The sequence below is a fragment of the Eublepharis macularius genome, chromosome 2 (genome assembly GCF_028583425.1).
Source record: "Eublepharis macularius isolate TG4126 chromosome 2, MPM_Emac_v1.0, whole genome shotgun sequence".
Classification (NCBI taxonomy): domain Eukaryota; kingdom Metazoa; phylum Chordata; class Lepidosauria; order Squamata; family Eublepharidae; genus Eublepharis; species Eublepharis macularius.
Window position 1 is genome coordinate 24,556,940 of NC_072791.1, and position 213,379 is coordinate 24,770,318.

At 43.7% G+C, this 213,379-nt stretch overlaps 3 protein-coding genes across 3 annotated transcripts; 1 reads left to right on the top strand and 2 right to left on the bottom strand.

Annotated features, from left to right (window-relative positions):
• Positions 1–15,984: 15,984 nt before the first annotated feature.
• DEGS2 (delta 4-desaturase, sphingolipid 2) lies at positions 15,985–55,061 on the top strand. The gene is made up of 3 exons (XM_054970832.1): positions 15,985–16,087; positions 43,457–44,199; positions 52,410–55,061. The coding sequence occupies exons 1-3, from the start codon at positions 16,006–16,008 to the stop codon at positions 52,602–52,604; spliced, it is 1,020 nt and encodes a 339-aa protein (XP_054826807.1). The 5' UTR covers positions 15,985–16,005; the 3' UTR covers positions 52,605–55,061.
• Positions 55,062–66,528: 11,467 nt separating this feature from the next.
• Positions 66,529–207,406, bottom strand: EVL (Enah/Vasp-like). Its single transcript, XM_054970620.1, is given in 15 exon segments — positions 66,529–67,150; positions 69,323–69,380; positions 70,000–70,066; positions 72,249–72,314; positions 72,420–72,486; positions 73,324–73,387; positions 75,034–75,094; positions 76,554–76,663; positions 78,831–78,929; positions 78,931–79,049; positions 88,926–88,984; positions 95,853–95,916; positions 139,473–139,653; positions 142,090–142,258; positions 207,209–207,406. Coding segments are annotated over 15 exon segments (1,245 nt in total). The 5' UTR covers positions 207,232–207,406; the 3' UTR covers positions 66,529–67,112.
• Positions 166,271–168,395, bottom strand: LOC129323853 (uncharacterized). The gene is made up of 2 exons (XM_054970619.1): positions 166,624–168,395; positions 166,271–166,465 (listed from the first exon to the last, which is right to left on the bottom strand). Exon 1 carries the CDS (start codon positions 168,034–168,036, stop codon positions 166,648–166,650), a length of 1,389 nt encoding a protein of 462 aa, XP_054826594.1. The 5' UTR covers positions 168,037–168,395; the 3' UTR covers positions 166,271–166,465; positions 166,624–166,647.
• Positions 207,407–213,379: the final 5,973 nt, after the last annotated feature.

Sequence of the window (213,379 nt, forward strand, 5' to 3'; positions counted from 1 at the left end):
TTATCAAAATGAACACAAAAGAAATCAAATAAACACAAAGAAATTTTCTTATTACTTATTCAGTGCGAAACCTGGGCCTGTTTGGCTGAACACAAAGATGATATTCTGGCAGGAATCGAAGAAAGACACACACGTAGCTCTTCGTCAACAGCTCTCAGTCTCTCTCTGTCTTTAGTTTTCATAGCAATCAGGCTTGAAAAGCTCATCTCACACAGATATGTAGTGGAAAATGGGAGCAATGTCAAAATAGCTTTGTTTGCCAGAACGGGGAACTCCTTGGCAGTATCCAACCAAAAACTGTCCAAAGGTAGATCAGCAAATCTTAGCTTGAAACCATGATTTTGTCTCAGTTCAGTTAGTTCCTCCTGCTCCTGTAAAGTCATGTCCTTTCCACCAACTGATGCTGAGCTATAGGGGTCCCTAACCCGGTCAAGGCATTCAGTGGAGACTGAAGAGAAATAAAATGACAGCTTCTCCTCGAGAGTTTTTAAATGTTTAACTATTATCTCACACAGTGCAGCAGTGTGAACACCTTGCCATTGCTTGGTGAGTGTGAACATTTCAAGATTGCCACTTTCCACGTGTTGATGCCAGAGTTGCACCTTTGAACGGAATCCATTTATTTTATCTGTACTTGTAAGCAGGTTTTCATTTCGGCCTTGCATTCGTGTGTTCAGTTCATTCAGATGATGAAAAATATCTACCAGGTATGCCAGCCTTGCACACCACTCATCACTTGCAAGCAGCTTTACGTAATCTGACCTCTCATTTGTCAGAAACACTTTAACTTCCTCCCGCAGCTCATACACACGAACCAAGACCTTGCCACGCAACAACCACCGGACCTCCGTATGAAACAGCAAGGTTTTATGCTTCGCTCCCATCTCCTCACACAAAGCTGCAAACATGCGACTTTTCACGGGTCGTGACTTTACAAAGTTTACCATGCGCACAACATCATCCAACACAGGAACTAGGTCTGCTGGTAAAGTCTTGGCTACGAGGGCCTCACAGTGTAAAAAACAATGCGTAACAATCACATCTGGATTTCTTTCCTTCACTCTGCTCACAAAGCCTTTGGTGCGCCCGACCATGGCTGCAGCTCCATCGGTGGAGACACTTGTGCAGTTTTCCCACTTAAGTCCTCCTTGTTCAAGGTATTCTGATGTGACCCGAAAAATTTCTTCTCCTGTTGTTTTTTCTGGCAATGCCTTGCAAAAAAAGAAGTTTTCTCTAATTGCATCACCATCCACAAAACGCACATTGGCCAAGAGTTGAGCCTGTCCACTGATATCAGTAGACTCGTCAAGTTGCAATGCAAATTTCTCACTGATACGGATCTTTTCCAAAACCACACTTTCGATGTCTGCAGACATGTCATTAATACGTCTGGAAATTGTGTTGTCTGAGAGAGGGACTTTGGCTATTTCCTTAGCTGCTTCAGGTCCGAGCATCTCCTCTACAATAGCTTTGCAGGCGGGAAGTATTAATTTCTCTGCCACAGTGTGCGACTTTTTTGACTTGGCTATAAGTTCAGCAACTTGATAGCTAGCTTTAAGAGCTCTTCCATTTACCTTTCTGGTTTTTCTCATGAAAGTTGCCTGTTTCTCCGTGTTTTCACGCAGGCGAACAAAAAAGTCCGCATTCTTGTTTTGAAGCGAAGGGTGTTTCGTTTGGAGATGGCGTTTAAGTTTACTTGGGACCATAGCACTGTTAGATAGCTTTTCACCACACACCACGCACCGTGGAGTTGGTTTCTTTGCATCTCCGGTGAAAGTAAATCCAAATGAAATACAGCTTTCGCTATATTGCCTTGTGCCAGAGAATTTGCTTGAGCTAACCATCTTTGCTTTCTTTTGATCCCCACTCATACTTGGGCTCTCATCTTGCTCCGAATTTTGTTCAGAGTCCAGTTCTTTCCTTTTCAAAAACTTGTTCATCACTGCAGTATCTGCTCCTGTCTCACTGTCACTCAGTACTTACTGCGCTTGTCTCCTCCAGATAGCCGCTGTCCGTCACACTCAGCGCTCTTCTGCTCATGTCTCCTCCAGATCCATCAGTCAGCGCTCTTCTGCTCATGTCTCCTCCAGATCCATCACTCAGCGCTCTTCTGTGCTGCGTCCGCGATAATCCTCCAGAGTCCAGATCCATCGGCGCTCTTCTGCGCATCGGCGATCTACTGCGATGTCTCCTCCTGTCTATTTGAATCTAATGATTGGTCTATTTGTGAGCCGAAGCCGCATGTTACGGATGAAATTGGAATTTTTCCCACGGCACACCAGACAATGTCTCACGGCACACTAGTGTGCCGCGGCACAGTGGTTGAAAAACGCTGCCCTAGTATATTCACGCCCATGTGTCAACTTGTCACATGTCCTTCTAGGGTGGTGGAGATGACACATCTTGGTCATCTTGGACATTCTTATTTGAAGCTAGAGATGGGCATGAACAGAAATAAAAATGAACATGATGTTTGTTGTTTGTTGCCATCCACGAACAGGGATTCATGAACAACCACGAACATGGCCCTGCTCACGAACATGTTCATGGTTGGCTGTTCGTGGGGGCCAAACAACCAAGGGACACCTCCGAAACAGCTACAGAAATATAGGGACCCCCCCCGGAGGAGACTAGACAAAACAAAAATTGTAACAGAATACCAACTATTTATCTTAAGTACAACTGTTGTATAAACATTTCTTCAGTAATCATTGACATCAAAATACACAATATATTCAAGCACAAGGTAAAGCTGAGATCATGATTCTGTATGACACCAAATTAAAGGCAGGTAAGTTCCTAGTCCTTACAAAACTTATAGTTATTGCATTTTTTTCTTTTTTCTGCTTCTTCACCTAGAAGCATGAAGATAGTTCCATCATACCCAATTTAAGGAAAACTTAACAACTTTCTCACGTCTTCCAGTATAATTCCAATGAAATCTTCTATTACAGCCGCATGTGGGATGTGTAATCATTCACAGCTAGTTGGAACCAGAGCTGGGCAGAGCCTAATGGGCATGTGCCAGCATTCTCATCCCGTTTTGTATTGGACACTTTTTCAAAGGCATAATATTTAACAATCATCTATCCAAAAAGATATAATAACAGTCATATCAGTCAATGCACCATACAAGAATCTCATACACATCAATATACTATCAAAGAATCACATCCGACTTACTTACATGCGCACATCATCCAGTTACCAAATGTGATTTTCGACAGACATTACTGTGGTGCACCTCTTACATCATGGCTTAATATACAAAGTCAGTTAATTAGCTTAAAGGAACACTGCATGCCCAAAGAACACAGAGCAAAGTTCACAAAAAGCAAGTGAAATCAATGCTGCTATTTAAACCATTTGGTGATAAAGAATTTGTTTTATAAATCCATTCTGATTCACATTGCAAAAGCTTTCTAAGGGGATTCACAACCTCATTACTTTTGAGGGCTAACAAAACAAAATTTAAACAAATTATTGCCTGAATGGGCTTCCAGAAAGTGAGAGACTAGAGGGGTGTCCAAAACTATGTTTTTAATTCTGGACTTATGCTCTTGTATTCTAGTCTTTAACGGTCTAGTAGTACTGCCTATATATAATTTTTGGCAGGGACGCTACTACATAAACAACAAAGGATAACCTGCAGGTCAAAAAGAAAGCATCCTGAAACTTAGTCCCAGTAACAGGGTTGGTAATGTCAGAGGCTTTAACTGCAGATTTCCACACATTGCAATTACTGCAAGGAAAATGTCCTTTCCGATCAGATTGCTTTAAGCGGATATCCTCATTTCTGAAAGGCACTAAGATGTCTTTCAAATTTTGAGTGCGGCGGTAACCTATGGATGGCTGAAGATCATTAATAATATGCCAATGTCTCTTAATGATGCCACTGATTTTGAAAGCGAGAGATGTGTAATCAATTGCCCGCCTGATGTTCTCTTTTTCTTTCATAATTTTAGGAGCAACAGCAACTGTCTCTCTTCCTCCACTGTCTGCAGAAACAGAGCCTCCCTTGTAACAAATTTGGAGCTCCACACTTGAAAGGAAGACCTGTCTATCAAGCTAAATTGGGCTTAGATTGGGGTTTCCAGGGCAACAGCAGGAGTTCAGACAGAGTTCAGACAGTCCCTGCTTAAGTTGCCAAGGGAATTGATTGCAGGTGCCAGACTGTCTGGCTTGACGAACAGCAACGAATGAGGCTTGCAACGACCACCTGTTCGTTTAGAATGGGGCCTCACGAACAGCTTGTTCACGAACAGCAGATTGGGCGGTTTGTGGGCTTTTTTTTGTTCGTATTGTTGTTCATGCCCATCTCTACTTGAAACTTGCTGTAAAAAGAGGAACCATTCCCAACTGAACAGTTGTTCTGACATGAAAAAGACTGGATTCAAGAAAGATGTATTTCACATATTTATTGATAAAATATATATCTGTACAAAGCAACTTCTCTTTAATCTCAGTCATTTTCTCGGCAAAACTCCATAGCCTTCAAAATTCTTGCCTTCTCTTGAATATGTAAAGTTTACTCTTAATGTCCAATTCCCCATGAACCAATTTTACCTGATTCTTACAGTGAAATCCTAAGCAAAAGCTTACTCCAGTCTAAGCACATTGATTTCAATGGGCTTATACTTGAGTAACTCTGCATAGGATTGCATTGTTAGAAGTACACACTCATGATGCCCTATTTAATAGCTTACCTTGATGTCTGCAAAGCAGTAACTGATGCAAACAAGGGAGAACACCTTGGACATCAGTGTTTATCCAGATCTTCACAAGACTGAAGAGATTATCACAGCAAAAGTCAAAGCTCAGGGCTGCAAGACTGGCAACCATCCATGACTCCTTACATTTTCCAAACAGCTTTCTCCCAGTGAGACCTCTCTTAGGTTTGTCCATAGGGCAACAATTAGGTCATGGGCATTCTTGGTGGTAGGTCCAGCCTTCTGGAACGGCTTACCAAAGTGGGTGTCGAGGGCATATTCACTTAGGTTTACCAGATTGCCCACCATGGAGGGCAATCTCCTGCCCCCAGCTCCATGTTCCAATAACCACGCTTCACTCCAGTGGGAGCAAAAATGGGTAAGAAAAGAAACACATGACTTCATGATGTCACTTCTGGTTGTATGCCATGATGCTCTAGGAATTCCCCAAGTCTCTATGGTTCCCCATTTTTGCTCATGCTGGGATGAAGAGTGTTGCTAGCAACCCTATTTTTTGACTCCCTATATTTAGGAAAGTGTGTGAAATGGTATTATTCCAGAAAGCCTTTGGTGGAATGGAAACTGTTTTGTTTTTTCCAACTGACACTTAAAGGATGGGGGGAGGCTGCAGGAACAACATAAGGAGATGCATCAAGCACCCCTTCCTCAGCACCACTCTCCCATCCATACAGTTCCCTCTCCCTGTCCCTGGCTGTTTTTAAAACTCACCCTATCATCAGATAATGTCTGCAACATGTCTTGGAGAAGATGCAGTTATCTGGGCTTGAACCTTGATCCTCCAAAAGGGGAATGATTCCCAACTGAACATTTGTTCTGCCGTGAAAAAGACTGGCCTGAAGAATGGCATAACATTAAAACATTTATTGATAAAAAGGTGCAGACACAGCAACTTCGGTTCTCTTTCCTCTCCTTTGCCATTTTGCCTGCCGTCACCAGTTCTTTCCCCTCTATTTAATACATCAACTTTACTCTTCTAATTTCATGGCAATCTGTTTGGCCTTGATTCTTTGTTGAATGTCCTGATGTCCAGAATAACAGCTTACTTTGCAGTCTACACAATCTACATAACCAGTAAGGAATGCAAACAACCCAGAACAACTTGGACATCACAAGGCTGAAGATACCGTCACAGCAAAAGCTAAAGTGAAGAGTCGCCATATTGGCTGCCATCCATAACAGGCCATATTCTTCAGACAGTCTTCTCCATCACATCCTCTCAGGCTGGACCCTATGATAACAGTTAGAATCTCATGTTCTTCAGAGGTAGGTCTGACCTTCAGGAATGGCTTTCCAGGGTAGGTATGAAGAGAGTGCTTCTATTCCAGAAACCTGGGGGCGGGGCACGTTTTGGCATCTTTGATGGTGTTTATACCTGATGTGCTTTTAACCTGTGCATCAGTTTTATGTTGTTGATGGTCCACTCTGTTTTTGTGTCCTGAAACTTGCCCTTGCCCGTAGCAGCCTTGAGTCTAAGGAAATTTGCTGAGATATAAAGATTTTAAACAGTTGAAAACTGGAAGCTGAGAGTCAAACTACAAGTGACGCCTGACAAAGGTTGGACACTTGTCAGCTTCCCTCAAGTTTTGATGGGAAATGTAGGCGTCCTGGTCTTACAGCTTGGCTCTCAATTTAATTGAAGTTTACAGAAACTCCCCCCCACACACACACCCAGCGGAGGGGAAGGGGGGCACCCTGCACTCCCCTCCCGACCGCATGTTCTCCCTCCCATAGACTGCTGCTCTGTAAAATGGAGAGCCAAGCAGCAAGACCAGGATGCCTACATTTCCCATCAAAACTTGAGGGAAGCTGACAAGTGTCCAACCTGTGTCAGGCGTCACTTGTAGCTTGGCTCTCAGAGAAAGCTGTTCCTGAGTAATGTTGGATTTTGTGTGTGGACATGCCACCTCCATCCCATCTCATGCCCCGGGTTACCTCTGAACACGTATCCATTCCCTGTATCTATTCTGCAGACAGATTATCAGGATTAATCTTTCAATGTTTTTTAATTATGCAGCTTGAAGGATTTGGGACTTTTAGAGCTAATGCATTTTAACGGATCTCAGGAGTCCTCACATGATATACATTAAAAAAAATTCCCTCTAAAGTACAAATAATGGTGCAATGGGGGGTGCTTTGATTAGCAAAACCAAGTGCAAATTGAAAGAAGAAGCTCTCTCTCCACACAATCTGCAATTTGCATTTTACAGAAAAACAGAGTAGGGTTGCCAATTCTGAGTTAGGATATTACTGGAGATAGGGGGCAGAGCCTGGGGAGAGCAAGGTTTGGGGAGGCAAGGAACCTCTGTAGGACATAGTGCTATAGAATCCCTTTGTAATCTGGAGATAAATTGTAATTCTGAGATATGTCCAGGCCCCAGTTGTGGGCTGGCAACCCTATGGCAGAGATCCATGATTTCCAATGCAATTCCAAGCCATGGTTCTTTGGAAAAGGGGCTTTAATTTCCCCCTGTACTGTTTCCTTTTTCTGACAGAAAATGCCCATACTTGGCTTCATTAAACCCTAGTGAACAGAAATAAGTATTTTTCATATTGTGCTTGTCTTTCCCCCATTTCCCCCTGTTCTTCCATTTTTCTAATCTCTGCCTTTCCCATTTCTTCCTGCTTCTCTTTTTGTTGCTGCCATCTTCCAGAGAGTACAAACCAAAATGAGGCTATCCCCGGTGTGCGTCCTGGGACGCTGAAAATGGTGTGAGAAAAATAAGGAACTTCTATGGAGTGGACGTTTGTATGCCCCTGAGGAAGTCTACCTGACAAAAATCTGCGTGAGAATTTGCCGACCCCAGCTTTTGGGCACTGCATTCGGATCTCCACTTCTTTGTTCTAGTACCTGGAAAAGGAACAAACTGTTTTTGGAATAATAAGGAAGAATAAAACTGTATTGTTATATAGCCATTGACCTACTTACCCTGAGTGGGTCCAGGAGTCTCTCTGTGTGAGGCTCATGCCAGAGGACGTTTTGCTCTTGATGTATCACGGTCATTAGAAGCTATTGCTGTACAAATTTGAGCACATGTATATATGTATATATGAATTTGTTTTGTGATTGGATTAATGTAACTGTCATTATGTCATTATAAGAGAGTGTTGCTCTTTAATTTTTGACTGTGTGTATTTGAGTAATTCCCAGGCAGTTTTCCGCTCTTTCCTTTATAGTTATCTTCCAGAGAGTGGCTTTCCACATTCTGTAAGGTGGGGGCCACCACGCGGAATGCACATGTATGGACAGCTGTGGATTTCACCCATGTGCAGATTGGCACCTGCAGAAAGCCAGGTTTGGATGAGCAAAGATGCCATGGTGTAAGACATAGGGAGAGGGGCTATTCTGGAAGCAGCTGAGAAGAACCGCTGCCTCTTTCAACCCAGATTGTAAAGGAATCCTTACTTACAGTTCGAGCCAGTGAACGACACATGGTTCAATCAGAAGCAAGATACATCTTTATTGGTCCAGATTTATTTGTAGACTAGCGGTAAATTCATGATAGCTGTTGCATCCTTGCTTGAGGGGGTAAGATCCGAACAAAAGGAGGAAGAGGACCATAAACTTTTAACACCTTCACAGGAAGCCTACAATAAACTTCTATATTAGAGGGGGGACTACAATGGGTACAATTCCCATGGGTACCAATTGTTAAAGGGACAGCACATAGTTCTGACTACACAGATACTGAGGCTTTCTAAGCCGTGGTTACAGTACAGGGGCAGTCCTGTAACTAAGATAGACCAAGGTCATGAAGAGCTTTGTCAGTGACAGCCAGTAACTTGAATTGGGTTTGGTAACTGATAGGTAGCCAGGAGTGGAAGTAGGATTGACTGTAAAATGAGATTAATCTTCATGGTCATCCTAGCTCCTGACAGCAGCTAAACTGCAGCATTCTGCACCAGCTGAATTAACTTAGAGAGGAGACCTGTATACAGTGCATGACTCTAGTCAGGTCTCAGTGTTACCATGGCATGGACTGAGGTGACCAGGTTGGCTGTGTCAAGATAGGGGGACAACTTCTAGGCTAGAATGAGTTTGTGGAAAGCAATTTTTGCAGCTGCCTTAATTTGCTTTCCCAACAGTGGTGCTGGATCCAGTATGGCCCCTAGGCTCTTAACTGAATCTGCAAGAGTCAGCGGAACTCCACCAACGCTGGGGAGTATGATATCCTTCAAGTTCTCTGCCTTCTCAACCAGCATCACTTCCCAGTTATCTTGGTTCGGTTTCAATTTGTTTGTTTTCAGTCATTTGATCATAGCTGTCTGGCAGCGAGCTAAGATCTCTACCGCATCCCACAGTGATTTGGACAGCGAGATATAGAACTGGGTGTCCTCTGCATATTAATGACATCCAATTCCATAGCTATGAATAAGTTCTCCTAAAGGCTTTACACAGAGGTTGAATAACATGGGGGATAAGACTGTGCCCTGAGGAACTCCGCAAGATTTGTGTGTGTGTGTGTTTTTTTAAAAAAAGTAAGCTCTCCGTGTTTTAAAACCTTGTAATGGAGTGTTACATTTTATGCTCTTTCAGCTTCTTGTTGCATTGTAAAGTCCAAGGAAATGAGGTGGGATTTAAAAACAAAATTTTAAAATAAAACTACTGTTTCTGTAATTTTTCTATGGAGCAACACATCTGCCTACAATCTTTGTCTGTTTTGGGAAACATCAAATTTAGCCATCCAATAAAAGGATTCTACAACTGTAGCAAGAAAACCTTCTGATGGGACTTTGCATCTATGGAGTGGTTGTGTGATTGCCTTCCTCCACTAAATTCAGGTAGGGAGCCATGTTGGTCAGCTGTAGAACAGTAGGATTTGAGTCCAGTGGCACCCAGGGGCGGCGCTAGGGTTTGCTGTGCTCGCGGCTGGCCGGCCAAGCGCCCCCCCCCCAACGTGCACGAGCACGCGCGCACCTGCCTGCGTGATGACGTCATGTGTGACGTCATCACGGGAGCGCACGCGCCGGCGGCGGCCCGATCGCTGCGGCGGGCGGCCTCCGAGCTCTCCCACTTGGTTGCCTCCGCCGCAGCAGACGCCTGCCCGCGGTGGCTGCGCCCGGCCGGGGGCTTGTGCTGGCAGCGGCGGCGGCGCGGGGTGGGAGGAATAGGAGGCTTCTGCTTTGGGGGGTGCGCTCTCGCCCCCCGCGCCTCTTCCAGCGCTCCCTCCGGCACCCTGTGCCTGCGGCCACCGCCTACCTGGCCTCAATAGGCGCACCGCCCCTGGTGGCACCTTAGAGACCCAACAAGATTTTCCTTTGGGAGATTTGACTCTTAAAAGCTTGCACTCTGGAAATCTTGTTGGTCTCTAAGGTGCTGCTGTTCCTCCACTAGGTAGTTGTTATCATCTTAAATTAGTCCCCAATTTTCTGTGTATGAGGACTGCCACTGTACTCTGCTACTATGCCTTACAAGGGACCTGGGTGTTCTGAAACAGTGCTGGGATAAGATCTGCTTAACTGCTGGCTTTTATATTTTCCAAGAAAGAACATCTGGTACTGGTACATCTAGAAATATGTTTCATACTCAACAGTACAGCATAGATTCCTCAGAGGTTTTCCACGGGCAGAGGGATATGTGCTCACGGAATGCAACATTATTCTCCCTGCTGCAGCAGCCTGAAATGCCCCCCCCACCCAACCGTGTTCATGGTCCCCTGCCCATCAGGAATGTTTTTTGAGGGGGGGCATTTCAGCCTGCTGCGGGAAGGGGAGGGTGAGAAAGTTGTGCTCTGAGCGAATATCCCTCCACCCACAAAGAAAACCTCTGGGGGATCTACGTCCATATAATTAAGAGTCTCTCTGCACAAGACATCTTACACAGGGGACGCTCAAGTGACTTACTTTTTGTGTGGTTTTCTGTTCAAGTGTACTCTGTCTCCTAGCAGTGCATAAGTATCCACGATGGGAGAATAAGTGTAAGATCTTTCACTTGATCCTATTAGTGTAAGATGTCTTGTGTAGAGAGATTCTACAGCACCTCTTGGACTCTCTTTTCTGAAACCTTTTTCAATTTTTTAAATTAAATTCTCAATAAAACATAACATTAAAATGCAGTAAAACCTAAAAATAAAGAAATTATTAAAAACATATTGTAATTTTAAACAGCCAGGGTTTTCAAAAATGTAGAAGATCTTTGTAAATAGTTCTAGGAGGAGTACCAGGGTACCAGATGGTATGAAATTTAGTGCTGTAGTCAGCATTATTAAGTTGTGTCATTCTGTCCGCTAACTTAGCCATCACAAAGTGATCCCAAACTTTTTTATACCACTGCTCTGTGCCAGCGGCTTTAGGGTTTTTCCAAAATGCAGCTACCATTAACTGAGCAGTTGCAATGAGGATGCTAATGGTCTCTATTTTATCTTTCCGCAGTTGTAAATTTGGCCAACATGTCAATAGGAATGATTCTGGGAGAAAAGGTAGATCAATTCCTGTGATATGTAAAATCAGGGAATGAATCTGACGCCAGAAAGGTTCGGTCACGGGACATTCCCACCAACAATGTATATAAGAACCAAGGGCATCGCATCCTTTCCAGCAAAGGGCTGAGCTGGACTTAAAGATATGGGAGATCCGTTTTGGAGTAAGATACTACCTTGTATACAGCTTAAAACATGGCATTCTGACAGCGTGCTTTGGAACAATTATTTGAAGTTCTCCAAATATCACTCCAATGTTTTTCTTCCACACTGCCATCACAGCCAAGCTTCCAAGCCTTTTGAAAAGAGTGTTTGACTCGGAGTGATCTGCAACATTATTTTATACTAGCAACAAAGCCCATTGTGGGGGAAAAATACAATGGGCTCTAGAAAGGGAAGGGCGGCCAGGCAGGCATTCCCGCCTCCTCCGTCACTGATTCTAGCTGGTGAAGGAGGGGGGTGGGCATTGTCATCTGCTCCATGCCTGATCTCGGCCATGTGAAGGGGTGGTGGGCTTTGCTACCTGCTCCATGCCTGCTCCATGCTGGGTAAAGGGGAGGCATTGGCTCCTATTCTGCGCCTGACTACAGCTGGGTGAAGGGGGACAGGCATTGCTGCATGCTTGGCTCCTGACTCTGGCAGGGTGAAGACAGGGTGGGCATTGCTGCCCGCTCAGTGGCTTATTCCAGTAGGTTGAAGAGGGCGGGCATTACCACCAGCTCTGCTCCTTATCCCGGCTGGGTGAAGGGAAGAAGGGCATTGCCTCCTGCTCTGTGCCTGATGCCAGGTGAAGGTGTGAGGTGGGCATTGCCACCTGCTCCACTCCTGATCCCAAATGGGTGATGGCGGGGGGGTGGGCATTGCCACCTTCTCCGCCACTAATACCAACTGGGTTAAGGCAGGAGTGGGCATTGCCACCTGCTCCACTCCTAATACCAGCTGGGTTAAGGTGGGGGATGGGCATTGCCACCTGCTCCACTCCTAATACCAGCTGGGTTAAGGTGGGGGGCATTGTCACCAGCTCCACTTCTGATCCCAGTTGGGTGATGGAGGGCGGGCATTGCCATCTGATCTGCTCCTGATCCCAGCTGAGTTAAGAAGGTGGGTATTGTCACCTGCTCTGCTCTCAATACCTGCTGGGTTAAGGCAGGCAGTGGGCATTGCCACCTTCTCCACTCCTAATACCAGCTGGGTTAAGGCAGGGGGTGGGCATTGCCATCTGTTCCGCTCCTAATACCAGATGGATTAAGGCAGGGGGAGGGCATTGCCACCTGGTCTGCTCCTTATACCAGCTGGGTCAAGGTGGGGGATGGGCATTGCCACCTGCTTTGCTAATACCAGCTCTGTTAAGGCAGAGGGCAGGAATTGCCACCTGCTCTGCTCCTGATCCCACCTGGCTGAAGGGGAGTGGGCATTGCCACTTGCTCCGCTCCTAATACCAGCTGGGTTAAGGTGGGGATGGGCATTTCCAACTGCTCCATGCCTGATCCCAACTGGTTCAAATAGAAGTGTGCATTGCCACCTTCTCCGCTGCTGATACCAGCTGGGTTAAGGCGGGAGTTAGGCATGGCTACCTGCTCCGCTCCTAATACAAACTGGGTGAAGGCGGGGGCTAGGCATGGCCACCTGCTCCGCTCCTAATATCAACTGGGTTAAGGCGGGGGGTGGGCATTGCCTCCTGCTCCGCTCCTAATATCAACTGGGTTAAGGCGGGGGGTGGGCATTGCCTCCTGCTCCGCTCCTAATATCAACTGGGTTAAGGCGGGGGGTGGGCATTGCCTCCTGCTCTGCTCCTAATACCAACTGGGTGAAGGCAGGGGGTGGGCATTGCCACCTGCCTCACTCCTAATACCAGCTGGGAGAAAGCATTGCCACTTGCTCCCATCCTGCTCCTGGCCTGGGCTTCCCACCATGACATATTTTCTGGAGGGACATGGTGCCTTGCCTAGGCTTCCCTCCATAGCAGCGCCCTCTGGTGGTGCACTGGTATATACAGTGAGTTGTCTGAAATAGGCTTATTCAATTATATAGTAAGATAGTTTAGATATCAGACCTTTGGACGTTGAAGTGGCATGTTTCAGTAAAAGTTCAAAAGCCGTTAAGGGTGTTTTGAAATTGCCTAACGTTCTAACGTTGTGTCCGGCCCAGCCGGACTTAGCCTCGCGGCAGCCCAAGCCACCCTCCTGCTGGGAGCTGATGGCCCGCCCAACCCCCGGCCCCCGCAGCTGACCTACCTGGCTGGGGGACCCAGTGAAGACCCCGCAACTGCCTGGCAACCTTGCCACTCCACCACCGAGCAGGGTGGCCTCGGCCCAGGAGGAGCCTCCTCCCGCTGATCAGCTGGTGAGCACGCTGCTGCGGCCACCGCCACAGCAGGGCGGGTGGAAGAGGCCCCACTGACGACCCTCAGAGCCCTGCCAGCCCTTCCAGGGGCCTCCACGGCGGGGGCACCAGGGCAGGGCTCAGCGACAGGCTGCAACGCCACCATGCTGCCTGGCCGGAAGAGGCTGCACCCAGAGGCGAGGAGGCGGGCTTGGCCAGGGCAGCAGGAGAGTGGGAGGCAGGAGGCGGAGGGAGGGACTGAGGGTCGTAGAGAGGCTCGGGATTGGCCAGGGGGGAAGGAAGACAGCCTGCAGGATGAGCCGCACCTATCGGGGGAAGAGGGGATGGGTGGCAGTGGGAGGAGGGAACAGGAGGCAGGTGAAGGGGGTTGGCACAGGTGGTGTAGCTGGTGGGGAGGAGGGTATAAAAGGGGCCTTCCCAATGAAGCCGGGGAGGAGAAGGCTGAGGTGACTGGAGAAGGATAGAGAGAGTGAGCAGGGGCGGCGGGCCTATTGAGGCCAGGTAGGCGGTGGCCGCAGGCACGGGGTGCCGGAGGGAGCGCCGGAGGAGCTGCGGCGCGCGGGAGCGCGTGCCACAAAGCACCAGCCTCCTATCCCTCCCACCCCATGCTGCTGCCGCCGCCAGCACAAACCCCCAGCCAGGCGCAGCCACCGCGGGCAGGCATCTGCGGTGGCGCAGGCAACCGAGCGGGAGAGCTCGGAGGCCGCCCGCCGCAGCAATCAGGCCGGCGGCAGCGCGTGCGCTCCCGTGATGTCACGCGTGATGTCATCACGCAGGCTGGTGTGCGCGTGCGCACGCCCGCGCAGGGGCGCCCAGCCGGCCGGCCGCGAGCGTGGTAAACCCTTGCGCCGCCCCTGAGAGTGAGGGAAGCCAGATCTCAGTAGGGTAGGAGGCGGGCTTGGGTGACTTAACTCCCACCCCTACCCCCATCTGAGGCCGAAGGAAGGCCCCCAGGGGGGCGCCCACCATGGAGGAAGGCGGCACCGGCGCAGCGGGACAGCGAGGGGTGTACACGTTGTTTTAACTTGCAGGTATTGGAACCATTGAATATTTATGTCATACTGGCGTTCAAGGGACTGTTTGTCCAAAACTTTACCTTTATTTATGAGGTGTTCATCTCTCATTATACCTGCATCCCACCAAGATTTAAAGGCCCCAGAGTCTTTTGCTGGGGGGAACCAGAGGTGAAATCTATAGGTAGACACCAGGGAGGGATTAGATGTTAAGCGTGAGGGAGCAGTGTCCCAAATTTGCAGAGAGAAGGTTTATGAAGATCTGAGAGACTGTGCCTATTTGAGGAAACTTTGAGAACAGATAACACTCTTTGAAACTATTAAGTTTAAGTACTATAGTGAAACAGATACGCTTCCTGTAAAAATAAAAGTTTATTTTGTGTCCCCCCCCTTCCCAGATTATATATTATTCTTATATCCCATTCCTATCCTCAGGGCCACATAGTCCCACAAAAGAGCCTGACCCTTGGGCATATTATTAAAGGAAATTTAAATTATTTTGGGATATAATTCCTGGTGACAGCAATCTACCCAGACGGGGCAAGAAGAAAAGGGTTAAAAGGAAAATCTAACTGAAAGGGGCTCGTAACAAGCTGGTTTCTGTGAATCTCTTAAATTGTCTGCTGTTAACTAGTTGCACCCTAAAGATCAACAATATTTTCAGGATATAAGTCAAAGCTCCCTTCCTCAGGTACCTTCTTCAGGGAGCGTTCACTCTTGAAAGCTTACAGCCTGAAAAAATGGTTGTTGCCACTGGACTCAAATCCTGCTGCCATGTCTGAGCCAATGAAGCATGATGGTTAGTGTCGGACTGGACTCTGGGAGACGCAGGTTCAAATCTTTGCTATGCTACTGAAGTTTGATAAATGAAAGAGATACATGTAAATTTACCGAAAGTAGTTCTAAGGGTTAGTATGTGTAGTGGTTAGAGCATGTGTGAGACCCAAATTTGAACTCCCTTTCTGCCATGGAGGCGCACTGGGTAACAGTGGGCCAGTCACACATACTCTCCGCCTGACCTACCTCACAGGGCTGTTGTGAGGCTAAAATGGCATAGAGAAAATGATCTAAGCTTCTTTGGGACCCCATTGGACAGAACGGGGTATAAACGAAAATAAAAATAAAATGTAGAAGATCATTCATTTAGGGTTTGTTTGTTTTTTAAATTAACGATTCCAGGATACCCTGCCTCCAAACTCCGCTGAGGGACTGTACAAAAGAAAAGGGAGTCGCGGGGGCGCCGCTCTCCCCTCCCCGCGGTAGTTTCTTCGGGAAAGGCGCAGGTTCAGCTGCGCCTCCCCCCCCCCCCCGCCCACAAGCCAGGCCTGCGCAAACGGGGTCTCTGCGCGCGCCCCGAAAGAAGTCCACCTGCGCGCGGGCCAGCGGCAGGTGCGGGACGGGGGCGTGGCCGGCGGGCGGGCACCGCCCCTCCCGGGACCTGAGGCTATATAAAGGCTCCGCGGGGCGCCGCTTCCTTTGGGCAGAAGCGAGGAGAGCAGCGAGATGGGCAACCGGGTGACCCGCACCGACTTCGAGTGGGTCTACACGGACCAGCCCCACAAGCAGCGCCGGAAAGAGATGCTGGGTAGGGCACGCCTGCGGCGCGGCTCGCAGCGCAGCCTGCCTTGCCTCGCTTCGGCTGGCGGGGCGAGGCTGATGCGGGGTCGGGCGAGCGGGTGGCGGGGAGGGAGGGCGCTCGCTTTCCTCTTTCTGATCGACGCCTTTCCCGGCCCTCGGGTGCCAAGCTCTTCTCCCCAGCTCAGTTTGGGTAAAGCCCCCTGCCGATCGGTGCGCCTTGGAGGGCTGGCAGGGGAAGGGTAAGAAACTCTGCACATGCTCAAGGGCGTCCTCTTAGTTGGAATGGCGGCCGTCCAGTCTAGGGCTCGATCCTGGCCCTGCAGTTCTGGATAGAATCGAGGCCCGCCTGGATAGCTCCTGTAGCATTTCCTGCTGAAAGCAGCTTGTCCTTGTGTTTCGGCCCCTGTAGCAGCAGCCCCGCAGGGCGGGTGGGGGGGGGGGCTTCTCTTTTTCCTGCCTTTGCCTGGCCTATTTTCCTCCAGGGTTGGGGATGTTGGGCTGGCTGGGTTTGGTCAGGTGCACTTTAGGGTGGGGCTGCTGCACAGCTAGCGATAAACCAGCAAAAGAACCTTTCCCCTCGGTTGCATTTGTAAGCAGAGGGAAATCTTCCCAGGTGGAATCCTGGCTTGGCATGCAGCTGTGGAACAGACAGGTGCCCTACTGGCAAGCATGGCTCAGGATGTGCCTGCCGTTTCCCCTTCTGTGCACAGGCCTTTTGCAGATAGATCAAGATGGGTAACCCTGTTTGTCTGTAGCAGTAGAAAAGAGCAAGAGCCCAGTTGCACCTGTAAGACTTAACAAAATTTATGATAGGGTATGAGCTTTTGTGAGTCACAGCTCACTTCTTCAGAGACTAAGAAAATTTATGGTGGAGTACCCTACCACAAATATTGTTAGTCTTTGAAGATGCTACTGTCCTTTTGCAGAATTGTTTCTTGGCCTCAAAATAAGAGGGGTGAATATCTGAACATGCACAGGAGGCATAACTTTAAATATATATATATAGCCAGTTTATTTTTCAAGCGCAACAGCTGCCCATATATAAAGGAGTCGGCATGCTTGACTAGGCTTATGGCATGTCAACAATTAAGTAGTGCATCAGCCAATGGAGGGAGGAATTAGATTAATTAAATCAATAGGAAAACCTGAGGTCCTTAAATTCCAGCAGGTTAAGGTCTGCATACCACAGATTCCCCGTAACCTGCTTTATACCCTTTTTTTAAAGCTGAGCAATCCATTAGAAAGATACAACATTGCAAGAAAAACACCTGGCTGTGTATTCCAGTACATCGCAAAACATTGCCTGTTTTTCAATAAATGAATCGGCTGACGCTTTAAAACCAGATCTTCCATAATAGGTTAATTTTGACAACAATGAACACGTGAAGCTGCCATATACAGAGTCAGACCATTGGTTTGTCTACTCTGACTGGCAGCAGCTCTCCGGGGTCTCTGGTCAAAGTCTTTCTCATCTCTTACTGCCTGATCTTTTTAATTGGAGATGCTGAGAGTTTAATCTCTGCGGGGGGAAAACAAAAACTCTTATCATTGAGAGTTTCTCTACACAGGATGCCTTGGCATATGTTCGTCAAATGTAGGAAGACACAATATTAGCTGGGAAGCATGGTTTAAAAAGACAGAGCTGGTGGAGATCGCTCCTCAAGACAGTTTGTTAATTCCATCTTCACCTTTTCATCCTCCTGATGAACACCTTTTTCAGGAATCTAGCTGATTCCCCTTTCAAGCCACCAGGCTTCCTGTGTTGTCCCTAATCAGCCGCACCCTCGGCTGTTTAATTTCTGAAACTTATTTATAGGCTCTGGGTGGAGTGTGACACTCCTTTGGTTATCTTTCTGTTCTGTTTTGCTTTTGTAAAGCAGGCTTGGTGGCGTTGGTGAGAAGGGACAAAGCTCAAACGGTTCCCAAGGGCACCGTACGTTGCTCCATTGCTTTCCATTTAGCGAGTACATGGTACAGAACGCAGTGTGTTGGGTGTTGGGTCTGGGAGTGGGGTGTGTGTAGGGGGGGTTGGGATTGGCGCACATCTGTTTGGAAATTCTCACTGTCCTCCTGCAGCTCCGGTTGACAAATGTGGCGTTAAATGGGGTAACAGAAGAACAAGCTATGTGTTGGGGCAACTGTTATCGAAAGTGCTGGCTAATAAAATGCAATTAGTAACTTGCTTGCTTTCATCATGGTAATGCTGCCACATATCTCAAGGGGCCCTCTCCATGGAGTAGAAGAACACTGGGCTGTTTTTTTTTTAATTATGACACTAACACAAGATATCTGGGAGCCATATATACCACACCTCTTTCCCCCATGTGAGCCACGGCCTAGTTGCAGGGACAAGCTAGGCTGATGGAGGAAGAAACTGTAGTGTGGCTTCTCCCACGGGTTATTTTAAAAACGATGTACAAAGCTCAGCAGTAAAAGCTTTATTTTTTCTATTTTCATTTCAAACTGCTGCCGTATAATTAGAATTTTGTTTTGTTTTGTTCAGAGGCTATATAAACTGTTGCTGTCGAATCCTTTTTTTGGTATTTTCATTAATCTTTTGAAAGTGACACCAAGGAATTAGGAGACTATATATTGTCGAAGGCTTTTACAGCCGGAGAACGATGGTTGTTGTGGATTTTCCGGGCTGTATAGCCATGGTCTTGGCATTGTAGTTCCTGGCGAAATGTCAGGAACTACAATGCCAAGACCACGGCTATACAGCCCGGAAAATCCACAACAACCAATTAGGAGACTGTTTAATGAATAGGAAGCCATAACCAGCAAGAGAAAACAGCTTGACCAATATGCTTATGGATGTGGCCAAGAATTCTTATTCTGGACCTCATTGGAGAATTCCCAAACCTCCTCACTAACCAAAATAAATCTATGCTGGGAATTGTTGGACCTGTGGGTTTGAAAGCTGTGTGGGAAGGAGGCTACAGCAAGGAGGAAAATTTGATGAGATTGAATTAGAGTTCTTCCTTTCTTGCTCTACTCTTCTGAACAGAATATGAGGAAGAAAGTAAGAATTCAGGCCAGAGAAAGTTAGTCCACAAACAACAAAAGGGTTGATTTCTTATAAGTTGCCCAAATTCCAATGGCCTGAACTAAAAATGTAGCTAAAATGAGTAAATTTTCCACTCTTGAGTCTGTTAGTAATTTAGGGACTAAAATATCTGGTGTAAAATTTGCCCAGTGTAAAGTCAGGGGTTTGATCAATGAGACTGAATTAAAAAGCTGGCTGGATGCAAATCAATCAGTGCAAGGCCATGCTGTGAAATACACCATTTCATGCAACATTATCCTGTGCTAGAGTTGCCAACAGGCCTGGAGGAAAATGTCCTGTCCCTTTAATAGGAGCTTAATGAGATACTATTTCAGTTGATCTTCTTTACTGGTCCTGCATCCAGCATTGCAGTGGAAGAAACCACTTAATGCAGCTGCAAAAAAACCATTTTCCTCCAGCTCAGTGTATCCTGCAGTGTGAACCCCTACAGCCAAACTATACCAAAATCACATCAGAAGTACACTACTGCTGTCGCACAGTGATTAAGTGGTTGGGCTGCAAATCAGCACTCTGCAGGTTCGAACCCCATTACTGCCATGAGCTCAGCAGGTGGCCTTGGGTAGGCCACTCCTCTCAGCCCCAGCTCCCTAGCTGTATTGTAGGGACAATAAAACTGGCCTTGTTCACTGCTCTGAGTGAGGCCCTAGTCTTTCCAGAAGAGTGATATATAAGCACTGTTGTTCTTCACTCTACATAGATCTCCCCTCAAAGTGAAGTCGGAGGCTTCAGTTAGTACAGAACACCGCAGCTCGGTTATTATTGGGAGCTATGTGGAGCATGCATATAGCTCTATTTTGCAATCTCTCCGTTAGCTGCCCATCAATTACCAGGCTCAGAGCGGAACCACAAGTGATGCCTGACACAGGTTGAACGCTTGTCAGCTTCCCTCAAGTTTTGATGGTAAATGTAGGCAGCTTGGCAGAATGTTGGACAAGTGACAGTTGAAAAGTCCATTGGACAGCAGTCGGAGAGCCAAGGTGCAAGATCAGTTCAAGGTGTGGGCCATCATGTATAAAACGCTTCATAGCTTTGGTCCATCATATCTGCAAGACGGCCTCTCCCTATGACAGCTTTGCTCATCTGAACAAGGTCTTCTGCAGCCATCACCCTGCAGACGGGCAAAATCAACAGCTGCCCATAAATGTACATTTTCTGTGGTGGCTCCCATCTTATGGAATGGCCTGCATGATAAGGTTGGGAGGTCTCCCACTCCTTTTTTGCCTCAAAGTATGCAAAACTGAATTCTTCAGAAGAGCTTTTTTGACACAGGTGTCTACATATTAAGCCTCTGATAAAGGGGCAGGATGCACTTCTCCAGGGCTGGCAATTGTATTCTGTGCAAGTGTCTAGACATGCCACAGGGTCAGGTGCGAGCTGGATGTCATGATGGTATCCAAGCCCAGTTGGCCATCAGGATCCAGTAGAGTGATTCTGTCTTCATAACTGATGATGGAGATTATACTGCTGGCTGATCTGACTAGCAGCTGAGGCATTTATCCTCATACATTTAATTGTTGACATCTTTACAACTTCCTGTGCCGGGGTGAGTTCTTAGGTAGATAATGCAACTGTTCTGCACAATTGTTTTCCTGCTTTAATCCTAGATCTCCTCAATCATAGTCTAAAATTCTGACCACAAGATTTGGCTCTCTGGCACTGTGATACTGGATGTTTTGTTTTCCATTCCATTCCTAATAATGGCCATTTCCACACACGTTGAATAATGCACTTTCAATGCACTTTAGCAATCCTTTAGAAGTGGATTTTGTGTTTCACACATGAAAACTCAGTTCCAAATGATCATTAAAGAGCATTGAAAGTGCATTATCCAATGTGTGTGGAAGCAGCCACAGTTAACAATACTTCACAGTGTATAGACGGTCACTCGGTGCGATGGTGAAGAGTGCCCTCAAGAAAGGAACACGTTCTTTTTCTTTAAGGCAATGCATGGAGTGGAGAGGGAGACCCTGTCCTCTGTCTCCCGTAATCGTAGAACTCAGTAGATGTCCAGTGAAGATGATGGATGATAAATACAGGATGGACAAAAAAGAAATACCGTCTCACTCAATGAGTGATTAAACTGGAATTCACTACCAGGAGGCAACATCGGGGTGGGGGGAAGCATTTATGCTCTAGTGGTTGGTCTTCCAGGGCAACAATTTGATCACTGTGTAAAACAGGATGCTGGACTAGATGGACCACTGGTTGGATCTTCTCATGTTCTTATAGTCAGGGCTTTTTTTCTGGGGAAAGAGGTGGTAGAACTCAGTGGTGGAACTCAAGACTGCACAATGATGTCACTTTGTGTCAGCTGGAACAAGGAGGGAGTTTTTTAACGTTTAAATTGCCCTTGGCGAAAATGGTCACACGGCTGGTGGCCCCGCCCCCCTGATCTCCAGACAGAGGGGAGTTTAGATTGCCTTCTACACCGCTCGGCGGCGCTGAGGGCAATCTAAACTCCCCTCTGTCTGGAGATCAGGGGGCAGGGCCAAGCTCTGACTATAAGAACATGAGAAGATCCGACCAGTGGTCCATCTAGTCCAACATCCTGTTTTACAATAAAAATGAAGTCTGAATGATGATTTTTACCTTTCACATTTAAAAAATATTCAGATGAATGCAGAGATGTCTCAATCAACAGCTACCAACCACAATATCCTGAAGTGAATCTTTAGGTGAAGGCAGTGTAACCTAAAGGAAGCAACCACCTTGAGACATGTCCGGCTTCCTTGAATGGCACAGACTATCATAAAGAAAACACAAACCTTGCCTTTCCCTTCATGATTCAGTGGATAGATGCCTTCTTGCTTTTTAAAAAACTGCTTGTACATAAATAATAATAATAACAATAACATTTGAAGATTATAGATGTGTTTCACTTAAAGCTTCATCGGGGGTCTGATAAAACAAATTCAGAAGTTATTAACGTTTAAAATTCATCTCATTACAGTATAACAATCAACGAGTATATACTAAAGTATATTATACTGTTTTTAACAGCTTTTATAATGAAATGAGATTATTTTAAACATTAAGAAATCACTTTTAAAATTTGTTTTATCAGGTCTGATGAAGCTTTAAGCAAAATGTGTGATCTATAATTGTCAATAAAACTATTCTCCTACGGCACCTTATTCTTTTTCTTTTCTCCTCTTGTACCCTGCATTGGTGCAGTCCTCTTTTCTTGACTGAGATAATGAGCTTTTAGTAGAAGAGCCAGCGTGCTATAGTGTTAATGAGCGTAGGACTACGATTCAAAGCCCCATGGTGTTGTGAAGCTTTTAAAAACTTTAAAAATTATTTGTGCAAAGCAAAAGAAACAAAATAAAATGCTGGCAGATCTATACATAAGCATCTGTAAGGCCTTCAAATATCTAAAAATAAGTCCAAATGCATTTGTTGCCTGCAGGGCTTTTTTTCAGCTGGAATGCAGTGGAACGGAGTTCTGGAACCGCTTGAAAATGGTCACATGGCTGGTGGCCCCGCCCCCTGATCTCCAGACAGAGGGGAGTTTAGATTGCCCTCTGTGCTGCTCGGCGCCACGTAGGGCAATCTAAACTCCCCTCTGTCTGGAGATCAAGGGGCGGGGCCACCAGCCATGTGACCATTTTCTCCAAGGGCAATCCACTGAGTCCCACCACTTCTTTTCCCAGAAAAAAAGCCCTGGTTGCCTGTATGTGATACGTTCAAATGTTATTAAGTGTATAAAGTCCTCAGTCCAATGAGCTACGGGAAGTGGGCTTTTGTCTTTCCAGTCCTGTCGCGTAAGACTTTTAGTGACTGTAAACCGTTTTAAAGTACATAAGCATCCTCAAAAATAAATGAGTAGTTCAATATAAAATTCATGAGTAATGACTTCCTCCCAAAAGAACCGACTAACCGGACAAGTCCAAAGCATCTGCTTAAGAGACGCAGCTTGTAAGTTACGAAGCCAACAACAGGACACCGTACTTAACCATTTACTAAACAGGCACTGTGGTGTCCAATATACCCTAAATGTAATTTTTTTGCTGACTAACAGTGCGATCCTAGGCAGAGTTACCCCATTGGTTTCAATGGGCTTGGACTGGAGTAACTCTGCTTAGGATTGCACTGTAAGTCAAAGCTTAAGAGCCACAGAAACAAGAAGTGTAAGATTTAAAGCCATGTCTCAATTTGCTTTGGCAGAATTGGATAATCCAGCTCACTGTTCCATTCATCTCTGGACTAGTCTGCACATCATATTTATCAAATATCAATGGTGGAAATGGACAAATTAACTAGAAAGCTAAAAGAACAAAGTTCAAATGATTTTCTGATGGATTGGAGAAAACAGAAAGACTATCTGGAAAAGAATTGGGGTGTAAAAGACCAATTGTGGTCTATGGATAATTTTTGATGAGTATTATGTAATTTGTTGAATTTAGCATTGATTGTAACTTTACCTTTGAAGATTATGGAAAATAGAATTAGAGGGAACAATGTATGAATTATAGGGTATAAGTGCTGTTGGAGGTCTGACCGGGGGGGGGGAGGGAAAGGGTGGGTTGGGGATAAATTTGTACTCAATAGGAGAAGGAATAGTGAAATGTATATTTTTTATTTTATGTTTGTTCTCAACCTATCCAATAAAAAGTTTCTTTAAAAAAATTATCAAATATCAAACATCAAAGATTTATCAATGAACCTATCAATGAATCTATCAATGGCTTTCATCTTCCATGTTCATAGATCCAGAGGAGTTAGCCGTGTTAGTCTGTAGTAGCAAAATCAAAAAGAGTCCAGTAGCACCTTTAAGACTAACCAATTTTATTGTAGCATAAGCCTTCGAGAATCACGTTCTCTTCGTCAGATGCATGGAGGGCATCTGACGAAGAGAACGTGATTCTCGAAGGCTTATGCTACAATAAAATTGGTTAGTCTTAAAGGTGCTACTGGACTCTTTTTGATCTTCCATGTTGATTCAGTAGTGAAACACACTCAAAGCTGCAGGGCCATATTTGAACACCAAGGAAAGTTGCCAGTTGTAAATATTGCAGCCTGTATTTTCTTGACTGAGATAATAAGCTTTTAATAGAAGAGCTGGTGTAACATAGTGTTAAAGAGCGTAGGAGCAGAATCCAAAGCTCCAAACTGCCATGAAGCTTGACAGGTGATCGGTTAGGTTAGTCACGTATTACAATGTCCTCTTGTGTGGGTTGTGTCTATCAGAGCCAGTTTAGTGTTGGGGGAGTGGTTAAGAGGGTAGTGGTTAAGAGGGCTGGGACTCTAATCTGGATAGCTGGGTTTGATTCATGCTCACACGAAGTTCACAGGGGAGCACAGGCTCAATTTCAAGGAGAACCACAACAGACAGGAAGATGAGCTTAGAGTCTCCCCCCCCCATTGCCCCCCATGCTACTCTTCTGCCCAGAAATGGCCTGCTGGGAGATTTACACCAGTACATAACAGTTTCCACAACTTGGGTTTCCCAGATCCTAGTCCAGCACTCTAACCACTACATCGCACTGGGTTGACTTGCTAGTAAAATGCTACTTCAACTGTGAAAGACAAGAGTGGTGTAGTGATTTGAGTGGTTGCTTAGGAGCTGAGAAAACCAGGTTTGAATCCCCACTCTGCCGTGGAAGCTGCTTGGGCCAGCCTTTTTTTTCTTTTTTCTTTTTTGCCTAACCTATTTCACTGGACGGTGGTTGTGAGCATAAGATGGACAGGAGACCGTTTAAGCTGCTTTGAGTCCCCGTTGGAAAGAAATACCTAAATAAATAAGTAGCCCCGAGACTGCCTTCCTTAAACTGCGACTTGGGTTATAACAAATTGATTTCTGCTCCTACCTTACGTCAATAAGCTTGCTCTCCTGGGGAAAAAAATACCTCCCATATATAGCAGAGTAAACACATGCTTTCTCCGAACACCGTTGTGTAGTAAGGTTGTATGTCTGTTGTTGTTGTAAGGTTGGCTTGCTTGCCAGAACAAATAATGTCCTACTGCTCAAAGTCCTCTGAGATCCATTTGTATATCATTGGGCTAGTGAAATATCTTGGGAATATACTATTGAAAACATTTACTTTGCACTAGCATGTTATTGATTGGGTTTACTCATGAGTCAGGACAAGCAGCTGTATACATTTGCCTGTCAGGACTGACTCTATATAATGTATTTGTAAGGACTGTTACTGAGGCTAGTGAAATAAATTGAGAATATGCTATTGAAAATGTTTACTTTGCACGAGCACTTTATTGATTGGGTTTGTTCATTAGTCAGGACGGAGTCGGGCTAACTGCTGTATGAAAGTTTTATACAGTTGCCTATCAGGATTGTATTTAATGTATTGTAAGGCTTGTCACTGACGATTCTATGAACAGGTTGTGGATTCTGAGACGTTCATATGCACATGAGTGATTGTAAGTCTCTTGTGAAAGCTCTGTTAGAATACAATACACAAGTGTTGAATAAGTATTTAAATTGTGGCTTAGTTTTCACGATTTACTTTTGGTGCTGTTGCTTAATTAGTTTTTTCAAGATACTCTGCTGTGGAGGAGAACAAACCACATGGCAAGTTTTGACATAGGAATGGTCTGTGATTCCTTTGGCTTGGTTTTCTGGGGTTCAGCAGCCTCTTGCAGTGACTTGGTATTGGAGTTTCATAGATCTTTTCCAGCTGTTGGTTTGGGGCATGTGCTAAATAAAATAAGAACTTTGATACTCTCTGTGAAAACGTAGCTCAACCCAGAGCAGAAATGGGTTACAGAAGCAGATTCTTGAGGCTAAAGGGGGGATTGAGGAAGGATTAGGATCCATAGTTTCATCACGGCCCTGGGAGTTTTCCCTCTGCACAAATCAAGTTGCTCAAAGCCCATTTCCAAATGTAGGATCTCTGTTGCCTTTCCATTTTAGCAAGCTAGAATTCAGCCTCACATAAAGAGACCCCCAATTTTGCCTTTGCATTGTGCAGAAGGGCTACTCCCTAGAGTCTAGGCAAGGCAAGGGAACTCTGGTTGTAGCTGTCAGAGTTGCAGCCAAGTGCTAGGAAGACAGGGAGGTTAGAAAAGAGTAAGAGTCCAGTAGCACCTATAAGACTAACAAAATTTGTGGTAGGATATAAATAACAAGAAAAACAACAATAACAACAATATTTGATCTATATACCGCCCTTCAGGACAATTTAATGCCCACTTAGAGCGGTTTACAAAGTATATTATCATCCGGGCTCATTTCGAGGGGGAACGCACAGGAACGCAGTTTCGGCAGTTCCCCAAAGAGGTCACATGTCAGGAGGCCCCGCCCACCTTACTCTTGACCCTTTTGGGCATGTTTTGTCCTGGATTGGGGCTGAAACGGCCTGGATTGGGCCTCTGACGGTAGTGGATCACTCTCCTGCTCAGCAGCAGCCTGATCCTGACCATTTTGGGCCCCTTTTCAGCCCTGAATGGCCAGGATTGGGTCCATAACAGCCAGGATAGGTGATGTCAAGGGGTGTGGCATATGCAAATCAGTTATGCCAATAACACATTTCCAGAGATGTCAAGGGGTGTGGCATATGCTAATGAGTTATGTTAATGAGTTCCTCCAGCTCTTTTTCTACAAAATGACCTGATTATCATTATCCCCACAACAGAACACCCTGTGAGGTGGGTGGGACTGAGAGAGCTCCAGAGAGCTGTGACTAGTCCAAGGTCACCCAGCTGGCGGAGTGGGGAATCAAACCCGGTTCTCCAGATTAGAGTCCCATGCTCTTAACCACTACACCAGACTGGGTTTTCATGAGTCACAGCTCACTTCTTCAGATCTTGTTAGTCTTATAGGTGCTACTGGTCTCTTGCGCTTTTCGACTGCTACAGACAGACTTAACACGGCTCCCCATCTTGATCTATCTCCAAGGCAGTTTTACTGTAAGTAGCAGTCCATATACAGTTGCCAGCTCCAAGATGGGAAATTCCTGGAGGTTTGGGGTTGGAGCCTGGGGTATAATGCCTTAGACTCCACCCTCCAAAGCAGCCATTTTCTTCAGTGGAACTGATCTATTGTCTGGAGATCAGTTGAAATTCTGGGAGGTCTTCAAGCTCTGCCTGGAGGTTGAGAACCTTACGTCCATGGGACACAGGGGCTGGTAGTTCTCGTGCTGAAATCACACTCCCCTTTAAGAAGTACTGGGCAGTCAGATTTAATTTTCCTTCAGTGTATTCTTAGGTGCCACTAGAGGGAACCCAGAACAAGAAATCTCAGGTTCTCATTCTGCCCTGAGCCTGCTGGAAATGTGGGGAGGGCGGAATAAAAATAAAAAATAAATAAATAAAAGGTAATGGTTAAGATGGTTGTTGGGGGTTTTCCGGGCTGTATTGCCGTGGTCTTGGCATTGTAGTTCCTGACGTTTCGCCAGCAGCTGTGGCTGGCATCTTCAGAGGTGTAGCACCAAAAGACAGAGATCTCTCAGTGTCACAGTGTGGAAAAGATGTAGGTCATTTGTATCTACTCAGGAGGGGTGGGGTTGAGCTGAGTCATTCTGTAAGAGTTTCCCAGGGTGTGGAATGCTAATGGCGGGAGGCTTCACTGTATCCTGAGGCGGTTCTTTTGCATATGGATTGGTGCTTGATGTGCTAATCTTCTCTGCAGGGCTATTGTCGGGTGTGGAGTGTTTTGTTGGCCTGGTGTTTTTCAGAACTGGAGCCCATGCTCTGTTCATTCTTAAGGTTTCTTCTTTCCTGTTGAAGTTTTGCTTATGCTTGTGAATTTCAATGGCTTCCCTGTGCAGTCTGACAAAGTAGTTGGAAGTGTTGTCCAGTATTTTGGTGTCCTGGAATAAGATACTGTGCCCTGTTTGAGTTAGGCTATGTTCAGCCACTGCTGATTTTTCAGGCTGTCCAAGTCTGCAGTGTCTTTCATGTTCTTTTATTCTTGTCTGGATGCTACGCTTTGTGGTCCCGATGTAAACTTGTCCACAGCTGCAGGGTATACGGTATACTCCTGCAGAGGTGAGGGGGTCTCTGCTGTCTTTTGCTGATCGTAGCATCTGTTGTATTTTTCGGGTGGGTCTGAATACTGCTTGAAGGTTGTGCTTTTTCATAAGCTTTCCCATCTGATCAGTAATTCCTTTGATATATGGCAAAAACACTTTTCCTGTAGGTGACTGTTTTTCCTTGGTTGTTTGATTCATCCTGGGTTTGATTGCTCTTCGGATTTCATTTCTGGAGTAGCCATTTGCCTGAAGTGCGTGGTTTAGATGATTAATTTCCTCATTGAGAAAGCGCGGCTCACATATCCGTCTTGCACGATCCACTAATGTTTTCATTATGCCTCTTTTCTGTCGGGGGTGGTGATTGGAGTTTTTGTGTAAGTACCGATCAGTATGAGTTGGTTTCCTGTAGACCTTGTGACCTAACTGAAAGTTTGCTTTGCGGATGACCAAGGTATCCAGGAATGAGAGTTTTCCCTCACTTTCTTTCTCCATTGTGAATTGTATGTTCAGGTGGATGTTGTTGAGATGATTCAAAAACTCCATCAATTCTTCCTCCCCATGGCTCCAAATGATGAATGTATCATCCACAAACCGGAACCATACACTGGGTTTGTGGGGTGCTGATTCTAGAGCTGTTTTTTCAAAATATTCCATGTAGAAGTTTGCTATAACTGGGCTGAGTGGGCTCCCCATGGCCACCCCATCCATCTGTTCATAGAATTCGTTGTCCCATTGGAAGTAACTGGTTGTCAGACAATGATGGAATAAGGCTGTTACATCCTCTGGGAAAATCTGATTAATCAGTGCAATAGTGTCTTTTACTGGAACCTTGGTAAACAGGGATACGACATCAAAACTGACAAGTATGTCTTGTGGATTGAGTTTCAGAGAACTTGAATTGTATGTCTTGTGGATTGAGTTTCAGAGAACAGAGAATTGTCATCAATCTGACAGACCGTCAACTCTCACCAGAAGAAACCTCCATCTTGGCTAAGGGAGGAAACTTTGCAGTCACCCCCACCAGAATTCCTGTGGAAGACATCATTGCAAATGTAGAAGCTGCCATCCGTCATCTACCTGAAGAGGAAGCTGAGGAAATAAGAGGAGAGACAGCCAGGATTCTACGAAAGGCAAAGCTTCCCACCAGCAATATAACACGCAAGGAGAGAAATGCCATCAAGACCCTCAATGCAGATCCAGACATCATCATTCTACCAGCTGATAAAGGCAATGCTACAGTGATCATGAAAACGGAGGAATACAAAAAGAAGATTAAGGAACTCCTGGACCCCTCCACCTACAAAAAACTAAAACGAGATCCCACTTGCAAAATCACCAGGCTAACAAATGCGCTGATCAAGAATTCCTCACTACATCCCGACACGCACAGCAAACTATGCAAGACTGAAGCACAGCCACCTAGACTATATGGACTCCCCAAAATACATAAAGATTCAGTCCCACTCCGACCCATTGTGAGTGCCATTGGTTCACCGACATATGAATTAGCTAGACATCTGGCAGATCTCCTGCAGGACCACATCGGGAAAACCTCGTCTTACATCAAAGATTCAGCAGATTTCATCAACAAAATCAGTTCTCTGAAACTCAATCCACAAGACATACTTGTCAGTTTTGATGTCGTATCCCTGTTTACCAAGGTTCCAGTAAAAGACACTATTGCACTGATTAATCAGATTTTCCCAGAGGATGTAACAGCCTTATTCCATCATTGTCTGACAACCAGTTACTTCCAATGGGACAACGAATTCTATGAACAGATGGATGGGGTGGCCATGGGGAGCCCACTCAGCCCAGTTATAGCAAACTTCTACATGGAATATTTTGAAAAAACAGCTCTAGAATCAGCACCCCACAAACCCAGTGTATGGTTCCGGTTTGTGGATGATACATTCATCATTTGGAGCCATGGGGAGGAAGAATTGATGGAGTTTTTGAATCATCTCAACAACATCCACCTGAACATACAATTCACAATGGAGAAAGAAAGTGAGGGAAAACTCTCATTCCTGGATACCTTGGTCATCCGCAAAGCAAACTTTCAGTTAGGTCACAAGGTCTACAGGAAACCAACTCATACTGATCGGTACTTACACAAAAACTCCAATCACCACCCCCGACAGAAAAGAGGCATAATGAAAACATTAGTGGATCGTGCAAGACGGATATGTGAGCCGCGCTTTCTCAATGAGGAAATTAATCATCTAAACCACGCACTTCAGGCAAATGGCTACTCCAGAAATGAAATCCGAAGAGCAATCAAACCCAGGATGAATCAAACAACCAAGGAAAAACAGTCACCTACAGGAAAAGTGTTTTTGCCATATATCAAAGGAATTACTGATCAGATGGGAAAGCTTATGAAAAAGCACAACCTTCAAGCAGTATTCAGACCCACCCGAAAAATACAACAGATGCTACGATCAGCAAAAGACAGCAGAGACCCCCTCACCTCTGCAGGAGTATACCGTATACCCTGCAGCTGTGGACAAGTTTACATCGGGACCACAAAGCGTAGCATCCAGACAAGAATAAAAGAACATGAAAGACACTGCAGACTTGGACAGCCTGAAAAATCAGCAGTGGCTGAACATAGCCTAACTCAAACAGGGCACAGTATCTTATTCCAGGACACCAAAATACTGGACAACACTTCCAACTACTTTGTCAGACTGCACAGGGAAGCCATTGAAATTCACAAGCATAAGCAAAACTTCAACAGGAAAGAAGAAACCTTAAGAATGAACAGAGCATGGGCTCCAGTTCTGAAAAACACCAGGCCAACAAAACACTCCACACCCGACAATAGCCCTGCAGAGAAGATTAGCACATCAAGCACCAATCCATATGCAAAAGAACCGCCTCAGGATACAGTGAAGCCTCCCGCCATTAGCATTCCACACCCTGGGAAACTCTTACAGAATGACTCAGCTCAACCCCACCCCTCCTGAGTAGATACAAATGACCTACATCTTTTCCACACTGTGACACTGAGAGATCTCTGTCTTTTGGTGCTACACCTCTGAAGATGCCAGCCACAGCTGCTGGCGAAACGTCAGGAACTACAATGCCAAGACCACGGCAATACAGCCCGGAAAACCCCCAACAACCATCGTTCTCCGGCCGTGAAAGCCTTCGACAATACATCGTAATGGTTAAGCTTGATGGTTAAGGCCTGATTTAAATGTGACATTGATCAGCAAAACAGGACTCACCTAGGCACCCATGCAACACTGCATCTCGTTTAACACCTGTAGAGATTGTACCACGGTGCAAACTAAGTACCTATAACTACTTTATGCCAGTTGCAGTAATGGTGGTGGTGAGTGCCCTCAAGTCACAGTTGATTTATGGCAACCTCTGGTGGGGTTTTCATGGCAAGAGACTAACAGAGGTGGTTTGCCATTGCCTGCCTCTGCAACCCTGGTCTTCGTCAGAGGTCTCCCATCCAATTACTAACCAAGACCGACCCTGTGTAGCTTCTGAGATCTGATGAGATCTGGCTCACCTGGGCTATCCAGGTCAGTGTATGCTAGTTGCAGTTCAGTGTTTAAATGACATCCTGGGCCCAGCAAAGCAGGGCCTTGGGGAGGTGCCGACAGCTGCTGATGCACCTGCTTTCTCTGTGGTGGCTCCTACCTAATGGAATGGCCTGCCTGGTGAGCTCAGGAAGGCTTCGACTCTTTCTGCAGACTATGCAAAACTGAATTACTCAGGAAGGCTTTTCTGCACAGATAATAGGGTTGTGCTGTACAGAATAGGGTTGCCAAGTCCCCTTATCCTCCTGGCGGGAAGAGGAGGAGGTGAACCTGGCACTTCCCTGGAAGCAGTTTTTGCATGCGTGCTCCCAGCAGGCACAATGACATCTGGAAGTGGCATCATCCTGCCTGGCAGCGGGCCTGCTGCCGCACTTCACAAGGGCCAATTTGGGCCCCTAAGACTCCCAATTTAAAATCCTAGGAAAGGGTAAGTATGCATATCCATCATATATAGTCTTATACACACCACTGGTTGCAAAAAATGCTGCAGAGAAATACAATACGGCAATAAATGTCCAAACCACAAGGTGGAAATAGTTCCAAAGTAGGCTTATCTTCTGTTTCTTCTTTCTTATTATAAGCACACGAGCTTGAAGCCAAAATACAGGATATTCTCACCATCTCCAAGTAGTAGATGGGTGGAGCCTAACGGCCGTTAAGCACAACTGTTATTATTCCGTTGCTTAAACACCAACTGGGTGATACAAATCTCTTGCCAACATACTTGTTTGATGTGGTAATCTTGTGTCTTTGATAAAGTTCATATACGAAACGAAACAGGATTTAAAAAGCTGGCAACGCCCGTTAGGCTCCACGCATCAACTACTTGGAGAGTCTTAGGTACTATTTATTTAGGATTTGTATTGAGTATATTTATTACACTTATTAAGCACTTTGGGCACTGTGCACTTTAAAGTAAAAAAAGAATCTATAAAAATAAACAAAATATATTTAATAGGATAGTTTGTTTTTTTCCCTTTGGGGGGCTTTTGCCTTCTTTCTCACGTGTTAGGAAGCCAGACAGCCTGAATACCGTTCAGTACACCAAGGTATGTTGGAGCTGTGCCGTGGGAGGCAGGTCAGAGAAAATTATAGTTTGAGATGGAACTGTGAAATTCTTACGATTGACTTATTAATGTGGTATTGATTAGTACTAAAGGATTTCTTTCAAGAGAGGGGAGGCAGGTCATAGAAAATTGCAGTTTAAGATGGAACTGTGAACTTTTTACGATTGACATTAATGTAATATTGATTAGCGCTAAATAAATTCTTGTAAGAGAGTTGTCAGTTTGGGGAGTGGCTGCCTGGCCAGGGTGGATGCAAGTGGCCCTTGCTGCGAGTGAGCGGCCTGGGCCCCTAAACTGGGCCTGCTCTTCTTCTCCTCCCTCCCGCCCCATTGGGGGTGGGTCCATGGGCAGCTATGCCACCCAACCATGGGGCCCAGGGCAGCTGTCCTGGTTGCCCATTGGCTAAGGCCACCCCTGATGCCTCACAGGGCAGCAGGCTGCATCTTGGGTAGAGATTAAAAGAATCCACCTTCTCCTGTCATGTGTGAGCCTGCCAATACTTCCTCAAGCTGCAGCTCCCCTCCCCTGTATGTCACATCCTCCTCTCTTCCCAGGGGCCCCTTGACCCTCAGGAGTAGCTTTTTGAAGGTGCAAAAAGGTAGAGGAGGAAAGGGAAGAGAGCTGGTCCCTGTGTTTGGTCATTTTACAGCATCTGATGAGGCATGGCTAGGGCTGCCAGGTCCCTCGGTGGGGGCGGGAGGGGTTCCGCGCCCAGCCTTTGCCCCCTGCTGCCGCTCACCTGGCCTGCAGAGGGAAAAGGCTCAGGAAATGTGCCCGGGCGGCAAAAACCTTCCAGGCCTATGTGCAGTGGGCGGTCTCCTGTTGGGGGCAGTGATGTCACTTAAGTGACGTCATCTGTGAAGCACGGGAGCATGCCTACTGTTGGGTGCACGCGAGAAGATCAGAAAGGTAAGGGCAAGGTCCCCCCTCCCACTGAACGGGTATGGGGACCTGACAACCCTAGGCATGGCATTTTTTGGGGGGGAGATCTCCTGCCCCTAGCAGGCCATAGATCTGACCCATTATTTCATATTCCAGACACTGGGGAGTTCACAATCTTAACTGAATTGCTACACTACAGTAAGGCCAAGGAGAATGAGCTGAGGACTGTCTTGTTTATTTTATTCCCCAGGTTTTGAGGTAACGAATGCTTAAAAATACAAAGTTCATGGTGAATTCTTAATTTCCACCCTGATCCTGCTGATGTGGGGAGGGCGGAATATAAATCGAATATAAATAAATAAATTGCAGACCATTTGGGGAACCTCACAGAATGTATTTCTGTCTGAAACATGTTCCACAATGCAAAGTGAGGAAGTAAGTTCAGGTTGTAAAAGGCTGACCTGCATTTCTTCAGACGGCAGAGGGAAGTGGAGCGGAGTCACCTTAAGTGTCTGAAATGAACCCTGCAAGTAGTGAACTAGCATCTCAGGGAGAGGGCTTTGCAGAGCTCTGCTTCCTGAGACTGGGTGCCTTTTGATCATTAGACTTCCTGGAATGAAGCATATGTGAGGGCACTCAGAGGCCCTCCCCTGCTGAACTCGATATGTGAGAGGGGACTCAAAGTATTCCAATAGAGGGAGACCCCAAACAGGATCCAGCACCTTAATTAACCAAGGCAGAAATGTTGGCAAATTAAAAAGTTTATTAGAGTAAAAGGACCAAAATAAGCGGATGCACAGCAGATTATCTCAAACCACGCATTCCATGCAGGGTATGCCCACTAGCTTATATACCTTCACAGAAACAAGCCATAAGATATTGTCGAAGGCTTTCACGCCCGGAGAACGATGGTTGTTGTGGGTTTTCCGGGCTGTATTGCTGTGGTCTTGGCATTGTAGTTCCTGACGTTTCGCCAGCAGCTGTGGCTGGCATCTTAAGAGGGGTAGCACCAAAAGACACTGAGAGATCTCTGTCTTTTGGTGCTACACCTCTGAAGATGCCAGCCACAGCTGCTGGCGAAACGTCAGGAACTACAATGCCAAGACCACGGCAATACAGCCCGGAAAAACCACAACAACCAGCCATAAGATAATTATTTAATGTATCAGATTACCTCTACAGAATGCAAACACATCTATGTAAAATTTCCAAAAGATTGACAGGCACTATAGTTTATTAAGTGTTACACTTGACACTCTTTTCTTTGGCCCGCTTTGTTATCTTTTCACATACCAAGAGGGGTACATTCGGGAGACAATGAGGGGAGTTCTGTGGAAATCGAAGCCACAACATCCAGACCCTCTCGAGGCCATGTCCTGTTGTAGATCATGCCATTCTGGAACATTTCCACCTCCCACTACCTTCACCTGAATGGCTAATGTTGCAAGGCCATTGTATGTAGGTAAAAAGAGAGGCACACGGAAGGAGTCAGCCAAGACTCATCCCAACATTCTTTTCTGTCGAACTAGTCTGAGTAAGCTTAAAACTAAAAAAGTTTAAATTCTACACAGCTATAAAAATTCCTTTAACAATATGCATTTATGTTTGCACCTAAATTATTGTTGATTTCCTGGAGTCAAAGTAGTGCTATTTATTTTAACTTCGCAAATATCTGTACTCGTTTGCTCCCTGAAGTAGTCACCACAAAGGCTTAGTGAGTGTGACTGGCAGGCCATGTAAATTCCAGTCGGAGGTGAAAAGCAAAACCAGGTGTAAGTCTGCCTCTTGGGGGTGAGGCTGTGATGCCTTGGAGTTCTTCTCAAGGTCATATATGCATGTCATAAATAAGGTAGCCGTCATTCTCGACAAAGTGGATTTTGTCCCACAAAAGTGTATGCCACAGTGAAATAGGTCTTTAAGGTTACAGAAGCGTCTTTATTGCTCCTGAGCTGACATTCATATGCAGTTTTGTTCCTTTTGGATTTAGATTCACTGGAGTGGTTAGGCTGGCTGAAAAAAACGTAATTGTTCCTTCTTACCTCTTTATGTTTGCAATTCAAACTTATCCTGCTTTGCCAACTGGTCAAGAGTCAGACTTGGGAGTGGTCCCCACACTCCTGCTGACTGAGTAGATCATTTACTTTTTTTGACTGGATCAGTTTTTGCATGCGTGCTCTCCAGTGAAATGGAACACGCTTATTGCCTGAGAAAGTGGGCCTTCTAGCCTCTTTGTAATAAACCCTGGGAGTTCTTGCTGTTTGTAGCTTTAGATATAAATCTCTCTGCAAACTTAATGTAACCTTTCATGTCTCTTACAGCGTGGGCCCTGTCTAATGAGTTATTCAGCTGTGTGTTCTTTTGGCTGCAGGGTATTAACACTACTACATGCCCTCGCTCCTCCCGGAACTGTTTTTGTGGTAGTTGTGGCAGCAGAGGAGGGTATAGAGAATGAGGCAATGGTGAAATGGCAGAGACCTAAGGTAGTAGAATGGCCTGTGGCGCTTCAGACTGCCGGTGGAGCACCACACTTTTGGAAGGATGTTAAAAACTCTCTGTAGGTAGAAAACCAGCATGCGGAGCAGGCAGAGAGACAAGATAGAACTTTCCCCCCTTAGGCTTGCCAGGTCTCCCGCTGTACAACCACGCAACACACCAAAAGAAAGCTCACCCCAGGCGGAAAATATTCAAGGCAATTTAACCACTTCCTGTAAGTTTAGTGTGTAATACAAAAATACAAGAAACATTAAATCCAGAAAACAGTAAATATACAATATTATTGCCAATAATAGCTATAGCTGATATAGTCCCCAGTTACATGAAATAAGGGGGCGGTGGCCCCAGCAGACGTGTGTGACTGCCGTGGTCCAACAAGTTGTCCCGATCCAAAGAGTGTAGAAGCCGCTGAAGGTAAGCCAATAAAAGCAACTTGAGGCAGAAAACAGCAAGACGTCCCGGTCCGACGCTTGAAAAAAAGCCGCTAGGGGATGAGCGGGAACGAATTAATTAAGCACTGAAGCCAAACACAACAAGCCGTCTCAATCCAACGCTTGTAAGAGCCGCTGTAAGGTAAGCGGGAACGGAGAGCCGAGACAAAAGCCGCTGTGACATGAGCGGGAGCAAATTAATTAAGCCCTGAGGCCAAACACAACAAGCCGTCTCAATCCAACGCTTGTAGGAGCCGCTGTAAGGTAAGCGGGAACGGAGAGCTGAGGCAACGAGCGTAAGCCGGCCAGATTGTTCTCTTTTTCTCGTTTCAGACCTAATAACGTCTTTCATCAGGCCATAATATATCATAAATCAGGCCATAATATATCATAAATCACAGTTTTAAACTCCCAGGAATTTACCCAACATATGCGGAGTAAATTACCCATATGTTGGGTAAATTCCTGGGAGTTTAAAACTGTGATTTATGATATATTATGGCCTGATGAAAGACGTTATTAGGTCTGAAACGAGAAAAAGAGAACAATCTGGCCGGCTTACGCTCGTTGCCTCAGCTCTCCGTTCCCGCTTACCTTACAGCGGCTCCTACAAGCGTTGGATTGAGACGGCTTGTTGTGTTTGGCCTCAGGGCTTAATTAATTTGCTCCCGCTCATGTCACAGCGGCTTTTGTCTCGGCTCTCCGTTCCCGCTTACCTTACAGCGGCTCTTACAAGCGTTGGATTGAGACGGCTTGTTGTGTTTGGCTTCAGTGCTTAATTAATTCGTTCCCGCTCATCCCCTAGCGGCTTTTTTTCAAGCGTCGGACCGGGACGTCTTGCTGTTTTCTGCCTCAAGTTGCTTTTATTGGCTTACCTTCAGCGGCTTCTACACTCTTTGGATCGGGACAACTTGTTGGACCACGGCAGTCACACACGTCTGCTGGGGCCACCGCCCCCTTATTTCATGTAACTGGGGACTATATCAGCTATAGCTATTATTGGCAATAATATTGTATATTTACTGTTTTCTGGATTTAATGTTTCTTGTATTTTTGTATTACACACTAAACTTACAGGAAGTGGTTAAATTGCCTTGAATATTTTCCGCCTGGGGTGAGCTTTCTTTTGGTGTGTTGCGTGGTTGTACTGCAGTTTAGCTCTTCACCCCCCTTGTAATTTTAGGTCTCCCGCTGTGGCAGGAAGCTTACCACTGGCAAACTCTGTCGCCCACTACAGCTCCAAGCAGTGATGGAAGAAGTTGTTTTTAAAAACACACCAGGTCCAGGTTGGGAACTTCCTGGAGATTTGGGGGGTGGAGCCTGGAGAGGGAGGGGTTTGATGAGAGGAGGTGCCTCAGTGGGGTATAATGCCATAGAGTTCACCTTTCGGAGCAGCTATTTTCTCCATGGGAACTGGTCTTCATTGCCTGGAGATTAATTGAAATTCCGGGAGATCTCCAGCTACCACCTGGAGGCTGGCAACCCTAGGTAAAACCCAGGAGTGATAAAGGCTACATAATGTTTTGCATGTAGTTGTTTGAGGATTTTATTTCTATGGTTGTTGTGGGTTTTCCAGGCTGTATTGCCGTGGTCTTGGCATTGTAGTTCCTGACGTTTCGCCAGCAGCTGTGGCTGGCATCTTCAGAGGTGTAGCACCAAAAGACAGAGATCTCTCAGTGTCACAGTGTGGAAAAGATGTTGGCAGGTCATTTGTATCTACTCAGGAGGGGTGGGGTTGAGCTGAGTCATCCTGTAAGAGTTTCCCAGGGTGAGGAATGCTAATGGCGGGAGGCTTCACTGTATCCTGAGGAGGTTCTTTTGCATATGGATTGGTGCTTGATGTGCTAATCTTCTCTGCAGGGCTATTGTCGGGTGTAGAGTGTTTTATTTCTGCTTGGTAATATGTTTTATTTTAAAAAATTGCTGCTGTGTGTTTAAATGCGGGCCTCTGAGGAAACAAGGAGGGGGGGCTGGATGGATGAATGGATTGGATAATAGCTGCACCCTGGGGAGCAGAGTGAACTGCAGCTTTAGTCAGAGTTGAGAAAAAAGTGTTCATTCAGGCCTAATCAGGCAAGCTGTGTGAAGCCCAAGAGAGTCTGTGCATTTCTGAGAGAAAATACTTATTCTAGTTAAGTCAAGCAACCTGTGTGGAAGCTCCCCAAGTTCAGTGAATCTGTATGGTGGTCTGAGGAATTCTGTTTAAGTCAGGCAGACTGTATGTGCACCTGAGAGTCTGTGTATATCTGAGTGAGTCATTATCTAGTTCAGGGAAGCTTTGTGGGAAGGCCTGAGAGGATCTATGTCTGTGTGGATTAGATGGAAGTTTATTCTGTTAGTGAGGACCTGTGTGGAAAATTAGTCTGTGTGATTGGGTTTGTGAATATATAAATGTCTTTGAGGCATAGGATTGCCAAGTTCCTATACCCTCCCAGCAGGAGCAGGGGACCAGGCATTTACCTTGTGTTGACGGTGTGTTCTCTGTTTGCGTGCGCACTTAGTGTGCCATGCATGATCCTGGAGTGCTTGCTGATGGCAGGTGGCCTCTGGGGCTTGCCATCTCCTGCCAATCGCTGGCCGATCGGTGGACAAGGGAGCAAACTAGGGTCCCCATCCCCCCGCTCGGGGCAGGGGATCTCCTGATCCCACCCTCCCTCCCCTGCGCCTGCTTACCTGGCTGGCGGGGAGGGCACGCTCCCTGGGGTGCTCCCTGCCCAGGTGGCACAGCACGCCCCTAGGTGCGGGGGGCGCTCCTGTGCTGCGAGAGCAGGCGGCGGCAGAGAGAAAGCAGGCGGCGGTTGCAAGAGCACGCCGCTCTCAGTGCCACTGCTGTGGCCACTGCAGCTCTCTCTCTCTCGCTACGGCCGCCACCGTCCCTCTGCAGCCTGGCAGAGACAAGAGGTGCGGCAGCGGCGGCGGCAACGAGAGAGCGAGCTGCGGTGGCCATGGCCTGCTCTCTCACTGCCACCGCACCCCTTGTCCCTGCCAGCGTGGGCAGCACAGGAGCAGCTGCAGCCGCAGCGAGAGAGAGAACAGGCCGTGGACACCACAGCTCGCTCTCTCCTTGTGGCTACTGCTTCCCCTGTGCTGCCCGCGCCAGCAGGGACAAGGGGTGTGGCAGCGGCAAGAGAGACAGAGAGCTGCCTGGTCTCTCTGCCCTCCCCAGCGCGTGCGATGCGTCGTCCCTGTGTGATGACATCACTTCTGAAGTGATGTCATCACGCACATTGGGAGCACGTGCGTGCGGGCACAACAAGAAAAGCCCCGACGAGGTAGGAGCCAGCGTCCCAGTCTCCCGCTGGGAGACTTGAGGGATCTGGCAACCCTAGAGCAAACCTCTGGGAGTTTGCCCACCATTGGCAAGCTTAAGCACCCAAGCTTAAGAACTTATTTATTCTGAAACCAATACACTTATCAAAACTCTGCAACCATCATACTTATATACTTATAAATAAATTCTATTTTTGTTTCAGCAAGAAAGAGCTTCCTCCTCACAGCCACCCTCATGTGCTGATGGTTCTGTCAGACTGCCATCTATAACAAAGCCTTCCTGTAATATAAGCAGAAGAAATCTAAGGTAGAAAGCTTTTGGTGGTAGCAAATACCTTTTGGGGAGATAGCAATATATAGGCCATGCAAACAAAACAGGGAAGATGTTTATGAGGTATGTAGGCCTGGATAAAGTAGAGAGCACCTAAGTTGTGTGTGAGTGGAATTTAAAAGTATTGGTGTGATCAGAGTCGTCCTGAGGTGTAAGTTTAAGGTAATGTAAGGAAGAGCTGTATTTAAGGTCCAAAACCAAAAGTTCTAAAAAATTGAAAAACAGCAAATCATTACAGGGTGGAATAAAAACTAAGCAAACCATTACTACAGAGTAGCTCTAGGAATCACCAGAAACTCTATGGGTTTACCATAATTTCCAGCAAGATCACATTTCCAATGTCCCCACCCTATCCTTTCTGGCAGTTGCTTGGCCTGGCAATCCTATTCCCTCTACTGTGAAAGTTTTCTATTTTCAGGGAATTTTTTTAAAGCAAAGAACCATTCAAACCACAAATAGTGTGATCCATTTGTACCACTGGGGTTCTGTCATTTCATTTCTTTCTCATTCCTCCTGCATGTGCGTATGATGCCTAGAACAGCTACTGGCTGGGAATTGTCCATCTCTGATATTTTGTAGCAAATGTCAGTGAACTTGGATCCATTCCCCCCAGGCTTTTAACTGCTGAGGGCTTCTGTTTTAAGGGCTGTTTTAAGCCCGAGGGCTGTTTTATTGATACCATTTTTCAGACTCTGTTGCCTCCACGCATCTGTTTCTCCACCATGGGATAAAAACAGAGTCTGAAACTCAGTATTAAAATCCTTATTTCTGATACCCAGATATTTAGCTCCCTATACAATATCCCCACCCGTGCCAAAGAATAAAGAATAAAAAGGGAACTTTCCCCTGCATGCTTTCAAACCAGCAATTCAACGATCCTGCACTGGACTTTAAAATATTTTTTTTTTAAAAAAAAGAGGAAAGAAGGAAGGGGGGAAAGATGGAAAGGAGGGGAGGGGTGGAAAGGAGGAAAGGGGGAGTGGCTGGATAGATGAGAGTAGCCAATCACAATGCAGTAGGCTGGCAGGGGGCGGGAGTGGGGAGGAAAAGGGTGGAACACCAAAATACGAAACAAAGAAACAGCCACCATAATGCGGATTTTTTGTGTGAAAAAAGTTGTGGTATAAGTGCTCTCAAGAAAGCTGTGAAAAAGCCATCTGCCATGGCTTTTTTTTGGTAACCATCTGCCATCTACCATTTTGGTAGTCACTCATGGCAGCAAATCGGGTGCAGATGGTTACCAAAAAAAATGCTGCACTATGGAAACTGAACCGTCGAAATTGGCCGGTGCAGAAGGAGTTCCTGTCTAACACTGTAACTCCTGTATGACACATGGAGGGAGAAAGGTCTAGAAAAAGCTGGTACCAGCTGAAATTTCTGCTTCTGCATATAAATGTAGCCTTTAGTCATCTGGGCTAGTTGCCATTAATGGACTTTGCTACCTCCCAATTTGTCTCGTCACCTTTTCAAGGGTTGTACTTTCATATAATTCCTCAGGGCATGAAGGAAGTTCTATTTCAGAGTTGTTACAACAGAACAATTAACAGGGAGCCTGTTTTATGACTGCCTTTTTAAATGTCTCAGGCGTATTTACAACCTCTGCTATGAGGCTACTGAGCCAAGCAGGTTCTTTGCTTATCTGTTGGTGAGGCAACAAGGGTGGCACAATCGAGACTAGATCTGTAGGCATTTAAAAATATATATCTGTTATCTGTCCTTGGCACATAGGAACATGGTGTAGCTCTTGTGATCAGAAGCTGGAACCTGTTTGGTGAGTTGCTGCTCTTTATTGAGCACAATTAGAAGGGCCTCCAATGAGTGGGTTAAAAATTCACCTTGTGTCATTGGCTTGAACTATTAAATTTGACTTGATGCATGTCCTAACAAAAGAGATGGAATATTTTCACTTTTTCTGTTTATTGCATTCTTTCATGTTCTCCACAGTGAAATTGATGGGGCTATCAACAGTTCTCTCTCTCTCTCTCTCTCTCTCTCTCTCTCTCTCTCTCTCTCTCTCACACACACACACACACACACACACACACAAATTTACTTTGCAAATGTTGAGTCTCTCCACACGAGACCTCTTACACGAGGATGCTCAAGTGAAGGGAGATGCAATGTTAGCCGGGAAGCATAGTTTCACTTCTTTAGAGCCTGTAAAGATCGCTCCTCAGAGGGTTTGTGTATTTGTACAGTGGTACTACAGAAAAACCAAGAAGTGAGCTATGGGTCACGAAAGCTCATACCCTACCACAAATTTTGTTAGTCTTATAGGTGCTACTGGACTCACGCTGTTTTCTACTCTACAGACAGACAAATATGGCTACCCATCTCGAACTACAATAAACCAAAATGCCGATTCTGTCCCCTTATTCATTCCAACAACACACTCCCTGGACCTAACAGCACCAGCTGTACTATCTTAGGCTCATTCACTTTCCAATGTGCTATATGCCATTAAGTGTCAGTACAGTGCCCTTCCACTCTCTCTATTGAACAGTCCCTTGGCAAAAGAATGCCTGGACATAAGTCTGTTATAAAAAACCCCACATCATTCAAAAACCAGCAGGAGAACATTTCAGTCTTCCAGGACATTCCATCGCTGACTTAAGAATAGCAATTCTCAAGCAGAGAAACATCAAAGGAAAATTACAATGCAAGATGGCTGAAATAAGAGTTTATTTGGCAATTTGGAACAATGGATCCCCCAGGGTTGAATTGGGACATTGGATTTTTCTCGCATTACAGATGCTAATTCTTTGCACTTACCACCCCTGCTCAATCAAGCTAATAACATGTATTATACCTAACTTCCTGACACACTAATTTATGTTAGCCCTATCACCGTCTACCTGGATTATAAAAACTCCTTCCTTTTCCCACTCTTTGTATCTGACAAAGGGAGCTTTGACTCTCAAAAGCTCATACCTTGGAAATGTAGCTGGTCTTTAAGGTGCTGTTGAACCGGGATCTTGCTCTTTGACTGCAGACCAACACAGCTACCCACTTGAAACGATGTTCAAATGGACAAACTTTGCTGGAATATCAGGTTTGGTTATTCATCTTTGATGACAAGTACTTCCCAAGTTCCCAGGCAATTCGACCACCACCACTTTGCAAGTCAAGAAGGCCAGTAGTCTTTGAGGGCATTGCCAGTTGCACATGGCTTACTTTAGGAATTTAATGCTGCTTGTACCACAGGACATCTGCTTTCTGTTTCTGACATGTTATTTGGTGGCTGATAGTGATCAAACTCAGTGGTTTTATAGTTCACAGCTGTATAAATGGATCTATATGATTTTAACTGAATTTTAACCTGTTTTGGTCTTCTTCCCGCAGCAAAGTATCCATCCATCAAGTCTCTGATGACACCAGATCCCAGTTTAAAATGGATTGTGACCGGAATGGTGCTCGTACAGTTCCTGACTTGCTACCTGGTGAAAGATTTGCCCTGGAAATGGGTTTTATTCTGGGCATATGTGTTTGGGGGCTGCATTAACCACTCCCTCACACTAGCCATCCACGACATCTCGCACAATGTTGCCTTTGGCAACTGTCTGATAAAATGGAACCGATGGTTTGCAGTCTTCGCCAACCTGCCCATTGGGATTCCCTACTCAGCTTCCTTCAAAAAATACCACGTTGACCACCATCGCTACCTCAGTGGGCACAATCTGGATGCAGATATTCCTACTGACTTTGAGGGCTGGTTTTTTTGTACTCCATTTCGAAAATTAATTTTGGTTATCTTCCAGCCTTTGTTTTATAGCTTACGGCCTGTTTTTGCATACCCAAAGGCAGTGACTCTGATGGAAATATATAATGTTTTGGTGCAACTTCTGGTTGATGTCATCCTCTACTACTTCTGGGGTTTGAAGCCGCTGGTTTATTTAGTAGCAGGGACACTGCTATGCACAGGCTTACATCCTATAGCTGGGCACTTCATAGCGGAGCATTATATGTTCTGGAAAGGGTATGAAACATATTCCTACTATGGGGTCCTCAACTGGATGACATTTAATGTCGGTTATCATATGGAGCACCATGATTTCCCGAATATTCCAGGGAGAAAATTACCAATGGTAAGTCTCGGCACTAGTTCGGTAAGGTCTGATGTATGCTGTTCACTGCAGAAATGTGTTTCCTAAGTTCTAATGTTCCCCGTTCTTGAAGTCCGACAGGCAGAGAGAACAGAACCAAAACTGACTGGAAATAAGTAGCAAGCAACTAACCGATGCTATCCACTCACCAGCTGCTTTAGCCACCTCTACTAAAAAGGCATCTAAGAGCCTCGCTACAAGTGACATTTTACATGCGAACGACACTTGATCATTTTTGCAAGTCTTTCTGGGAACTGAAGTCCCTCTCCCCCACCCCTTTTCCTTCTGTTCCTTCCCCTCTCTGTTAGAATGGCTGCCTGAAGAGACTGAGAAAGCCTACGGCAACAGCAGCTTTTGCAAATTGTCTTGTTGGGGGGTGGGGGATGCTCTGGAGAAAGCTGAGAAAGTTGCAGCTGCCCGCCCCCAGAGATCATTGAAGCAGGCTTGTGACTGGAGGAACGATTTGCAAAAGCAGGCTTTTTCTGACTTTTCAGGCAGCGATTCTAACAGTTCTAACAGAGAGGGGAAGGACACTAGGACTTCACCGACATGTCAGCTTTCTCCAGAGCATCCCCCACCCCCCAGCAAGACGATTTGCAAAAGCTGCTGTTGCCGTAGGCTTTCTCTGTCTCTTCAGGCAACCATTCTAACAGAGAGGGGAAGGAACAGAAGGAAAAGGGGTGGGGGAGAGGGACTTCAGTTCCCAGAAAGACTTGCGAAAATGATCAAGTGCTGTTTGCGTGTAAAATGTCGCTTGTAGCGAGGCTCTGAGACAAAAAGGGTTGGATTCTGCCTGCAATTTCCATGGGGTGAGAGGAAGGGATGTTCATCAATTCCGCTGTCTAAAGTGCAGGAGCTGCACTTTAGAAGATATCTTGCCCTGCAGCAAAAGCATGGCGGGGGGAGTGGCACTCTGTGGACATAAATCCTTTCTGTCAGAGGGAGTTTCAGGCAAGATCCAAGGCAATCATTCCATTCAGACTTTTTAAAGGATGTTTTCATATGTAAAAGAGAGGGGAAACCAATATTATGGGTGATCATCAAATACCATCTTCTAATAGATGTATCCTTAAATTGTTCTTGCCTTTTTTTTGTTATGAGTTAGACCCTGATTTTAAATACTTACTGGGAGAAAAGGGTTTGATGTCACAGCAATAAAACTTAGGAGACAATTGTGGCAGCTTGGAAAATGGGAGCGGGGAGACCTCATGCGAGCTCACGCTTCTGAACTCTGGTGGGTGGTTTGCTCTGTTTCACTGGAGGCTGTTTCTATGGAGAAAGGTTACAGTTCTCAGTCTTAATAGATTAGGCCATGTGAATGATAAAAGGGGCATAAGAGAGTGACCAACAAGGTATGCTTGGGGGACTTGCCAGGTATATAGATAGAAAGGAATTTGTAACACACACAAACACTCCCTCTCCATGAACTCTCAGTTTGTGTCTGTTCCATTTCTGGGTGTGCCAAGCTGCGTGTGGATGGCAACAGTAAGACTCTCTCTGGAGTTCCATTCACAGGGATCCAAGATGCCTGTGAAACTGGATCCTTGATAGAGATGCAGAAAAATTAAGTGTTGGCTGGGGGTGGGGGTTGTACAGTTCACTGAAGGGGAAATATGTTGAGGACAGAGTAGCAGCAGTTGTGAATGCATTCAAATTCTGGGCGTATTTTAAAAGCAAAAATGGGGTGGAAGAACACATGGACTCGATGCAGCTAGGAAGGAGAGCAATTGTGCACTGGTTTTTAATTGCTAAGCCACTTCAAGCAGGTCTCCAAAGAGGCAGCATAGGGACGTTCTAAATAAACTATTTCCTACAGTAAGCAACAGTGTTGGTTTTACAGTCTTCCTTTAACCTTGTTTTAAAAGAGTTAAAAATGCCTTTCTCCTGTCAAACGTGAGTGTTTCTCCATGGAGCTCTGTGCTGATGGTCGAAGTGTGTATAGCAGAGCAGGTTTCTCATGGCTGCTCTCGTAGGAGGAGCTCAGCTCAAGATAGTGTGAATATAGTCCTTCACCCCGCCTCCATTTTATCTTCACGACAACCCTGTGAAGTAGGTTAGACTGCAAGAGACGGGGGCGTTTGAATGCACGTCCTTTGAGTCTTCGTTCAGTACTTTAACCACTATCCACATTAGCTGCCCATTCACATTGATCAGTCAGTAATCTCACAATATAACTATCAGGCCAAGTGCAAGAAACAGATCTTGTCGTTGTGGTTTTAAGAAGCAACTTTGAAACAACAACAACAACAACAACCATGCTTTATAATGTTTGCTTTTGGTGAAGTCTCGTCAATTCTGACAATCCCCCCCCCCCAAGAATGAATATGTCTTAGTCTAATGCAGGTCACTGTAGAGGAAATCCATTCTTTTAAAATAATCCTAAAATTACAGGGCTACAAGAGATGTGAAAGTGATTTTGGCCTGTTTTCCAGTGGCAGGGTTTACCTAGAGGAACAGAGCTTCTATTCTAGATAATGAAAACAGCCTCCCACTCCAGTTTTGCAGCATGGATGTAATTTCTTCATTGCTACCCCAACTATCTTTTCAAGGGGAACCCATATTTTATCTTCACAACAGCCTTGTGAAGTAGGTTAGGGGGTGTATGTGGCAGGATCAAGGTCACCAAGTAAGCATTGATGGAAAAATGAGGGTTCAAAACTGCATACTTCTATGCTTCATTCCTGTTGCTGTTCCTTCCACCAAAGGATGCCCAAATGCTTTCTTGTGGTAGGTACTGTCAATAGCACTCAGATTTAAAGAAACAGCTGCGAAATTCTGGGGCTGCAACCATCACAGCCTCCAGCATTCCTTAAAGCAGCTGAAACAAAGTCCCTAGAGCATGGCTTGCAAGAACACAAATACATCCTCTCCAGAAGACTTGTAGCTGCCAGGTCCACTGTTTAATAGAAACTGAGTTTTACGTATGGAGCAGGTATAAAACGCACCCTGGAAGTTAAGCACAGAGATTTCATGGTAGGTCAGCAATCAGCAAGGTGAGGCAGCAGGCAACAACCATCACTGTCACAGAATCACAGAGTTGGAAGGGGCCATACAGACCTAGTCCAACCCCCTGCCCAATGCAGGATGAGCCTAAAGCATCCCTGGCAAATATTCATCCAGCCTCTTCTTGAAAACTGCCAGTGAGGGGGAACTCACCACCTCCCCAGGCAGCTGATTCCACCTTTGAAATACTCTGACCATGAAAAAGTTTTCCCTAATATTCAGTGGTACCTTTCAGCATGTAATTTAAGCCCGCTGCTTTGAGTTCTATTCTCAGTTTGGTGTAGTGGTTAAGAGCGTGGGACTCTAATCTGGAGGACCAAGTTTGATTCCTCACTCCTCCACTTGAAGCCAGCTGGGTGACCTTGGGTCAGTCACAGTTTCTAGGAGCTTTCTCAGAGCTAAGCTACAAGTGACGCCTGACAGGTTGGACACTTGTCAGCTTCCCTCAAGTTTTGATGGGAAATGTAGGCATCCTGGTCTTGTATCTGTAATGGAGAGCCAAGCTGTAAAGCCAGGATGCCTACATTTCCCATCAAAACTTGAGAGAAGCTGACAAGTGTCCAACCTGTGTCCATCGTCACTTGTAGCTTGGCTCTCAGCCTCACCCACCTCACACGGTGTTTGTTGTGGGGATAATAATAGCATATTTTGTAAACCGCTTTGAGTGGGTTTTAAGTCATCCTGAAGGGTGGTATATAAATTGAATGTTATATTATTATCCTCTGCTGCCAACTGGAACAGCTCCTTGCCCTCCTCCAAATGACAGCCTTTCAAATATTTAAAGAGAGCAATCGTGTCCCCCCTCAATCTCCTCCAAACTAAACATTCCCAAGGCACTCAGCCTTTTCTCGTAGGGCTCGGTCTCCAGACCCCTGATCATCCTCATTGCTCTCCTCTGCACCCTCTCAATTTTGTTCACATCCTTTTTGAAGTGAGGCCTCCAGAACTGCACACAGTACTCCAGGTACAGCCTGACCAAGGCAATATAGAGGGACTTTGACCTGCGATTTCGATGCAATGGCCCTTTTGATACAGCCCAAAACTGAGTTTGCCTTTTTTTTGCCACCGCATCAATTGACTGCTCATATTTAGTTTACAGTCCACTCTTACTCCAAGAGCTCTTTTGCATACACTACTACCTAGAAGTGTATCCACCATCCTGTATTTGTGCTTCACATTTTTGTGGCCCAGATGTAATACTGTGCACTTATCTATGTTGAATTGCATCCTGTTCACAACAGCCCACTTCTCCAGAGTATTCAGGTCTTGTTGAATTTTAACTCTATCTTCTTGGGTGTTTGCCACTCCTCTCAATGTGGTATCATCAGCAAATTTAATGAGTAGCCCGTTTGCCCCTTCCTCCAGATCACTGATAAAAATATTGTAAATTACCAGGCCCAAAACCGAGTCCTGTGGCACCCCACTGGATACCTCCCTCCAAGCTGATGAAACACCATTGACCACCGCTCTGTGGGTGCAGTCCTCTAACCAGTTCCCTATCCACCGAACTGTCCTATAGTCCAGTCCACAGTCTTCCAGTTTACTCATTAGAATGTCCTGGGGGACCTTATCAAAAGCTTTACTGAAATCCAGGCAAATCACATCAATGGAGTTCCCCCAATCCAGTAAGCTCGTCACTCGATCAAAGAAGGAAACCTGGTTGGTCTGACAAGATCTGTTGGGGACAAAACCATGTTGACTTCCCCAGATCACTAAGCAGTCTTTCAGATGCTTACAGATCAATCCCATTAAAATCTGCTCTAATATCTTCCCAGCAATGGAAGTCAGACTGACCGGCTTGTAGTTTCTTGGGTCATCATCTTCCCTTTCTTAAAGATTGGGATAACATTAGCTCTTCTCCAATCTTGTGGCACATCCCGAGTCCTCCAGGAAGCCTTGAAGATGATGGACAGAAGCTCTGCAAGTTCTCTAGAAAGTTCTTTAGGCACTCATAGGTGCACCCCATCCTGCCTAGGGGATTTGTATTTGTCCAGTGCAACCAGGTGCCTCTCCACAACCTCTCTGTCAATGTCAACTAGCCCCCCAGTGTCCTGTCATGTCTAATACCATCTCTAGATGGGCTCAAGTTCATCAGGGAGAAAACGGGGTCAAAAAAGTCCTTAAGCCTGTCTGCTTTTTCTCTGTCCTCCATCAGAGTTTCTCCTTCTACTCCCAACAGCGGTCCAATTGCTTCTCTGATGGATGATCTGCAGTACCTAGTAACCCTCATATATTCCTCTTGAGAGGTCTGTCCTTCTCTCCATTTCCTGAACATTTCCTTTTTCTGTAGCAAGGAGGAAGCAAGGGGCTCCTGTAGCCCCTTATCTTCCCCTGCTGGGGCTTGGCAGGGAGGCTGATAGCTCAACTTCTGCTAGGCCACGTCTCCCACCATAGTTGATCACTGCTTCTACTCACTGATGACTGGGGCTTGTTTCCTTGTGTATAGGAAGTGGCCCAGTTCTGTGATAAAGTAAGTTTGTACGGAGACAGCTATCTATGGCCCCTGGCAGTGCCAATACTTTCCTTTCTTTTTTGTTTAATGGTATTTATTTAGGTCTGTATTGAATAAGAAAAATGGAAGTACAGAGCCCAGGAAACAGTATTTGCTGTTTCCCCCCCTGCCCCCCTGCCCCTCTTGTCACCAAGTGACACACATGGAGCTACAACACCAGCTTACATTTTAACTCCTGTTTATTTGACCATCCTGGACAGAAGGTCAAAAGTCTGTTCTGTCTAAAGCCAAGAATAGGAGCGTTTTAAAAAAATGGCTGGTGGGAGCTAATGCACAGAGTCTTTAATTGGGTTTTTCCTAGAGAAGGTAAATGATGTCTTAAAGTCTGCTTTCAGATGAGGTATTCAAAAGTAGTATTCTAACAGTTGTGCTTTCATCCTTTGACAGCTAATTAAAATAGTGGACTCTATCGAGATTAATGTTCCTCTATCAGAGATTCAACCAATGGTGATCGTTCAACTTAACTTTTCCTAAAATTTTTCAGAGATTTGTAGTTTTGTTGTGCAGATCTAAGTATAACGTAATTTTTTACTAATTGGAAGGCTGTACTACAAAAATTATGAATATTCAGTGAGGCGTCAAACCAATCATTATTTGTTTGTGCTATCATGTGAATAGACCTTAAATATTTGCATATGATGAGGTATAAAGTTTCAAACACAGATAGAATGGCAGGGTCCTGATGGAAGAAATCTCTTGAGAGAATTTAGGTGAGAACTTATTTTACCTATGTATTTCATAGAAACTTTGAGCATGTTAAACTTGGGATTTATTAAGAAATGTTAGCAAACTTATTTCTTATTGCCTTTCAGTGTTCTGTTTTTATAGGATTTATATTAATAGCCATTTATATTTTGATTACTTGCTTCATTAAAAAACTAGGGTGTATTTTCAATAAAGTGAAATAAACTCTAGACAGGTGTCTGTGTGTTCGATAAAGAGTTGCAAAGCAATATTGAACCCTATATAAATAAATGTGCTGATAAACAGGTCTGAAAACTAATTGCTGTAAACTCTCCCGGAGAGAGATACGTCTTTCTCTTGGCTGGTAGAAGCTTAGTTTCAGACACGGGCAAAAGCTTGTTACACCTCTGCCATGAAAACTCGTTGGGTGATCTTGGGCCTGTCACACACACCCAGCCTAATCTACCTCACAAGGTTTATTGTGAGGAAAAAATGGAGGAGAGAAAGGTGGATGTAAGCTGCTTTGGGTCCCCATTGGGGAGTTAATTAAAACATTTATTTCCCGCCTTGCTCCCATAGCTATACTTTCTCTTATAAATCATGGTAAACCATCTGTGCCTGTTCACGTGGTGCCAAATTAAACTTTAGAGCACATGCAGGTGTCAGAGTAGGGGGCAGGGGAGAGGGAGAATTGAAAGGGTAGCCAGTGAGTGGACAGCCATTCGTTGATAGCTAAGCCATATTGGTTCAGTATGACAGATAACGGAGCTTAGATCTCAGCTCTCCCAAGAGATCTTCAAAATGCGGCACAGGAATGGAAGGAACAGGAGTTCAAGGAACTAACAGACATATCTAGAGAACTGGATTTGATTCCCCACTCCTTCACTTGAAGCCAGCTGGGTGAACTTGGGTCAGTCACAGCTTCTAGCTCTCTCAGCCCGAACTACCTCACAGGGTGTTTTGTTGTGGGGATAATAATGGCATAGTTTGTAAACCATGCCATGAGTGGGTAAGTCATCCTGAAGGGTGGTATATAAATTGAATGTTGTTATTAAAAAAGGGACTTGCTGCAGCTTTGCTTCCTGTCTCTGTAACAACTGCTGCTATGAAAGGTGAAATGTCAAGTACCAAACTGAAAAGGTTTGACCCTGACTTGGTTATGAAAAAAAAAGACCTCTTTAGGTTTTTCATTTTAGACCACCGTTGAAAATGGACAGTTCGCTATTTTTTGTTTCTGCGTCTTAAAGGTCCCACAGTAGGGGTCAAATACAGGAGAACGTTTCTTTTCTGGGATCCCGTCTCATTCTGAACTTCGTATTCAGTGTGATAATACTTGAACAGAATCAAGTGTGAATTGCAAGGTGACAGAACCACGGGTTGGGCCCAGCCTAAACTAGCAGTTTCCACTGAGCTTCCTGCTGCAGATTCCCCTCAGATTGTTCCACAGGGTTCCATTCCACTGATGGAAGATTTGGTCTGGATCCCATCCTATGAATGACCTTTTCTCCTGTACCACTTAAGTTCATCTGTTCTACATAAACATAAAATGTGCCTATGTGTTTTTCACAATTTTTTTTTGTACTTGTGATGCTCCCTATGGTCTACAGTTTCATGCCATGGGTTGGATCCAAGCTTGTATGAATGGAAGGAGTCCATGCAAGCAGATTTTCCTAGAAATTCCCTTCAATCAGCAGCCCTCTCCCCCTGATCTTGCAAGGAGGAGGTGACTGAACCCAATCCCTCCGTTTCCTTCCGCTCCTTCTCCCACTCATGTTGTACATGATTTTTTTTTTTTAAGGAAAGTCTCTCAAACTTCATCAGCAGAAGGGGAGGGGGCAGGAGGCAGCTGTGGGGAGGGGAAGCCCAGGAAAATCTTCTCTGTTCATGGAAGTTTGGAGCCAGCCTAGAATCATTTGGTATGCATATAACATAAAGTAGACAGATTCAATAAATAAGAGAATGCTTGACAAGATGTACCTTTTACTCTTCACAGGTAAAGAAGATAGCTCCAGAATATTACGACTCACTGCCTCACCATCAGTCTTGGTTTCGAGTTCTGTGGGACTTCATTTTTAATAAGAACTTTGGTCCTTATTTGAGGATTAAGCGACGATACAAGCTAGCAAGAGAACTTGATAGCCTACACTACACTACCCATCAAAAATTTAACGTACCCCCTGCCTCTTAGGAATGCACTTGTATTTTGGGAATGGAGCTTGCCAGGAGCTGATGTAATATTCCTGATTTCATGGGATTTTCTGTGATCTCAAATTTGAAGAAATATTATGATGAAGCCAGCCAGAAGCACTTTTCAAATTAGTATTTTTAAAAAGATTGTATCTGTATTGTTTATTAATCTTTGGAAAGATGTGCAGATCTAGAAAGCGCATAGGAAATTAGAGTTAAAGGGATCAAAAGGATGGAGTGCTTTCCCTTTAAGTTTTGGGAGACTTTTAGTTTAGGGGAAAAAATTACAAAAGGAGGAGCAGGCCAGAAGTTGGACATTAGGAAAGATGAAACTGAATAAAAGTACTTCCTCTCTGAAACTACCAGTGTTATCCAGTCACATTTATCACCAGTAGATTCTGCACTGACCAAGAGAGATAAGTCAACCAGTGCAATAAACATGTGGTGTTTCTTACCACAAGATGTAGTGAACAAGCAGTATCTTAGTTATAGCAGGATTACACAAATTTACAGAGATGACATCTGGTGGTGCTGCGATGAAATGACTTCTTTGTACAGTTCAATAGATATTTTAAACATGTATATTAACTTTTTAATATGTGTATTTTGAATGAATACAGAATTCTGTTTTTTGAAATTGTAAAACGGGAGTGTATTGGTCAGAAAAGAACAGGGATATGATTGTTCAAAGGAGTAAACCTGCAAACAGACCCTTTTTAAAAAGGAGAAGAGATGAATAGTCATACAAGTTTGAATATTTTATGTATTTTTTTCTTCAAAATAAATGATTTCTTTTTAAAGAAATCAGTTCAGATGTTATTGTAAAGGTCGCATGGCTTTCCCCCCACATACAAGGACATTTGCATTAATGCAGGTTGCTAGCTAAGATGCCCTGCAGATGGCATTTGCTTTTCACCCGTACTGGCTGACCCATTCTTAAGTCTGAGGTTAGTGAAAAAACTTTGCACGACTGGCAACATTGATAATGCCGTGGATTATAGTTGGCATATGAAGCTGTCTTATACAGAGTTGGATGAATGATAGCAGCCCCTGCCCCCACATATTAAACTGAGGACCTTTCCCAGTACATTAGCAGAGACTCCCCAACTGGCAATGCTGAGGATTGAATTTAGGACCTGCAGGCAAAGTCTGACTTCTGCCATCAATTCCCCAAATTTTTAAAAGGTACAGGTTCATTCCCTTCCTATCTTCCAAATACAGGCTTGTGTTATATTCAAACATGGGCATTAGAGATGGCCATGAACTGGGAAACAAACGAACTGTGCAGTTCGTGGTTCATCACGTTTCGTGAACCAGAACCATGAACTTTTACGAACTTGCCCCCTGGTTTGCAAACCGGCTTATTTGGTTTGTGAAAATGTCACTGCCGGGATAGCAGAAGGTCATTTCTATGGCTACAGAAAGCCTATCCCCCCCTCCGTTGCCTAGGAAACTGATTGGCACCAGACTGTCTGCAGCGATGAACCAAACGAACCGGCCCAAAAGTTTGTGGTGGTTCGTCAGAAATGGGCTCTGACATTGGAAAAACCATCTCCCTCCATCAGTGTCACAGTGGTACTCTCGAGTTTGGGACCAATTTATAATAGAAAAAATTACTGCCAGGATTCAATCTTCCAATTCAATTAATGCGAAAACAAATTTTTATGAGAAATGGATGCCCTTTTTTGTGTTCATTGAAAAGAATGATATGCAGCCTTCGAGTTCTTTATACCGTAATATCTTAGAACAGTAAAGATTAATGCTACAGAACACTATTTAATGTTATGAAAATACTTTTAAAGTGAACTCATCATAATATTGCATTTCACTTGTAAAAATTTGATGTTTTAAATAATATTTAAATGTTAGCCTCACATTATGATTGTGACTTACCTTTCAAGTACCAAGTTGTTGCATATACCGAGTTGTTATATGTTTCATAATGTTGTTTTTGTGTAATAAAAATTATAAATAAATTTTAAAAAAAGAAATGGGCTCTGACAAACCACCGGTTTGTGAACCATGAACTGGCCTGGTTTGTGACGAATTCTGATTCATGTTTCGGTTCATGCCGACCTCTAATGGGCATTCTTGAAGGAAGATGGTGACTGTCTGAAAGCACATATTTCTGTGGGCTCTCGTGCTGGCTCTACCCTGGGCTTAATTGCCAGGCAGGGTTGGGAAATTCAATCCTAGCCCATCTCCTTATAGATAAGAGACACTCCAGCTGTTGTGTGCCAAGGAAGATCAGATGGGTTCTTTTTCATTAGAGGACTTAAAGCTCTTCTGTATCCTATTAACACGATAACATCAAAGAACGAACAGAGCAAGGCTAGCCGGAAGGCTGAGTAAGTTTGCTGCATGGATTATCTGTTGATATATCAGTTGGAACTTTCCTATACTGCATTTATATTTTTTCTCTTTTTTTCCCCCTCTTCTTTCCTAAGAAACTTTGACTAAAACTAGAAGCTAAACACTGTGTTTTACTTGCTTGTTGAAATGAAGAGAACAAATAAAATCTACATCTCTCCATAAAATAAAATGCAGCTATTTACCCCTTATTTGGATATTTGACTTTAAAATATAATTTGGATACTTGAATTTAAAACCACTTGCATTTTGTTTAATTTTGTGCCCACAAGAGTTTTTGGACTTTAATTGGATATAGACTCCCAATGAGGAGATACCTGCCATCTTATTTTGGTAACCTAATTGATTGTCAAGGGAACAAGAACATTTTCAAAGGCTAAACATACCCAGGAACACTGCCAAAATTGGATATTATCTTTGTTTTGATTCTTCACCCTTTTTTTTCCTAAGAAGAAATAAGACAATATAACTTTTTATTTTGTTGTTTACCAGACTAATTTTGAATACTTCTGCTCTGTTTTTGGATTACAAAACATTTATTTTATATCACTTGTACTACTGACTGAACCCCATGGCGCAGAGTGGTAAGCTGCAGTACTGCAGTCCAAGCTCTGCTCACGACCTGAGTTCAATCCCGGCGGAAGCCAGGTTCAGGTAGCCGGCTCAAGGTTGACTCAGCCTTCCATCCTTCCGAGGTCAGTAAAATGAGTACCCAGTTTCCTGGGGGTAAAGTGTAGATGACTGGGGAAGGCAATGGCAAACCACCCCATAAAAAGTCTGCCAAGAAAATGTCATGATGCGACATTCTCCCATGGGTCAGTAATGACTTGGTGCTTGCACACCAAAGGTGGGTAAATACTACCTTTACCTACCTACTGACTGAACTATACTACACCATGAAGGATTTAAAATTTTACAGTTGATTTCTAACATATTGGACTGCCTTTGAATTATTTTTTCCTTTTTTCACTTCTTAAAATGGCCAAACAGCCAAAATAAAGACTACTCTGGAAATTTACAAATAGAACTTTGCTGCCACCTATTGGCCAGGAATGAACTGGACTATCCTAGCTGCGTAAAATTCATTAATAGAACTCTGCTACCATCTGCTGGCTCGAAGAATGAACTGACCCCAAATATTTAAGAGATCTGGAGGGGTGGTGGTGGTGTCTTTATCCATTTGCTGGTTTCAAGACTGAGATAAGAAAACTTAAACTTCTATGAGATTTAATTTGTACTCTTTGAATAGTCAATATTGATACCCATATTGAATGTCAGTGTTTTAAAAATTATTATATGTTAGTAACAGTTATAAGTATTAACAATATAGTGATTTAGTTTAAGATTCAGACTGTTTAAAGAATGTGTTTTTTGGGGCAAGATTATCGGATATACTGAATATTGAATATCAAATGTATGAATACATTGTTATATGGATAAGCTTTATGGGACATTTAAGAGACAAAGGAAATTAGCTAATGGTTGTTGTGGGTTTTCCGGGCTGTATTGCCGTGGTCTTGGCATTGTAGTTCCTGACGTTTCGCCAGCAGCTGTGGCTGGCATCTTCAGAGGTGTAGCACCAAAAGACAGAGATCTCTCAGTGTCACAGTGTGGAAAAGATGTAGGTCATTTGTATCTACTCAGGAGGGGTGGGGTTGAGCTGAGTCATCCTGTAAGAGTTTCCCAGGGTGTGGAATGCTAATGGCGGGAGGCTTCACTGTATCCTGAGGAGGTTCTCAGTGAAGCCTTCCGCCATTACAGTGGGAGGTGATACAGTGAAGCCTCCCGCCATTAGCATTCCACACCCTGGGAAACTCTTACAGGATGACTCAGCTCAACCCCACCCCTCCTGAGTAGATACAAATGACCTACATCTTTTCCACACTGTGACACTAAGAGATCTCTGTCTTTTGGTGCTACACCTCTGAAGATGCCAGCCACAGCTGCTGGCGAAACGTCAGGAACTACAATGCCAAGACCATGGCAATACAGCCCGGAAAACCCACAACAACCATCGTTCTCCGGCCGTGAAAGCCTTCGACAATACATCGAAATTAGCTAAATTCAAGAAAATGGCTGCAGGCACAGGAGCCAAAGGTGAGCTGATTTCTAAGGATGACCTTAATATAGTGACTCAGAAAGGAATGTCGTCTCTTTCACAATGGTTCAAAACCCTGTCCACTGAAATTGGCACAGAAGACACAAGAAGCTGTTGAAGAAAAACTTTTGACAACTACAAAAATTGGACCAGACCACACAAGAAACTTTCTCCAGATTAAAGGGAGACATACAAAAGCTAAGGACCGAGCTATCTTCTGGACTGCAAGAAATAAGTCAAAAAATTCAAGAAAATAAACAAGATATTTCAAGAAATTAAGGCACAACAGAAGGAACTGAGAGGGGCACAGAAAAAATTGAATTAGTATAAGAACTACATGCAAGCTCCTTGACAGAAGCAGATCAGAGAATAAAAATCCCAGAAACCAAACTCAGAAGTAATAATTTAAGGTTCCATGGAATTCCAGAAATGTTGGGTGACTTGAATCTAGAGATAGCTATTACAAGATTATTTGTAAGTACATGGCAAATTTTCCAGAGATTGAGCAAATTTTTAGAATAAATTCTAAGTACCCAAGCCGGAACAAGGTACCTCAAGACATATTACTTACTTTTACTCACGAAAAATCGAAGGACACAATTCTCTTACAACATAGAAAAGAACTGTTGAAAATTGAAGGAAAAAATACAAATATTTCAAAGTTTGCCACCAAACGTAACAAAGAACTGAAAAGAAATTGGAAACCTAAAACAAGCGTTGCAGCAGAAGAGTAATAAGTTAGTTGAAAAATTATCTTTGCCCTAGAAATATTTCTGGCAAAGGGCAAAATAATAACAACAGGTGAAGAGGAAGCACTTTTACAAGAACCGGAAATGCAGAATAGTGATCAAGGTTAGTGCTCAGAAGACGCAGGCCCTTCAACCAGGGAGAAGGAAAGAGCGATCATTAAGAGAAAGGGGGAAAAGGAGGGAAAATGAATGGACGTAAAGTAATTTCAGTAAATTTTAATGGTTTAAATTTGCCCTCTAAAAGATCAAGAAACTTCAATCAACTGAGAAAATTAAAAGCAGACATTGTATGCATTCAAGAGACCTGCATCAAAAAAGATCAAGAATATTTGCTAAATTGTAAGAAATTGGGCAAGGTTTACACAGCATCATCACAAGTGAAGAAAAAAGCTGTGGCAATATATATTAACAACCAAAGTTTGGAGGTTCTTAAAGAATTTAAAGATTATGATGGAAGATATTTAATTACCAGAAGGACAAGTATGGACACTGATGTCAGCGTATGTGCCTAACAACACTAAAAATGATTTTTTAAAAAAAGTATTACCAAGTATTATTAGACTTCCAAGAAGGAGAATTCTTAATTTTTGGATACACGAGCGGGGCGCTTGATTCCAAAACAGATCTAAAAAACTGGGTGGAAAACTCCTCAAATGTATATTTAATTATATGCATATCTTAGAACTCGAATATGTTTGGAGATGTCAGCACCTAAAAGAAAGAGACTATATGTTTTTTTCAGACAGGCTTCAATCAAACTCCAGAATAGACATGTGTTGGCTATCCAAAAGCCTAATCACAGAAGTTGAAAAAGCAGAGATTCTTCCAAAGACTTTGGCAGACTATAATCTGATACAGCTAACTTGGCAGAATGGAAGTAAAAAAGAAAGATGGGGACTAAATGATATTCTATTGCTACAAGAGGAATTTCAGATTTAATACATGAAGAGCAAACAGGATTTGTCCCAAAGAGACATATATATGAGCTAATATCAGACATCTACTTAATGCAATTGAATATTCAAGCGGAAAAGGAGAAAAAACAGCATTTATGTTTTTGGATGCAGAGAAAGCTTTTGATAAAGTGTCTTAGAAATTTTTGATGGAAGTATTACAAAATAAGAACTGGTCGACTGAATTTTTAAATTGGATGCAAACGATCTAAACTGATCAGCAAGCTAAAATTTTAGTAAATGACTAATGAAGAACATAGTAATAGCAAAAGGAACTCGAAAGGGGTGTCCAATATCTCCATTATTGTTTATTATCGTATTGGAAGTACTGGCTGTGAAAATCAGGTAAGACACTAGAATTGTTGGAATAGAAGGCAAAGAAGAATATAAAACGAAAAGTTATGCAGATGATGTTGTTCTATCAGTAACAAAACCAAATGTTTCACTGAAATATGTAATGGAAAACAAGGTTGCACCTACCTGTAACTATTGTTCATCTAGTGTCTTCTTTGCAGGCACATATTGGGAAACTGCGCACACGCAGGCCAACTGTGGAGAGATTTCTATAAGAAGGCGTTCTGCTTCTACTGCGCACGTGCAGGGGTTTCCTGCTGAAGGCAGGAAATGAGGTGGAGAGCCCCCAGAGGTATAATACTGAATAGTCAAAGACACTCACAGAAGGGCAGCAGAGAGGTGTCAACCGAGAACCATGCATCAGCCTGAAAAATTTCTCAACGAGGCTTGTGTGCTCTAATTACCATGGGGCAAAGGACCTTTGCCTTCCCATAGCAGAGTCTAATAGCTGCCACTATCCATCTGGATAAAGTTTGGGAGGATGCTGGGAAACCCTTATGACGTCCAAATAATATGTAAAAAGGGATCTGGATTTGTGAAAAACCCTTTGTTCTAAGAATACAATAATTCCAAATTGTGTAAGGTACATTTGGCTTCCGAAGTAGTGTTGGGGGAAAAAAAATACAGGTAATACAACCTTTTGTTGTAAATGAGACTTACCACCTTGGGGAGAATTTTGATGCTAGTATGCAAGATAATGGTCTCCAGGAGAAACAGAGTAAATGGAGGGTAAACCTGAAGGGCCGTGAGTTATACCATGTCTGGCCAAGTTATAGCAACCAGCACCGCCACTTTCCAAGATAATAGGGAAAGGGGCAAGCATGCAAGGATTCAAGGGTTGGTTAGTTGAGAGAACCAGAGGGAGACTCCATAGAGGAACTTGCAGGGTTCTCAGAGGAAAAGTACTGTAGATGCTCTCGTGAGATTCCTTAGAAACGTGATGGAAGAAAACTGTCTTGCTATCAACACTCAAGAAAAACTGAGATAGCAGCTCAATGTACTTCAAAGAATGACACAGACAGGCCCTGTTTTTGAAGTGACAAGTATTCAGAAATAAGTGCCAATGGTCAAAAGAAGAGCGAGAACCTTTTGGGCTCCAATCATGCCTTGAGACAGGTCCACTTGTGACCTTAGGAAGATGCATGTGGATTGCTTGCCAGCATTTTACATGGTCAGCTTCAGGGTCACTACATAGTGGTGCCATACCTGACTGCTGTGTAGAACGTCTGGCATTTCCAGAAGGTGGAGGCACTGACCATGGGGCAGAGTCCTTAAAATGAAAAGGCATTCCTGTCATGGCCAAAAAGGCGTGACTAGAATGTGGTGAGTGCAGAAATGCCAAATTCAGCAACGTATTCTGGTAATGGGGGGCAAAGGTGGAAAAGGCATTAAGAGGCCTTTCGTCCAAGGAATTTGGAAGGCATCTGTAAAGGAAAAATGCTATGTTTTAATTTATACAGAAAGATATCTGTAGTGTACTGGGAGCTTCAAGAAAAAGGCTTTAGTAGCAAGGTTCTGTACAGCTGCACTCCGATTGGCCGGGTTGCTAAGTAGAGGCAGTGTCATTCACAGCGATCAAGGCCAAGCTATGAGAACACTTCTTGCCATAGCCTTCCAGAATCGCATGCCACCACGCTTTCTATAAGCAAGACCAGGCCCTGGGAGAGAGATTGCTGCCTTTGTCACAGTGCTGAGAAAGGCTGCACACCTGTGTGAATTTTCCGACCTCGAGGAGACCCTCTGTGATCGCTTGGTGTGTGGCCTCCAGGATGAGAAGCTCCAGAGACGGCTTTTCGCAAAGAGGAACCTGGACTTCAAGACAGCCTATGAAGAGGCCATTGCCACAGAGGTCTGACAGGCGTGCAGCCCCCCTCCTCACTGAAAGACTGAAGCTGTCTACCAGGGGTGCAGGGAGGACGTCACCTCTACTGATAAGGAGGTCTTGCACATAAAGGTCACCAGCCAGAAGGAAGAGGAGACACAGTCATTCCAGGGGGTCCCTTGCGCCAGCTGTGAGAGGGGGTTCCACCAGAGAAGGTCATGCAGGTTCTAGAGTGCACAATGTAGGAACTGTGGGAAAACTGGATATATTGTCCGTGCCTGCCGCTCCACTCAGCTCCATGACGCATTACCACGGGCGAGTCATATGTCACTGCTGGCATCCAGAAAGACGTATGTGCCGGCTGGAACCAACAGCGTTTCTGTCTTAATGCTATAACCTTGCTTAATGCTCCACCCCGCTATCTAAAGGACTATGTTTGTCACCAAGTTCAACCCTAACTTAGGGGGGAGGAGTGTAGTGTACTGGGTGCTTCAAGAAAAAGGCTTTAGTAGCAAGGTTCTGTACAGCTACATTCCGATTGGCCGGATTGTTGAGCCGGCCAATCAGGATTCCCCTACAGACTAGTGAACTCATGAATAGAGTTTCTGGTGTTTGCTATTGGTTGAATTTCATTGTGGGCATGTTTTGGTAGGGAGTTGAGTGTTCTATAACTGCTGTTTTGATACTTGTGCTTTGAGTGGTGATGTTCCTGTTAATAAAAGAGTTATTGGAAATCACTTGAACTGTCATACTCACTATATAACAACATCTTTCTTGAAACTTTGGTTCAGAGGCTTTTTGCCTCTTGCTAGGAAGATTCCTTCCTTCACATCCCACCCCCCTTACTTCCTCCCTTGAGAGGCCTCTTTGTCTCTCTCTGGGAATGAAGTTGCTTTCGCTTTCTCAGCCTCTGTCCTTGAGATAAGACACTGTATCTGGTAGCTAGTCGAGCCTCCACGGCTGAGCTCTTCCTGAGTTAATTGGAAAACAATTTATACCTGCAGGACTGGGGTGTGTGCCAAGGACTGCAGACTTTTCACATCCCCTGCCCCTCACATAAACACCTACATTTCATGTATTGTCGAAGGCTTTCACGGCCGGAGAACGATGGTTGTTGTGGATTTTCCAGGCTGTATAGCCGTGGTCTTGGCATTGTAGTTCTTGACATTTCGCCAGCAGCTGTGACTGGCATATTCAGAGGTGTAGCACCAAAAGACAGAGATTTCTCAGTGTCACAGTGTGGAAAAGAAGCTGGCAGGTAATTTATATCTACTCAGGAAGGTAGGGTTGGGCTGAGTCATCCTGTAAGAGTTTCCCAGGGTGTGGAATGCTAATGGAGGGAGGCTTCACTGTATTCTGAGGAGGTTCTTTTGCATATGGATTGGTGCTTGATATGCTAATCTTCTCTGCAGGGCTATTGTCGGGTATAGAGTATTTTGTTAGCCTGGTGTTTTTCAGGACTGGAAACCATGCTCTATTCATTCTTAAGGTCTCTTCTTTCCTGTTGAAATTGTGCTTATGCTTATGAATTTCAATGGCTTCCCTGTGCAATTTGATGAAGTAGTTGGAAGTGTTGTCCAGTGTCCTGGATGTCTTCCTGTGGAAGACATCATTGCAAATGTAGAAGCTGCCATTCGTCATCTACCTGAAGAAGCAGCTGAGGGACATAAGAGGAGAGACGGCCAGGATTCTACAAAAGGCAAAGCTTCCCACCAGCAATATAACACGCAAGGAGAGGAACGCCATCAAGACCCTCAATGCGGATCCAGACACCATTATTTTACCAGCTGACAAAGGCAATGTCACAGTGATCATGAAAACAGAAGAATACAAAAGGAAGATTAAGGAACTCCTGGACCCTTGCACCTACAAAAAACTAAAACGAGATCCAACCTGCAAAATCACCAGGCTAACAAATGCGCTGATCAAAAATTCCTCACTTCATCCTGACATGCACAGAAAAGTATGCAAGATGGAAGCACAACCACCACGACTATATGGACTCCCTAAAATTCATAAGGATTCAGTTCCACTCCGACCCATCGTGTCACTGGTTCGCTGACATATGAATTAGCTAAACATCTGGCCAATCTTCTACAGGACCACATCAGAAAAAACACATCTTACATCAAAAATTCAGCACATTTCATCAACAAAATCAGTTCTCTGAAACTCAATCCACAGGACATACTCGTCAGTTTTAATGTTGTATCCCTGTTTACTAAGGTTCCGGTAAAAGACACAATCGCACTTATTAATCAGATTTTTCCAGAGGATGGAACAGCCTTATTCCACCATTGTCTGACAACCAGTTACTTCCAATGAGATAACGAATTCTATGAACAGATGGATGGGGTGGCCATGGGAAGCTCTCTCAGCCCAGTTATAGCAAACTTCTACATGAAACATTTTGAAAAAACAGCTCTAGAATCAGCACCCCACAAACCTACAGTCTGGTTCCGGTTCGTAGATGATACCTTTATCATTTGGAGCCATGGTGAGGAAGAATTGATGGAGTTTTTAAACCAATTCAACAATATCCACCTGAACATACAATTCACCATGGAGGAAGAAATTGGGGGGAAACTTCCATTTCTAGATACCTTGGTCATCCGCAAAGCAAACTTTCAGTTAGGTCACAAGGTCTACAGGAAACCAACTCACATGGATCAGTACTTACACAAAACCTCCAATCACCACCCTCGACAGAAAAGAGGCATAATAAAAACATTAGTAGACCGCGCAAGACGGATATGTGAACCGCACTTTCTCAATGAGGAAACTAATCATCTAAACCACGCACTTCAAGCAAATGGCTACTCCAGAAATGAAATCAGAAGAGCAATTAAACCAAGGATAAATCAAACAACCAAGGAAAAACAGTCTCCCACAGGAAAAGTGTTTTTGCCATAGATCAAAGGAATCACTGATCAGATGGGAAAGCTTATGAAAAAGCACAACCTTCAAGCAGTATTCAGACCCACCAGAAAAATACAACAGATGCTACGATCAGCAAAAGCCCTCACCTCTGCAGGAGTATACCGTATACCCTGCAGCTGTGGAAAAGTGTACATCGGGCCCACAAAGCGTAGCATCCAGTCAAGAATAAAAGAACATGAAAGGCACTGCAGACTTGGCCATCCGGAAAAATCAGCAGTGGCTGAACATAGCCTAACTCAAACAGGACACAGTATCCTATTCCAGGACACTAAAATACTGGACAACACTTCCAACTACTTCGTCAGATTGCACAGGGAAGCCATTGAAATTCATAAGCATAAGCACAATTTCAACAGGAAAGAAGAGACCTTAAGAATGAATACAGCATGGTTTCCAGTCCTGAAAAACACCAGGCTAAAAAAATACTCTATACCAGAGGTTATAGAATACTCAAGGAATCAGGTGCAGTCCCTGCGCCCAGCGTCGGTGTGGTTTATCATATGCTGTGGACATGCAAGAAGGCAAGAAGATTTTGGATAAAAATACATGAAGAGGTGCAAAAGATATTAAAGTTCTGCTTTGTGCTGAACCCTAAAATATATATTAAATATTTAACCAAATATTTTACCAAGTATTATTATAAAAGTACACAGTGAACTTTTTAAATACATGGTGACGGCGGTGAGAGTAGTATATGGAACAAAATGGAAGGCAAAATCTTGTCCAGATGTGACTGAATGGATGAACAAATTGTATGCATATGTGTCAATGGCTAAATTAACCTTTTATCTACGTAATAGACCAATTCTAGAATTTCAGAAAAAACAGAACGCTTTCTTCGACTATGTAGCTGAAAACTAATGTAGCTAAAAATTAAGAAAAATGAAGAAAATTGTTAGTAAAATAGACTCATTGTTAAATAAGTAACCTGAAATGTAGAATTTAAAATGTTGAATATAAAATGCTGAATATAATGTTTTAAAAATATAAAGAAATATGGGGATGGAGAGGAGAAATATCTTGTAGCTTAAATATTCTGTTATAGACAGGGGCGGCGAAAGGGTTTACCATGCTCGCGGCCGGCCGGGCGCCCCTGCATGCGCACGCGCGCGCACCAGCCTGTGTGATGATATCACGCGTGACGTCATCACGGCAGCGAACGCGCCGCCGCCGGCCCAATTGCTGCGGCGGGCGGCCTCCGAGCTCTCCTGCTTGGTTGCCTGCGCCGCCGCAGATGCCTGCCCTCAGTGGCTGCGCCAGGCCGGGGGCTTGTGCTGGCGGTGGCAGTGGCGCGGGGTGGGATAGGAGGCTGGTGCTTTGTGGCGCGCGCTCCCGCGCGCCGCACCTCCTCCGGCGCTCCCTCCGGCACCCCGCGCCTGCGGCCACCGCCTACCTGGCCTCAATAGGCCCGCCGCCCCTGGTTATAGACTCTTGTTACTGATCTTTTGTGCATTGTTTGTTGTTATTCTAAAGAAAATATATATAAATAATTAAAAAACACATGGGTATTCTTGTCCCCCTATATTCTTGCCCCCGCCCCTGTAGCAGGACTTGTGCTCTTAAAACAAGTTTCGCACAGTTGGCATCAAATTTTCCATAAAGTTAAATTTCAAGGCAATTTTCTTGGGAGGCAGAGGGAAAGGAACTTGCTCAGAAGAAATGTCTATGCAATATTTGTTGGAAATAGCAATGTCTGGTGTACTGAAGCAGTGAGAAGGAAGAAGAGCCTTCCATGCAGGGGGCAGCAAGGATCACTTAGTTAGGACAGTGAGAGCAGCACCTCTCTTGTTTCCTGGGGGTCATTTCCTTGTCTCCTATTGGGCTAAAACAAGGCAATATCCTGCTTCTTCTCTCTCCTGCCACACTTCTTATCTCTCTCTGCAAGATGTAGTCAGATAGCAAGGAATCTCTCTCTCCTCTTTACTCTCAAGTATGTAATTTCCTCAAATAAAACTTTTTGCCTCTTTATCAGCACAGCGTAATTTCGCTGCATTATTTGCACTCATCCATCAATATTAAAAGAAATGGAAAGCATTTTGATGAGATGACCAACATTCCTAAGGGATAGAGGTTCTGAACATTGCTTGCAGCTCCTCAAGAACCTAACATGAGCAGGCCACAACAAACTGGGTACAAGTGAAGAGAATCACACAGGAGGGCACATAACATGCTGAGCAACAGAGCCATGTCTGGAACTCTTGGAAAAGTCTACTTTAATGCAAACAATCTTGTGGGTTGATCTGGGATAATCTTGAATGTAACCAGCAGAACCTTTAGACATCCTTTCGATGATGGTATGCAGGAGTATGTAGACTGTAAAAAGCCAGTCTTTACGGTCACTCTGTTCTCCGTACACCAATCATGACGGGGGTAGCAGTCACCTTGTTAAAGTAATATTGAAAAGAAAAATCAAAGGAAGATATACCAATATTAAGTTGTGAAATCTCTTGTGTCTTATAAGTAAAAAACAAAAAAAAACAAAACAGTTTTGGTAGGGCCATAATATGATTATTCCAGAGGACTGTATGTACCCTACAGGCTGCCAGTTGGCCATCCCGGATAAAGAGGATAAACAAAACCGCAACGCAGTGGGATCTGTGTCCACTGTACAGACACAAAATAAAAGCTAATCAATGCCATATGGACAATGAACAATTTATTACCAATATGAACACAGATACTGTGATGCACTGATGTACCGCTTTAATATTGTGGTTTGCTGGCTGGCATCTCTCTGCCTTCACTGGTGATGCCACTAGTAGGTTTCTGTTGGCAAAAGGGTCTTCATTGACATTGCAGACTACCAGTAAAATTACTTTGAAGTCATCTAGTAAAAGCGAATGGTTCACGTGTTTCCTTACCTCCTATACTAAAAAGGAAAAAAAGTCATACATTTAAATAAGCAAATACAAAATACAAAAAAATGGCTGACCAAATCTGATGCGCATTGTCAGATGAAATTTAAAAAATCCGGAAATTTTAATTTTAATATTTTCTTTTTTTTTAAAGATTTTAAGACTTTTTTTCTTTTCTTTTTTAAAATGAAGCAACTCCAAGGCAGCAGCAAGCTTCAAAGTCTGCTGAGTCTGCTAATAAAAAGGATTTTTAAGAACAAAAGACAGTGCCGTTGTCCTCTTCCACCATCGTGCTGATTCCTGGTACACCTTGAAATGATCCAATTGCCTTTCACATCCTTTGTACCTTCCAGATGGCTCCATGGACATTATGTCGTGCTGATTCTACTCAACTCCTGCCTGATGGCTGGAAAAAAACCCACAATGAAAAGAGCCGTAAGCCGAGACTTGTGGTTAAGGCTTGCTGTAATTCCAGCTTCATGCCTAACATAAGGACTACTGACTACTTGGGAATTCAGAACCACAAAAGCAAGTATGAATCCCAGTACGATGCAAATTAGATACTGGTAAAACTACCTTGGCCGGACTAGGATGACCCAGGCTAGACTGATCTCATCAGATCGTGGAAGCTAAGCAGGACTGGCCCTTATTAGTACTTCGATGGGAGATCACCAGGGAGTCCAGGGTCACTATGCAGAGGCAGCCAAAGGCAAACCACCACTGGATAGCTCTTGCATTGAAATCCCTTTGAAGTCACCATAAATTGGCTGCAACTTGATGGCACTTTCCACCACAGAAGCTAGCTTAGATTTGAAGGAGGCAAGTTTAGATTAAGGGTCCTGTTCAGAAAACGTTCCAGAACCTGTGTGCATGGGAGCAGCTCTCAGGCCTGGGCCCCTGCCCGCCCCCCATGTCAGGTTGGCATTAGGAGGCACCAACCTTACCTGAATGTGAGGTTTCCCAGACTCTACAATTCCAGTCCTGATTCAAAGCAGGGTCTGGATTGTGAGGTCAGAAGTCCAACATTTAGGTAAATGTTGTGTGATACGATGGCATGGTGACGTGTTGGATGAGTCAGCTCAAAACTCAACTTAGGTTTTTCATCGCAGGTAGCACCTTCAGAGTGTGGTCGTGTGCAAACTTCATCTCAAGAGAACCAAAGATTACGGGGTTCAATGAGAGAGACAGCATGTATGTTAGTTAGAGCGCAGCCTGGGATTTACAAGATCTGAATTCTAATCCCTATTTGGGCATGAACTTGGGTGGGTGACCCTGGGCCGATCAGTCAGCGAAACTTATCTCACAGGTGGGTAAGCTGTGTAGTCTCTGCAGTAGAACAGAAAGACTCGAGTCCAGTAGCGCCTTAAGAATCAACAAGATGTCCAGGGTATAAGCTTGTGAGAGTCAAGCAGGAGCTTAAACCTTAGAAATCTTGTTGGTCTTTAAGATGCTACTGGAACTGATCCTTGCTTATCTCAAAGGATTATTGTGAGGATAAAAGGAAGAGGGGAGAACCATACATACCACTCCAAGATATTTCCATTATCCATCAATCAGTCAATTGATTCTGAGCTGTATTCTTGCCTCCTGACTGAGACATCAGTTCAGGAATAGAGCCCCTGTGCAAATCTACTCTCCCATTCTACTGCAACATTGATGAAACTCATCTCCAATAACTATTCATCCTTTCCTGTCTCAGAATGGGTTTTCAAACATGGGCACACTACATAAGCATATTTGGATAGCAACAGAAAACTAAGATGGGGCTAGGGCAGGAAATCCTTTTGTTTCTTTTTAAAGCAATGTTCTGAGCTCCAATTCAGCTAACAAGCCCAATAATAGGATGCCTACGGGATTATCTTTTATCTTGGATGCGTGCCAGAGCACAGGTGATTTCCTGCTAATAATGACACTGTTTGTTGAAGGCAGGGCAAAAGCTGACGCATAAACATAGGCGGGGAACCGGATTTTCATCAAATATGAGGCTCCAGTATGCCTTTTGTCATGCTATGCAACTCAGGTTGATTTGAGATCAAGCAGAAGAAAAAGACAGTTCCAAGTGTCTTTCTGAAATATCCACTCCGTAGGCAAACTGGTTTAATACCATTTCTCCTCCACGGGAACTCCCCGTTTCTCTCACCAAAATACAGTTCCCTGCATTTGGAACTGAGGGTCCAACTCACCAGTCCCAGTCCTTTTCTCTGCACTCCCTGCCTGCAGAGATGAGGTGGGTGGTGGAATCTTTCAGTGGTGGTCCCTCCCCTTGAGGCTTACCTGATACCTCCCCACTCTCTTTAAGGAGCCATGCCAAACACTTCTTTTTACCCAGAATGTAACTAGAGGTTTGATCTTTTAAATTGTCTTTATGGTCCGGTTCTAGCCGGGGGAGTGTCATGAAGATCGGTTAGGCTGGGTTTTATATTCTGTTTTTGTGTGTTTTTTGCTTCTGGGATTTATTGGTGAGTTTTTAATGGTTTAAAAGTAGACAAAAAAGAGATATTTTTTCCCTTTTAGAACAACAAAGGACCAACATTTTAAAACCATATGAAATACTTTCCCCCCCGCCCTTGTTTCTTACCATCAATTATCTCTTCTTTTACTTTGTGTAACTCTTTTACAACTTCCTCCAATATTTCCTAGGAAGACAAAACAACAGTCAACTGATCAAAATGTCCTCTGCTTCTTTTACAAGAAGCATTTATTATTCATACCTGATTCTCACAGGGGATTCTCTGAGGCCCCTCATCCAAGAAAGTAACCAACTGTACGCTGTTCACCTTCAGCAAGGCTGCAGTATCATTTTATTTTATTTAAGCCTAACAAAAATCAGGGTGACTAAAAACATCAAAAATGCCAATTAAAAGTGTAAAATGTATATGTAACAACATTCAATGATCGTGAAATTAGAAGCTCCAAGAAAAATAAATCACCCAATGTCCTTTGAAGGTAGATTTGCCTCACAAACCTTCCAAAGGCAAAGAGTGAAGGAGCTCTACGTACGTCCTTAGGTCTGTTCCATAAACAGAGGAACTACCACAGAAAACGTGAACTGTAGTTCCACTGTCTTGTTAACTAATGTTTCCACAAGTACCATTTTGACAGCCAGACAGACATTTATTTCACACCCTCTGAAATTAATCCAACCAGGCCACCCCCCCCCGGCCCTGTTCAAAGAGAGAAACGGCTTTAATTGGGCACCCAGTTCCTCATATCATCTCCCATTCACGTTTGTGGAAGGGCAAATTCCTAACTCACTTGTTTCATGCGATCAAAATCTAAGGTGTCCATTGTGACATCATTGCTGCTGCTTGCTGGCTTCATCCTCGAGAGAGAAACAAGAGAGGAAAAAATTCCTTGCTGTGTTCCAAAATCATGATCTGTGTTTCTTAAGACACTGACTCTGTCAGACATCATGTGAAAAAAGCATGGTTTCATAAATGACGCTTAGTGCGATCATCCGTACGTAGGCCACTCTACCAGCTAGGGTTGGCTGGGGCACATCAAACCAGGAAATGAAACCCCCAGTTTCAATTATGGCTTTTCAGGATACACAAATCCCAGGCATCCCAGCTTGTCCCCTGGTACTGCCTTTAAAACAATGCAGATAGGGTTACCAACCAGGTCTCCGCAAAAGAAGAAGTAAAGGCCATTTGTCAAGGCAGACCAGATTTTAACTGATTGCCTGAAAGGCCGAATCTTGGTTTTGCAAACTAACCTAAAGCAAACCATGGTTTTGCATTATGTCTGAACACAGCCACTCTGATAGCAATTCCTTATTGAACAAAGCAGTACACAGAAGCAAGCGGAAGCCTGTGACAAAGTTCTCAAGGCAAGCAAATGGCTTTGACACGCCACAGCTCCCTCTTGCGACACTCCGGAAAGCTTGGCAGCTAGCACAATCATGTTAAGCAAGCAGCACCAGGCGCCTTTGAGAGATCGCAATTTCCCACCGAAGAACAACCTAGGAAAAGGGACAATCAAGGCAAAACACATCTGTGTACGTGAGGATTTCTGACTGGCAATGCTAAACCCAGATAGTTTCCATGACGACTCTATTGCAGAGCCATTCACAGCAGTTAATAATTTACTGTGCTACATTAAGTAAACGCTTTCAGAGTTGGGTGCACTTCCTCTTCTCCCATGCACACCTGCCCTAGTTTTTCCACAAAGACCATGTGCTTGAGTCACATGCCACTCCACACACATAATGCTCCCTTTATCCAAGCCAGTGGTCACTAACCATTCCAGAGCCTATGCTGGAGGGAGGGGATTTCAAGGGGTAAAGACTGTTTGATGCATAAACTGAACGGTATTGGTCGTTGGAAGAAGGTCCAATCTTCACCACGCATCCGGATTGCACATTAAAAACTTACAAAGCTTCCTGATGCAACAGTGTCAGACCTTTGGACCATCTACCTCACTATTGCCTGCTAAGACTGACAGCAGCTCTCCAGGGACTCTCAAGCAGAGAGGGGCCTTTCCCATTACTTGAGATCCTTCAACTGGAGATGCCAAGGATTGTGCCCAGGGCAATTTATTAATTGAAATATTTGCCCCCTGCCTTTCCTCTTGGCTCACGGTGGCAAACTTCCACATACAAAAACTGAGCAATGACACCTTTCACGTTATGACACTCTCGCCCCCCTCAAAATGCAAAACAAATTCTACTTTCAGTTTAATTTATGCAGATTTACTGAAGGCCATATAATTTGTGGTTTGTTACACCTGAGTCATGCCATTGTGCTGGAACCCATTCAGCCTTGAAACTAGTTTTAGGTGGGCAGCTGGATTTGAGCATGATTTGAGCCAAGTGGCTTTTGACAGTCAGAGCTCCCTCCTTTGGTCTGAAGAAGGGAGCCCTGACTCTTGAAACTGTAACGAACATACGTGGCTGGAATTTGGGGGATACTCCCATGTGGAGCCCCGTGGCGCAGAGTGGTAAGCCGCTGTACTGCAGCCCAAGCTCTGCTCACGACCTGAGTTTGATCCTGGCGGAAGCCGAGTTCATACAGCTGGCTCAAGGTTGACTCAGCCTTCCATCCTTCCGAGGTCGGTAAAATGAGTACCCAGTTTCCTAGGGGTAAAGTGTAGATGACTGGGGAAGGCAATGGCAAACCACCCCGTAACAAAAGTCTGCCAAGAAAACGTTGTGATGTGATGTCCCCCCATGGGTAAGTAATGACTTGGTGCTTGCACAGGGGACTACCTTTACCTTACCTTTTACTCATGTGGTTATTCTTTTTTGTCTCAAGTATTCTGAATCACCTGAGGGCCACGTATGCCTTGATATGTACTACTGGATTCAGCAAACATAGCATCACATTGGAGTCATCCCCAACACGAACCCCACCGAGACAAGAGCTTGTTAAACAGCATAGCAGTGCAAACAGTGGCAGACTGTAACGAGGCAGACAGGTTGTTAGCTGATGAATGAACAAATTACATGATTTTGCAAAGGTTAAGCTGTGGGACACTAAAAGAGCCAGAGCATTTTTGTTCAGTACCTAAAAGATGGCTGAAACTGAATGGGGTTCTTAGGTTCAGGAGGACTCCTCCCCACTGACTGGCTTCTATGGCAATGGAACGAAACAGGATATGGAATGAGTGCATGCAAAAGCATCATGCTCACAACCCACTACAGGCAGATGTCCTAGAAATGACCCTCTGTAGCTTACCTAGAGAGTAGCGAAGCGACAGGTTTTTCCACTGAGTTGCTTCTCTCCCAAGGCTTCTTCCCAGCATCTGTTGGGATAATAATGACCACTGCTGTGATAATTTTTTTTGCATCGTAAACTGATTTTTCTTTTTACGTATCTTGTTTCCCTTAAAAATGACAGGTGTTTTAGAAAGGTAAGCCCCCCAAAAAACAGGTTTAGTATTGAAAAATCCTCCCCTTAAACAAAATGTCCAGAAAGCTCTGGCTTCAGCCAAGTCTCTTTTGCACTTAGTCCTGATTTCCTCATGCACTGCTGTCAGAATGAAGTCAAAGAACAAGAGTCCGGTAGCACCTATAAAACTAACAAAATTTGTGGTAGGATATGAGCTTTCATGAGGCACAGCTCACTTCTTCAGATACCAAAGAAGTCAGGCATGACCTACACATGCAGCAGAAGGGAAGGGCCGAGTGGTGGAAAAGCAACCCAACAAGGCTTACGTTCTTCTCTCCTCCAGTCTATCCTCACAACAACCCTGTGAGGTAGGTTATGTGATTAGCCTAAGGTCACTCGGCAAGCTTTCATGGAAGAGTAGGGATCTGAACTTGGGTCGCCAAGATCCTAGTCCAATGTTCTAAACACTCTCTGCAAGTAGAAAATTAGCCAATCACGGAGCAAGCAGGACTGGAAGCTTTATCCCTAGTGAGCTGTTTGTTTCAACTTGCAGGGAGGGTTTTTTTAAATATGGAGGAGCATTAAAAAATGCCGCCTGCCTGCTAGCTGCAGTGGAATAGCCTGCTTTCCCACCTCAGCATTCTGTCACCACATTCTGCTGCATGAGAGGGTCAGGCTTTAGAATTGCACCACTGAAGTGCTTGCCAGCTGTTTCAAAAAGGAAAAGACAGCGAGTGAGAAGGCTGAATACCTGAAGAATTCTGCTGCTGGACAGGGCCTCGCGTAACGGGTGACGGTGAGGTGCTTGCATCTTCCTGGAAAAAAAAAATTCAAAACTTCAGTATAACATTTTGGAAGAAACCATGTTTCCCTACAAAACTGCTATGCTGGAACAGCTCTTCCCACATGAGCTCCCTCCGTCCATAAGAGCATCACTCAGAAGTTCCTTTACCTCATCAAAATAGAACAAAAAAACTGGAGAACATGGGATGCACAGTCTTTTTATCTGTAGGCCCAGTTTCATGGAACTCTCTTCCCACAGAATCCCGTCTCAAGATCATTACATTTCACATGATCCAGCTCTCTCTTTTATATGAACTTGCCTCCTTTCCATAGTACTTAATTACTCATAACTTTGCCTTTTTAGTTACTGAACTGGATTAGATACTGAATAGTTCTTTTCAGCATTGGGTTGTATTACATTGTTGCACTAACAGGAATACACTTTTATTGGGCAGGATAGAGACAAATAAGTAAGGTCTCAGCCTTGCTCCCTGTGAAGTCTGCCTTCTCTTTGCATTAAGATCCTAATCTTTACATTTTATGTGCTTGTCTCCCTTCCTATCTCCTCTACAGGAACAAGAATGGAACTTCCCGATCTGTCAATAAACAAAGAAGAGATTGCCAATTCCGTTGTGTAACAGAGCAAACTGTTTTAACAGGCATGATACTCATTTTAAAACTGCCATCAGAATCAAGTACACCTGAAATAAATGGAGAGGCAATCTATAACAAGAGTAATACAAGCTCCTTGCCCCTTCTCACAATTTCACTACTGCTTTCATTTACCATGGCAGCGGTGCGGGGGGGGGGGGGGGAACATGCCTGGTAACAGGGGAAACATTGCCTGGGCAGGGGCAAGCTTCTGAAAGGTTTAAGGACCATTTCAGAAACCCACGTTCTCTCTAAATCTGGGACACACAGCCAGGCTGCTCTTGGAACGCTTTTGGCTTCTTGAAACAAAGATAGAAATCTATTTGCAGAACTCGACTCACATGACTGTGAACGATCCTTGAATTTAGCCTCTTCTGAAGGCTGACGGCACGATCCCAAGCAGACTTACATTCTCCTCAGCCCATTCACTTCAATGGACTTAGAAGGGTGTAACTCTACTTAGGAACACACTGTGAGTTACTAAACCTGCTCAGTGCTTAGACTCCTGTAGGAAATGGTCCTCTCGTGCTGCTGCAGCCCGAAAGCGCATGCTGGCCACTTGACTGCCAGCCCCACACGCTGCGCTCAGTGTGGAGGGGCTTTCAAGCACACCTACTCTGCCAGAAGTAGGGTTCGATTTCAGGACAGGCTGTTTCCTTGCTGGAAGCCACACGGCACGAAGCTCTTGAGACGTGGCCCTAACTGCTGGAAGTCACTATCATAAACTCCGTAACGTGGAGTTAGATCTTTAGTGGCCGTGACGAGGGCAGAAAGGCAGGGTATAAACTTTGCAAATAATAAAATGAAGAAAGCCAGCATGAAGGTTCATCCCATGTAAGAACATCAAGCATCCCATTCTAGGGAGAAGAGGGCTTCCCTCCTGCCACAGAAGCTCATTCTCTGGCCTGTAGTTCAAACGAAGAACTCTGGGCTTCTCATCTCAGAGCTCCCGAGTTCTTGCTGCTTGTCAATGCTTCCCCGTTTTCCCTTTTGCAAACTCTCCCTCTTGAACAGAGGTTCCACTTACATTTTGGCTTTCCTCTTCTTTTTTGTCAGTTGGCTTGTCTGACTGTGATGCTGCTTTCCTCCTTAGGACAGAGTGAAAGAAAGACTATAAAACAGTCCCCGGGGAAGACATGCTTGGCCTTTGAATTCAGGGAGCCCATTCGCTCAAGGGTTGTGCTTCCCCCCCTCACTCTCCACTCCTTTACTTTGAAAACAGAAGGAGTGAAGAATCCAAAGCAGGCGGTAAGGCTGCACTCATATAGTGAAGAGTCTCCATTTTGCATTCATCGCTGCTGTCAACGCAGAGGCAATCTCATTCACAACGGAGTTTCCACATGGAAGTTTTCTGCACACTTTCCTCCATCCGCCCCCCTATTACCTGCATTTCCCTCCAGTGTTCCACTGAAAGGCTTTTTGAGGGCTTAGAAAGGTAAATATAACGCTATATAAGCCTGCCGGTGGAACTGCAAGGAAAATGGCAACTATGAGGAGCTGATGGAAGGAAAATGGTGCCAACTAGGGCAGGTCCTTTGAAAAGGGACCTTGCCGTCTAAACAGCAGGATACTGCACTTGGACTGAGATTGAACCTAAAAAGCTCATAGAAAAAGAGATCTGGAAAAAAGCATAATGATGGACAGGGCTCATTTCGAGGGGGAACGCACAGGAATGCAGTTCCGGCAGTTCCCCAAAGAGGTCACATGACAGGTGGCCCCGCCCACCTGACTCTCGGCCATTTTGGGCCCATTTCGGCCTGGATTGGGGCCGAAATGGCCCAGATCGGGCCTCTGAGATGTGGTGGATCACTCTCCTGCTCATCAGTGGCCCGATCCTGACCATTTTGGGCCCTTTTCAGCCCCTTTTTGCCATTTTGGGTCCAATTTTGGCCCTGAATGGCCAGGACTGGGTCCAAAACAGCCAGAATAGGAGATGTCAGGGGGTGTGGCATATGCAAATCAGTCATGCCAATGACACACTTCCGGTGATGGCAAGGGGCGTGGCATATGCTAATGAGTTATGCTAATAAGTTCCTCCAGCTCTTTTTCTATGAAATGACCCCAGATGATGGAGAAAGGATGATTGGAGTACTGTTAGGGCATGATGTCACGTAGACGCTCCTCCCCATTCCAGTTTGTATGCCAGAGCCTCCACCTGGAAGAAACCTAACTCAGCCTGAATAAAAGCCAGAATTGTGGCTATTCTTTCTGAATCAACATTAAGGATCATTGTGAAGTTTGGACTAATTTAGTGGAGGTCACCTGGCTCAATCTCCTCTCCCTTATCCAGAGCGCTTCTGACAAATGCTGCTAATGCCTCGCCTTAAACATTTCTAAGAAAGGCTATCCCAATCTTCCCATGTTGGTTTTCGGCAACTGGAGCCCCTTGGGATAAACAATGCTGCCGACAGGCCAACCTGCTCCCTCCTCTCCAAACTTCCAGACAGCAGGATCACAGTTTCTTGGGGGTCAATGGACAGCCACGCTGCAGCTCACAGATAATGTAAAACATCCCGTCCATTCGCTACCGTAGGCAGAAGAACCCACCTTTTTGCCAGCAATTTATTCATTTCTTCCATTAGGCCTCCACTACTGGTTCGATTGGCATCACTCTTGGAAGCCCCACTGGGACTGGAGCCTCCTGAACCGTCTTCTGGCTTTTAAGACAGAAACCAGAACTTCAGTTCTTCGAGGCCCTTAGGACTTAAGAGTCTGATTCTATGACCTACTAAAATGATTGTAAAAGGCTAAAGTTTGCATTGGTTGCTGGGGTCGAGAAAGATAAAGGCTCTAACAGCAAACGTGTGCTCCTTCGAGCCAGTGGCAGTAGTGTGTGATGGACTGTGTGGTGTATCTTTTTCTGCTTTTATGATGTTTCCATTGCAACTGTTCTTGAAATAAAACATTTCCATTTTTTAAAGTAGATTTCTGAGCTGCAAATTGTGTTGGAAAAAAAATTGTTTATCAGGGCGACAATTTGATGTAGTGGTTAAGAGTGGCAGGACTCTAACCTGGAGAACTGGGTTTGATTCCCCACTCTTCCACTTGAAGCCAGCTGGGTGACCTTGGGTCAGTCACAGCTCTCTCAGAGCTCTCACAGCTCCACCCACCGCACAGGGTGATTGTTGTGATGATAATAATAACACACTTTGAGTGTGGCATTAAGATGTCCAGCAGGGCAGTATGTAAATTGAATGTTGTTGTTGTTGTTGTTGTTATTAATTTTCTTACTGTTACGTTCTTTCTGGGGGTGCTCAAAACAGAAGATGGGACCTACCGCTTTCGCCATTTCTTTACTGGTACTCCACACTGGTCCATACTAGCTTCCTTTCACCCCAGAATAATACCACTCATCTCCACTATATACGGATTAACAACTGAATGCAACATAATTGGCACTTTGTTTGTAACTATGTTATGGCAACTAAGCTGTGCTGAATAAGACACAAATAGCTTTCAAGTTACGTCCACGAGATCCATGCTGTGAATATTACACATGGTCTCCCTCCCTCCAAAATCTTTCTCACATACCCACAAACACGTTTTTATTGTCAGGGTCCCTGATTTTTAAAAATAGCTTTGTTTCTTCATGTGGGAACAGCTAAGAAGCACATGGCTGGAAAAATGTGCTATGTGGGAGTGTATCACTACATCTGGATCATGTAACCTGATCAAGAGCCATGAGTACTGAACGAAAGGGAAGCACACTCATTCATTTCAATGGAGGAGGCAGCTCTGCAGGCCCATCATCGTTTCCCCAGTAAGTTATAAACATCAGCCTTTGAAGGGAGTTACACAATTCAAGGCTAAGAACAATCTGCTGTAATGAAATCCCAGGTATACATTCCATTGCAAAGCATTTGCAAGACTAGAATCGCATTCTGAACCCCACGGGAGGAGGAGGAGCAGTGAACCGGGGGGGGGGGCAGAAAAAATGGCTGTCAAGAAAGAGCTAAACATTCCCTCCCTCCACACCCTGTGTAACATCCCTATTTGTAACGACAACTCGCAGAGGCTGCTTTTTGTTTTTAAAAAGTTGGATTTTCTTTCCATGCATTTGTATGCAATCAGAACATGTTGTGCATTTTTAAAGATTTTCCTCTTTCTCCATTTTATGCTCACTATAAAAACCCAGTGAGGTAGGATATGCTGAGAGAGAGAGACTGGCCCAAGGTCAGCAGGATTTGAGTCCAATGACACCTTAGAAACCAACAAGATTTTCAGGGCATAGCTTTCAAGAGCCAAAGCTCCCTTCAGGAAAACTTATATCCTGAAAATCTGGTCAGTTGTTCTCTCAGGTGCTGCTGGATTCATATCCTGCTGTTCCACTGCAGACCAGCATGGTTACCTACCTGAAACTGGCCCAAGGTCATTCAGTGAGATTCCAAGGAATAGTGGGGATTTGAACCTGAGTCTACCAGATCCTAACAGCCCAAACAGCCCAGCTTTGCCTCGATTTATCAGAGCTTAGGAGCTAAACAGGTTTGACCACAGTCAGTATTTGGATGGGAGACCACCAAAGACGACCAGGGTTGCTCTGCAGAGGAAGGCAATGGCAAACCACCTCTGTCTGTCTCTTGCCTGGAAAACGTAATGGTTGGGGGTTGTGAATGTTGTGACTCAATAGCATGTTATTTTTTTCTCCTCCTCTCAGATCTTGGTCTGATACTTTAGCCACTACACCACACTCCTTCTCAAATTACCTCATATTACACATGCCCCCCCTCCACAAATGAGCAAGCAGAAATTGAACCCAAGACTTCCACCATCTTGATTCATACTCCTAACCCTACGCTGCAAGCAGTATCTTGCTAGGGACCTTACCCGTTGTACTCTCCTTAGTTTGGCACCAGCCAGAGCCGCGGCGAGTCCTGACACTGACCCATCATCAGGGCCGGTCCCTGCTGGCAGCGGGGGAGGGGGGTGGCGGCGCAGTTCCTGTAGGCGGAGGAGGTACTGGTGGAGGAGGCGGTGGAGGAGGTCCACCAGACGACACGGGTAATCCCACACCGGCAGAGGGATGACCCGGTGGAAGGATGGGGCCTAAAACACAAAAGAATACTCCATTCAGTGACGGCAGACATTTCCTCTCATGCCTTGTCCCATCAATTGCTGCCTGTTACCCCAAGCAAGCAAGCAAATGAAGGCGGGGAGAAAGAGAGGGAGAGGGATTGTTTTCCAGGGTTCCCACATTCTAACAGATGGACAATATACACTGAATGCATCGACTGTATACTGCAGCACTCCCCTAATCAACTATATACTTCAACCTCACCATCAGCCCCCTTGAGAAACAATCTTAAGCACTCTATTTGTTTAGAGAATAGAGATGCTACTTCTCCAGGAGACCTCCTCAAGGCATCATTTCCAACCAGTAATTCTTTTCCAGTTTTCCAGCATCCAGCAGTTCCCCTTGTTTTGGGCTTTGCCAGGGAGAGGAAGGCCTTTCTGCTTGACTGTGGCCCTTCCTACTTCCACCTCCCTCCCAGTGCTGAACTGGCATAATGTGAGCATCTTTGTTTGGGCCTCATAGCAAGGTTGAGGATACTCTGGCGAGGTTAAAGGTGCTCCTTCACGGCCATCAGTTACTTCTTCTGCAGCTGCCACCTTGCTGACTAGCTTACCAGTTGCTCGAACCCTCTGAACTGTTCAGCCTTGCCTTTGGACTTCATGGATGAACCCTACCTGCCAGGTACTGATACTGAGGAACACCGTGTTTGCCTAGGGCCATGCCTCCAGCCTGGTGAGCAGGACAATGGTTACTTGCAAAGGCAATACCCCCAGGCTGCTACTGCAGCACCAGCTGCACAAAGGAGACGGGGAAGCTGGGATCAGCATTGTGCTTTGGGGAGCAAAGGCTATTCGGTAGCAGTTTCCAGAGGGAGTCTGTTTCTTGTTCCTAAGTTTTATACTTTTTGCCTCAGTGCCCACCGCTTATAAGCAATTGGGTTTGTGAGATTATTTATTTATATATTTTACTTCATTTATACCCTGCCTTTCTCCCCAACGGAGACCCAAAGTGGCTTACAATTCTCTCCTTCATTTTCTCCTCACAACCCTGTGAGATAGGTTAGGTTAGACTGGGCCCAGTGAGCTTCCATGGCAAAGTGGAATTCTAACCTGGGTCTTTAACCACCACACCACACTGGCTCCTGTGATCTGATGAGCACTGGAATCTGATGGGCACTGGGGTTTTTTTTCTGCTGGAGGAAGGAAACAGCCAATGCCCTTGTCCCAAGCTGAAGAAGAAGAAAGAGACCCAGTCCTAATTTCCCTCTGCCCAAAAAAGAGTAATACTTCATTACAAAAGGGCTGCTCTCCTGAGTCTGAGTTATTAACAGGATGCTAAAAGTGGTCCAGCAGCTTGCTTAGGGAAGATCGTTTTGACAGACAGAACTGGCTCCAGCTCTGCCTCTCCTCAGAAACAGCCAATGAGAGTGGACAGAATGCTGGACCAGTGACAGTTAGTGTCCATTGGAAGGGAGTTAGAGAAGAGGAAGGCTTAGGGGAGCTGCTGAGAGAAGGCTGTAGAGATATTGCTGGGGGTCAAAAACCTGTTCTAATTCACTGAAACATTCTCTGTTTAACCCCAGTATATTTATGACTTTCAAAAACATTCTCTCCTATGTTCCATCTTGTAAATAAATTTTTTTTTTGTTTAAAATTTATTTTTGTTTTGTTTAACTCTGGCTGGCTTGAAGTCATTAGCTGAGAGGAATTAAAGCACACACACGAACCTCAAACACTCTGATCACAACAAATGGCCCAATATATCTAAAGTAAATGGTGGCAGCATATATAAGGGAAAGTAAACTCTAAGATCCCTTTTTCCAATAGCTCTGGGCAGTAGCTGGGTGACGAAAAGTAAATATAGGGAATGGGTTGCCTGTCTGGTGGAGACTCTGGAAGAGGAAAGAGGGAACCTGTGTGAGGATCTGGGTCAAGGGTCTCTGTCTGGAAACTGGAGTTTAGACACATGGCATGTGGTGACTGCCCTTAACTGCCTGTGTAGCCCCCAGACCTGTGAAGGGAGGTGGTGGGTGGCGGTGAGTAAGGCGGGCACAGTCATAAAAGAGAAAATTAAACAAAGAAGTAAGGCAACAGATAGGAACTCAATGTATTCATATCACGGCCCCCTCAAACTCAAGAAGAACATGGGCATGGACACTGGTGGATCACGCTCTAACAACACCATATTGGTGCTCTATAGCATCTATGATAGGTTACCTGCAATATATTATCTACTGCATGATACTTAAGCAGCATCCCCTGATAAACAAACAAATAACTAGGCAGTTTGTTCAAATGTCCTTTAAAAAAATCCGTTTACATTTATGAAACGTGAAGGTCTGAATTCTATGACACTAAAAAATATAACAGCAATTTACAACTGTTTCAAGAGATTAGCCATGTGTTTGCCTGTACTTGCTTTGCCAACCTCCAATTGTTTCTTTATGAATGATAGGTGACCATCCCCAAGCATGGAAAAATATGTTTTATATAAATATGTTTTCCATATTTCTCCCAGTTTTTAAATGCTACACAGTACAAGCACAGCATTATCTTATTTGTTCTAGTGACATCAAGGACATCCATCCAAGAGTTGTAAATAATTTCATGTTTGGAAGAACCAAAGTACTTGTTTGCATACATGGATCTCTATGAGAGGAAGTCTGATGAACTGACATTTGTAATTACATGGGGAGAATGTACTGTTACTGAATATTAAAGGTTTTGCTGGTTTAGATCCAAATCTGAATTTATTTATTTATTGTATTAGATTTTTAGTCCGCCCTCCCTGCAGGTGGGCTCAGGGTGGATTACAACATTCCAGTTTACATAAATACACTTTAAAACAGATAAAACATTACAGTAAAATTAAAATTACTATATACAATAAAACTTCTCAAGATGGTGACGGTAGAATATATATCTATATCTATCTATCAATAAACGATGATTTTTCTTTTTATTGATAAGTGGTTTGGTAACATAATTTTTGTATATTGGTCTTGGTACTTTAATAAAAATGATACCAACCCCTCCCTCCCTCCCGCCGGGCCCTGGTTTCATCAGACAGAGAGTTCTGCCAGGCCGGTGCCAGGACTGAAAAGGCCCTGGCTCTGGTCGAGGCCAGGCCAGCCTCCCTTGGGCCAGGGACCACCAAAAGTTATTTGCAGAATGAAGTGTCCTCTGGGCTACATATAGGGAGAGACGATCCCGCAAATATGCTGGGCCCAGTCCGCATAGGGCTTTATAGGTCAACACCAAAACCTTGAACCAGACCCGGTACTCAACTGGTAACCAATGCAGCTGGTGTAATATAGGTGTTATATGTTCCCCAGTCGGGACTTTTGCAATCACTCACGCAGCTGCATTTTGAACCAGCCGTAGCCTCCAAATTAGGCCCAGGGGAAGCCCTGCATAGAGCGAGTTGCAGTAGTCTAGTCTAGAGGTGACTGTTGCTTGAATCACTGCTGTTAGGTCGTGGATCGACAGGTAGGGGACAAGCTGCCAGGCTTGTCTTAGATAGAAAAATGAAGACCAGGCAACCGCTGCGACTTGTGCCTCCACAGTCAGGGAGGCATCCAGGATCACCCTCAGGCTCCTAACTCTCGAAACTGGTGCAAGCGGTGCTCCATCAAGAGTGGGGAGCTGGAGTCCCATGCCCATGGACCCCCGGCCCACATGCAGGACCTTGTCTTTGTGGGATTTAGTTTCAACTGACTCTGCTTCAACCACCCAGTCACAGCTTCGAAGGTATGCTCCAAGACATGTGGGGCAGAGTTGGGCCAGCCGTCCATCATCAGATACAATTAGGTGACATCAGCATACTGAAAACTATGTGATATGTGGGGTGTATTTATTCATCTCCTTTAAATAAAGCAATCCATTCCTACAACAAGCAGTTCTGTGTTACAGATACATGACTAGAGATGGGCACGAACAGCAATATGAACAAAAAAAAGCCACGAACAGCCCAATCTGCTGTTCGTGAGGCCCCATTCTAAACGAACAGGTGGTTGTTGCAAGCCTCGTTCATTGCTGTTCGTCAAGCCAGACAGTCTAGCACCTGCAATCAATTCCCTTGGCAACTTAGGCAGGGATTGTCTGAACTCTATCTGAACTCCTGCTGTTGCCCTGGAAACCCCAATCTAAGCCCAATTTAGCTTGATAGGCTGGTCTATAGGCAGAGTACATTGGAGCTTGAATTTTCTTTGTGTGTGGTGGGATAGGGATCTACCCCTTCAAGTTCCAGGGCTGCTGCCAGGCTCTGGAGCCAAGCAATTATTTATTATTGGTACCTTTCCTGGTGTATGCTCAGGTAAGGTTTCTGGGAGTGGTGTGGTAGGGATCTAGCCCTTCAAGTTCCAGGGCTGCTGCCAGACTCTGGGACGAAGCTATTATTTATTATTGGTACCTTTCCTGGTGCCTGCTCAGGTCAGGTTTCTGGGAGTGGTACAGTAGGGATCTTAACCAAACTTGGATGATGGCTAGAGGAGAGCCTGCTGGCCCCCATGAACAGCCAACCATGAACATGTTCGTGAACAGGGCCATGTTCGTGGTTGTTCGTGAGTCCCTGTTCGTGGATGGCAACGAACAACGAACATCATGTTCGGGTTTTTTTTTCTGTTTGTGCCCATCTCCATACATGAAACACCTTGTAAATAACCACACATGTCAGATGTTGCAATGTGTTGCAGATATAGAAATCTGCACCCCAAAATGGTGAAACATGGCAGCTCCTATGCTTTATCTTTCCCCATGGACACGATTGGATGTATGTGGAAAATCTCATCTTATAAATAACAAGGGTGGGCTGGATTGAGCCAGACATTTAAACTGAATCTAATACAATAGATGATTTCTTAAGTGAAATAAATTAAAAGGAGGATCTGTTAAGAGGGCTGCTGAATATGCAAAGCCCCATAGTAACAAAATGAACACATGCCCCTTAAATTTTCAACAGGAAGATTATATCAATCATCCTTCATATTATTGAAGATTAGCTGCAATATGATAAGCAGAGATGAGTCTGCCAAGAAAATTCTGATTAGAACATCAAGCAACTCCCAATGCAATGCATAGCTCTCATGTGGCCCATTTTTAAACCAAAAGGGATGTGATAAAATAACATCTTTGGGATATGACATTGGTGTTCTGTGCCCAGGAAATATAATGGTCACTGCCTATTACAAAATGACTGTGCAGCGAATTACCAGGTGAGAAGCAAAAACTAGTTGTTCCAATTATATCCCATTGTAAGGATAAAATTACACATCTGGAACAAGATATCTGGAATACTTCTTCCTGAGGCTTCATTTCAATCCAGCCAACCAATGATTGACTCACATTCGGCTTGTGTTTTTGTCTGAACTCTCCTGTGAAGGATGGTTATTAAAAAATTCTGAAATATTGTTCATACAGACATAGGGCTAGGATGACACCTCATATGGACATATAAAGCAACCTTAACCTGAATCAAGTCATCTGTCCATCTAATGCTACATTCTCTACTCTGACTGCCTATAACTCTCCCAGGGTCTATTTCCCAGCTCTGTTACCTGAGATCATTTAAATGGAAGTGCCTGAAATTGAACTAGGATCTTTGAAGTAAGCAGGGCTTTTTTTCAGGGGGAACGGAGTTCCGGAACCTCTTGAAAATGGTCACATGGCTGGTGGCCCTGCCCCCTGATCTCCAGACAGAGGGGAGTTGAGATTGCCCTCTGCGCTGCTGAGCGGCGCAGAGGGCAATCTCAACTCCCCTCTGTCTGGAGATTAGGGGGCGAGGCCAGCAGCCATGTGACCATTTTCTCTGAGAACAACCCACTGAGTTCCACCATCTCTTTTCCCAGAAAAAAAGCCCTGGAAGTAAGTAATGCATGCACAGTACTTACTTCAACTGCTCTTCAGAGACACCTCTTACATGTTCTGTAGATCTAAACCAACACCATTTTTTTCCATAAGGCTCTTCCTAAATACCTTCAACAAAACAGGCTTCACAAATCTTGCAGGCTGTTCAAGTGCCCATACATTGGGACAGGTGTCTTTTTTATCACACTTATGTCTATATAATTCAAGAATGGTAAATAACTACTCTGTTTCCCTGAGGAAAGTCAGAAATGGGACAAGGAAGAGGATGTTGACAAAGTTGTTTCATTTGGTCTACACATCATGATTACAGACAAGAGGGGATAGATAAGCTAACAAAATACTGATGACTAGTAACTTTGGCACATCCATTCACAAATACCGCAGCTCTCTGGACATGGACTGAAAAGCACTTGATGCAAAAATAAGCTGAGGGTAAACAGATCTGAATCTGGTAGGTGCCTGGGAACCCTACAAATGCCACCTTGAGTTCTGTGGAAGAGAGTTATTCTACCTTAAATATTCCTTTCCCCCATTTTCTTAATATCTCATGAGGGCAATTTTCTTCTTTGCAAAGTCTTTTGCACCAGTTAAGGTATTTTGAATACATTTTCCTTTATTTGATGTTATCACAACCTGCATCCCCTGGTGATTTTTCCGCTAGGCTGAATAAGACTTGGCTGGAATGTTATCACAGATACACAGTTCGCTTATCTTAAAACTGAAAAAAACTAATTGTTTTTGTACCCTTCTCTGAACTCTCTCCCAAATTTTCCAAATTTTTCTTAAACATCATAAAACAAAAGAAAATAAAACTGCTGAGATCCAACAGAGACCACAGTTGTAGCATTATTTCCTTGCTGTGAAAAAAAATTCCTGTTTTTGTACCTCAAGATTATGAGTTATCTGGAGCAGTTGTAGGAAAGGGGGGTTAAAATGTTTAAAATATGTAAATAAAAAGGTTGCATTTCTTTATTTTTGTCTCATGCACTAACTTCTGTTCAGCTGGTAATCTATAATAATCTAACACTGAGATAAGCAATCCCTGGCGCATGTGCTGAACTGCAACATACCAGATCATTTTGCTCAGGACATGGGGCCAGATCTCTGCTCCAGCAAGAGAAGGCCCTTGAGGAGCTGGCAGCACTCTTGGGTCTTCGCTTGCTCCTAATGGCCAAGTACCAGTCATAATTCCCTCACCCCAGTTTTTGTTTGCCAACATGCTTACATCTGCATAAGTAGATATTGCCTCCACTTGGTACTCAGACCAGCAAGGCTGCCTGCCCTAATCTACAGACTTTTACAGAAGATCTTGGAATCAAATCCTGAGGAAAGAGATCAAACCCTAAATGGGAGAGAACTGAAGGAATTTGTTCATCTCTTGATTTTTAACCAGGTACTTCCTGATTCCCATCTCAGTCTTTCAATGGCTTTGTTAAGCTAGGCCTCAGCACTGGGTGCAAAGCTGCACACTACCTTAGTTGTGTGGTTCTCTGGATTGTAAGCCTACACAGCCTATCTTTCTCACAGCTGCTTAAGAGTCTTCCTGAAAGGCTCACAGAAAACTCAGTGGTTATTTAACCAAACTGGCGAAAAGCTAAAGTTCTCTCTCTCTCTTTTAAACACAACTATTTCAAGCCAAAGTACTTACTCAAGTGGGAAAGAGTTGATGAAGTCATGTAAGGAGGGGTCCTCTTGGACAAATTCACCTCAGATACAGCAGCGTAATGGGGAGGTAACGAAACAAAGTGTGACATGGATTGATATGGATGATGCGGAGCGTGAGGTGGAAGTTGGGAAGGCTGTGAAAAAGCCTGAATAAAGGACCCGGTTGGACTGGTTATAATGGGCAGATGTGAAATGGGCACAGCTTCCAAGTATGAGAAAAAGCCCTCGTCTGTTCTCTTTACCTGGGTCCTAGAGGAGGTCAGAGGAATTTGTTTGGCTACAGGTTCATCAGGATGGCCATTCAGACCTAGATGAGGTACATTTCCTGAGGCATCTTGGACCACTGTGTCTGTAGACCCTCTGACCCTGCCATTCTGGGCTGGAATCACAGGAAGGACTACTGGAATATGGGGCTGCAGTACCAACCCCTTTTGTATAGGGTGTGTGAGGGTTACGGGGGGAGAGGAGGACTGGGGAGAATATGAAAGAGAGGAACGTCTGATGGTATGATGAGGGGTGAATGGATAATGAGAAGCAGGCGCAGGTGGTGGGGATAAAGAGATTTGCTTGGTGGTCCTTGAAACAGGCTTGTGGCCTGGCCAGGCTGGACAAAAGGACGGGCTGGGAGAGGGCGAGAAATCAGAGGCTGAATGTTGGTGGCCAAGCAGGGGAGATTCCATAGCTCTGTGAGGGGATTTGATGGGAGAGGCTTTGCTAGCAGGCTGAGGGAGAGGAGGAGAAGCTGAAGAGATCACTTTGGCATATGGAGGTGGAGGAGGAACTGGGCCAGCAGAAGTGGAAGCATTGTAGTTACTGTAGTCAGGAGGAGGAGACTGGCAGTGGAAAGGGGAAGAAGAAACTTTAATCTGAATGGTAGAGACTGAAAAGAACAGAGGGAGGGGGAAGAAAAAGAATAAAGTGGGTTTGTACAAAGGAGTGAAAGACAGTATTATGGTTAGAAGGAATTAAATAAATCAAAATAAAACTCAAACTTAAAAAATGTTTAGTGTAGACAAGACATGGCTTTTAAGTATGTCCACATGACCCCAGAAAAGCTGCTAATCTGTTTAGTTCAAAGCCAACACACAACACAACACAGGCCTGTCAACTACCAGACATTTCAACCCATCAACAAAATAGTTTTTGTGTAAGACACCCCTGTCCAGACCCTAACTCACCCCAAATAGTGCGGTCACCACTTCTGTGTCCCACATTGCTCTAGTTGGTGTAGTGGTTAAGAGTGGTGGGACTCTCATCTGGAAAACTGGGTTTGATTCTCCACACCTCTGCTTGAAGCCAGCTGGGTCAGTCACAGCTCTCTCAGAGCTCTCTCAGCCCCACCCGCCTGCCAGGCTGATTATCATGAGGTTAATAATAACACACTTTGTAAACTGCTCTGAATGGGCATTAAATTGTCCAGAAGGGCGGTATATAAATTGAATGTTATTATTATTATTATAGTAATGCATATAACGTGGAAAACAGGTCAGAGCGAAGCAAGATAGCGTTAGCGTGATCAGCTCCCTGGCTACACTGCAGTGAGGAATCACCATGATGAGCTCCCCACTCCTTTGTGGAACTCAAGGTCGTACATTATTGGAATGGCACGGGAAACAGCAACCAAACCAGTACGGCAATGTAAAAAATGGCTTTTCAACAAGCACAATCAAGGACACCTTATACACTGCTCACTGTCAAGTGGCTTGACAATGAGCCAACACAAGATTAAGGATGTCTTCGTGCTGAGGTTTAAATGGCGAGGAGCCATGGATCAGAGGAACAGTATCTGCTGTGCACACAGAAGTTTCCCACATTCAGTTCCCCACATCGGCAGTGAAAAGGAAGAGCAGTTTGTAAGTCGGGGACAATACTGGCCTTGACAGACCCGCGATTTGGACTTGGCATATGGCAGCTTCTGTGTGTTCAAATGCATCTCTGAACCCTGCCCAGGTCCTTTGTGTCATGTTTGTATGATAATGCAAGACAGAATGTGGAAGAGCGCGCGAAAATAAACAACCAGTGTAGATTTGCCATTTGCGTCACAGACAAACTGAAGCCAAAGTCAATTTAGAGCTTCGGTGAAGGATGTGAAAAGGTGCTAAAGTAAAATGGTACCCACTGAAATCCCACTGCACACGGAAGTAAGTTGAAAGGTGCTTTGCTTTAACTTTCAGTTATATCTTCACAAGAGTCTTTCTACTTCCCCCATTATGTGCTTCCTTTAGTGCCTGACTGAAATGCTTTCAAACCACAGAATAATTTTAGCAGTACTCAACAGGCCAAACCATTTCCATAAAAACACAGGGAGCAGCCAGGAGTTAAGGGAGACAAGCGGGAAGAACGCTAAACCTGCACAGCACTCAAAAACATGTTACGTGCCTGTGGTGGAGGTTCTTCTTTCCAGAGATTCCTGGCGCTGCTGCTGCTCCATCGCTTGCCTAAAACAGAAAAGTCATTGGTTTTTAAAATCCAGTTTTAGTCATATACATTTAACCAAATACTTCCAAGAATGAGGGAGGTCATAATTTTAAAGGCTGACGCTCCTGAACTGTTCAACAAGGTGGTAGGTAAAAGTAAAGGTACTTGGACTTGGAATATGGACTTGGAACCCCCCTGTCAGTCGCTACTGACCCATGGGGGACGTCGACGTTTTCTTGGCAGACTTTTTATGGGGTGGGTTGACATTGCCTTCCCCAGTCATCTACACTTTACCCCTAGGAAACTGGGTACTCATTTTACCAACCTCGGAAGGATGGAAGGCTGAGTCAACCTTGAGCCAGCTACTTGAACCCGGCTTCCGCCAGGATCGAACTCAGGTCGTGAGCAGAGCTTGGGCTGCAGTACTGCACCACGGGGCTCACCAAAGTGACCGCCTCCCAAAGCTGCTTTTAGGACCATCTCTCCTGGTATGAGCCCATGTGGCGGCTTTAAGATGCAGAGAGAAAACGATCTATCACATCACGTCAAGTCTGTCATTGGAGACTGTGGATTTTGCCCTTGGTAGACCTTGTAAAATTTACTTACATTAGCTACCCACTTTGCTAAACCAAAGTTAGGTGGTTCTTCCACATTTTTAAAGAGCAATTATTTTCATTCCACACAACATTTTGGAATTCGCTTCAGACAGACACTGTATCTAGTTAGAGTGAGATCTGAGTCCAGGAGCACCCTAAAGAGCAACAAGATCTTGAGAGTTAAGCACCTTTTGTCAGGTATATCATCAGGTATCTCGAAAGCTTACACCCACGAAATCTTGATAGTCTTCACAGTGCTGCTGGACTCAAATCTTGCGCCTCTACTGCAGACCAACACAGCTACCCCCCTGAAACTATATTTAGTTAGCAAGCAGAAAATTCAGGTTGATATTATGATACATCAGAATGGTTAAATGCATTGGGTAATGAACAGGATGTTGGACTAGGTGGGTCTTTCGCTGTTCTTACGTTCCTGCTCTTATGTTGTCCATGTACCAAAGAGGTGCCTGTTTTTGCCTCCTACTACACAGTTGGTCTCCATTATCATTTCTGACAGTGCTGCTCATCTGCCTTTCAGGGTAAATGGGGAACAGCCGGAAGACTTCTTAGCCCGGCAGTGTGTAGATCGTGCACGACCACTGCAAACATACAAGCAATATAAGGAAGTAGGATTTCCCCCCCATAGCATATCTTTTTCGCTGCCAGTAAGCAAGATATGAGGAGAATCATTTCCACTCACAAAATAGTAAAGAGTTCAGTAGCACCTTTAAGACTAACCAACTTTATTGTAGCCCAAGCTTTCGAGAACCACAGCTCTCTTCGTCAGATGCATCTGACGAAGAGAGCTGCGGTTCTCGAAAGCTTAGGCTACAATAAAGTTGGTTAGTCTTAAAGGTGCTACTGGACTCTACTATTTTGCAACTACAGACTAACACGGCTAACTCCTCTGGATCTATTCCCACTCACAACACCCTCCCTTGATGAGGGCAACCAGGTACGATCCAGAACATGTCAAGCATGTTTAAATTCCCTTGATTTTAATAAGAGGTACTACAGTTTCCAGTGTTATGCAATCAGTTTTCACTGAGTGCCTCTACCGGCTAATTTAACGTACACTGAACTCCTAGTGTGAGCTGCTGGGTGGGTGGGGGGGGGGGGAAGGGTGATTAAATTTCTATGTGTTAGAACTTTGTAGCTAGACCACTATCTGCCTTTCAGGTCCAAGAATAGCAAGATATTATAGGCGGTTTTCAAAAAGCCCTGCTTCACAGGATCAGTTCATCGTACATTTATGAAGACCTTGCAGAAATTGCTGGGTGTCAGGCTTAAACCCCTGGAATGTTTCCCTGGCTCCCCTCGCCCCAGTCTTAACCAGGATGTGGAACTCCTTGCTCCTGATTGCTGCTAATACCTGACACATTTTACTCCTTACAGATGTTAATAAGTCATGCTATCTCTCTATAACTTTCTAATTGCATCTGCTCATCATGTTTCATCCTGCACTTGACTACCTTAGATTTTATGTTAAACCCCACTTTGCCTGTCTATCAGCAGTTGGTAATCAACATCACCTACTCTTTGTGGATTGATTACTTTTTTGAATGACTCTCGCTTTAAACAGACCTCACTTTGTAACATATACATCAGTTGCCTTATATCCTTTATAAATGTGTCTGCCTAATGGATGTATACTCCATGCATCTGATGAAACGAGCTTTGTCTCCTGGAAGTTTAGGATGGATTGAATCTGGTACTATTTAAGGTGCCATTGGACTCTTGTTTTATTGTACTCCAGGAACAGGATTTGGTTCACTAGTCCAGATTTATGAACTCCAAAATGTGGCAGTTGAGGTGGCCAAAATATGATTATCCCTAGCCATTGCCCTGTTTTGGGGGGTTGGATCCTACCAGTACCCATGTGGAAAAAAAATGTGTGAGATAGGGACTGTTGCGAAACTGGGAATCAGGTGAGATCAAGTGGGAAAGCTTGTTGGATTCTGCCCATTATCCAAACAAGAATCTTTCCCCTAAACCTGTGCCCAAAATGTCCCTCTCCCTTTTCCAGGCATAGAAAAATATTCAGCAGTTTTTCAAACAACTCTTAACAACAACAACCACAACTACAACAATAACAGTGAGCTTACATACCACTCTTCTAGAATGGTGAACAAAATCAGTATTGTTATTATCCCCACAATACAGCTAGGGAGCTTGGGCTGAGAGAAGTGGTTTACCCAAGGCCATCTGCTGAACTCATGGGATTCGAACCAGCAGAGTACCTATTCACAGCCCAACCACTATGCTACAGCAGTTCTCTAGATGTAATGACCTCCTAGATGTACACAAGCCTTTTTCAACCTGAGGCCTACCTATACTATATATGTATGGACAATTTATGCCTTCATACGAGAAACTGTGTATCAGGTTTTTGTGTTTGGAACATTAGATGCCTGATCAGTTCAGGCCTAGCAAAATATTATAGCTGGTTTCAAAAAGGTCCACTTCTCAGAATCTATTACCTGCTCACCATCTTATTCTTTACTTCACAGCAAGTGAAATGATATCGGACAGATGTGCCAATCAAAAGCTATGACTTCACTGAAGCATGTAGTTTCAAAGTATACCCACCAGAGGGCCTTTCATATGCTAACTATCTTGAAGACTGATTGCTAATGAGTCTGACCTCTCTTTAGTTAATTAAAAAAACAGACAAGCTCACTCTTTGAGCTTACATATTAATATGAACAATACACTCTTACTCCCTTTAGAAATTATTGTTAACATATTAAAAATGAGAGTCGTTTCCTACTGTTTGTATTAAAGCAGACTGAACAAAATATATGAAATGAAAATATTTTCAAAATATATGTCATGCTCCGTTTTAACAAAAGCACCTCCTGGATTTGAATGGGACCTGCTGAACTTTCGCACAAACAGAAAAATCCAGTGACAAAAAAAATACTCCAAAGCATTCCCAGTTCAAAGTAATTAAAACATTAATTTGCATAAGAAATATTTCTAATAAAATGTATAAGAAAAGCCGAGCTGGTTCAGACCAGCAGTCCATCTAGGTCAAGTATCCCGGTTTATAGAGTGACAAAAACCGCTGCCCTGAAAGACCCTCAAGCAGTTTTCACTGAGCGCATCCACTAGCTAATTTAATGTACACTGAACTCCTTTCTCTTGATGCTGCCTCCTGGCAGTGGTTTTCAGAGTTTTGCTGCCTCTGTATATGGGGGCTCCCTTGACTCAGCTTGGGTAGATAGATGTATATCTGACTTACTGCCCCTGTGATAGGTAATTTCTGCCCAGGGGATTTAGAATCCCAGTTAGGTCCCTGGTAGATTTATTTATTTACTTTGGATTTCTATTCCGCCATCCCCACGAAGGGCTCAGGGCGGATTACAACAGTTTAAAAACATATTAGAATTAATTTGTACAGTTAAAACCGTAAATAGATTTAAAAGAAAATTTAAAAGAAAAAATCACTCATAAAATATACACTAATTACAGTCAGATGGTGGCAATCGATAGGCAGCAAGCACAGCTCGACAAGATAAGGTGGCGGACAGCCCTAGTAGGGGTGGATTCAGGTTTTATATTCTTCTCTGTTTTTTTTTCCGGCCAGCGGAGATCAACCATACCTGGCGGAACATCTCTGTCTTACAGGCCTGGTCAAATGATAAATCCTGCCAGGACCTTGTCTCAGTAGACCTACCTCAACCATACCTGGCGGAACATCTCTGTCTTACAGGCCTGGTCAAATGATAACAAATCCTGCCAGGACCTGGTCTCAGTAGACCTACCTCAACCATACCTGGCGGAACATCTCTGTCTTACAGGCCTGGTCAAATGATAACAAATCCTGCCAGGACCTGGTCTCAGTAGACCTACCTCAACCATACCTGGTGGAACATTTCTGTCTTACAGGCCTGGTGAAATGATAACAAATCCTGCCAGGACCTGGTCTCAGTAGACAGAGAGTTCCACCAGGCTGGAGCCAGGACCGAAAAGGCCCTGGCTCTGGTTGAGGTCAGGTGGGCCTCCTTGGGGATGTGAGAATATGAGAGAAGATTGAGGATCATGTGAAAATGGCACTGATGAGGGACAACTGACAACTGCATTTTAACATTTTAATTTACATTTAGATACAGAAACATATATACATTCAAAAGAGTTTATTCTGCATGTATTTATGTATAAATGGAAAATGCCATACAAATAGGAAGTTGGTAACTTACGTAGAGCTTTAAGAACACTGAATTCAATACATGGCAATCACACAGGAGATACTTCTGTAGGATGATGCTCAGAATATCACCCACCTCTCCCCTGAAAGACACTTCTGGGCTAGTGAAGCCATCCCCAAAGGTAAAGAAATCTGGGTATTGTCACCTGTGGCCCTGAATGATTTATTTATTTAAAACATTTTAATATGAAATACATGTTTAAGTAAAAACTGTGAAGCACATTGTGTGGATTGAAAAGCCCATACAATGGGGCCCAGGTGCAAACAAGGGTCACATCGTTACAAAACTGAGGGAGCCCCATTTGCAGAAAAATCATGAACTTTTTTTTTAAATTACGGAGTTTATGATAATAACAAATCATAACTGTGCTTATATACTGCTCTTCTAAACAGATTAGTGTTGCACTCCGAACAGTTAACAAGGTCAGAGTTATTATCCCCACAATACAGCTGGAGAGGCAGGGCAGAGAGGAGTAGCTTACCCAAGGCCACCTGCAGAGCTCATGCCAGGAGCGGGATTTGAACCAGAAGGGTGCTAATTTGCAGCCCAATCACTTAACCACTATGCCACAGCAGCTTCAAAAAGAGCCTGAAAACTGGAGCAGCAATGGCCAGTGTGAACAGCGATGGCAAGGAAGCAGGAGCAGAGAAGCCAGGTGGGCAAGGAGAATGTTAGGCGAGCAGAGCAAGACAGGCCGTTTCTACACATCCTGGCATAGCGCTAAACTCATGGACCGAGAGCATCTTCCTGGCACGATGATGTCAGAAATCGAGCCAGGAAGATGCTCTCGGTCCGTGAGTTTAGCGCTATGCCAGGACGCGTGGAAACGGCCTTAGAGAGAAGAAGGTGGATGACGGCAGCAGCTGCTACAAGCCGGAAAAGCAGCTGAGCAGGCAAGATCGTGGCAGCAGCCAGGAAGAAGGAGCAGTGTTATTCTTTCCTTTTTTTCTCCAGAGAAGGAAGGCAGTGGCAGCGCTGGTCGCCAGGAAAAGGAGTTGTTGCTGCTCTCTCTTTTCTTCCACCTCCACCAGCTGCCCCAGCCCCTCACCAGAAAAAGAAAGGTGGGCAAATGGCAGGAGAGCAAGGAGGAGGCTTCTCATGGGTATTCGCTTGTATTGACTTATTTTAAACATCTATAACCTCATCTTTCTCCCAGATGATGTCAATAAAAACGCAGTTTTTAAAAATACAGTTCTTAAAAACAACACAATTAAAGGAGCCATCAGGGAAAAAAGGTTGGCAAAAAAAGAGGTGTAGACTTTCTAATTTTCTCTGGAAGGCTGGTCCACAACACCGAGGGAAGCAGGAGAATATGTCTTTACAGGGGTCAGAACAGCTGAAAGGCATTGCTATGCACCTTGAACTGGAATCAGGAACCAACGGGAAACTAATGCAACGATTACAAAATTCATGTTGTCAACCATGATAACCCGGCTTAGCAGAGTGCAACTGGGCTTAGGGACTGTACTGTCCATCACGGGCCTCGATTCAAAGGAGTACATGGTAAATTGTATGCATTCAATGCAACTTCTGATGTAACTCCCATCCCCTTTCAACTCAATTCAATAGAGCACAAAAATGTGAAGCGAACTTTTAAAAAAAAACAACCCAGAGCTTTGCTTAATACTGAGATCTGCCCCAAACCACAATTATCAAGATCTTTACTATATGGAATTCTAGTTGTGGAACAGGATTAGTTTCCCTATAGCATTTCATATTGCTGAATGGAAACTGGCAGACAATACTATGATTCACAATTCTTATATTTTTTTGAGATCAGCATAGTAAATTGCACCCGCTGCCAAAACTCCGGTATGGTTTTAATGCATCAGGCCTGCATAAAACAATAGGCAAGCTTACCACTGAGTACAGTGGGATAAAATTTGCATCCATGCTGCCAAGTCTGGTAAGTCTTCAATTGCTGAACCGTAACACTTTTGTACAATTCTACATCTTCATGTTAATTTCCCGATGGCTTAAGGGGGGGAATCTAGGTTCCATAATTAGCAACAGCTGTTTTGCTTTACAAAAATAATTAACTCAAAACGACATTTTCCCGCCTGCTCATTTTGGCTCCTTACCTTCTCTGAACCTCCATTTCATCTGGAGAAGGTCCATTTTGAACCTGGCGTTGGGTTGTTGGACCTGAAAGACATTAAAATAGCAAGCCTGTTATTAATAATGCAAAGGAATAATGATATCATACAGTATAGTGAAAAATAAGAAGTTATTCGAGGACCAGTTAAGAGTAGCATGCACGATTACAATAATGGTGGCCAGCCATGGACTGAAGACAGTTTGGTGTAGTGGTTAAGAGCAGCAGGACTCTAATCTGGAGAACCGGGTTTGATTCCCCACTCCTCCACTGGAAGACAGCTGGGTGACCTTGGGTGACTCACAGCTCTCTCAGAGCTCTCTCAGCTCCACCCACCTCACAGGGTGATTGGCATGACGATAATAACACACTTTGTAAACTGCTCTGAGTAGGTGTTAAGTTGTCCTGAAGGGCTGTATATAAATCGAATGTTGTCATCATCATCATCATCACTGCAAGATGTTAATCTAGCTGTCGTTAATGTCTATTCTAATGAATAAATGAGCCAGAATCTACCACAGCCTCTAACGACAGGCCAATACAAAGATAAGCATTGAAGAAAAGAGGCTTAAACTGAAGGTTGGACCTATACACCATGAGGAAAACCTGAAATTTCCCAACCTCCTCAAAAGGCAACTGAAAGGGTGAAGGACACTTCTGTTGACATATGGGAAGGGGTCATTTACTGCTTGTTATTTATAATGAGGCTTTTGTAAGGTGGTTTCAATTGTTGAACAGTGGTTTCAATTGCATTGTAAATTGCCTCAAGTCCTGTGGAGAAAGGCTGGCTAAGAAGTGCTGTAAAATTAATAAATAAATTGTGAGGGAGAACTTGCAGGCAGAAAAGGATGCTCCCCTACTGATTTGTTCTTCAAACGCTCCCTTAGGCCTTCTTAATAGTTTAACACTCTCTCAGTCTAGGTCCAAACACTGAAGTAATCCCAGCTAAAGAGGAAACAGCTTGAGAACAGTTTTGAGATGGGAATCAGTAGCCAAAACCCTAAGCACTTGTTATCCCTTCTGGATTCTCCATTAGCGGTGGCCCCTCTGCCCCTGTGTTGAAGCTACCTCAGCATCTGTGAGACTGGGAGTACGTGTTAGGCAAGAAATTGGGCGGCTCTGCTTCCCCCCTTCCTCATTTAACATTCTCATACCATCCAAATCATCCCACCAAACATTTAAATTGTTTGCCCTAAGGATATCATGTGGTTCTCTTCTCCCTTTTTTTGCTTTCCCCTGTATAATTTTTTCTCCTTTTCCTTTAACCTCTGATTATCTGAGTTGGCTAATTGCCTTGGCTACTTCTTCTTTAACAGCCTACTTGCCCCACAGTTTGAACTCCGCACTAAAGTCTCCTAGCCTCCCCTCTTCAACTTGTCTGTTCTTCATAGCTTGTCTTGTACTTCTGAATTCATGTGGGTTGGCTGGCAGTGAAGTCTATAGGATCAAATAAGCAGCCTGCAATACGAACACAGCAAAGAGGGAGCCAAGCTTGGCCATCATGCCAGGTTCACAAGGGCAACAAGAATGTTTAGTCTCATTCTGATATTGTCTCAGTGTGTGCTACTTCCACAGCAGAAGGAATCTTTGCTCTCATCAGATTCACCTTAAGTTGGCCATCTTCACTTGGGCTGAAGTTTCAAAGCTTCTCTTGCCAACTTCCAGTCCAACAAAAAACAGTTCACAGATTCATAACTTTTCCTTTTATGGCTCTGGCTCCATTGACACTGAACAAAGTCCTTGGGTTTGCTGGGAAACAACCTGAGAATTTACAAAAACATTTAGCTGCCACCATGTTTTGCTTTGGTGGGCTTTAAAAAAGAGAGAGCAAGGAGAATGGAAGAGGAGAGTGGGAGGCTGAAAATGCTGTTATAAACCGAATGAATGTGCCGGCAGCATGACTGTACTTCCTGCTTCTCTTTTTTTGTGGAGGAAGCCATGCAGTATGACACCATCTTGAGACAACGAGATATTGCATCGTAAGAACTGCCTCTAGCGATAAGGCACTGCAAAAACCACCTAGCCTGTTCTAAGGTCCTCATGGCCCACAGATACAAGAGTACTACTCTAGTCCAGGTACATGGAGTTCAGTTTTACATTTGTTCCCTGCCAAATCTCAAGAACAAATCCAGATTATTTTTAGCAACTGTCACATGACTTGTCCAAGGTAGATCAGAAACATGCTGCAGCCAGACTGACGTTACATGGAAATTCACTGAATTGAACCCTGATGGGGTTGTTCGTAATGAAAAGGTGTTTTGGTAAGGGAATATTTAGGAAAGGGACTCAACCGGGGAAGAAGCAGCTTTCCCTTCCAAGCACATTTTGGCAGGCCACTTGGAAAGTGAGTGTAGAGTACTGAGCAAGTCAAAAGGGAAGGGTTACGTTTTTCTTCTCCTTCTTGCTGCTTCTGCCTTCTAAAAGTCTCTTCCTCCCAAAGCACCTTTTCATTGAAAAAATAATAATAATGGCCTATAAAGGCATTGGGGCTCAGTTCTACGAAGTTAGTCCTTCGTTGAGATTCCTGCTCTCTTTCAATAGGACCCACCTGCCTATAACAGGTTGGCACAATTCTGTGTGCTATTAAAACATGAGCAACAGCAGTGATTAGTAACCATACTGAAGATACCTTCTGGGGTTGCTATTTAACCTGTCTCCTAATGTGACAGTTTTTGGGAGCTAGCCCAGAAGGCTAACTTTTGCTGCTGAAAACAATGATGGAGGAGGAGGTGGGAGGATATTCCTACCAGGCTGTTCCCTTTTTTCTTTTTTGAAGCTGGGCCTTTGGCAATTCATTCAGGAATTATATTGCGACTGCCTGAAGTCTCCCCCACCAGTTGTGTTGTAATGAAACCCCTGGATTTTGCAAAAGCATCCTATGACTCAGCCGTGGGCATATTTTTGGGAACACTGATACCGGAAACATGCTATATTAAGTTTTGTGCCCTCTTTTGGCTGATGACAATTAGTCAGAGCATCTCCTGAGCGGCAGACCTTGGGACTGCTTTCATTTTGGCACCTGCTACTGCTGTTTTAGACACTGGCTTTGGAAGATGCCCATAAGCTTGTTTATTACCAAGGCACATAGCTACTGTGCAATAACCAACTAACAACAGCCTGGCTAACATCAAGGCTCCCAAGGTCACCTGTAAACCTAGCTTTCTGGTACTGGAACAGACCTGATATCTGACTATACCTTTTCTAGCAGAAGGGCATGTTTATTTTTTCCCCCCTACATGTTATGAATTATTTACCAGAAGTCTCTCTATTCCTTTTTCTTACTCTCTAGGGTTCTTGGGACAACCTTATCCTGTCTAACAAATTTGCTTGTTGTTCTTCTCTTCAGCAATGATGGATGCCAATAAACAATCCCGGACAGACCCTTGTGTAGGAAAGCATTGGATGGGGTTCACTGGAGAAAGTGGTAGGAGGACCCCTTCCTGACCACTTAAAAGGCTATGTCCAGGACTGTGGACAGAAGCCATGCAGGATGGGGGCCACGGTGAGGAAGGGGAATCAGATCAAGATGGGGAGCCGTGTTAGTCAGTAGAAAATAGCAAGAGTTCAGTAGCACCTATAAGACTAACAAAATTTGTGTTAGGGTATGAGCTTTTGTGAGTCACAGCTCACTTCTGCAGATACAGCTAGAATGTGAGTTCTTATATCTTGGGTGAATGGAGCACCTAAAAGTGCTACTTTTATAATAATAATAACATTAGATATATATACTGCCCTTCAGGATGACTTAACACCCACTCAGAGCAGTTTACAAAGTATGTTGTTGTTATCCCCACAACAAAATACCCTGTGAGGTAGGTGAGGCTGAGAGAGCTAGAAGCTGTGACTCACCCAAGGTCACCCAGCTGACTTTAAGTGGAGGAGTGGGGAATCAAACCCAGTTCTCCAGATTAGAGTCCTGTGCTCTTAACCACTACACCAAACTGGCTCTTTAATTGAAGCAGTTATCCAGCAGAGGAATTTCAAAGGGAGATTAGAAAGAGATACTGCTGAATTGCAACTGATAATGAAGCTCCAGACAATGCATCCACCTGGACTGAATTGAGACTTTAACTTCTTGTCTCATTACCAAGGCTGATTTCTCCACACCTACTACCCCTCTGCATATCCCACCACACTTGCTTTTGTCATTCACTGGCTATTGTCATTCAGCATCTAAAATCACTCCACTCGCCAAGGTATAAGGACAGATGGACTCACATTCTAGTTGTATCTGAAGAAGTGAGCTGTGACTTGCGAATGCTCATACTCTGCCACAAATTTTGTTAGTCTTATAGGTGCTAATAGACTCTTGCTCTTTTCTACTGAAGAGGAGTCAGGCTACATCAAGCAGAAAAGTTCATAGGATCCATGGTGCCTCCAAAGCAGGCAACTGGAAAGACATCCCTTCCAGCCCAAACTCTTCCCCAATGTATCCTTTGAAGTGTGAGGCTGAATTCTCCCCTGCAGGTTAATGGACCGTGAAGGGTGGGAGGGAAAGAGAAGCAATTAACTGGTCTCTAGCATGTGTAGAAGCAGCCTTTTGTTCACATAGCACTTGCCCAGTCAGGAGTCATAGGTAAGTTGGATACACATCCAAATGTGTAGCTCACTATAAACATGTTCTGGCCATACTGTGTTGTTTCCAATGTGAAATGCAATCAGCTGCCCATACAAATGACCACTCCATTGAAGAATGATGCTGTAGAGAGACAGATCACATCTAGGTTCTTAATCTAGAAAAGAGTCCAGTAACACCTTTAAGACTAACCAACTTTACTGTAGCATAAGCTTTCGAGAATCACAGCTCTCTTTCTCTCTTCGCATGGAGGGTAAGAAGAAACTGTTCAGATATAAAGGTGGAGAGGGGAGGGTCCCATTATCAGTAGCTACTGATTGCATCTACTCCCTTCTCCACCTATATATCTGACCAGTTTCTTCTTACCCTCCATGCATCTGATGAAGAGAGCTGTGATTCTCGAAAGCTTATGCTACAGTAAAGTTGGTTAGTCTTAAAGGTGCTACTGGACTCTTTTCTATTTTGCTACTACAGACTAACACGGCTAACTCCTCTGGATCTACTTCTTAATTAAGATATGCATACAGATTGGCGTAGCTGGACAGGGGTTAAGTAGTACAGTTTGAGAAAGGAGTGTATTTTTCACGGGACGCGCACCAATTTTTTTGAAAAGACCACAAACTGCAACATTGTTTTGCCAGTCTGTACACTGTATTTATACCCCAATCCTTTACTTACGTACTAAGGGAGGTGTACAAAAATATTAAGATACAGATCTAAAAACAAATTATATATTACTAAACATTGAGTGGCAGCCTAAAACTACACAGGCCACAAACCTATATTTTAAAAATCTCCAGAAACATTAAAGTAAGCAGATAAAACCGCCAGATGAACAATAAACCATACAAAAGCACCACTGCCCAGAAATTCTTGTACCTATTTAATAAATATAGCAGCATCTATCTTAGCACTCCTCTGAACAAAGTTTAAAGGCCCCCTCCAACTTCCTCCCCCGCAAGATCTGCTTTGGCTGGATCCTTAGGCTGGCATAACTTCCTCCAAAATAAAGTAGGATATATCCGTATATTTATCCAAGACTGCCAAACTGAGCTTGTGAAATTCCTGGAGATTTAAAGGTGTTACCTAGAGAGGGTTAAGGAGAAATCAGCGGGGAGGTGATTTCCTCTGAAGGTGCCATCAACTATCTCTGTAGTATGAAGATAAATTGTAATTCCAGGAGAACTCTAGGTCCCGTGAAGAATTTGTTGACTTCTTCATTAATTTATAGCCTGCCTTTCTCATTGAGACTCAACATTCAATTGGATCGCACGAGACAGCCAATCGACATTGCAATAGGACTACGGTTACAGAATTAGAAAACAATGCAAACAGAAAGCTAAGGCATGACATACCATAAACAATGCAGATTGTAAAGGTGGAAGACATTGCAGTACACACAATAGACACAGCAATAGTCTACAATCCTATTCCTGTATAAAAGCGCCCTCCTAGACTGTTCCATTAGATTGCAATTCTAATTCCTTTATAAAAATGCCAGCTTGAACATTTCTGCTTTGCCCATTCCGAGGGACAATAGAAGAGTAAGTGTCTTCCTGACCTCTTCAGGCAAATTGTTGCACAAGGTGAGAGCCACAACGGAGAACTCATGAGAACAGGCAGTTGCCGATCTTACTTATTCGCACGCTGGCATCCTCAGAAGGCTCAGTCAGCAATCTTATTTTTGAATTTTTTTAAAAAAAGTACAGCTCATATAATTCACTTTTGAACAAAAGGGTCTCTTATTACTACAAATAATCAAAACTACACTGTCACATAACGGTCAAAATATAGCTGTAATTTTGTTTGTGGGTAATAAGAATTCCAAAGCCCCATCACTCTCCCCCACTTCCTGTCACGGTTATAAATATTCCTGTGAGATTACCACGAGGCAAGGAAAGCTGGCGGCTTCACACAGCAAATTTTGGCTCTCATTTAACAAGGTTCTTAAAAAACTGATTGTGTGTTAAAAGGAGGAGGATTGGAGTGGGGAGTGGTGGTGGAGGGAAAAATACCTTTCAGATGGCACTGAGCTCGAGTGCAAGATTCCTAGACTGGCTATTCTGGGGCAGGGATTTATTACCATGAGCTCGGAATATCTTTTTGATCAACACCAAGCAATATTAAAAACAAATCATAGTGGAAAAGCATACTTTCCCATCCATATCAAACCCAAAGAGACCACAGAGGGACACCAAAATATCTCCAATGTGCTGCTCCTGGCAGAACCATGGGCCTCTCAGAACCACGGGCCACAGGTTAAGTTTCTAGTCTGATTCTACACAGAAAGCTAATTAAATTGGACTTACTTCTAAATCAATGCTCGAAGAACTGCAGGATTTACCACTCGCATTCTCTAGCTGAAAGAATTCGAGGCAATGCACACCAAGTGAATATAAACACAAACTAAAGCAAACATCGTCCTTCCCCCATGTGTGGAGACAAAACAGAAATGCAGAGAATACTGAGAAAAACTTTGAGGCATCCCACAGGTAAATTATAATTGCTTTATGTGAGAAATAATATAGGAAAACAGCTCTATTTTTAAATAGAGCTTTTTATTGTTGCTACATAGGAGTAGTATCAGAATAAAGCCAATAGTATTTTACAAGCAGGAGAGAACAGAACCAGACCACGAGTTCACAAAGATATTGAAACATACATTACATACAAAGAAAATTCAAGAGGGAGACTATATAGGGTTGACTAGGATTCAAAAGACCTGAGTTTTAATTCCCACTCAGTCATAAAACTTATATCATTTTGAGCCAGTTGCTTATTGTTCTGAATACAAAAAAAGTGGGAATGAATCATCTATGAATTCCTTGGAGAAGAGCAGGATAAAACTGTAAAATGAAACCAACTACAGTATTGTGTCTGTTGTGTGCCATCAAGTAGCTTCTGACTTATGGTGACCCTACAGATTAACAACCTCCAAAACATCCTATCATTGACAGCCTTGCTCAGTTCATGCAAACTGCAGGCCGTGGCTACAGTATAAGTGAGTAGAATTCAGAAACGGCCCAGATATAACTCCCAATGTTCAATTTATGCTCAGTCTTTCAGATATGTGCAGTCATCATTTTGTGTGGATGGGGAAACACACATATTTCCCCTATGTGTAAAGCTTTTGTATGTATGAACACGTTCCCTTAAAACTCTGTTTTTTCCCCCACACATACCGAAGCTATATAATATGAGGGTTCCCATTTGCCCACTGCTGGTGGAGGATCCTCTACTGGTGCTCCCCTGTCTCTCCCTGGACTCAATGAGGCGGTGGTGAAATAATGGGGGGAGGGGAGAGATTGGCATCTTGTGATGCCACTTGTGGCTGCATAGCTGGAAGTGATGTCACTATGTAATGGGATGCTCTAGGATTCATCCAACACTCTATGCTGAAAGCCACAGCATACAGCTTCACATGAATCCTAGAGCATCCCACAATGTGGTGACATCACTTCCAGTTATGCAGCCACAAGTGGTGTTGCAGAATCATGGGACACCGTTAGGGTAATTCTTACTCCCATCAGTCTCCTAGTCTCCTACACAGAAAATATACAAGTATTCACATAAAATGGTAATGACACATATCAAGAAAATCATGCACGGAGCACACTCCTGTTACATGCAGTTGGAACACCAAAAGCAAATGTCTGAAAAGGATCCTATGGGAAAGTCACATCGGAATACCCTGGGAATCACCTGCTTGTTTTTGGAGGCTGTGATGCTCCAAGCCAGACTTAAGAAATTTAGCAGCTGATCAATTACGCTCTAGTGAAATACAGGCTAATAAGCTTGCCACCTGTTGCTGGCGCACTGCCAAGGAGCATCATGATGCTGAACAACCCCCCTTCCCTGCACTAAGGGCTGTTGAAACTTCATTACATTGATCAAATCACTCTGGTGTTTACAGGTCATTGATGATACATGAAGTGTCTCCCTACTGCTTATGCTTAATGAAAGCATGAAGAGCAGCCAGAAAGGCGGCACTGCAGAGCTCACTCCCTCTTTCCCATGCACACATTTCCATCAGTGACACACAGAATTTTCAGGGCACCGTGCTTTGAAAAGATACACAAAGTAAGATCCATTCTGCAAACCTCACGGAATCAAAAGCATAAATCTGACAACTAAGGAGCTATATATGACACTGGAGAAGAGCACGTCAAGTAGCATTGTTGTTTTAGTTAGTTTGCTATCTAAAAAAGAAAGAAAACTAGCATCAGCAGGATTTTTTTAAACTTACAAGTTATTATTTCCTCCATTTTTATAAATTAACAGTGGGGAAAAAACAATACTGACTCAACCTGCTTGCGGCCTCTCCAGTCCTGATGGTACCCTCCCCCAGGCTTTTCTGTAATTAACTAAATGAAACTTTTAGAAGTGAAATGCAACACAGATGTACATTGTGCCAAAGTGAAACACCTTCCTTCCAAAACTTAGACAAATAAATGCAAATCTACTTCTGCTCATAATGCTACCTGTCTTGTGTCAGGAACGAATGTCTCCTTAAACTAGTTTACAGAAACAACAGATCACGAGGTAAAACACGGCATGGACGTGCAGATAAGGGTTTGCACAACTGAATGAATGAAGAAGAAAAATCCCAGTTCTCATTTTCCATATTCTGGCTCTTTTTTATATGGAAAAGCATTAAGCAAACTAAAGCGGCACTGTCTAGGAACAGTTTTAACATACCATGTGACCTGTCTGTGTATCGGATAGCTTGGCTTACCTTCCTGTATTCTGAAGCCATTTTATGGGGTTCATTTTACTTCAGTCCTCCCTTTTTCCTGAAAACTACCAGTTGGGTCATGTAGGCTGACCCGTTGACGTGTTTGTGGAAGATCTGGTGATGGGCAGGTGTGACGGGCCTTTTCCTGATACTTCCATTCTACACTTCTGTAAACAATTTCTTGCCTCCAACAGAAACTTTACAATATAGGTATGAAACTTCTGAAGGCTAAGAGTCGAAGCCTGTGACACACTGGGCACCTTTTCACCACTGAACTATTCTGAGTTCTTACCTGAGGCAGGATAGAAATGTAAATGAAGCTGCAAAATGGTGCTGGGAGCAGAAACCTCTTTACCCAAGGAGAACAAGACCGAGGAGAGTATCAAGTGATCAGAGGGGCATTTCTGAAAAGAAAAGCGTAATCCGATCCTGCGAGCTGTGCGCCTGCCTGGTGGAATGTCTCTCTCTCTCTCTCTCTCTCTCTCTCTCTCTCTCTCTCTCTCTCTCACACACACACACACACACACACACACACACACACACACCCCAGCCTGTCACGCTCCTCTCACTGAATTTGACATTATCAAAGAATTGTCAAATCGTCCAACCCTTCCATCTAGGTTGCAATTCAAGGTTTTGTTCGCCAGCTGCAAGTAAATCGTAACAACGTATCAATGCTCTCCCGAACATCTTCTAATCACCAAGGCAGAACCTTGCACCTATTGGCTGACACAATTATCCATGTTACAGTGGGTTTGCAGTCAAAGAGTGGGAGGGAAAAGAATGATAAGCAAGACTCCTGTAGCAGAAGCAACAGTAAATCAAACCAATAAAGTATATTTACAAGCAGTCACATAATGACACCTATTACCGAGAAAGGCCATAAAAAAGACTTTTTTAAAAAAAACTGAACACAGCTGAAAATTTTGATCTTGAAAATTAAACACCTTAGCCTGCTTTTAAATTTTGTATCATGGACTGCAGAAACTATGTTACCAAAGATGCTGGTTTTGTATTTTAAAGTAGAAAAAAGCTGTAACCAGCCACACTGGTCCACACAAAAGCTCCACAAAACACACAATAAAATGCAATGCCTTTTTTTTCTTTAGTTTGGTTGGTCCTAATAAAAAATATTGCATGTATTTTTTTTGTTCTTTAACCCAGAGCCTTTTAAACATCCTCTTGCCTGGTAGAAGTCAGTTTAAAAAACATAATGGACCATAAAGAACAAACAAACTCTAACAAGCTCATTCTCTGGGGCCTACCATGCTTACTTGTGTAAGCCACAATGCAAGAGGACACTTCTGAATTAAAAACAATAGCTTCACTGGTCTGTCTGCAGTAGAGCTGCCAACCTCTAGGTAAAAATGGGAAATCTCCCAGAATTACAACTGACCTCCAGACTACAGAGATCTGTTCCCCTGAAGAAAATGGCTGCTTTGGAGAGTTGACTCTACACCATCATACCCTGCTGTTGTCCCTCCCTTCCCCAAACCCTGTTTTCCTTAGGCTTCACCCCCAAATCTCCAGGAATTTCCCAATCCAGATTGGGCACCCTTAGTCTGCTGCTCAACAAAGCTCATGCATGGGGAAGAATAGTACACATTCGAGTCTTTCAATCTTCTCTTGCCTTGCCTTGTAAAGCAGCAGATGAAAGGTACACCTCAATTTCAGTGTTAAAAGTCACATGGAAGTTTTTAAAAAAAACAGCATTCTTCTCAACATGGTCTTGCGCACCAGGATCGCTTTTTAAGAGCCATTTGTCTCTCTTTTCCCCTCTCCCATTCTCAGCACTATCACAGCAATGTAATCCTACCCCCATCAACACTTCATTGGCAACTGTAGCCAGCCTTGAGAGAAACAGAAAATCTCTCCCCCCCCAATAAAAATAGAGAGTGGAATGAAATACAGTCCCCCTTCACTGTAACAGTCAACAGTACAGAAGACCTTTGCCGTATTGTTAACATTCTGCATTTTTTTAGTATGGATTTTTTTTAAAAAAAATGTAAGGGGTACTGCATTTTAACACAACTAAAAGAAAAGTTTTCCCTGTGTTAAGAAAGAGCCATTTATTTATTTTACTTAAAGTCCGACTTTCTCATTGACCTTCATGGCGGATTATAATTTTTAATGCAATAAAAACAGTATAAAGTTGTACAACCGACAAAGTAATAAATAAAACAGTAGGATTTAAACTTTTTCCCACAGACATTAAAAAAGCAGTCCTATCCCTATTGTGATAGAGTCTCCCGAATAATTCTGTTGTACTATAACCCTATTCACAAAATTGAAATAAATGTACCTGGAGCCCTATAGAGGGAGCAGCTGGGGGCAAGATTTCGAGCATTAAATATCCATCCCACAGGAAAAAGGTTAAGAACACAAGCACCTTCCATTCCTAAACACCAAATCGCAGATTTCAGAGGCAGCTTATCGTTTTTAAAAACAACCCACAGTTCTGGTACACACATTTGTGTACAATGCCTTCTGCAAGTCAGGTCACATTGATTAAAAACTATGTCGATTAACATGCATTTAAAAATATGGTTCAATTCCAAAAAGTTCTCAGTTACAATTAAAGATTACAATAAAGCAGCAGATTCAAAGCAAACATAAGGAGACATTAATAGATTTGTTGCTTCACAGTTGCTAATTTAATCTGGGGGTTTCTTCCCCAGATCAACTCTTATTTCTGTCCACATCCCTTCCTCTCATCAAATTCCTCTTCCCACATATCATGATATTATTTAAATCTAATCATCTATGCAGTTTAATTACTAGACATTGGAAAAACAAGCAAAGGAAAAGCAGTCTAAAATTTTCTTCCCCGGGGCTTCCAAATGAAGTTTTTTTTGGTTCAAAACCAGCTACTGTCCAAACACAGTGTTTTAAAAAAATGATAAAGCTGCCCACTCTTTCCTTCACAGATGAAGTTCAACTTTGAAAAAGGTACTCAAGGAACGGAAAAGAAATGAAAAAGTTTCCATCACCTACAAGACATTCTGCACAAGAGGATGCAGTCACACTGACAGAGGCAGAAGCAATGGCAAATCCATTCCCTGTTCACCATAGTATGGTGGCACCTTTGTGGAGACACCTTCAATGCAACTCTTTCCTGGCCCGTACATAGCTAGCATCCCACAGTCACCAGGCCAGGTTACACCAGGTGTAATCGATACCCCCGACTGCAGCAACGAAGTGGGCCTCTCCCTTTAATTATTTAATCGGAGGCTGCCTTCCAGGCCTATCCAGGCATTCAGAGGTTAGGTTCCTTTATCCAACATATTGTCTGGACGGCAAAAACAAGCATGGCTGAAACAGCTCAGAAGGAAACAAAGAATAGTTGGGGGGGGGGGGAGGCAGGTTGCTATCCATTTCTCATACAGGTATGCTCTTCAAGATCCAGCAGCAATTTCTTTAAAACCCCAGGGTTCCTCTAGCTTCAGCCTTCCGAGAACGAGGTTTCGCTTTTAACACCAATCTGCAAAGTGGGTCTAAATTTTCAAAATATTTTAAATCACATGCTGCTCTTCTTGTGTGTGCGCACACACATTTTTCCTCTTTATATTGTGAACATATTGATTTAATTCCTTCTTCTCAGGAACCCAAGCAACTGTCGTTTCAGCATGTTGGTGGAGGCTAAAAGAGAATATAAAAGAATTCTTATTCCCCCGCGGCCCCCCTCTCGCCGCCTGCTAAATTAGAATTTCCATTATTGGGGATGGAAGAATCAAATGCAATGTCTGAAAGCATGAGGTGGGACCATGGCTCAGCAGACGACCATCAGTTTGGCATGCAGAAGGTCCCATGTTCAAACCCTGACATCTCATGTTAAAAAGATCAGGTGATCTACAATGTGAAAGACTTCGGCCCGAGATCCTGGTGAGCTGATGCCAGTCTGAGTAGACAAGACTGACCTTGATGGACTGATGGTCTGATTCAGTATAAAGACAGCTTTGTGTGTTCAATAGGTGTATTGCGGTCACATAATAGTACTATATACAAAGATATGATGAAGAGTTCTGCGGAACCCAAAAGCTTGTGCTCCTTTGAGGATATTTTGATTGATTCTAATAAAAAGACAAATACCTTACCATTGTTTTTGGATCCTCCCCTCATCCATGTATTAACACATTTATCAATTATTTTTTTTTAATGCTGAAGTAAAAGTGCAACATTGCCCTCCCATGCTATTTAAAGAGACTAGGGCAAACATTTAGAATTCTCTCTCCCCACTCTTCAAGTATAAGTCCTCCTTTTCTTAATCATCCAGAACACCTGCTGTGACCAAGGGAAGACCAGAAGACCTCACAAGTGGTGTGTTGATTGCTTTAATTGCTAATGGGCTGCAACCCTTTCAAGGCATCATTAGCAATGGGAAGGAGCAGCTGCCTCCGATAAGTCACCCTGTTCTCTGCTGCTTTTGCATCCAAATGAGAGCGCAGCAGAGAGAGGGGGGGGAGGGAGAGGGAGAGAGAGTGTGCAAAATCACATGGCAACTTGACCCCACCTGGGCTCCTCCAGTCAAAGAAGCACATCTGACAATGTAGACTTTTGTTTCGCTTTTGCCCAAGAGGAACCTCAACCACACGGGCTGGTGTGTCCCAGTTATCAAATGACCCGAAATGCCACCCAATTGTCTGCCACGACAGCTGGCTTCCTGAAGAAACGGGGAGAGGCTGCCTGGTTGCCAAATTGCAGCCATCAAGTTGGGGAGCATTTGAAAAAGCAGACTTGTCTTGTCAATGCTAGGAGCACAGCTTGGCCTAAAAACGTCTTAAAGTCTTCACGCTTGATATTCCTTCCTCTTCTGTTGCTTCTACTTCTACCTGCCCTCCAATTTGATATTTAAAAGCCTGACACTTCAAAGGATACTGAAAGGGGAAAAAAAATTTTCCCATGCAATTTAAAAGAAAAGGAAGAAACTGGGGCAGGAGTACAGTCAGATTTGCTTACATCCATGGATTAAGCATAATAAAACATCTTTCTTTGAAAAAAAAAAAGAACTAGTTTCTTCATATTAGTAGGTAAAAGTGGGGGAGGGGAGGAAAGGAAAAAAATCTGAAATAATCTTCTAATTAAGGCCTGAGCAGACATTACCCATGAAGTTATAGAACTAACTAATTGCATTAGACAGTTGATCCATGTTCGTTCCTCAAAACAAAGCCAGTGCTCTGGAGGTTTGTTTAATCTCCAGAGAATGTCTCTGAAACAAAAGCTCAGTTCAGCCTTCGGAGCAAGTGATTCTTTGACTCACGTGTTAGAATATGGAAGGCAGATTAACCTAAAAGTGACTGCAGAGCTCTTAAACTATTGTCTACACATTTAGAATAATCTTGTGGCCCAAACATGTAGTCAACCAACATTTAATGGACTCAGCTGGCTGCTAAAATGCATTAAAGGGTATATTTATACAAATTCACCTATTTGCATAAAACAGAGATAAACACTCAGACTAGAGATGTGCACTAACAAAAATAGGTATTTTTCAGATTTGGGTATTGGGAAGGCCCTAAATATCAGTATTTTCCTTTATATGGGTCCTCCTACACAGGTTTGGTATTTGGATCTGTTTTTTTGGGGGGGGGATTCCAAAATTAACTGGGCCCATTATTCCTTATGGGGGAATGTTTCCAGAGGGCTGAAGTAGCTGTTTTTCATGCAAATTACACAATTGCAGCAGTGCTACCCACTGAAGACCCCCACCCCCAAGTTCCAAGTCAACTGGGTCAAGGGGGCCAATTCTACAGACCCCTCAAAACAAGGTGTCTCCAAACGTCTCTCCATTTTTTTTTATGTAGGGGAAAAAAGTTCTTTATCTAGGGCACAGAAGCCTTAGCCAAACACACAAGAGCAACCACTGACCAAAAGTCTTCCAATGCAAAAAGAACTAACAAAGCACAAAAGAACTAGTGGAAAATCACAGACTCCCAGCCAAACCAACCTAGCAGCAGAAGTAAGGCACAGACAGACCAGAGCAGCCAAAACCAAGCAAGCAAGCATGTGTGCGCACGCATGCACACACTCATAAAATCTCACCCTGAAGCTGCGGCCAGGAGGCTAGCTTTTCTGTGGGCTATAAGAAAATCATTTACATGAGAGAAAACCACTGTTTAGCATGATGTCTGAATGCAGCCAACTGTGGTTTGTTAATTGGTGACACTGGGATTCTAAACTATGGTTTGTACTTGGTTTATAAACTGTGACACCTGATGATTAATTTACTGTGAAGTTTGCACACAGAAATCCTAGTTCGTGCAATAGCACTCCCCTCTCTTGTCATTGCTAGCCTCCTGCATACATAGAAATAAAAGAATACAGCAACAGAAAACCTTGCTGCATTCAGCTCTTGAAGGTGCTTCCTTAAAGACATATCCTCGGACCTCTCTCCTTGCAAACTCTCTGATTAACCCAGAAAGAATATGATTCAGAGACTTCAGCCTCTCTCCATGAGAAATTTTTAAAAGGAAGTTTAAGAGCAAGAGAAAAGGGTACGAGGGTTGGCAAAGTTCTATTTTTGTTCAGTGTTCAGTTTAGGGGATATCACAAAATAGTAAGCATGCTTTCATGTTCACTAGAACACTGAATGAGGTTGAACTTTCAGGGGTGCTGATTCTCAGCCTCAATAGACATTTTAGAAAAGAGCAAGACTAACAACATTTGTGGTAGAGTATGAGCTTGCGTGAGTCACACCTCACTCTTCAACTCATACCTTACCACAAATTTAGTTAGTCTTATAGAGGCTACTGGACTCTTTCTCTTTTCTATGGCTACAGACTAACATGGCTACCCATCTTGATCTATCTCAATGGAAACTGTGTTCATGTTAGAACTTTTTAAGTATAGGCTATAGCTCCACCACAGATGAAGTTAACTATGGATGGGAGGTCTCAGATTCAGTTCTGGAAATCGCCACATTTATGGTACTGCTGCAGGCCTGAAAATAGTCAATGCAGTAAGGTTCACACATTGCTGGATCTCTCCGACGACGTGGGGATCCTAAATCAGCTGGTTAGATGGACTCTCAGGGCCAAGCTACACATGACGAATGACACTTGAACAGCAAGTGTATTTCTCCCTGTTCACTTGCCCTCCACTCAATCCACTTGCCGTTCAAGTGTCATTCGTTGTGTGTAGCTTGGCCCTCAGTCTGAGTCAGTACTGACACAATATCCTGTTTTAGTCCAGTATCTCAGTTCTCCACAACTCACAGCTTCATTATTTATCCCTTCAGTTTGTGAACAGATAGAAGAACAAATGTTTGTGTTTGGGTTCTAATCAAGATGCTGGATATTATATATAAAGCTCCCATAACCTGAGGCCCGTATACTTGAAGGACTGCCTTTCCAAGCCCAACAGCCACTCAGCTCATGTCTGATGAGCTCTGTATGCTAACCATTCCCTTTGCCAGACCAATTTGGATCCTGGCAAAGGTTAAAACTTTTTTGGCCACAAACCCAGTATTTTGAAATAAGATCTCCCAAGAACTTTGTAAAGCCACACCCCCATTCCTTTAGAAAGAATGTAAGACCTTTTTAAAGATATAAGATAGCATTTAGGTTAATCTTTTTTCTGACATGTTTTTAGATGGTGGTATGTATGTATGTATGTATGTATGTATGTATGTATGTATGTATGTATGTATGTATGTATGTATGTATGTATGTATGTATGTATGTGTGTATAATTTATAGTCTGCCTTTCTCACTGAGATTCAAAGTGGATTACACAGTGTGAGATTAGTTAAGTCAATATCAAGGACACTTCCATAAACAATGCCATAGGGTAAATAAACACAAATTTACAAAAACACAGCATTAGCAAGAATCCAATACAGAGCTGGAGAAATACTGAAACTGAACATAAGCAATTCTAGGGCTGACGTTAGACAACATGAAGCACAGGTAGCACATAGGAGCACATATTTAAAGCAGCAGATAGTAAATAAGGCAACATAGTGGTGACGTCTATGGTCCCTAACTCATTAGCAAAGCACCTGAGAGCCCCTCCCTACAATACAAAAGCTTTTTTGAATAATTTGGTTTTGCATTGTTTGTGGAAAGCTAGGAGAGTGGGGGCTCTCCTGACCTCTTCAGATAGCTGTTTTTATTTTGGTCTTTTCAGGGTTTAACTTTTTTTCCTCCAAATATGATGAGTCACCTCAAATGTAAGACAAGCAGGACTGATTTTTAAAAAAATAATAACTAAAAATAAATACAAATGTGAGGCTCTGCCAAATTAAGTACTGGTTCCGCATTAGCTAGCTAGCATTGAATGCCATTATCTGTTCCCTCAGTTCTCACAGTCAATGTCCCAGCCAACCCACTCCATTCCAGTATTTTATGCATTACTTTTCCATCTATTTTCAAACTGGAATTGTACATTTTTGTTTTAAAATAATTAAAATACTATTGTAATGCAAAGCTGTCTCATGTGGATAGTCAGAGTGCTGTTGAGGTTTCCCATAGAGACTGAATCTCTACACGAGACACTTTGGTGTGTGTTCATCAAGTGTAGGAAGACACAATGTTAGCTGGGAAGCATAGTTTAAAAGGGTCGGTGGAGATCACTGCTTAGAGGGTTTGTTAATTTCATCTTTGCCTCCCTGAATGCTCTGTCAATTTCACCTCTCAGGTCTAAAACTGTGTGGGATTGCAACCAAAGGACAGCCAGGAATGGAAATGGGCTGGTGCTGCCTACCAGAGCCAGGTTCTGGAAGTTTCCCTTCTGGCATTTCAAAGCCCCTACGCACAGCTCCAGTGTATATCAAAGCCTTTGCCTTGCTGCCAGCTCTGTCTTTTTAAACTACCCTTCCCGGTTACCACTGCATCTCCAGTCACGTGTTCTTCATGTGTCCGATATATCGCGTAGAGAGACTTTGTATAGCTTTCCATCTGCCTCTGGCTTAATTACTTCTTGGTTCTCCTCACCAGTTCAGCACTTTAAGAATCATTTCTCTTGGTGGGAGAAGGGTACTTAACAAGGAGATTTGCAGCACACTGCTATGCGTATCTTTCTGAGTTATAAGAAACCAAGCCCAACTTAGCTCAAGTTCCATCTAGACATGGGGAGGGGTCAGGGTTGGTTCTCATGATAGGTACAGTGAAAAATCCTTTCCTCTCAGTTCTTTGCAGTTTGCAGTAAACTCGGGGGAAGGGATTGTTACAATGGGTGTTGAACAATGAGACAGCTGCAGGTGGACAACAAGCATCTAGATTTATAGACCTGTGGTCAGAGTTTTTTTTCTGGGAAAAGAGGTGGTGGAACTCTCAAGAGGGAAATGAGGAAAAAGCATACGGGATTCTTTGAAATCATATTATTTTCAAGCACTATTGCCGAGTATTTTCAAGAGGTGCCAGAACTCTGTTCCCCTGCGTTCCCCCTGAAAAAAAGCCCTGCCTGTGGTAATAAAGAACACCAGATTATTTTCAGTCATGGTTTCAGAACCTTCGCTACTATCACACATACATTACAAAGATTTCATACTGAAGGACGCAATACATTCTGCAAAACTGCTGGAGTGGAGCATGAATTCACTAAACAACCAATCATTTCAAACTCCTTAAGAACAGTGGTTTCTCTATAATCTCCACAAAGCTTCAGATGGAGGATACTATTTTATATCAGCAAGATTCAGGTCCAAATCAGATACCTGACAAAGGGAGCTTTGAATCTCAAAAGCTAGTACCCTGAAAATCTTGTTGGTCTTTAAGGTGCCACTGGACTTGAATCTTGCTATTCTACTGTAGACCAACATGGCTACCCACCTAAAATTAGACATGGGCATGAATCGAAATATGAAGCAAATTTCGTCATGAAACGGGTCATTTCGTGTGTTGCGAAAGAGTATTTTGTGGGGCCACAGTTATCACAAAATTATCATGAAATTCATGACTTTTTGGCCTGTTTCGCTAGCTTCGAGAAAGATTCATAATTGAAGACAGGCTGGCGCCGATCCATTGATTCCCTAGGCAACAATGGGCCCAGACCTTTTGTTGCCATTGGAAACCCCAATCATAGCCCACTTACCCTTGATTGGCAGCTCTCCTAGCCATCTGGAGAGCTTCCATTCTGCCCTATACAGCCAGGAGCTGTGGGTCAATCCCCTAGGCAACCAAGGAGGTGCGCCTTCTGTAGCCATGGACACACCAATCTCACCCCTCCAAACCCTGTTAGGCAGGTCTGTCAGCCAACCACAGACCTCCTGTTCTGATCTATGTCAGCGTTTTGCTGGGATTGGAGTGGGAGAGTGTATGGAAGGATTTGGGATTGTGCTTTTGGCTGCTGCTGCTTTAAAGAGACTGAAAGAAGCCTCTTATTTCCAGCTCTTGGCCTTGCTGTGGGAAGGTTTTGGGGTGAGGGTGCCTTTTTTCCTCCACCCCACCCCACCCCTCACTCTGTCTTCCCGGCCCAGCTCCGCCACAGCCGGTCCTTCATCCTCCTCTGATCCAGCAACTCGTGGTCCCCGTTTCAGTCATGCATTCTGGCAGCACTTCCCTTCCCACCCTTCCCAATCAACGTATTGCAAACTGGGAGGGTGGGTGGAGGAGAGCCTTCTGAAGTCTCTCTGCGAATTTGGCATCTCTGGGTATGAAGGGGGCCGTTGAAATGCCCCAGGTTCTGATGAATCACGAAACTACCAAATCATTTTGGCAAATGTGTCAATTTCATGAAGTTTCGTGATTCGTGATGAAACACAAAACTCTCATTTTGGGCTTTTTCCGTTTCGTGCCCATGTCTACCTGAAACTATCTGTACATCGATACTGCCCCTACAGTACATGTCTGAAGGAAACACAAAGAAAGGAGCTGAATGTTGCCACAGTGTCTGTGGTGGCCATGGCTCCAAGTGCCAATGCAGAGTGGCTGTAGAGCATATGTGGAAGAGGAAAGGTTTTTGTTTTTTTTAAGTAGGATTAAAGTTCCACCCTTCATAGGCCATCACAAAGTTTCAATTCTGCTGTATGCTGATGACATGGCACTAATTTCTTTAACCAGGACAGGATTTAAAAGGCTCCTAGATAGTCTGGGTGCCTACAGAAGTGAAGAGAAATTTGCAATATGTGGAAGGAAAAAGTTTTTTTTTTTAAAGCAGGAGAAAAATACACAGAAAATTCCCCATTTGGAAGCTCTGTCGCGAACATCCACGCCTCTGCCTCTGCATTCCCAGATATGGAAGCAGCTACCAAGGCACAGGAGACCAGCAGCCCAAATGATTTGGGCTGCTGGAACTGAAAGAATTGCTAAGCTAGTGACTGAAGAATTCATGCGCCTGTCCACTCCTGCATGTGCTTTAGAATTCCAACAGTACTGCAGAACTGGAAACAGCGCACTTCAATTAAATCTGGCAACTTTCCATTTATAGGGAGGCCCGCCTAGCATCGACCAGGGCCAGGGCATTTTCGGCCCTGGCCCAAACCTGGTGGAATGCTCTGTCTTGCGAGACCAGGGCCTGGCAGGACTTGTTATCATTTCGCTGGGCCTGTTCCACCAGGTATATGGGTGATGCTGGGAAGTGCCCCTCCCCGCTAGTGGGGGGGGTGAGATTCTGTGCCCTCCCGCCCAAAGTCATCTCACACCTTTATACGATCGCTGTAATTTGCTCTGTAGACGGTGATAGGTGAATGTATAATGTGCTGCTATGTTTTTATTTTTGATAGCTGTATTTACATGGTGCTAATATATGTTTTAAATGAATGATATGTATTATTTATATTTTTAATGGCTACTGCTGGTGAACTTTGTAATGTGTTTTTAAATTGTTGTGATCCACCCTGAACCCACTTGGTTGGGGAGGGCAGACTATAAATTTAAGTAAATAAAAAAATAAAAAATAATAATAAATATTACTATTGACAGGCTGACCATATTTTGGTATTCTTGTGGTAGCTGCATGAAAGAAAAGAATAAGTGACAACCGATCTAACACACTGTAATATCTTTTGCCACACTGCTTCTAAAGCATCTGAAAGAAGCATTATCAGAGATGGGATGTCAGGATAACCTGTCCATCAGCTTGACCCAGATGGATAGTGTTCTCCCAACTCCCCAAAATATATTCTAATCCACTTTGGTGTACTCTGTTGACATCACATCACCCATTTGGAATTAATTTTGTCATGCAAACTGTTTTTAGCAGTTTAGCTACCCGTTTGCAAACTGGACTATCAGAAGCCAATCATAAAAGAGTTAAACTTAGAGCAATGTTGCTTGTATCAAAACATTAGCCAATCCCTACGGGACCCATACACACTGCCTTTAAATTTAGCGCGTGAACTGTTGAGACAAACTACTTAGGAAAATGCCAGCCAAGAGATTTCTCGTTTGGTTCTACCTTCTCTGTGGGTTAATTAAAATGTTTCGCTAATAATAGAGCCTTGTGTTTGGGCAGATAAGCTACAATTAGTCACAGAGGTTTCTGCAAAGGCTTTAAAAAAAAGATATGTCCGGAGAACATAATTTGGTCAGTGTGTTTCAAGTCAATTCTAATGCTTAGCTTATCAAGCTGCATGCCTGGGAGGCCTATTGTTAAGATAACCATTGGTGGAATGGGGAATAAAAGAGGAAGCCAAGCATTTTTCCAAAGCATTTTTCCAAAGCAAATAAAAACAGTGAAATAATGGTGCCTGAATAATGGTGCTCAGCAAATGGCAGAAAATGATACATGTAAAGACTGGTATGGTAGTGGCCACTTCAAGCCACTATAAACTGCTCTGACCTGGATGGCCCAGACTAGCCCAGTGTTATCTGATCTCCGTTTTGTCAGATAGTAAATGAATGGGAGACCATCAAAGAAGTCCAGGGTTGCTACACAGAGGCTACACAAGACACTTGCCTTGAAAACCCTATGGAGTTGCCGTGAGTTCCTTACGACTTGACGGCACTTTCCACCATCAAACTATTTGAAAGTTCTGACTTGCCTCTGGTGATACCAGCCCAACAGCACGTGTACACATTAGATAGGTGACTACCCTAGTCACAATCATTGTTTCCCCTTCTTTTCCTCTTCCTTGTTTGTTAAAAGGAAAGTACAAGAGAGGACCATATTGTAATTTCATTCTTGCCCTATTTGTAAAAATTCAGTGTGTGGTAGGTACATCTATCGGTGGTGTGATGAGCCGGATGGGAGCTCTGAGTCCAAAGGCAGAATGCCTCTGGCTGTCATACTCAGTTCGCCTTCACACTGCCTGCCTCCACTGTATCCCCCAAACTTCTCCTTAGTCCCAGGGCTCTGCCCTAACTTGCCTCACCCCACTTTCCCAACAGTCTGTTCTAGTTTTGATATTTCCCCTATCCGTAGACTTCGAAGCTCCTTTCTGCCGCCCTTCTGTCTGACACCAGAATCTACTTTTGCCTAACCTATCCAAAATTTGAGGGTGGGGCATCTGCCTGAGCAACTGTTCTACTGTGTACCTGCTTAGAGACAGGAAGTTCTTCCTGATGTATAACATAAACTGACTTCCTTGTAGTTGAAACTTATAATTTCTTGTCTTTATGCTTGGTAGGCAGGGCTAAATACAAAGTATACAATCAGAGTGCACTGAGATACCACCTCTGTTGGTCTCTTGAAAACCCAACGGATTCGCTGTAAGTTGGTTACAGTCTGACAGCACCTTAGACACACACACACACACACACACACACACACACACACACTGTAACCCATACAGTCATCTGATGGCAAAGGGAATGGCGATGGTGCCTTGCTCCTTAGTCCCCACAAACTCCTTGCCACCTCGCAGGGGCACTCTGGATATAAACAAGAACCATAAATGCACTCCACAGTGCCAAGGGGGTCAGACAGTGGGACAGACCACAGACTACAGTCTGCGTATATACAGAAATAGGAAAATGATTGTAAATGATTGGTGAAGTGCATTATCCAACGTTGGTCAAAGCAGTAGAATTAGACAGACTATCACGGCTTTGTTTAAGGATTGTTTCCTTATAAGCAGTGAATTTGTCTCCTCTGAAGATTGCATAAAGAGAACTGATTGTTGAACATTAACAAAACATGTATCTGCTTCCTTTTTAAATATTAATCATTGTAAGTATATGTATGGCAATTCACATACATTATCTTGGCCATGCTTACAGTAGTTATGCAAGACAAACATATATTATTCTCATCTTTTGAGGAGGAGGGGAGTTAAAACCGGGGTGCCTTGTCTGTGGTCACACAGTGGCTAAGATGGGTTTTGAATCAGCCAGCTCACAACTCATGCTCTAAACTGCTATGCTACGCCCATTTTTAAATTGCTGTAATGCACCGCGGCACTGACATCACCTTTTCTAAACCATTATAAATGGAAAGATTGATAAGACCATTATCTGTGGAGATGCATTCCATCCATCCTTATGTCACTGAGTTTCATTCAAGACAGAATGATGGGCCCAAGAGAAAAATAAAATCTGCACACTATCAAATGTGCTTTCTGCCCCACGGGGCGCATTTGGAGAAACACCAGCTCTAGAAAGTCGCCCACATGCCATGCCTAGTATGAAAAATGGTCAGATACCAAGGAGGGTCAGCTAACCGACACTTCCAGGGCAAAACTGCCTCTCTGACCAAGGAATTCTACAGCAGGGCTGGCGAGTTGGGAACTAGGCAAAGAGAAAAACTGCTTTGTCATGCTTACTTCAGGCTTCAACGGTTACTCCTCTTGATTCCCACAGGGACGAGAAAGGGGTGGGGATAGCTTACTATCAAAATTAGCCTCAAGGAGACAGAAGCAGCTCAGCTTCACAGACTGAGCTGTAAATCTGAAATAACTCCAGTGAGTTCACCACATGTCTATTTCCACAACAGTAATGCGATGGAGAGACTGGCAGAATAGCTAAAATCACACTGCCCACCCCCTGCCCCCAGAGAGGATTCCTTCACTGTTCAGGTTATACCCCTTGCAAATGTCTCACAAAAATCATGCCCCCCCACACCATATTTCATGTTTTCTAAACACTACTCTTTTTAGAAGAGTGCTTATAAAAATCAACATATCCTGTTTACACTCTCTCCACAACAACAGTTCAAATTACCCTCCTCAAAACCTCCTAAACTCTAAATCTGAATTATCAATGACTCCCGCCTCCCTTTCCAAGCCCTCTTGTAGGAAGGTTAGGATGTCACACCGAGAACTGGGAGTCCCAGGTACAAATCCGTCCTCAGCTACAAAGCTTGCTGGGTGATTTTGGTGCAGTCAACCGGTCTTGCCTTCATCCCCCCCTGCAAAGTTGTTGTGAGGATAAATGAGGGTAAGTGCATGATGAATGCCACTCCAGATTCTTGGGATAAAAGGTAGGATAGAACAAATTCAATCCATAAATAAAATCAGGTGCCAATGAAAACCAAAAGTTAGCTTTGGTGACGAGAGAAAAACAAAAGCAAAACACACACCTTCCTGTACCGTCTTTAATCAAAACTGCAGTGACTGTATCACTTGTTAACAACACACGCACACAAAAATGGCTTTGCAAAGAACCCCACCACACCCCCAGTAAAAAAGGTGCTGAGATGTCACAGTTATAGGGTGGTAGCCAAGGGTGTCAGCAGGCCCAAGGGGCGACTTGCAACAGCCTGAATCGGTAGGAAACCTGTACTTACAGCGAGTGCTGAGACTGATGGTGGCCCAGCTTACTCCTTTCAGATGACCGTGCCGAGTCCGCCGGACTGGCATTTTAGAAAAATAAAGTTACTTCCCACGTTGCAACATGAAGAGCGACACTCTACACAATCCGTCCAATTGATTTCTGCGTTAGGCATAGAGGACACTGTATCCAAATGACACATCGGGAAGAGGGCTTGCGGCTAAACAGCAACTGATTCAAGTCTTCAGCATAACAAGGGAAATCTCATGTGTAGAAAAAACTCCCCAAGGAAAAAAAAAGAGAGAGAGAGAGAGAGAGAGAGAAAAGGGGGGGCAGGGCAATATCTGAAATACAGCCAATAACCCTAAAGACTCCTTGGGATATTTTGGACCTAAAAGTCCTCCAATCAGAGCCCCGGTGACAGGAAAAAAAACGAACACATGCCCTTCCTAGACCATATATGTCTTAGATTAGGCAGACTTTAGAGAGACTGAAACAGGAGATGTGTCTTTGAGACCCATCAAACGGCATCACATGTCAGTTGTCAACGTGAAATACAGTAGGGTCCCCAGGGTCCTGTCTTAAGAAGCAGAATTAGAGGGTCAAAGAACATGTGTTAAGCAAAATAAAATAAAGACATTTGATATAACAAGTAGCCAGTTTCAATTAAGTAGGCAAACCTATAAAGAAAAAGATACACACACCACCATGCAGGAGCTGTTAAAGTCTCAAGGTTAAAAATATTAGCTCTGACCAGAGGGTAAACAAGCAAAGCAGGAGGGACTCTACTAGCTCATTGAATCAGGGAAAGAAAATTAAGGAACTTCAACTCACTCTTGACAACCCTCTTATGTTGCCAAATACTTTTTGCCCATGCATTTATTTCCTCTGGTGAATTCTAGTGAGATTAATTAGAATTAATCTGGAGAACGAAACCAAGATCGAAGTCAACATACTTTTTTAAAAGGCTGCACACTGCAAAAGTGGCATGGAATTGCTTAATTCTATCACCATTGCTCTTCAATTAGGAGTTTTTAAAATTTAATTTGACACACACTGGAATGTTACATGCCATTTACCAACTGAGAGGAGAATGATAAAATCTAGAGCTTGCTTGTTCAGAAAACACCCTTTCTAAATCAGAATACCACAAAAACAAGGATTTAGACTTTGCACCTTACAGCTTTTCAAGGAATCAAATGTATTTTCGTATTCCTACACATGCATTTTAGAGAATCAGTTCTTAATGAATGTACATAAGTGAAATGTTTACATGTAAATGAATTTCCTTGTATTGAATTGTATACATCGTTGTGAATTCTATTAATTATGTATGTGGATTGTATATTGTAACTGAATTTGATCTTCTTTTATTGTGTATGAATAATATATGTAGAGCTTATTTGACTCCACTCATTTTTCTCTATAAATTAACACACACAAAGAAAAAAATCTTTGTATAATAATTTACTGTTTTCTGCATAGTTAGTTTTTACGGCTTCGTTGGTTTTTTCATAGTCTATTACGTGATACTCTCTCGGTTGCCTACCACCTGGAGGCTGGCAACTCTGCCCTCAGTCAAAACGGTCACAGTGAAAGCAAGTCTGGTATCTTTGAATGATATACACGTATCACAATATTGACTTATCTTTTAAAAAATATTATTTATGGTTTGGGTTGTACTCGATGCTTCATACTTGGTGAGTGGCAGTGGGTCCTTCACTGTTCTTTAACTGCTTCACTGGGTTCTTTAACTGTTTTCCTCTGAAACAAAATAGATTTTTTCCCCTACAGCCTGTGTTGTTTTTTCTTCTTGACATTTTGCCACATTTCTTAACCTTTGAGATCAGCAGCACCTTAAAGACCAACCATTTTCTTCAGCGTTTAAGCTTTTGGGAGTCAAAGCTCACTTTGTCAGAAACGAAACCTCAAAGTGAGCTTTGATTCACAAAAAGTTATTCCCTGGAAAATGGTGATGGGCTTTTGCTACAGACTGACACAACTACCAGCCTGATAATATCTCTTAACCTTGTTTTCTCTCAGAAAGAAAATAAGAGCTTGTACAGAAAAACAAACACTGTCAGATACTCATTTTTTCCTGAGTAAAGGGGAGGCTTGACCATATTTTTATGAGGAGAAAGATAAGGCAGTAAGTGGGTTGTGTGAACTACTTTTGACCGGAACCATCTTTTGTACAGAGCAATTTCTTTTTCTTTTTGGTTTGCCACCCTGCACAAAAGCACAAGGGCGGCCTGGATTAAGTCATCACACTAAACTGGAGTTTATAAAACACGGTTAGATTCAACTCTGTGTGATGTCAGAATGCAAGCTTTCTGTTAAAGATGTGGGGCATAATCTTCTCAATGTTCTTTATGCAGAAGCACATGAGCAGGTGGGGAAGGGGGCTGGCAGAAGTGACACCTCCTTTGCACATGGATGGACTGCACAAGGGACTCTATCCCCCCCCTCCCCACCATGCTTAAATCCCCAAGGAGTTCAGTGGGGGATTAAAACTGTCTCTGCACCTACTGTTCATAAACAGGTAATAATAAGCCACTCGTATCGGACATGAATTCTACACTTTTTGCTATGTTCACAAACAGACAACTCTTTATTTCTCTCTCTCTCTCTCCTTTTATTTCTGAGATTAAAATTTGAATGTTCTGGTATTTAAGAAATTATGCTTGGCAATAAACAGCTTGTTGCATGCTTGATTATGCTCAGGGGCGGCGCGCCTATTGAGGCCAGGTAGGCGGTGGCCGCAGGCGCGGGGTGCTGGAGGGAGCGCTGGAAGAGGCACGGGGGGCGAGAGCGCCCCCCAAAAGCAGAAGCCTCCTATTCCTCCCACCCCGCGCCGCCGCCGCCGCCAGCACAAGCCCCCGGCCGGGCGCAGCCACTGAGGGCAGGCATCTGCCGTGGTGGAGGCAACCAAGCGGGAGAGCTCGGAGGCCGCCCGCCGCAGCGATTGGGCCGGCGGCGGCGTGTGAGCTCCCGTGATGACATCACGCATGACGTCATCATGCAGGCAGGTGCGCGCGTGCTCATGCGCGCGCGGGGGGGGGGGGGGGCGCTTGGCCGGCCAGCCGCGAGCGCAGCAAACCCTAGCACCGCCCCTGATTATGCTTGTTACATTACTCCTGGAGAATAAGAGGTAGACAATAGGAAATATATACTTTTCCAGGGTTTTTAAAAGATTGGTCCATTGCTGTTATTTTAGCATCAGCTGACCAAGAAGTTCTGATGAGAGACTTCGGTTAGTTAATCAGAATGACTTTTTCAATATGCAGGATGTCACTTTTGCACATTTTAGAATGTAAAGAAGTCTCACGGATATCAAGCAACTTTTAAGCATGTAGCCTAAACTAAACTTCTCACATTTAAAATGTAAACAATTTAACTGGTCTTTGTACTCTTTTCTCATCTACAATTATGAATCCCAAGTGCATATTTGGTGTCTATTTTGTAACATTTGCTTAAAGTTCACTCTTTTAAGGGACAAGCTTATTCATCTTTAGCTCCATTCATTCAGTTATGTGCATGCACACCCAACCAAGGAATCATTACAGGAAACAGCTACTCTGACATATCCCTACTGAGTTATATGGGACAATGCTAACATTAATAGTTTCACGTGAGAGGGTGTGTTGGTCTGGACTCGAACCTAATGTAAATGACAAGAGGTACAATCTGATCCAAACAACATGACAGATGGCAAACCCAGCAGTTTCCATGTTTCTTTCTTTGAAATGTATTGCCTTTATTCAGTTGTGTGTCATACATGGACCATTCCAAGAGTCATATCACAGGTTCAAGGGGCCTAGACAGATCTGTGCCTAGGGGCACTGGCGCAGGAAGACTTTCGCTGCTGTCACAAGTTCCAGCCTGGCAGAAGTCAGTAACACCTTTGTCAAATGACAGCCTGAAAATATATTCATGACAAGCCTATTTGTCTTACCAACATGCAGGATTTTAAAAATAGACAACTTTCATCCACAAGGTAAAGGTGCAAGCACCGAGTCATTACTGACCCTTGGGGGGGACGTTGCATCATGACGTTTTCATGGCAGACTTTTTGTTTCGGGGTGGTTTGCCATTGCCTTCCCCAGTCATCTACACTTTACCCCCAGGAAACTGGGTACTCATTTTACTGACCTTGGAAGGATGGACGGTTGAGTCAACCGAGCTGGTTACCTGAACCCAGGTTCCGCCACGATCGAACTCAGGTCATGAGTAGAGATGGGCACAAACAGCAATACAAACCAAAAAAAAGCCACAAACAGCCCAATCTGCTTTTTGCGAACAAGCTGTTCGTGAGGCCCCATTCTAAACGAACAGGTGGTCGTTTCAAGCCTCGTCCATTGCTGTTCGTCAAGCCAGACAGTCTGGCACCTGCAATTAATTCCCTTGGCAACTTAGGCAGGGATTGTCTGAACTCCTGCTGTTACCCTGGAAACCCCAATCTAAGCCCAATTTAGCTTGATAGGCAGGTCTTCCTTTCAAGTGTGGCGCTCCAAATTTGTTACAACAAGGAAGCAAAGAGCAGGGGGGAGGGTGCTCAGGGGGGAGGGTGCTCCCAGCTCTGACTTTGCAGACAGTGGAGAGGGAGAGAGACAGTTGCTGTCTGGCATTTTGATAGAGAGAGTGCACTGGAGCTTGAATTTTCTTTCTGTGTGGTGGGATAGGGATCTACCTCTTCAAGTTCCAGGGCGGCTGCCAGACTCTGGGCCAAGCTATTATTTATTATTGGTACCTTTCCTGCTGCCTGCTCAGGTAAGGTTTCTGGGAGTGGTGCGGTAGGGATCTACCCCTTCAAGTTCCAGGGCGGCTGCCAGGCTCTGAGGCCAAGCTATTATTTATTATTGGTACCTTTCCTGGTGCCTGCTCAGGTCAGGTTTCTGGGAGTGGTGCAGTAGGGATCTTGATTTGGATGATGGCTGGAGGAGAGCCTGCTGGCCCCATGAACAGCCAACCACGAACATGTTTGTGAACAGGGTCATGTTCGTGGTTGTTCGTGAGTCCCTGTTCGTGGATAGCAATGAACAACGAACATCATTTGGGGGAGGGGGGAAGGTTCTGTTTGTGCCCATCTCTAGTCATGAGCAGAGCTTGGACTGCAGTACTGCAGCTTACCACTCTGCGCCATGGGGCTCTACCGTATAATAGTTGGTAAATGTATTCTTCAGCACTTGTCTGGACAAGACCTTATTTTAGTATCGTATTTGCCATTGTATATTCCTGCCACTAAGCCAAGCAACCATAATTAGAACCAGCATGGCATGACAGTTACAATGCCTCTGTAAGACTGGGGAGATCACAGTTTAAATCCTCTCTCTGCCATGAAGGTCTCTGAGGGAACTTGGGCCGGTCCCTTTCTCTCAGCTGAATCTATCTCACTGCGTCGTTGAGAGGACAAAATGAGAGGGGCAGGTTATGTATATCACACTAACCTCCTTGGAGGAAGGAAGAGATTAAAAAACAAAAAGATGTACCAACATTGTTCTAATTTTCCAAACGTTAAAATCTTAAATGGCCAGAGGCTGAATATTCTAACAAATCTGGCCTTGCAGGTGCACTTCCAGCCACATGTACCTGAGAATCTCAGAGCAGAACCACAAGTGACAAAAGGCACAGATTGGACACTTGTCTGCTTCCCTCAAGTTTTGATGGGAAATGTAGGCATCCTGGTCTCGCAGCTTGGCTCTCTGACTGCTGTCCAATGGACTTTTCAACTGTCACTTGTCCAACATTCCGCCAAGCTGCCTACATTTCCCATCAAAACTTGAGGGAAGGAGACAAGTGTCCAATCTGTGCCTTTTGTCACTTGGGGTTCTGCTCTCAGCTTCCAGTTCTCCACTGGGATAAAGGAGATTTTCAGGTGGAGAATTAGAGGAGTAAGAGGGGGGGGGCTGCCTAACTCTTTCTTGCCCAGGTGGAAGCAAAGCTTTTATGTAGCAGGTTTTAACAGGATACCGTGGCAATCATAAATTGAAGTATCTGGTTTCATGAGAAGGGAATGAGAATTCAACCAACATACCAAAAGCCACTTACTTGAAAAACCAGATCATATTTATTAATTATTTAGTGTACTTTTATTCTGCCTTTCCTTCAAGGAGTTCAGAATAGCATCCCAAACATGGTTCTCCCCTCCTCTATTTTATCATCAGGATAACCTTGTGAGGTTGCTCAGGCTGAAAGAGAATGCCTATCCCAAGTTCCCCCCACAGAACATAAAGGCTGATCAGGTATTTGAACCTAGATGCTGATAGCAATGAATTTATATAAAGTTGGATAAAAGGACCACCTACAACTTTTCAGAAATCCCATTGACAGTTCAAAGTCGCATACACTGTTCTCCCCTCCTTCGTTTTATCCTCACAACAATCCTATGAGTTAGGTCGGGCTGAGAGAGAGAGTGACAGGCTCAACATAACCAAGACAAAAATGGAGAAGGGGATCATTTCTCATGTCCATTTCACTGGAATAACCAAAGAAGGGAAGCAATCTCTCTCTTCCTAAGAAACAGCAGAATCTACTGGGTATCAAAAGGTTTGCTGCTGACATTAGGCCAGTGGGAAGCATAATCTAAAGAAAAATTTAAAACCAAGACCATTATTGAGAACTATCTCTGAGGAAGACACGTATGAACAGCCTACAAACGGAATCAACATCAACTGAGCTCAGAAAAACGATAGGTTGAGCTCCACAGAAAAAAAACCCTAAAGGGATGGCAGGCAACTCATTCTTTTTTCCAGCTCACCATTCTTTGCAAGATTTTAGGTGTTTATTACGAATGTTTGAATGATTGTTTTTTTAGTGGTCATATGTTTTTATTGTTTGCAACAGCCTAATTTTTAAAAATTTAGAGTAATTAATATAAATACATAAATTAAACATCATTTAGCTACTACGACTGATTCTAAAGTTCATCTGAAAAGGGAATTAAGCTCCTGAGGAAGGACTTATAGGAATATGAGAGAGAGATGATACCATGCAGGTATCATCTCTAGGAGAGGAGAATAGTAAGGAGACTTGGGCAGAGCAGGAGACCTTTTGCGTCACATTTTTATACTACACTTCCTCCAAGATGAGTTTGACTGGTCTAAGGTGGAGTTCAGGGCTGAATTTAAACTCATACAGTGATCTAACCAGTACACCACACTGTCACTCATACATACTCTTCCACAAGACCTTTGTTGTAATCCCACAATCTGCCTTCCCTGCTAAAACTAAATATAAATACATGTGACTGGAACGAACACATTTTCTTCCCTTGTTTATCTCCCTGCCTCCACCTTATTCCCCTCCTTTTGCCATCTTTCTTGTGCCAAGTTTTAGAATGCAGGTTTCTCAGAGCAGGGAGCTTGCATTTTTATATCTGTCAAGTGTCTTGAAAATGAATGGATCTATACAAAGCAAGCAAGCAAATATAAATAACAACTAGCATGAAAAACAGAAGGCATCTTTTGCCACTCTCGGGGGGGGCGGGGGGAAGCATCAGAGAGATGAAATCTATGGAGAAACATTCACCCGTCCCTGTCAGTCAGTTATTGTAAATTTGCTATTCACTATTCTTTTATAAAAAGAGCTTCAAAGAAAGAATCCCACACAAAATTGCTGCATCAGAATCTACTAAGAAGCTTAATACCTCCTCTTTCTCACACACACCCATCTTACCGTGGCCTTTAGATTTCTTACTCACTGTAGATGCTCATATCTTGCATATCTCATCCCTTATAGAGGTTGGTTAGTTCATCAATGCCTCTATAAACTTTCACACGGGACCTGTTTTTCATGTTTCATCCTGCATCCCACATCACCTATCCATGGAATCAATGGAAATGGTACTCACACACTGACTGAATAGATCAGGGCTCCCCAACCCCCGGTCCGTGGACCGGACCCGGTCCGTGGCCTGTTAGCAACCGGGCCACACAGGAGGTGAGTGGCGGGCGAGCGCAGAGCCAGCTCCAGGGAGCAGGAGAGGTAGGGACCGTCTAGTTGCAGGAAAACAAGTGCAGGGCTCCCACTGATTCTGCATTGTGGTGAGTTGTATAATCATTTCATTATATCTTATAATGTAATAATAGAAATAAAGTGCACAATTGTATCATCCCGAAACCATCCCCCTCGGTCTGTGGAAAAATTGTCTTCCATGAAACCGGTCCCTGGTGCCAAAAAGGTTGGGAACCGCTGGAATAGATGATCGGAGCTTGTTTTAAACTAGCCTCTCTTTGTAACATCCCTTTGTAAGCTGGTACATTTTGCCTCATGTCCTTCAAAGGCTATAGGAAATCCTGTGCTGTTCTGAAGACATAAAAACAGTAGCAGTTTTCTTCCTCTAACGCTCCACACTCTTAAAGGCAATTTACGGAGAACTTTTCAGGTCCACTCAAGTTCAAGGACATTTGAGCAGCAAGGGAAGGTGCTCTCGTGTCCTTATTGGAGTACCTCTCATCAGTATCACTGTTATCATCGATTTTTATTGTTCATACCAAAGTCACAGAATACATACAGCAATTAAAAAAGATATCTATCCTGGTTTCATTAAAAAAAAACCCTAAGACCGAGCTAAAAGAGTGTGTGTGTGAGTGCGTGTTTGCTTGCACACGTGCATGCTTTTTTGCAGAAGTGCTTGACAATTCTAAAAAGTGACTCCCTTTTTGCAATTTTGGAGAAGCTCTCTGAAAAGCGGTTAAGGCAACTGGCTACACAGGAGCCGCAACATCATCACCCTGATAGTTTCAGGTGGGTAGCTGTGTTGGTCTGCAGTAGAAGAACAAGATTTGGGTCCAGTAGCACCTTAAAGACACACTAGATTTCCAGAGTATAAGATTTCAAGAGTTGTAGCTCCCTTTGTCAGATCTGTATCTCATTCTCAAAGGCTCATACCCTAGAAACCTAGTTGATCTTTAAGGTGCTACTGGACCCAAATCTTGATCATCATCCTGAGTACATGATCCCTGATGAATTGGGATCACTTTCCAGGAAGAAAACTGTGATGCAATGGAATCCTGGGTTAATAGGACAAATTAAGAACCAGAAGCTGGTCTTCCTATTGGTCAACACTGATCAGAAACTGACAACTGGCCTCAGGTTCTAGCTGCTAGGTGCTTCAGTGTCTTGTGTGTGCGTGCTGGTGTGTGCCTTCTGTTACCCTTGTGTGTTTCAGCTGCAGTGCTTTGACATTTGCATGCTTCACTACCCGGCTGCTACTCAACCATCTCTATTTGGGAGCTAAAGTTCCAGTGCAGCTACAGGTACTTACTGTAACATCTAGCTAATATAGATTTATTATTTTCTTAAGCTTCAGAACTACTGAGACCAGTAGTGAGTTGATTTTAAATATTCATTAAGTATTCAATAAAGAATTTATTTTCTTAGAGTGGTTAATTACTTGTGAGTATCCCAACCTTGGAACCCGGGAAGGGGTGTCTGGTGGCTTTGCCAGCGTTTATCAAGAGATAAGGGGTTCTTCTGACTTCCAGGTCTGAGGAGTCAGAGGAGCTACAATGAACAAGCCTCCCTTCCTTGCCCTTTGCAGAGTTCCTGGTTGCAACAATCTACCTAGAGGGTATAACAAGAGGGTTAAAGGCAAAATCTAACTGAAAAATAAAGAGGGTCGTAACAGCATGTCTCTACTGCAGATCACCACAACATTAAAGCCTAAAAATAACTCTAATCAAAATTAGCTAGACTCCCTGCATAAATTTAGCCCACACTGTATATTCTCAGGGGAAAAAAATCTGAGCTGCTTTTCATCAGTAGAAATAAGTTTCTATTTTAACAAGAATACTGCCATATGATGGCACTACTGGACAAGGGGGGAGGGGGGAGATATTCTCACTCATGATATTTGTGCCCTCCAGTATGAATGCCACAGCATAACAGTGAGCACCCATTAAAATAATGGTACCATGTCAAGAGCTTTACCAGGGGGCTCTGTGTGAGCCCCAGTATAGAATAGGAAGAAGGCCCTGTGGAATTGTCTGGTAGTGGCAGCCAGATGGAATGATCTTATTTTTTTCTGAAGTCAGCACTGCCCTGGCCTGTGAAGCAGATCCTAGGATAGCATCCCGTTCAATAAAAGAATGGCCCTTGTTTTGTTAAATTTTTAAACATATGCCTGTAAATTCAACAGCCAGAACCTACTAAGATGCTTTTAATTGCTGGAAAACTGTCATTTGTTAACATTCTAAATTTAAATGTAAGGTTAACATGTCCCTGGAGAACATGCTGTTTCCAAAAAGTTTCACTGCCCTTAAAACAAACAGGCTCTGCAGAAAGCACGCTAAGTGCTATACGCATGCTACCCTCAACCGCTCAACTGATTAATTTCAGGCCATACAAGTGGGTGTTTGAATCAATGTAAGCAGTTCAAGTCAAGAGTTTGGCATCAATGATGTAGGGCTTCCCGGAGCCTAAACAATAAGCATCGAGAAATGCAAACAAGCGTTAAAAATAGAACGCATCCAAGACTCAGCCAAGAAAATGAGGTCACCAGTTTGTCGCATTTACTTTTTTCACCAGTGCCATGCGTAGATTGCAATTTCAACATTATAACTAATTTGTGGCAAACTTTCAATGTCTGCTTCTCTCACTGAGATCCAAAGCAGGTTACACAGTGCAAGTGAAAATACAACATAATCAACAGCAAGGACATTCGCTGAGCAAAGTACTAAAATGAACAACAGTTAGGACATTTCATGAAAAGATACAATAGGATATGGCAAGGTGGATAAAAATCAATGATTTTTTTTAAAAAAATCATAAAAATCAGATTTTAAAAATTTAAATCGGATTTTTTTTATTTAATTCGGATTTAATAAAATGTTTTTTGAGGAAAAATCCATTGAAAGATAATTTTCTACTTAAGACACATTACAGTCCAAAGGTTATCATCATGAAATAAGGATTAGCTTTTAATTATGTAGCTTGAGGCTGTATATTCATGCAACGTTTAAATTTTTTGGTAAATGAATTCCATTAATCGATTCACAATGACATGCTCTTCCAGAGGTTTCTGAAAGATTATTGAGCAATTTTTTTATCTAGAAGATATTATCACAGATGCTTGGTTTTACAGTTCTAAAAACTGTGAATTTGTGTCTGCAGAGATCATGCCTCTTCTTCACAGCAAAAAAGTTATAAAATAAATATACCCAGATGAGAAAAAGACCTTAATCCCATTGTTCCTTTGCAAATCTTTGTACACAGAACCAACCCCTTACCTCTTAAGTGCTAAGTTTCAAAAAATTCAATGAATAGAAGATTGTTGGGAGTAGAACAGATCTACACAAGAAGCTAAGTGTGAGGAAGGAGTCTTTATGCAGAAAAGAATGAGTCTTATCCACCCGGTAGCAGAAAATTTGAAAACAAAACAAGCATAAAGCTGAGCACCAAGATGAAATCTTTCTGAAACAAAGCATGGCGTGTTTAGCAATCTGGAAACTCCTTAGTAAGTGCATGTCTACATCAGCAGACAGTACCCAACAGAGTAGTATATAGTCCTTGTCCTTATCAATGTATCTCTCTGAGCTACTTCTTATGACACAGCCCTATAAGCTGGGTAGAAAATCCTTCTGAATAATTCAGTTTTGCATAGTTTGTGGAAAGCCAGGAGAGTGGGAGCTTTTCTTGACCTCCTCAGTCAGGCCATTCCATGAGGAGTATGGACATTTATCTCACAGATGCAGAACTGTTCCATGTAAAAACCCCAAAGAGAGTCAGTCATGTGGCACCTTGGAAATCAACAGACATTTATTAGCATGACATAAGCTTCCAGGGACTAGAACCCACTTCATCAAATACTTCGAGTGGAATAGTTATAGAGAAACATGTAAATAGTTGTGTCAAAAGGACAGGAAGTACAAGAGGAATAGGACATGATATTTCTATGCAGAGCTCAAAGTGTACAAGATAAGCACATACCATCTTCCACATAAGCAGGGGCTGGCTGTTATCACCTCTCAGTGTTCTTATGAATGATTGCTTTCCACACTTTGCTTATGTCTTAACTTAGCAGGGCAATGTCACAGCCTTGAGCATTTTGTTTGCTCTCTTCTTTTGCATAGACGTGTGTGTATGTTTGTAGTGTGCACGTATCTGATAAGGTGAACCTGTAGTCCTAGAACAATTATACGTTAATAAATATTACTTTCTAAGAGGCAGCAGGACTTTCTTTTGTAAGAGATCAACATGGTTACTGCCTCTGGAATTTCAAAGTAATATTATAAAACTGATCAAACTATACCCCCCTTCCCTGCCCCCCACAATACAATTGCCTTCCAGGTTTCACTATCATCCTGATGAGCTTTGAAGATTATTTTTAAAAATTAAAAACAAATAACACAGTGAGGTTTGTGATATAAGCAAAGTCAGGACTTTTTTTTCTGGGAAAAGAGGTGGTGAAACTCAGTGGCGTAGTGTGGGTTGCCAGCACCTGGGGCAACTCCTGGCAGGAGGTGGGTGTGTACGCTCCTGGGACCGCACAATGACATCACTTCCAGGAAGTGACATCATCATGTAGGGCGCAGTTCCCCCCCTGGAAGCGCTCCCACGATTCAGACCTGCTTGCCTCCCCACCCCTTACCTGGCAGCCCTTTGGTGCAGTTGCCTGCGCTGCCGCCACCAGCTTGGTGCGCTCCTCAGCCAGCAGCCACTGCAGAAGGGCCAGCTCGGCGCCCAGCGAGTCAGCCACCCTGTCGGAGCAACAGGCGGTGTGGGCGGCCTCCAGCAGACGCAGCACAGACTCTCCTCGGTGCTGCACCCCCTAAAAATTTTGTGCCTGGGGCAACCACCCCTCTGTTCCCCCCATGCTACACCACCGGCCCGAGAAAGCCCATGAACTCGGGTTGCCTGAGCACAGGGCCAGAGCAGAAGAGCACCAGGACAGGAAATCTACTGCGCCCACTAGTCATGCCTACTGCTTCACCACCCAGTGCGCCCTCGTGTGCGGGGAGGCTCTCTTCTGCCTCCAGCCGGGGGAGGGGGGAAGCACTTGAAGCAGCAGCAGTTGAGACAGCCCCTCCCTGGCAACCTGAAGTGAGGGGCCTGCTCTTGTTTCACTGCCACTGAGGCTCAGAGTGCCCCGAAAGAGCTGGGTGCCTTGGGCTGCGTGCGGAGAGAAAACGGGATCAGGAGGAGGGGCCACCAGACACGTGACTACTTTCAAGAAGTGCCGGGACTGCGTTCCACTGCGTTCCAGCTGAAAAAAAGCCCTGAGCAAAGATATTATTTAAAAGTAAGCATTTTACATTGTGCCTTTTCACATGCGTTATATCCTTACAAGAAGCCTGAAACGCAGCCCAGGCCAATATTCTCTTCCCTTGATTGCTGACAAGGGAAATGAGAATCACATGGCATCTTTAAATCTAATGAAGCTTATTTCTGCACAAATTAGTAACGAAAGCTTATGCTAGAATAAATTAGTTTTAAAGGCGTCACTTGATTTCTGTTTTACAGACTAACACGGCTGCTCTTTTGAATTCATTGCAGCCAGTGGAGCCAAGGTGGTCTCTGAGCTCGATGCTTATCTGCTCACAGCTAAAACTTTACAACCCTTTTCACATTTCCACTTTAACTTGGTTGTTATCCATTGCTGTCTCGACTTCACGTGAAGCAATCTGGGAGTGGTGGTTTCAAACAGCATTTACATCTGTTAATGAACCATACGTGAATCGTTGCGGCCATTTCAAATAGCATTGCTTTTTCTGGCACAGGAAGTGGCCACCCACCTTACTCTGGGACACCAGGGCTCTTGCAGTAAAAAAAAAAATCAGCACAAAAATATTGCTATAACCCTGTATGTGATGATAGATGTAGCAGGTTGTATGAATTCCCAGCTTTCTTTCTTTTTTTTAAAGTACGTCTCTGTCCACTTTCCTTGTGGAGATATAAGGGAAAAGATATAACTTCACAAGGGAAAGCGCTAGAGACTTACTTTTGTAAAAAAGAAAATGAAAGCTGGGAATTCAGAGAGCCTGCTACACCTATCATTACAATGCTATAGTGCTAATCTATTTACGTTCAAGAAAAGAACATGCTGGAACTGGGCAGAAAAATAAAAAATGCAACACTGTTGGAAGTGATACAGTCATTTTAATCAGCATTCTCTAGTGAATAGAAGAACACTGAAAATGGGCAAATTAGTTTTTTAAAAATAAATAAACAGTGGCTGAACCCCATATTGCAAATGGGACACAAGCAGCTTTGTCTGAAAAGGTTTAAAAATCCATTAGCAACCAGCAGCCAAAACAGTTTACAAAGGGTGTGTGGAAAGGGTCTACATCATATTCTTTATTCCAGTTCTCATTTAAGTATTAAATGAAGGTATCTGTGTGGTACAATGAACAGAACATCAGAGCAGGAGAGACGACAGTTCAGATCTCTGATCTGCTATGAAATTCATTAGGTGACCTCTCATCAGTCACGCTCTCTCAGCAACCCTCTCAGGGTTGCTGGATGGACAAAATGGGGTAAGAGATGCAGAGGAGTTAGCCGTGTTAGTCTGTAGTAGCAAAATCAAAAAGTGTCCAGTAGCACCTTTAAGACTAACCAACTTTATTGTAGCATAAGCTTTCGAGATGCATCTGACGAAGAGAACTGTGATTCTCGAAAGCTTATGCTACAATAAAGTTGGTTAGTCTTAAAGGTGCTACTGGACGCTTTTTGAAAATGGGGGAACTCAGTCTCAGGTAAGGTGCCCTGAGCTACCTTGGAGAATTGCTGGGATAGAACTATGATTAATACAGACTATCAGCCTGGTCCGTAGGGCTGCGAATTGCTAGTATCACTTGAGAGGGCATGCAATGAGCCGAGGCGAATGACACTGGATCCTCTGATGTTCATCGAAAAAAAGTGGAGGTTTTCTGAGTTAACTGTCTGACGTCCAGCTGGCAACTAGTCTTCGTATAAGCCGGTGGCAGAAAAGCCCAGAAACTTCACTGAGCTCATGAAGCAAAACTTTCGACTCTAAATCTTTAATAAGTCTCAATATAATATTTAAGATCACACACTGGCAATCTGGAATTTAAGACTTTTGGTCCTACTGGGGTCATGTTACTAGAAGCCACATACTGTACATACGTTCTTCCTCTATGGAGGCAGCTGGGTCAATGTTTGCAATGGAGAGTAAATATCCTTGGAGAAACCTGAGCTCTTGGTTTTAACGTATAACCTTTCATGAGGTTCATAAAAGGCTGCAGACCTAAACACATTTACTGGGAGGTGGGTCCCAATGATTCTCTGGAACTTGACTTTTAAAAAAAATCAATCTTAGTAGCTATCTTTGCTTCATGAATTTAGTACTGTTAATGATAAAGTACTGGCTTCTAGCACAGAACATATCTATGGTTGCATGATCTTGTGTGTGTGTGTGTGTGTGTGTGTGTAAAGTGCCCTCAAATCACAGCCAATTTATGGCAACCTCATGCTATTGATTGCCTCTGCACAGCTACCCGGGACTTCCTTGATGGCTTTCCATCCAAGTCTAACCAGGGCAGACCATGCTTAGCTTACAAGAACTGAGAAGATCAGGCTAGCCTGGGCCATCCAGATCAGGGTGTGTTCTTGTTTAGTCTTCAGAAATCAACCAAGAATATTTGAATGAAATGAAAAACATGCATTGATTTTATCCAGTAGAACAATGAAAAGACTTTAAAGCAACCAATTTCCAGAAGGCTGTTTCTTTACATCTGATGCTCTGCCTCCAGAATACCTAGGCCCACAGGCAGGGCTTTTTTTCAGCTGGAACGCGGTGGAACGGAGTTCTGGAACCTCTTGAAAATGGTCACATGGCTGGTGGCCCCGCCCCCTGATCGCCAGACAGAGGGGAGTTGAGATTGCCCAGTTCCACCACCTCTTTTCCCAGAAAAAAAGCCCTGCATACAGGTGCTGCTGTACCAGTTGTTTCCCCCTGCCCCTGAAGTACCACAGTGAGTGGTACCAAACCCAGCACAACACTGTATCCAGCTTCTAAAATACAAGCACTCAAGAGCAGACATTTATGGATGTGGTGGGAAGTTAACGGGACTCTCCTGTCTCTGTCCTGCATGTTGGATGTCTCAACAGCAAAAAAGGGATGTAAAGTCTGCTGTGCTCCCCAATCTCAGCCCTACCAAAGAGATGGCCAAACACTGCATTCTTGGCAGCAGGGGAAGAACACGGCGATCTCAAAAAGTGTATTTTGCCACCCTAACCAACGCTATTGCAAGGAATATGCTCCATAATCAAGTAGGTCCCACCTAACTGAAAGGGATTCCCAAGCGGCCTTCTCAGTCATAGATCCAGAGGAGTTAGCCGTGTTAGTCTGTAGTAGCAAAATCAAAAAGAGTCCAGTAGCACCTTTAAGACAATAAAATTGGTTAGTCTTAAAGGTGCTACTGGACTCTTTTTGATTTTGCTTCTCAATCATGGCACCAAAACTTTGAAACTCCTTCCCCAGGGAGATTTGTCTGTCCCTTCTATTGCTTTCTTCTGCCAATTGTTTGGTATACCCCCTAAAACTGTTATTGGCCCTCCTCCTTGTTCTTTGTGTTGTGTGTATTTATTGAATTGTTTTTAATACTTTTAAAAATGTTGTTTTAAATTTAATTTTTATTTTGTTTTTTTCATGTATCCTCCACTTTTCTCTCCAATGGAGACCCAAATGGACTTATAGCATTCTTGTCTCCGTGAGGTAGATTAAACTGAGGTTGGTTTTTTTTGGTGACTGGCCCAAGGTCACTCAGTGAGCTTCCAAGGAAGAGCAGGGAATCGAACCTGGGTCTCCCAGATCCTAGCCCATCATTCTACCCACTACACAACAGTGGATATCTTAAATTGAAATTGTTTTAAAATGCTGTTTTAAATTGTTTGTTAGTGTTTTAATGTTCTCTGCCTTTGGGACTCTATTTGGGTAGAAAAGTGGCATACAAACGTGACAGACAGACAGACAGACTGACTGACTGACTGATTATGGTGCTCATGCACCCAGGCATAACTAATTCATTGCATACCAAACTCAAAGGCATGTAATTCACCTCAGTACATAATCTCTTTCACTTCTGAAAACACTTCTTCTAAATTGGAACTGTGGACAATATTTTTTCCTATACCTTTTCACCATCTGTAGCATAAGTCTAGTTTAAGTCAAGAACTGCAACTTTGTTATAATCAAAGGCCTTCTGTTAACTTAATCAGCCCAGAGGTTTGCACCTGAGGAATCAATGGGTTCTATTTAGCTTCCTTAACAATCTGCCAGCCAATGGTGAATCATTTTAATAATCCTAAGTTCATCTCAGGCACAGTGCAACCATTATATTATTAAAGAGTCTGCATCTATTTTAAAATTCATCAGTACACACACAGTATACATATATATAAATAAGCTCAATGGAACACAAAAACGCCAACCGTTAATTCTACACAGATAATTAAAAGAGAAAGCTCTTTGCATGAGCCAGCTTATCCCCAGATACCCAAGGCAAAGAGCTTCAATATCAATATCAAAGTAGCTGATTTTTAATTCCAAAACTGTTTTAAGTTTTCAAGAAATTACAATCATTCTTATAATCATGTAGCTGTCCTACTTAATTAGGAGCAATTTAACTCTTAAGATATACTCATAAGACTACCTTTGCCCATACAGTCTTAAATAAATTTAGTGTCTTATGTCTCTACCATTGCTAACACATTTTTTACCTTTAATCATGACAATGATATATCACTTTCAATGCAACTGTTCACCAACATCCAATAAAATGTATCTTCCAGTTATGTTTTCCTCCCATCCTTGACCAGTTTCCTTGCTCACTACTTTCCTGACACTACTTCCACCTGCTTTTAACCTGTAATTAACATATTTGTCATATCTGTTGATATAAACATTAAACAAGACTTATGCTGACCTAAGGGAGATTTCATTCTCCACAAAGCATCTCTAGATAGTTACCTGCACAGACCATTCCTTGGCTGTGCTCTGAAAGCAACTTCCAACGCAATTTCCCCCTTTCCCACTTTATCCTCACAACAATCCAGTGATGTCATATAGGCTGAGAAACAGTGACTGACCCAAAGTCGCCCAGCATGTTCCCACAGCAGACTGGGGATGCAAACTTGGGTCTTTCTGGATCCCAATCTGATATTGGAACCATTACACCCCAGTGACTTTCAATGATGTCGCCAGCCATAACCATCAACAGCTCCCCAATATTTTTAGCTCCATCCATAATAACATGCATTATAAACGTACCACGGAAAGAGATCAGTAAACACAGTCACTAGCCAATAGGATTCTTTCTATAACTGGGGTTTCCATATTCACGGTGCAGTATTACTGAAAACCTGCAGAACTTGGATTATGTTTGTTCCAGACCAACAAGAAAAAACAGATTTTAAAAAAATGTAACACATTTCTTATCCAGCTCTCCTCCCTGTGACCTCAGGGTGTTACACAAAGTATTTTATCCTCAAAACCACACTCGGAGGCTCATGTCTACCACATGCTAGTCCAAAACTCTAATCACTACACCACGCTGGCACATTAAAAAAGGAGTGAGTCCATTTTTGCCATTCTAAAAATGTGGCGTCTGTCTTCACTCTTACTTGAAAGGAAGGTCCCGTAACTAGAGCACAAGACAAAGAAACAGGGAAAGCAGGCAAGCACCTCATGACAACATGACAAATCATGCAGAATAAGAGAAGAAAATAAGAAAAAAGGCTTGTGTGCCATACCTCCATCTTGTTGCGAGTTCATGATATTCAAAGCAAACAGCATTGCATTGGAGAACGTGGTCGCCTCTTCTTTGCTGGCAAAGTTCAATCCATAGACCTGCCGTGCATCGCGCCACTGGTGGAAAGTGGGCGTCGCCTGATTGTACTTCAGTCCTTTCACAATTGAATAATTAATCACTACCTGAAATTGAAACGGCAGAGCGGAACACTATGAAACAGAAAGAAAATAAATGAAGCAATCACTGCCAGGGAAAGAGAACCACTGTGCCATTTGAAAGACGTCTTCATAGACGTCACATAAAAGACGATGCTAACAGAATCCCTGCTTCCCCATCTTCTTTTAGCATTTTCATATCCTTTTTATATACAGCCAAAAGGGAAGGCATATTGAAAGTTAATATGTTTCTACAGTGAATCAAGTGCCAATCTCCATGTTGCAGAATACACAGTTTGAGTCTGGGGTCTCCACTCTGTGTTGGATGTGTTGCATATAAGTGTTGCATGCCCCCCATTTCAGGTCATGAAAACGCTGCAGGGGAAAACTTAAGCCCCTTCTTCTAACACACCATGTTCATGATCCAAATAAGGGCCGGCATACATGGGAAGCGAGGAACTCGCATACAAACATTGCGTAGGGTGGGGATCCTGGGCCCAATTTGCAGCCTCTGTGAGTGGAAATCTTTGAATGGATTTGCAGATTGATTACAACAGGCTGTATTTAATTTTCCTTATGAATGTTTTGTTCGGCACCCACCTCAAAACTAAGAAAAGTCCTCTCTAGAGAAATTAACAGGGGAGACTATGTACGATATTGTATGGCTAACTTTTGTATGTTTTTGAAATTAGTGGATAACAATTAAAATCAGCAGAGAACTGTGAGTTCTGTAGCCAGTGCTTTATCCATTCCTTTATTCTTTTTCAGTTTATAAGCTGCTTCCTTGGCTTTGACTGGCTACTTATGGCAACTTGAAGCACAGACAATTAAAGCAAAATTGAAGCACAAACAGCATTCCAATATCAAAGCATCTAGTTAGCAGAACAGCAGCAAAACTGAAAACAGCATACAAAAGCAAGCCAAGTTGGCCTAAAACACCACAGAGCCCTCCAGAAAGGGAAATGCTTCCGTCACTTTTTGAAAGAGGAAAGTTTCTGCCACTTTTCTAAAATCTACAAGAGCGTGACAGGGGTCCACAAATTCTAGCGTGGCATGCTGTTAACCAGAAAACCCTTCCTCTCCTTCCCACAAGCCCTCAGAGTGACAAAAGACTAGGGGAAAGGGAGAAGCACGTTGGGAGAAAGCACTGGGGAAGTGGTCAGAGAGACTCGAGGGGTCTCTAGTGCCTTCTGCAAAAAAAAAAAAAAAGGTCTCCATGAAAATGAAACAAAGACTCTTCTGGTAGAGTCCTCTGGCACACATACATGGCTCCTCATAGGGTTTGTTAATTTCCTCTTTGCCTCCCCAAAGGCTCTGTCAATTATTAACAAATCCTCTGCAGAGGATCTTTGTCAGCTCTGTAGGTGAAATTAACAAACCCTCTGAGGAGCGATCTAGCCCCTCTGTAGAGAGAGATGAAATTCAAACTACGATTCCCGGCTAACATTGTCTCCCTTCATTTGAGTATCCTCATGACATTTGTATGGTGTGGTTTAGTTCTGAGTCAGCTGGTTGACCATGTGAGCAACAGGATACTGGCCTAGAATGACCACTGATCTGACCCAGCAGGGATCTTCTTATCATAAGTATAGTGAAATTTTGTATTTATTCACTGACTTCATACCATTTATTCACCTGACTACATACACAATTTTAATAAACAAACTGTGTTACTTAAGTAGAAAATAACTCATGTTCATGCAGGTCAATTACTACTTCCCTTCACACTACTTCATCAATAAACAGGAAGAACTTATATTTTATTGTGTATCTTTAGAAATCCACTGGTCAACCAGAAACAGGTGAAAAGCAGAAAGGGCTGTTGTCTAGGTAGTTTCATTTGGTTTCAGGTGTAAAACAATGGGTAAATATGTGCTAGAAGTCCTGTTTTTGCCTCTTCAGAGAAATGGTCTTAAAAAGCCTTTGGAAAGGCACTTTGGATTTGGGCAGAGAGAAAAAAAGTTAAGAGTGGCGCTTTATAGTGAAAGACCTTAGCCAAAGACATGCCCAAGACAGTCTTCCAAAACTCTGCAGCCAACAGAGTTCCTTTTCCGTTTGTCCACAGCTTAGCTTCTGCCCCAGAAGCCCATCTACCCTTATCCTTAAATCCCTTTGTCCATTACATCCTGTTCTTACCCCCGAAATTCCTTCAAATTCTTAAAAACAGATAACAGGTCCCCAAAAAAGAATCAAACTGGTAGAAATCAGCACAATTAAAATGCTCCAAGCCTGTATCTGACATTCAATGACCTCAGGTGAAGTTGAAGGCATGAAGTACAAGGCCTGAGAAGCTGACCTTAACTGAAGGGCAGGCTCGTATGGGAGTATGGGTCAGAGATTAAACAAAATGCAAAATCTGCAGTGTCTTTCTGGGAAGAAAGAGCAGGGAGCACTCAGAGTCATGCTTTTGGGTTTCATTTTAACACCGATGCAGGAAATACTGATAGAACCAGAGTTACTCACTTGCTGATCTTGTAGTTTAACTCCGACTACTCTAAATGTGTTACTGGCAGTGTTGTGGTAGATGTTGATTCGGCTGAACCCTTGCTGGCCGGGCTTTATTGGCACCCATTTCTTACTGGTATCGTCGTAGACCATGACTGATGCCCGGGCTTGGCAAATACTCTGTTCGCTGTAGAGTGAGGGGGAAAAAAGAGAGAAGCTGCTCTTAATCAATGGCAAGGATGCAAATTGGATCACAGAGAGAAAGCAATATTTCAGAACTTCAAAGTGTTCAGATGGACTGGACCAGTGACTCCTAATGTAGCGCCTGTGGACACCGTTGCATCTGCCGATATGCTTCCTGACACTTACTTGCTTCTTTGCAAAAGCAACTAGCTTTTGTCTACCCTCCACTCAATTATACTAGTGGGTGCTTCCGAACAACCCAGGAGCCACCTTTGAGTCAACAGTGAGCATCCATTTAGAAACAGCTGACTGCATGCTTGGCTTGGAACCTTCTAATATTTTGTGGAACCTCCCAACATCATGTGATCGGACCCCACCCCATGTGATTGGTCAGACCCTCAATTTTCTGCTATCGTGCCCCCTACCTCTTCTTATAATTCCAAGGTTGGGGACCACAGGATTAGACCACTCCAGTGCGGACTCTACACAAATAATATCTTGTGCTACATACTGAAGCTCACTCAAAGCAGATTAATTACTTAATAATTATATCATTAATTAACCACAATTTTTTACATACAATACTGGAGCACAATGAAGAGGAAAGGAGTGGATTTTTCTGAGGGTTTGTATAGAGGAACATACAAATGAAGCTGTCTTATATTGAACCAGATCAATATTCCATCAAGGTCAGTACAGTTTACTCTTTCTAACTGGAGATACTGAGGATTGAACCTGGGACCTTCTGCATGCCAAGCAGATGTTCTTCCACTGAGCCACAATCCCTCCTATATGAAGCTGCCTGATACAGAGCCAGGACATTGGGGCATGTAACCAAATAAACTGGAGAAATAATATTTTATACAGGTTTTCTTTAGCGCATATAAAACAGTTTATAAATGAAATAGAGAGATATCAACAGGATATCAACAGGATGAAATTAACAAACCCTCTGAGGAGCGATCTCCACTGGCTGTCTTTTTAAACTACGCTTCCTGGCTAACATTACATCTCCCTACACTTGACCAACATGTGCCGAGGCGTCTCATGTAGAGAGTCTCACTGTCTCCCTAAGCTGTTCTCCTCATAACTGAGCTGGGGGTGGGGGGGGGAGGCTGGGAATAGGGCACTGCCAGAGAAAAACAGTAGATGGAGAAGGTGTCCCTACTGATCCACTTGAAATGGTCCCCTCCATGATATGCAGCTGATCAGCACACCCTACAGTCTTAAGATTTGGAGTAGTGTCCCTGCAGCCTGGAAACCACCCCCTTACCCCTCACTGTCCCTTGCCCGCTTGGACTGATTTAATATGTTTAAAAAGATCTTTCAAAGGGCAGAGGAGGGAATGGCATACACAGGTTACTTCCACTAACCCTCCCCATAGCAGTAATGGAGGGAATGTCCACAAAGACACTGCTCTGCAGACGCACCGAAGGTTCCCCTTTGAGCCCGAGAAAAACTTTCTTTCTTAAAAAGGAGAACTATGGGAACAGTATGAACTAGTCAGGCTCAGAGTGAGCATGAGGTCATGTGAATGTTCCCCTTTAATGCTGAGGCTTCCTGATCGGCTTTGGCTTTTTCATATTTGTGTGTGTGTGGGGGGGGGGGGGGGGAATCCAGCAGCAATAATGTAATACCTGATGCAGCTGTAAATATTTTGAAAGGTTTATCAGGCAAGCATTTCCCCAAATAGAAAAGCATAACTATAAAGGAATGCTCAGGATTTCCAGAACACAGGCAATCCTGAACAGAAGAACAGATGTAAAAAAAGAAGTGTTATCTTTCTAATACAGCTGCTGCAGATCAGCAGCATTCACTATGCAACCCGCAAGAGGCACCCCCTTCATCGGCCACACACATGCATGCAAGCTGTGTGCTTTCTAGAGACTATGCAGCTAAAGGCACCCTTTCCTTCTCCCTGACATTTGTTCATATAGTTCCAAAGCCTTTGTTGGACAGATGTTGCACCACTGCAAACACACCACAAAGAGGCCTTTAAATCAACCTGGAAAGTGTTACTGAGGCTACATTAAAGATCACAGAATTCAAAGACTCGCACCCATCCCAGCCAACCACCATTCTGCCTTTGTGGAAAGGTCTACAAATCTCAATGCAAAAAAGCAATAGCTTTATATAACAAATTGACACAATGGAGGGAGAATAACTATTGTACCCTACCTACAAAGATACCAAAGAGGCACTTACATTCCAATAAATGAATTAGTTTCACTCCAATGAAACTGACTGGCAAATGATGCAGTACAGGCAAAGCAAAGTTGTGGAACCTACTGCTACAAGATGCAGTGATGGCCATTTGCTTACAGGTAGATGGCCTTAAAAGTTGATTTCATGAGAGTAGGTCTATTAGTCCTTGGCTATTAGCCATAGTAGCTAAATGGAACCTCCATGTTCAGAGGCAATATGCTTCTGTATACAAATGACTGGGATGCAAATTGTTTACGGACTTTTGCCCCCCCCACATTCTAACTTGGCCCTTTACTGGAAGCATGCAGGGATAACAATGGCATACTTTGTAAACCGCTCTGAGTGGGCATTAAGTTGTCCTGAAGGGCAGTATATAAATCGAATGTTGTTGTTGTTGTTGTTATTATTATTATCCTGCTGGGAAACAGCCCTCGAGGGGCCTTTGGTCTGACTGTACAGGGCTCCTATGCTCTAAAAAAAACAACTATCCAAAGTACTTGTTTTATATCTAGGAAGAAAAAACTGACAGGAAAGTCCATTTCCCTAAGAAAGCATTCAGACTTTCCAGCAAAAGCTGAAGAGTAAACAAGTGTCTTGATTCACAAGCCAGAAGAAGCAGGAAAGACAAAACGAATTTATTTTAAACATCAGCCGCTGTTTCAATAAGGACAGTCAGAACAAATTTTGTGAAATTCTAAAAATGGGTAAAAACAATGGCTGGCTACAAGAAAAAAAACAATGAAGTGCGCCACTGGAACCATCCCAAATGTGGCAATTTAATAACAGAGATCCTGCAGTGTGCTGAGTACTGGGGTTTGTGCTTTTGTTTTAAAACAAAAGAGAGCCTTCAAAAACACACTGATTTCCATGGTCATAGATCCAGAGGAGTTAGCCGTGTTAGTCTGTAGTAGCAAAATCGAAAAGAGTCCAGTAGCACCTTTAAGACTAACCAACTTTACAGAAGCATAAGCTTTCGAGAATCACAGCTCTCTTTGTCAGATGCGTCACAGTTCTCTCTTCGTCAGATGACGCATCTGACGAAGATAACTGTGATTCTCGAAAGCTTATGCCACAGTAAAGTTGGTTAGTCTTAAAGATGCTACTGGACTATGGTTGTTGTGGGTTTTCCGGGCTGTATTGCCGTGGTCTTGGCATTGTAGTTCCTGACGTTTCGCCAGCAGCTGTGGCTGGCATCTTCAGAGGTGTAGCACCAAAAGACAGAGATCTCTCAGTGTCACAGTGTGGAAAAGATGTAGGTCATTTGTATCTACTCAGGAGGGGTGGGGTTGAGCTGAGTCATCCTGTAAGAGTTTCCCAGGGTGTGGAATGCTAATGGCGGGAGGCTTCACTGTATCCTGCAGGAGTATACCGTATACCCTGCAGCTGTGGACAAGTTTACATCGGGACCACAAAGCGTAGCATCCAGACAAGAATAAAAGAACATGAAAGACACTGCAGACTTGGACAACCTGAAAAATCAGCAGTGGCTGAACATAGCCTAACGCAAACAGGGCACAGCATCTTATTCCAGGACACCAAAATACTGGACAACACTTCCAACTACTTTGTCAGACTGCACAGGGAAGCCATTGAAATTCACAAGCATAAGCAAAACTTCAACAGGAAAGAAGAAACCTTAAGAATGAACAGAGCATGGTTTCCAGTTCTGAAAAACACCAGGCTAACAAAACATTCTATCCCCGACAATAGCCCTGCAGAGAAGATTAGCACATCAAGTACCAATCCATATGCAAAAGAACCTCCTCAGGATACAGTGAAGCCTCCCACCATTAGCATTCCACACCCTGGGAAACTCTTACAGGATGACTCAGCTCAACCCCACCCCTCCTGAGTAGATACAAATGACCTACATCTTTTCCACACTGTGACACTGAGAGATCTCTGTCTTTTGGTGCTACACCTCTGAAGATGCCAGCCACAGCTGCTGGCGAAACGTCAGGAACTACAATGCCAAGACCACGGCAATACAGCCCGGAAAATCCACAACAACCATCGTTCTCCGGCCGTGAAAGCCTTCGACAATACATGCTACTGGACTCTTTTCGATTTCAAAAACACACTGAAACTCTTGTGGCACAATTGACCAAGATCTTCCCCGGTGCACTCTGCACTGAAGCTAGAACTCAGTTGTTGCAGCAGACGTGGGACTGCTGCTGAAAAGAGGAGTCCTGCGACTTACTCACTCGTTCCCTCTCCACATTCATGTCTAGGAACAGAAATTAACCCATTATAGCCGACCGCCAATAGCGATATAGTTTCCCGACCACCAATAGTGATGAATGAAAGCAGGAAAACGTGGGATCATGACGATGCAATGTCATGCATTTTACATCCCTAGGTACTGGGGAGAGAAGACGGAGATAACTCAAGGCTGCTACCCTCTTGTATCAGAATGAAATGAGTCATGGTGGAGAACAAGCCTCACACAATGACTATAATAAGGCAGAGGCAAGAGATGCTCCACAGGGACTGGGCCCTTATTCAGCATCAAAACTAGCTTTTCATCATACAGAAGAATGGCCCAGGGACAGAATAATACAGATTCAATAATGAGTCAGAACAACGTATTTCCGCCCAATTTTCTTTTAAAAGCAACTCCAACTGCAGTAAAGTTGCTTTGTTAGGGTCAGAGGACCACTCTCTTAAAACAGCACTGGGTCTCTGCGTAGAGATGCCTCTCTTTCTGCACACACCCTGTCCCCTCAATGCCCCTTACAGAGGATTCGTTTATAATACATAGGAGATTTCCCCTTCAACTAGCGGCTGCTTGAGTAGTATAAGATGTAGTGCCAGTCGGGATAATGAGATGATAAATGGGATGCCAACAGTTTAATGGTTAGATTGATCTCTAAAGCTTTAGTTAATTAAAAGGTGGAGGGCCAATTGTAATCAATGAGGACCTAATATAACACAAGTCGCTGCAGCGAGTTAAGAGCACAAGGCCTGTCTGTATTGAGATGATTTTGGTTTGGGTGTGCGAACGAACAGGGCACAAAAAAGAAAATATTAAAATATGCCCTCTTCTTCTTACACATGCTTCAGTATCTCATAAGCACTTTCTGCCAAAGTTTTGGTAAACTGCAGATTTATTATTTTTAATTGATTCATTAATCAAGCAATCAGTACAAGGGCAGATGAATCAGCCGACTGCCCTAATAAACTCACTATACCTGCAGTTTTAGTTTGCAAATGCAGCCTATGTATCTCCATCTACCTGTAATGACTTTCAGAAGCAATCAAAGCATAATACTTATGTATTATGTGTTCTTCATATTTAAGACATCAAAGTTTCTGTTAACACTACAATCCAGAGGACCAAACCAGGGACTGAGTAAATATATGCAGAACCGTGGCAGAATCCATTTAATGTTTGCTGAGATCCCCTATGCTAGGATGATCCATCTAGGAGGCAAAATCTTATCCCTGTGTCCCAGTAGGCAGCTCCTGTCCCCAGAGAATGCAACTGCAAAACACAACTGCAACAAGGCTTATTAGGGCAGTTGGCTGATTAATCTGCCCCCAGAGCTTTTCACTGAGGCCTCTATAGCAAAATACTATGGCAGGTGTTTGAACGACTTTGTTTCCCCTTTAGCATTTGAAAAAGAGACAGTGATTCTTACAGGAAATGAGAGAACCTCATGTGCAGCCTCCATGGCAGGTACATGCATCTGTGAATCTCTCATTCTCTGAAGACTGGGATTCTGTAAGGCTACAAGAGAGAATCTCACACGCAGCGCTATGGTGGCTGCATAAGCCCCTCTTTCATTCCAGCCCAGGCTAGTACAGTTTGCCACAAGAATCCTCCCATAGGGTGAGGGAGGCACCTGCCACGTTTCATATCGGCAAGTAAGTGGCAAATTGAATAGCTGCATTAAATCCAAGCCTCACATAGATGACAGGACGACTGTTTCTCCTTATAAGCAATGTGAACTATAAAAACTATATACTATACAACCAAGAACTTAGGTAGTTTCAGAGGCAACTTCTTAATTGTTCAGTTAGGCCCAGCAGGACCAATTCCTATCGATTAACCACATTTCCTTTTAAATGCATCACGAATGGACAAAACAACATCTTAATTCATGTAGATGTTTTAACATTTTGGTAAGTCCACAGGAAATCGTAGACCTGTGGTTCAACATGCTGTACTAGAAAGAGCAGCTACCCTAAACCTCATTCAGCATTAGCTATTTTAATAAAAGGAAATAAAACGTCACAGTCCAGGATGTGCGGTTGTCCTGCCATACTAACTTCGTTAGTGAGGCAGAGTTGGAAGACCACAAGCATACAGCCTCAAGCTGCAAGCTCTCAAGATACTTTGCACGAAACAGGTAAAGTAACTACTTTAGTGCATTTACTTCATTACTTACTTAGCTTTTAGCCTGCTGTTCTTGCTGAGACCAAAGGCAGATTACATAGTATAAGATAATGAGACATTCAAACAAAGCATACAATAAGACTAGGATCACAAACATTAGAAACAATGCACATACGCGGTATGTTATAAGCAATGCAGGGGGAAAAAAAAGAATTACAAAAACAGAGTACGATTCATTAAGAGCAAGATAATACCTACTGTGTACAGTTCCATTCCCTTTACGAAAGCTCCCTCCTAAACTGTTGCATTATGGCACAGTTTTTTCCCTTTATTGAAACACCCTCCTGAACTGTTTTGTTCTTCACATTTTGCAGAATGACAGAAGCACGGAGGCCTTTCTGCTCTCTCCAAGCAGGCCATTCCACAAGTGGGAGATGGAACAGAGAAAGCTTATGTCCAGGCAGCTGTTGATCTTGCCCATTTGCAGAATGGCACCCTTTCTCTGAAATCTTTTGGCCATTAGGGACGGACGGACGGACGGACGGACGGACGGACACACACACACACACACACACACACACACCCATCGGCTTCCTTGGTGCCCAGGAGAGGGTTTTGCTTTTTAAAACTGATCTTGGGCCTTCAACGTTCAGATGCCAACCCAAATCTCCCCCGGCAGAAAAGCTCTACTTATGACTTTTCTATGTGTTAAAGGAACGGAAGTGACTATCGAGCAGCTTGGTTCCAAAGGCATTCTTTTGCTATGCTGCTGTAAAAGCCAGGTGTTTGGTTTTCTTTGCTTGCTGTTTAAACACTTTATCACTTGGCTACCCTATGATCCATCTGGCCCTGAGGAATAATTCAATATACTAACAGCAGAGCTTTTTTCTGGGAAAAGAGGTGGTGGAACTCAGTGGGTTGCCCTCGGAGAAAATGGTCACATAGCCGGTGGCCCCGCCCCCTGATCTCAAGACAGAGGGGAGTTTAGATTGCCCTCGACGCAGCTTGGATGGGAGATCTCCAGCGAAGACCCGGGTTGCAGAGGCAGGCAATGGCAAACCACCTCTGTTAGTCTCTTGCCATGAAAACCCCACCAGGGGTTGCCATAAGTTAGCTATGACTTGAGGGCACTCTCTACCACCAAACACCACATAGGACTGCATCAACACAATGTCCATTTTTTTTTTTTTTTTAGTAAAAACACATTTAGTTACAAGGCAGCTTGTCTCCACTAACAGGAAATACATTGTTGCCAATACATACACTAATAGAACAAAACGAGAAAGAAAGAATTCATGCACAATTTTTTAACCATCCCGTCAAGGGTGGTATCACTTCATGCAGTTAATGAAGTAGGCTCCAATCCATGAAAGTTATAGTCAGAAGAAATCTGTCTTTAAAGTGTCACTAGGCTCTGAGTTTGAGCTGGGTAAGCAATTTCACTAGTCCAGTGAAAATGTTCTTAGCCTCAAGGAAAGAAGATTTAAAAACAAACACACCCCTCCTACAAAAACAGAAGCATTCACACAAATTTCAACTTACATTCAGATATTAACAATGTAAAATAAGAATATATTTTTGTAATGACTTCTAATGTTAGGGATTCCCTATGTGTTCCATGAAATCATTTTTGTAAAGTATTTTTACCTATCTTTTTCAATCTGGCTTTCCTTCTGCATGAAAGCAACAGCCTTTCCAGAAGACAACATTTTTATGTTTTATTTATATTTTAATATATAGGCTGATTTTGAGACAGAGGCCCAAAATGGCTTAAAATAAAACAATAAAGCAGTTCATAAAAACCAGATCCAAATATGATAGTATGAACAGATTTTTTTTTTTGAAATCTTAGTTCTTAGAAGCCCGGGAAGAACATATTTACAGATTTGCTAAAATTTGCAAAGGAAAGCCCTGGCAGTTTCCCCAGAGGATTGAGTTCTGCAACAGAGGTAGGTGTCAACCCAAATAAAGCAATTTCTGAGAAATGTTGATCTCAGATGGTAGTGAACCCACAGCAGACCTTAATTCACAGTATGTGTGTATACCCATATAAATACACATGCACACACATTTCTGAGCAGTCTGTTTTCAAATTTAATTCAAGTTAAACTTTAAAACTCTAACAGTGCAATCCGAAGAAAAGTTAATCCAGTCTAAGTCCATTGAAATCAATGGGCTTAGACTGGAGTAACTCTGTTTAGGATTGAGCTGTAAACAGCCTAGTATGTTACACAGGGAGACGGTATCCCATAATGCCCCCACACAAAATCTCAGAAACAAGACTCCATGTGGTGAGAAGCCTCCATATGACAGTAGCAGCTACCAACCACTAACCTCTCATAATCACTACCCACCTACTTATTTCGTCTTTCTGGTACCACTTGGTTTATTCTTGAGCTTGGAGCAAGAGAGGAACAAGGAAAACTCAGCAAGTGACAACATCCTTGTTCCTCTTTGCCAATCCAACCCTGTCTAAGCAGAAGCCAGATGCTGTCATAGGATGGGTGAGCAAACAAGTGGCTATCAGAGGAGGACTGACCATTTAACTTACTGGGAAAGTTTCCTGTGGGCTGTTTCCCTGAAGGGCCTCCATGAAAAAGCAGTGCCCCAGCAGCTACAGAAGTACTGCAGCAGTTGCTTGGCTCTGAAGCAGCAGTAACCTTTGTCACTTCACCCATTGCTTTTCTCCTGCACCATTAGTGCAGGCAATGGGTGAGCCGATGCCCACTGTCAGTACTGCTGGCTGGGTCTGAGATGAGCAGCCCCCTACAGTGGCCCCCTCACAGCTCTGTGGAGATTGCTCAGCTTGGCTTTATCCTGGGCCATTTAAACTTCCCAGTTTACCCCTGATAGTTTTAACAGCTGCTACAATCACATGGAGCCTTTTCACGATGTGCAGCCTGATTTATTGCGACAGCCAGGGCTTATGGTACAACATTCAATTGATTAAAAGGACTCTTGCAGTCAAAAATTTACTGCTGTAGTTTTAGCAAATTAATTATGTAGTAGGTATACACTTTTCAGCTACACAAAACTGGAAATTCATTTGTTGACTGTAACATGGGTACATGTTACATAGCACATGGCAAAAATCAGTAAAAATGCACTTTTACAAAGAATGATGATAAGTAATGAATGAATCACTTCTTAAGGCTGTAAATAATACTGTGCCAACCACGACAGAAAAGCCCTTACACCAATTCTTACAGGTTCTACTTTTATACTTATTTGTAACAACACATCTTACATTTTTATAATCAGGATAGCAACTATCGGTCTCTTGCCTGCCTCTAAATTCAAGCCAATAATAGTACCACACACAAAATTAATTTTGAAGTTTCAGTCATTCATTCTGTGTTTTGCAGCAAGATGGATTTAGAGAGAGGAAACTTTATTTCCAGTGGGGATTATTAAATACTAGAAATGTAACTGAAGAAAAATCATGCCAGTTATATGCCTTATCAACTTTATCCACTCATCATATATCTCAAATCACATAACTACTGCTCTTTCTTTCCCACCCTCTTCATTCACTGATACGCATAAACCAAGTAAAGCTAACTCGCTTTTACACACGTTTTCAAAAATGAATTCTTACTCTTCATTTAACGTATTATTCTGCAACAAAGTGGTTATAGATTAGCAGCAAAATCTCCAAATACTTACCTCTCTGCCATTGAAAACTTCTAGTGTGTATTTTAGGAAAAACTCTGTACTAAATCTATCCAGTCTGCACTAAAACATAGTCTTTGTAACTTCACCAAGTTACAAAGCAGAACATGAAGTTAGACAAGCAATCTCACTTGAAAGTTTACACAGAGTCTTGTAACCAAACAGGAAAAGGAAGCTTTACCAAAATAGGGAGAGTATGTGCAGGAAGCAAACTCTGCGTTTTTACTTGGTATTTTTTTCTAAAACAAAATCTATTGTTCAGCAGAAAGGCTAATGGAGAAGAGATATGAATCACCCAAATTGTGTCGGCCTCACTGGCAAAGCTGGTGTAACTTACAACCAAACCTTCCCACCAATGCAATTTAACTGTGACCTCATCTGTCAATTCAATCCCGTCTGCACAATTAAATTTTTAAAAATTTACACACCAGGGTTGCCACCTGAAGCCATAGGCTGGCAACCAGTGGGCATCTGGGGGAGGCACTGTCAGCCAATGGTGTGGCATCATTTTTGGTAAGAACTGAGAAGTGATGTCAGTCGACTATAGGAATCATTATCACTGGGTTGAGTATCACTGCCCTAGACATACCCATCAGAGAAATCACCCGGTATAGGTGCTATGATCTTGTATATTCCACAACCAAGGAGTAAGATGGTAGTTAGGCGGTGCGGTAAGGAAGGGAGCAGCAATTCACATTTATTCTAGACTTTCCAGAGAAAGTTGTACGCTCACTATTTCCTTGTCTGTTGGCCTACATAAAAATCGTATCTTTATTTCTTGAATCACTTTCCTAAAATGCAATCCAATAAAGATTGCAGGAAGAAGGAGATGGCATTTCAAAAGCTGGCTGGTTTGATTCACATGTTCCTATTTCAATTTCATTTCCCCCTTGGGAGTTCTTATTTCCTCTTTTCTTGCACCATTTAATTGCATATACACTGAATGTGACAAAAATAGCACAAATGGGCAAAAATAGCATAGAAGGAACAAAAGAATTAAGGGTGGCAGCATTAAAACTAAGGTGAAGAGACATTCCATCAAAGACTTAATGGTCGCTGTAGTTCAACAGAAACCTTTCAAAAACAAAATCCAACGGGAGGCTGCTGAACTGGAATTCATATGCAAATTTGACTCTGTCAAACTGGGACTGATTAGGGACTATGAATGGTTATCACATTATCACAGGTAACAGATTTCCTTTACAGAGGCGGGGTCTGGGGGAGCTCAGTGGCACCTGGCGTGGGCTTTCGGGGACCACAGATCTCTTTGTCAGATGCATCTGGCAAGGAGAGCTGTGGTTATCGAAGGCTCATACTGCATTGGAATTGGATGGTCTAGCTGTTTGGCTGCTGCAAACTAACAGGGCAAACTCCTTTGAAGCCAACTGATCCACACACCAAAAGGAGATGTTTACATATACTAGCAAAGGAATGTTTTGGTTGCACCCTCCCCTCCCCCCCTAATTGCCTCTTCTCTCTCCTCCTGTTCTATATTTGACCAGTCTCTGTAACATGCATCTGATGAAGAGAACTTTATTCTCGAAAGCTTATGCTACAATAAAATTGGTTAGTCTTAAAGGTGCTACTGGACTCTTTTTGATTTTGCTACCACAGACTAACACGGCTAACTCCTCTGCATCTATGATAATAATGACAACACACACAATTTTAAAAAAACGTCTTCCCTTTTAATTGTGTATACACAATTAAAAATATGCCATTTTCTTATATCTCTGCAAAAGAAGGGCCTACAGCCTTACCCTCTTTTTTTAATGGAAGCTGAGAATTCAGAGAACCTGCTATACCACTTGTTACAAGGGTATATTGATATAAGTAATATTCTAGTGCCGATTTTAAAAAAAAACAAAGCCCGCTGGTGGAGGAAATGGCTGCCACAGAGACAGGGTCAGGGACAATGGCTGCCATGTGGGCTAGAAAATCCAAAATTTCAGACCTGCACAGCAGCCATCCAAAACTTAGGAGCAAACCACCTCTTTCAAAGCAGTCAGAACTATTTTTTCTGTGGTGGCCTTTGGACTGGCCTCCCCCTGAAGGTTCACCTGGTGCTCATTTTACTTTCTTTGAAGTGCCAGACTAAAACATTTTTTTATCCAGGTACAGAATCATTTATTGGTGGTCTTGCAAAGTCTAAAAGAGATACACTCTCAAGGAGTAAAAACTATCTGCCTGTGAGGCATTCCACAGAATCTGCAGACCAACTTTCTTGCAATCCTTTCAACACAGAGATTGCCCCTTTGATCAAGGCCAAGCTACACTTAATATTAAAGTATATACAATCCTAATCCAGGGCTATTTTTTAGGAAGGCACAGAACGAACATAATTTCCAAGACTGCTAATAACTGGGGAGATGGCACATAATTTCTCCCTACCTGAGAATTAAGCAGTTAATGCTCTATGGAAAGAGACAGTAGCATTGGCTTGGGAATCTGTCCCATCCATCTGTCCTAAAACATTATTATTTTTCAAGACTCATAATGGAAATTTCTACTCCCTCTCCCCATGCTAGCCAAGTTCCTTATAAAAATTTAAAATTGCATCTGAAGCAGGATTGGCCTGTTTGGCTTTGTTTTATTAGTTGTGAGGCACATCAAGCAGGTCTCTAGAGAGGCGGCATATAAATTTTCTAAATAAATAAAAACTGTACTGATTGTTCTTTTGTCTGTCTGCTGCCGTATCTTGCAAACTGAAAATATGTGCCTGGAAGATAAAATTCCTTCTCCCCTCCAAAGAAGACTTAAAATAAAGAACGTCTGTCAAGCTAGCATCATCTACTGGACAGCAAAAGAAGCAGATGAACTGGTTTCAGAGGGAGAAATCTGAAACCAATAGTTAGATAAGTCCCCCCAAAAGGAACGGGGCAGTTTGCCTCCAATATTTCAGAATCAGGGTAAAGATCTGAGTCTTGGAATACCATTTGAAGCCAATATAGTTTGTTATCGCAGCAGTCCCAGGGAAGGGAAAGGTTTTAAACCTGCTCTTCGTAGGCTTACTAGAATAAAATAGATGAGAAACTACTCTCAAGCCTTATTAGTTTCAGACAATATGTTAAACCCCGGTTTAATGCTACATGAATGAACCCAGGGGATCCTTGGGCATGTTCAGAACTGTCTCCCTTCCTACCCTACAATCAAATTAGTTACTTAATTTTCATGGCAAATAATAGTTTGCTCTTGCATCTGAACACAGACCACAGTTGGCACTTTCCATGCTAACCAAGATTTTGAAGCAGGAACAAGCCACGATTTACAACCCTGGTTTGCAGGAGAACGGTATTTATTTGAATCAGAGTAGTCACAAGGCAGTCACATCGGTGCCTTCTGCATGGAGCTTTTGCTCCTTTCCCTCTCCAATGGCAGCAAAGGGGTTTTGTATTGTTGTTACACACATGTGACTCCCAAGGCAACCAGCTCCCCACTCCAAGTCAAAGGAAATAGGGAGAGGTGTCTACAAGACCAAGTGTCCATGTGCACATTTAAACTAGGGTTGACATTCCCCTAGTGAGGGTGGGGGATTCTCTGCTCCCCCCCTCCGCCCCCCCTCACCTGTACAGCGGGTGGGAGAAAGCTGGGGGAACAGGTCTCCCCCAGGCATGCTTTTGGAGTGCTGCAACAACGTCACTCCTGCGACCTGGCCACCCTAATTTAACCTGCTGCCAGTCCAGTTAAGGGGATGCAGCTGATGCTGGGCGGGGGGCAAATATTAATACAGAAATATGATTATGGAATGAATATTCCAATGATCTTATGAAAATGCCTACAAATTAAATTTACAGCAAATGTAGTCAAATAAAACTAATGCTGTACATAAAGCTGATAAATATGAGCAGGGTGTGGAGAAAGCAGAGAGAGAGAGAGTGAGAGAGAGAAAGAGAGAACTTTCTCTCTTTTCTCCATAACAGTAAGTCTCATGGGTACCCACTGAAGTTAATAGGCCATGGAGTTTACTATCACAAGATGCAGTGGTGCCCGTTAGCTTAGGGCCAGACCAAACATGATGTTGAAACTTCCATGAAAGGGGATCCAAGAAGTCCCCCCCCCCTCTTAAGTATCTTCTATGGGTCCAATACAAGTCCCCTTATTTTTACTATTTAAAGAGGGGACTGCACTGGGAGCTCCATTCATGGAATTCCCAGCATCTCATCTGGTTTGACCCTTAAATGGCTTTAAAAGAGGATTAGATAAGATTTGTGGAGGAGAAATCAGCACCTTGTGGCTATAAGGGCTAAATGGAGCATCTCAGATCAGACTTATTATATCTCTGGATGAAGTTGCTGGGATGCACCAACAGGGGGATGCTTTAGCCTCCATGTTCCCCCTACAGGCCTTGCATGGCCACGTGGCTGGCCACTGTGACAAAAAGGATGCTGGAATGGAGGGACCTCTGGTCCGATTCAGCTAGGCTCTACTTGAGTCCGTAAGGTGGGTTTGCTTGCTTGCTTGCTTGCTTGAGGGTGTGAAAATTGTTTCGTTTGGCATTCCCTCACAGCCCCTCCATGTTATGAATGTTAACTGTTTATGTGCTTTGTTTAATTGTTTTTAATTGGTTTTATATTTTGCATTTTTAAAAGCTGTTTTAATGGTTCTGAACATTTTCCACCTTGAGGACCTTAAGTTGGGTGGAAGGGTGGCACAAAACATTCTAAATAAACAGATAGTTACGTCCCACCTTTCTCCTCAGTGGGAATCCAAATGAGCTTATCATTCACCTGTCCTCCATTTTATCCTCACATCAGCCATGTGCGGTAAGTTAGGCTAAGTGTGCGATTGGTCCAAGGCTATTCAGCAAGCTACTATGGCTTCATATCTGAGTCTCCCATATCCCAGTTTGACACTCTCACCACACTGGTTCTATAGATTTGTTTATGTTCATTATCATCAGGGATAAAATTTTATTCAATTTTAAACTGATTCCAATGAAACAGTGTGTCTTTCATGCTGAAATCAATGAGATTTATAAGTCCTTGATTTAGGGTTTCCAGGTCTCCCAGGTCCCAAGCTGGAAAACAGTAGGGTCATGGGCGGGGGGGGGGGGGTGTGCACTGGGAGAATTTACCGTGTGTTTGTGAGACATGCTCCAGAGGATTTCTTTGTTGTGCTAGGAATGACATCATTCCCAATGCAAGGAAGAAATCCTTCGGAGCACGCTCCAGAGTTCTCAGGCCCATTCCCCACACCTTTATCTTCCTCGCTGGCCAGGTAAGCAGTGGTGGGGGATAGAGGCTGGGAATGGAATCCCTAGCTTAATTATAATTGGACTGTATGCCTGAGTTTCTTGTACAGTGTCTACACAAAAAAAGAGTTTCAGTGTAAATGACCATTAAAAATAAAAATGGGACCAACAGGGTGCACTTTTCATGCCTATATTCTAGTCTGCTTGCAAATCTCAGAGCCCTAACACTATTGTTAAATTCATCACCTGCAACCAACAAAAATGCTATTATATGACAACTGGGAGTTTTAGGTACTTAACAAGATACCTTGAGTTTTGCTTTGGACCAGTATAGCTATATGCAACCTCTTATTACTGAGTAGGTGCTCTAAATGCATTCCAATACTTAACAAGTAAGGTATGATATCAGCAGAAGTGGGTAGTTAATTTACAGTAAAGGTGACTAAGTGGAACAACAACCTCACATCACACTTTCCGCACACCTACAGAAATGCTTTGCTTGTAGTCAAAGTAAGAGATATGAAAAGGAGGAAATCCTGCAAGAAAATTGTCTTGGGCTGGGGGAAAATTCTAGCTTCAGCTTCTGGGCTTAAAGCTCGGGCTAGCAGGAGAGACCAATATGCTATCAGCTAACATTCACTTACTCTATAGCTTCCTAATAAGGACAATCAAGTCGTCAAGCAGGGGAATTTTCAAGGAAAGATTGACACAAAGCTTCTTGAGGACAAGTCTCAATTTCAAATTAGTAGCTTTTGCATCAAGATTGGGGGCCACCTCCTCCTGGGAATGAAGAAGCCAACAGCAAGTCAAATACTATGTAATAAAATACATATTATTATAACTCTTTAATTCAGTAGGTGTCTTGACATTTTTCTCTCAATAAATTGTTGTGTGGATAATGAGCTGGGACCTCACACCGAGAAGTAATGAAACAGTTTATAGAACATATGGAGAGCAATAATCTGCCACTTCACACACACAAAGGAGTCAGCAGAATACTATTTACACCAGCGTTGATTCACTGGACATCCGCTGATTAGCAAACACAGAACAACTGCCAAGTCTCGGTCATACCATTATGCAGAAATACACTTGGCCTTTTTTCCAAAATTGCTAAAATATTCAGTTTAAACGGGCCCCAAGTGCTGGAGATATTTTGCAACGTAAGTAAGATAAACATTTCTTTAGCATGAGGCTGGCCATATGGAAACAAGACAGGTTCTAGACAGTAGTGATACAGGAAAAGACTCAGCCTGGTTTCTGAACTCAAAAGGAAGGGATACAGTGAGATCAGTTCTGACGAATAAACGCAGGCAGCCATTTATTTTGAGAGAACTTCCATGCAGCCATTTGGTGAACCAGACATTTCTCTCATCTAACCAAGAGATGAGAAGAAATGTATTACCCTGTGCTTCCTTGGGGCCACTTCACACCTCACGAAGTTCTTGTGTTTGTTGATGGACATCACAAGGACTAGGCCTCAGACATTAAGTGGGAATGTTGTGCCTCCGAGGGAAATAAAAATAAAGTAAATTTAAAAATAGAAGCAGCTTCAGCCTCCTTCAGAGACATTTTTCACTTTCCTCAAGCTACCCCACAGAACCACTATTAACTCCAACTGTGAAATCAAATAACTTATATAGCTGCATGTAAGTATTACAATGGAGCTCACAAAATGACAGTTTGAGGAAATTTGCTTCCCTCTGACTGCTTGGGTCTCACATGGGCTCAAACAGTAGCCCTGCGAGATGGACTTCATAACTGGGTAGGAGTATGACCAGGAAAGCTCAAAACAAACAGGCAGAAATCAAGTCAGTCAATGGGCTCGACAAAAGAAGGCTAACTGAAGGGATAAGGTAGGGGAAAGAGAAGAAACAAAACAGAACACTTCACACAGACAAGAAGCTTTCAACATGAGCTGTTGACTGGTGACTAGAAGGCTGCTTCCTTTGGCGGATGCTACCAGGTGGCAGGATCCAAAGAAACACATGGCCTCAGGTGAGCCAGCATTGCCAATGGGGCTGAGGAGCTATTCTTGAAAACATCCTCCTCCTGCCTGGCCTACTTTCTTCACAGTTCCTCCTGAACCAGAAGTGTTAATCTGCCATGACTAACTCAGAGGAATGCTCTAAAGGCAATCAGGTGTCGATACAGGATCACCCGCTCCCTGTCAGTAACTGTTAGGCAGCAGCTTACAATACAGCTTTTGAAGATGGAGCTTAAAGCGGCTCATCTGCTCCGTAGGCCAGACCAAGGGTCACAACCAGAACAGGCCCAGAATGTGCCTCCTTCCGATTTGTCTCCTTCCGATTTCAACGGCTGGCATTACACTGGCCCAACCAGAAGGCAGCCATCTAACAGCAGAGACTTTGATCACCATGCTAATGCGGCAGCAGGCTTCGGGAAGACTCGACTAGGAATCACTGAGGCATTAAAACATCACTGTTGCTGTCTGACAGAGACTGAAATTCAATTCGCAGAGCAACTCCCCAAGATTCAACTCACCCCAAAGAGGTTGTGCAAAACCTTAATTAATTCGCTGCACAGCTTCATGCAGTGAACTTTAAAAAAAATAATTGGTTTGTTATCATCAGAGAGATGTTCTTACGCTCTTTCGGTTGGGTTAAAAAAAAAATCTACTCTCCACAGTACAAAGGGAATAAGAATCAAGCCAGGGCCGTTCCTGCTGCATACTCCCATTTCGGCAGTTAACAGCTGTACAGATATACACTGACCTCTGAGACGCCTTTCAAATCCAGCTTGAAGTCCCATGACAAGCAGCAGAATTGGGGTTCAGAGCATTAGAGCACATAAGGTTGGTTTTTTTAACATGTCAGCTTTTTTTTTTGCTACAATCTTTTAGCCTTTTTCCCCTTGATGTTTCTTCCCTTGTGCTTGTTTCAGCCCTTTCTACGTAAATATTACAGGCTTTAACACCCCAACTATAGGCCTTATTTACTTAATGCAGCTGAAGCTCGAAACACTTGCATTTGGGAACACTGGAACAAAATAGATGATGTGTACAAACAGAATCAGTTTGCCCCACCCAGGCGAGAGCATCCCCTTGCCTTCAGCAATGAATGCGTTCCTTTTCTCTATGCTATTTTTACAATTAGCTGTTTTTTTTTTTAAAAAAAATCCTATTAATTTGCCTTTTGCGCTGAGAAGTCATTTCAGACATTACATTCTGGAAGGACAGAAGTAACTGTTCTTTCCACATGAAACCTCTATTTCCCAAACTATTTCAGTTATATTTCTACATTATTATAATTTTAGTGACATCTCTACATGTCTGCAAATGTGAAATTCCAATCTTCACTTTGTTTTGTCCTCACAAAAGCTCTGTGAGGTAAATCACCAACATCTCATTTTTTTCTTTGATAAATGAGGAACTGAGACAAAAATTGAAGGAGAAATCTATATTAAAGTGGTTCAAGAGTCACTCCTCCCCATGGAATTCTGGGAATTGTAGTTCTATGAAAAAGGCCAGTAATTTTCACAGGAAATTCTCAGCAACCTTTAACAAACTATAACCCGTGAGACTTTGTGGAAGAAGTCAAGACAGTTAACAGTTAAAGTACCGATATATGGTTGGAATGTATATATCTAGGAGTGCACCCAGGACATTTATTTCCCTGACTCTTCCCTACCCCCCCCCCACCGCCGCGCCAGCCAGGGTGGTGGTGGGTGGGAGCAGTGGATCCCCCGTCCCTACTGTGGGACCTGGGATCCCTATGTACTGACTTGCCCAAGTTCGACAAGGAACTTATGTCTGAGCAAGTACTTTCTCGTCTTTCATTACTTTCTGTTGCCCCTACTTAAATACTATACAATTGCTACACTAAAATAGCAAACTTACTCAGAAGTAAGTCTCATTTTATTCAGGGGGACTTACTTCTAAGAAAATACTCTTAGGATTGCCACCACAGAGCCATGGGCATGGTGTTACTAATTTTTTAACTTTTTTACATTATTTATGTTCCACCTTTCTCACTGAGACTCAAGGTGGATTACACAGTGTGAGTCAGTACAGTGAATTTCAAAGACATTTCAATGAACAGTGCAATAGAATATATGAATGCAAATCTGCAGACTTAAAACCCGAAAAAATCCTATAAATAGTAGAAGAAATGCTGAAACAGAGCAGAAGCAATTCTAAGATTGACATATTAAACAATACAGAAATTATCCAGTAGGATTGTATTTATAGCAACAGACAGTATATAGCAGTAAAGTCTATAGCCCCTATACTTTACTTATGCATCTCTTTGAGACCACATCATTACAGTACAACCCTCCTATCTGAGTAAAAAGCCCTCTTAAATATTTGTTTTGTATAGGTTGCAGAAAGCCAGAAGAGTGGGAGCTTAATTCCTGACCTCTTCGGGTAAGCTGTTCCATAAAGTGAGGCCATCACGAAGAACATACATGTATGGACAGCTGTAGATTTTGCACATGTGCAAGGTGGCACCTGCAGAAGGCCCTGTTCAGATAAGCGAAGCTGTGGTGCTGGGACACACAGAGAGAGGCAGTCCTGTAGATATGACGGAGCAAGGCCATGAAGAGCTTTGTATGTGATAGCCAATACCTTGAAAAGAGCCTGGTAGCTGATAGGTAGCCAAATGAGTGACTGCCAAGTGGGAGCAATATCCATGTTCCTCCTAGCTCCTGATAATAACCAAGAAGCAGCATTCTGGAGTCTCTGAGTTAACTTAAGAGGGGAGATGTATGTACAATGTATCACAGTAGTCAAGTCTTAATATTACCAACAGCATAGATCAAGGAATCAATGGATCTAGGAAGCCAGATTGGTCATGTTGAGGGAAATCTTCCAGGCTAGAACAAGAACTGTTGTGCTCCCTAATGATATGTTAAGAGGTCATTTTATGGCAGATTTCATTTCAAGAATGTTCTTATGGTTGGAAAATTTCTGACTAAAAATGGTAGTCAGATGCCCAACTGATATTGCTCTGACCTCCAACCAACTCAGCTCAGCCATCTAAAATATCCCCTGGCTCAGAGTGGAGTTTTCAAGATCACTATCCCCTTAGATCAAGATGGGTAGCCATGTTAGCTTGTCTGTAGGAGCAGAAAAGAGCAAGGGTCCAGTAGTACCTATAAGACTAACAAAATTAGTGGCAGGGTATAAGCTTTCATGACTCACGAAAGCTCATACCCTACCACAAATTTTGTTAGTCTTATAGGTGCTACTGGACCTTGCGCTTTTCTACTATCCCCTTATTTCACAGAATCACAGAGCTGAAAGGGGCCATAGAGACCTTCTAGTCCAATTCCCTGCCCAATGCAGGATGAGCCTAAAGCATCCCTGACAAATATTCATCCAGCCTCTTCTTGAAAACTGCCAGTGAAGGGGAGCTGACAACCTCCCTAGGCAGCTGATTCCACCTTTGAACTACTCTGACCATGAAAAAGTTTTCCCTAATATTCAGCCAGTACCTTTCTGCATGTAATTTAAGCCTGTTGCTTCGGGTCCTATCCTCTGCTGCCAACTGGAACAGCTCCTTGCCCTCCTCCAAATGACAGCCTTTCAGATATTTAAATTTATTTATGCTTAAGTGATTCCTAAAACAAAAAATCCCTTTAATAATTCACATTCTGTAGGGAAGGAGCTTTGAATGCAGATGATCCCCCTGGGTAAATCCTGGGCATTTAATCTAGGGATAGTAGAAACTGTGTTATATGCTATTCAGTTACATAGGCTTTCCAGAAAAATTAAAACTGGAAAAAATGGCCCTAAAATAGAGAGTGATGTAATTTAGGTTATTTTAACTTATTTTGTAAATAACAAAAACAAAAACAAAAAACAAGTATGTCATGTTGATTGTATGTCCCAAGAGCAACCAAACTTTGAACTAAAATACCTGATTAAGGAAAACAAATAAATGAGGAGTAATTTAAATGTTATATTTAAATACACTCAAGACCTTTTATGAGGAAATTGTTTTTATTGGAATGATACTTATAAAAATTTAAAAGGACAATATAGCATATACTTCCCTTTCACTGTTTAAATTTAAGGCGAGAACCAAGTGTTGACAGATCAGTTTTAACACACCCAAAGAACTGTAAATGATAAGCCATGGAATTATTAGGTCACTGCAGTGATATATCTACTACCAATTTCTTTTTTAAAAATCAGTAAACAGCACACTGGTATGGGGGTATGACAAGAACGTGTTGTTGTTTTCGCAACAAACGTATTCATTTATTGCTTAGATTGGGGGCCGATGGGCACCATGGCACCCCCAGCCGCTTTCCAAGTGCCTGACAAGTGTTTTTGGAAAGTAGATGGGGCCAGGGGGAACTTTTTGCATTTTTAATGTTTATGGTATGGCAACGTTTCAATACTCTAATGCTACTGGTACTTACACTTCTAATTTGAATTGCGCATTTTGCTACGGAAAAGGTAACAAACAAACCAGTGCTCCGCTTTCATGTAGGTCATATCTCGGGGCTGCACAAATACTTTCATTCTCACAGCAAGAATTTGTCTTATTCATGCACAGTTTGTAATCCAAAAGAATGGGCTTTCACAGAGCACTATAAAAGAGTGTGTGTGTGTGTGTGTTTGCATGGGTGTTTAAGATAATCAATGACGTGTGGAAACAATCCAATTGATCTTTTAGACGAGAACGGGAAGAAAATACAGATAATGCAAAGGTAGTCCCCTCAACACAGCTACAGAGGAAGCGCTAGCTGACCTACTGCTCTAATTAGAGTCGTAGACATTTTGACATTTATGTTGCTGAAAGTAGACAATGTTAATGGCTGGAGGGGAGGTTGTCACTGTGTCTAACGATCACAGCCTTGCTGGCATCACACGCGGCGGCCTTAAAACATCCAAGAGCACACTGAATGCATCTTTAGTTTTGTACAATCAGTAAAAGATAATGAAGATGGCTTGTCATGCAAGATGTGTGCTCTACAAAATTACAGCATTTTAGTCTCCACTTACAATTGTTTCTGCATTTCCCACTATTTTAAATCAGTGCATTTTTGCAACTTATATAGAAACACAGCATACAACAAGGACACCACTGCAGTCAGTTAACATTACAAAGCAATCTCTGGTGGGCACCAATGGCTTTGGCCTCAAGTCCCTTTCTCCTTCACCAGTGATAACACCACTTTTTCTGCATCTTTGGCCATGCCTCTCCTTAAAAGAAACATGAATCAGTGTCTAGTACAAAAACACCATAAACATACTAGGGAGTCAGCCTTTAGTCGATTAATATGTTAGAGTGATTGGTTAAAAACCTTTTAATCAGCTAAGAGCTGCCCCTGATGAACTGGGTAACAGTTTAAAAACATTATTTTAATAAAAAATATTTATTTAAAAAACTGCCTATGGCAGTCTCTACCTTAGAAGAGGCACCCTCCTATTCAATTCCACATGAGAAAAAATACTACTGCAAATTTATGCATTTAAAAACATAATACTCAAAAAAAGAATCAAAACATTCATAAGCCCAGCTTTCTCCCAGGCTATTGGGACTACATCTCCCATTTACCTGCCTGGGATGAGGAAATTATCTGACCCCTACATCGATTACCCAAACTGAGAAACAGAGCAGAAGATGCTCTAGAAAGTTACCTGAGTCTCCACAGGAAAAAATGATAAAGTCTTGGGAAGATAGCCTAGAGCATCACCCAGAAGTGAAACCACATCCTTTCCAAACTCCATCCTCCCCCAGGCACTGCCTCTAAATCTCTTGGCATTTACCATAGCAATGTTGGGGACTTTAACTGAGACCCAAGACAGGTAACAGGTTACAAACCATATATATCAAAGGAAGCTTAAAATATTAAAATAATAAAAACAGCCCACAGAAACAGTAAAAAAACCATAAAAGACCCACTGCTCCCCCTAAGAATCAACAGACTAAAGAACCCATCAAGAGACTATTCAAAAGCTCCATCTGACATCCCTTAGGAAATTGCAGAAAGAGCTAAGGAGTAAGCAAAGCAAGAGGGGTTCTTCTGGAAATACTTTTGTACACAGAAAGCAAGTAAAAGAACAAGAATATGACTATACCCTTGCTGAAACTACCACTGAGGAAGCTGTACGTGGTGCGCCTACGCCAAATGACATAAATGCTAAGAAAGAAGGTTCACGGTTTGGAGATATTTCAGTAAAATACACAGAGGAAAAAGAGGATTTCAAGGAAAGTGAGAGGTATTGTGCCCAGCTTGAATTAGAGTGACCCAGCTAATTGGCCTCTAACTGTTGCAGTGATAATTTGTGACAGCTTATAGTACAACATAGATCACAGCAGGTTTTATCATATGATTTTCTCAAAGTCTCAAAATAGAAGATTTTCTCCTATACGCTACAATAGGAGACTAGCAAGTGGTGACAAAGTATGCCATCAATGGCTGATATATTCCACCTCAAAAGATGTAGGTTTTTTTTGTTTTTGCTGTAGTCTGTTTAGCAAAAGAAATGATGCATCAACTCTACAAGAACCAGGTTCAAAAGACTGGAAGAACACCAGAGCAATTCTGTCTTTACATGAGAGGAATACTCTCCATTTAGAAAACTACCAGACCTGGAGAGAAAAACAGGTTTTACTTACCATAACTGTTGTTCATCTAGGTCTTCCGTGCAGGCACACATGGGACTGCGCACGCGCAGGCCTGCCGATACCGGAGATTTTAATAGCTAAACACCACCAGGGGGCGCTCCCGCCTCTCAGCGCGCATGCGCGGCCGCTTTCCCGCCGAAACGGACCTTAAGAGGCGGAGCGCCCCTCACATACCCTCAGTTCCTCTTTCGCCGCCCCCTGCAAGGTAAGTACCAAGAGAGTTAGCGGGGAAGGAGGGAGGGCATGTGTGCCTGCACGGAAGACCTAGATGAACAACAGTTATGGTAAGTAAAACCTGTTTTTCATCTACGGTCTTCCTGTGCAGTCCCACATGGGAAGATTCCAAAGCTAAATACCTGGGTGGAGGTGACGCCAAAGCATCACTCAAAGATGGAGTGCAGAACTGCTGTGCCCACCGCTGTCTCCTTTCTATCTAGGATGTCCAGCGCATAATGCTTCACAAAGGTATCCGCCGAGGCCCACGTCGCCGCCCTGCAGATGTCCTGGAGTGGAACACCTCTGAAGAGAGCCGCTGACGACGCCTGGGACCTGGTGGAGTGGGCATGCACTTGCAAAGGACAAGGTAAGTTAGCAGCAGAATAACAGGTCAGTATAGCCTGGACCACCCATCTAGAGATAGACTGAGCCGAAGCCCGGTTACCCTTCTTCGGTCCAGCAAAACAAATAAACAAATTAGAGTCAATCCTAAATGGTTTTACCCTATCTAAATAAAATAAAATGGCCCTGCGAACATCCAAAGAATGAAGGGCCGCCTCTGCCTCAGAAGCCGGAGTCGGAAAGAAAACCGGCAGAACCAATTCCTGAGATAAATGAAAACGGGATACTACTTTAGGTAAAAACTCAACCTTTGTACGAAGAACGACCTTCTCAGGGTGAAATTTCAAATAAGGGGGCTCGCAAGATAACGCTGCTAGCTCCCCAACCCTCCTGGCTGAAGTAGCCGCAACCAAAAAGGCCACTTTCATGGACAAAAAACGAAGCGGACAGGAAGCCAAGGGTTCAAACGGCTTAGACATCAAACGAGTCAGAACCAGGGGCAACGACCACTGAGGGACCAAAGCCCGCACAGGGGGAAACAAATTATTCAATCCCCTCAAAAATAGTTTGGCAGAATAGTGGGAAAAAACAGACTTTCTATCCACTGGAGGGTGAAAAGCAGAGATGGCTGCCAGATAAACCTTGACTGAGGAGTTGGCCAAACCCTCCTGCTTTACCTCCCACAAAAAGTCCAAAATCTCAGAAAGGGTGGACTCAAAAGGATCCAAACCCCTGCGACTACACCACACAGAAAATTTGTCCCACTTAAGGGCATAAGACTGCCTGGTAGACAAACGTCTAGCATTTAAGAGAACATTAGTCACAGCCTCGGAGAAGGCAGCCCCGGCCTGATCAACCACGCTGTGAGTTTGAGTCTCCTGATGTCGTGGTGAAGAACCCCCCCGCAGGTCAGGAGATCGGGAACCACCGGGAGACGGATCGATTGAGTCTGTAGACTCAGAAGGGAGTGAAACCATGGTTGCCTCGGCCAATACGGGGTCACCAGGATGACGGACGCTCTGTCCCTCTGGATCTTGCTGAGGACCCGTGCCAGAAGCGGGAACGGAGGGAAGGCATAACACAGGGGACCTGACCAACTTAACTGAAACGCGTCCCCACTTGATTCTGGGCCTACTCCTCCTCTGGAACAATAAGCTAGGACCTTGCGATTTTCCACAGTCGCAAACAGGTCCAACTCCGGAGTCCCCCATTCCGAGAAGATAGGGGCGAGATACTTGTCCTGGAGGGACCACTCGTAGTTTTCCCTGTGGAGCCTGCTCAGGTGGTCCGCCATGGAATTCTGCACCCCCGGGATGTGAACTGCATGCAGCCAGACAGCATGATCTATGGCCCACTTCCAGAGTCTCATCGCCTCTGTGCAGAGAGCCACAGACGCCGTGCCACCTTGCTTGTTGATGTAAAACATCGCCGTCGTGTTGTCGGTCAGGACCTGAACGGACTTGTTCCGCACGACATCTGTAAAGGAGATCAATGCATATAAAATTGCCCGTAACTCAAGAACATTAATATGTTCCTCACGTTCAGATTCAGACCATAACCCATGGGCATAAAGGCCAACACAGTGAGCCCCCCAACCGAAAAGGGAAGCATCAGAAGTAACTGACAGATGAGTTTGGTGAAAACCAAACTCCATCCCTTTAAATAAATTAGCATCATCCAGCCACCACTCCAGGGAGGACAGCACCCCCCTAGGGACGGAAAGTCTCCTATTTTGAGAATCACGGGCCGGTGAGAATACTGAATTGAACCACAATTGGAAGGGTCGCATAAACAACCTGGCCAGCGGAACCACAGCCGTAGTAGAAGCCATGCAACCCAAAAGGGTCTGGATAAAGCGAACAGATTGGAAACGACACCTCTGAAGGGTCGAAATAAGCCTCTTAATTTTTGCAGCACGCTCTGAAGGCAAGAAGCCTGCATCCCGAACACCATCCAAAACCACTCCAATAAATTGGATGGAGCGCACCGGGGTCAATTTGGACTTCTTCTGATTAACAAAAAGACCCAAGCGTAAACATAAATTTAAGGTGAGATCCACCTGATTGGACACAGAGTCAGCAGAATCACCAACCAAGAGCCAGTCATCCAGATAAGGAAAGATCTGGCAGCCCTGGAGGCGTAAATGAGCCACCACTACTGCCACACACTTGGTGAACACCCTAGGTGCAGTGGCCAACCCAAAGGGTAAAACATTGTATTGAAAGACACGTTGCCCATAGACAAAACGTAAAAACTTCCTGTGTTCAGGGAAAATTGAAATATGAAAATACGCATCCTTCAGATCCAGGACTGCAAACCACGACTGTTGGGGCAACAAGGTCAAAACCATCTGTAAAGTAACCATTTTGAATTTACGAACTCGTATAAATTCATTCAAACCCCTAAGATCCAGGATAGGCCGAAGCCCACCATCCTTCTTCTCCACTAAAAACAGGTTGGAATAGAACCCCAAACCAGCTGAAGCAACCGGAATCTCCTCTATAGCCCCTTTCTGCAATAGGGCTGAGAGCTCTCCCAGGATCTCTGAACGAGGGGGGTCAGAAGAAAACACAGGGAGACGTAGGTAAGGTAAACCAAGAAATTCAACTTTATAACCAAACTGGATAATAGACAAAACCCAAACATCGGAACAAATTGAACACCAGGCATCCAAAAAAGCAGTAAGCCTGTCCCCAAATGTGGGGTCAGGTCCCTGTGATTGTCAGAATTGCTTATGCAATTGGTCCTGGTCCTTGGCCTGATGCTGTTGGGAACCAGGCTTGGGACGTTGGCCCTGCCTTCGTCTGGGAAAGGCAGATTGTGGGCTCTGGTAGCTCCTGCGCTGCTGGTAAGCATACCCTTGATAGGGCTGATAGCGGTGTTGTCTGCCACGCTGGAAGGAGCGATAGTATGGGCGAGAAGGCTGCTGCGACGGCTGGTGTAGAACCCCATACGAGCGGGCTGTCAAACGGTCAGTCCTCTTCTTAGAGAGGAACTCGTCAGTTTTCTCTGAAAACAGAGTGGTGCCCTCGAACGGCAGGTCCTCAACCCTGTTCCTTGTTTCAACTGGCAGGGCGGTCGTGCGAAGCCATGCGTACCTGCGCAGTACCACCGAGGAGAGAAGTGATCGAGACGCAGTGTCAGCCATACTTCTCCCAACATTAATTTGGTGTCTGGATAGACGAACAGCCTCCTCCTGAATGACCCGAAGCAGAGTGCGCTGATCTTCGGGAAGCTTAGGAAGAAAAGACGCCACCTTCTTCCATAAAAACAGCTGATAAGCCGCCATCATTGCGGCATAATTCGCCACTTTGATGCCAAACGTAGCCGAAGTATACAACTTCCTACCCAAGGCATCGATCTTTCTACTATCCTTGTCAGTTGGAGCCGATAGCGAGCCCTGGCGAGGCCGAGCTTGCATCTCCTCGGTGACAAGTGAGGATGGAGGAGGGTGAACGGCCAGGAACGGATGAACATCGTCCTTGGTTCTGTACAAGCTCTCCACTTTCCGATTAGTGGCGGTAGCAGACGCAGGTCGAGACTGCAGCTTCTTCCATAGATCAGCAAACCCCTCAATAAGGGGAAAGGCAATCGAGGGAGTAGAACCCGAATAGATATGTTGCAATATCTTATCAGTAAATTTAGATTCAGTGGAAGTCACTTCAAGGTCCAGGGCTTTCGCCATTCTTTGGAGCAACTCGTTGTAGGCCCGAAAATCATCAGTGGGCGAGGCCTCATCAGATGGCCCAATCTCCTTTTCAGGTGACTCCGACAGAGGAGAAACACTGTAACGGGCCCGGGGTCGTGGAGAGACCCGATCCGACGGGAGGCGGGACGGGTCATAGCCAACATCGGAACCGACTCGAAATGAGGGAGACAACGAAGCACCTCTATAATGCCGGTCCGAGTAGTATGAACTCTCCCTACTAAAGTAACGAGGGACAGGATCATCTCGACGTCGACTCTCCCTGGATCGGCTCCGATAGGACCGTGGGGTCCGACAGCTAGAGCGACGGGCAGACCGACTCCGTCGACTCCGAGCCGACTGAATAGAGTCCGATTCGTACGAGGCCGATCGAGCCCGACCGGAAGGGGTAAGAGGCTTCTCGAGGAGAATGACATCGTCCTCCTGAGCCACCCGGTCCGGAGGAGTCTTGGACTGCGGACGATCACTCGCCTCTGCCTGCTGCTCCACTTGGACGGGAGCGGAGTCGACCGGAACCGACGGGGAAGAGGTGAGTAAGCCTTCCAACACTGCCTTATCATGCTTACTGGAATGCTTATGCTTCTTCTTTTTCTTTTCAGGAACGGCCTTCGGTCTCACAGAAGGATCCGAAGTCATCGGAACCGTAGAGGTGGTCTGAGTTGGCGGAGTCGACCTCGGAACCGACGGAGTCGAACTTCTACGGGCGCCACGAGCAGGTGAAGCCGAGACAACCGACGAGATCGAAGGAGGTCGACTTGCTAGATGTCTCGGAACCGAAGCGGTCGGTTCCGACAAACTCCGACCCGAAGGGATCCTCTCGGACCTCGACTCCGAGCGACTCGGAGACGGCTGAGAACGAGGAGTCTTGGAACCCGAAGGTACAGGAGGACGAGAGGACGCAGACGGAGCAGACGAAGACTTCGGTGGAGGGTCCTCGACCGACATCGCACGCTGCCAGAGAAAGGCATGCAAACGATCCGTCCGTTCCGCCCTGGCCTTTGGGGTAAACGCGCGGCAATGCTTGCACGCCTGAGTGTTGTGAGTTTCCCCAAGGCAATATAAACAAATGGAATGGCCATCCGACCTTGTCATCTTACGATTGCAGGTCTCGCAACGCTTAAACAAGGCCTTCTCAGACATCGCGAACGAAGAAAGCTGTAAACCTCAACGATCGGCGGCGAAAGAGAAACTGAGGGTATGTGAGGGGCGCTCCGCCTCTTAAGGTCCGTTTCGGCGGGAAAGCGGCCGCGCATGCGCGCTGAGAGGCGGGAGCGCCCCCTGGTGGTGTTTAGCTATTAAAATCTCCGGTATCGGCAGGCCTGCGCGTGCGCAGTCCCATGTGGGACTGCACAGGAAGACCGTAGATGAACTTGAATTCTGCTTATGTAAAGGAAAAACAATCGATGATATTAACCAGCAGAAAATCAGGCAAGAAGAACAATATTGGCAACAAATCTTGGAATGCTTGATTGCTTTGGTCAGAGTTCTTGGCTTGCAAAACTTGGCTTTCTGGGTACAAGTGAACAGTGCTAACAATGGAAATGTTTTGAAGTTTGTAGAATATTTAGCCCTTTTTGATCCTATCATGAATTAACATTTGATCAGAGTTAAAGATGAAGAAACAATTATTCTCTGCTTAAGAAAAAATATTCTAAATGAGCTTATACAGCTTGTAGCAGGTGCTATAAAGCAGAAAATTTCAGCAAGTATAAACTCAGCCAAATACTACTCAGTTATTCTGGACTGCGCACCTGATGTTAGTCATATTGAACAAATGACAATGACTGTAGGTTATGCTGATGTAATCAAACCATCAGATACCAAGATGTCTAAGCCTGAGGTTATGATAAAAGAACATTTCTTGGGATTTGTTCCACTGCAGGAGACTACAGGTGCCTTTAAGACAGAAACTCTTCTTGGACAGTTTAAGCAAATGGGATTACCACTTGAGAATCTGCGTCGTCAGGTTATAATAATGGGAGTAACAAAGAGTAGGCAAAGAAAATGGCATACAAAACAGAGTCCTAGACATAAATCCACATGCCATTTTCATGCCCTGCAATGCACATTCTTTAAACTTGGTAGTCAATGATGCTGCTAAGCGTTGTCTGGAAGCAACAAATTTCTTCAATTCGGTCCAACAGATCTAAAATTATTTCTCTGCATTGACTCAGCATTGGCAAATTCTAACTAGCCATGTATCATGTATTAAGCCACTGAGTCAAAAAAGATGGGAGAGCCGGATCGACGCTTTGGAACCACTGAGACTTTGTCTTGGTAGTATAATAACTTTAATAGAGATCTTTGATGGCATGAGCCTAAAAAATGTATCTGGAAATACTCCTTGAATTGAAGCTAAGGCCCTCAATGATGCAATTTATAAGTTCAAGTTTGTGGTATCCCTTGTTACACGGTACAACATTAATTTCAATTAATCTTACAAGCAAGCTACTACAAAATAAGGAAGCTGATTTAAATTCAGCTACAAGCCAATTGCAAGTGACCAAGAATTACCTGGTGGGTTGTAGGTGTGATGAGGGTTTTCAATAACTTTTGATAGGTGCTACTGAGATTGCAGAGCACCAAGAAATACTATCAAACTTTGAGACAGAACAAGTTAGAAAAAGGAGAAAAAAACAGCAGTTTGAGTATGGGGCACAAGAAGAGGCACAGCAAGATCCAAAGCAGAAGTTCAAAGTAGGTCTCTATTATACTGTCTGAAACATGGCCGTACAGTCTGTTGAAGAGAGATTCCAACAGCTACAATATAATTCCCTATTTAGCTTCCTGGATGATAAATACAGTATGAACAAAAAAATTACTGAAGATGTAATTAAGCCCAACAAGAATTTGGAAACATAATTGATGCACGATGGAAACAAAGATTTTGATGCTGAAAATCTGTGCTGTGAACTTATAGCCATTGCTCAAAGACTTTCAAATTCTATGCCACCCACGGAGTACTTCTCTTCATACTACAACAAAAACTCCTGGATAGTGTGCAGGGCTCATTTTGAGGGAGAACGTGCAGGAACGCAGTTCCGGCTGTTCCCCAAAGAGGTCACATGTCAGGTGGCCCCGCCCACCTGACTCTCGGCCGTTTTGGGCCTGTTTCAGCCTGGATTGGGGCTGAAACGGCCCGGATAGGGCCTCTGATGGGTGGTGGATCACTCTCCCCCTCAGCAGCGGCTTGATCTTGATCATTTTGGGCCCCTTTTCGGCCATTTTCAGCCCCTTTTTGCCATTTTGGGCCCAATTTCGGCCCTGAATGGCCAAGATTGGGTCCAAAGCAGCCAGGACAGGTGATGTCAGGGGGCGTGGCATATGCAAATCAGTTATGCTAATGACTTCTGGCGATGTCAAGGGGTGTGGCATATGCTAATGAGTTATGCTAATGAGTTATGTTAATGAGTTCCTCCAGCTCTTTTTCTACGAAATGACCCCGATAGTGTGCCTAATGTTTCTGTTGCTCTAAGGATCCTTCTCACACTTCCAGTGTCAGTGGCACCTGGCAAGTGGTGAATGCAGTTTCTCAAAGCTCAGACTTATAAAAACATACATACACTCAACAATGCTGCAAAAGAGACGAGTTGGTTTGGCAACTATATCAACTGAACATGCCCAAACATCAGCAATTGACCTGAAGGAATTGGTGACAACATTTGCAAAGCAAAAGGCATGCAAAATGAGATTTTGATGTGCCTGAAATGGCAACATTCAAGAGACTTAAATTTTAACATCACAATTCACAGGGTTATTCAAAATGATTTGTGATTTGTGTGCTAAAGCCGTTTTATATTTGAGAAAGAAAAACAAAGATTGTTGTATTAATTATTTTCACATTTTTTTCCAAAAATGAGCTATTTCAAGTTTTGTGATTTCTGTTTTTCCTGCAACTCATCGGTTTTTGAAAATTGGTTAGCAGTGGGGGTGGGGCGCAAGTAGTTAGCCTTGCCTAGGTCACAAAAAAGTCGGGCATAGGCCCTGACTGGGGCCAAAGGAAACATCAGCAAAACTGGTTGCCAGATTAGATGTAGGGGTTCCTCAAATGTCACTTAACTTGTACCTTCGGAAGAGGATACAATACACATTTAAATACACAAGAAAGAAATTCTAGGAACAGGAAAGCGAAGTGCATTTAAAGGACATTCAGTTCAGGCTGACATAAACATCTAATTGCCTGGGAAGAAAGGACATTTATATGTTAAGATCACTTTTCTTGCAACCCTGCCTTGTCATTTGTCCCACTGCTTGGAGACTGTTAAAATGCTTCTACCCTAATTAAACAGAATTTTATAGCCCATTTAATCTTGTGTAAATCACTGTTCTGGGTATGCCACAGAGGAAGGAAGCTCAGTTTTCAGGAAGTGTGGTGAGCAGAAAAAAACGTTTGCAAGCATCAATAAAAGAAATCTACCTATAGCTAAGTTACATACCCCCCCCAAATATTCTAGATTTTTTCTTGCATTAACTTCTTTTTCTCAGCATCCTCTGAACCAATGTACTTCAGACAAAGTAGTATACTTGCTAGGTTCTGAATTCATGCCTTGAAACTAGTCAGTTTCTACCCCTTCCATTCCTTCCATTTATTTATTTATTTAGATATTTATCTTGCTTTTCTCCCCACTGGAGAACCTAAAACAGCTTACAACATCATTCCCCCGCCCCCCGTTTTGTCCTCCCAACACCAACACTGTGAGGAGTCTAAAGATATTTACCCAACTTTCATTTTTGGGGTCTCTGTGAGCCAACAGGGCCATTTGCAACCTCTCTATGAACTTTCTTTTTTTTCCCTGAAGGGGTCTACTTTGCATAAGGGCCCGTAGCAGATCCTCAGGAAGTGTTCAGGCACCCTCTTGCAGGCCTACTCCCTTCCTGCCATGCAGCCTCTCCTATCTGTAGATGATGCCTAAGATGAATGTGCAGGGTTTCTCAAACTGTTTTTCATCTCCTCAGCTCTAGACACTCTCTAGTCAGCTTTTGCTAACACGACTCTCAGTTTTCATCCACTTTTTCTGACTGTCCTTCGTTCTGAGAGCTTTTTGGTGGATAGCCATGTTGGTTTGCAGTAGAACGGCGGGATTTGAGTCCAGTGGCACCTTACAGATCCACAAGATTTTCAGGGTATGAACTTTTGAGAGTCAGAGTTCCCTTCTTCAAATACTACTTCTTCAGAAGGCATCTGAAGAAGAGAGCTTTGACCCGTGAAAGCTTATACTCTGAAAATCTTGTTGGTCTCTAAGGTGCCACTGGACTCAAATCCTGCTGTCCTTCATTCTGGTCTCCTTCTCTAGACTCCCCAGGTTTCTAAATTCCCATTTTAAGAATTTGTATTCTATAGTGCTTGAAGGACTAAAGAAAGACTGGGCAAATACAGGTTGAAATCCCAAATAACCCTCATGGTACACAGAACTACCGAGGTATTATGTGACGCAAAGCTTTCCAGCAGCTTACTGGCTAGCAATACTAAGCAGGTTAGATGCAGCAGAGACCACACCAAGTAAGGTGAACTATATACAGATTTATTTACAGAGATATATATACACAGTCCAATAGCCTTTACAAATCAGAGCGACAACGTGCTTTGCCAAACTCTGAAACCTTTGCTGGCACACGATACACTGTACACAAAATACATTTATACAACTTACATCCAATCAGCTTTTACCTTTGCACTCAGCACATCTGGCTGATGCAACTTTACAACCTTGGACGATCATATGACTTAGCTGTCATTTAGATTCGAATGATCTGACAATGTCTGAATCTTGCCAGAGTTATTTTTCACACTCTGACATTATGTGCTTTGGCTATCACTGGCAGCGCAATCCTATGCAAAGTTACTCCATGCTGCTGAAATCAACAGGCTTAAAATGAAGTAATTCGGCACAGAATTGCACAGAGGTTGATCTTGGACAACTCGGCTATGCTTAACCTAACCCACTTGACAGGGCTGTTGTGAGGATAAGAGATCAGAAAACTGTGCACGCTGCCTTGAGCTGGAAAATGGGTGGGATAAAAATGTAAAACAGAAGGAAAAGATCCCTGCTTACCCACACAGCTTAAGCTGATTTTTTAAAACTTCCATCTGTACAAATTAAGACAACATTACACATTAGTCATTTTTCCATAATTGTGCACTTTCAAACAGGCTCTTTTTAAAAGCCAGTATTAAATCAATTTGCAAAATAGGTGTTTATACCAATGTAAAATATTCTGCTTAGCTATAAATACCAGTAAAGTATAGCTTATAGGCAACATGCAATTCATAGGAACTTAGATGGCACAGAGATGCCAACTTCTCTGCAAAGAAAATTCTGTACCAAGGAAAACACAACTCGGAGCTCAGAATAAATTTAGTAAATTATATACTCAGTTTGTATTACCTTGAACATGCTTTTCACTGCTTTTCTACCAAATTGGGCCATAAATCCATATAGCCCAAATCTGTCTGTTCAGACTACAGTCATTTTCTCTTTTTCACAGGAAATGGCAGGGATTTAACATGGGGGTAGTTTCATGCAAGAGACAACACACAGCACTGAGCTACTGGACCTCTGCAAAAAGAAAGAAGCATTTCTCTTTTTCCAGTTCCGCATAGAGAAGATGTGCAGGAATTTTACATTGCTTTTGTAATACCTATTTACAGGGCTTTTTTTCCAGCAGGAACGCGGTGGAACGGAGTTCCAGAACCTCTTGAAAATGGTCACATGGCTGGTGGCCCAGCCCCCTGATCTCCAGACAGAGGGGAGTTTAGATTGCCCTCTGCGCTGCCAAGCGGCGCGGAGGGCAATCTAAACTCTCCTCTGTCTGAAGATCAGGGGGCGGGGCCACCAGCCATGTAACTATTTTCTCTGAGGGCAACCCACTGAGGTCCACCACCTCTTTTCCCAGAAAAAAAGCCCTGCCTATTTATGACTATTCAAATAAGTACAGTCCTAGATGGATAGTGCTAGTTTTTAAAGCAAGGTCAGTTCCCTCCAAAAGCTGCCAGACCCCTCCAAGACTCCTCCTGGCCAGTCAGCTGTGAAACTCTGACTTAGAACCAAGCTACAAGTCTTGCAGCTGTAATGGAGAGCCAAGCTGTAAAGCCAGGACGCCTACATTTCCCATCAAAACTTGAGGGAAGCTGACAAGTGTCCAACCTGTGTAAGGTGCCACTTGTAGCTTGGCTCTTATTTTCCTCCATCACTGACTACAATCCAATAGCAATAGTATTTCTTCAAGCCTCAACACAAGCAAGCAGCAGATGTCAAGCAGCTAAGTAAATCACCGGAAATCTAAACATGTCAATTCTCATTTAAAACAAGCATCTTTGAGCCATCAGTGCCGATAAAGACATATCACAGCTTCTAATAGTAAACTTGATGAACCTGTGCCTATCAATAGGGAAGCGAAACTGCACCACCAAAGATAAAAGAGGGTGGGGTGGGTTTTTTTTTTCATACTTGGGGGATTCCACCATTATGTATTTAAAAAAGAGAAAAGGGCGGGGTGGGGGGAGACTGAAAATAGTCCAACAAGGTCTAAACGTGTTCTGGGATCCAGAGAACACCCGGGAGTCAGTTGCGGGGGGGGGGGGGATTGGAAAGGGAGAAATTATCTCAAACAAATCCAAACAGTTTATAATATGCTGAACAAAAATTAAGGTGGGGGATATTATTAAGTAACGAGTGCATCTTCCAACTCCAGTTCCCCTCTCTGGCCCAAAATATGACAATCTTGTAAGGGCTTTAAAGCTACAAGAGCATCAAGTGAGATACATTAGGAACAGAGGGGGGGAGGAATCCACCAACCCACTCCTTTTAATTGCCCTCTTCCAGAGACTCATTTAGCAAAAAGAGGGCAAACCTATTTATTTCATTTATAGCCTGCCATTCTGGCCGAGGCTCAAGGCGGATTACAGAGTTTTAAAACAAAGCAATTAAAAAGTATAAACCATTATTGTACATGATGCATTAAAGCTGGATTACAGAAATTAGAAATTCTTGGCATTCCCTGGAATAGGGGAAGCAGTGAAGCACAGCTTCGAACCTCACCAGTCCCAGCTATGGGGTTCCAGGGCTCCAGTTCTACAACCTTGGCAGACATTATTAGGAGACTGAGGTTCAAAGGCCAGGTGAGCAGGAAGCTACTAACCTGGAGCTCAGGGATAGCACTGCTATTCAGCTACAGCGGGTGGAAATCTCCAAGTGTTTATATCTCCCCACCCCCACCCCTAATCCCTGCCAGGCCCTTGACATGTCATGCGCTGTTACTGAGAGTCCATCTCCTTTTGCCCAGCCACACAAATTTAAGCACATGCTGTCAAAAAGGGAGGGGCTCGCTTTCTCGCACGCACCGGTGAGTTTTCAGAGGTTGCTGAAGCTTCTTGACATTTTTGCCTCCTGCTCACCCATCCCAGTCTTCTATCAGGGTGCATGTTTCAAAACAACACATCAATGGCTATAAACAACCACCGGTGGGCAGAGGTAAAACAAGGGATGGGATTCATCATGTATTATTTCATCTGACAAGAAGAAACAACCTTTAGGCTTGTACAGCTGAGGTTACCATAAAGCCAAAGCCGCATATCTGTACCTGAGTCTACGGGGTCTTTCTGTCTCCCCTTCCCCCCCAATTTGTTCAGACTGTTGCATATTCTGTCAATTTAGTTTTAACACTGTCTGGCTAAAGGACAGAAGGAGAAATGCTGTGATGGAGATGACCTTTACTGCAGCTCTGAATTCTTATTTGGAGCACTGACTGAAAATGTTAGGATTGAAAAGGGTAGGTGGGGAACAATCTCTACAAAGGTAAAGCAAAGCCTGAGCGTGCTTATTTTCTGAGTGACACTTTTTCTTTCACAGGTAGGCAAATTAGATTTCATTCACTCTCTTTCTCTCTCTCACACACACACACACCATAGTATCATGCCTCACACACACACAATTCTGAATTTGCTACACATTTGTATGTAGTAGTCCTTTTACATTGATGATCATCGTGCCTTTATTGTAAGAGTACAGAAGAAAATAGACATCAGGGGCTGTAGTGAGGAAATGCAATTCAGGCCAAAATGACTCGTTTCCATCAATGAACTTTGAACTAAGCACAACCTTTAAAAAGAGTTCTCTGAAAGAATTCCACCAGGCGAATGAAGTTGCCTTATACTGGGTCAGACTATTGGGTCTATCAAGGCAGGTGCAGTTGGCCATGAGGAGCCGCAGATCTCCAGAGGTCTTCTTCACCCAGTCCTTTTAACTGGGGACTGAACCCGGGACCTTCTGCATGTGAGGCAGATGCTCAGCCACTGAGCCACAGACTCACACAGACAACGTAGACCTTTATTATTAAGTTTTTCTAGCTCAATGTGACAATTTAACAGGTCTTGTGAGTTCTGCCTTTTTGAACTTGGAGTGTTTTGTTTTCTGCTTTTAATGATTGATGGTGCTTTATCATTTTGCAATATATTGTTTTATGTGCAACCCTTCCCCTCCCCCGTTTCACATGATAATTTTTTATGATGCCTTGATAATTTTTTAAAAGGAACTTTTACACTTCCAATGATGAATTTCATGAATTGTTTTCATTGCCGGATGTTGGAATTCATAAAACTAGATGAGAAGCCATGTGCAGTCATTATATCTGAGGTATCCATCCGCATGTAACAGGAACACATGCTGCTCATCCACAATTCTCCCAATACATGAAGCCTCCATTTCATCACCACCAAGAGTATTTTTAGCTTCAATGCATGCTACAATGCGTTCTCCCTTGGAAAGCACATTTATGTTGGCCTTTACTTGAGTAAACTAAGATCAGAACAACTACTATATTCTCATATGTACATTGAAAGGGTAATTTATTTACTTCATTTATAACAACAACAATAACAACATCCAATGTATATACTGCTCTTTAGGACAACTTAACACCCACTCAGAGAGGTTTACAAAGTATGTTATAATTATCCCCACAACAATCACCTTGTGAGGTGAGTGGGGCTGAGAGAGCTACAACTGACCCAACGTCACCCGTTCGGCTTCAAGTGGAGGAGTGGAAAAACAAACCCAATTCTCCAAATTAGAGTCCCGCTGCTCTTAACCACCACACTAAACTGGCTGGTTTATACTCCATTTTTCCCCCAATGAGGGACTTTACAGCTGCTTATATCACTCTCTCCTCCTTTTTGTCTTCACAGCAACCTTGTGAGGTAGGTTATGCTGAGACTAAGGCTGCCAGTCCCCTCTGCCCCCTGCCACCACTTACCCGGCTGGCAGGGCGGGGGGAAGGCACGGGAAACGGGCCCAGGAGGCAAGGAAACACCCAGGCAAGCATGCAGAGGACGCACTCTCCAGCAGGCGTCATGATGGCACTTCCTCAAGTGACATCATCATGCCTGGCAGTGGTCATGCTCCCATGCTTAGCATGGCCCAGGAGCCATGGGTTGAATTGGCCCAGCGCAAAGTGTGGGAGCAAGCCCATTGGAAGGCAATGATGTCATCACATAGGCGCTGGGAGCGCATGCATGCTTTGCGAGCATGTAGGATTTAGCCCCAAGGTAAGTGCTAGGTCCCCCCCCTCCCACTGGAGGATATAAGGACCTGGCACCCTTAGCTGAGACTGGCCCAAAGTTACCCAGCAAGCTTCCATGGCAGTGGGGGGATCTGGACCGGAGTCAGTTTGGTGCAGTGGTTAAGAGCACGGGACTCTAATCTGGAGAGCCGGGTTTGATTCCCCACTCCTCCGCTTGAAGCCAGCTGGGTGACCTTGGGTCAGTCACAGCTCTCTCAGAGCTCTCTCAGCCCCACTCACCTCACAGGGTGATTATTGTGGGAAAAATAACAACATACTTTGTAAACTGCTCTGAGTGGGAGTTAAGTTGTCATGAAGGGCAGTATATAAATCGAATGTTGTTGTTGTTGTTGTTATTATTATTATTATTATTATCCTAGTCTGACACACTAACCACTACACCACAGTAGTGTAAGAATGATTGAAAGGGTGCTAGGAGAAACTAATCCACATTCAATGGTCTTCATTACATATCCAGAAACAGAAAAAGGGTACATATACATACTAACTTTGCAGTTTAGTGCTAGTAATGTGGTCCAGTATCCAGAAAGAGACCAGGTCTGTTATAAGCTATGAAATGAATGCATTTTTATTTTAAAAGTTTCTGTGGTGCCTTTCCGCCTAAATAGGATCCTCATGACAGTGAACATCAAACATTTAAATGTTTCAACATTTAAAATATTTAAAATACAATAGATATACAATAATTCAATAAAAACATACATATACACATAATGTCAAAAACCAGGGAGGAGGCCAATAACAGTTATCGGGATAAGGCAAACAGAAAAAAAATTCTTCACCTGCTGGCACAAGACAACAATGGAGGGAGACAGACAAATCTACACGGGGAGAGAATTTCAAAGTTTCTTAGAGCTAAGCTACAAGTGACGCCTGACACAGGTTTGACACTTGTCAGCTTCCCTTAAGTTTTGATGGGAAATGTAGGCATCCTGGTCTTGCAGCTGTAATGGATAGCCAAGCTGTAAAACCAGGACGCCTACATTTCCCATCAAAACTTGAGGGAAGCTGACAAGTGTCCAACCTGTGTAAGGCGTCACTTGTAGCTTGGCTCTCAGTCATGACCTAGAAGACCTTTTCTTAGGTTGCTGCCCTCTTGCCTCAGATAGCAGGGGCACCTGAAGCAGAGCCTCTGAAGATGACCAGAGTTGACAGACAGGTTCATATGGGAGAAGGCAGTGCTTAAGGATGCTTGTGTGCAAAATTTGCTTTGTTTACATGGGGAAAAATTGCAGGGTAAAGTAACATTTTATTTTGCCAGGCTTGATTAACCCGAAGTTGAAATTCATTTACAGTACCTTCCCAGTACTGCTATGAAGAATATATATATATATAGTCAGTCACTCGTGCAGAATGTGTGTGTAATGCATGTATCCCCTTGAAGCTTCTGAAACTCCGTTTCAGAATGCGTCCTGGTAAGATAAATCTCATTTCTGTAATTCACACTTATCTGGGCCACTGGTCTCTTGTTTCTGCTTCTCCTTTTGATTCACAATATCACAGCTGCCACAGCTGTGAACCAAAAACAACTAGAGAACCTTTCCCCGGATCTGTGCAAGTATTATAAGCTATAAAATATTAATCTGCAAACATCCTACAACAAGTTGTAACAACATTTCAGGAATGTAATCTTAATTATACATCCCCCCCCCCCACACACACATTCCTGAAAATTAAATCCAGGGCAAAGCTCTGATTTCAGCATAGAGTGACATACAATGAATTGCTCACCATCCATTAAAAATAATGTATTAAATTAACAAAATCAGAGATCTGATACATTCAGAGTCCAGCAGAAAAGCAAAGCTAAACTGGGACAAAGTACTTTGTGGTATTCCCCATCCCCCACCCCAAGAATCCTATGATTGCATAGGGTTGCATTTGTACTGTTAGCCTTTTTGAAGGCTGTCCACATTTTACATTGAGGGTAGAGATCACTATAATTTTCTCTAAAGAAAACCTCTTTCATTTTCACATCATGTGTTTGTGATTTTAAACCTCTAAGGGGGAAAAAAAATAACAAGTAGCCCAGAAGAATGACAGTTCTCACAACAACTAAAGCAATTATCTGTTTTTGCTGCAAAGGAAACAGTTTCCTTAGTGCCAGATTCAGTTTGGAGACATTGTGAGTCACTCAAGGTTTTGTGTACTCTTCTTAAGAGCAACATTCGAAGCATGAAAAGACCATTTCTGTACATGCTTATCCTAGCAGAAGCTATCCCTGGAATATAATCTAAAAGGCAGCTGCATCTTCGTTTCTAAAAGAGCTAAAAGACTGAGCAAGTTAAACAAGCATCACTGCTTGCATAATTTTCAAAAGGAAAGAAGCTAAAAGGTCTTTAAATGATATCCATCTAAAACCAGTTCATGTACAGGGGTCCAGCTTTTCTTCAGATCACAGAGTTACATGCATCAAACACTTCCAGGGGCTTCAGACTGGATGTTTCACACAATCCTAGTTCCCTGTACATCTTATTTCAAGAATGACCTGGGTATGTGTGTGTGTCCGTTCTTGGTGCTGAAAAAACTGGTCTGGCTCCAACATCCTGCTAAGTTAGTACAATACGCTGTCAGAAACCTGGAAAGAGGTGCTCTCTTTCATTCTCATGCGCACCATAACATCCTGATTCACTTGCAAGTCTAGCAAACCAGGACACAGCGCTTCTGATAATAGGGGTGTAACAACACTGGTTAACAGCCAGTTATATTTCTGCTGCCTTCCTTAACAGCTTCCCCTACAGACTTTCACCTATCACTTGCCCAGTATTCCGCCAGCTCTCATTGGCTGTCTCCTTGGGAGAGGTGAAGCTGGAATTAGCCCTGCCCATCACAGGGGGCTTGCAAGGAACTTCTGAGGAAGTTCCTGATTCTTATTTATTTATTTATAGTCTACTTTTCTCACTGATACTCAAGGCGGATTAGAGCAGATTGTAGTACCTTCAACTGGCCTTTCACAACTTTGGCTCATCTGAAGTTAGGGAAGAGGAAACATTGTGACTACTGCAAGAAACAGTAGTGCAACCAGTTCTCCCTTCAGTAAATGGGTAAGCCTGCAAGTAAAATAGTTTACATCTTCATTATGAACACCCATGTACAGGCCAACGAAATTTTCTCTTCCTCTTTTTTGTCAGTGGTTTCCCACGCATTAACAGTCTCTCTCATGTTCTCTCTCTGTTCCCTTTATGGATCTCATCACAAGAGTAGCTGAAGACTTGGGGGCGGGTATTTGAAGAAGCTCGATCAAGGACTGAAATCTTGCTTGCTGATTTGTATTTTATTATTGCCTTGTTTCTGATCTTTTTTAAATTATGTGGCAGCTTTGGAACAGAAGTACCTTTGCAATAGTAACATTCTGTACACAAATTTTGAGTACTGTATTAAAGGGTGCACAGAGAGAAAAGATAAAAACAACAATTATCACTAGCTGTTAAACAATCAAATACATTTGGCAAATCCAGTAAGTGGCAAAGCAGGAGGAAAACTCCAATTACATTAGAAAGAATACCAAATGTAGCTGTTACATGCTACTTTATGTTCAGTGCAAGAATCCAGAGGGTATTCGAATGCTGCCAAAACTGGCTTTCAAAGAAAGAAGCAGGCCTCGCTTTGGGGAGGAGGAGTGTTGAGCAGTGTCCAGTCTTAACTGGGCAAGATAACCAAATGCTACACCTTGACCCCAAAACAGGAAGTTGCTACGTTATCTTTTTTAAAAAAAACTAGAGACCAGGAATGAACAAACTTTTAGCTGAAGTAACAACATACTGCAAGAGCAGTGATCCCCAACACTGTGCCCATGGAGACCACCAGTGGTGCCCATTTGCTTCATTCCCATTGCATATCTTCTCCCAAACTAAGAGCTAACTGTTTCCTCCACTTCACTGGTACAAGAGAACCAAGAAACAACTGACTTCATAGGCTGGAAGATGCCTATTCCCATGTGAAACAGGAAAAGCTGCTTGCAAACGATCGCTGAAGTGCATTGAAAGTGCATTATCTAATATGTGCGGAAGCATTCTTTGCCTAGAAAACAAGCAGCAGGTTGTGCACCCATGGATCTTACGCATTCTGCCTTCATTCTTATTAAAGAAGAACGTTTTGCAATGTGCATCTTTCCTCCTCTCCCTTTCTTTTAAACAACAACAATAATAATAACAAACAACAATAACAACATTCGATTTACATACTGCCCTTCAGGACAATTTAATATCCACTCAGAGTGGTTTACAAATTATGCCATTGGCTGATTCCGCACACGTTGGATAATGCACTTTCAATGCACATTATCAATAGTTTAAGGTGGATTTTTTGTTCCGCACACAAAAAAAAACCGTTCCAAATGATCTGTAAAGAGGATTGGAAGTGCATTATCCAACATGCGGAATCACTCATTATTATCCCCACAACTATCACCCTGTGAGGTGGGTGGGGCTGAGAGAGCTGTGACTGACCCAAGGTCACCCAGCTGGCTTCAAGAGAAGTGGGGAATCAAACCTGGGTCTCCAGATTAGAGTCCCGCCGCTCTTAATCACTACACCAAACTGGCTCTCCCACTACACCAAAGAACATGAAGGCTAAAATATTATGATATTTTGATTGGTCCTAATAAGCCAGCATGGTGTGGGTTTAGAATTTCAGACTAGGATCTGGAAGACCCAAGTTCGAATCTCCCATCTGTCATGGAAGCTTGTAGAGGGACCCTAGGCCAGTCACACACACTCAGCCTAACCTACTTCTCAGGATTGTTGTGAGGATTAAAACTGAGAACAGGAGGAGTATGTAATACGCTTTGAGTCCCCATTGGGGGAAAGGGGAGGTATAAATGAAGTAAGTAAACAAATATTATATGGCTTTTGTTTTTGTATGCTGTTTTGGACCAATGTAGCTACCTTTGCCTGTCTTGGGAATACTTGAATTTGGCCAACAAAACAGGAACTTTTCAATTTGAAGAAAATTATCTGGGAAGAGACTGTGCTTGTGGGGTTTCTTGCCCCATATCACCAGGTAACCTTTTCTTCCAAGGACTCTTTAATAAGTGCATCATCTAAGTGCATCTTTAATAAGTGCATCATCTAAGTGCATCTTTAATAAGTGCATCATCTAAGTGCATGGGATGGGTACCGGTACAGATCTCGGATGGTAAGCAGAGTCGGTACTTGGATGGGAGACCACCAAGGAAAAGTGGGGTTGCTCTGCAGAGGATGACAATGGCAAACCACTTCTGCTCATCTCTTGCCTTGAAAGCCCCTTGCTGGGGTCACCATAAGTCGGTTGTGACTTTACAACACACACATACACACATAATGGTAGCTGACTTATGGTGACCCCAGTTGGGGTTTTCATGGCAAGAGACTAACAGTGGCAGTTTGCCTCTGCAATCCATCTTGCAGCTTGCCACTGCTACCTTGGTCTTCGCTGGAGGTCTCCCATCCAATTACTAACCAAGGCCAACCCTGCTTAGCTTCTGAGATCTGATCAGATCAGGCTCTCCTGGGCTATCCAGGTCAGGACACTGGTAACATAATGCCCACCATATTTTTCCTCCAATTTCAGCCTTTTAAGGGACCCAAGTGCTCCATTCTATTTTTGTTGGGAACTGCCACTGCTTTTTCCAAAAAGGATCAAAGATGAGACCTGACACCATCATGGCCCAGCAGAGCATCTATTAAAACTTGCCTGCCATTCTACATGGGATTCAAGCAAAAGACTTTAAAGATTACAGCCTGAAACATCTTCGTATCTCACCTCCTCGTTTTTTAAAAAAATATCCAGCCTGATAAATTGTTCTGGAGAACACAAAAGCTTGCACACTGTTTGGAGGTCACTTTGGTTGGTCCCAATAAAAAGTATTTGTTTTTAGATTTTGCTTGGGACCAACATGGCTACCAACAATCTCTTATTTTGCTACACAAGTTTCCCTGTTTAATTTGGTTCTGAAGGTGATCATATCTGTAAAAAGACAAAAACAATTCAGAGAGCCAAGCTGAAGCCATGCTGCCTGCAGTAAGTACATATGTTTTTAAGAGAGTGTGCCCTTTTATTTTCTATGAAATGGTGACATTCTGAAAAAAGGACCAATTCTTTTGAAACAGGAGAACTCTCAAAACACCGAGGTTTAACCAAAGTACTTGAGGCTGTGTATCATTCTGCTTATATTTAATTATGCCTACCCAGCAAGCACATAAATACATGGTGATCTCCTCCTCTGACAGCTACAGAGACACAAATCAGGCAAGCATTCTCCGGCTTCTCTGTAAGTAATAAAAAATCAAGTTCTACTGAAGCCTGATTTAAGCTGTCAGGGCCCCAGTTAGTACAGCACTCACTTGGCCAGATTTATACATGCATGGGATAAGTCTCTGATGCAGCAAAACTGCTTTGGTACACTGTTCCCAAATCAGGGAAGGGGGAAGAAAATCAAAATAGTTGCTAGGGGTGGAGACATGACTTGCATACTCCAAAGGCAAAGCTAAGCCATATCGTTTGTTAATTAAGGTCACGGGTCAAAAGACAGCAAAGGTTAGTCTTCTACACCAGTTTCTTAAATGTCCCGGAAGATAAAAAGACAAAAATAGATAGGTGGACTAGGGACTCATACCAGCTTTGTTGCTAGCAGTTCGCCTGCACTTCCCAGGAGCATTTTAAAGAGTCAAAATCAAGAGATTCATTTGGCTTTGATGAAGTTATGAGCAGGAATAGGTTTTAAATGAAACTCAAGATATGAACCGGGGTGAAGGGGCACCTCCCCTACTGTGCCCACAGGTTTGAAGATACTTCAGATACACTACTAAGAACCAGGGCTTTTTTTTCTAGGAAAAGAGGTGGTGGAACTCAGTGGGTTGCCCTTGGAGAAAATGGTCACATGGCTGGTGGCCCCGCCCCCTGATCTCCAGACAGAGGGGAGTTTAGATTGCCCTCTGTGCCGCTCAGTCATGTGACCATTTTCAAGAGGTTCCAGAACTCCGTCCCACCGCGTTCCTGCTGAAAAAAAGCCCTGCTAAGAACTATCATGGAATCCTGGCAAGGCTAGAAGCGTACATGATGTGTTCGTGTTAAGCAAGACAACATGCCTACACAACATGATGATAGCAGATCTCTGTTACTACAAGGCTGCCAATTCCAGCTTGGGAAAATCCTGGAGATTTTGGGAAGGGGTGTCTGGGGAGGGCAGAGTTTGGTGCTTCCCCCCTCCAAATCTGCCATTTCCTCCAGGGAAACTGATCCTTGTAGTCTGGAGATCAGTGGTAATTTCAGGAGAACTCCGCGGTCCATGTAGAGGTTAGTAATCTTATCCTGTTATAGCCATGGTGGATAAATCCAGTGGTTCATCTAGCCCAGCATCTTGTTTCCAACAGTGGCCAGCTGGAGGACACCAGAAAGCCCACTAGCAGGGCTCACGAGAAACACCCATCTCTGCTTTCTATTCCCTGGCATCCGACACAAGCATTCTACTTCTGAACCTGGGAGGTCCAATTTAACATTCTTCTAAGAAAAATGTTCAGCTCCTCTTTCCTCCCCTAATCCATCTGCTGCGTTGTGTGACCCAGTTGTAACACCCAGGTCTGCCGCTATCACTTTTATAAACATTGTGCTTTTTCAGTTCCTCTGGTGTTTTATTTCCTCCACCCCGAATATATCCCTGTAAGGCTGGTGGGTTATTGTTATCCCCAAATAATCAGTGGCAGGCCGAGTGTGAGAAAAGAACCTAACAGGGTGATCCTAAACAGAGTTACATGCTTTTTTATCTGCATTAACTTGAGTGGACTAAGAAGGGGGTAACTATTTTTATTTATTTACTTCATTTATATCCTACCCTCCAATTGGAGACTCTAAGCATCTTGCACCATTCTCCTCTCCTCCATTTTATTCTCACAACAACCCTGTAAGGTAGTTTAGTCTAAGAAAACGTTACTGGCCCCAGCAAGCTTCCACAGCAGAATGGGGATGCAAACCTGGGTATCCCAGATCCTAGTCCAACACTCTAACCTCTGTACCACACTGGCTCTCCTACTCCTAACTATGCTTAGAATTGCTGCCTGAAGAGTTTATGGCAGATTCAAGCTCTCACCCAAGGGTGTTCTGGGTCACAGCTGCCTTTGAGCCACTACATTAGATTAGCCCTCATGAATATTTATCCTCACCACACTTATCTATGCTCATAGACTTACGCCTACATATATCACCTTATAAAGAGGTAGGGCAGAGCAGAAACATTACAGCATCTCAGCAAAGCTGTGCTATACTTAACGTTGCAAGCAGCTGATTTATAAGAGAAAGTTTTTACAGAACTAAAGTCCGTCTGAGAATGAAAACAAACCAGGGAAAGAAATAAAAATCCAAATAATCATACCAGGCTACTTTCCCCCCCTCTTAGAAATAGTGATACGCATTATTGCTTCATTATTTCTAGAAATAAAGACTATTTAGTTTAGAAACATACCATTAAATTCAAATGCATGTTGCCTTTATAATTAGAGATTTGCATTTATAATTAGAGATTTTTTTCCTCCACCAGTGTGATTACTGTGATCTATAAAGAGATCTTTTCCCAGAACTAAATATTTGAAAACTTGCAGCATCTTTACAATGAGTTCTCTGACGCTCAGCAGCTTTTTCCTATGAGCTAAACTGTTTTGTAGCAAATTTTGTTGCATTTCCTAGCTAATGAAAAGGCCATTCTCTTTAATACACTCCAAACTGGAAGGCTGGGGTACTGTTTACAAACACTAATCTTAGCTTAACACTATTAAAGGGAGTGATTTACAAACCTATGATTAATATTTAACAGTTCTGAGATTTTTCTGTGTGGAGGAATAAGCACACATCCACTTCAGAAAGCACTTGTAACTTATGCGAGACTATAACCATGCTTAATTAAAGATGCTGTTATACCAATGCCATTTTATATAGATCATATTATATTTAGACCATGGATAACATCAAGTCAAGTATCAAACCACCTGTGAACCTAACAAAAGAATTCCTCCTCTATGACCTCCTCTGTTTCCCCTTTGAATTTAAGAAGCGCCTTGCCGGATGAGACCGGAGCTCCGTCTAGGCTTGCATCCTGTTTTCACATGGTGGCCAGCCAGTTGCCCCAGAGGGCCAACAAACAGGGCATAGAGGCCAAGGCCCTCCCCTGCTGCTGCCTCCCAGCACTGGAATTTAGAAGTTTGCTACTCCTGTCTATGGAAGTTCCCTTCAGTAACCATGGCTAGGAGCCACTGATGGACCTCTCTTCCCGGAATCTACCTAATCCTCTGCAACTGGCCATCACTACAGCTACTGTCAGTGAATTCCACAATTTAATTACTTACAGAGTGAATGTGCTTCCTTTCATTCATCTTTAATCTATGACCCACCAACTCCATTGGGTGCTCAAATATGATGGAAGAGAGATATTTGAAACAGCTTTTTTAAAAAAAAAACAGAACTAAAATTGGAGGCATTCAGATACTTCACTCTTACTCTTAAAAAGGTTTAAAAGTGGGCACAGTTTCATTTTCAGATCCCAAAATATCCTCCTCCTCCTCCTCAGATCTGCAGAGCAACCAGGTTCCCATACTCTCCCTTCCTGTCATTATTAGGGCTGCACAAATCCAGTTTTCAGCTTGCCAGCAATAACATACTCTTTGTCCCATGTCCAAACCAAATCCTCTCCCTTCATTTTGTTTTAGCAGTTTGCGAAGGTACAGAACTAGGGCTGCCAGTCCCCCAGTGGGGTTGAGGGATCCCCCACTCCCAGCCTCCACCCTCCGCCACCAGTGACCTGGCCGGTGGTGGGAAAGCCATGAGGAATGGGCACGGGGGGGGGGGGGCGGCAAGCCTGCAGCAGGCACACTCCTGGCGGGGCATGGCATCACTTCCAGGAGTGATGTTATCATGCTGATCCCGGGAATGCTTCCACTCTTTTTGGGGGGCCAATTTGGGGTGACCATCTTCAACATGGTAAGTACTGGATCTCTCCTCCTGCTGGGAGGGTAAGGGGATCTGGCAACCCTATAAGAAACACCACCTGAACCTGCCTTACACAGAATCGGACCCACTGTCTACTTTGAGCTGTCCAGGTTCTCAACCGAACTGAATCCAGAACCTTCTGCACGCAACACAAATGTTCTTTCACTGAGTCACAGCCTCCCCCAAAATAGTAGGGCTGTTTGCAGATGTTATAACAAAACCATAGTTTGTGCAATACAGTCTGGTTGGTCTACCAAATGGAGAGATCCCATTCCATCTCTAACCTTTTCTCCATGTTTTGTAGCTGTCTCATAAAGCCACCCATGCAGCAGATGATATCAACACATGTCTTAAGTACAAGTGCTTTCATTCATAAGCTATGGCTGAGTGTTGGTTTCCAAGCAATAGCATTTTGACATTTCATGTATTTATTATTATTGGATTTGTATGAATTTTGTAAGCTGCCCTGAGCATTTCAAGAGGTGGTACACAAGTTAGTAAAAATCAGAAGATAGTACAATATTTACAAACAAAACCCAAATCCATGTGATATGTTTTTTTAGAACCAACCTGTCCATTTGTTTGGTCCTGATAAAAGGTATTACCTGGATTTAGTTCATGGTATTGGATTTTTCAGGGACCAAAATGGCCATATAACTTTTTCTACATTATTATTTATAATCCTTAATTCTGTGAATAAAGCAGTAGTTCAAGAACTGGATCATGAAACACAAAGAGTGACATTTCGGTACTTCAAGTAGTCTTTGAGTTTATGCCAAACATAATGGTATTGATTCTAGGCTAGGAGCCAAAATTGAATCATTCACTGCACACACAGCAGTTTTGAATGGGGGGGGGGACACCAAACAGACCTAACTCCATGCCTTTGGCACCTCTCCAAGAAACAGACCAATGTACATAAGCTTTCAAGGAAATTGGTTATCTAACTCCATCCACTCCCACCCAAGGTTAGTATCAAAAGTGAACACAACCAGTACAAATATACTGTAGCACTCAGTGAAAAAAGGCCAGGATAGCTCACATGGGAATGCCTGCATACACCAATTTATGCAACAAGAGTCACCTCTTTGTCAAAGATATGTACCTAAAGTTGGGAGTTTCTAAGTGATATATTATCAGTAATGGGGAAACTTATCTCCACATTGTGCGCTCTTTAAAAAGTAAACACTGTGAAGTCAAGGATTTAGGGACCGATTTCCCTCCTTTTTTGAGAATCTCTCAGATGCAGAGATACAATGTTGTCTGTTCATGTATTTGACAATAACACTGATAAATGATTATCCACAACTATTTTTAATCAGGCTATTCCCAAAGTGACTTTAATAAGACACTTTCTTCTAGAGGATGCATTTTTGCTTATTCAGCACCAAAGCCTCCCCCCCCCACACCTTGCCGCCACCGTTTCCATTCAAGTCAAGTTAATGAGGGCTGCATTATTTTTCTCATTGCTTGATAAACTAACCTGAACTAAACTCTTCCTCAGTGCATACTGTAAGCAGTGCTAAGATCCACAGATAACCATATCTCAAGACCCAGGGCTTTTTTTCAGCTGGAACGCGGGGGAACGGAGTTCCGGAACCTCTTGAAAATGGTCACATGGCTGGTGGCCCCGCCCCCGATCTCCAGACAGAGGGGAGTTTAGATTGCCCTCCACACCGCCAAGCGGTGCAGAGGGCAATCTAAACTCCCCTCTGTCTGGAGATCAGGGGGCGGGGCCACCAGCCATGTGACCATTTTCGCTGAGGGCAACCCACTGAGTTCCACCACTTCTTTTTCCACAAAAAAAGCCCTGTGAAGACCTCTCATACTGCCATAGCTAAATTGTCATCCCACAGTTGCAACAGTAATATCATACCGTTCTGCACGCTCAGAAAAACTCTCTGACCCTTCCACGCTTCCAAAGGCTGAGAATATTTTCTAGACTGTGGTTTATGCCTTAACAACAACAAAAAAAAATTGGTCTCTGTAAGTGCCATGGAGCCCATTTGAGTCTTGAATCTTTTCGAGCATCCAGGCACCAGCATAAACAGGAGGATTCCTAACACAGGGTTACCGAGGCATGGGGAGACTCATAGGGAAGGGAGAGGCCAATGGGTTGGATCCTATGGGCGAGTTCCATGCATGCTAGATAATCTCTGCCATGGAATTTGCTTACTCATCCTCTGAAACTTTGAAAAGCATTGATCTTGCACAATCAGAAGTCTTAAAGGGAAGGGAAGAGTGCTATGTGGCAGAGACACATTGACAGGATCCAAGCCTTGAGTTTCAGTTACTGTAGTGTACATACTGTACAGTACATGCAGGGCTTTTTCGGTTCTGGCACCTACCTGGTAGAACTCTGTCTGTGGAGGTCCAATCTCAACAAGACCTGCTATCATTTCACCAAGCCTGTTCCACCAGGCTTATGGGGGTAGAGGCAGACGAAGTATCCAACCAACCCCTCCCAGTGGGGGGGATATGTGCCCCAACCCTGAATTGACTCAATCTTAGCCACCCTGCCCTGCAGATCTTGAGGATGCTGAGACATGGGGTGCAATGTGAGATGCCTTAGTATGTTTTTAGTGCTGTAGTTACACGATTGCTATCCGTGTTTTCATTTATTTTTTATTATAGATATTTATATGCTGTTAATTCGCTCTGAGCCCTCTTACAGGGACAGCGGACTATAAGTTAAATAAAATAAATAAACTACATTTAGAAAACAGAAGGGGTAATCCCTTATAAGCAACTTCCTGTATAGATTAAAAGCCAAGACTTATTTTTTTTTAAAAAAGTTCCATCTTCCCAAGTTTCACTGTGCCAAAAATGCTAAAAGTTTTAGGAGCTCAAAGAAATTTCTTTTATTGAAACAGTTTCAAACTTTCTGCTCCAGCTTCAGTCCCTTACTGAAACACTCTTTAAATCAGGGGTCAGCAACTTTTTCTAACTAAAGAGCCAAACTACATCAAAATTCAGACCAAGAGATCAACAAACAGCCCATTTTAGAAAGCCTGTTTGCAGAACTGAAAATATACAACTTAGCATTACTGACCACAGAAAGGTTGATTATTAATCCATAAAGTTTCTGCAGCCCAAATACTTCTATTAGGAAGTGGCACGCACACACAAGGGCCCGCAACAAGTAATAAATATACACTCTTAGAACAACAGGTCATTTTAAAAGAGAGTGCCTTTAAAACAGTCCTCTGATTGGCGGCAGGGCAGGGTGGCAGTGGTGGCTCCAGCCTTCCTCGCAACCGTGCGGGAACACGCAGCGGCAGAGGAGGTGGAAAAGGCCCTTCCTGCCCCTCAAATGGCTGCCACGGTGGCCATTTGAGGGGCAGGAAGGGCTGGAGGAGGGGTTCCAGCCTTCTCTGCCACCCTGCAGGACCGCACAGTGGTAGAGGAGGAGGAATAGGCCCTTCCTGCCCCTCAATTGGCCGCCACAGGAAGGGCCGGAGGAGGTGGCTCCAGCCTTCTCCACCATAGTGCGGGGCTGCACGGCGGCGGAGGAGGTGGAAAAGGCCCTTCCTGTCCCTCAAATGGCTACTGCGGCGGCCATTTGAGGGGCATGAAGGACCGCAGGAAGCGGTTCTGGCCTTCCCCGCCATGTGCCGCCAGATCTGGCCTCCCCAGCTGCCCTGCTACGGCCTTCTTCATTGCCCTGCAGGGCCATGCAGTGGTGGAAGAGGCAGCACAGCAGTGGCTCCAGCCCTTCTTGCCGCCCTGTGGGGCTGCATGGCAGCAGAGGAGGTGGAGAAGGCCCTTCCAGCCCCTCAAATGGCTGCCATGGCGGCCATTTGGGGGGCAGGAAGGGCCAGAAGAGGCAGCTCCAGCTTTCCCGGCCGCCCTGCGAGCTGCTGCGGGCCAAGAGGAGGCAGCAGCAGCAGAGGAGGTGGCTCTAGCCTTCCCCGCCCGGCCAGGTAAGTAGGGTGGAGGGGACGGGGGCTAAGTGGGGGGTGAGGTGTGGGGGTGGATGGAGGTGCTGGTAGAAAGCCCAGCCCCCCCCCCGGATCACTTTGCAATGCTCCGAATATTTATGGAGCATTCCGAAGTGATTCAAATGGTTTTGGGTATTTCTGAATTTTTTTCCTGCTTTGGGTAAACCCGAAACGGGTAACCCTAATATTTTCGGGGTGCACAACCCTATGTGGGTCCTTTGCCCATTCCCAATCTTGCAAAAGTTTGCCCTGGGTTGGGCTGCAAAAAAGCTGTGAGTGCAGCCTTTGTTTTCCAAGCACAAGCAAGTGATGCTGTAGTCATTTTGGCATAATTGGGACATGCATGCATTGACTCCCAGGAGATTCTGCATCCTTCGTTTGCATGCAGAGATACTATTGCCCTAAGCCATTCTTGATTGCAAGGTCACACATAGCAGTGTACGTTGCTAAAACTAGGGAGCTAAAATGACTCAAGTTGTGGCTGCAGCTTGTTTAAAATGCAAACACATTCCCTTTTTGATCACCATTATCATCATGTCCTCTGTTCCAGAAAGATTCAGAAATGGGAGACTGGCACATGGATTTTTACATTTAAAAAGGAAAAAAGAAAACACCTGAGCTTTTTACTTAAAAAAAAAGCAAAAAGAACTTGTGACTTTTGCATACAAGGTTAAGTGTGCACTTACAAGTGAATAAGGCCCTTTGGCCTTATTTCTCAGTGACCAACTGCTGGTAGAATGACCAAGCATGCAGGGGACCTGAGCTGCAGATTCTAAGAGTTTCTTAAGGTCTTATTGTCTTACAGGGTTTAATAATTATATAAGCAGAATGCAACAGACATGCTATTTTTAAAGATGAACTACTGAGCTTTAAAGAAAAGGCCTGACTAATGCACATGTGTAGGCTATCAAAACGTAGTTCCTAAATTAAGAGCACAGACTGCCATTGGTCTTATGACTAGAATTCTCTCTCTCTCTTTCTCTCTCATGCACACACACCAGGATTGCAGCAAATTGCAATATTCAGCCTAGATGCTATTTTAGGGATCACAGGGGTAAAAATCTAGAGACTCGCTCTCACTCCTCCTCACTGGAGGAAGTGTTTTAAAACTGTCTATTGGCAAACACTTTGAAAGGATTCAGTATTGATGATACGGAAAAACTCATTCCCGGTTCATTCCTGGTATCTCCAGATAAAAGGGCCTCAAACAGCAAGCACTGAGAAGTGAAGTTCATGGCATTAAGCTGGGGACGAGTTTGCCTCAGCCCACATCTTTTAAATGTGGCACGAGGCCTGATGAGTCTCAGCCAATCAAAGGTGGGGGTAGCAGGAGATATCTCTGACTGCCCCATTCCTTCAATGGGCCTTTGTTGTGGTGATCGACCCACCCTCCCTCTCAGAGAACCTCACAAGGATAGCTGGTCGCCTAGTGGGGCCAAGCAGGAATTATGGGAGGTTTTCATCAAACTGGCAGAGGTGGGATCTGTTTTTTGCCTGTTCTGTGATGGCTTTGGTGATAGGAGTTAAATAGGCCTCATTAAAATACTGGTTAGGCCATGACAAGTTTGGCAGGAATAGGGCGGGTTGCTCAGGATAGGTAGGGTTAATCCACATATACTCTGAGGCAACATGGTGATGGGTGTGTGTGTGTATCTCTCAAACAGGCTATCACAAGCTGTGTGGCTAGGTGGCGCTATGAAGGAGCACCTTGGGTGCTGAGCCAGAGGAGTTAGCCGTGTTAGTCTGTAGTAGCAAAATCAAAAAGAGTCCAGTAGCACCTTTAAGACTAACCAATTTTATTGTAGCATAAGCTTTCGAGAATCATCTCTCAAACCTGGTAGGTGCCTTGAGGCCCATCAGGCGAGGCGGATGAAGCTGGGAACTGGGCACCTCTCGACACAGGAGGGCTGTGCAGGCTATGATAAACAAGGCGGGCGAACCCTCCAGCCAAGTTTGGAGCCAGGGTGGACTTGCAAGGTGGGCACCCAAAGAGGATGCCTAGTGCAGCCCACCCTCAAAACAGTCAGCTTATGTTATAAATGTTGATGGAGATCAGTTTAAAGTTAAATGTTTAAATAAAGAAACTAGCTGATCGCACGTAACTTGTGTCTGTGTATTTATTGCGTCGTGTCATATTTTGGGGCCTAGGGCAAAGACCTTTCTCAAAAAAGACAACCGCCAGCTAGATGGATTAATAGCCTTTATTAGTGTAAGGTTGCTTTGTATGTTCATGCTGGATGCTCATCATGGCTTATTCCCTGACCTACAAGATGCTACCAGAACATTTTGCCCCCTCTCTATCACCCCAGCTGTATTTTAGGCAACTGCCTAAAGTCACCCCAAAAGTTGTTTAAAAGGTGAAAGGGTTTTAACAGCAAATTTAAATGACCTTGGTTGTTGTTCAATAAGTAATCAACCACCACGGGGGAGTTTCAGAGAACAATATGGGTTAAGCAGCTCTATCAGGTAAAAAATTCCAAATGATATACACAAAAAACTTCACGAGTTCACTTGGTATGAGTAGGGTCAGAGTGCGCAAGCTGGCATTCACGCTCTCAGACTCCTTTCAGGATGGCATTTTAGCAGGTTGAATCTACTACATTATCCGTTTAAATCACAGACCCTGTGAAGTATCCCACCTTGCAGTGTCTCACCACATAAAACGGCACACACATAGTTCTTGTAACTATAATCTACCTTGCTTCTCAATGAGAAAAGCAGCTGATGAATGAAACAAATCTAAGAAGCGGTGTCCTGTCTTGGTCCAGCCAGTTCACATGGTGAATGGCAAACAAAGGAGATGGCTCTGGGGAGGAGAAACAGTGGGAAATATTCAGAGGAGTTAGCCGTGTTAGTCTGTAGTAGTAAAATAGAAAAGAGTCCAGTAGCACCTTTAAGACTAACCAACTTTACTGAAGCATAAGCGGGAAATATTGGCTCACCCATTCAAGGTAAAAGCTGCTGGAGTGAGGAAGGAGCAAAGAAGAACTTGGAAGGCCTTAGGAACATAAATGAAGGCGCGGGATCCTTCCATGGAGCTGTCCAGCATGAGGCATACAGCTGTCCACAGAGCTAGCCAAGATGTCCTACCACACCCCCAATAGCACACAATGGACAGCGCAATCCACTCAGAGTCTTTTTAATGACTGCTGCTAATCAAGACCTCACCTCTTCCAGAAGCAGTCTGAGGCCTTGTATCCAACTTCCATTTCCCCTGTCTGTGTAGTCCTTAGGATTTCCCAAGCAACCAGGTGCACCGAGCCACCTCAGTTCATGACTGGAATCCTCAGTGTTGGCCATGGGTGTGGGATGTGTGTGTGTGGGGTGGGGGTGGGGGTGTGATCTCAAGAGAGAGTGACAGCCCACAAACGGAAACGGAGCCTTTGGACACAGAAGCATCTTCGCTGTCTCCTTTTATTATTCCTCCTCCTCTTTCCTTGCACTACAAAATGAACATCCCTCACAAACACTCCTCTTCTGACTGCTGTTTTCACACGTTCTGTCTTACCGCTCACTCGGTCTGGAACAGCCACCTAGTCTGCATCACTCAGGCCAACTCCTTCTGACATTTATCCAATACAGCCCACTGGTTCTAACCTCACCCTCTGGAGAGTACAGAGTCCTTACCAGTACCGTTCTCACTCTTTAATCTGTCCTTCCCTTCATCTTGGGGCTTATTCTCATTTTGGTCCTCGCCTTCCCCCCTCCCTCCTGTTGAGGAAGCCAACAGATGCCTCTGCTGCGTGTATGTTACATTTTGCACATTTACACACCTCTCTGCACATATTACAACTGGCTGGATTTCAAAATGTTTTCACAGGAGGTTGATCCAATCTGACATCTTGAAGATGCCAAAGCAAAAGCCTCTCTGAGTTGTGTGTTGTTCTCTGCAAGATCAGAAAGAGGATTTCCCCTTAGCATTGGATCGATGCCTCACATACTGGTTGAACAAGACACAGCCTGCTGCTAGTCTACTCCTTCCCCCCCCCCCTAAAATAGTGCTGGAGGAGCAGCTGTGGGAAAACCTACCAAGGCCAGAAATGCAGTAAGAAGTACAGATTCACGAAACTGAAGGGTAGGCTAGTTGTGCTGTCCTGTGGATTTTTTTAATTTTAAAAAATATTGAGCAGAATGAGTGTTCTTGTGAGGACCCCCCCTCCCCCACTCCACTGAGCTAAACCCAGAAGCAGATTCCTCATTTGAGAGAGAATCGGAGGATCTGGAAACTACTTCTGATGGAGACCTGGGTTCTTAGGAGACCCCAAATGCTGCCAGAGCTCCCTCAGACACTGAGACCCTAAATTCAGAGGCCTCAGCCCTGGGAGCCACCCCAACAGAAAACTCCACTGATCTTCCGGTCCCTGGGATCAGGGCCAGATCTAGGGTTGCCGGCGCCCGGGACAACCCTAGTCCGGGCTTGCGTGTGAGCGCAGCGCGCGCGCTCCCGGCGCAGCGTGATGATGTCATTTTGGTGACATCATCACGCGGGGCGCCAGAGGCAGCGTGTGGGGCTGGGAAGCCACCCGCGCCATTCGCTTCTCCGCAGGCAAATGGCGCGGGCAGCCTCGCAGCCCCCCCGTGCTGCCTTTCGCCTGCCCTGCGGGACAGGGGGCGGCCGGCTTGCCGCATGCCCCCTGTCCTGCAGGGCAGGCAAAAGGCAGCGTGGGGGGCTGCAAGGCCACCCGCGCCATGCGCCTGCCCCGCAGGACAGGGGGCGGCCGGCTGCCCCCTCTCCTGTGGGGCAGACGAATGGTGCGGGTGGCCGCGCTGCCCTTTGCCTGCCCTGCAGGACAGGGGGTGCGCGGCAAGCCGGCCGCCCCCTGTCCCACAGGGCAGGCGAAAGGCAGCGTGGGGGGCTGCGAGGTTGCCCATGCTGCCACCTGCGCACTCCGGCAGCTGGCAGCTGCTTCCCCTGCCCCCCCTCAATCCGGCCCTGCCTGAGATAGCTGTCTTTCAAAGCCAAGCTACAAGCGACTTTTTTCACGTGGAGAACACTTGATTGTTTTCGCATGTTTTCCTGGGAACTGAAGTCCGAGTATCCTTCCCTTTTGCAAATCGTTCCTCCAGTCACGAGCCTGCTGGACAAGAGGGCTCTCAATGATCATTTGGGGGGGGCAGCTTCTACTTTCTCCCTGGGCGTCCTGCTCCCGAGAAGCTTCACCAACACGGCAGCTTTCTCCAGAGCAGCTCTATGAGCAAGCATTTTGTAGAGTTAAGTATGAAGGGGTGAAAAAAATTCCATTCTGCTATTGGAATATTTAGTCTCGATCCAACCCAATATCCAGCCCTAACTCTAACCGATCCAACCCAATATCCAAAAGGGCCCTTCAACTTTCACAAAGCCACATTCAGTCAAACAACAGCAACAAAAAGGTGCAAGCTATTGCAGGGGCAGGAGGAGGGGATATATTTCCCTCAGGTCCTAATGCACCATATTTCTAAATCAGAAAGTGTAATTTCCGCCCCCCACCCCCCCTTTCAGAAATAAGAAATGTTCTCTCTGCAAATAGCCGGTTTGCTTTTGCCAACAAAGAAGGTGCTTAATTTGGCTGAGCTGTGAAAATCGTAAGAGGGTTCTCTGATATGACAAAAAGCCCATCAGCTGTGACATTCCTTTGCCTGCTGCAAGATACCTAAAAACAGATGCTGCTGCTGCTGGAATGTTTGCAAAAGCATTCCAACAACAGGAAACATTGAAGAGAAACTGTCAATCAGCTGAGGACTTGAAAACAGAGCACCGTCTTTTGATTTTGTCTACAGCACCTCCAACCAGTCTCACAGCATTCTGTTCTACCAAACCAAAGAATGCTTTAATTTGTTGATATCCTCTGAAGTTTTATTTTACGTGCTACAGATCTGAACTGTCTAAGATGGCAACGTCTAGCAAACCATGTTCAAAAATAGCACCCACATCTCAAAGCCCTAGACACTCTTTGTTTTAAAAACATTCTCAGCTATCTCTCCTGCTTTAACACCATAAAATGACAGCAAACTAAATTCCTTACATCCCTGGGCTCCTACTTTTTACTGCCTGAATAAAAGAAGTTTCTCATCATGTGAATATTGAATGGACATTCCAAAGTTACAGATTTCCCACATTTTAAGTATTTTGGAAAAACAGAATCAAAGTTTTTTGGCACCTTTGCAAGAATCTATTTACAGGCTGAACAGATGTTACAAGGTTCTAGCAGCAAGCAAACAGACAAACTGGGAAAGCAACTTTGTGCACAAAGAAATCCAAAGTGTTTCTTTTAAAACGTGTCTATCATGAGCAATGCTCGGAGGACTGCAGTGTGGTGTGCGAATGGCCACTACCCGGGTATAACCAGAGCACACATCCAGACCCGGTTCACATTTCTCATGCACTGACAAATCAAACTGCACCTATTCAAGCTGAATGTGCAGGTGCCTCTCTCGTTCTTTGCACTAGGATGAGTTTTATACCTCTCAATGGCAAGAGAGAGAACCTTCATGACTCTACAGAGTTTGTTTGACAGGCTCTTACCCAGTTTAAGAAACAAAACCCATGGTGTATCTTTTAGTAGGGTCAGCAAAATGACACAAAACATTGTGCAAGCTTTTGAGCGCATCAGAACTCAAGCCAGAAGTTATAATTGTTTTTAAATGGAGGAAAAGTTTGATTTTCCCAGACAAGATCTTAAGACCCTTATCATCCTTTGACATGAGATGCAGACAGGCTCACAGTTTAATTGCTGTAGGTCAGAGTTCTTCAACATGGTGCCTGTGAGCACCATGTTGCCTGCCAACACCGTCCTGACACCCACCAAGTATCTTTAGAAAGTGGGTGGAGCCAAACGGGGCTTTGCCTAGCAGGGCTTCTGATTGGCCACTAGAGATCTTATTGAATGTGCAGATCTTTTTAAATGTTGCTTTCGCAGCAGCTGCATCACAGCATAAGGATCTTCATTGTGTGACCAAAGGTAGGTTGTATGTATGCAAAAAAATATTTGTTAGAAATATGCTCATTTTAAAAGGCATCCTATTAAAAAGAGCATCTTCCTCAAAGTTTGAAGAGATACTACTAGAGTTAAGCATAACCTAACTTCCTGACATTTTGTGGTTGGCTCCACCTCCTCATGAAAAAGGTTGGGGGCTCCAGCTGTAGGTGCCAGATTGCAGCACTTGCACATAGGGGAAAAGCAGCAACCAATGGAAGGGTTGTCATTTCATTAGAAAAAATACAGGCCAGCAAGGTCCAAACGTCACTCAAAAACCAGTGAGAGAAGTACAGTTTGCTTAGCAGGCCAAAAGCAGATGGAAGGTTTTGGTAATTTACGTTTTAGCAATGGTTGAGATTAATTTATGAAGGTTCACAAAGTATGTGGTGCAGTAGTTAAAATGCTGGACTAGGTTCCGGGAGATCCAGGTTCAGATTCCCACTCTGCCATGGAAGCTGGCTGGGTGACCTTGGGCCAGTCACCGACTCTCAGCCTAACCTACCTCACAGTGTTGTTATGAGGACAGAACGGAAGAGAGGAGGAGGTAGGCTGTTTTGGATCCCCCACTGGTGTGAAAGGTAGGCTGTAAATGAAGGAAATAAATATCAAATTGAAGTCAGCTGGGCCGTTATTATCTTGTGTACGCAGCCCCCTCCCCCACCCCCGGCTATTCCCATCCTGTTGAAGGCACGAATAATGTGAATGGGGCCCTCTCCCCTTCCCTGGGCACTGCATGGCAACAGACTGCTAGCACGGCACAGGTTTCTGAAAGAAGCACAATTTGCATTCGCTTCTACTTGTGCAAGACACTTTCACTTGTATAAGGTCAGGGGAACAATTTCTGGACTCTCTCTTCCCACTGCAGAGAAGATAGGCTGGATTCTTTGTTATTCCCAAGGGTCCTCTGACATTCCAGGGTGGCTTTGCAGGGGGTTTGCAGAGAGAATGAAGGGATGATAAACATCCATTCCATCAGTGGAGTTCCACTTCTAGTTGGATCTGATGTACACCAGAGTCTAGCTGGGAATGTATACATTTTCTTTTTGGATAAGAAGAAGCCCGAGGGGGGCAAAGCCATAATCCTCAACAATTATGAGTTCCACAGAGTCAGGATGTTGGTACCTCTTGCACAGTATCATCTCCTCCAACTGGTCTCAGCTCTGTGGGGTCTCAAGAAGAGGTCTCTCTCCTCCATTTCACTAGAGGCACAACTGACTGGATCCCAGGTCAACGTACGAATTTCCCTTGAAGAAGTCAACTTATAATTTGGCTTCACTTTAAAGCGGCTGAACAAAGAACCCACAGGCCTACTGTAAGCTCAGAACAGATGCAGTCTCAGCTCTTGACTTGAAAGAGATGTGTATGTATGACCACAGGACTGCACCTTTTGAATGATGCAACTGTTAACAGGTACTATTAAAAGGCCCTTCTCCAAACTATCCATAATGGCTACATTTAATAAATAAAAGCTATTCTTTGATTAAGTGTTTCTATACTCAGGTGCTTCATAAAAAGCATGCCGGGAGGTGCTATAACCAGCAGTGAAATGAGCTATCTTTTTAGGAAGAAATCCATTAGCTGTTTGAGAACATACAGCTATGCAGCACAACAGTATAAGCCAGAAAATGAAATGTGCTGCATCAAATGAGGCTGCAGGGTAGACAGACTGCGATGACCTCATTTGGAAGGTGGCCAAGATACTATGGTGGTTAAGCATCCTTACATTCTGAGAAATCAAAAGAACCTTCTCACCAAACAGTTATAAAGCCATACAGATTCAACTGGTGGCCTGAGTCTTTCTTATCTGATCATTTAAACAGCTCTCTTTAGGCACAACAGACCTGTAAAATCTATTCTCACTTCATAGATGCAGCGTGTCCACAAATGAGACCAGACCAGAATCCAGATCTTCCAGGTTTCCCGAACAGCACTCTGTTCATTACACCACAGTGGCTTATAAAGCCAAGTGCATCATTATTTAAATGACAGAACACAGGACGGTACAAACGACTCCACAAAACACTGAATCCTCATGTCTCACAAATCTAGGATTTGCACAGTTCGTTTTTGTGCAACCACAAATGCATACACTTAAGAGCTAAATGACCAGAGACGTATTACATGAGGATGCTCACATACAGAGAGTCGCAACATTAGCCGGGAAACGGTTTTAAAAGACAGGTCGGAAGGCTTTTTCAATTTTCCCTCTCTACAGAGTCAGCAAAGATCACTCCTCGGAGGGTTTATTTCCTCTTCGCCACCTAGAAGGGGAGATGAAACCGACAGAGCCTTTGGGAGGCGAACAGGAAATAAACCCTCTGAGGAGAGATCTTCGCTGGCGCTGTACAGAGGAAATTGACAGAACCTTCTGACCTCTTTTAAAACTCAGCTTCCTGGCTAACATTGTGACTCCCTTCACATATGTGTCCTTGTGTAATTCATCTCTTGTAGTTTAGCTCTTAGTGTCTAAGGGTGGAGCTACAACTTCTTTAGTGAGAGCATAATTTGTTGGTTAAAAGCAGTATGTGCTACAAAAGAGACAATCAGTGAGCGAAAGGAGGAAGAATTCTTGCCCGTGCCTGCCAGCCCTCCCATGAAACTCCCACCCCAAGGCTTTTCCTTTTCCGGTTGGTTTCAGAGGCAAAGGAGGTGGGGTGAGCGTGGGGTCGAAAATCTGCTGGTGAAAGGATTGTAGGGGAAATCAAGATTCATCCCTTACCTGCCTATATTCTCCTGCAAATGCTACCCATTGCTTCTATTAGTGCAAATTCCTGTGTTTGCTCCATAATAGGTGGTTCTATCCTCCAGAGAACTTTTGTTAGTAAATAGCCTTATTAGTTGCAATTGCCATTTATCTAAATTCTCTGCATCCCCTTGTGTAGTGTTGTGAAATAACAAACGTTAAATACAATCAGCTCTCTGAATGGATATCCCTGAAGCTGTTCGGATACTTGATTTATTTTAAAAACAACACACCCAGTTTTTCTTTTAAAAAACCCTCAATATTGATGTTCAGGACATTTTAGAGCACAATCATACCAGTTTAAACTTGTGGTTCCTTTGGCTGGGATTGTTCCATGATCCTCAGAAGAATAACTTGGAACTGTCACAACCCAGCTGTGAAGTTGAGGATCAGCTACAAAAGGTTAATGCATCAGCAGTTCCCAATTTCTTCAATGGGTTATTAAAATATCTGTAGTTGCTCCTTATAGGCTTATATGCTTAAGGGTTTTTCAGTGTATTTGAAAATGCGCTTATGTAACCAACTATTTAAGTTTTTCCTCCCTTTCCATCATGGCTGATGAAGAATTTTGTGTAGCTTAAAAGGCTTTCATATTGTTACAGAGCCCCGTCATAAAACCTTACTTTGATTTGTGGTATCTCCGATTTTCTGTGGGATTTGTGGCAATGCAGGTGTATATGCCAAGTGCGGGAACTAGGTAGCTGCTACTGTTTCCAATATAAATCTCCCTAACACCGGAATAGCAAATATGTAAGGAATCCAGAAGCCCCAGCCCCAAAATGTATCTTGCTCAAGGGCTTGCTTTGACTTGGCTGGGGGGGGGGGGTCTTGAAAGGGAACGGCCAACACCATGACCTGGAAGATACATTTTTCTTTCCCTCCATCCTTTGTGTGTGTCTTTTTGCCCCATAAACAGTTCTTGAGAACTCTAAAGCTTGTACAGTTGGTTGTGTTATTTTGGTGGGTCTGAATGAAAGAAGGTATTGTATGGATTTTGTTACTGGGAAACTATCCGGCCTCACCCTTTAACAAGTGGCCATGTCAAATGATTTTTTTTATATAGTGACCATATGGTCAGAATTATCATTGAGAAAAAGAAATCACTTTTGCATCATTTGGTCTCCATCTGGGTAAGGGGATGATTTACACAAAAAGGACAGCAGGCTGGTTGCGCTGACGACATTTGCAGCTGAACTAGGTGACACAGTAATTGGCTACTTCATGGCTTGCAAGCATTCTCTTGACAATGCTACAGCTACTGTAAGCCTGCACCCGCTTCTGGTAAAAATCCTCCTCCTTCTCCTGCATTTTACCAGCAAGTTCCTTCAGTTTTTCACCCAGCATTTTCCATAAACTGATCACTTGCTTCCCAAGAATAAGGAACTGCTGTTAAAAACCTACCCTTTAGGATCTGCACAGCCCAGCCATGTCAACACAAAGATGCCACCAATCTTACCTCTGATCATTCTAAAGATGATTAACTGGGGCAGGGGAAGGGGGGGAGGGAATGATAACCAAATGCCTTCGAGCAAATCCAGTACTTCTCCCCAATCAGGTTACATCCTCTATTAAACAATCCCCTTCTCTCATCTATATGTGTAATCTCCCAAGTTAGCTTTTTAAAAATTGTCATTATTGAAATGACATAAAATACAGAGTTGGTTATGATAATTCCATTATTTTTTTTTTACCAATAAAAGTGTTTTTTCTTAAATGTGCAAGCCCACTGAAGGTCAGGCAATTTAACAGATCAATGTACTGTTGCTCAAAATTGCTTTTACTGTGATTTATTTATACCTAGCAGATCTTCAAGCCTACATAACCGGGGGGGGGAGTGTTATAAACAATTGCCAGACACAACACCCCCTAGGAAGTAAGCATTTGGAATAGAATATTTAATTTAAAAGATGGTCTTCCTGCACAGCAGCCTCCCTGCACTTTAAAAAATCCGTCCAAAATAAAAGACACGCACTAACATCGAGAGTATTCTATTTTTACAGTACGGTTTTAGTGAAATCCTGCAGCTTGAAACCACAAGCAGCCAGCAACAGCCTCCCCACCTAATCCCATGTACGATCATTCTGAACATCAATATTTTGCCCCTTAACTATCATAATCTGCATTCCTTCCAGAGGAGAAGCATCCAAAATAGCAAAAATATACTTTTAGGTTTCCTGACGGAACAGCAGGTTTTTATATTTATAACTCTAGACAGTACTTGCAGTTTCAAGCTGCAAAGAGCGATTTTTTAAAAAATCCCAGAAAGGCATAAGAAGCTCTTACACGTCTGTAGCTATTGTTTACCTGAAGCTCATCCTCGACACACCCACCTCCCAAATATCACAGAAGGGCTGGAATTTTTATACAAGGGGGGGGGGAAGCACCCCCCTTTTGCATCACGAAACCCTTTCGCAACTGCCTGACATTACACAGCAAAAATTCGTGCAAGAACAGGAGGGTAAAGAAAAAAAGCATGCTGATGTCTCAAAACACGCAGCCTACCTGAATTCTTCAAATGCGTACATGGCCTAGATGATCAGGCAGAGAGGCCTTGAAATCTGCAAAAATAACCTTCCTAAGGCACAGGAGAAACATTAAGTTGGTCGGAACCACAGGCATGAACAGACAGCAGTAGGATGGAAAGATTCTGGGAGGAAAAAAGGGTCTGCAGATAACTGGCCTGCAGCTCAGCCAGCTGCAGGCAAGCAGCAACTCGCAGGGAAAGACGATAGAATACCATGTGATCGTGCCAGCGAGTCTGATTAATGCAGCACACTCCAAGAATACAGGCAGATATCTTTATTATTTCAGCCAAATCAGTGCCATACGTACAGAACCTGACATACACTGCAGTTAACATCGCTGATTCTTGATTTGCTGTGTGTGTGTGTGTGGCTCAAAGACAGAATACTGCTGATGTCCCAACAGGATACATTAACTAGGGCCCTGAAAGCTCCGCTCTAGCCTATATTAAGCTGACTTAACTCACAAGTCGGATTAATTCTGTGCACATGGCACAGAATGACAGTTACAGACCACACCTTCCATGGAAGCCACAACCACTGATTAAAACATCTGACATTCCAGAAGGCTGCCCTTACCACAAAGAAGGTAAGTCCAACCACATACATTTGCTTCACACACATCCTCCCCCAAAATTGCCACAGCATCCAATTATCACTGAAACATTTGGCTCATAGAAAATTAACGGTTAATGTGGGACGGAATCACAGTGGAGTAAACGAGCTGAACAAGACCGAATACTGAATCCCTGTTTCAAAGTAGCCAGCAGTGAATTGAAGCTGAGGAAAGTTCAAGGTGCCGGGGTTAAAGCGTGTGACTTGGGCTGCCTAGCAACAAGCTGAAGGAACCATGCCGAACATTCTAGGTCAGAAGACATCACGGGGTCATGGGAACAAATAGGAAACTCCACTACACATGATCATGCCATGTTTCTTTTCAAGGTTCATTATTAAGACATAAAAGAACAGATCAGAAAGAAAGGGCTGGGGAAAAGAAGCCATGTCTAATAAGATTTCAAAGAAAGAGAGAGAGAGGTGTCAGCGTATTATAATTTGGAGATAAGCGCACGGTGAGCAGGATGCATTCCAGGAAGAATATTCCTGGAATATTTCCAGTCAAAGAAGCACCAGCTGTCCCCTCAAAATCTGGGGAGGTTTTAAGACTGCTTGGGTGGTTAGGGAACCACAGCTTGTACTCAACCCTAAAATGATTCTTGTATCTGATGAAAGGAGCTTTGACTCTCAAAAGCTCACACCTTGGGCATCAAGTTGGTCTTTAAGGTGCTATTGCTTTGCAACAAGAATGTGTAGATTTTCATCCAGAGTTTAACATTATGTAATTGCTAGAATTTCGTGCCTCAGAGCCAGAGATGTACAATTAGGTGTTCTCTAGATCTGCTCACATAAAGACACGAATTCTAAACCATTCCAGAATATGTGTACATGGACAAATGTGTTGGAAGTGAAAAAACACCTGCATGTTTCTAGAAATTCAACTGAAGTTCTGCCTTTGTGCTTTGTAACTCCTGTGATGCCAAGGGATTACAAATTTAAACTAGTTTAAGTCTACACTGACTCAGAATCATAGAGAACATTCCTAGGCACATTTACTCAGAAGTAAGATCCATCTTATTCAATGAGGCTTACTCTCAAAAAAGTGCTCTTAGGATGGCAGCCATGGTTTGCGGAGACTACCACAGATTCTTTATTAGATGCCCTTGGTCCTAATAGCCTCATGCATTTATCAGCAGCTATTCTGCAGCATCTCTACCCCATACACCGAGAATTTTGTCATCAATATTTGCACAAGAGAATTGAGGAGGAACAACTTTATTTTGGATCTCATTAAAGAACTGCTGTGCCTATTTTCTTCTGTAAAATGTTGAGGAGGGGGTGTGACACAGGTTATAGAAATGATCTTAGCCAAAACACTTACATTAACTGTGGGCCAAGCTACAAGTGATGAATGACACAGGTTGGACACTTGTCAGCTTCCCTCAAGTTTTGATGGGAAATGTAGGCATCCTGGTCTTGCAGCTTGGCTCTCCGACTGCTGTCCAATGGACTTTTCAACGGTCACTTGTCCAACATTCTGCCAAGCTGCCTACATTTCCCATCAAAACTTGAGGGAAGCTGACAAGTGTCCAACCTGTGTCATTCATCACTTGTAGTTTGGCCCTCATTCAGTCTGTTGAACACTTCATACAGAATGAGGTCCATGGCATGAAATATTCCAATCAAAAGATCATTTAAATTTTTAATTTTGACCCCGGTTTTCACAACAGGATCAAAAGTAGTCTTCCATCATTGTCTCCAACCTACCAGAAATTAATACTCTAATTCCTTAGTATTAATTATTATTAGAATGTCCCACAAGAATGGACTGAACATAATTACCACACGAACAAAGCCATTTCCTAGCAGCATCTGTACAACCTCTGAGTTTAATCAATACTTAAGACGAAAACTCAAAATTTTATCGTCCATCTGCTACCATTTTTTGAGGGTAATGATGAATGCAGAAATAATTGAGTAATTCCTCCCTGAAGTTTCTAAATAAAATGGGTAGACTCCTCAAGATCGAGTTAATAATCTGTTTTCAAACTGTCTCCATTTTGCCTCATGAAACAAAACTGACTATAGGTCTCTGAAGAGCCCTCGCGCAAATCCATTCCTTTTACAAGAGGATTTTCACTGAACCCCCACACACCTCCACACCCCTGACAAACTGCAGCTTCCTTAGGGTTGCCAACCTCCAAGTGGGGACTGAGCACTAAACTACAAGAGATGAATAACACGAGGACGCGCATGTGAAAGGAGTTGCAATGTTAGCCGGGAACCTGAGTTTTAAAAGAGATTGGAAGGCTTTGTCAAATTCTCCTCTCTACAGAGCCAGTAAAGATTGCTGTCAGTTTCACCTCCCCTTCTAGGAGGCACCCTGTATTGGATTCTTACTAATGCTATGTCTTTGTAAAATTGTGGTTATGGAAATATCCTTGAAACTGGCTGTACTAATCTCACACTGTGTAATCTGCCTTGAGTCTCAGTGAAAAAGGCGGGCTATAAATAACATAAATAAACAAGCAAACATCAGTTAGCAACAAGCTTAGCTTGATCTTGTGGGAGGCAACAGGTGGCATACCTACTCCAGGTGACAAAAAAACCTGCCTTACCATCAGGAATGGCTTTCGGGCAAGTGGAAAGGGCTGCAGCAGGAAGAGAGACATAGTTGCCTGGTTGTACAAGTGGAACTCTTACAGTTCATTGAATACAAACCCATATAGTCATAAGGTCACCCTACCTATGAAAACACCAGAAAAAGTTGATGGAGGGGAGTGCAGTTAATTACTGCTAAATCACTGTCAATAAAACTTATTTTTAAAGAACTGCTATATATGAGTGTGCGCACGCCACCTTACACATCAATGTGCTGGATAAAAAAAGAACTAAAAGTTTATTTAAATATGATTTCAATCATGCAACAGGAAAGCTTCAATCAATATCCCTGATTTTAGATCAAGCCGTTTTTGTTCATGCTTCAGCTACTATCAAAAACATTTGTTGAAGTATGTGTGGGGATTTAAAACTAAATGAGCCTCTTCAAAATGGCTGTGAAACTTAAGGAAGTTTCACCATAAATATATACATTTTTTTCTGTGCAACAGTAGCTTGATTTTTAACATTTGCATCATTTTAGTATTTTTGGCAAATTAGCAAATGGGTACATTTGTTTACTGCAGTAGATCATTTCTACTTATGACTTGTGATACGAGTCTGTAAAGCTGCAGGAGAGGGGGGGGGCATCAGCTCCTTTTAAGTGCCAACGGTGGTTTGTTCTCCCCCATGAGTCTTCATTGGTTGTTATCCTGTTATCAAAACCCAGAAGATGGAATTTTTAAAATTTAGGACACACTACACAGCTCTTTAAAAGCATTTTAAGAGTAGTAAAACCTGGTCTTAAAAATACTTCATTCAAAGGGGAAAATATATTTCATTGGAGCTTTCTTCAATTGTCCCCAAGATTTCTAGTTCTTCTACTGGAAAAACTGGGGGAGGGCCATCAGGAACCCCCTTTCCCCAAAACGTTCCTAATTTTTCTGGGCCTCCTACAGTTTTATGTATAGGCTGTGCTTAACGCTTCTGCGGTAGGATATTCTTTAATTTTGGAAAGGCATTGTTGAGGTATGGAGAGCTTCTATGAACGTGGATACGGACTAGAAACTTTCCTTTTGGCACTTAAAAGGAGCTGATAGAGTCCCATCACCCTGAGATTGGGAGAACAGGTTGGGGATAGGCTTTGCCAGCCTCTAGGTGGAGCCTGGAGATTTCCTGGAATTACAACTAGGCTTCCCAGTTGCCCACCGGTGGTGAGCAATCTCCCAGAGGTTTGCCCTGTTGCCCGGTGATTGCCCGCCACCAGCAGGAAAGTGTGCACCTAGCATGCTCCCAGCAGGGCGAGATGACATCACTTTCCAAAGTGGTGTCATTGTGCCAGCCGCGAGTGTGCTGCCCTACTTCTCTGGAGCCAATTTTGGCCCCAAATGGGCTGAATTGGCTCCAAGCAAAGCATGGGAGCATTCCTGTGGCCAATGTGATGGCATCACACCTTGCTGGGAGCACACACGTGAGAAGTCCCGAGTCCCCCACTCCTGCTGGGAGGGTATAGGGACCTGGGAACTCTAATTACAATTGATCTCCTAACCCCAGAGATCAGTTCCCCTGGGAAAAAAAGCCTGCTTTGGAGGGTGGACTCTATGACATTATACCCTCTGGAGGTCCCTCCCCTCCTCAAACCCTTCCTCCCCAAACTCCACCTGCAAATCTCCAAGAATTTCCCAACCCAGGGCTGGCAAACTTTCCGAGTGATGAACCTCTACTTTTCTAACATGTTCTGCTAAGTTTTTAAAAGCTACTCTACATCTGACACAATGAGATCTTACGCCTTGAAATTCCTCTATCTACTCTTTATTGTGCTGCTTTACTGATAACCGCTTTCAAGGACTCAATGCCTTGCTATCTCAGATCATGTAGCAATCTGCATCACTCAATCATTTGACCCGCATTCTGCTTTGTGCTGTTCCACAGAGCTAAAAACCCCACCCTCATGCTCAATACACCATCATCACGTAATTCAAATCACTCTCAACCAGAACTTCATGGGAGGTGACCAAAGAAGAGTCTTACAGCGAACAGTTCTAGTGCTGAAGTAAAATACAGCTTAGAAAAAAAAACACAGGCAAGAGGTATTACACAAAAAGTAATTGCACTCTGCCGAAAATATGGAAGAGAAACTAAATGTATGCAGCAAGATTTGAGTCCAGTAGCACCTGAAAGACCATTATTAAGCTTTCATGAGTCAAAGTTCCCCTTGTGGTATCTGCCAAAGGGAGCTTTGACTCTTAAAAGCTTAATACCCTGAAAATCTTATTGGGTCTTTCAGGTGCTATTGGACTTGGATCTTGCTGTTCTACTGCAGATCAACACAGCTACCCACCTGAAGCATGTATACACGAACACACAAAATTGCCTTATACTGAACAAAAACACGTCTCTCAAGATCAGTACTGTTTACTCAGACTGGCAGTAGCTCTCCAGTGTCTCATGTAGAAGACTTTCATATTACCTACTACCTGATTTTTTTTTTTAGCTGGAGATGTGGGAGACTGAACTGGGACCTTCTGTGTGCGAAAGAGAAGCTCTATCACTGAGCCGCAGCTCCTCCTCACGAGCTAGTTTGGTATAGTCATTAAGAGCGGCAGGACTCTAATCTGGAGAACTGGGCTTGATTCCCCACTCCTCCACTTGAAGCCAGCTGGGTGGCCTTGGGTTAGTCGCAGCTCTTTTAGAGCTCTCTCAGAGCTCTAAACACCTCTAAACACCTCACTGGGTGTTTGTTTGTGGGGATGATAATGACATTTACTTTGTAGAACACTCTGAGTGTGGTATTAAGTTGTCCGGAAGAGTGGGATATAAGAACAAGGTTGTTGTTGTTGTTGTTGTTGTTAGTCTAGAGTATATTTTGAAACAACTATAAAATAGGGTTACCAACTTCCAGGTGGGGTTTGGAGTTCTCCTGAAATGACATACGATCTCCAGACTCCCCCTGGAGGAAATGGCAACGAGAGGGCAGATTCTATGGAACTGTGCCCCT

Coding starts and splice junctions, on each gene's coding strand:
- DEGS2 (XM_054970832.1), top strand. CDS start 16,006: ATGGGCAACCGGGTGACCCGCACCGACTTCGAGTGGGTCTACACGGAC. Junction 16,088..43,456: donor GCGCCGGAAAGAGATGCTGG/GTAGGGCACGCC, acceptor TTCTTCCCGCAG/CAAAGTATCCATCCATCAAG. Junction 44,200..52,409: donor CAGGGAGAAAATTACCAATG/GTAAGTCTCGGC, acceptor TACTCTTCACAG/GTAAAGAAGATAGCTCCAGA.
- LOC129323853 (XM_054970619.1), bottom strand. CDS start 168,036: ATGGGGGACTCCGGAGTTGGACCTGTTTGCGACTGTGGAAAATCGCAA.